Source organism: Dendrobates tinctorius, unplaced genomic scaffold (genome assembly GCF_039654945.1).
Source record: "Dendrobates tinctorius isolate UK_male_01 unplaced genomic scaffold, ASM3965494v1 ptg000231l, whole genome shotgun sequence".
NCBI classification, from domain to species: Eukaryota; Metazoa; Chordata; class Amphibia; order Anura; family Dendrobatidae; genus Dendrobates; species Dendrobates tinctorius.
In genome coordinates this window covers 4,415,641-4,625,130 of record NW_027361898.1, presented here as the reverse complement: position 1 = coordinate 4,625,130, position 209,490 = coordinate 4,415,641, and the positions used below count along the sequence as shown (strand labels likewise).

Genomic DNA, 209,490 nt, shown 5'->3' with positions numbered 1-209,490 from the left:
CAGACCAAATTAAGCATGCGGGTAAATACCTTTTGGCCGGTGGCGTAGCAAGGGCTAACTGCAATATAGTGGCTGTACGCCGAGGTCTTTGGTGAAAGTCTTGGAATGCGCATACCACTTCTAAAAAGTCGCTCACCAGTCTGCCCTTCCATGGTTCTTGGCTCTTTCGGGCCAAGCTGGATCAGATTATTTCCGATGCCACTGGAGGTAGAAGTACTTCGCTTCCCCAGTCTCGACAAAACGTCCTTTCCACAGAAGGGGGTTTCGACCATTCAGGCCCTTTCGTCCCTTCTCTGCCACGAAGAGAGCCACTCAACAGGATCGGCCGCTTGCCACCAGGGAGCGGGATCAGAGGAAACCTTCCTACAAACCCACTCCTCGCTGGTGATCTAGAGGACAATATTCCAGATCTGCAGGAGCCAATTCCGGCAGATTTTCGTCTAAGTGACTGGTCACTTCCACCTGGAATTTCTTCCAGGGTGGGAGGCAGACTTTCCTTTTTCGCGGATGCTTGGCTGTCCGTTGTCGACGACGCTTGGGTCTGAGAACTCGTCGCATCCGGATACAAAATCGAATTTGCTTCACTCCCGAACAGACGGTTTTTTCCGGTCTCGGGCCTCCGCGACAGCGGGCCCAGATTCCGGGTTTTCTGCAGGCCATTTCCTCCCTTCTTTCCGCCGGAGTCATTGTTCCCGTTCCCTCAGACGAACGGTTTTCTGGGTTCTACTCCAATCTCCTTGTAGTCCCGAAGAAAGACCTCTCTCTTCGTCCTATTCTGGACCTCAAATTGCTCAATCGCCACGTGAAGATTCTTCATTTCAGGATGGAGTCTCTTCGGTCGGTGATTGCTTCCATGGAGCCCGGGGAATTTCTCTGCTCGGTGGACATTCGGGATGCCTATCTGCACATTCCAATTTGTGTGCAACATCAGAAGTATCTTCGATTTGCGTTTCAGGGAGACCTCTTTCAGTTCACAGCTCTTCCTTTCGGCCTGGCTTCAGCGTCCCGGGTTTTCACGAAGGTGATGGCGACCGTCATGGCCATCCTTCGCTCCAGAGGGATCCTCATCATCCCTTATCTGGACTATCTTTTGATCAAGGGTTCGTCTCGCCAGGACTGTCTCCGGAGCCTTCAGATAACCCTAGACACTTTCAGCCGCCTAGGTTGGCTGGTCAACAAGGAGAAGTCCATTCTGATCCCCACCCAGCGTCTGACCTTTCTGGGTATGGAATTCGACACGGAGCTAGCCCGTGTTTTTTCTTCCAAAGGAAAAATTTACAACTCTGTCCAAGGGCATCAGAACTCTCAAGAGGCCTGCTCCCATTCCCATTCGGTTCTGCATAAAGGTCCTGGGGAAGATGGTGGCCTCCATGGAAGCAGTGCCCTTTGCGCAGTTTCATCTTCGCCCCCACCAGCTGTCTCTGCTTTCAGCCTGGGACAAGACCACGATGTCCTTGGACCGTCCTATTCGGCTTCCTCTCAGGGTGAGGCAGTCTCTCACTTGGTGGCTACGGCCAGCGTCAGTTCTCCAAGGGAGGTCCTTCCTTCCGCCTCAGTGGCAAGTCATCACCACCGATGCGAGCCTTCTAGGATGGGGAGCCGTGTTCCATCAGAAAGCGGCCCAAGGCCGCTGGAAGCCACAGGAGTCTCTCCTCCCAATCAATCTTTTGGAGATCAGGGCAATTTTCCTGGCCCTTCTTCATTGGCAGCCCCTCCTCTCCGGCAAGCCGGTCCGTATTCAGTCGGACAACGCCACGGCCATGGCGTACATACACATCAGGGGGGCACGCGCAGCAAACAAGTAATGTCAGTAGTGGCCAAGATATTACGCTGGGCAGAACGTTACGTTCCGACAATCTCCGCCGTCCATTTTCCAGGGGTGGAAAATTGGGCAGCCGTTTTTCTAAGTCGCCCAGGGCCTAGCGTCCGGCGAATGGTCCTGCACCCCGCGGTTTTCTCTCAGATATGCGACCGTTGGGGCACCCCGGATGTCGATCTCATGGCATCTCGGATGAACCACAAGGTGCCGGAGTTCGTAGCCAGGTCCAGGGACCCTCTGGCCGTCGCGTGCGACGCACTGATGACTCCTTGGTCCCAGTTTCAACTTCCGTATCTGTTCCCGCCTCTGGCATTGATCCCTCGGGTGGTCAAAAAGATAAAATCGTAAGGCGTACCAGTGATTCTAGTCGTTCCAGATTGGCCAAGACGGCATTGGTACGCGGAACTGGTCAACATGCTCGCGGACGTTCCCTGGAGGCTTCCGGACCGTCCAGACCTTCTCTCGCAAGGCCCCCTTTACCACGAGAATTCTCAGTCTCTGAGTTTGACGGCATGGCCGTTGCGACCGCAATTCTGAAGGAATCAGGTCTGTCCAGTCAGGTTATTCAAACTATGATCAGAGCCAGGAAATCAGCCTCTTCCCGCATTTACTATAGGTACTGGAAGGCTTTTTTCCGTTGGTGCGATAAGAGTCTTCCCAATGTCTTTCTCTATCCCGTCTATCCTGGGGTTTCTTCAGTCTGGGTTAGACGCGGGTCTGTCCCTCAGTACGCTCAAGGGCCAGGTTTCCGCTCTCTCTATCCTCTTCCAAAGAGAGCTAGCTTCTCTACCACAGGTCAAAACCTTTCTACAAGGGGTTTTCCCACGTGGCTCCTCCTCATCATTCGCCAATAGACCCGTGGGATCTCAACCTCGTCCTTAGCGCGCTCCAGAAGGCGCCGTTCGAGCCTCTCCAGGACATTCCTTTGTTCCTTCTCTCTTGGAAGGTCACCTCTTTGATCGCCATTTCATCCATCAGAAGAGTTTCTGAATTGGCGGCCTTGTCATGTCGTTCCCCTTACCTCATTCTCCATCAGGACAAAGCCGTCCTCAGGCCCGTTCCTTCTTTTCTTCCAAAGGTGGTTTCCGCTTTCCATATCAATGAGGATATCGTCCTCCCTTCTTTTTGTCCGGCTCCATCTCATCCTCTTGAGAAGTCTCTCCACAAACTGGACGTAGTTAGAGCCCTGCGTGTCTATCTTGCCAGGACCTCTTCCTTCCGTCTGTCCGATTCCTTGCTAATCATCTCTGAAGGTCGCCAGCAGGGCCTTCCGGCTTCCAAATCCACGATCGCTCGCTGGATTCGTTCTACCATTCTGGAAGCGTATCGTCTTCAGGAAAAGCGGCCCCCTCCGGGAGTAAGAGCTCATTCCACCCGGGCTGTGGCAGCTTCGTGGGCTGCTCGTCACCAGGCTTCGGCCATGCAAATTTGCAAGGCTGCAACCTGGTCATCTTTGCACACCTTCACGAGGTTCTACAGGGTTCATACCCAGGCCTCGTCTGATGCTGTGGTTGGTAGGAAGGTTCTGCAGGCGGCGGTGGCTCACCGGCCGACCTGAGCCTTTCGGTTACTTTCGTTCCTTTTTGCGGTTCCCACCCTTGGGACTGCTTTGGGACGTCCCATGGTATTCTGTGTCCCCCAATAAGGCGATAAAGAAAGATGGATTTTTGGTTCTTACCGTAAAATCTCTTTCTTGGAGCCTTCATTGGGGGACACAGCACCCTCCCTTTTTCAGTTGTACCGTGTTGGGTCTTAGAGTCCCCTGTTGGGTTGGTACATATGGTTCGAGTTTTTTCTCGTTGCTTCTCCTACTGCTTTTTCACCAACTGAGGTGCTTGGTGCCTGTCGGTGGGTGTATACTGCCGGGGAGGAGCTAATTTCATTGTTTTTGCATAGTGTCAGCCTCCTAGCAGCAGCAGCATACACCCATGGTATTCTGTGTCCCCCAATGAAGGCTCCAAGAAAGAGATTTTACGGTAAGAACCAAAAATCCATCTTTTACACATTCTCATGAGTCTCATGCAGTGCTAGTCTCCAAACTGTAGATCTCAGGATTTCACGGTCTGCTGGGAGTTCTTCAACTACCATTAAGTTGCAGGTTTTAAATCATTGATATAGTTAAACTAAGACAGAAATCTTTTCATTGAGAAGGGGGGTCTAACTACTTGAGGCCATCAGTCATTCAAACAGCCCATTCTAGTCCAGGTGGCTCTCCAGTAAAGCTTAGCGATGAGTGGGGCTAAACATTGGGACCCCTAGAGTTAGATTAGTACATCTAGGTGACCATCCATCATGGCTGATCAGCCTCTGCACCAGTTACGTGCCCACAAGTTGGTGCTAATTATGTACAAGATACCTGCAGATCTGCCACTGATTTCTATAGAAATGCTTCTTTTTGAGTAAAGTTGGCCTGGATTGTTGGACCTGACTCTGTTGATGAACTCGCTGAGGTTTCGGATTAATGTGGAGGTGACACAGTGGCTCCAGGACTTCCAGCCATCAATAGGGAGAAGAATGGGGGGGGTTCCAGTGGTGGTGCAGCTGTTGTCTGGATTTGCCTATGTAATGTTGCCCTTTAGCTGGTCAAATTGGCATTTATTCCAAGGGGAATGGTGGCCTCAACGACATCTGTACTTGCCCAAACTTAAAGGGACACATGAAATTGGATCTTTGCATTAAGGGTATGTGCACACGTTGCGGATTCATTTGCGGATTTTTCCATGCAGAATCTGCAGGTGAAAATGCCTGCGTTTTACCTGCGGATTTAGCCTGCATTTTACACCTGCGGATTCCTAGAAAGGAATAGGTGTAAAAACGCTGCGGAATCCGCACAAAGAATAGACATGTGGAATTTTCCACAGCATGTGCGCAGCGGGTTTTGTTTTCCATAGGATAACATGGTACTGTACACCGCATGGAAAACTGCGGATCCTCAGGGCCCAATCCGCTGTGGATCTGCAGATGAATCCGCAACATGTGCACATACTTTGTCTCCTTTTTAGAGAATCAAATCTTCCATTATTGTAGACTCTTAGGCTAAGACCAAATCTATTCTGTTCTGACAGGGATGTGTGTGTCTCTTGCTGCATCTCTGAGCAGACATCTGGTATTTAACCTAAAGGAAAAAAGATGGCAGCCATATGCCCAGCGGTAACAGAAGAGATCCATGCAATATGTATTGTGTAGATTAGTGCTGGTGTTATGGAGCTGGGGGTTCCATACTAGTCCAGGGTAACTGCTGGGCCATTAGTTGACAATGTGGGGAAAAAAACAAACATGGGCTTAAAAATTGAAAATTAACTTTTCTTTTTTTTTTCCCTGTAACTACTACTCCCAGCGTGTCAGTATAGCTAAATACCAGCAGGGCAGACTGGGAGTTGTAGTTTTAAAACAGCTGGAGAGACCTTTCACCAACAGTGGAAAAGTAGTAAACTTCTGATTCAGGGATTTTTTTTTTTTTTAATTAAAAAATTGCACACAAGGTACAAAAATATATATTTTCAGTAAAAATCAGAAATTGAAACCACACGTGCAAGAATAACAAAGCTGTCCGTAGATGTCGTAAAGTAACATAAATACTGAAATTGCCACTAAGTTGGCTCCTCAGGGGCCGGCACTCGGCTTTCCTACAGCTTTGATGGGTGAAACTTCCTAGGAGCTAATTACTTAAAAAAATTACAGGAAACCTAGGTGACTGCCCTTGCAGGAGATGTAAAAGAACAAAAGCAGCCATTGGCTTTTTTACCCCGTGGAGATCAGCTGGTGTAGTTGGTGAAGCCGCATCTGGTTATACTCTTTCCCCCTAGACCATTTCGAGGTGAATGTAGCATTAAAGTCCATCCATGTAATGCTGAGTTGTTAGTCTGGAGTGAGGGACCCACCTGTTTAACACCACCATGCTCCAATAAGAAATATGGATAGGGATTGTATATTTAAGACCGTCCCTTTAACGGTTGTCACCCAGCTTTCCCAGAGACATGTGACTGAATATACATAAAATATACAGCGTTAATGATTGGCTATGGCCAGCTGCTTTATAATACAATATGGAATATCACACGTCTATATATGAGCCATGCAGATTATATCAATATAGTGATAATAGACCAGAAATTATTTCCTGGCCAAAAGGGGCTCTGATCAAAAAGGATCTATATGGTTTGAGTTTGCATTCAGCAGTGTAAAGAATGGAGGTCATGCTGGCCCTACTTAAACGTATGCATTTTTCATCAAAGACTAACCTAGATTAGGGCCTCGTTCACATGTCAGAATTTTTGCATTAGTGTTTTATAAGCCAAAAACAAGTGGAAGTTACAGATCACAAGTATTATTGACAGATTGACATCTGTGTTTCAGAGACACTCCTGGTTTTGGCATACATGCTGATGAAATACTGATGTGAACAAAGCCTTACTAGATTTCCCAGTACATGGTTCTACATGACTCTCCTCCATTCTTTACACTGCAGCTACTTACGTAGAATAATCATGATTAGAGAAGGGACTATTGGACATTAAATGTATCTATAGCCGAAAGATGCTCAAGTTTTTATTACCGTACATGGAGAGGGGGCAATGGAGGTTACGGACGATTAAGTGGTATACAGGCGTCCTGCTGGCCTCCATGCTGGTTTTAGGGCCCCACAATTGTGTTTCTTTTTAGTTGACATCTGGAAAGATGAATCTGCCAGACTGATATTAGTTTGAGCCCCTGAGTTATGTGTGAGGCCGCCCCCTCCTGCCTGACCATCACTATACTGTCTGCTCCCATGTCTGGCGCCAAGTCTGTCACTGCTTCCAAGTTGCTGGCGCTGCAGTTTCTCTATCCTGGACACGGCTTCTCGTATATTGTCGAGAACAATGGGGATGAGGCTCACAACTCCACCATAAAAGTTCCTGGCTTCATCACAGCTGAGGTGATTAACAACATCATGAGGATACCTGGGGACAGAAAAAAAAAAAAGCTACAACCTATGTACAAGAATATAACTACTATAATACTGCCCCCTATGCACAAGAATATAACTACTATAATACTGCCCCCTATGTACAAGAATATAACTACTATAACACTGCCCTCTATGTACAAGAATATACAGTAACTACTATAATACTGCCCCTACGTACAAGAATATAACTACTATAATACTGTCCATTATGTACAATTATATAACTACTATAATACTGATACTGTGTACAAGAATATAACTACTATAATACTGCCCTCTATGCAAAAGAATATAACTACTAGAATACTGCCCCTATATACAAGAATATAACTACCATAATACTGCCCCCTATGTACAAGAATATATGGTAACTACTATAATACTGCCCTCTATGTACAAGAAAATAACTACTATAAAACTGCTCCCCTATGTACAAGAATATCACTACTATAATACTGCCTCCTATGTACAAGAATATAACTACTATAATACTGCCCCTATGTACAAGAATATAGCTACTATAATACTGCCCCTATGTACAAGAATATAACTACTATAATACAGCTCCTATGTATAAGAATATAACTACTATAATACTGCCCCTATGTACAAGACTATAGCTACTATAATACTGCCCCTATGTACAAGACTAGCAAAACAGAAGCCGCGGAGACACCATCACATGTTTCTCAACGCAAGCAATGACCAGCCAGGTCTTTCCCCGGGAAGGAACAACCACGGGAAGGGCAGTCTCCAATGAAGGAAACCACCTATGCCAAAACATGGTATCCATCCACAGACATGGACAAGACTATAGCTACTATAATACTGTCCCCTATGTACAAAAATATAACTACTATTATACTGCCCCCTATGTACAAGACTATAGCTACTATAATACTGCTTCTATGTACAAGAATATAACTACTATAATACTGCTATGTACAAGAATATAACTACTATAATGCTGCCCCCTATGTACAAGACTATAGCTACTATAATACCGCCCCCTATGTACAAGAATATAACTACTATAATGCTGCCTCCTATGTATAAGAATATAACTACTATAATACTGCCCCTATGTACAAGAATATAACTACTATAATACTGCTATGTACAAGAATATAACTACTATAATGCTGCCCCCTATGTACAAGACTATAGCCACTATAATACTGCCTCCTATGTACAAGAATATAACTACTATAATGCTGCCTCCTATGTATAAGAATATAACTACTATAATACTGCCCCTATGTACAAGAATATAACTACTATAATACTGCTCCTATGTACAAAAATATAACTACTATTATACTGCCCCCTATGTACAAGACTATAGCTACTATAATACTGCTTCTATGTACAAGAATATAACTACTATAATACTACCCCTATGTACAAGAATATAACTACTATTATACTGCCCCCTATGTACAAGACTATAGCTACTATAATACTGCTTCTATGTACAAGAATATAACTACTATAATACTGCCCCTATGTACAAGAATATAACTACAATAATAATACTGCCCTCTATGCACAAGAATATAACTACTATAATACTGCCCCTATGTACAAGAATATAACTACTATAATACTGCTCCTATGTACAAGAATATAACTACTATAATACTGCCCCTATGTACAAAAATATAACTACTATAATATTGCCCCTATGTACAAAAATATAACTACTATTATACTGCCCCCTATGTACAAGACTATAGCTACTATAATACTGTCTCCTATGTACAAGCATATAACTACTATAATACTGCCTCCTATGTACAAGAATATAACTACTATAATACTGTCCCTATGTACAAGAATATAACTACTATAATACTGCCCCTATATACAAGAATATAACTGCTATAATACTGCCCCTATGTACAAGAATATACGGTAACTACTATAATACTGCCCTCTATGTACAAGAAAATAACTACTATAAAACTGCTCCCCTATGTACAAGAATATCACTACTATAATACTGCCTCCTATGTATAAAAATCTACTATAATACTGCTCCTATGTACAAGAATATAACTACTATAATACTGCCCCCTATGGACAAGAATATAGCTACTATAATACTGCCCCTATGTACAAGAATATAACTACTATAATACTACCAGCTATGTACAAGAATATAACTACTATAATACGGCTCCTATGTCTAAGAATATAACTACTATAATACTGCCCCTATGTACAAAACTATAGCTACTATAATACTGCCTTCTATGTACAAGAATATAACTACTATAATACTGCCCCTATGTACAAGACTATAGCTACTATAATACTGCTCCTATGTACAAGAATATAACTACTATAATACTGCCCCTATGTACAAGATTATAGCTACTATAATACTGTCCCCTATGTAAAAAAATATAACTACTATTATACTGCCCCCTATGTACAAGACTATAGCTACTATAATACTGCTTCTATGTACAATATAACTACTATAATACTGCTATGTACAAGAATATAACTACTATAATGCTGCCCCCTATGTACAAGACTATAGCTACTATAATACCGCCCCCTATGTACAAGACTATAGCCACTATAATACTGCCTCCTATGTACAAGAATATAACTACTATAATGCTGCCTCCTATGTATAAGAATATAACTACTATAATACTGCCCCTATGTACAAGAATATAACTACTATAATACTGCTCCTATGTACAAGAATATAACTACTATAATACTGCCAGCTATGTACAAGAATATAACTACTATAATACTGCTCCTATGTCTAAGAATATAACTACTAGAATACTGCCCCTATGTACAAGACTATAGCTACTATAATACTGCCTTCTATGTACAAGAATATAACTACTATAATACTGTCCCTATGTACAAGACTGTAGCTACTATAATACTGCTCCTATGTACAAGAATATAACTACTATAATACTGCCCCTATGTACAAGACTATAGCTACTATAATACTGTTCCCTATGTACAAAAATATAACTACTATTATACTGCCCCCTATGTACAAGACTATAGCTACTATAATACTGCTTCTATGTACAAGAATATAACTACTATAATACTGCTATGTACAAGAATATAACTACTATAATACTGCCCCTATGTACAAAAATATAACTACTATAATACTGCCCCTATGTACAAAGATATAACTACTATTATACTGCCCCTATGTACAAGACTATAGCTACTATAATACTGTCTCCTATGTACAAGCATATAACTACTATAATACTGCCTCCTATGTACAAGAATATAACTACTATAATACTGCCCTCTATGTACAAGAATATAACTACTATAATACGGTCTCCTATGTACAAGAATATAACTACTATAATACTGTCTCCTATGTACAAGAATATAACTACTATAATACTGCCTCCTATGTACAAGAATATAACTACGATAATACTGCCCTCTATGTACAAGAATATAACTACTATAATACTGCCCCTATGTACAAGAATATAACTACGATAATACTGTCTCCTATGTAGAAGAATATAACTACTATAATACTGCCCCTATGTACAAGAATATAACTACTATAATGCTGCCTCCTATGTACAAGAATATAACTACTATAATACTGCCCCTATATACAAGAATATAACTACTATAATACAGCCCCTATGTACAAGAATATAACTACTATAATACTGCTCCTATGTACAAGAATATAACTACTATAATACTGCCAGCTATGTACAAGAATATAACTACTATAATACTGCTCCTATGTACAAGACTGTAGCTACTATAATACTGCTTCTATGTACAAGAATATAACTACTATAATACTGCCCCTATGTACAAGACTATAGCTACTATAATACTGTTCCCTATGTACAAAAATATAACTACTATTATACTGCCCCCTATGTACAAGACTATAGCTACTATAATACTGCTTCTATGTACAAGAATATAACTACTATAATACTGCTATGTACAAGAATATAACTACTATAATACTGCCCCTATGTACAAAAATATAACTACTATAATACTGCCCCTATGTACAAAAATATAACTACTATTATACTGCCCCCTATGTACAAGACTATAGCTACTATAATACTGTCTCCTATGTACAAGCATATAACTACTATAATACTGCCTCCTATGTACAAGAATATAACTACTATAATACTGTCCCTATGTACAAGAATATAACTACTATAATACTGCCCCTATATACAAGAATATAACTGCTATAATACTGCCCCTATGTACAAGAATATACGGTAACTACTATAATACTGCCCTCTATGTACAAGAAAATAACTACTATAAAACTGCTCCCCTATGTACAAGAATATCACTACTATAATACTGCCTCCTATGTATAAAAATCTAACTACTATAATACTGCTCCTATGTACAAGAATATAACTACTATAATACTGCCCCCTATGTACAAGAATATAGCTACTATAATACTGCCCCTATGTACAAGAATATAACTACTATAATACTACCAGCTATGTACAAGAATATAACTACTATAATACGGCTCCTATGTATAAGAATATAACTACTATAATACTGCCCCTATGTACAAAACTATAGCTACTATAATACTGCCTTCTATGTACAAGAATATAACTACTATAATACTGCCCCTATGTACAAGACTATAGCTACTATAATACTGCTCCTATGTACAAGAATATAACTACTATAATACTGCCCCTATGTACAAGATTATAGCTACTATAATACTGTCCCCTATGTAAAAAAATATAACTACTATTATACTGCCCCCTATGTACAAGACTATAGCTACTATAATACTGCTTCTATGTACAATATAACTACTATAATACTGCTATGTACAAGAATATAACTACTATAATGCTGCCCCCTATGTACAAGACTATAGCTACTATAATACCGCCCCCTATGTACAAGACTATAGCCACTATAATACTGCCTCCTATGTACAAGAATATAACTACTATAATGCTGCCTCCTATGTATAAGAATATAACTACTATAATACTGCCAGCTATGTACAAGAATATAACTACTATAATACTGCTCCTATGTATAAGAATATAACTACTAGAATACTGCCCCTATGTACAAGACTATAGCTACTATAATACTGCCTTCTATGTACAAGAATATAACTACTATAATACTGTCCCTATGTACAAGACTGTAGCTACTATAATACTGCTCCTATGTACAAGAATATAACTACTATAATACTGCCCCTATGTACAAGACTATAGCTACTATAATACTGTTCCCTATGTACAAAAATATAACTACTATTATACTGCCCCCTATGTACAAGACTATAGCTACTATAATACTGCTTCTATGTACAAGAATATAACTACTATAATACTGCTATGTACAAGAATATAACTACTATAATACTGCCCCTATGTACAAAAATATAACTACTATAATACTGCCCCTATGTACAAAAATATAACTACTATTATACTGCCCCCTATGTACAAGACTATAGCTACTATAATACTGTCTCCTATGTACAAGCATATAACTACTATAATACTGCCTCCTATGTACAAGAATATAACTACTATAATACTGCCCTCTATGTACACGAATATAACTACTATAATACGGTCTCCTATGTACAAGAATATAACTACTATAATACTGTCTCCTATGTACAAGAATATAACTACTATAATACTGTCTCCTATGTACAAGAATATAACTACTATAATACTGCCTCCTATGTACAAGAATATAACTACGATAATACTGCCCTCTATGTACAAGAATATAACTACTATAATACTGCCCCTATGTACAAGAATATAACTACTATTATACTGCCCCCTATGTACAAGACTATAGCTACTATAATACTGTCTCCTATGTACAAGCATATAACTACTATAATACTGCCTCCTATGTACAAGAATATAACTACTATAATACTGCCCTCTATGTACAAGAATATAACTACTATAATACGGTCTCCTATGTACAAGAATATAACTACTATAATACTGTCTCCTATGTACAAGAATATAACTACTATAATACTGCCTCCTATGTACAAGAATATAACTACGATAATACTGCCCTCTATGTACAAGAATATAACTACTATAATACTGCCCCTATGTACAAGAATATAACTACGATAATACTGTCTCCTATGTAGAAGAATATAACTACTATAATACTGCCCCTATGTACAAGAATATAACTACTATAATACTGCCCCTATGTACAAGAATATAACTACTATAATGCTGCCTCCTATGTACAAGAATATAACTACTATAATACTGCCCCTATATACAAGAATATAACTACTATAATACAGCCCCTATATACAAGAATATAACTACTATAATACTGCCCCCTATGTACAAGATTATAACTACTATAATACTGCCTCCTATGTACAAGAATATAACTACTATAATACTGCTTCTATGTACAAGAATATAACTACTATAATACTGCCCCCTATGTACAAGACTATAGCTACTATAATACCGCCCCCTATGTACAAGATTATAGTCACTATAATACCGCCCCCTATGTACAAGAACATAACTACTATAATACTGCCTCCTATGTAGAAGAATATAGCCACTATAATGCTGCATGTGTGCTCATGAACAAAGTTTGGGAAAGACCAGAATCTGTCAGTACTTGACTGTTATTTATGCTGCTATTTATGATAAACTTACTTGGCTCTAAGGTTTGACAGTTCATTGGTTGGACTGAGCAGAGTCATGGCTTCCTCAATGTTGCCCCCTGCTGATCTAGTCTCAGACTGCATGGCTTCCAGCTTAATGCAAAAATCAGCCAAATTGCTGCAGACATCAAGAAACAGGGAGAGAATTCTCTTGTCTGTGCTGTTGTGACAATGGTTGTCTAAGTAGGACCGCACCTATAACAGAAATACCCAGAGAGCAAGATGATTGGTTTCTCAATTTCACACTTCTTTGTATATACGTGCAGTACCTCTCCAAGCCACATGGAGTGCTGTTCAGGAAGGAATAAACCCATAAGTTCTGAGGTACATGCAACGCCCTGATGCACCAGCTGGTGTTAGGAACTGAAACTGCATGCTATACTACCGCAGTAAAGTGTTACTTATTCCGTTACCTGCGCCAGAGTGCGCACAGGCTTGATCCTGTCATGCGCGTTTTCACGACTGCGCTCCAGAGCGGTAATGAAGGTCACTTGCTGCTGTCTCAGGAGTTTCCACTGTTGCTCGAGGGTCTTGAGGGTCTGCTTGGTCTCATTCATTGTAAAGTCCATTTCTAGGACCCTGGAAGTGAGAAGTCAGTGTATAGTCTATGTACGTGCTGCTCCATCTACGGAAACGCCACGAAAAGGAAGTTCTACTGCTGGCCCCCAGGGCCGACATGCGGAGCGGCACTAGTTTCTGATTGGATCCCTGTACATTGCTCCGCCACGTGTAATATTTCTGCGCATTATATGGTGACACGTGAAGTTCCTGCGACTTTTTGCCCAAAGTTCTGCAACCTTCTAACACCTCTGCTTGCTGTCAGTGAAGTAAATCTGTCTCAGTCACAGTTCTCGCAGCTAAGGATCCACTAGGAATCTATCCAGTCTGGATCACTATAGATCAGACTGTACGGTGGCGGTGGTCCTAATAGGTTCCCTTCTCTGCACTTCACCTCTCATCCTTTTCAACATCTCTGCTTGCTGTCAATTAATGAAAATAGCAGCCGGATCAAGTCCAGCTCTTCGAACTGCTGCAAGAATGTTCCGTTTTATAGACGGCAAGCTGAGATCCTGCAAAAAGTAAGAACTTAGCCCAACAGAAAAGTTGTAGACCTTTTGATTCTGCAGTGACGTACCCCCTCTGAGCTGAGACCACCCTCCTGACATGACCTCTCCTGATGGTGGTTGTAGCTGTGTTTTGCTCTCACCTGCTGTAGGTAGTCGTGGCCTCGGCTGTGTCTCCTCCTGGGCCCCTGGTCTGTGTGTGAGGCGTTGGTGATTCTGGTTCTATGTGTGCGGAATCCTGTGTGATTGTTTGGCTCGTTGCTCAGAGACGTTTGTGACATCAGCAGTAACTCTGCCACCGTGTATACAGAGCGCTAACTAAGGGGCCGACTCGTTCATAAGGGGGAGGGCGACGATCAAAAGTGGAGAATCCGAGTGGGTCCAGGTCTCCACGCTGCCACCTCTCTCCATTATAGACCATTGTGAATATGGACGGAGCCTGGCAGCTCTCCATAGCTCCCGCAGACATCAGCGGAGAATGACCCCCGCATACCGTCACCGCTCAGAGGGCCATGGGGAACCTGCTGTCCCTCCAATCTCAGGATCAGAGGTTCCCAGATCACACTATCTGTAGGGAATCCTAGCAATAGTCTGTATTGTGCCTGCCTGGCACTATGGTAATACAGCTATGGCAAAAATTGAGACCACTTCCAAATTTTCAGTTTGTCTGATTTTTCTCTTTATAGGTATATTTTTGTGTAAAATGTAAATTGCTCCTTTATTCTATAAACTACTGACAACATGTCTTTGAATTTCCAAGCAATAAATTTTGTATTTATTTTCAGAAAATGAGAAATGGTCAAAATAACAAAAAAATGCAGTGCTTGCAGACCTCATATGATGCTAAGAAAACAAGTTCATAATCATATAGAAACAACAATACTAATGTTTTACTTCAGGAAGAGGTCAGAAATCAATATCTTGTGGAATAACCATGATTTTTAATCACAGCTGTCATGCGTCTTGGCATGCTTTCCACCAGTCTTTCACACTGCTTTTGGGTGACCTTATGCCACCCCTGGTGCAAAAATGTAAGCAGTTCTTTGTTTGATGGCTTGTGACTATCCATCTTCCTCTTGATTACATTCCAGAGGTTTTCAATGGGGTTCAGGTCTGGAGATTGGGCTGGCCATGACAGGGATTTGATGTGGTGGTCCTTCATCCACACATTGATTGACCTAGCTGGGTGGTATGGTGCATTGTCCTGCTGGAAAAACCAGTCCTCAGAGTTGGGGAACATTGCCTGAGCAGAAGGAATCAACTGTTTTTCCAGGATAACCTTGTATGTGGCTTGATTTATACGTCCTTCGCAAAGATTAACCTGCCCAATTCCAGCCTTGCTGAAGCATCCCCAGATTATCACAGATTCTCCACCAAATTTCACAGTGGGTGCAAGATATTGTGGCTTGTACACCTCTGCAGGTCTCCGTGTAATTATTAGATGACCAGATGTTGGGCAAAGCTGACAAAGGACTGGAGTAAGGTAATCTTCTCTGATCAGTCTAATTATGGTCCAATCCTTATGGTCTTTGGCAAACTTCAGCCTGGCTCTCCTTTGCTTCTCATTGATAAAAAGCTTTTTTCTAGCTTTACAAGACTTGAGCCCTGCCTCTAGGAGCCTGTTACGAACTGTTCTTGCCATACACTTCACCCCAGCTGCCATTTGCCATTCCTTTTGTAGGTCACTTGATGTCATCCTGCGGTTGCGGAGTGACATTCGAATAAGTTGACGGTCATCCCGGTCAGTGCAGAGTCGTTTTCGCCCTCTGCTGGTCTGTAGCTTTGCTGTCCCCAATATCTGCTGCTTGACCTTGTTGTGATGGACTGCTGTCTTAGAAATTTTAACCCCTTCCCGACCTGTGACACAGCGTATGCGTCATGAAAGTCGGTGCCAATCCGACCTATGACGCATACCCTGTGTCATGAATTCAAAGCCCCCCTGCGGGTCGGGTGACCGGGGTCAATGAAAGGTCACCTGACCCGCAGATACAGGGGCTTTGTAATTCACTACAGGGGGTGTGGCTTCGCCCCACGTGGCTACGATCGCTCTGATTGGCTGTTAAAAGTGAAACAGCCAATCAGAGCGATAGTAATATTTCATCAATGAAAATTGAAGAAATATTACAATCCAGCCATGGCCGATGCTGCAGTAGCATCGGACATGGCTGGAGACACAGATTTGACCCCCCCCACCAGCGATCGCCCCCCCTGCCACTGAATGACAGCGGCGATCTGCCGCCGCTGTCATCATCTGCCCCCCCCTCCCATTCCCTTCGCTCCCCGCCAGCTTCCGATCCCCCCCCTCACCCACTCTCACCACCCCCGGCACCTTCTAAGTCCCCCCGTCGCTCCCGGTGTCCGGCGGGTCCGGTTCATGGGCGCCGCCATCTTGGAAAATGGCGGGCGCATGCGCAGTGCGCCCGCCCGAATCTGCCGGCTGCAGATTCCATTATTTCATTTTGATCACTCTCACAGTGAGCAAAATGAAATAAAAAGTAAATGAACCCCCCGATTATCACCCCCATAGGTAGGCAGTACTAATAAAATAAAGAAAATATTTTTATTTTTATTTTTCCATCAGGGTTAGGGTTAGGGTTGGAAAGAGGGTTAGGGTTGGAAAGAGGGTTAGGGTTAGGGTTGGAAAGAGGGTTAGGGTTGAAAAGAGGGTTAGGGTTGGAAAGAGGGTTAGGGTTGGAATTAGGGTTAGGGTTGGAAAGAGGTTTAGGGTTGAAAAGAGGGTTAGGGTTGGAGTTAGGGTTAGAATTAGGGTTAGGCTTGTGGTTAGTGTTATGGTTAGTGTTGGGGTTAGGGGTGTGTTGGGGTTAGGTTTATGGTTAGGGTTGGGATTAGGGTTAGGGATGTGTTGGGGTTAGGGCTGTGGTTAGGGGTGTGTTGGGGTTAGGGTTGGAGTTAGAATTGAGGGGTTTCCACTGTTTAGGCACATCAGGGGATCTCCAAACGCGACATGGCGCAACCTTTGATTCCAGCCAATTTTGCGTTCAAAAAGTCAAACGGTGCTCACTCCCTTCCAAGCCCCGACGTGTGCCCAAACAGTGGTTTACCCCCACATATGGGGTATCAGCGTACTCAGGAAAAATTGCACAACAACTTTTGGGGTCTAATTTCTCCTGTTACCCTTGGGAAAATAAAAAAAATGGGGGGCTAAAAAATTATTTTTGTGGAAAAAAAATGTTTTTTTCATTTTCATGTCTCTGCATTATAAACTTCTGTGAAGCACTTGGGGGTTGAAAGTGCTCACCATACATCTACATAAGTTCCTTGGAAGGTCTAGTTTCCAAAATGGGGTAACTTGTGGGGGGTTTCCACTGTTTAGGCACATCAGGGGCTCTGCAAACGTAATGACGACTGCAGACTATTCCATCAAAGTCTGCACTTCAAAACGTCACTACTTCCATTCCGAGCCCTGACGTGTGCCCAAACAATGGTTCCCCCACACATATGAGGTATCAGCGTACTCAGGACAAACTGGACAACAACTTTTGGGGTCCAATTTATCCTGTTACCCTTGTGAAAAAAAAATTGCGGGCTAAAAATCATTTTTTTTGAGGGAAAAATTTTTTTTATTTTCACGGCTCTGTGTTATAAACTTCTGTGAAGCACTTGGGGGTTCAAGGTGCTCACCACACATCTAGATAAGTTCCCTGGGGGGTATAGTTTCCAAAATGGGGTCATTTGTGGGGGGTTTCTACTGTTTAGGCACACAGGGGCTCAGCAAATGTAACATGACGCCCGCAGATCATTCCATCCAGTCAGCATTTCAAAATGTCACTACTTCCCTGCTGAGGCCCAACGTGTGCCCAAACAGTGGTTTCCCCCCACATGTGGGGTACCAGCGTACTCAGGACAAACTGGACAACAACTTTTGGGGTCCAATTTCTCCTGTTACCCTTGTGAAAATAAAAAATTGCGAGCTAAAAATTCATTTTTTGAGGAAAAAAAAGATTTTTTATTTTCATGGCTCTGCGTTACAATCTTCTGTGAAGCACTTCGGGGTTCAAGGTGCTCACCACACATCTAGGCAAGTTCCTTATGGGGTCTAGTTTCCAAAATGGGTCACTTGTGGGGGTTTCCACAGTTTAGGAACATCAAGGGCTCTGCAAATGTAACATGATGCCCGCAGACCATTCCATCAAAGTCAGCATACCAAAACGTTACTACTTCCCTTCCGAGCCCTGACGTGTGCCCATACAGTGGTCATCCCCCACATATGGGGTATCAGCGTACTCAGGACAAACTAGACAACAACTTTTGGGGTCCAATTTCTCCTGTTACCCTTGTGAAAAAAAAAATTGCGGGCTAAAAATCATTTTTTTTTAGGGAAAAAAATGATTTTTTATTTTCACGGCTCTGCGTTATAAACTTCTGTGAAGCACTTGGAGGTTCAAGGTGCTCACCATACATCTAGATAAGTTCCTTGGGGGGTCTAGTTTCCAAAATGGGGTCACTTGTTGGGGGGTTTCTACTGTTTAGGCACACAGGGGCTCAGCAAATGTAACATGACGCCCGCAGACCATTCCATCAAAGTCAGCATTTCAAAATGTCACTACTTCCCTTCCGAGCCCCGACGTGTGCCCAAACAGTGGTCCCCCCCCACATATGGGGTACCAGCGTGCTCAGGACAAACTGGAAAACAACTTTTGGGGTCCAATTTATCCTGTTACCCTTGTGAAAATAAAAAATTGCAGACTAAAAAATTTTTTTTTTGGAAAAAAAAAAGATTTTTTATTTTCACTGCTCTGCATTATAAACTTCTGTGAATCACCTGGGGGTTCAAAGTGCTCACTATGCATCTAGATAAGTTCCTTAGGGGGTCTAGTTTCCAAAATGGGGTCATTTGTGGGGGAGCTCCAAAGTTTAGGCACACAGGGGATCTCCAAACACGACATGGTGTCCGATAACGATTGGAGCTAATTTTCCATTCAAAAAGTCAAATGGTGCTCCTTGCCTTCCGGGCCCTGCCGTGCGCCCAAACAGTGGTTTATGACCACATATGAGGTATTGGTGTACTCAGGAGAAATTGCCCAACAAATTTTAGGATCCATTTTATCCTGTTGCCCACGTGAAAATGAAAAAACTGAGGCTAAAAGATAATTTTTGTGAAAAAAAAGTACTTTTTTTTTTTTTACGGATCAATTTGAGAAGCACCTGGGGGTTCAAAGTGATCACTATGCATCTAGATAAGTTCCTTGGGGGGTCTAGTTTCCAAAATGGGGTCACTTGTGGGGGAGCTCCAGTGTTTAGGCACACAGCAACTCTCCAAACGCGACATGGCAAGCGCTAAATATTCCAGCATATTTTCCATTCAAAAAGTCAAATGGCGCTCCTTCCCTTCTGAGCCCTGCTGTACGCCCAAACAGTGGTTTATGACCACATATGAGGTATCGGTGTACTCAGGTGTGCCCAACAAATTTTAGTATCCATTTTATCCTGTTGCCCATGTTAAAATGAAAAAATTGATGCTGAAAGGAAATTTCTGTTGGAAAAATTAAAATGTCCATTTTTTCCTTCCACATTGCCTTAGCTGCTGTGAAACACCTGAAGGGTTAATAATCTTCTTGAATGTGGCTTTGAGTAGCTTGAGGGGTGCAGTTTTTAGAATGGTGTCACTTTTGGGTATTTTCTGCCATATAGACCCCTCAAAGTGACTTCAAATGTGAGGTGGTCCCTAAAAAAATGGTTTTGTAAATTTTGTTGTAAAAATGAGAAATCACTGGTCAACTTTTAACCCTTATAACTTCCTAACAAAAAAATATTTTGCTTCCAAAATTGTGCTGATGTAAAGTAGACATGTGGGAAATGTTATTTAGTAACTATTTTGTGTCACATAACTCTCTAGTTTAACAGAATAAAAATTCAAAATTTGAAAATTGCGAAATTTTCAAAACTTTCACCAAATTTCTGATTTTTTCACAAATAAACGCAAAAATTATCGACCTAAATTTATCACTAACATGAAGCCCAATATGTCACGAAAAAACAATCTCAGAATCGCTAGGATGCGTTGAAGCGTTCCAGAGTTATTACCTCATAAAGGGACACTGGTCAGAATTGCAAAAAATGGCCTGGTCATTAAGGTCAAAATAGGCTGGGTCATGAAGGGGTTAAGGATGGAGGCAACATGACGCTCAGTGTCTCCCTCTGATAGTAAAGCCAGAAGTTAGCCCTTCTTTTCCTCACTGAATACTTTTCTTTTCAACTCCTTTGGCATGGTTAAGTCATTGTTTCATTCCTATTTCTTTCGGGATATTACTAGCACTTGTTTTGCCATCCAGCTTGTCCTATTGCAAGAGGATTGTGAACACCACAGCAGGGTTTTTTATACTTTGCTTCGTTAAATGATTTGGTTCAGGTGATCACCTAATCAGAAGCACATTAAGTAGAATGAGGTGTCCTCTGGTTGGAATTCAACTGACCCTGGAATGGAATGGCTGTCAGACATGTAGAGAAGCTGATTTTTTAAAATTGTGCAGTGGTCTCTTAAATTTTGCCAGAGCTGTATATGGGCACTATGGTAATACACGGGCTCTATGTTATTATATGGGCACTATGGTATTACACATGCACTATGGTATTATATATGGGCACTATGGTAATACACGGGCTCTATGTTATTATATGGGCACTATGGTAATACACGGGCTCTATGTTATTATATGGGCACTATGGTATTACACATGCACTATGGTATTATATATGGGCACGATGGTAATATATGGGCACTGTGGTAATATATGGGCACTTGTAAAGGAGTGTTGGGGCACCAAGTAGAAAGCTTTTACCCAGTGTATGGACACCTTGAACCATGTTGCAGGCTCAAAATGAAAAGAGCACTCGTCGCTTCTTGGAAGATACTTCAGACCTTTTAATTTTCATTTGATTTAGGACAATGACAAAAAGTGCAACAGTGCTAGCATCATGGCGGCAGCTGCAGTGATTTCCAAAAGAGACGTGACAGACAACAAAGGTTTTGCGCTTCTGCTGGTCCATGGATCATTGCCTTATTATATGGGCATTTTGGTATTACACAGGCTCTGATTGGTAATATTCTAGTACTATGACTTCCATTACATGGCTGGCTAGGTACTGCTGACCCTGCATGAGAACATTCTTCTCTACCTCCAGGGGCTCAAAAACTGGTCCTGACCAAAATCTTCTCACAGCTTTGGCTGTGACTGGAGTATGAGATATGATGTATTTCTGACCAATGACAGCTGCCATGCCCTCACTCATCCCGCAGATCGACTCTGCATCATCCGCCAGCATCTTGTCTGCAGCCTCGGAGGCGCGTACAGCGCACACATCTCCCGCTCTGCTGCGCCTCCTTTATGGCGACACAATGCTTTCTTCTCGCAGGTTTGTGCTTTCTGGTGGCGTGTTACAATGCGGCAGACGCTTTGATGGCGGCACACACAGAACTGTTTTTGAACTCTCTCAAAGTGCTAAAAAAAATTATCAAAGGCTTTGTTCCCGGGCTACAGAGTCTCGCACAAGAGGCGGCAGAACAGCGCTCATCAGCCGTGTTATCTCAATCAGCAGACACATAAAAGGTGGCAAAGCCGACGGCGCCGCTCCGGTACCAACCAACTGGAAAATGGCGGAGGGAACCGACTGTCTTCAAAGAAGACGCTGTCAATTAATTTCTGTCATAAGATACATAAACTAGAAATCATGTCCTCATTGCAAAAGTGCAATGTGTATACACCACACAATGAGGTTCTGCAGCAGCTGAGGTATATGACTAGGTCCTACAGCATGAGAAGTATGACGAAGCACGCTGCAGGGTGTGATGGTCTGTAGGAGCTGAAGTTGTAATATGAGGTTCTGCAGCAGCTGGGTAGTGTGTGAAAAGGTTCTGCAGCAGCTGAGGGGTGTATTATGAGGTTCTGCAGCAGCTGAGGTGTGTATTATGAGGTTCTGCAGCAGCTGAGGGGTGTATTATGAGGTTCTGCAGCAGCTGAGGGGTGTATTATGAGGTTCTGCAGCAGCTGAGGGGTGTATTATGAGGTTCTGCAACAGCTGAGGTGTGTAACGAGGTTCTGCAGCAGCTGAGGTGTGTATTATGAGATTCTGCAGCAGCTGAGGTGTGTATTATGAGGTTCTGCAGCAGCTGAGCTGTTCATTATGAGGTTCTGCAGCAGCTGAGGGGTGTATTATGAGGTTCTGCAACAGCTGAAGGAGTGTAAGGAGGTTCTGCAGCAGCTGAGCTGTTCATTATGAGGTTCTGCAGCAGCTGAGGAGTGTAAAGAGGTTCTGCAGCAGCTGAGGAGTTTATTATGAGGTTCTGCAGCAGCTGAGCTGTTCATTATGAGGTTCTGCAGCAGCTAAGGTGTGTAATATGAGGTTCTGCAGCAGCTGAGTGTAAGGAGGTTCTGCAGCAGCTGAGCTGTTCATTATGAGGTTCTGCAGCAGCTGAGGAGTGTAAAGAGGTTCTGCAGCAGCTGAGGTGTGTATTATGAGGTTCTGCAGCAGCTGAACTATTCATTATGAGGTTCTGCCGCTGAGGTGTGTATTATGAGGTTCTGCAGCAGTTGAGGTATTATGAGGTTCTCCATGAGCTGAGGAGTGTAAGGAGGTTCTGCAGCAGCTGAGCTGTTCATTATGAGGTTCTGCAGCAGCTGAGGGGTGTATTATGAGGTTCTGCAGGAGCTGAGGAGTGTAAGGAGGTTCTGCAGCAGCTGAGCTGTTCATTATGAGGTTCTGCAGCAGCTGAGGAGTGTAAGGAGGTTCTGCAGCAGCTGAGCTGTTCATTATGAGGTTCTGCAGCAGCTGAGGAGTGTAAAGAGGTTCTGCAGCAGCTGAGGTGTGTATTATGAGGTTCTGCAGCAGCTGAACTATTCATTATGAGGTTCTGCCGCTGAGGTGTGTATTATGAGGTTCTGCAGCAGTTGAGGTGTGTATTATGAGGTTCTCCATGAGCTGAGGAGTGTAAGGAGGTTCTGCAGCAGCTGAGCTGTTCATTATGAGGTTCTGCAGCAGCTGAGGGGTGTATTATGAGGTTCTGCAGGAGCTGAGGAGTGTAAGGAGGTTCTGCAGCAGCTGAGCTGTTCATTATGAGGTTCTGCAGCAGCTGAGTGTAAAGAGGTTCTGCAGCAGCTGAGGTGTGTTATGAGGCTCTCCAGCAGCTGAGGTGTGTATTATAAGGATCTGCAGCAGCTGAGGTGTGTATTATGAGGATCTGCAGCAGCTGATGGGGGTATTAAGAGGTTCTGCAGCAGCTGAGGGTGTATTATGAGGCACTGCAGCAGCTGAGGAGTGTAAGGAGATTCTGTAGCAGCTGAGTTGTTCATTATGAGGTTCTGCAGCTGCTGAGATGTATAACGATGTTATGAAGCAGCTGCGAAGTATGTGGAGGTTCTGCAGCAGTGGAGCTGTGTGAAGAGGTTCTGCAGCAGCTGAACTGTTTATTATTAAGTTTTGCACCAGCTGAGGTGTATGACAAGGTTATTCAGCAGCTGCAAATTGTGAGGGGGTTCTGCAGCAGCTGAGCGATGTGATGAAGTTTTGCAGCAGCTGCGGTGTGTGAGGAGGTTCTGTAGCAGCTGAGCAGTTTATTAGGAGGTTCTGCAGCAGCTGAGGTATTTTGAGCTGCAGCCGTGCAGTGTATAATGACATCAAACCACCTAATCCTCAGACAGATGATTATAGGCTCTGACACAAGGTCTCTTTTTCTAGATCTCTGCTGTCAGTGAATGGGAACATTCTCATTTCCATCCAGGACTATTAGGCCACGTTCACACGTTCTGTATTTGGTCAGTTTTTTACCCCAGTATTTGTTCCACTCCTGGTTTTGGTTGACAATCAGAGGAGAAGTATAATAGAAACCCGTCCCCACTTCTGTATTATCAGTCACTCCTGGTTTTGGCTTACAGATACTGATGTAAAATACTGACCAGACACTGAACGTGTGAACGTGGCTTCAAACCTACCCAGATGTAATACTTGTCACAGCTGTGGGTTTGTTACAATTGCATCAAACCTGGACATAACACATCACCCCCAGATCTCCTGTTGGGAGGGTTCGCTACAATGTAGCACTTGGTTTAGCTCCTTCCTAGACAGGATACAAGTGTAGCAAACCCTCAGCGGTGACAAGTGTGATATCAGGATGGGTATTCAGTCTTAATGAGGGACCCATAACCCTCATCCTGTATTTTCTCAGAGACCTTTTTCCTCCCTTGTGGATCTCCCGTGATGGCGACACACAACGCCGCGTTACTATTTGCTGTAACCTCAGACGCCCGGGAAGTATTTGGATAATAACGGCACGGAAACCACAACCACTACACAAACAAGTCCTAATCTCAGGGGAGGAAGCCCACAATCCATGAGCGCAAACACCTGACACAGCATCCCATGATGACCGCAGCAGCTGACAACGGACGGGACTTAAAGGGGAAGTCCACCCTGGAAATATGAGCACTTCAAATATGTCCTCCAGCCACTATTACATTTAGTGACATCTTATCTCTGTTACTGGTATCCTATCTAACAGATACCTACTGGTATCTGTTACGGAGACTAATATAGGTGCTGAGACAGCTCCACAGCCCCAAGGGCTTGTCACCCTGCTTTTCCTGAGTCCAGAATGACAGGTCAGCCCAGAGCTGCCAATACTATGCGTTCTGCTCACTGACACTGTGTGTTCAGCAGGGGACAAGGTGCGGTAGCAATATTCTGTATATAAAGGGGTTCTCCTGTGACTCACATCACTGCATCAGGAAGTAAGAGGTGCTGCTGACATGACAGAGCATCCACTCCGGACTAGTATCCGGCCACTGGGGAACCGCTGCCAAGAAGCAAAATCAGTATAATGTTTAGCATACCTCCCAACCGTCCCGTATCTGGCGGGACAGTCCCGATTTTGACTCCCCCCCCACCCGCTCTCCCGCCCGGGACCTCATTTTTCCTGCATTGCATTGAGCCGCCATGCCTCCACCAAGCACCAACCCCATCCTCGCCCTCCCAAAGAGACCCACCGGCCACCGCAACCCTTCACTGATAAATCCCAGCAATGACGTCGCTTGGCTGCTCTTTGCGCACAGGACCTGTGATGAGGTCACAGGAGCGGAGGAGTCAGGGGTCACATGATCAGGGGCCTGAGTCCAAGGCCCCTGATCATGTGACCCCCTGACTCCTCCCCTTCTGTGACCTCATCACAGGTCCTGTGCGCACAGCCCTCAGTGTATGCAGGACTCTGCTGTGCTGGTTGTCATGGTGCTGAATGAGGGAAGCTTATGTGTGGGGTCAGGAAGAGTTTACAGGGTGTACGGAGCGGAGCCGCGCGCGTGCGAGGTGAACGGAGCGGAGCCGCGCGCGTGCGAGGTGAACGGAGCGGAGCCGCGCGCGTGCGAGGTGTACGGAGCGGAGCCGCACGCGTGCGAGGTGTACGGAGCGGAGCCGCTCGCGTGCGAGGTGTACGGAGGGGAGCCGCGCGCGTGCGAGGTGCGGAGCGGAACCGCGCGCGTGCGAGATGTACGGAGCTGAGCCGCACGCGTGCGAGATGTACGGAGCTGAGCCGCGCGCGTGCGAGATGTACGGAGCTGAGCTGCGTGCGTACAAAATGTATGGAGCAAAGCAGCATGTGTACACGGTTTACTGAGCGGAGCCATGTGTGTACAAGGTGTACAGAACGTGGCCGCATGTGTATGAGGTTTAAAGAATGGAGCCATGTGTGTACTGAATGGAGCCGTTTGTGTGCGAGGTGTACGGAGCGGAGCCGTTTGTGTACGAAACATACAAAGTGGGAACCGTGTGTGTATGAGGTGTGCGGAGCCATGCGTGTACAAGATGTATGGTGGGGAGAATTCATACCTCCCAACCGTCCCGGATCCAGCGGGACAGTCCCCATTTTGAGAGCGAGTCTGCCCCACTGCCCTGGCCAGGAGCTTACTTTTCCCGCGGACACAGGAGTACACGGCGGAGCCCCGAGGAGCACTTTAAAATTCACACGCGACGTTCCACCGGAAGTGACAGCGGTATCACCTTGTAATCGGGGATGCCGTCCATGTGAGCGGATCATGATATTCCTGCACTGGGAGGCTGAGGTTGGCATTACAATGGGAACCCGGCTGCGATAGTATCTTTATAGAATCTTTCTCTCTGTTCTTTCTTTCTCTCTCTAAACTTTCTTTTTCTCTCTCTCTGTTCGTTCTTTCTTCTCTTTCTTCCTCTCTCTTCTTTCTGTTCCTCCTTTCTTTCCCCTCTTTCTTTCTCTCTATAATCTTTCTCTCTCTCTGTTCTTCCTTTCTCTCTCTGTTCTTTCTATCTCTCTCTGTTCATTATTTCTTCCCTTCTTTCTTTTTCTCTCTCTGTTCTTTCTTACCTCTGTTCTTTATTTCTTTCCCCTCTTTCTTTCTCCCTCTCTGTTCTTTCTTTCCCCTTTCTTTTTTTTCTCTCTCTGTTCTTTTTTTCTGTCCACTCTTTCTTTCTCTCTCTCTGTTGTTCGTTTCTTTCTTTCTCTTCTCTTTCTTTCCCCTCTTTATTTCTTTCTCTTTGTTCTTTCCTTTTTTCCTCTCTCTCTCTGTTCTTCCCTTCTCTCTCTGTTCTTTCTATCTCTCTGTTCATTATTTCTTCCCTTCTTTCTTTTTCTCTCTCTGTTCTTTCTTTCTCCGTTCTTTATTTCTTTCCCCTCTTTCTTTCTCCCTCTCTGTTCTTTCTTTCCCTTTTCTTTTTTTCTCTCTCTGTTCTTTTTTCTGTCCACTCTTTCTTTCTCTCTCTTCTTCCTTTCTTTCTCTTCTCTTTCTTTCCCCTCTTTATTTCTTTCTCTCTTTGTTCTTTCCTTTTTTTTCCTCTTTCTCTCTCTCTGTTCTTTCTTTACCCTCTTTATTTCTCTGGTCTTTTTTCTCACTCTCTCTGTTCTTTTTTTCTGTCCCGTCTTTCTTTCTCTCTCTGTTTGTTTCTTTCTTTCTTTCTTTCTTTCTTTCTTTCTTTCATCTCTCTCTCGTTTTTCTTTCTGTTTTTTTTTCTTTCTCTCTCTGTTTTCTTTTTTCTCTCTCTCTGAGCTTTCTTTCTTTTCCTCAGTACCAGTCAGTGTGCCCACAGTACCAGCAACTGTGCCCATATTGACAGCCACTGTGCCCTCAGTACCAGTTAGTGTGATCAGCAGTGCTAAATAGGTGTGGTTGGGGCGTAGACACGGGTGTGACTAGTTGTGAAATGAGTGTGGTCGTGTGTGGCCTAGAATTTGCCACGACGCGCTGCGCGTGCCGCAGCCTTTATACCTCTTTCCCTTCTTCAAACGTTGGGAGGTATGTGTTTAGATAGGCATCATATTCCACATGGAGTCACAGAACCCAGACACATCACTTTGTCCCCACCAGGCTATATTCTTCCCATAGTGCATCGAGGTGTCATCTCCTTCCCAAGCAAGTGGTCACCCAACCAGCCACATGATGGAGAACATGAACAGTCATACCGGTTGCTTTCTTCCATTGCGCCACGGTTCACTTCTGATGATCACAAACCAATTGTACTCACTTTTAGAGGTGGGCGAGGTCAATATGGGTGGTCCGACCAGTGTACACAGCTAGTTGCAATGTTCCCTACAAGACCCGCCATATACCTGGGACATCCTACCCGACAAGACCCTTCATATACCTGAGACACCCTAACCTACAAGACCCACCAAATATCTGGGACACCCCACCCCACAAGACCCACCATATACCTGGGACACCCCACCCCACAAGACCCACCATATACCTGGGACACCCCACCCCACAAGACCCGCCATATACCAGGGACACCCTACCCCACAAGACCCGCCATATACCTGGGACACCCCACCCCACAAGACCCGCCATATACCACAGTTCCTGCTCCAGGGCAGCAGAAGGAGCTCTAAAAACAACTTCAGGGGAACTGCTCTCTCTGGTCAGGAGGAGGAAGTTAGGGAGTTAATGCCTGAGCAGGGTGAAGAGAGGACGTGCAGAGAGAAGCTGGGGACAGGCGCGAGAGCCGAGCTCATCCCCAGGCTTGAGCGCCAGAGACCAGACCCCGGAGTCCGAGATTGTTTGGGTACTAAAGTCCCCATAGCAGAATCCGGAGGACAGAAGACTGCAGATCCTCTGTCCCCAACTGAGACTCGATGACACAGCAGTGTGTGTGTGAGCCGGAGACACCATATAGGAGTGTGTTATGAATGGGTCACCGAGGAGGACAACAAAGGGCCAAGTCGCAGAAAACCAGAGAGGTTGGTAACTATGCAGATTGCAGATCCCTGATCCTATCCACACAACTAGCAGTAGCAGGGGAGCGTTCCTACGATGACCTAGATGCCTCGTCACCGCCGGAGGACTACATAAGCCTAAAGCAAGAAAAGGGGAAAACTGCCCCAGAGCAGACCCCAAAGGAATAGACAGCCCCCACACATGTAGTGACAATGAAACAAGATGAAAACACAAACACAGGCAGGAAAATAGGCTGAGCAAACGATGGGGCCCAAACTAACTAGAAAGGATATGAAAGGAAAGACACTGTCTGCAATCTGCCAAAAACCCTACAAAAATAGTGTCCAACACTTCTGATAACAAAATTAACCCTGAAGTCACTAGACTTCTCCCACTATATCAGCACTCTGAAATATTCTGAGACAGAGCAAAAAAGAAGCCAATCTAATAAGGGACTAAAAAAGCAAATTGGCAAATACAGATAAATAAGAGTGGAAATTCAGCACAGCCCCCGCCGGGGCTGGCTGAACACACAAAAAAAACTGAATAGACCATCAAAATCAAGTGTGAACATTAGCAAAAACACTTAGCTTTGAGAAGGCTGGAACAGAGCTGAAAACAAAGACCTGAGCAGCCAGAAGCAATCACAAGCACTGACTTAGGGCGTCGGCTGTCTTAAATCCAGTCTAAGATTCCTGAGGTCCAATCGTCATCCTCATTATCAGGTGGTATTAAATCAGCCTCACTACCTCCTGTTACCACCAGAGGGAGTCTGGAAGGAGAACTCACTACTGGTGGACCAGAGAATGAACTCACAACAGGAGTGATTCCTGAAGTAGGCTACAGCTGCCTGTCATGCGAGTGGAGTTCTACCTAGGTAGCAGACACAGAGAGGAACTTAAATAGAGTCCACAGCAGCAAGTACCTCAGAGAATAGCGCTAGAGCTAGAGAGGAGGCCTCACAACCCGCCTGAATACGGAGATTTCCAAATTGCTTTCAGGCTGACCGTCTCCAGGACCATCTGTACCCGGAGACCTAGATTGTACCTACATAGCTCAGTAAAAGGTAAAGGAAACTTCACTCTGTTGTGTCCTCTAGTTATTCCTGAGTCACCTATCCAACTCTGCTACATCTATTATCCTCAAACACAACATCTTCACTACCACAACTGCCATGAGGCAAAGCTCTGCCTGTGGAGAGCTATACCAACTCTGCTGCATCACATTATCTGTCCCAGAGGATCTGCCCTGCAGCGCAGGTCACCTCTGATCAGACACCACAGGTCACGAACACTTTACAAACTCTTTATTTTCCCTTTGTAAATATCCCCTTTTATTGGACGCCCCAGGGCCACGGACCGGGTCACCGCGGCGACCATGACACTGCCCCTTTAAGAAGCGGCCCGATACCAAGTACCCCACGGCCCTGGCGGGTGATCCAAGTGCACAGGGGCCCCAGGCAGCGCACAGGGCCCCAGGCAGCACACAGGGCCCCAGGCAGCACACAGTGGGGCAGAGAATGCACACGGGGTCCCAGGCAGCACACCGGGGTCCCAGGCAGTGCACAGAGGCCCCAGGCAGCACACGGGGGGGCACAGAGAGCGAACAAGGTCCCAGGCAGCACACGGGGCCCCTGGCAGCACACGGGGGGGCACAGACAGCACACGGGGCCCCAGGCAGCGGACAGGGCCCCAGACAGCGCTCATGGGACCCAGGCAGCATACAGGGGCCCCAGGCAGCGAACAGAGGGACAGAGACAGTGCACAGGGTGCCAAGCAGCACACATGTGGCCTGAAACCACCTGTGCGCTGTTTGGGACCCCCTGTGCGATGTCTGGGGCCCCGTTCTTGAGTATATCACTCAATCCTGTGCCATGTCTGGGGACCTTGTGTGATGTCTGGGGCCCCTTGGTGATATTTGGGGCCCCTTGGTGATATTTGGGGCCCCTGTGCTATGTCTGGGCCCCCTTTGCATTGTGCAATGTCTTGGGCCCCAGTGCGATGTCTGGGGCCTCTGTGCAATATCTGGGGCCCCTGTGCAATGTCTGAGGCCCCTGTGCAATGTCTGAGGCCCATGTGCAATGTCTGGGGTCCCTGTGCGTTGTCTTGTGCCCCTGTGCAATGTCTGAGGCCCCTGTGCAATGTCTGGGGCCCCTGTATGATGTCTGGGGCCCCGTTCTTGAGTATATCACTCAATCCTGTGCGATCTCTTGGGCCCCTGTGCGCTGCCTTGGGCCCAGTGCGCTGCCAAGGGACCCTGTGTGCTGCCTGGGGCCCTGTGTGCTGTCTCTGCCCCCCGTGTGCTGCCCGGGGCCCTGTGCGCTACCTGGGGCCCTGTGCGCTGCCTGGGTCCGGTTCGCTGTCTCTGCCCCCGTGTGCTGCCTGGGGCCCCGTTTGCTGTCTCTGCCCCCCCCTTTGCTGCCTGGGGCCCCATTCGCTGTCTCCCCCCCCCGTGTGCTGCCTGGGACTGCTCCCCCGTGTGCTGCCTGGGACCCCGATCGCTGTCTCGGCCCCCCCCTAGTGTGCTGCCTGGGACCCCTCCCCCATGTGCTGCCTGGGACCCCGATCGCTGTCTCGGCCCCCCCCCCCAGTGTGCTGCCTGGGACCCCTCCCCCGTGTGCTGCCTGGGACCCCGATCGCTGTCTCGGCCCCCCCCCCGGTGTGCTGCCTGGGACCCCTCCCCCGTGTGCTGCCTGGGACCCCGATCGCTGTTTCGGCGCCCCCCCCGGTGTGCTGCCTGGGACCCCGATCGCTGTCTCTGCCCCCCCCCCCCGTGTGCTGCCTGGGGCTCCGTTATTGACTATATGCCTCTATGGTTCTGAAAAGCCTGGATTAATCTGGCCTGTTACATCGGGAACATCCCACAAGACCCCCGCCATATACCGGGAGTTTGGCAAACTTGAAGTGTCAAGACCCGACGAATATCGGGGAACACCCTACAAGACTATTAACCTGTTTGAAATAAAGCTGTGAAGAATATTGTCCACCATCCATCTTTATCAGCAGCGCAGATTTGGACACATACACCCAGTTTCACCATTATCCTCGGTCCCTGGACCCGTGTCCTGCAGAAGATGATCCATGAGTGTGTTTCTACCACACTTTCTCCTTCTACCCACTCCACTTTCCATTAATATGCTTGGATACAGCACTCTGTGAACAGCCAGCTTCTTTAGCAATGACCTTTTGTGACTTACCCTCCTTGTGGAGTGTGTCAATGACAGCCTTCTGGACATCTGCCAAGTCAGCAGTCTTCCCTATGATTGTGGAGCCTACTGAAACAGACTAAGGCTAGTTTCACACTAGCGTTTATGAGCGCAGCGACGGCCTGCGCACGGCCGCCGCTATGCCCCGCCCCCTGCCGCGCCTCCGCCGCTAGCAGGTTGCGTTTGGCGCAGGTCGGCGCACCGTCAAAAGGACGCATGCGCCGCCAAACGCATACTGCGCACGGCCTGCGCCCCCTGTGATAAAGATAGGGGACGCAGGGCGCATGCAGCGTCATGCGCCGGTGGGCGGAGCTACCCGCGGGGGTGCGACAGGGGGCGGGGCTTAGCGGCGGCCATGCGCAGGCCGTCGCTGCACTCATAAACGCTAGTGTGAAACTAGCCTTAGGGACCTTTTTGAACGTTTAGAAAGCCTTTACAGGTGTTTTTTCTTAATTATTCTAATTTACTGAGATAATGACTTTTGGGTTTTCATTGGCTGTAAGCCATAATCCTCAACATTAACAGAAATAAACACGTGAAATAGATCACTCTGTGTGTAATGACTCAATATAATATATATGAGTTTCACTTTTTGTATTGAAGAACTGAAATAAATTCACTTTTTGATGATATTCTAATTTAGTGAGAAGCACCTGTATATATTATTTCATATTATTTGTATCACTTAATACTGAGCAAAACTAATTCCGCTGACTCCCTGCTGCATGTTACGGTAGGGCTTATTGTAACTTGTATCAGCAAGTCACCACCATTCACTGCTTTTTGGCCACGGTTTTCAGCCCTTTGGCTGCCCCAGTCCACGAGCCAGTGAGGAACAGCCAGATGTGGCCTGCTTGCTGCACTTTGCCCAGGTCTGATGTATACCCATCTATGTACTATAGATTTGAGTTACTGCAAATTATGTCATACTTCTTGGCTTAAAACACTCCTCAAAAATTGCTAAGAGGAGTATTTTTACCCCTCTGTGGGAACACCAGCAGTTTGACCCTCAGCAACTGACGGCCCTTTAAAAAAATAAAATCTGTAAAAAATGTTTCATCCCTGGACTTCTACAACAGATCAGGCTGTATGGACCACAGAAGATGGTAAGTGGCCACAGATGGCCGGGATACACCTAGACACAGCTGGGACCTAATACATTGGTTGCATAAGCGATCATCATGTTTTTAATTGTTATTTTTCATTTAAAAGCTGCTGAGGACAGGAAAGAAACTGTCAGTGAGATCAGAGCAATTTAGTGCAGGTCTACTGGTGAGGACCCCAAGTAGCCACCCAGCATGCATTCCCACATGAGTGACATTAACATCCCTTCACCCTGCAGACCCCCAGTATGCAGTCCTAAGAGAGGAATATTATCTCCTTCCCTGTGCATCCCCACTCAAGCATCACCCCTCAAGTTGTTACCCAGTGTGCAGCCCCCATGCGAATAACATCACCCTCTTCTGCTTGCAGGCACCGAGCATGCAGACCTATGCAAGATAAATTTATGACCCCCTTCAACCTACAGCCCCACGCAAGTAACATCAGTCCTTTCACCAGGCAGCCTCACGAGTGACATTACCCCCTTCCCGATGAAGCCCAAGCGAGTAACATCACCCACTTCCCCTTATAGCCACCCAACATGAAGCATCATCTCCTTCCCCATGCAGCCCGCAAGCATGCACCATCATCACATCCCCTTCCCCACACAGCCCCTCTTCTTTCTCATCATGACCTCCTTCCTTGCACAGTCCCTCATCATCAACCTTCCTTGTCCGCAAAGCCCCTCATCGTCGTCCCACCTTCTCCACACAGCCCCTCATCACCCCATTCAACCCCTAATCATCACCCCCATTCAACCCCTAATCATCACCATGCCCCCTTCTCCACACAGCCCCTCATCATCATCATGCCCCTTTCTCCGCACAGCCCCTCATCATCAACATGCCCCCTTTTCCGCACCGCCCCTCATCAACATGCTCCCTTCTCCACACAGTCCTCATTTTGTACAGCCCCTCATCATCATGTCCTTCTCAGCACAGCCCCTCATCATCAACATGCCCCCTTCTCCGCACAGCCTCTCATCATCAACATGCCCCCTTCTCCTCACAGCCCCTCATCATCAACATGCCTCCCTCTCCGTACAGCTCCTCATCATGCCCTTCTTAGCACAGCCCTTCATTATCAATATGCCACCTTCTCCGCACAGCCTCTTATCATGAGCATACCCCCTTCTCCACAGAGTTCATCAACATAGCCCCTTCTCTGCACAGCCCCTCATAAACATACCCCCTTCTCCGAACAACCCCTCAACATCATGCCCCCTTTTCTGCACTGCCCCCTTCTCCCTGCACAGCCCCTCATCATCAATACGCACACTGCTTTCTGCAGCCCCTCATCATAATGTCCTTCTCAGCACAGCCCTTCATCAACATTCCCCCTTCTCCACACAGTCCCTCATCATCAACATTCCCCCTTCTAAGCACAGCCCCTCATCAACATACCCCCTTCTCCGCACAGCCCCTCATCATCAACATGCCCTCTTCTCCGCACAGCCTATTTTCATGCCCTTTTCTGCAAAGCCCCTCATCAACATGCTCCCTTTTCCGCACAGCCCCTCATCATCAACATTCCCCCTTCTCCGCACAGCCCCTCATCATCAACATGCCCCCTTCTCCGCACAGCCCCTCATCATCACCTTCACCATACAACCCCAATCTGGTAACATCAACCGTTTTCCTGTGAAAGCTCCCCAATAAGCAGCCCCATACAAGTAACAGCACCCATTTCCCTGGGCAACCCTCTAACATGCAGCCCCAATATAGTAGCATAAGCCATGTTCTTTAAACTCAAAATACATCCTCAGATCACTCACATTGAGCCCTGTGTCCTCATCTGCACACAGCCCCATTGTGCAGCCCCTTATTCCTCTCAGGGTCTCCTGCAAGTCTCATCACCAGCAGTCTCAGCAGGAGGTAGCTTCCCGTTATCGGGCCGGCACTGACAGGACCGGAGGAGGCCCCGCCCCTTACCTGCAGATCATCCCCTCACAGGAGCACCTCCATTCTAGACGTTACCATGCCCACAGGTGGAACGCGCTGCGGGTGACGTCGCAGAGTGATGACGTTGTGTTGTTGGCGACAGTGGTTGCTAGGACACGGCGGCGCTCGCTCTGTAACTAGGGAGCGCTGTGCTGCCCCCTGGCAGGGGATTTCAGCGTAGAGGTCGTTATAGTGAGCAGTAAAAGTGCGGAGATGGACGCCACAGCGAAGCCCCTGAGGATCCCACCGCAGATGGCCGTGTACGCCGAGGACCACCGCATCTTTGATATGCTGCAGGTAAGTGGCTGATCGTGTGGAACTACAAGTCTCAGCATGTCCAGCAAAGCTCATATTAACCGAGTCCACAGCATTTTAATCTGAAACTTGTTGAAGGACTTCAGGTCCCAGCATGCCTCGCAGCCTCAATTCTCTAACAATTGTGCCCTGCAGCTGTTGCTGGCAGTTGTAGTTCTCCAGTGCTCACAGTACGTTTTATTGTGTTGTTTTTACCTTTATCAGAAAATGGTTCAGAATCTCCTGATGGACCGACCGGCCGACCCCATCCAGTACCTGATCCACCATCTGCGGAAGGATAATGATGGCGGTAAGGCCGGGGATCGGGGGGGGGGGTCTCGTGCTTGGCTGGCCCCAGGTGTACACAGACCACATGGGGGCCCCTGTTCACGATTGTTTTAGCTTTTCACCTTCCATACCTATTTTCCTGGTCCCCAGCGCTGTATCAGGTCTCGTCTTTTCCGGCACGAGCTGTGACACGACCATTGTGGGATCCGTGCGAGCAGGGCCGGACTGGGACTAAAATTCAGCCCTGGCATTTGAAGTTACACAGGCCCACTAGTCACATGGTGACTATATAATATTTTTGTACAGCTGTAGGTTACAAGAAGTGAGAGGAGATTAACACGACTATATAACATGTAGTCACAGCTGTGCCCAGGATTTCAGCTCAGTCTTATTTATTGCTTTTAGGTACAGTACTCCGCCCAAAGCGCTGTCCCCTTTTGTATGCATGATTACAGAATTCCTGGCAGAACTGCTCTCTATTGGGCAACCAGACCCCCTGGTCATAGCCGCCCCTATCATACCTCCCAACTTTTGAAGAAGGGAAAGACGGACAAAGACTGCGGCGCGCACAGCGCGCCGCTGTAAATTTTGGCCACGCCCAACCACACCCATTTCACAACTAGTCACACCCATGTCCACACCTAATCGCACCCATTTAGCACTGCTGATCACACTGACTGGTACTGAGGGCGCAGTGGCTGGCATTATGGGCACACTGACTGGCACTAAGGAAGAGAGAAAACAGAGAGAGAGAGAAAAAAGAAAACAGAGAGAGCGAGAAAGAAAGGGGAAAGAAAGAAAGAACAGTGAGAGACAAAGAAAGAACAGTGAGAGACAAAGAAAGAACAGAGAGAGAAAGAAAGAGGGGAAAGAAAGAAAGAACAGAGAGAGAAAGAAAGAAGTAAAGAAAAGAAAGAAAGAACAGAGAGAAAGAGAGGAAAGAAAAAGAAAGAAAGAGGGGAAGAAAGAAGAGAGAGAGAAAAAAGAAAGATTAGAGAGAGAAAGAAAGAACAGAGAGAGAATGAAAGAACAGAGAAAGAAAGAAAAAGAGAGAAAGAAATAAAGAAAGATTCTACAAAGATACTATAGCAGCCCGGCTCCCATTGTAGTGCCCACTTGAGCCTCCCGGTGCAGGACCTATCATGATCCGCTCACATGGCCGGCATCCCCGATTCCAAGGCGATCCTGCTGTCTGCGCTGTCGGAGGAGGACACGGTGATGGATCTGAAGCATTCCTGGTTCCGTCACAATCTCCTCAAGAAATTATCTCATTTCCGGTCAGCTTCCAGCACATCACTTCAGGTGGAACGTCATGTGTGTGTTTTAAAATGCTCCTCGGGGCTCCGCCGTGTACTAATATGTCCGTGGGAAAAGCCCACTTCGTATGCTTTGTACACACTTGGCTCCGCTCCGTACATCCCGTACACATATGGCTCCACTCCATACACACACGGCTCCACTCCGTCCACCTTGTACACACGGCTCCGCTCCGTACACCTCATACACACGGCTCCTCTCCGTACACCTCGTACACACGGCTCCGCTCCGTACACCTCATACACACACGGCTCCACCTCGTACACACATGGCTCCTCTCCGTACACCTCATACACGCGCGGCTCCACCTCGTACACACGCGGCTCCTCTCCGTACACCTCGTACACACGCGGCTCCGCTCCGTACACCTCATACACACGCAGCTCCTCTCCGTACACCTCATACACGCGGCTCCGCTCCGTACACCTCATACACACGGCTCCTCTCCGTACACCTCGTACACGCGCGGCTCCGCTCCGTACACCTCGTACACACGCAGCTCCTCTCCGTACACCTCATACACGCGGCTCCGCTCCGTACACCTCGTACACACACGGCTCCGCTCCGTACACCTCGTACACACACGGCTCCGCTCCGTACACCTCGTACACACACGGCTCCGCTCCGTACACCTCGTACACACGCAGCTCCTCTCCGTACACCTCATACACGCGGCTCCGCTCCGTACACCTCGTACACGCGCGGCTCCGCTCCGTACACCTCGTACACACGCAGCTCCTCTCCGTACACCTCATACACGCGGCTCCGCTCCGTACACCTCGTACACGCGCGGCTCCGCTCCGTACACCTCGTACACACGCAGCTCCTCTCCGTACACCTCATACACGCGGCTCCGCTCCGTACACCTCGTACACACACGGCTCCGCTCCGTACACCTCGTACACACACGGCTCCGCTCCGTACACCTCGTACACACACGGCTCCGCTCCGTACACCTCGTACACACGCAGCTCCTCTCCGTACACCTCGTACACACACAGCTCTGCTACATCCACACTGTAAATCCTGACCCCACACATACTTACCTCAACCAGCACCATGACAACAGCAAAGCAGAGTCTTGCAGACGGTAGAGGCAAGGCTGAGCGCACAGGACCTGTGATGAGGTCACAGGAGGGGCGGAGTCAGGGGTGATATGATCGGGGGTCTGGACAAAGGCTCCTGATCATGTGACCCCCTGACTCCTCCCCTCCTGTGATCTCATCACAGGTCCTGCGAACAGAGCGAGCAGGCAAGCGGGTGCGACGCTGTGAGGGGCGGGGGCGGGGGCGGGGGGGAGGAGGTCTCATGCTACTGCGAGGATGGGGTGCGAGGGGGGCGTGGTGGCTTATCTCCCTGCAGTGCGGGAGGAACTTGGAAACTATCACCGCCGTGCCCGCAGAGGGCCGGCGGCAGGAGCAACAGTGGCCGCAGCAGCTGGCAAGCGGCCAGATGTTCGGGCGCTGCCGCCCGCGGCCCACGTGACAGCGGCCCAGCGGGAAAATGCCCGGTTGGTTATATTGCCAATCCGGGCCTGCGTGCGAGTTTCCGATCTCTTTCAAGTCCATTATTTTGTGAGATGAAGTGACCAAAAGACCCAGCAATTCTGACATTCAGATTATTTTCCGTTTTGGCATTCACTGGACAAGATACAAGATAAATATTGTGATAATGTATTAGTTCGGAAGACTGCACAGGCAGAGGAACCGAATATGGTGATTTCTTTTATTTACATTTTAAAGAGATAATCCACTATTACATTAATGATCTATATTTAGGATAGGTCATCAATGCCTGACCAGCCTGGGCTCCGGCCCCTCCTGCCGATCAGCTGTCATTGGTGTCAGCCGGCCGGCAGTGCTCACTTACTGAGCTGCTATGTCTACTTGTAGAGGCCGCCGCAAGATTGATTGGAATAGGAGGCGTATGTGCAGTATCAAGCCCCAGTCTCTTCAAGTCGACAGACCAGCTCGGTAAGTGAGCATTGCCAGCCCGGCGCTGCCACCGATTACAGTTGATCAGCGGGGGTGCCAATTGTCGGACCCTGGCCAATCAGAAATCGATGACCTACCATAAGGATTGGTCATCAGCGTAAAAGTAGTGGACAATCTATTTCATGGCGTTCTGGGGAAATTAAGGTGATTATATATGTACAGTGGGGAAATAAGTATTTGATCCCTTGCTGATTTTGTACTTTTGTCCACTGACAAAGACATGAACAGTCTATAATTTTAAGTGTAGGTTAATTTTAACATTGAGAGATAGAATATCAAAAATAAAATCCAGAAAATCACATTGTATAAATTATATACATTTATTTGCATTTTGTAAATCCTACAAACCAGTTAGACGCTCCTAATCAACTCATTACCTGTATAAAAGACAGCTGTCTTACATAGTCACCTTTATAAAAGACTCATAGTAACATAGTAACATAGTTAGTAAGGCCGAAAAAAGACATTAGTCCATCCAGTTCAGCCTATAAGATTCTGTCAGAATAAATCCCCAGATCTACGTCCTTCTAAAGAACCTAACAATAACTGTAAGATACAATATCGTTACGCTCCAGGAAGACATCAAGGCCTCTCTTGAACCCTTCGACTGAGTTCATCATCACCACCTCCTCAGGCAGGGAATTCCAGATTCTCACTGCCCTAACAGTAAAGACTCCTGTCCACAGACTCAATTTATCAGTCAGACTCTAACCTCCACAACATGGGCAAGACCAAAGTGCTTTATAGGGATGTCAGGGACAAGACCATAGACCTGCTCAAAGCTGGAATGGGCTGCAAAACCATAAGTAAGACGCTGGGTGAGAAGGAGACAACTGTTGGTGCAATAGTAAGAAAATGGAAGAAATACAAAATGACTGTCAGTCGACATTGATCTGAGGCACCATGCAAAATCTCACCTCCTGGGGTATCCTTTATCATGAGGAAGGTGATTGATCAGCCTAAAACTACACGGGGGGAACTTGTTAATGATCTCAAGGCAGCTGAGACCACAGTCACCAAGAAAACCATTGGTAACACATGATGCCGTAAAGGTTTAAAATCCTGCAGAGCCCTCAAGGTCCCCCTGCTCAAGAAGGCACATGTGCAGGCCCGTCTGAAGTTTGCCAATGAACACCTGGATGATTCTGTGAGTGATTGGGAGAAGGTGCTGTGGTCAGATGAGACAAAAACTGAGCTCTTTGGCATTAACTCAACTCGCCATGTTTGGAGGAGTCTCCAGACCTTAATCCCATAGAAAACTTATGGAGGGAGTTGAAGCTCTGAGTTGCCAAGCGACAGCCTCAAAATATTAATGATTTAGAGATGATCTGCAAAGAGGAGTGGACCAAAATTCATCCTAACATGTGCGCAAACCTCATCATCAACTGCAAAAAAGTATTAAGTCTTGTTTGCCAGAGGGATCAAATACTTATTTCTCACTGCAAAATGCAAATTTATATAATTTATATAATGTGATTTTTCACTGTGGCTCAGTAGTTAGCACTTCAGCTTTGCATCGCTGGGGTCCTGGGTTCATATCCCACCAAGGACAACATCTGCAAGGAGTTTGTATGTTCTCCCCGTGTTTGCGTGGATTTCCTCCGGGTTCTCCAGTTCCCTCCCACATTCCAAAAACATACTGATAGGGAATTTAGATCGTGAGCCCCATTGGGGACAGCGATGATAATGCATGTAAAGCGCTGTGGAACTATTCGCTCTATATAAATGAGTAACAGAAATAAATAGAATATTTTTTATCTCTCAGTGTTGATATTAACCTACCCTTAAAATTATAGACTGTTCATGTCTTTGTCAGTGGGCAAACTTACAAAATCAGCAAGGGATCAAATACTTATTTCTCCCACTGTATATTGTTTTATTTTTTCCATTAGTTTCATATTTTTTTTATCAATCTCCCAAGAGTGACTTGAACCTGCAACATTGTAATACTGCCATCTAGGGTAAAATTACTCCTCTTCTATGAAGCGGTGTAGAGGCATGGAAGACACAGGAGCCTTCAGTCAGACCCTGGCTGTCATGCCAAAGCTATGACCACCTTGTTTCTGACCTCATATACATGCTGCCATCGCAATGAATAGCAGCATCTACGGAATTAAACTTCTGTGATCAGAGCTGGCTCCAATCTCAGCACTCAGACTCTGGTGCCGACTGTACAGTACAGCCATCACCTGTGCTGTATAGGTCCTGCAGTTAGCTGTACAATACGCTGATATATTGTAACATAGTACTGTAATATTGCCGATCTCCTATGAAGCCCAACCGCAGGCATCAGTGGTGTGCCCGGGACACGGGAGCCTTTAGTTGGTCCCTTCCTGTCATGACGCACCCCAGTTGCATCGTCATAAATGCTGCTGTCACAATCAGCAGCTTCTAAGGGATTAAAATTTCCAATCCCCCCTACCCTTATCCTCCTCAATATTTTCCATGGTTTAATCGCTCTTTACCCTTCTTTATCGTTTGCTTATATACGCAATCTCCCTTTACCATCCTATTTCTTTTCCTCTTTATTCACCTTTTCCATTTTTCCTTTTAATTACTGTATATACTCGTGTATAAGCCGACCCGCGCATAAGCCGACCACCCTAATTTTGCCACAAAAAAACTGGGAAAACTTATTGACTCATGTATAAGCCGAGGGTGGTGCTGCACAAGGGTTAATGGTGGTCCAAAAAGATGCTCCATAGATAAATACCCCCATAAAATGCTGCAAAAGGGTTAATGGTGGCCCAACAAGATGCTCCAAGGATAAATACCCCCATATATTTCTGCACAAGGGTTAATGATGTCCCAAGTAGATGCTCCATACATAAATACCCCCATATGCTGCACAAGGGTTAATTGTGGCCCAAGTAGATGCTCCATACATAAATATCCCCCATATGCTGCACAAGGGTTAATGGTGGCCCAAGTAGATGCTCCATACATAAATATCCCCATATGCTGCACAAGGGTTAATGGTGGCCCAAGTAGATGCTCCATACATAAATACCCCCATCTGCTGCACAAGGGTTAATGGTGGCCCAAGTAGATGCTCCATACATAAATACCCCCATATGCTGCACAAGGGTTAATGGTGGCCCAAGTAGATGCTCCATACATAAATATCCCCATATGCTGCACAAGGGTTAATTGTGTCCCAAGTAGATGCTCCATACATAAATATCCCCCATATGCTGCACAAGGGTTAATGGTGGCCCAAGTAGATGCTCCATACATAAATATCCCCATATGCTGCACAAGGGTTAATGGTGGCCCAAGTAGATGCTCCATACATAAATACCCCCATCTGCTGCACAAGGGTTAATGGTGGCCCAAGTAGAAGCTCCATACATAAATACCCCCATATATTGCTGCACAAGGGTTAATGGTGGCCCAAGTAGAAGCTCCATACATAAATACCCCCATATGCTGCACAAGGGTTAATGGTGGGCCAAGTAGATGCTCCATACATAAATACCCCCATATGCTGCACAAGGGTTAATGGTGGCCCAAGTAGAAGCTCCATACATAAATACCCCCATATATTGCTGCACAAGGGTTAATGGTGGCCCAAGTAGAAGCTCCATACATAAATATCCCCATATGCTGCACAAGGGTTAATGGTGGCCCAAGTAGATGCTCCATACATAAATACCCCCATATGCTGCACAAGGGTTAATGGTGGCCCAAGTAGATGCTCCATACATAAATACCCCCATATGCTGCACAAGGGTTAATGGTGGCCCAAGTAGAAGCTCCATACATAAATACCCCCATATATTGCTGCACAAGGGTTAATGGTGGCCCAAGTAGAAGCTCCATACATAAATACCCCCATCTGCTGCACAAGGGTTAATGGTGGCCCAAGTAGAAGCTCCATACATAAATATCCCCATATATTGCTGCACAAGGGTTAATGGTGGCCCAAGTAGATGCTCCATACATAAATATCCCCATATGCTGCACAAGGGTTAATGGTGTCCCAAGTAGATGCTCCATACATAAATACCCCCATATGCTGCACAAGGGTTAATGGTGGCCCAAGTAGATGCTCCATACATAAATACCCCCATATGCTGCACAAGGGTTAATGGTGGCCCAATTAGATGCTCCATACATAAATACCCCCATCTGCTGCACAAGGGTTAATGGTGGCCCAAGTAGAAGCTCCATACATAAATACCCCCATATATTGCTGCACAAGGGTTAATGGTGGCCCAAGTAGATGCTCCATACATAAATACCCCCATATATTGCTGCACAAGGGTTAATGGTGGCCCAAGTAGAAGCTCCATACATAAATACCCCCATATGCTGCACAAGGGTTAATGGTGGGCCAAGTAGATGCTCCATACATAAATACCCCCATATGCTGCACAGGGGTTAATGGTGGCCCAAGTAGAAGCTCCATACATAAATACCCCCATCTGCTGCACAAGGGTTAATGGTGGCCCAAGTAGAAGCTCCATACATAAATATCCCCATATATTGCTGCACAAGGGTTAATGGTGGCCCAAGTAGAAGTTCCATACATAAATACCTCCCATATGCTGCTGCTATAAAAAAGAAAAAAAAAAAAAGACATACTCACCTCTCTGTCGCTGGGGGCCAGGTGCCGCTCAAACTCTCTGTCGCTGGTGGCCAGGTGCCGCTCAAACTCTCTCTGTCGCTGGGGGCCAGGTGTCAGTGTAGCTGCTGGCTCAGGCCCCCGGAAGTGAATATATTTACCGTTCCCGGTTCCATCGCTGTCTCCCGGGTCTTGTGCAGTGACGTTAGCAGAGGGCGCGCACTGACTACTTCATCGTGCCCTCCGCTAAATGTCACAGCCAGAGGACCCGGAGACAGCGATGGAATGGGGAGCGGTAAGTATTGCTCTTCTCCCTCGTCATACTCACCACCCCCCTCCTGGCGCCCGGTCTCTTCAGCCCCTGCTTCGAGCATGATGTCGGCGTCCCAGGCTGTTCCTGCATTCAGCGGTCACATGGTACCGCAGCCGCTCATTAAATATGCGCATATTCATGGATTTAATTAGCGGTACCACGTGACCGCTGAATGCAGGAACAGCTGGGAAACTGAGATCATGGGGGAAGCAGGGGGCTGCAGAGACCGTGCCAGGAGGAAGGAGTATGGTCTCTGACAAGCCCCACTCCCACCCCGTATATGACTCGCGTATAAGCCGAGAGGGGGACATTCAGCCCAAAAAAATGGGCTGAAAATCTCAGCTTATACACGAGTATATACGGTATTTTACATTTCCGCTTTCTTGTCTCCTTTATATCCTTTTCCTATCTTTTCCCTTCATTCCTTTCCTTTTCCCGTTCTTACCTTTTCCTTTTATCCCTCCTTCTTTCCTAATCTTCCCCTTAGGACTGTTTGGAGACTTGTACAATGGGGAAAATATTTGTTCAGCCACCAATTGTGTAAATTCTCCCATTTAAAAAGATGAGAGAGGCCTGTAATTGACATCATAAGTTGACCACAACTATGAGAGTCAAAATGAGAAAACAATTCCAGAAAATCACCTTGTCTGATTTGGCAAGATTTATTTTGCAAATTATGGTGGAAAATAAGTATTTGGTCACTAACAAAAGTTCCTCTCAATATTTTGTTATATATCCTTTGTTGGCAATGACAGAACTCACACGTTTTCTGTAAGTCTTCACAAGGTTGGCACACACTGTTGGCGGTATGTTGGCCCATTCCTCCATGCAGATCTCCTCTAGAGCAGTGATGTTTTGGTTCTGTCGCTGGGCAACATGGACTTTCAAACCCCTCCAAAGATTTTCCTATGGGGTTGAGATCTGAAGGCTGGCTAGGCCACTCCAGTACCTTCATATGCTTCTTATGAAGCCACTCCTTTGTTACCCTGGCCATGTGCTTGGGATCATTATCATGCTGAAAGACCCATCCACGTTTCATCTTTAATGGCCTTGCTGATAGAAGGAGGTTTGCACTCATAATCTCACAATACATGGCTCCATTCATTCTTTCATGTACACGGATCAGTCGTCCTGGTGCCTTTGTAGAGAAACAGCCCCAAAGCATGATGTTGCCACCCCCATGCTTCACAGTAGGTATGGTGTTCTTTGCATGCAACTCCGCATTCAGTCTCCTCCAAACACGACGAGTTTTGTTTCTACCAAACAGTTCTACTTTGGTTTCATCAGACCATATGACACTCATATGAGTGTTTCAGTGCATATAAATTAAAGGATAATACCTTTATCTCAGGCAGTCAGGAACTTCCATATATGAACAAACTCCATGAGCCAACACAGTGCCATAAATAATCAGACACTGGCAGTAAAATACAGGTTAAGTTAATACCATATTGCAATTAATGCTAGTGCATCTATTCACCTGGTAAGAACCAGAAGAGCCAGAATATCAGCTGAGTCACCCATCCTGACGCGCATTTCGCCTATTTTCTTCTGGGGGCGTGTGGAAGAAGATAGGAGAAACGTGCATCAGGGTGGGTGACGCAGCTGTTATTCTGTCTTTTATGGTCCATACCAGGTGAAAAGATGCACTAGCATTAATTGCAATATGGTATAAAGATAGAATATGTCTTGCTGCATCCCTGTTGTTGACACAAGGCATTTTGTTTTAATCTGTATGTGATTTATTAATAAAGAATTGTTTAGTTATTTTTTTTATATAAACGTCTTGACCTTGGATCTTTCCTGGGTTTACTCCATGATATCATGCAGGATTTTTTGGAAGATTTTCCAGTGGCTGCTGACATTATCCGCTTCTTTCTCACACTTATTATTTTCTCTCTTGATACAAAAACTACTGACTGAAGGAAAACATGCTCTGATTTTTAAAGCTTTTGTTGAAGCGTCGATAGAAATCAGAACGTTTCCTCTTTTCATCATCCCCTCCGGAGCCTTTGTCAATAAGACAAGCAGTAAATGTTATTTATATATGTAACAAAATCGTCTCCACCTGTTAAGTAATCACCACAGAGACAATGCCATTTTTATGGAATAAAGACTTCCTTAATCGGCGCAGCCTGGAGAAAACCTGAAGCTCAAAAGAAATGTGGATATAATTCTTCTCTTTGAATATGATTTATAAAGAGATGTGCTAAATGGTGACTAACTGGTCCCAAAAATGCAACAAAGAGCAGCAGTTTTCTGTGTGAAGAAAAGGAAAGGCCAAACGAACCAAGCCCAACGTAAAGGCAGAGCGGTCGGAGGAAGGGAAAAGTCACGCATAGAGAAAAGACAAAGACTGAAAACAGAAGGAGAGTAGAAAGAGAGGAAACTGGAAGGAGGAAGCACAGAGTAAAGACTAGTGTGAAGAAGGAAGCACAAAGTAAAGACCTGCGGAAAGAAGGAAGAACAGAGTAAAGACCTGCAGGAAGAAGGAAGCAAAGGTTAAAGAACTGCAGGAAGAAGGAAGCACAGAGTAAAGACGTTTGGTAAGACAGAAGCACAGAGTAAAGACCTGCGGGAAGAAGTATGGTAATCACAGAATAAAGATATGAAGGAAGCACAGAGTAAAGACTTGCAGGAAGAAGGAAGCACAAAGTAAAGATTTGTAGGAAGAAAGAAGCACAGAGTAAAGACCTGCGGGAAGAAGGAAGAACAGAGTAAAAACCTGCAGGAGAAGGCAGCACAGAATAAAGGCCTGCAGGAAGAATGAAGCAGAGTAAAGACGTTTGGTAAGACGGAAGCACAGAGTAAACAGATGTGGGAAGAAGTAAGCACAGAATAAAGATATGAAGGAAGCACAGAGTAAAGACCTGCGGGAAGAAGAAAGCACAGAATAAAGACCTGCGGGAAGAAGAAAGCACAGAATAAAGACCTGCGGGAAGTAGGAAGCCCAAAGTAAAGACCTGCGGGAAAAAGAAAGCACAGAATAAAGACCTGTGGGACGAATAAAGCACAAAATAAAGATAAGAAGGAACCGCAGAGTAAAAACCTGTGGAAAGAAGGAACCACAGAATAAAGACCTGTGGGAAGAAGGAACCACAGAGTAAAGATCTGTGGGAAGAAGGAAGCCCAAAGTAAAGACCTGCAGGAAGAAGGAGGTACAGAGTAAAGACCTGCGGGAAGAAGGAAGCACAGAATAAAGATAAGAAGGAAGCACAGTGTAATGAGCTGGGGGAAAAGGGAAGCAAAGAGTAATTACCTGGGGGAAGAAGGAAGAAAAGAGTAATGTCCTGCAGGAAGAAGAAAGCACAGAGTAAAGACCTGTGAGAAGAAGGAACCACAGAATAAAGATTTGTAGGAAGAAAGAAGCACAGAGTAAAGTCTTACAAATCAGGAGATTGCAGAGCAGAGACAGAAAGGACGAAGCTAGGTTAGAGTGAAGGTGAAGGAGAAAGAGGTAGGGCAGAGTGAAGAAAAGATGGAAAGATATAGGATATGGGGAAGATTTACGGAAAGTAGCACAGTTTTAGTGAGTACAGGCTATATGGGAGAGGAAAAGAATGATAATTGACAGGATGAAGTAAGAGTAGAGTGATGTCGGACGAAAAGTTGGAAGGGCAGAGTGTAATAGAAAGAAAAAGGCTGTTAGCATTCCGCTAGGCGAGACAGGAATCCAGGAGTGGACCCTCAGGACCATGGCACCGAGGGGTCCCCGAGCGAGCAACCAGGCGGAGCTGCCCCCTATACAGGGACCGTTAGGAGCAGGCCCAGGGGTTCAAATGCCATGGCAGCCGGTACCAAGAGGGGCGGCTCAGAATGGACTGGAGTAGGACAGAGTACCTGGTACCACGAGCACAAAGACAGCGTAGGGCTCGGGTGGCGAGACTGGGGTTGGACAGCGGGACGGAGCCAGGGCACAGGGCCGGAGTAGGGTGACGGAATCAGACACGGGCAGCAGAGCGGAGCAAGGGCAGAGGACCGGAGTAGAAGAACAGGAATCAGGCACGGGCAGGCAGGACGGAGCAAGGGCACAGGACCGGATTAGGACGACAGGAATCAGGCATTGGCATGCAGGACGGAGCAAGGGCACAGGACCGGAGTAGGACGGCAGGAATCAGGCACAGGCAGGCAGGACGGAGCAAGGCTGTAGGAAGCACAGGGAGAAGTGAGAACCGGGCACAGAGTATAGGGCAAGGGGCCTAGCGTGTGGGTGTGAACACGACGATCAGGCGCCTCCATTACAGGAGGGCGGCCTGAAATACCTTGGGATCAGGCCCCCATTGGTCCAGTGGTGCTTCCGGGTCAGGGCACCGCCGGAGCACAAGAAGCAGAGGGAAGATGCGGCCTACGGCGCATGCGCAAAGCATGCAGTGGTGTCGCAGGCCGCGGGCCGGTCACAGGAGGACGCCGCGGCTAACGGGGAGAGGCAGGCTGCGGTGCGGAAGCGGGCAGGTAAGTACATCGGGGCGCTACGGGGGCCGTGACAAAGGCCACAAAGAAGGACTGAAGGTACGTAGGATAGAGTGAAGAGGATGAAGGGCTGAGCAAAGACAAGCTGGAAAGAGGAATAGCGTAAAGCAGATAGATGGTAAAAGAAAAAAGCAGAACGAAATGAGGATGAAAATAAGGAATTACGTTACGTGTCATCGTTTTTCTTTTATATAATAATGTATAGGATAAAGTGATGCGATTTAAAGAAAACACACACCGCATGATCTGGAGCCGCTTCACTGCTGATTGGACGAAGTCAAAAGACTGGATTAAAATATAAAGTGTTCTGACTGACTATTGGGGTCCCCCAGACGCTGCAGCATATTCCAGCAGATTGCTGCAGAAAGCGTCTCTGAGCGGGGGGAGCAGATGTTTGGAGATATCAATCTTTAATGCTGTGTGCTCCCCGTACGCTTCTCACTGCTGTTATAAGTCGGGTAATGATGGCTTTTTGTCAGAAGTGAACCGGGCCCCTCTCCCTGCCTGGGCCCCCATCTCCTTGGCTGCTGCAATCCTTGGGTTTGTTGCTTGCAGGATTACAGATAATGAATAGTAAACTCTGCAGCAGCTCAGATGAAGGCTTAGCAGGTGAGAGCGAACGCATTATATTCAGCTACAGACAACGCATCAGATCCAGGCAGAGCAGGATTGTACCCATGGACTGAGCACAGGAATAGATCTTTATGTATTCCTACTCCTATCGGAAAATTACACACACCAAGTGGTGATCTGGCACCAGAACAGAACAGAATTCTAAAAGTTACCTTTAGGTGGAGGTTCACTAAAAGTTTAAAGGCCCCTGCACAATGTTCACTAACTGTGAAATAGGACTGCAGATATGGTAAATGGTAAAATACATAAATATTCATGTACAGGGAAGACACAGGCTGTATCTCCCCTGCATTTCCAAACATTCAGAAGGAGTAAATTAATAGTCAATGCTAACTCATTAGATAGGAAGGAGGAGTGCGGAAAGTTGGGAAGGAGGAAGGACAGAGCGTGGAATGATGGGAAGGAGGAAGGGCAGAGTGAGGAAAATGGGAATGAAGAAGGATTGAGTGTGGAAACATGGGAAAGATGAAGGGCATACTGTGGAATGATGGGAAGGAGAAAGGGCAGAGTGAGGAAAATGGGAATGAAGAAGGATCGTGGAAACATGGGAAAGAGGAAGGGCATAGTGTGGAATGATGGGAAGAAGGGCAGAGAGGAAAATGGGAATGAAGAAGGGCCGAGTGTGGAAACATGGGAAAGAGGAAGAGCATAGTGTGGAATGATAGGAAGAAGGGCAGAGAGAGGAAAATGGGAATGAAGTAGGATCGAGTGTGGAAACATGGGAAAGATGAAGGGCATAGTGTGGAATGATGGGAAGGAGAAAGGGCAGAGTGAGGAAAATGGGAATGAAGAAGGATCGAGGAAACATGGGAAAGAGGAAGGGCATAGTGTGGAATTATGGGAAGGAGAAAGAGCAGAGTGAGGAAAATGGGAATGAAGAAGGGCCGAGTGTGGAAACATGGGAAAGAGGAAGCGCAGAGCGTGGAATTATGGGAAAGAGGAAGGGCAGAGCGCAGAAAGATGGGATGGAGGAAAGGCAGAGTGAGGGGAATGGGAATGAAGAAGGGCAGAGTGCTGAAAAATGGAAAGGAGGAAGAGCAGAGCGAGTAAAGTGGGAATGAAGAAGGGCAAAGTGCGAAAAGATGGGATGGATGAATGGCAGAGCGCAGAAATATGGGAAGGAGGAATGGGTAGTGCGCAGAAAGATAGGAAGGAGGAAGGGCAGAGTGTGAAAAAATGGGAAGAAGAAAAAACAGACCAAGGCAAAAGAGAAGGAGGAAGGGCGGAGTAAATATGGACAGGAATGAAGAGGGGAAGAGTAAAGACAGATGGGATGGAGGAGGAACAGACTAAATACACAGAAAGGAGGGGTAGCCTAGTAAGGACAGAGGAGCAGAGTAAAGATGGATGTGAAGGAGGAGGGGCAAAGTAAAGATGGACAGGAAGGAGGCGGGCAAAGTAAAGACAGATGGGAAGGAGGAGTGCCAGAATAAAGAAATAAGAAAAGAAGGAGGGGCAGAATAAAAAAATAAGGAAAGGAGGAGGGGCAGAGTAAAGACATGGGGAAGGAGGAGTAGCTTTGTAAAGACAGAGGGGCAGAGTAAAGACGGACGTGAACAAGGAGGAGCAGAGTAAATATGACACAAAGGAGTAGGGGCAGAGTAAAGTTGGACGAGAAGAAGGGGGGGCAGAGTAAAGACAGACAGGAAGGAGGAGGGGCAGAGTAAAGACAGATGGGAAGGAGGGGGTAGACTAAAGACGTATGTGAAGTAGGAAGAGCAGAGTAAAAACATATGTGAAGGAGGAGGAGCAGAATAAAGACATGTGAAGGAGGAGAGGCAGTGTAAAGAAAGACAGGAAGAAGAAGGGGCAGAGTAAAGATATACAGGAAGGAGGAGGGGCAGAGTAAAGACATGAAGGGAAGGAGGCGCAGAGTAAATGCAGATGGGAAGAAGGGGCAGAGTAAATACAGATGGGAAGGATGAGGGCAGAGTAAAGACAGATGGAAAGGAGGAGGGGCAGAGTAAAGAAAGACAGAAAGTAGGAGGGGCAGAGTAAGGACATCTAGGAAGGAGGAGGGGCATAGTAAAGACATCTTGGAAGGAGGAGGGGCATAGTAAAGACATCTTGGAAGGAGGAGGGGCATAGTAAAGACAGCTGGGAAGGAGGAGGGGCATAGTAAAGACAGCTGGGAAGGAGGAGGGGCAGAGTCAAGAAAGGTGGGGCAGAGTGTGACGACCGTCTGCGAATCTGGGCTGCAGTAGGACAGCGCCCCGAGTGACCCCGAGACCCTTATCCCCTATACAGGGATCTGAAATTATAGCAAGGCCCAGGGGTAGCTGTCTAGGGGCGCAGTGGACCAGAGCAGAACGGTCGTCAAGGGGTAAAAACTAAAACCCGTAATAGTGATGCGGAGACAGCAGTCGGAGGTCGGGGAAAGCAGAAGTACAAAAACAGCAGGCAGAGGAAGGGTCAGGAATCCAAGCCAAGGTCAGCGTCAAAAATCGGAAGAAAGGCAAAGGTACAAAAACGGCAGGTAATAGAATGGTCAGGAATCCAAGCCAAGGTCAGCGTCAAAAATCGGAAGAAAGGCAAAGGTACAAAAACGGCAGGCAATAGAGTAGTCAGAAATCCAGGCTGAGGTCAGAGTTAACTTTTAGCAATTCATAGAATAGCACGCAGGGGAACCAAGAATATATCCGGCGGCTTGCAAAACCAGTCCCAAGGTATTTGAGGGATCAGGTCATCCCTCACAGGTTCCCAGACTGATGATGTCATCAGGACCACCCCCAGGACCGGGCCGGATGGTGATGCACCAACCCCTTCATGACTGATAGAGGAGCAGAGCCTGCGTCCACCAAATGCCTGCGCAGAAGCCCCATCTCTGTTGCCGCCATCACTCGGGGGCGATCCACGGCGCCTCCCAGTGGCTGAGGCAGGAACAGCAGGCCCCGAGTCAGACGGTGATGTGACAGTACCCCCCCTCTAAGAGGGGCCTCCGGACCCTCAAAACCCGGTTTGTCAGGGTGAAGGAGATGAAATCTAATTAATGCTTTGGCATGGCTGTCCCCCGCGGGGACCCAGGACCTCTCCTCCGGGCCGTAGCCCTTCCAGTGTACAAGATACTGTACGGACCCTCTTACAGGGCGGGAGTCAAGGACCCCTTGGACTTCATACTCCAAGGTACCCCTGACCAAAACAGGAGGAGGAGGGGACTGGACAGGATGAATTGGAGAGCGATACAGCTTGAGGAGAGATTTAAGGAAGACGTTGGGCAATTTGAATGACTGAGGGAGTTTTAAACGGAAGGCCACCGGGTTAATCACCTCTATAATTTCGTATGGCCCATTAAATCTGGGACCCAGTTTGGCAGACAGCACTTTAAGCTTGATGTTTTTGGTGGAGAGCCATACCTTGTCTCCAACTCCCAGGTCCGGCCCCTTAGATCGCCGTCTGTTCGCAGCCGAAGCTTGTCTAACCTGGGCCCCTTTCAAGTTCAAGTTTACCTCAGACCAAATCGTTTTTAAGCGATGTATATTTTTCTCTACCCCAAGGGAACTCCGACATCCTGGCCGAAAATGAACCAAAGCGCGGACGCAGTCCATGGTTGCAGAAAAAGGGGGTAGTCTTAATGGAGTCCTGATACCGATTGTTTAGGGCAAACTCAGCTAATGGCAGATGTTCCACCCAATCTGACTGATGTTCTGACACATAACAGCAAAGGTATTGCTCCAGAGCCTGGTTGATACGCTTGGTTTGACCATTGGTTTCGGGGTGGTAGGCCGAGGAGAAGGACAACTCAACACCAATGCATTTGCAGAACGCCCTCCAGGACTTTGAAACGAACTGGGCACCCCTGTCGACACAATGTTGACCGGAGCACTGTGCAGACGTACAACATGCGCAATGAACAGTTTACTCAAAGTTTCGGAGTTAGGTAACCCCGACAGGGGGACAAAATGACACTGTTTGCTGAACCTATCTAACACCACCCAGATACACGTTTTCCCATCTGAGGATGGCAGGTCCGTAATGAAGTCCATGGAGATATGAGTCCATGGACTCTCAGGAGTGGGCAAGGACTGGAGCCAGCCGGCAGGGCGATTATGGGGGGACTTGGCGCGGGCACAGACTTCACACGCTAAAACATAGTCTTTACAGTCCTTAACCACCGTCGGTTACCAAAAATTCCTAGTTACCAGTCTGGTGGTATTATTGAGACCAGGGTGGCCTGCTAGAACAGAGTCATGCGATTCTTTAAGAATTTGTAGGCGAAATGTAGCCGGGACAAACAATTTTTTGGGGGGCGTAGTGTCCGGAGCTTGTTCTGGGGACCTACGGATCTCCTCCAGAAGGTCCAAAGACACTGCGGACACAACGATCCCATTGGCCAATATCGGAACTGGTTCACAGTCCTCGGCTTGTTAGGGGCAAAAACTGCGAGAGAGGGCATCGGCCCTCACATTTTTAGTACCAGGGCGGAAGGTGATTATAAAATCAAACCTAGAGAAGAACAAGGCCCACCTTGCTTGTCTAGGTTTTAGTCTTTTAGCTGACACCAGGTAGGTCAGGTTCTTGTGATCAGTAATTACCGTGATCTTATGTTTGGCGCCCTCGAGGAAGTGGCGCCATTCCTCGAAGGCCCAATAGTTCCCGACTACCTATATCATAGTTTTTCTCAGTGGGAGAGAATTTGTGGGAAAAAAAAGCACATGGACGGAGTTGAGTGAGGGATGCAGTGCCTTGCGATAGCACTGCTCCCACTCCGACCTCAGAGGCATCCGCTTCTACAATAAATGGGCGGTCCAGATCCGGCTGAACCAAAACTGGGTTGGCCACGAAGCACTCCTTTAGCGTAGAAAATGCCTGAATTGCCTCAGGGTTCCAATTGGCCACGTCTGCCCCTTTCCAGGTCAGGTCAAATCCGTGAGCGGTTTGGCAATTTCTGAGAAACCCCTGATGAACTTGCGGTAGTAATTAGCAAACCCTAAAAATCGCTGTAGTGCTTTTAGCGATTTGGGTTGTACCCAGGCTTTAATAGGTGGGATCTTGGCAGGATCCATGCGGAACCCTTTGTCTGAGACCATGTATCCTAAAAGCTATACCTCCTCAGCAAAAAAAACACATTTCTCCAGTTTAGCAAACAAGGAGTGTTCACGAAGTCTCTGCAGCACAGAACGGACGTGTTGAGCGTGTGTCACAGGGTCAGCAGAGTAAATCAAAATGTCATCCAAATACACCCCACAAATGTCTCTGAAAATATCATTAACGAAGTTCTGAAACACGGCAGGTGCGTTACTGAGTCCGAACGGCATTACAAGGTACTCAAAGTGGCCATGGGGGGTATTAAAGGCGGTTTTCCACTCATCCCCGTCTCTTATGCGGACCAGATTATATGCCCCCCAGAGGTCAAGTTTAGTAAACCAACGGGCCCCCAATAGCTGATTAAAAAGATCAGGGATTAGTGGAAGCGGATACTGGTTATTTACAGTGATTGCGTTTAATTCTCGGTAATCAATGCAGGGTCTGAGGCCACCATCTTTCTTCTCCACAAAGAAGAACCCGGCCCCAACTGGTGAAATGGATGGTCTAATAAACCCTTTTTTTAAACTGTCCGCTATATAGTCATTCATGGCCTGACGCTCTGGGCCAGAGAGATTAAATATTCTCCCTTTTGGGAGGCGGGCATCCGGAATCAGGTCTATAGGGCAATCGTACTTTCTATGTGGGGGTAACTTCTCAGATTCTACAACAGAAAAAACCTCCTCCTAGTCCCTGAAAGCAAACGGTATGAGGGGGGTTTTAACCTTAACTTGGTTTACTGCTAAAGATATGCAGTTATCCTGACACTGTGAACTCCAGCGCACAACATCACCCAGATGCCAGTCAATAACAGGATTGTGCTGGCGTAACCATGGCATCCCCAATATAACTGCAGCAGATAAATTATCCATCACAAAAAATGACATAAGTTCGGTATGCAATGTTCCCACAGACATTAGCAATTTTGGCCGTAACAAATTTAACCCCCTCCTGAATGAGAGATGTGCCATTGATAGCCATGGTTTTAATAGGGGCATTAAGTCTTAGTAGCGGTACACCAAGATTCCTAGCAGCCAAAGAATCCATAAAATTTCCTTCAGATCCACAATCCACATAAGCTTTTAAACACAGAGATTTCTGACCAAATGAAATAGAGATGGGCAATAAAACTTTAGCCACATCTGCGGGCAGTACCTGAGCCCCTGGGCAATCCTGGCCAGAGCTGCCCCGGAGTGTGGATCTCTGGTGTTCAGCTTTCTTCCTGAAGTCTCCAGACTGCAGCATGCTTGTGCTGGATGATGGGAGTGATCCTCCAGGCTGTGCACTGAAGCGAGTACAGGTGTTTAGGCCAAAAAATCAGCTCAGGTAGGAGAAGAAGGGGAAGGAGAAAAAAAAGTTCAGGGAGACTGCTTTATGTTGGATATATACACAAGGAGCAGTTTTTTTTTTTTTCTCTACTAGATGGCCGGATATAGCGTGACGACCGTCTGCGAATCTGGGCTGCAGTAGGACAGCGCCCCGAGTGCCCCCGAGACCCTTAACCCCTATACAGGGATCTGGAATTATAGCAAGGCCCAGGGGTAGCTGTCTAGGGGCGCAGTGGACCAGAGCAGAACGGTCGTCAAGGGGTAAAAACTAAAACCCGTAATAGTGATCCGGAGACAGCAGTCGGAGGTCGGGGAAAGCAGAAGTACAAAAACAGCAGGCAGAGGAAGGGTCAGGAATCCAAGCCAAGGTCAGCGTCAAAAATCGGAAGAAAGGCAAAGGTACAAAAACGGCAGGCAATAGAGTAGTCAGAAATCCAGGCTGAGGTCAGAGTTAACTTTTAGCAATTCACAGAATAGCACGCAGGGGAACCAAGAATATATCCGGCGGCTTGCAAAACCAGTCCCAAGGTATTTGAGGGATCAGGTCATCCCTCACAGGTTCCCAGACTGATGATGTCATCAGGACCACCCCCAGGACCGGGCCGGATGGTGATGCACCAACCCCTTCATGACTGATAGAGGAGCGGAGCCTGCGTCCACCAAATGCCTGCGCAGAAGCCCCATCTCTGTTGCCGCCATCACTCGGGGGCGATCCACGGTGCCTCCCAGTGGCTGAGGCAGGAACAGCAGGCCCCGAGTCAGACGGTGATGTGACAGTCCGGCGCCTCCTAGTGGCCGAGGCCGGGACAGCAGGCCCCGAGACTGACGGCGATGTGACACAGAGTCAGGAAAGGAGGGAAAGAGGAGGGGCAGAGTAAAGGCTGACCAGAAGGAGAAAGGGAAAAAATGGGAAGGAGGAAGGCAAGAGAAAAGACTTATAGAAGGAGGAATGTCAGAGTGAAGATGAACAGGAATGAAGAAGGACAAAGTGAATGCAATCTTGTAGGAGGAAGAGAAGAGGAAGGGCAGAGTGAACTCAGACTACATGGAGAGGTTACAGACATATAAAAGATCCATATATTGATATTATTTATTATTTATATCACTTGTAACTCTCCAGCTGAGGCAAAACTACAATTCTCAGCATGCCTATATGTCATCAACAGGTGCAGACTTACATTTGGTAGTCAGTGCATGCTGGTAGTTGTAGTTTTGCAGCAACAGAAGGGCAACAAGTTGGAGACCTCTGGTCAAAGCTCGGTAAACATTCCTCTTCCACTATATACAGAGTTTTTTCCCTGAGCATACACAAGCAGCACAATTCCCTCTGAGCGCGCCCTCTCTAGCGAGCGCATGCAAATTAATAAATAAATAAAACAGAACATGCAAGAAATATTAGGTCTAATTAGCTCTAAACAATGTGATGTTTCTCCACCAGCACTGGATTTGATATGCCACTTGGAATGTTTGCATATTTATTACTCAGAGTCCCCCGGGAGGATCCACCGTTATTTTCTGAAAAATTAGGACAAAAAGAACAAAAATGTAAAGAAATAAAGTGTAAATAATAACATGATCGACAGCAAAGAATCCTCAAAAGTCTTAAAAAATGGAGCATATGAGTGTAAATGACAGAAATCCCCACAGACAATACATCACATGGTGGGGAGTGTAGTCCTCGGCTTCACCATCTTCTCATACCATTATCCTCCACATTTCACATCAGAAAGATCCCAGTGCATGAGCTGAACGTATCTAAACAGAACTGGTCACCCAATATATGCCATACAGTATCACACAATAGGTTTACAGTGGGTACGGAAAGTTTTCAGACCCCTTTAAACTTTTCACTCTTTCACTCTTTGTTTCATTGCAGCCATTTGGTAAATTCAAAAAAAAAAGGTCATTTTTTTTCTAATTAATGTACACTCTGCACTCCATCTTGACAGAAACAAAACAGAAATGTAGAAATTTTTGCAATTTTATTAAAAAAGAGAAACTGAAATATCTCATGGTCATAAGTATTCAGACCCTTTGCTCAGTATTGAGTAGAAGCGCCCTTTTGAGCTAGTACAGCCATGAGTCTTCTTGGGAATGATGCAACAAGTTTTTCACACCTGGATTTGGGGATCCTCTGCCATTCTTCCTTGCAGATGATTTAGGTCAGGGCTCTGGCTGGGCAAGTCAAGAATGGTCACAGAGTTGTTCTGAAGCCACTCCTTTGTTATTTTAGCTGAGTGCTTAGGGTCATTGTTTTGTTGGAAGGTGAACCTTCGGCCAAGTCTGAGGTCCAGAGCACTCTGGAAGAGGTTTTCATCCAGCATAGCTCTGTACTTGGCCGCATTCATGTTTCCTTCAATTGCAACCAGTTATCCTGTCCTTGCAGCTGAAAAACACTCCCATAGCATGATGCTGCCACCACCATGTTTCACTGTTGGGATTGTATTGGGCAGGTGATGAGCAGTGCCTGGTTTTCTCCACACATACCGCTTAGAATTATCACCAAAAAGTTCTATCTTCGTCTCATCACACCAGAAAATCTTATTTCTCATAGTCTGCGAGTCCGTCAAGTGTTTTTAACAATCTCTGTGCAGGCTTTCATATATCTTGCACTGAGGAGAGCCTTCCGTTGGGACACATAAAGGCCCAACTGGTGGAGGGCTGCATTGATAGTTTAGTTTGTGGAACTTTCTCTCATCTCCCTACTGCATCGCAGAGCTCAGCCACAGTGATCTTGGAGTTCTTTACCTCTCTCATCAAGACTCTTCTCCCATGATTGCTCAGTTTGGCTGGACGGCCAGGTCTAGGAAGACTTCTGGTGGTCCCAAACTTCCATTTAAAGGGAACCTGTCACCCCCCCGGGCGTTTTTAAGTAAAAGAGCCACCTTCAGCAGCACTAAGGCTGCATTCTGTGAAGGTGGCTCTTCCGTTTCTGACCTCCAGTAACGCCGAAATATTAACTTTTATAATTAGGTCCTCATACCTGTTATGCCTCCCATAGGTATCTTGTGTCCCCCTGAAGCAGCCTCCCGACCTGAATACTTTCCATACCCACTGTAACAGTTTTCTATGAGTTGTCAGTCCATTCTCAGTGTAATGACCCATGTGTGTCTGATACCAGTGAATAACCGTGCAGATTTCACATCAGGAGACTTGTCAAGTTCTCCGAAAACCAGAGTGAAAATTTTAAAGGGGTCTGAATACTTTCTGTAACCACTATAGATACGTCTGTCTGTTCATCAGACAGTATCAAACTTTATAGGATTAGATACACGGTTTAGCAGACAGTATAACACAGGATGGGTTTAGATAAACATCTCAGCAGCCAGTATTACACAGGATAGGATTAGATACACAGCTCAGCAGAAAGTATCACACAGGATGGGATTAGATACACAGCTCAGCAGACAGTATCACACAGGATAGAATTAGATACACAGCTCACTAGACAGTATCATACATGATAGGATTAGAGACACAGCTCAGCACACAGTATCACACGATAGGTTTAGATATACAGCGCAGCAGACTGTCACTCGGGATTGGATTAGATACATGGCTCAGCAGGCAGTATCACACATGATAGGATTAGATACACAGCTCGGCAGACAATATCACACAGGATAGGATTAGATACACAGCTCAGCAGTCAGTATCATACAGGGTAGGATTAGATACCCGGCTCAGCTGACAGTATCACACAGGATAGGATTAGCTACACAGCTCAGCAGACAGTATCACACAGGATAGGATTAGATACACAGCTCAGCAAACAATTATCACACACACAGTAGGATTAGATACACAGCTCACCAGACTGGTTTCCATGTGATAGGCTTGCATACACCTGCTGAGCAGATTGTACCACTTGTGATAGGTTTAGATACATTGTCTAAGCAGCCATTATGACATGTGATAGGCTTAGATACACCGGTTCAGTAGATATTATCACACACGATAAACTCGAATACACCAGCTCAGCAGACAGTAGCACACATAATGTACTTAGCTACTCTTACACATCAGGCAGTACCACACATGGTAGGTGCTTAACATCCAGTATGGCGGCTCAGCAATTTTGGTGTGACTTAGCTACAGGTTATGTGATGACCCATGACCCATCAGATGAGACATCACTGTGCCATTCATACACCCATTCATCAGCTGAGTGATGGTTCAATGACGGGGATTCCTCAGACACCTCCACTGCCTCATTCAGCTCCGTCCAATAAGGAGATCTGAAATATCTATAGATATAGCGCAGATTTAGTACAAACCGAACATTTACAGTAGCCCGGGGCAATATTAGAGCGCGATTTCGAGCATATAATAGAGTGTTCCCTTTTTTTATCAAACGTTTGTCCAAAAAACCGCTGCGCATAAAAGATCCAATACCTCCAGGAGTTTCTGCTGAATATTAAATCACTTTCCTCGTTAAAACCTCAAAAGGATCCGTGGATGGAAAGGTTTCACGATTCGCTTTGATGTGCTCTGCAGAAGTTGATTAATCTTGGCAACAGAGCACTCTTTCATGGCTACGGTAATGAATTATTCCAGCGCACAGTCGGAATTTCAAGGTGCGCCAAGTCGGGGGTTAAGAAACTGAGAGTTTATTAAAGAAGAGAAGAAAAATAAATAAAAACATTACCAACCAATCACGTGTTAGTGGCACGATCAAGATTTGATAAGCCCGAAATTCCCCCTTTATGTACTGATTTAGTAAAAGTATTTTGGGAGTTAGAAAAGAAAAACTTTCATTTTTCTGTAGAATATTCCACTTTTCATGTTTTTCACAATAATTGGGAAACGCTATTGAATGTTTTGGAGCCTGAGAATTATGTGTAACTATGTGACTAAAATATGAAGAAAATTATAAACAAAAAAAATCCCAAACATGATAAAAATCCAAGAAAATAAAAAATAATATAAACAAAAAAACCTAAAATGCAAAAAAAACCAAAAACGTATAAACAACCAGGAAGAATCTTTAAAACGCAAAAAGCCAACATAATAAAAACTGCAAGATAAAACCACAAACTGCAATAACAACCAAGAATAACATAAAGCAAAAAATAAAACAAACAATAAAACATATTCAAAGCAACAAAAAAAAATAAAAATGCTAAAAAATAACATGACAAGAAAGCACAAAAATATAATCAAAACAATCACGCAAACTTGAAAGAACATAAAGATGATAAGACAAAAACGTGAAAAACAAGGCCAAATATTTAATCTAGAACATGAAAAAGCAACTAAAAAAATAGAAAATAATAAGAACAGACAAATATTAAAAAAGGCAGCAAAAAGACACAAACATAATAGAAACAAACATAAAAAACAACCCTTTCACAAATAAATATAATCAAGCAAAAATAAAAACATAAAAAAACAAGCATAATAATTATCAAGCAAACAAAAACAAAAAAAAAAAAGGTTAATAAAAGCAGCAAAAATATTGAAACATCGTAACATTTAAAAGTTTAAACTGTTGTTGTGAACAGTTAAACAAGTTGAAAATGACACATTTCATCTGTATTTTAGTTAAAAAAAAAAAAAATACTTTATATTTTACATTTTACAAATTACGAAAAGGAAAATGGTCTGATGCAAAAGTTTGGGCACTTTGCATTGTTAGTACATAGTAGCACCCCCTTTTGAAAGTATCACAGCTTATAAACTCTTTTTGTAGTCAGACTGTGGGTGGCACAACAAACACCAACAACGGGATGGGAAAAGGGGGAGGAAGGCCGTATTAGTAGAGAACGAGGGATGGGGCACCTCCTAACTCAGCCTGTGCCTATCCTAAGCTCCCCTAACGGCCTTTGCGGGTTCTTTCCCCCGCTGCCGTCATGTACCTGGTCCCTATCTTTCACCTCACTAAACCCTGGTTAGTGCACTGGCCGGCAAGGACGCCAGCATCACCACTGCAGATAGTACAAACACAGGGGATAGTGACAACCGCGAGACAGGCAAGGTAAGTAATCAAGCAACTTAGCTCCAGGCTCCGCTGCCAAGCTCCACACCGCAGAGGATACAGAAACAGGACTCCAAACTCCACAGAAGTAGCAGATTCAGCGCTGATACCAGAGAGCTACAACTTCAAGGCTGGCATACATAGAAAACTCTATTACCAGCGGTCAGCTGATGCATCATGTTACTATTTAAAGGATAGTGGGAGTGGTCATCACCCACATCAGCTGACCTAGCAACACAGCATCTTCCAGCAAACTGCCAGCAAGGAATCAGACATTAACCCTCGCTGACACGAAAGCAAAAAACAACATCTAAATTAAAGCGTAGCCAGAGCTGCCACAAATAGTAGAACAATGTACCTCAACTCCAGATTCTAGTAAGTCTTTTTGAAGGTCTTTTGCAGTCAAGCGGGGGTTCCTATTTCCTCTCTAGCAATCCTACAAGCAGCCCTCAATGAAAATTTGCTTGGTCTTCCAGACCTTATCTTGACCTCCACTGCTATTTCTTCATTACATTTAGACCCGAGAAAAGGACAACTTGAAACCCTTTGCTATCTTGTTATTGCCTTTTCCTGCTTTGTGGGCCTCCACCATTTTCACAGTGCTTTGTAGCTGCTTAGAAGAACCCATGGCTGCTGGTTTTTGGCACAAGGTTAGATGAGGCTGTGTTTTTGTAAAATTGGGAAATTTGCATCACCTGGCCTTTTCTAACAATGATAGTGAACAAGCCATAACCCTAACAGGCTAATTAAGGTCTGAAAATTTGGTCAATGTTATCTGGCACACAAATCTCCAAGGGTGCCCAAACTTTTGCATTGGCCCATTTTTCTTTTTTTTTTTGTAATTTTAAAATGAAATGTGAAAGATGAAAAAAAATTTTTTTCTAAAATACTAAGGAAATTTGTCCTCTTTTAACTTTAGACCTTTACAGAGCATTTAATTTTCAACTTGCTTAACAGTTCACAATAAAAGTAATTTTCACAATGGGTCCACAAACTTTTATTTGCCTCAGTATGTGCATAAATTTACAGGATATGCAGAATCTTATTTATATTTGCCCGAGTCAAAAACTAGAGAAAGCGGCTAAGAAGTAAGGATGAAACTTTGTCTTGTTGCTGTTTCTACATTGCAGAGCTTGTGACTATTATCTTTATGGTTTTTATCTCGTTACATCTTCTTAAAGGGGTATTCCAAACATATATTCATCACATATGTAATAGATAGCTGGTTGTCTAGTAGCCGAGACCTCTACTAATCGCTGGCAACCTCTGCTTCTCTGCCTCTTAAGACTGGCATGTAATTTCCTAACACTTGGAGCAAAATGTGTTACGAAGTCATGAAGATGAGCCACATGACTGACAGCACGCCTGTGTAGATATTCACATCTCAACAGCTTTTATTTCTCCCTCCACAGTGCCAAGAATTATAGTTTTGGGTCCACCAGCCTCAGGAAAACACACTATGGTATGTATGCACAGAAAAAAATCTATACTATGGTAAATAAAGACAAGTATATAATACAGATGTTATATAATGACCATTATCTAATACAGATAGTATATAATACAGATTATATATAATGACCAATGTATAATACAGCTGGTATATAATGACCAGTGTATAATACAGATGGTATATAATGACCAGCATATAGTACAGATGGCATAAAATGACCAGTATATAATACAGATGGTATATAATGACCAGTATATAGTACAGATGGTATATAATGACCAGTGTATAATACAGATGGTATATAATGACCAGTGTATAATACAGATGGTATATAATGACCAGTGTATAATACAGATGGTATATAATGACCAGCATATAGTACAGATGGCATAAAATGACCAGTATATAATACAGATGGTATATAATGACCAGTATATAGTACAGATGGTATATAATGACCAGTGTATAATACAGATGGTATATAATGACCAGTGTATAATACAGATGGTATATAATGACCAGTGTATAATACAGATGGTATATAATACAGATGGTATACAATGACCAGTATGTAATACATATGGTATATAATGACCAGTATATAATATACATGGTATATAATACAGATGGTATACAATGACCAGTATATAATACAGATGGCATATAATGACTAGTATATAATACAGATGGTATATAATGACCAGTGTAAAGTACAGATGGTATATAATGACTAGTATATAATACAGATGGTAAACAATGACCAGTATATAATACAGATGGTATATAATGACCAGTATATAATACAGATGGTATATAATGACCAGTATATAATACAGATGGAATATAATGACCAGTATATAATACAGATGGAATATAATGACCAGTGTATAATACAGATGGAATATAATGACCAGTGTATAATACAGATGGAATATAATGACCAGTGTATAATACAGATGGAATATAATGACCAGTGTATAATACAGATGGTATATAATGACCAGTTTGGGGTTTTGTGTTTCGGGGGGCTTATACTGCACATAATACATTATAAGTTGACATTGCAGAGAGGGGGCAGGTTTGTGGTAGCTGCACTCGTGGTCACATTGCTTTAGCACATTCCCCCACGTCTGTGCCCACTGGGGCAGCTGTGACTGGTGAAGCGCCCTGTGTAGGTAACTCATAGTTTAGAGATGAGTGGGGTCCCCCTCTGAGGGATGTGAGATTGGGTCCCCTCGGCCCTCCTGTGCCCCCTCCGGCTCCTCGGGTCCGCGCTGTGTTTAAACATACATTTGCTCACAGATCATTTATTTAACGGAGCCGAAGGAGGAGGAGGAGGTTTGCTTGGCATGAAGAAATATGAGGCCTTTGAAACGTGTTTTCTTCTGCAGAAGTTGCACTCTGGTTCTCCTGTTTTTCTCCCCCGCAGGCGAAGCTGCTGTGTAAGCGCCTGAATGCCACTCACCTGACTCCAGAGAGTTTCTTGTCAAGTGATGTCTCCACGCTGGTGGAGGAAGCACTCTCGTACAAAGGGAAAGACCAGGTAGGGCCACGGAAAGCGGGGCATCATTTCCAAACTCGTCCACATGAAGGTGGAAAAAGCATCACTTACCGTATATGTGCTGTCACTGAATTATGGGTGACGGCAAGGAAAGAGCCGCTCATATCAGTTACCTGTATACAGGAGTGACAGGATAAGCGGTAAAGACCACCCCTAGATTAATAAATACCGCAGGTATGGTCTCCTGCCCCAAAAAGCCTCTTCTACAGTGGGTATGAAAAGTATTCAGACCCCTTTAAATTTTTACTATTTGTTTCATTGCAGCCATTTGGTAAATTCAAAGAAATTCATCTTTTCTCATTAATGTACACTCTGCACCCCATCTTGACTGAAAAAAAACCAAATGTAGGAATTTTTGCAAATTTATTAAAAAAGAAAAACCGAAATATCACATGATCATAAGTATTCAGACCCTTTGCTCAGACACTCTTATTTAAGTCACATGATGTCCATTTCCTTGTGATCCTCCTTGAGATGGTTCTACTCCTTCATTGGAGTCCAGCTGTGTTTAATTAAACTGATAGGACTTGATTTGGAAAGGCACACACCTGTCTATATAAGATCTCAGAGCTCACAGTGCATGTCAGACCAAATGAGAATCATGAGGTCAAAGGAACTGGCCAGGGAGCTCAGAGACAGAATTGTGGCAAGGCACACATCTGGCCAAGGTTACAAAAGAATTTCTACAGTACTCAAGGTTCCTAAGAGCACAGTGGCCTCCATAATCCTTAAATGGAAGAAGTTTAGAACCACCAGAAGTCTTCTTAGACCTGGCCATCCAGCCAAACTGAGCAATCATGGGAGAGGAGCCTTGGTGAGAAAGGTAAAGAAGAACCCCAAGATCACTGTGGCTGAGCTCCACAGATGCAGTAGGGAGATGGGAGAACGTTCCACAAAGTCAACTATCACTGCAACCCTCCACCAGTCGGGCCCTTATGGCAGAGTGGCCCGACGGAAGCCTCTCCTCAGTGCCAGATATATGAAAGCCCGCATAAAGTTTGCTAAAACACACATGAAGGACTCCCAGACTATGAAAAATAAGATTCTTTGGTCTGATGAGACGAAGATAAAACTTTTTGGTGATAATTCTAAGCCGTATCTGTGGAGAAAACCAGGCACTGCTCATCACCTGCCCAATACAATCCCAACAGTGAAACATGGTGGTGGCAGCATCATTCTATGGGAGTGTTTTTCAGCTGCAGGGACAGGACGACTGGTTGCCATTGAAGGAAACATGAATGCCGCCAAGTACAGAGATATCCTGGATGAAAACCTCTTCCAGAGTGCTCTGGACCTCAGATTTGGCCGAAGGTTCACCTTACAACAAGACAATGACCCTAAGTACACAGCTAAAATAACAAAGGAGTGGCTTCAGAACAACTCTGTGACCATTCTTGACTGGCCCAGCCAGAGCCCTGACCTAAACCCAATTGAGCATCTCTGGAGAGACCTGAAAATGGCTGTCCACCAATGTTCACCATCCAACCTGACGGAACTGGAGAGGATCTGCAAGGAAGAATGGCAGAGGATCCCCAAATCCAGGTGTGAAAAACTTGGTGCATCATTCCCAAGAAGACTCATGGCTGTACTAGCTCAAAAGAGTGCTTCTACTCAATACTGAGCAAATGGTCTGAATACTTATGACCATGTGATATTTCAGTTTTTCTTTTGTAATAAATTTCTACATTTCTGATTTTTTCCAGTCAAGATGGGGTGCAGAGTGTACAATAATGCCCCCTTTGATATATAGCTAGTAGACGCCATTGTAGTGCCCATATAGATCTTCATCCCACCAGCTGTCTCACTCATGTTGTTCTGCCTGTGTGTCAGTCCACACTGCGGGTGTAGCATGCTATTCAGTAGATAGACCTGTGTGTCCTTCCCTGGGCCCAGAAAGTCCACAGCAGCGCCAAACAAACACTGCATATTCAGGAGTGGAAATGCAATGGTGATTTTGCACAATTCATCCTTTGCACAGGGTGAAATCTGCGGTGGTCACACACTCAGTATCTGCGGTGTGGATTTTACCCTATGCAATGCTTTGTAGTGACAGAATCCACTGGTGACACGTGTGTGGAATTTGTTACAGACTTGTGACCAAATGTGCAACAGAAATTTTTCCGCCTATGGCCATATTTTACTTATGGATTCCAAATCTCAGTCTGTGTCCACCTTGCTTTACACTGCAGGTTGATTATATAAGTGCTGCAGATCTACTGATAACTTCAAGGGGTCTCCCACCTACCATGTGTCATTGATGAGTTTGGTGTCTTTAGGGCTACCCCCGCCCCTCTATAATTACACCCATGATGAAAATTTGTCTCAATATGTAAGAGGGGACCTGGAGATGTGCTCCGTGCTAATGGGATCATATTCCCTGAACCTGTAGGAGTTCCCCTTAGCAGGAATATAAGCTGCCAAAAGTGGAAACACTTCAGAGCGACTCCTCCGCTTGCTGTCAGCGGCACTTCTCGTTCCCATCAGCCGTTCATTGCATCAGTAGATACATCTAGTAAAGGGAGGGGAAAAAAAAGAGAAGAAGAAGTAGCGGCGTAATTAGCAGAAATCATTGAAAGCCTCTTTGTTAAGCTGCGGGGGTTTGCTGGAGATCTTCAGAACGGATTAGCGGCAGCGGAGGGTGCCAGCGATTTGTACATATGCAGAGCCCGTTAATCCTCCGATGATCAACCATTCGCTTTTCAATTGCGCTTAATGAGAGAACATTTTCTTCGGAGCCGTCGTTAATGATGGCAGAGTCGGCGTGCCTTACGGTTTTTTTTACCCTTCAGTATTAGGATGAAATTACATGCACTTATAGATAGGAAGCCGCTTTATCTACTGTATAAAGGTATTAGGTGCGGGATTTGGCGCTGTACGCTGCCTCTGCCGTATCTGGCGCTCACAGAAGTATCGCTAATCGACCCGCGGTGAGTTGAGGCGCAATAATGGTTTAAATTCCTTGGCTTCAAGTGGTTGGCTTGTATTATGAATGACTAAAGAGGAAGGCTGGGTTCACATCGCGTTAGGTGCCATGCGTTTACCGGATCTGTTACTAAGCGGCACTAACGCAATGTAACGCATCCTAACGCATGTCAAAATCGGCATGCGTTAGCGATGCTGCGTTACTTTGTGACACACCCTCGAACGCGGTCTACCGCGTTTTCGGGTACGTTAGGTCTAACGCACAGCGAACGGACGCGTTCGCTGTGCATAGACCTCCATTACTAACGCATGCCAACACAATGCTACTCTGCGTTAGCACGATCGTACAAAAAAATAGGTTTTGAGCATCAGCGTTAGTGCATCCGTTTAACGGATGGCACTAAAGCGATGTGAACCTACCTAAGCATTTGACTTGAGGGATGGTGACAAGCTTATCGGACGCAGATCCACTGACCGGATGGCTACATATTTAGAGCCTAGACTCTTAAATTATGAGCATTCCCAACCCCTAAATGATCTGACCCCAGGAAAGACCCCTATATTTATTAAGTGGTCTGCTTTGAGGTGTTATGATTAAGGGGTCTGGTTTTGGGTCCGATCATTTAGGCTTCGGCACTAAGATCTCATCAGACCCCTTAATTTTCTGACACATTGGGAATCCGCCAGGTGAACTAGGTGGTTAGTATTTTATTTTAAGCATCCAAACTGCGATTTTAAGGGTTTTTGTTCCAGGTTGTGAGTTTCCTTGATTTTTGTAGTAGTAGGAAATATCTAAGTACTGCCCCGCCAGGACCTTCCTCCTCACATGGCCCGTCGCATGTGAAAGTTATGGCAATTAACAGCCAGGCACTAAATTAATCCGAAATGATCTATATGAACTAAACTCAGACTAGTGCCAGACCCCTAGATTACAGGACTGAGGACTTCTAATTAAAGGGTTTAGTTTGAGGGGTTTTATTAAGGGGTCTGGTCTTGAGTCATATTATTTTGGGGTCTAGAATGAGATCTGATCAGTCTCCCTTAATAACTAATTAATTAATCTCAAACCAGACCCCTTGTCAGATGCAAGACCAGACCAAGTAAATATTGGATCCACTGACTTTATCGCTAAAATTTTAGAACCCAGAATCATGAGCCTCCCCAAGCCCTAAATTAGTAGTCCCCAGGTGAGATCCTAACTTGGAGATCTGAGGTCTCATAATTAAGGGGTTTGGTTTAAGGTCCTATTATTAAGGGGCTGTCCTGAGTCAGACAATTTAAGTTTTCAGATCTCCCAAATTTATCAGATCCCATGCCTAATGCCTTAAATATCAGACCTCAAACTGGATCTCTTAATTATTAAAATGATCAGACCTCCAAACCTGTAATCTATCAGACCCCAGACCAGAACCCTAAATTATAAGACCCCCCAATTAACACTAAACTGCATGTACAACTGTGCAAATCACCCTGGGCAGATGTCTGCCCTGTATGTCCTGGTTACTGCTCTTCACGTGTAAACTTCCCACTGAGCATCAGTAAATCTGTGGAAGCAAAACTGCAGTGTAAAGCATGGGGGAAGGACAGAGAAGAAAGCAGGTCTTGGACCGCTAATGACTCTAATAGACAATGCAGCTGAGTCAGGGTCACTGAATATAGCAGTACCCTAGTGGGACACGGCTAAAAAGTCAGGTGAGGAGCGGCCTGAAGATGTGTTGTATAGCACTGATCAACACTGGCACGTTAAAACAAACCCTCAGCTGTGTGACCGAGCAGAATGTAGACAAGAATACATTCACTGACCGCGTGCAGAGATCCTTAAAATGGTGAGGTAGTGAAGCAGTTTCAGATCTTTTCAAGAGTGTTGTGCATGCACTGATAACAAGCAGTGATCTCAGAAATGGCGAGGAGCGCGAACAATGAGACCGCTTTTCATACATTGCGGGGGTCACTGACGCTTTAGTCACATGACACAAGTGCAGATGAATATGGCGCAGCGTATGGATGTAACCCTCGTAATGACAGGTGAGGATGACATGACTTGTGAGCCCCTTCTCACCCGCACAGTTCCCTTCATGGTGGTGCCGTGTAGCACAGACCCCCCGGTAGACGCTCCTCTGGTTTGACATGACACATCAAAGGGGCGCACTAGACACCAACCCGGTCTGCGAGCAGCAGGAAATACCTCTGGAAGGAAGAGCACTCAAAGCCCTCCAAAGCTCTAAAGCAGCGAGAGGCTCTGACGCATGCCACCCACCGGGACGTGTGACTGGAGCAGAGACCCCAGCTCTCCTGCCTATCCCTGTACCCCCGAAGCTCCTCTCTGCCAGGTGAAGTGGCAGATGCTGGGGTCTGGTGGTCATCACTTATGCACTAATGTACATCTCTTCTTCTTGTAGGAAATCCCTGACGCTCTGTGGGCCCGGCTCATCCAGGAACGGCTGTCAGAGGTGGACTGCGTCAAGAGGGTGAGTGGTCCGAGTCTGCAGCCGAGCGGTGGACTGATCGTAACACTTACACGCCATTCTCTCTCCATGTTCCACGCAGCGGACTGCAGTCTTTTTCTCCCTGCTATCAACCTTTTTAGGCTGACGTTTTGCAGGGATGCTATGTTTTCCACTGTGAAACATGCGGAGGAGGGGGTGTTGGCAGCAGGTGTGCCCAGGATGTGTATAGCAGGCAGCGGCGGGCAGACACTGTTTCGCCGGCATAGAAGATGAAGGTGAATGCTGGCATATGCTAACTGCAGAGAACAAAGCCACGACAAGGAAAGCTTTGCTGATCGCCCGGGGCAGGTGGCACACATGAGAAGTCGATCTGCCAACACATCGGCCGCGTTCTCCAGCACATGCGCCCAGATTTACAACCTCTTTGCTTTCTAGTACAGCCTTTCAGGATATATTGGGGGCATTGCAGCTTCCATACCCCCAAGACAACCAGAGCGTAAGATTAGAAACACCAGCGTGGTGTCTCCATGAGGACACAGATGTGGCGTGAATAACGGGCGCGTCATGGTTTGTGGCTTTAACATTTTGCGTTCCCTGTAAAGGGTAACGAGGGCTAGAAAATGCATCCAGCAGCTGAGAAAGCCGAGTGACCGCCAGTATTTGTAGGGACAGACACGTCAGCCCTGCCTCGTTATGTAATGGAAGGAGAAAATAACATGTAGCTACTTAAAGGGGTTTGTAGGGGGTTCTACAATTGTAAAGTGCTGATTCTGCATTAATGACTTGGCGCACATCACGCACATGATCCCTGCACCTCATCATTTAGCCCAGTTTCTGCCGTGTATGCAAACATCACCCCTGAGGTGTTTGATTGGCTGCAGCAGTCACATGAATGATCGACAGTGACCATGGTGTGAGCTTGTGAGCACTGCAGCCAGTCAGCAGCAGTGCGGCACATAACCACTGACATGGGCGTGACGTCATTGGTGCAGGTGCGGGGCAGTTTACCATCCTGGAAAATGGCGGCCATATTGGCGTTACCCGGTTTTCCCAGATATACGCCGTAGCGTCAGCATCCAATACTCATTGCGGATTTTGCTCTCTATAGAGACCTTGCCGTACAGTGCGCGGAGACGGAGGAAGGTTGGGTCCAATGCCCTTCCTGTTACTTTTCTCAGTCATCTCCCGTCCAGTGCTCACACGGTTAAACTTGATCTGACTTTTTTTTTCCTTTTCCTCTCCACTCCTAATCTCTTGTAATCAGCATGTTGTGATCCAGAACTAAAAAGCCTGGACAGGAAGAAATAAATGAGGGAAGGGATTAGTTGCGCTCCGCTGCCGAAACTTGTAGTCTGTAATCAATAATGCAGCTCCCCCCCTTTGAACCTTCACGGCAGAATTAAGGTTTTTGCAATGCAAATCAACGCACTTCAATTATATGTGTGTGCCAGGCCCCCCCCCCCCCCCGCCCCGTCCACCGCTGTATCAGCCTGGCATGGTTCAGTCACTATGGCCATAATAATAATAATATTGCGCAATCATCCCACTCCAGAATATAGGAGCTGCCCTACAGGACCTGGAATGTAGCATCCAGCAAATGTAAAGGGGACCTCACCGAGGCCATCACACACCGTACATAACAGGAAACTTAAAGAGATTCTCCACCTTACAACAACATGGGTTTAGCACATTTGAACTTCAGTGGCTTGAAGAAGTATTTTTTCACATTTTTTTTCACGTTACACCCACGTACTTACCGTATTTTTCGCTTTATAAGACGCACCTGATTATAAGACGCACCCCCAAATTTGGTGAAGAAAAAGAGAAAAAATGTTTTTTTTTATGTTAAATGGAAGTGTGTCTATAATGCCAGTGTCCTTTCAAATCATATACCGTATATGTCCCTCATCCTGGTATTTATATAACCCCCATCCTGGCCCCCCCGGTCACTATATGCCCCCCTGCTGGCGCTCACATGGCCCCCCTCTCTCTATATGCCTCCCTGCTGGTACGCACACGGACCCCCCATCCCTATATTCCCCCTGCTGGCACACATTGTCCCCCCGTCACTATATTCCCCCCTGCTGGCACACAGTCCCCCTGGTCCTATAATCCCCCCTGCTGGCACACATTGCCCCCCCCCCATCCCTATATTCCCCACTGCTCGCACACAAGGCCCCTCGTTCATATATTTCCCCCCTGCTGGTGCACATTGTCCCACCCATCCCTATATTCCCCCTGCTGGCACACATTGTCCCCCCCGTCACTATATTCCCCCCCCGCTGGCATTCACATGGCCCCCCCGTCCCTATGATCCCCCCTGCTGGCACACATTGTCCCCCTGGTCCTATAATCCCCCCTGCTGGCACACATTGCCCCCCCATCTCTATATTCCCCTTGCTTGCACACATTGTCCCCCCGTCACTATATTCCCCCCTGCTGGCATTCACATGGCCCCCCGTCCCTATGTTCCCCCCTGCTGGCACACATAGTCCCCCTGGTCCTATAATCTCCCCTGCTGGCACACATTGCCCCCCCATCCCTATATTCCCCACTGCTGGCACACAAGGCCCCTCGTTCATATATTTCCCCCCTGCTGGCGCACATTGTCCCACCCATCCCTATATTTCCCCCTGCTGTCACACATGGCCCCCATCCCTATATTTCCCCCCTGCTGGCAAGCACATGCTAAAATAATAACCAGTTAACTCACCTACTGATGATCGCTCCTGCTCCCAGCTCTCCTGTGGCTTACCTGTGTCTGTGCTGAGTCTGCTGTCATCCTCCTCCTGCAGGGCGCACGCAGCTGCTGCTCATTCAGGCAGCTCATTGTTGCTATAGGACCTTCTATGATGTGACCAATAGGAGCTGCTCAGCTGCGGTCATGTGACTCGCAGTGCACACTGGGAGTCATGTGACCGCAGGTCCTATTGGTCACGTCATGCAAAGTCCTGAAGCGATGAGCTGCCTGAATGAGCTGCTGCTGCCGCCCGCCCTGCAGGAGAAGGATGACAGCAGACTCGACACAGGAAAGCCACGGGAGGAGCTGGGAGCAGGAGTGATCATCAGTAGGTGTCTATAGTGACTGGGGGTGAGTGCAGGCACATGTAATATGCACCGCTCCCCTGTCTACCAACTCGGCACTGTTTCAGCACCGAGGTGATGGACAGCGGGTGCAGTGAATATTACACGATGTTAATGAGCGGGAGCACAGGACCTCCTGCTGTCTCTGCAGCCCGCAGCTAGCCCACCCCAGCCCCCGACACCACGCCAGAGCCGCCCCCCCACTCTATAGCACAGCAGCACACAGATTTGCTTTATAAGACGCACCCCCCCACACTTTCCCCCAAAATTTGGGGGAACAAAAGTGCGTCTTATAAAGCGAAAAATACGGTAAATGTATTTTATTAAGATGTTATATGATCGCCTTGTTGGGGAAGTAACATACATGGCTAGAACGATATTGGATCATTCCCACCGAGTGTTACACTTGAGGGAGTGGGATCTGTACCTGCTAGAGGGTGCATGTGGAGGCTGAACCCATTCTGGTTACAACTTATTGACTTGGATGGACTTATAGGGGGCGATATTAGAGAGTACTTTAGAATTAATGCTGGGACAGCGTCGGTTTTGATGGTTTGGGAAGCTCTGAAGGCTTAATTTAGAAGGCTCTGCATTACGGAGATATCCCGGGTACAAGCAGAAACTGGCAGGAAGGATCAGATGTTGATTAGAGAATTGGAGGAAGCAGAGGAGGCACTAATCAATGATCAGTCCCCGGAGGCACAGGGGAGGTTGAAAGAAGCACAGACTAGAGTGTGTCAGATGGCAATGAAAGTGGCAGAACGCAAGAGAATGTTTCAGAACATTAAATATTTTGAGGAGGGGGACAGGGCGGGCCATCTCCTTTCTAGGATAGTGGCAGCACAGAGAGATTCCACACATATAGCTGCTCTGAGGGGAAGGGATGGGCGTGAACATACTGGTAGCAGAGCAGTTTTGGAGGTGATGATGGGTTATTATTCGGATCTTTACAAATCACAGGTGTGGCCAGCGGAGGAGGAGATGGATGGTTATAGCTCCTCTATATACTGCATAATGCTCCAGTGTGGTTGGCACAGAGAAAATTTTATAGAATTAATACTCTATTTAGGGATCTGATTTGGAAGGGTGGACGGGCACGCATCAAATTAGAGCACCTGCATAGTGTCCCAATGTCAGCATATGGTGGGCTGAGGAGAATCTAGCCAAAGTACATCAACTGGGATAATCACTGAATATATAGTGGGGAAGGGTCCGTTGTTAGCTAGTTTGAAAGCGGGTAGATTTAGATTGAACCCAGAAAAATTCCCAACCATAGTTATGATGGGGAAAGTTTGGCAGAAAATTAAACAGTGGAGGGGGGTGGCAGAATTTCCGCGATATGCTTCGATTTGGTTTGACCATAGAATGACAGAGCTCATGAGATTGCGGGGTTTGGTCAGTGGAGGCGTATTGGCATTTGGTTCCTGTGTCAGTTGTTGTGGTGTTATTAAGACGTTTTAAATGCTCAGGAATGAGTTTCCTTTGAGCCAGAAGATGTTTTTCCAGTATCTACAGCTGAGACATGCCCTAAATAAACAAAACGAAGTGTCACGTGTGGTTCTGCAGTCAGATAGTATGTTGAATCTCATAGGACCTCGGAGGAATTCGAGGGGGTTCATCGCTTTGATATACAGGGGCCTGTTGGACATTTTATTTACTGAGATATCCGTTAATGTTGAGGGGAAAAATGGATGTCTGACCTGGGTCCTATATCGGAGTCCCAGTGGGAGTCCATATTACAATATATTCCCAAGGTTTGTCTGAGTAAGGCTAAAAGAGTGTCACAGCTATATTTAGTCTATAGAGTATATAGGACCCCGTTATGGATGATGAAGACAGGTCTGAGAAGAGACTCAAAATGTCCGCAGTGTTCTGAGGAAGGAGCCGATCTTCTACACATGATGTGGTCGTGTCCTCGCCTGCACCCCTTTTGGGTGAAAGTGCTCAATCGGATTGAAGAAGTGATGGGGGTAAATATTGTGTGTAACCCGCTGACTTGCCTCCTGGGATGTATGGATGATATTGCTGGCTATTGCAAGATTGCTGTATGCTGCTAGGAAGCTTATCGCGATGCATTGGTTAGATGAAAAACCACCAGTCAAAAAGGAGTTTGTGAATAAAATAAACCTTATTGCCCCCATGGAAAGGAATGTTTACATTAAGAGAGGTCAACATACAACATTTGAAAATGTGTGGGGCGGATGGGTGGATTGTCCGGGTGTGGCGTCTGTTGCAGAGTAGGTTGGGAGTCGGTCAAATTACCTCTGCAGAAATTATACTTGTGCGGCTGAGCTTTTGTGAAGTGGGGTATAAATCTATCAAGAGGAGATGTACCAGTTTGATAATAAAGGCTATTGGGATGGGGTTTGGGGAGGGAGAGGGGGCGTGGGGTACTATATATAAGGCCTCGTTCATGTTAAATGAAAATGTTTCAATCTGCTTTGTAAATTGTGCACACAGTGCGTTTTGATGCGTTTTTGCAGCTTTTTTTCCCACACGGAATTAGCCCAAAACCGCTAATGAATTCTTAAGCCAGCAAAGTCAATGAGGATCCTGAAGTGTTTTGCGCTTGATCACTATTTTTCCTTTCTGGATTTGTGCTGCTTTTAAATCCGCAGCATGTCAATGCTTTGTGCGTTTTCTCCATTAACAATCTGAAATATAATCCTTCAAGGGTTCTCAAATAAACTCATATATTTATTCCCTAAAATGATACTTTATTATTTAAAAACCACGAGTGTGGTATACACCAGAAAAAATGTGACAGAAAATGAAAATAAATAAACCAAAAGTGTTCAAACAAAGCCCACACTGAGGTGACACCTTCGAGTCCCTAATTCGTTGCTGAGCTGTACCCTGCCTGGCCGCGGAGGTTGGCACCCTAGGGGGGAACGTTGTGGCGCCCCCGCTCACGATGGCTATCCCTGGGGGCCCTGACAAACCCTACAGCCACTAGTGGTCCCTTCTACCCGATATATAGGGAACCCCTACTTCTAAACAGAGATCAAACCTGCTCTATAGAGGACCCTGTGTCCCAAAGAAAGAGGTTAAAAATAAATTTAGAACACACATGGCATTAGGTGGTCATATTAATGTCCCACAAAAAAGCAGACAGCCATAAGGCAAAACAATGGGATAAAACAATTCAGATAATGCCTAAATCTTGTACAAAAGATTCATAACCAAGAGAGGCACTTATTACATTGACTCAATGCTAAGCCATAGCCCAAAATAGGGCCATCAACAGTATGCCATTGTTAAAAGTATAGGGAACGCAGAGCTGCAACAGCGGTACTTATCTGCGTTTGTCGCCACCTGCCATCCAGTAGTTAATGCCTCAACGCATTTCGCCTTCTAGGGCTCATCAGGAGGCCTGATGCTGCGATAATTTGTGTCCCATAAAGGTGCAAATAGCTTACCGATATTCAATACTGCTCCACTCTTTAAACCTGCCGCGCAGAGCCTAAGCTCCGCCCACTCACATCCTATGGCATCTCTGAGCGCCACCCATTTACTGTTGCTCCAATCAGCTATCAGATCTCTCATGCAGCGTCATGATGACCAATCATGTGTCCCCACACAGAGGGTTCCCCAGCACTCTCCAATCGTCCGGGCTTAGACTGGTTACCGCATCTGACGTGAATGCAGCGTCGCTGCTGACTCACCAATCACATGTCCTTAGACAAAGAGTCTCACGGCAATCGCCAATCACTGCACCTCAGACATATTGTCAGCTCTGAGATATATCCCCATATACACAGTAAACGCTCCACAAACCAGGCATATATGTCCACATCACTATATTTGACCTACAATCTCATGCCTGACGGTCTCATTAAATATGTTACCTATATTACATTAATAATTAGCGTTTTGCTCGGTATGTAAAATCGCATAATACCCTTCAGCAATGTGAGCAGGCGTCTATATATAACTACCTCATCATATGTAATCACCATATGACCTATGATCCCATACTTGGCAGCCTGGTTACAATGTGGTAACTGTATTACACTCATACTTCGCGCAGAGCTAGACACACATAAATCGCATCATAACCTTTAACAATGTGAACAGGCGTCGATATGCAACTACCACATCAAATTCAATCCAAGGTATCCGCTCTCCCAAAGTAGTCACTGTGAAACATATGTATATAGATATCTGACTTATTACTCACTCCAGACAATGCATGCGTTGTAAAGATGATCAAATTCATAGATCACTTCAATATTATAAATATGCAACTGCCCTATCAAAGTCATGTAGTGAGGACCTTATTTATATGCAACCGGGGTTAGGATTAAAATTGCTCATAAATCATTTAGGGAGTGGATATATAACTACGGCAGTAAAGAGGGAGATTTTATATATATTCAATATTCCACGACAATGCATAGAGATTCCACTATAACAGGGAACCAACAAAACAAAACCCAGAAGGCCGGTATCCTCAAAGAAGGAAACATATTATTCAATTGTGGCTCATAAGAAACAGGCATATGACAGTTGCTCATTCAGCCCCCTCGGCTCGAGTGACTCCATCCTGAATATCCATTCACATTCTCTCCTAAGAATCACCTTATCCATATTCCCTCCTCTTGGGTTCACATTGACTACCTCTATAACACAGAATTTTATGTCACCAGGGTCACCTTTATGACACATCCACATGTGCTTAGCAAGCGGGGTTTCTCTTTTGTGTCTGATGTCTCCAAGATGTTCTCCCACTCTTCTTCTGAATTCTCTCCTGGTCTTCCCTATATAATTTTTAGGGCATGAACATGTGGCCATATAAATGACCCCTGTAGTTTTGCAATTTGAGAAGTCACGTTGAAAAAACATCTTACCAGTGCTTGCACTGCAAAAAGACTTCCCCGGTCTCATATATTTGCAAAAACTACAGTCCCCGCATTTAAAAAAACCACATGGTCTCCTGTCTAGCCAGGTACCACCAGCCAATGGTCTCCTATATTGGCTGTGGACCAACATATCCCTAATTGATTTACCCTTTCTAAAGGTAATGTTGGGACGCTCACCAATTATATTTTTCAAATCTGGATCCAACCTGAGAACATCCCAGTGCTTAGACAGGACCTTTCTGACCTCCTGATGGTTAACGTCAAATGTCCCAATCACTCTTATTAATTCTGTCGAGTCTTCAGTCTCACGTTTCTGCAGCAATTTACCCCTGTCTGCTTTTCTTGCAAAGTCATACGCAGTGCCTAGAACATGTTGCGGGTACCCCTTGTCCTTAAACCGACAAAACATGTCCCCAGCCTGTTTTTGGAGCAGATCATTCCTGGAACAATTCCTCCTCAATCGTAGGAACTGTCCCTTCGGAATGCCTCTCTTGAGGGGGACTGGATGGTGGCTCTGCCAATATAACAAACTATTTGTACTCGTAGGTTTCCGAAATATACTTGTAGAAATACCTCCCATCCGATCTTTTTGGATTTTAATATCCAGAAATGGTATTTCGGTTTTCTGAATTTCTGAGGTAAATCTCAAGTTAACACTATTTTGGTTCAGTTCTCTCACAAATTCTTCAAACTGATCTTTATCCCCTGTCCATACCATAAAGACATCGTCTATGAACCTGTACCATAGAGAGATCAGACAGTGCCACCACTTCTCCTCTCCTCCAAACACAATGGTCTCCTCCCACCAGCCCAGGAACAAATTTGCATACGAAGGGGCACAGGGGCACCCCATCGCAGTGCCCCTGAGCTGGTGGTAGAATTTGCCATCAAAACAGAATGCATTGTGGGTCAATATATACCGCAATAGAGAGGACAAAAAAATGTTATGCCCTCTACAGGCTGTTGACCTCTGACTTAGAAAGTGTCCCACACCTTTGATGCCTACATCATGTGGTATATTACTGTAGAGCGCTTCTATATCGATGGAAGCCAGCCAAGCATTCCCTTCCAGATGTACGCCCTCCAATTTTAGCAATAGATCTGATGTATCCCTCAAGTATGACGGCATAGAAACCACAAAGGGGCGTAATATCTGGTCAATATACAGGCCACTATTTTGTGTCAACGAGTCCACACCTGATACAATCGGCCTCCCCTTCAAGGGATTCAGGCCCTTATGTATCTTTGGTAATGCATAAAACGTGGCCACCAGTGGGAACTTAGGAAGAATGAAATCAAATTCTGTCTTTGAGACCACACCCTCCGCTAAGGCCCCATCAAGAATAAGCTGCAGCTCCTCTTTATAGGAGACCATAGGATTCTCTTTTAACACCTCATATGTTGAGTTGTCCTGCAATATAGCATAACACATTTCACGATATTCAATGTGGTTCAGAATTACCATATTGCCCCCTTTGTCGGAGGGTTTTACCACTATTTGATCATTTTTCTTTAAGGCCTCAAGTGCTGATCGCTCACTGGCCAGCAGATTATCATTATTTTCCCACTCTGGTCCTGTTAATTTCTTAAGGTCCCTCTCCACCAAGCTGGCGAAGATATCGATATTTCCCATATCACCTAAGGGTGGCATCTTTTCACTTTTATTTCTTAAAGTAGTGAAGGGACCCTTCCCAGCAGTGGGAACTCTATCATTTTCATTCAAAAGTCCAATGAGCGCCTCATATCCTTCAATATCTTCCTCATTAAGGCCCTGTTGTCTACAAGCCTCACGGCTATTGTGTCTAAAAAACTTTTTCCACTTGAGTTTTCTGCAAAACAAATTCAGATCTTTGACCCATTCAAAACAGTTGAACCTGTTCACTGGCACAAAATTAAGGCCTCTAGAGAGGACACTCTGCTCATCCCTAGTAAGGATGTGCGAGGACAGGTTCAAAATCTGACCTTTTAATGGTTGAACCGAGTTCTTAATTGGTAACCCGTCCTCGCACCTTGTTCCAAAAAAGAGGAAGAGGAGACAGTTGGAGTATAAGGCTGAGCAGAACCAGAACCAGATACCGAATTGGAGCCTAAAAAGGGAGTTGACATTCGTATACCTCCCCTGTGCGGCCCTCTTCCCTTTCTCACGGATCTGCCCCTCCCACCTTGCCATCTCTGTTTCGACAGCGTATCTCTGTACTGATGTATACCCCCTGGTGCCCTCTCCGTCCTTTCTGTATCGGAGGTATCAATATCAGATGACGAAGCCTCAGACTGTCTTTCTTTCTGGTAGTTGAACACTTGATTATCACTAAAGTCCCTCAGATCTCTATGGAACTGGAGATGCTTTCGCTCTTTTAGCAGGGCCTGATACCTCTCAACAGAGGTTTGTAATACTCCCTCCCTTCTATTAAAGTCGGGATCCCCTTTAAACTTCAGGACTCGTTCGATCAACTTATTCAACTCCCCAGTAGCCCTCTCAAGCACCTTTTTTTCTTCTGCCAACAAAATTTGCATAAATCTAAGGGATGACTCGATGGATTCCTTCATCCACACATTCATAAGGTCAGGTGAGGAGATTCTAGGGGAGGGATTGATGTTTATCCTCAGGCCTCTTGGAATTATCCGATTTTTTTATATAGTTTTCAAGTGTCCTAAGTTCCCACCAAGATTTCAAAAATTCTTTATAACCTCCATATACTTCATTGAACAGATTCTTAAGAGCCAAAGGGCCAGTATTGCTCTCAGACGACCCTGCTATATTAAATGCCTGATTAGCATCTTCTATCCACAAGTCTGAATTAATAGGACCTGCAAGGAAACCAGCCATCCCAGATTCGAATAATAACAATCTGAAATATAATCCTTCAAGGATTCTCAAATAAACTCATATATTTATTCCCTAAAATGATACTTTATTATTTAAAAACCACGAGTGTGGTATACACCAGAAAAAATGTGACAGAAAACGAAAATAAATAAACCAAAAGTGTTCAAACAAAGCCCACACTGAGGTGACACCTTCGAGTCCCTAATTCGTTGCTGAGCTGTACCCTGCCTGGCCGCGGAGGTTGGCACCCTAGGGGGGAACGTTGTGGTGCCCCCGCTCACGATGGCTATCCCTGGGGGCCCTGACAAACCCTACAGCCACTAGTGGTCCCTTCTACCCGATATATAGGGAACCCCTACTTCTAAACAGAGATCAAACCTGCTCTATAGAGGACCCTGTGTCCCAAAGAAAGAGGTTAAAAATAAATTTAGAACACACATGGCATTAGGTGGTCATATTAATGTCCCACAAAAAAGCAAAAAGTGTTCTAAATTTATTTTTAACCTCTTTCTTTGGGACACAGGGTCCTCTATAGAGCAGGTTTGATCTCTGTTTAGAAGTAGGGGTTCCCTATATATCGGGTAGAAGGGACCACTAGTGGCTGTAGGGTTTGTCAGGGCCCCCAGGGATAGCCATCGTGAGCGGGGGCGCCACAACGTTCCCCCCTAGGGTGCCAACCTCCGCGGCCAGGCAGGGTACAGCTCAGCAACGAATTAGGGACTCGAAGGTGTCACCTCAGTGTGGGCTTTGTTTGAACACTTTTGGTTTATTTATTTTCGTTTTCTGTCACATTTTTTCTGGTGTATACCACACTCGTGGTTTTTAAATAATAAAGTATCATTTTAGGGAATAAATATATGAGTTTATTTGAGAATCCTTGAAGGATTATATTTCAGATTGTTATTATTCGAATCTGGGATGGCTGGTTTCCTTGCAGGTCCTATTAATTCAGACTTGTGGATAGAAGATGCTAATCAGGCATTTAATATAGCAGGGTCGTCTGAGAGCAATACTGGCCCTTTGGCTCTTAAGAATCTGTTCAATGAAGTATATGGAGGTTATAAAGAATTTTTGAAATCTTGGTGGGAACTTAGGACACTTGAAAACTATATAAAAAAATCGGATAATTCCAAGAGGCCTGAGGATAAACATCAATCCCTCCCCTAGAATCTCCTCACCTGACCTTATGAATGTGTGGATGAAGGAATCCATCGAGTCATCCCTTAGATTTATGCAAATTTTGTTGGCAGAAGAAAAAAAGGTGCTTGAGAGGGCTACTGGGGAGTTGAATAAGTTGATCGAACGAGTCCTGAAGTTTAAAGGGGATCCCGACTTTAATAGAAGGGAGGGAGTATTACAAACCTCTGTTGAGAGGTATCAGGCCCTGCTAAAAGAGCGAAAGCATCTCCAGTTCCATAGAGATCTGAGGGACTTTAGTGATAATCAAGTGTTCAACTACCAGAAAGAAAGACAGTCTGAGGCTTCGTCATCTGATATTGATACCTCCGATACAGAAAGGACGGAGAGGGCACCAGGGGGTATACATCAGTACAGAGATACGCTGTCGAAACAGAGATGGCAAGGTGGGAGGGGCAGATCCGTGAGAAAGGGAAGAGGGCCGCACAGGGGAGGTATACGAATGTCAACTCCCTTTTTAGGCTCCAATTCGGTATCTGGTTCTGGTTCTGCTCAGCCTTATACTCCAACTGTCTCCTCTTCCTCTTTTTTGGAACAAGGTGCGAGGACGGGTTACCAATTAAGAACTCGGTTCAACCATTAAAAGGTCAGATTTTGAACCTGTCCTCGCACATCCTTACTAGGGATGAGCAGAGTGTCCTCTCTAGAGGCCTTAATTTTGTGCCAGTGAACAGGTTCAACTGTTTTGAATGGGTCAAAGATCTGAATTTGTTTTGCAGAAAACTCAAGTGGAAAAAGTTTTTTAGACACAATAGCCGTGAGGCTTGTAGACAACAGGGCCTTAATGAGGAAGATATTGAAGGATATGAGGCGCTCATTGGACTTTTGAATGAAAATGATAGAGTTCCCACTGCTGGGAAGGGTCCCTTCACTACTTTAAGAAATAAAAGTGAAAAGATGCCACCCTTAGGTGATATGGGAAATATCGATATCTTCGCCAGCTTGGTGGAGAGGGACCTTAAGAAATTAACAGGACCAGAGTGGGAAAATAATGATAATCTGCTGGCCAGTGAGCGATCAGCACTTGAGGCCTTAAAGAAAAATGATCAAATAGTGGTAAAACCCTCCGACAAAGGGGGCAATATGGTAATTCTGAACCACATTGAATATCGTGAAATGTGTTATGCTATATTGCAGGACAACTCAACATATGAGGTGTTAAAAGAGAATCCTATGGTCTCCTATAAAGAGGAGCTGCAGCTGATTCTTGATGGGGCCTTAGCGGAGGGTGTGGTCTCAAAGACAGAATTTGATTTCATTCTTCCTAAGTTCCCACTGGTGGCCACGTTTTATGCATTACCAAAGATACATAAGGGCCTGAATCCCTTGAAGGGGAGGCCGATTGTATCAGGTGTGGACTCGTTGACACAAAATAGTGGCCTGTATATTGACCAGATATTACGCCCCTTTGTGGTTTCTATGCCGTCATACTTGAGGGATACATCAGATCTATTGCTAAAATTGGAGGGCGTACATCTGGAAGGGAATGCTTGGCTGGCTTCCATCGATATAGAAGCGCTCTACAGTAATATACCACATGATGTAGGCATCAAAGGTGTGGGACACTTTCTAAGTCAGAGGTCAACAGCCTGTAGAGGGCATAACATTTTTTTGTCCTCTCTATTGCGGTATATATTGACCCACAATGCATTCTGTTTTGATGGCAAATTCTACCACCAGCTCAGGGGCACTGCGATGGGGTGCCCCTGTGCCCCTTCGTATGCAAATTTGTTCCTGGGCTGGTGGGAGGAGACCATTGTGTTTGGAGGAGAGGAGAAGTGGTGGCACTGTCTGATCTCTCTATGGTACAGGTTCATAGACGATGTCTTTATGGTATGGACAGGGGATAAAGATCAGTTTGAAGAATTTGTGAGAGAACTGAACCAAAATAGTGTTAACTTGAGATTTACCTCAGAAATTCAGAAAACCGAAATACCATTTCTGGATATTAAAATCCAAAAAGATCGGATGGGAGGTATTTCTACAAGTATATTTCGGAAACCTACGAGTACAAATAGTTTGTTATATTGGCAGAGCCACCATCCAGTCCCCCTCAAGAGAGGCATTCCGAAGGGACAGTTCCTACGATTGAGGAGGAATTGTTCCAGGAATGATCTGCTCCAAAAACAGGCTGGGGACATGTTTTGTCGGTTTAAGGACAAGGGGTACCCGCAACATGTTCTAGGCACTGCGTATGACTTTGCAAGAAAAGCAGACAGGGGTAAATTGCTGCAGAAACGTGAGACTGAAGACTCGACAGAATTAATAAGAGTGATTGGGACATTTGACGTTAACCATCAGGAGGTCAGAAAGGTCCTGTCTAAGCACTGGGATGTTCTCAGGTTGGATCCAGATTTGAAAAATATAATTGGTGAGCGTCCCAACATTACCTTTAGAAAGGGTAAATCAATTAGGGATATGTTGGTCCACAGCCAATATAGGAGACCATTGGCTGGTGGTACCTGGCTAGACAGGAGACCATGTGGTTTTTTTAAATGCGGGGACTGTAGTTTTTGCAAATATATGAGACCGGGGAAGTCTTTTTGCAGTGCAAGCACTGGTAAGATGTTTTTTCAACGTGACTTCTCAAATTGCAAAACTACAGGGGTCATTTATATGGCCACATGTTCATGCCCTAAAAATTATATAGGGAAGACCAGGAGAGAATTCAGAAGAAGAGTGGGAGAACATCTTGGAGACATCAGACACAAAAGAGAAACCCCGCTTGCTAAGCACATGTGGATGTGTCATAAAGGTGACCCTGGTGACATAAAATTCTGTGTTATAGAGGTAGTCAATGTGAACCCAAGAGGAGGGAATATGGATAAGGTGATTCTTAGGAGAGAATGTGAATGGATATTCAGGATGGAGTCACTCGAGCCGAGGGGGCTGAATGAGCAACTGTCATATGCCTGTTTCTTATGAGCCACAATTGAATAATATGTTCCCTTCTTTGAGGATACCGGCCTTCTGGGTTTTGTTTTGTTGGTTCCCTGTTATAGTGGAATCTCTATGCATTGTCGTGGAATATTGAATATATATAAAATCTCCCTCTTTACTGCCGTAGTTATATATCCACTCCCTAAATGATTTATGAGCAATTTTAATCCTAACCCCGGTTGCATATAAATAAGGTCCTCACTACATGACTTTGATAGGGCAGTTGCATATTTATAATATTGAAGTGATCTATGAATTTGATCATCTTTACAACGCATGCATTGTCTGGAGTGAGTAATAAGTCAGATATCTATATACATATGTTTCACAGTGACTACTTTGGGAGAGCGGATACCTTGGATTGAATTTGATGTGGTAGTTGCATATCGACGCCTGTTCACATTGTTAAAGGTTATGATGCGATTTATGTGTGTCTAGCTCTGCGCGAAGTATGAGTGTAATACAGTTACCACATTGTAACCAGGCTGCCAAGTATGGGATCATAGGTCATATGGTGATTACATATGATGAGGTAGTTATATATAGACGCCTGCTCACATTGCTGAAGGGTATTATGCGATTTTACATACCGAGCAAAACGCTAATTATTAATGTAATATAGGTAACATATTTAATGAGACCGTCAGGCATGAGATTGTAGGTCAAATATAGTGATGTGGACATATATGCCTGGTTTGTGGAGCGTTTACTGTGTATATGGGGATATATCTCAGAGCTGACAATATGTCTGAGGTGCAGTGATTGGCGATTGCCGTGAGACTCTTTGTCTAAGGACATGTGATTGGTGAGTCAGCAGCGACGCTGCATTCACGTCAGATGCGGTAACCAGTCTAAGCCCGGACGATTGGAGAGTGCTGGGGAACCCTCTGTGTGGGGACACATGATTGGTCATCATGACGCTGCATGAGAGATCTGATAGCTGATTGGAGCAACAGTAAATGGGTGGCGCTCAGAGATGCCATAGGATGTGAGTGGGCAGAGCTTAGGCTCTGCGCGGCAGGTTTAAAGAGTGGAGCAGTATTGAATATCGGTAAGCTATTTGCACCTTTATGGGACACAAATTATCGCAGCATCAGGCCTCCTGATGAGCCCTAGAAGGCGAAACGCGTTGAGGCATTAACTACTGGATGGCAGGTGGCGACAAACGCAGATAAGTACCGCTGTTGCAGCTCTGCGTTCCCTATACTTTTAACAATGGCATACTGTTGATGGCCCTATTTTGGGCTATGGCTTAGCATTGAGTCAATGTAATAAGTGCCTCTCTTGGTTATGAATCTTTTGTACAAGATTTAGGCATTATCTGAATTGTTTTATCCCATTGTTTTGCCTTATGGCTGTCTGCTTTTTTGTGGGACATTAATATGACCACCTAATGCCATGTGTGTTCTAAATTTATTTTTAACCTCTTTCTTTGGGACACAGGGTCCTCTATAGAGCAGGTTTGATCTCTGTTTAGAAGTAGGGGTTCCCTATATATCGGGTAGAAGGGACCACTAGTGGCTGTAGGGTTTGTCAGGGCCCCCAGGGATAGCCATCGTGAGCGGGGGCGCCACAACGTTCCCCCCTAGGGTGCCAACCTCCGCGGCCAGGCAGGGTACAGCTCAGCAACGAATTAGGGACTCGAAGGTGTCACCTCAGTGTGGGCTTTGTTTGAACACTTTTGGTTTATTTATTTTCGTTTTCTGTCACGTTTTCTCCATTAACTTCAATTGAGTGAGTCAAATATGCAACAAAAACACCAGTTCTAAAAATGTTTACGGATTTGCTGATTTTTTTTTTCTTGCATTTTTACGGACTTCCTATGGTTTTTCCCACGCTCTGTGTGACAGCACGAGAAACACCGGATCGTTACCGTCGGTCAGAGAGCTGCAGGATCATGCTGTCAGATGTCAACGTGACCCTGCAGACCCCGCACTGGCATCGGTTAATGAGAGACTACTACTCCCATCAGCTGACGTCTGCTGTCACTGATTACAGCAGGAGCATGCGGTGACTGATAGGCATAGTCATCCACCAGCACCTGTGCTCAAAGTAAAAGGAAAAAAAAGTTGAAACCAATACACAGTATATACTCACCGTACACCTAATCTTTGAAGCCCTTTGTCAGCAGCCACCATTAGGGGAGCTCCCTGTATACAGAAATACATATTAAGATCCTGTCTGTAGCCACCACTAGGGGGAGCTCCCTGTATACAGAGGTACATGATAAGATTCTGTCTGCAGGCACCACTAGGGGGAACTCCCTGTATACAGAGACACATGATAAGGTTCTGTCTGCAGCCACCACTAGGGGAAGCTCCCTGTATACAGAGACACATGAGAAGATTCTGTCTGCAGCCACCAATAGGGGGAGCCCTCTGTATACAGAGATACATGATAAGCTTCTGTCTGCAGCCCCCACTAGGGGGAGCTCCCTGTATACAGAGATACATGATAATCTCCTGTTTGCAGCCACCAATAGGGGAAGCTCCTTGTATAAAGAGATACATAATAAGATCCTGTCTGCAGCCACCACTAAGGGGAGCTCCCTGTATACAGATATACCTGATAAGCTTCTGTCTGCGGCCAGCACTAGGGGGAGCTCCCTGTATACAGAGATACATGATAAGCTCCTGTCTGCGGCCACCACTATGAGGAGCTCCCTTTATACAGAGATACATGATAAGCTCCTGTTTTCAGCCACCACTAGGGGGAGCTCCCTGTATACAGAGATACATGATATTCTCTCTGCAGTCACCAATAGGGGGAGCTTCCTGTATACAGAGATACATGATAAGATCCTGTCTGCAGCCACCACTAGAGGGAGGTCCCTGTATACAGAGGTACATGATAAGATTCTGTCTGCAGCCACCACTAGGGGGAGCTCCCTGTATACAGAGATACATAAGATTCTGTCTTCAGCTGCCATTAGGGGGAGCTCCCTGGATACAGAGATACATGATAAGATTCTGTCTGCAGCCACCAATAGGGGGAGCTCCCTAAATACAGAGATACATGATAAGATTCTGTCTGCAGCCACCATTAGTGGGAGCTCCCTGTATACAGAGATACATGATAAGCTTCTGTCTGCAGCCATCACTAGGGGAAGCTTCCAGTATACAGAGATACAGGATAACATTCTGTGTGCAGCCACCACTAGGGGGAGCTCCCTGTATACAGAGATACAGGATAAGATTCTCTCTGCAGCCACCACTAGGGGGAGCTTCCTGTTTACAGAGATACATGATAAGATCCTCTCTGTAGCCACCAATAGGGGGATGATCTTCCTGTATACACAGATACATGATATTCTCTCTGCAGTCACCAGTAGGGGGAGCTCCCTGTATACAGATATACATGATAATGTATTAATTATACCATCTGGACAGTTTTTCAAGGTTTAAACAATACCCATTCACTAACCGCAAGCAGCAGAGATTTTAAAAATGATGAGACACAAACAGACAAAGTCACTAAGTTTCATTTAAAGATATGTCATAAGAATGGCGTCCTCCTTTAAACTCAGGTGACACCACTCTGCCCCATCAGCTCTACATTAATTCTGCCGCTCTCACGGTAACTCCAGTGTATGATGAATGGTGGTCTCACTGCCGCTCACGCCTCCCCCGATTTTCAGTCGCTTTAGTCACTTTTTTTCCTGACAGTTTCTTCCTGTTTCCTTTATGCCGCAGCGATTCTTCATCGGATTGGGGCACGGGAAGCGTCACTCATATTTCCAGCATATAAGTCTGATTTCTGTCCGATGGTTGGAGGGAAGGTGTATGGGGCTGATGGGGGGCCAGAGCATGTTTTACATCCCTGTCTTTGCCTTAGTTGCTGGTGCTGACAGAGAAAGGGCAGAATTACTTTTCCGTTTTCATGACGTTCTCAGGTTTAAAGATGTCAAGCGCAGCCTCGGAGGAGAATGCATTGTATTGATCAAGGGGTCCGCGGAGACCGCCTGCCGAGCGTTAAATCACTACGAAATGTACCGAGGTGCGCACCACCACCGCCGTCAGGTATTATGACCCCATGCGAAAGCAAGAAACATATCGCAGCCATTGGCAGATCCGACGACTAGTCTGTCTACAGGGGCTCATACAGACCCCGCATGCCCGTCCAATCGCTAGAGAAGGAGCACTGGGGTGTACGGCTCCTGGCTATAGGTGGATGATGGGAGTTATTGCCATTACCTTGTCACCACTTGATGGATCTTCATTACCATCGGACATGACTTACAGCGAGTGGTAACCATTAAGTGACCCCCGGAGAGGTCTAAGTATCAGTTTAAAAAGTTTTGCCAAAAAGTTTTATTACTGAAAAGGGAACTCCGCTTTTATACATATTTCCTGTCCATGACTCTTTACATGTTCATCATTAACCCTGTGATGTCTGTGCCCTATGCCGACAAATTGCTTATAACCACTTTAGTCTTAAAGGGACCCTCGGGTTTTAATAAACTGTCCCCTATCTTCCACATGTAGGAACTGTAGGTACCATTAATGGGGCCGTCCAGGGAAGTGACAGTCTGGGGTAATCTATTGTAATTGCAGGGTTCGGGTGCGCCGACATACGATATTATGGCAAATCAGCGCCCGGGCAAACATCAGTGGGCCGCAGGATCTGGCAGGTAAGTCGGCAAAATCGTTCTGCCATTACTACTCCATTTTGAACTATGAGGCTGCGTCTCGTGCACTTTATCCCAGAAGGGATGATGATATGTTTTTAACCTCTGGATGGGATGTTATTATAACGCCATTCACTGACCGTTTGCAGAGATCTTGAAAATGGTGAAAAGTCTATGGAATGCTATAAACTTTATAAAAAAAAAAAAAGATTCCGGCCTCCTGAGGTTATTGCGTCCGATAGACGACTTCGAAGAGAGCGCGGCGCGGTTGCCAGCATAAGATTATGCCGCGCTCATTCCCGCCGGCACATAAGGCAGTCTGTTTGTGAGTCAGGTTGTGGCGTTTCAGTGTTCCGGCGCAGATCCCCAGCCGCCTGTAACCTGCGACTGTCCATACATATATATTTATAAGGCTGGATTTCATTTTATGTGTGACATCTGCTCGCAGCGCGTCCCTCCTGTGATCGCCGGCTCGCTGCAGCTGTTGAGACCTCCAGCTTGGAGTTGAGGGCGCCCCCAGCATACGGTTTTTTGATGTGGGATGAAACAGAACCAAACCACTGGGGGTCTGGAGCCAGCGCCAGCAAGAGGAACGAAGCACATCAGAATATCAATTAACCTGTAGTGAACAAAGCGCGGCGGTGGAGGAGACGCTGCGCTGTGATGTGTCAACACACCACATAATATATTCTAATTAAAGGATTGATTGATTTTTTTCCTCTTTATTTACGACCGTGCGCACCCCCAGACCCCAGGAAATATCTAAAATATACACAAAATAATCACCGGCAACCACCGCCATCACCGTGCCGTTTAATATGCATGAAGCCTCAGGTTGTGATTCCTGAAAGCAAATTGCAGAGAGGTTTCTCCATAATTGTTGTAGTACAAACACCTCGTGGCTCGGAGAATAGTGGAGATGTGCGGAGGTGGGGGGATTTTTTTTTTTCTTCTAACTGGAAAAGTTTAACTTCGTCTTTCTCTGTAAGTATTCATCGCTCGCTTTCGTTTTATTCCCCCCACGGCTTTCTACTGGTGAAGGGAAGGAAATCACAACTTTTAGCATGTCTGATGTAATCAGATCCTGAGTTACAGTCTGGAAAAAGTCAGCAAGCTGGCGGACAATCAACATAGTTGTGAAGCATAAGTAATGTATGTACACAGTGACTGCACCAGCAGAATAGTGAGTGCAGCTCTGAGGTATAATACAGGATGTAACTCAGGATCAGTAATGTATGTACACAGTGACTGCACCAGCAGAATAGTGAGTGCAGCTCTGAGGTATAATACAGGATGTAACTCAGGATCAGTAATGTATGTACACAGTGACCGCACCAGCAGAATAGTAAGTGCAGCTCTGGGGTATAATACAGGGTGTAACTCAGGATCAGTAATGTAATGTATGTACACAGTGACTGCACCAGCAGAATAGTGAGTGCAGCTCTGGAGTATAATACAGGATGTAACTCAGGATCAGTACAGGATCAGTAATGTAATGTATGTACACAGTGACTGCACCAGCAGAATAGTGAGTGCAGCTCTGGGGTATAATACAGGATGTAACTCAGGATCAGTACAGGATGAGTAATGTAATGTATGTACACAGGATCAGTAATGTAATGTGTGTACAGTACACGGTGAATGCACCAGCAGAATAGTGAGTGCAGCTCTGGGGTATAATACAGGACGTAACTCAGGATCAGTACAGGACTTCACAAGCAGAATAGTGAGTGCAGCTCTGGGGTATAATACAGGATGTAGCTCAGGATCAGTACAGGATCAGTAATGTAATGTATGTACACAGTGACTGCACCAGCAGAATAGTGAGTGCAACTCTGGGGTATAATACAGGACGTAACTCAGGATCAGTACAGGATGAGTAATGTAATGTATGTACACAGTGACTGCACCAGCAGAATAGCGAGTGCAGCTCTGGGGTATAATACAGGATGTAACTCAGGATCAGTAATGTGTGTACAGTACACAGTGAATGCACCAGCAGAATAGTGAGTGCGGCTCTGGGGTATAATACAGGACGTAACTCCGGATCAGTACAGGATAAGTAATGTAATTTATGTACACAGTGACTTCACCAGCAGAATAGTGAGTGCAGCTCTGGAGTATAATACAGGATGTAACTCAGGATCAGTACAGGATAAGTAATGTAATGTATGTACACAGTGACTTCACCAGCAGAATAGTGAATGCAGCTCTGGAGTATAATACAAGATGTAACTCAGGATCCGTACAGGATTAGTAATGTAATGTATGTACATAGTGACTGCACCAGCAGAATAGTGAGTGCAGCTCTGGGGTATAATACAGGATATAACTCAGGATCAGTACAGGATCAGTAATGTATGTACACAGTGACTGTACCAGCAGAATAGTGAGTGCAGCTCTGGAATATAATACAGGATGTAACTCAGGATCAGTAATGTAATGTATGTACACAGTGACTGCACCAGCAGAATAGTGAGTGCAGCTCTGGAGTATAATACAGGATGTAACTCAGGATCAGAACAGGATCAGTAATGTAATGTATGTACACAGTGACTGCACCAGCAGAATAGTGAGTGCAGCTCTGGGGTATAATACAGGATGTAACTCAGGATCAGTACAGGATAAGTAATGTAATGTATGTACACAGTGACTGCACCAGCACAGAATAGTGAGTGCAGCTCTGGGGTTAGTATACAGGATGTATCTCAGGATCAGTAATGTACACAGTGACTGCACCAGCAGAATAGTGAGTGCAGCTCTGTTGTATTATACCACACTTAGTTCAAGAGCGGCGTATCTGTTTCTACATCTGACTTCGTTATTTTTCATTACGGTGTTTTGCCTTTGGTCTCTGACTTTCTTGTGTTGCTGCTTTCAGGGCTGGGTCATGGAAGGATTTCCCCGGACTAGAGAACAGGGGTTACTTCTACAGATCAACGGGACGTCTCTGGATCATATTGGTGAGTCCTACATTGGAGCGCGAACAAAAAGTGGCTCCCCCAGTGGAGGACCTGACATGTCCACTCATTGCTAGATTTCCTACTGAACTTACTAGTAACTGTGTGACATACAACCCCAAAATTTTCAAAACAGTATAATAATTTTATTTATGAATCAAAAAACTTAATAAACAGTTTAGAGGAGAAAACATGACAAAAGTTTAAAGTCATAATATGGGGTGTACCAAAAGTTATTTTATGATATCATGACAAAATTACATTGATACAATTTTAACATAAATATATTGAATATTAAATATTTACCATTTGAATAAATTAGGGTGATTCAGACTCTATAAGCTAAATGATTAAAGGGAATCTGTCACCCATATTTAGTGATATCATGTAAATATATCACTAAATTGTGCGTCCCATAAGGATTCTATTCGGGCTTTTGACTCCCCCGACCCTGCACCTTTGAGGCATAAATACCTTTTTTAGCTTGTTGGTGATGCATGCAAATAGCCGCAGTCCGGTCCGATGGGCGTGGCTTAGTGGTTCCCCCCCACCTCCTCGGCTTGCTTCACGTAATCTTCGTCTGTGAATACCAGACGCCGTTGGTTTCTGCGCTTGCGCAGTGTACAGGCCCCTGGCGCCTGCGCAGTATGCTTTGCCCAACTGTGGGTGAAGCATAAAATCGCTACTGCGCAAGCGCTGGTATTTTCCAGCGCGGTCAATGCCAACATCAAAATCCAAGAATATACCATCAAAGAAAAGGACGGCTATCCAAGTTACCGCAGAAACATGACAAGGGGGATAGCACATGGAGTAGACAGGTCAAAGAAGAGAGCACAGACTTTAAAAGTCAGCACATGGGGAACGAGAGAGTGGATAGGTGGGTGAGCACATGGGGGGAAGAGATTCTCAACGCTGCAAAGCCTGCCCCCATCGTGACACTACCGCCCTCCCGGTGCGATAGCATCGGGCCTCCACTTAGTGCCTTTAATAAAGATAAATCGCAATTATGGAAGATAGAAAGTGACGAGGTAGAGCCTTCAGTTCTGTTATGTCATTAGTGTCCTTAGTGGGTCCGATGTCTAGTACATGTTCTCTGGTTCTTTGTGGTTAATCAACTATACATTTTATGGCTTGGGCATTTGGCACATTATATTACACTATTGCACCCATTGTATTGCATGAAGTAGTATATGTAATTTTATAGGTTTTCGCATTAGATGCATATGTGAATGAATTGGAAGATGTAATATTAGGGCAGGCAATTCAAGATCCACAGTGGCGACATGCACACCAGGAACCCTTTGATCCTAAGATCCAGTTCTTTTTCTGTATATCATAATGGTTTTCAACCAAAATGTCCTTAAGATTTCTTGACTGTTGATATGTAATTGATTGATTTTTTGGAAAGTATTTTGTAAGTGTATGATCCATTTAAGATGTCCCAATGATTCTTTAGAGCTTTCCTCATATCTTTATTTCTTGAGTTACACAATGATCTAAATCTCACTGTTTTGGAATCAGTTTTACTGTATGGTTGATGTAATAGATCAGATCTGGAAAATTTGGCTCTCCGACAAATTTAACTTTATTATGTCCTCTATTTGAGAATCGTTCTCTTAAGTTGTTAGATTGCCATTCAAAGTTCATGACCCTAGAGCAGATTCTCCTAATTCGCAGGAACTGACCCATATGTTTTTTGCATGTCATAAAGCGTTCAGAGCGTTTGGTTTTCTATATACATCTGTTTGAATGCATCCTAATTCATATACATTTAGAAGAATATCCAAAAAATCCAAATCTGATCTTCCTGATTTACAGGTGAGTTTGATGTTCATCTTATTGACATTTAGAGTGTGCATAAATGTCTGCAGTTCTTCAGTCGATCCCTGCCATAAGAATAACACATCGTCAATGTAACGACCCCAAAGTGAGACTTTCTCATTTTAGGGGGTTGGATCAGACAAAAAAAATATCCCTCTCTCACAGCCCTGGGATGTGCTGCAAGAAAAAAAATCTCTTGCTGCGGGATTCACCTTTTCTGACCCCTGAGATCAGCTCATATTTGAGAACCCTTTTATCCATAAAGGACTGTCTGAAGTGGGCACCCCTATCAGATTCTTTGTCTATGGGCTTCTAATCCATGCGTCTCATCTGTCCTTCTCTGCAGTGGTCTTGGATGCTCCAGATATTGTCCTGATCGAGAGGAATATGGGGAAGAGGATTGACCCCAGCACTGGAGGTAGACACCATGGTTTCTAGATATTTTAAATATTGACAATATACATCTGCAAGTTTGCAGAAAAGAATCTGCAACAGATCGGACTACAAGTCTCATCATGTCCTGTGCTGTGTGGCATTCTGACTATACGGGGCACAATGAGAGAAGGGCCCACTTCACCCTCCAGAGCTTAATGTCTTTGGATTGACTATTCCCCCTTTGGAAACCTTAGGTTGCTTATCAGGGGAGTCTATAAGAATAGGCAGAGGCGCTGATTATATTACAATCCATAAGGTACAAGCGATATCTGTCAGTGAATGAAATGCAGTCTGACCCATCTATGTCCGCTTTTATCTTTTTGCAGAGATCTACCACACCACGTTTGATTGGCCCGAAGCCCCCGAAGTGCAAAAAAATTTGATGGAGCCGGCAGGGATCTCGGAATATGAGACTGGAAAGAGGCTGCTGGAATATCAGCGCAACATCCAGGGAATTCTGCGAGCGTTCCCTAAAATATACAAGAAGATCAATGCCGATCAGCCGTGCATGGACGTCTTCTCACAGGGTAAGTGCTGTGCACTGCCTTTACTGCCATTGCCAAGCGTCTACATTAGGGGTGTATGCCCGACAGTGGCAACGATATCTGACCACCACAGGCACCCACTGCATTAAAACCTGTATACATTTCATGTGGTGATCCTCTGTGTAGGAAAGTGCAGTCTGCTGTGCTTTCCTATGCAGTATTAAGCAGATGCCCCTTTTTATAAAATCCTAGTTATAAAAAACAAACTGTTTTAATTCACCCTCCCCTGGTCCAGTGCTGATTCTCCACTCCTGCTCCTGATATCTAGAACTGTCTACATAGCTGATGTCAACATGTCATCAGCACCATAGCCAATATCAGGAACTGGGAGCAGTGGCAGAGTGTTAGCGCTGGACCCGGGGAGAGAGAGTAAAATGTGTTTTTTGTTTGTTTGTTTTTTTTACTATAACACACTGGTCCCAGGGAGTAGGATTTAATGAAAGGGGACACCCCCTTTAAATAAGTGTTATATGGCTATCTTCAGGTCAGAATAAGCCTAAAAGGACACCAACTGGAAAATAGGGCCCTGTGGGAACATTAAAGGGGTTTTCTCATGATCAAAAAACAAACAACTTTGCAATTTGCCTCTTATTAAAAATATTTCCGGATTTTTAACATCATTTTTTGACACACATTTTTGTCTCATTACCTAGGTTACTTGCCACCTCTGCAGTCAATCAGCAGTGGCCAGTATTCTAGGCAAGGAGTAAACGCTTTGCTTTTGATCCCACCGCTCTATATAACACCACAATAGCTGCAGCTCTGGAATCGGCTGCCCCTCTCACTCATACCGAAGCTCGCATAATCAACAGACAGCCCTGGCCAACCTGCCTGACCAAAGAACTGAGGCAGGCTTCCAGGGTTGCTGAGCGAAGATGGAAAAGATTCCACTTCAATGAGCACTTCATTGGATTCAAACAGTCCCTCACTACTTTCAAGGCCATACTTGCTGCAGTAAAACAAACCTACTTCTCATGTCTCATATCCTCCCTGTCTCACAACCCTAAACAGCTATTCAACAACTTCAATTCTCTCCTCCATCCCCCAGAACTCCTCCCTCTCCACTCATCTCAGCTGAAGACTTTGCCTCATTTTTCAAGCAGAAGATTGATAACATCAGAGACAGTTTTGGTCGACAACCCCCAGAGCCCTTCCTTCTAACTGCCCAGCCCTTTTCCTCCAAAACCAATTTCTCCACCATTACAGAAGATCGACTCTCCACTCTACTCTCAAGATCACATCTCACCACCTGTGCACTTGACCTGATTCCATCCCACTTCATCCCAAACCTCACCACAGTCTTCATCCCAACCCTAGCCCATCTCTGGTGGTTTCCTCTCAAGCTTTAAACATGCCTCTCAATCACTCTTATCCTCAAAAAGCCCTCTCATGACCTATCCTTTGTATTTAGCTATCGCCCCATATCACTTCTTCCCTATGCCTCAAAACTACTGGAACAACGCGTCCATTTTGAACTTTCCGCCCACCTCTCTTCTTGCTTTCTCTTCAACCGCTTACAATCTGACCTCCGGCCGCACCACTCCACTGTAACTGCCCTAACTAAAGTCACCAATGACCTATTACTGCCAAGGCTGAGCGACACTACTCTGTCTTCCTCCTCCTGGACCTGTCCTCTGACTTTGACACCGTGGACCACTCACTATTAGTACAGACCCTCTCATCTCTTGGGATCACAGACTTGGCCCTGTCTTTGATCTCGTCATACCTAACAGACCGGACATTTAGCGTTTCCTACTCGCAGATCACCTCCTCACCTCGCCCCCTATCTGTCGGAGTCCCGCAAGGTTCAGTCCTAGGGCCCCTGCTCTTCTCCATTTACACCTTTGGCCTCAGACAGCTCATAGAATCTCACGGCTTTCAGTATCACCTCTATGCTGATGACACACAGATCTACATCTCTGGACCAGATATCACCTCCCTACTAACCAGAATCCCTTAATGTCTGTCTGCTATTTCATCCTTCCTCTCCGCTAGAATTCTAAAATTTAACACGGACAAAACAGAATTCATCATGTTTCCCCATCTCACTCAAACCCACCAAGGGACCTATCCATTAAAGTAAATGGCTGCCCACTGTCCCCGATCCCACAAGCTCGCTGCCTCGGGGTAATCCTTGACACTGATTTCTCTTTCAAACCACATATCCAAGCCCTTTCCACTTCCTGCCGACTTCAACTCAAAAACATTTCACAGATCCGTACATTCCTCAACTAAGAATCTGCAAAACACCTAGTTCATGCCCTCATCATCTCCCGCCTTGACTACTGCAACCTCCTGCTCTGTGGCCTCCCCTCTAACACTCTCGCACCCCTCCAATCTATTCTAAACTCTGCTGCTCGACTAATCGACCTGTCCCCCCGCTATTCCCTGGCCTCTCCCCTCTGTCAATCCCTGCACTGGCTCCCTTACCCAAAGACTCCAGTTCAAAACCCTAACCATGACATACAAAGACATCCACAAGCTGTGTCCTCCATTCATCTGTGACCTAGTCTCCAGGTACTTACCTGCATGCAACCTCCGATCCTCACAAGATCTCCTTCTCTACTCCCCTCTTATCTCCTCTTCCCACAATCACACATACAAGATTTCTCCCGCGCATCACCTCTACTCTGGGACTCTCTACCACAACATATCATAGTCTCGCCTATCATCGAAACCTTAAAAAAGAACCTGAAGACCTACCTCTTCCGACAAGCCTACAATCTGCAGTAACCACCGATCGAACAAGCCACTGCACGACCAGCTCTACCCTCACCTATTGTGTCCTCACCCATCCCTTGTAGATTGTGAGCCCTCACGGGCAGGGTCCTGTCTCCTCCTGTTCCCGTCGTGACTTGAATTGTTTAAGATTACTTTACTCGTTTTTATGTACACTCCTCACATGTAAAGCGCCATGGAATAAATGGCGCTATAATAATAAATAATAATAATAATCCTGCCGTGCTGCTCTGAAGTGCCCCTGTGCTGCAGAGTCAAGCCAGGGGCTCAGGAATGTGACTGGTGTAAGCTGTCAATCATCAGGAGCACACTACCGCTGTGATGCAGAGGAGCGGTGCATCCCTGCACATAGGATCATAAGAAAATCCTTTTAAAGTTTAGGCTGGCAATATATACTTTAGTCTTGGATGCATTACTACTTGGTATCCACCCGATTAGCGCTGGATGGAAAGGTCGGCTCTATAGGGCCGTGCTGCAGCAGCCATACTGGATGATTGCACAACCACTGCTGCCATGTCATGCTGCGCCCCCTGCTGGCAGCAGCCCTGTTAGACGTTAGCCGCAGAGGACTTGGTAAGAACATCTGAGGCCAGAGGTCCTAGTTGTCATCTCGCACCACCATCTTGCACTCTTAATTGCATCCTTCGATCTTTCTTGACCCCTCACCATAAACTTGTGTCGAACACAGCGCCTCCCCCTAGCTCCAAGAATGAATATGGAGGCCGCGCCCCTTCTTAATTAATTTCCAAATTGCTTAATTACATCTAAAAGTTGATATCAGCTTTCATTAAGAATTCATGGAGAAATCAGTAAATAAAGATGTGGGCGCCTGAATATTAATTACTATTAATTAATAATGGAGGCAAATAAATTAGGGATGGGGAAAGCAGGAAAAAAAAAAAAAAAGGCGGATGCGTCTTCTAGGAAATCCTCAGTAGATGTTTCCTGGGGCATCGCGAGCTTCACAGTCTTTCTTTATTCTAGTTAATTAGTTGAGCAGATCATCTGGGGGATTATTACTCCTAATTAACTTACAGTTATTTACCGAAAATTAGCCCCATTTGTAAGCAGCACTTACTGTCTGCACCCGATCCGAGGACATTAGGAAAAAACAGGCGGCGGTGGTGGGATACGATGGGGGAGTTTGATCCAAGTTACCTTTAGCAATCTTAGGTGGAAACAGCAGCACCTTTATCCATAGTTGTATCTGGCATTGCAGCCCTTTGCATTGTCCAGCGGCCTGCTGCACCCCAGCTGTTAAGAAACTACAACCCCCAGCATGCTGTCAGCCACCAGGAGATTTACTAACAAGCTTGTGTTTCCATCCACAGTCCTTACATTTGTATTGAGCAAGCCGCGGTCTCTGGCCCCTTACACGCCACGTATACTGCTGTACGGACCACCAGGCAGCGGAAGGCGCCTCCAAGCAGCCTTGTTGGCACAGAAATACGACATCGTGAACGGTAAGTACTGCGTTATGAGCTTCTGCTTTTTATTTCCAGAATTGGTGCCACTCCTGTGCAATGGCAGTATCTGGTATTGCAGGAAAGCCATCGTTTTCCTACACAGCAGATTCTGCTTCTATATATGCGCACAGACATGATCCGCTAACATCTGTGCTGCGGGGCCAGGGCTGAAGAATCCCAATATATCCTACTACGCCGGGGCCATTTCTGGATATGGCTATGAACATAAGGATGAGTGACCTCATGGAGATCAACATCCAACACTGCGGAGACACCATCACATGTTTCTCAACGCAGTGATCTAGAGCAATGCCCCCATCCCTTATGGGAAATATGCAAAAGCATGTAAATCAACAGCCGCGGAGACACCATCACATGTTTCTCAACGCAAGCAATGACTAGCCAGGTCTTTCCCCGGGAAGGAACAACCACGGGAAGGGCAGTCTCCAATGAAGGAAACCACCTATGCCAAAACATGGTATCCATCCACAGACAGCTGTTTCGGGGTATTGCCCCTCATCAGTGTGGAGTAGGAAACTGGCTAGTAGGAGCAATGCCTAGTGAAAGGCTATGAACATAAGGATGAGTGACCTCATGGAGATCAACATCCAACACTGCGGAGACACCATCACATGTTTCTCAACGCAGTGATCTAGAGCAATGCCCCCATCCCTTATGGGAAATATGCAAAAGCATGTAAATCAACAGCCGCGGAGACACCATCACATGTTTCTCAACGCAAGCAATGACTAGCCAGGTCTTTCCCCGGGAAGGAACAACCACGGGAAGGGCAGTCTCCAATGAAGGAAACCACCTATGCCAAAACATGGTATCCATCCACAGACAGCTGTTTCGGGGTATTGCCCCTCATCAGTGTGGAGTAGGAAACTGGCTAGTAGGAGCAATGCCTAGTGAAAGGCTATGAACATAAGGATGAGTGACCTCATGGAGATCAACATCCAACACTGCGGAGACACCATCACATGTTTCTCAACGCAGTGATCTAGAGCAATGCCCCCATCCCTTATGGGAAATATGCAAAAGCATGTAAATCAACAGCCGCGGAGACACCATCACATGTTTCTCAACGCAAGCAATGACTAGCCAGGTCTTTCCCCGGGAAGGAACAACCACGGGAAGGGCAGTCTCCAATGAAGGAAACCACCTATGCCAAAACATGGTATCCATCCACAGACAGCTGTTTCGGGGTATTGCCCCTCATCAGTGTGGAGTAGGAAACTGGCTAGTAGGAGCAATGCCTAGTGAAAGGCTATGAACATAAGGATGAGTGACCTCATGGAGATCAACATCCAACACTGCGGAGACACCATCACATGTTTCTCAACGCAGTGATCTAGAGCAATGCCCCCATCCCTTATGGGAAATATGCAAAAGCATGTAAATCAACAGCCGCGGAGACACCATCACATGTTTCTCAACGCAAGCAATGACTAGCCAGGTCTTTCCCCGGGAAGGAACAACCACGGGAAGGGCAGTCTCCAATGAAGGAAACCACCTATGCCAAAACATGGTATCCATCCACAGACAGCTGTTTCGGGGTATTGCCCCTCATCAGTGTGGAGTAGGAAACTGGCTAGTAGGAGCAATGCCTAGTGAAAGGCTATGAACATAAGGATGAGTGACCTCATGGAGATCAACATCCAACACTGCGGAGACACCATCACATGTTTCTCAACGCAGTGATCTAGAGCAATGCCCCCATCCCTTATGGGAAATATGCAAAAGCATGTAAATCAACAGCCGCGGAGACACCATCACATGTTTCTCAACGCAAGCAATGACTAGCCAGGTCTTTCCCCGGGAAGGAACAACCACGGGAAGGGCAGTCTCCAATGAAGGAAACCACCTATGCCAAAACATGGTATCCATCCACAGACAGCTGTTTCGGGGTATTGCCCCTCATCAGTGTGGAGTAGGAAACTGGCTAGTAGGAGCAATGCCTAGTGAAAGGCTATGAACATAAGGATGAGTGACCTCATGGAGATCAACATCCAACACTGCGGAGACACCATCACATGTTTCTCAACGCAGTGATCTAGAGCAATGCCCCCATCCCTTATGGGAAATATGCAAAAGCATGTAAATCAACAGCCGCGGAGACACCATCACATGTTTCTCAACGCAAGCAATGACTAGCCAGGTCTTTCCCCGGGAAGGAACAACCACGGGAAGGGCAGTCTCCAATGAAGGAAACCACCTATGCCAAAACATGGTATCCATCCACAGACAGCTGTTTCGGGGTATTGCCCCTCATCAGTGTGGAGTAGGAAACTGGCTAGTAGGAGCAATGCCTAGTGAAAGGCTATGAACATAAGGATGAGTGACCTCATGGAGATCAACATCCAACACTGCGGAGACACCATCACATGTTTCTCAACGCAGTGATCTAGAGCAATGCCCCCATCCCTTATGGGAAATATGCAAAAGCATGTAAATCAACAGCCGCGGAGACACCATCACATGTTTCTCAACGCAAGCAATGACTAGCCAGGTCTTTCCCCGGGAAGGAACAACCACGGGAAGGGCAGTCTCCAATGAAGGAAACCACCTATGCCAAAACATGGTATCCATGTGGATGGATACCATGTTTTGGCATAGGTGGTTTCCTTCATTGGAGACTGCCCTTCCCGTGGTTGTTCCTTCCCGGGGAAAGACCTGGCTAGTCATTGCTTGCGTTGAGAAACATGTGATGGTGTCTCCGCGGCTGTTGATTTACATGCTTTTGCATATTTCCCATAAGGGATGGGGGCATTGCTCTAGATCACTGCGTTGAGAAACATGTGATGGTGTCTCCGCAGTGTTGGATGTTGATCTCCATGAGGTCACTCATCCTTATGTTCATAGCCTTTCACTAGGCATTGCTCCTACTAGCCAGTTTCCTACTCCACACTGATGAGGGGCAATACCCCGAAACAGCTGTCTGTGGATGGATACCATGTTTTGGCATAGGTGGTTTCCTTCATTGGAGACTGCCCTTCCCGTGGTTGTTCCTTCCCGGGGAAAGACCTGGCTAGTCATTGCTTGCGTTGAGAAACATGTGATGGTGTCTCCGCGGCTGTTGATTTACATGCTTTTGCATATTTCCCATAAGGGATGGGGGCATTGCTCTAGATCACTGCGTTGAGAAACATGTGATGGTGTCTCCGCAGTGTTGGATGTTGATCTCCATGAGGTCACTCATCCTTATGTTCATAGCCTTTCACTAGGCATTGCTCCTACTAGCCAGTTTCCTACTCCACACTGATGAGGGGCAATACCCCGAAACAGCTGTCTGTGGATGGATACCATGTTTTGGCATAGGTGGTTTCCTTCATTGGAGACTGCCCTTCCCGTGGTTGTTCCTTCCCGGGGAAAGACCTGGCTAGTCATTGCTTGCGTTGAGAAACATGTGATGGTGTCTCCGCGGCTGTTGATTTACATGCTTTTGCATATTTCCCATAAGGGATGGGGGCATTGCTCTAGATCACTGCGTTGAGAAACATGTGATGGTGTCTCCGCAGTGTTGGATGTTGATCTCCATGAGGTCACTCATCCTTATGTTCATAGCCTTTCACTAGGCATTGCTCCTACTAGCCAGTTTCCTACTCCACACTGATGAGGGGCAATACCCCGAAACAGCTGTCTGTGGATGGATACCATGTTTTGGCATAGGTGGTTTCCTTCATTGGAGACTGCCCTTCCCGTGGTTGTTCCTTCCCGGGGAAAGACCTGGCTAGTCATTGCTTGCGTTGAGAAACATGTGATGGTGTCTCCGCGGCTGTTGATTTACATGCTTTTGCATATTTCCCATAAGGGATGGGGGCATTGCTCTAGATCACTGCGTTGAGAAACATGTGATGGTGTCTCCGCAGTGTTGGATGTTGATCTCCATGAGGTCACTCATCCTTATGTTCATAGCCTTTCACTAGGCATTGCTCCTACTAGCCAGTTTCCTACTCCACACTGATGAGGGGCAATACCCCGAAACAGCTGTCTGTGGATGGATACCATGTTTTGGCATAGGTGGTTTCCTTCATTGGAGACTGCCCTTCCCGTGGTTGTTCCTTCCCGGGGAAAGACCTGGCTAGTCATTGCTTGCGTTGAGAAACATGTGATGGTGTCTCCGCGGCTGTTGATTTACATGCTTTTGCATATTTCCCATAAGGGATGGGGGCATTGCTCTAGATCACTGCGTTGAGAAACATGTGATGGTGTCTCCGCAGTGTTGGATGTTGATCTCCATGAGGTCACTCATCCTTATGTTCATAGCCTTTCACTAGGCATTGCTCCTACTAGCCAGTTTCCTACTCCACACTGATGAGGGGCAATACCCCGAAACAGCTGTCTGTGGATGGATACCATGTTTTGGCATAGGTGGTTTCCTTCATTGGAGACTGCCCTTCCCGTGGTTGTTCCTTCCCGGGGAAAGACCTGGCTAGTCATTGCTTGCGTTGAGAAACATGTGATGGTGTCTCCGCGGCTGTTGATTTACATGCTTTTGCATATTTCCCATAAGGGATGGGGGCATTGCTCTAGATCACTGCGTTGAGAAACATGTGATGGTGTCTCCGCAGTGTTGGATGTTGATCTCCATGAGGTCACTCATCCTTATGTTCATAGCCTTTCACTAGGCATTGCTCCTACTAGCCAGTTTCCTACTCCACACTGATGAGGGGCAATACCCCGAAACAGCTGTCTGTGGATGGATACCATGTTTTGGCATAGGTGGTTTCCTTCATTGGAGACTGCCCTTCCCGTGGTTGTTCCTTCCCGGGGAAAGACCTGGCTAGTCATTGCTTGCGTTGAGAAACATGTGATGGTGTCTCCGCGGCTGTTGATTTACATTTCTGGATATGGGACCCCAGGAGAGAAGACCCTGTCCTTCCTAGTGTATAGATATACTGTATACCGACCGCTCCTAGTCCACGCTAATATTCTGCTGTAATACGGAATATGATTATTACGCACACCCCGGCACGAAACCTGGAGGTGCACACACTCAGACATTACGTACAGCTACCATTTATTATGCCCGCCGTCAGGTGTACTCTCAGGAACACTGGCCCCCCAGAAATATTTCTGTGCCCTAGATACAGGCATCCTTACCTGTCATTACTCTGCATTGACAGTTTCCTGTGGTCAGGTCCTGAAGGAAGCTGTGGCCGACCAGACGAAAATCGGACTGCTCATTGAACCGTACATCGAGAATGAACAGCAAGGTTTGTATGCGGTGAATACACTGGTGGGGTCACATTATTACCCACACCACCAGGACTGTGAAGCTTGTACCTCTGGCACCGGTTATCTCCTGCAGAAGCAAAAGATCGGGCATATGGAAATCCTACATGTCCGGTCTTCATTTCCCTCAGTCAGTGGAGAGTCAGATTCACTTTGGATGGTTAACTAATCTCACCCACATCATCTAGTTTGGATGACTAAAGCTGGTCATACACCTCCTGCTTACCTCCCCACACATGTACGCTCAGTTTGACTGAGCACATAGGTCTTTTAACTGGGGAAAGGATAGGATGCTGCTACTAGACACCTTTGGGGATAGCGTTTCACCTGTAAGAGCAAAAGATTGGGCATGTTGTAATTCAGCCTGTGAAATTCTTCCTTCCCCTATAACTTCTGCTAGGAAAGTCAACATGCCTCCTTACAGGTTACATAGTCAGCCCGTCCTGCTGGTATGTGAGTGGGGCTCAGACAACTTTTCTCTTCTGTTCAGTATACAGACACCTTTACATTTTCTGTATACAGGCATCTTCTTTACATCTGATGTGTACGGGCACCTTCTTTCATCTAATGTGTACGGGCACCTTCTTTACATCTCATGTGTGTGGGCACCTTCTTTACATCTCATGTGTGTGGGCACCTTCTTTACATCTCATGTGTGTGGGCACCTTCTTTACCTCTCATGTGTGTGGGCACCTTCTTTACCTCTCATGTGTACGGGCACCTTCTTTCATCTAATGTGTACGGGCACCTTCTTTACATCTCATGTGTGTGGGCACCTTCTTTACATCTCATGTGTGTGGGCACCTTCTTTACCTCTCATGTGTGTGGGCACCTTCTTTCATCTAATGTGTACGGGCACCTTCTTTACATCTCATGTGTGTGGGCACCTTCTTTACCTCTAGTGTGTGGGCACCTTCTTTACCTCTAGTGTGTGGGCACCTTCTTTACATCTCATGTGTGTGGGCACCTTCTTTCATCTAATGTGTACGGGCACCTTCTTTACATCTCATGTGTACGGGCACCTTCTTTACATCTCATGTGTACGGGCACCTTCTTTACATCTCATGTGTGTGGGCACCTTCTTTACATCTCATGTGTGTGGGCACCTTCTTTCATCTAATGTGTACGGGCACCTTCTTTACATCTCATGTGTACGGGCACCTTCTTTACATCTCATGTGTGTGGGCACCTTCTTTACCTCTAGTGTGTGGGCACCTTCTTTACATCTCATGTGTACGGGCACCTTCTTTCATATCATGTGTACGGGCACCTTCTTTACACCTCATGTGTGTGGGCACCTTCTTTACCTCTAGTGTGTGGGCACCTTCTTTACATCTCGTGTACGGGCACCTTCTTTCATATCATGTGTACGGGCACCTTCTTTACATCTAATGTGTGTGGGCACCTTCTTTACCTCTAGTGTGTGGGCACCTTCTTTACCTCTAGTGTGTGGGCACCTTCCTTTTACATCTAATGTGTGCAAGCACCTTCTTTACATCTAATGTGACCGGGCACCTTCTTTACAGCTAATGTGAACGGACACCTTCCTTTACATCTAAGGCCTGTTTCACACTTCCGTTTTTGACCATCAGTCAAAATCCGCCGTTTTTAAAAAAAAAAAAAAAACGGATCCGCCATTTTTTTTTTGGCGGATCCGTTTTTTCCCCAATGAGATGCATTACCGGCGGATCTTGACAGATGGCCATCCGTTGGATCCGTTTTTTTGCGGATCCGCCAAATTTTTTGCGTCCGCCGACATGCCCGGACGGACCTTGCAAGGGTTTTTTTTGCTGCAGGATCCGCATTTTAGAGTGCGCATGCCCGGAGGAAGGAAGTCAGCCGGAAATTTAACCCTGAAATCATTTCTGGCGGACAGAAAAAATTCTCTCTCTCTCCCCTCCCCGGGCTACGGTTCCTTTAAAATTCTTCATTCATCGGATCCGTCAAAAAAACGGTCCGGTGGCATCCATTCAAATCAGTTTAGCAACGGATCCGCTTTCCGCCATTTTGGCGTATTTTGACTGACACAAAAAACTGTGAAAAAAGTGTGAAACAGGCCTTATGTGTATGGGCACCTTCTTTACATCTAATGTGAACGGGTACCTTCCTTTACATCTAATGTGTACGGGCACCTTCTTTACATCTAGTGTGTGGGCACCTTCTTTACATCTAATGTGTACGGACACCTTCCTTTACATCTAATGTGTACGGACACCTTCTTTCATCTGATGTGTACGGGCACCTCTTTCATCTAATGTGTATGGGCACCTTCTTTACATCTAATGTGAACGGGTACCTTCCTTTACATCTAATGTGTACGGGCACCTTCTTTCATCTAATGTGTACGGGCACCTTCTTTCATCTAATGTGTACGGGCACCTTCTTTACATCTAGTGTGTGGGCACCTTCTTTACATCTAATGTGACCGGGCACCTTCCTTTACATCTAATGTGTACGGGCACCTTCTTTACATCTAATGTGTACGGGCACCTTCTTTACATCTAATGTGTACGGACACCTTCCTTTACATCTAATGTGTATGGGCACCTTCTTACATCTGATGTGTACGGGCACCTTCTTTCATCTAATGTGTACGGGCACCTTCTTTCATCTAATGTGTACAGGCACCTTCTTTCATCTAATGTGTACGGGCAACTTTACATCTGATGTGTACGGACACCTTCCTTTACATCTAATGTGTACGGGCACCTTCTTTACATCTAATGTGTACGGGCACCTTCTTTACATCTAATGTGTACGGACACCTTCTTTCATCTAATGTGTACGGGCACCTTCTTTACATCTGATGTGTACAGGCACCTTCTTTCATCTAATGTGTACGGGCAACTTTACATCTGATGTGTACGGACACCTTCCTTTACATCTAATGTGTACGGGCACCTTCTTACATCTGATGTGTACGGGCACCTTCTTTCATCTAATGTGTACGGGCACCTTCTTTCATCTAATGTGTACGGGCACCTTCTTTACATCTGATGTGTACAGGCACCTTCTTTCATCTAATGTGTACGGGCAACTTTACATCTGATGTGTACGGACACCTTCCTTTACATCTAATGTGTACGGGCACCTTCTTTACATCTAATGTGTACGGGCACCTTCTTTACATCTAATGTGTACGGGCACCTTCTTTACATCTAATGTGTACGGGCACCTTCTTTCATCTAATGTGTACGGGCACCTTCTTTACATCTGATGTGTACAGGCACCTTCTTTCATCTAATGTGTACGGGCAACTTTACATCTGATGTGTACGGACACCTTCCTTTACATCTAATGTGTACGGGCACCTTCTTACATCTGATGTGTACGGGCACCTTCTTTCATCTAATGTGTACGGGCACCTTCTTTCATCTAATGTGTACGGGCACCTTCTTTACATCTGATGTGTACAGGCACCTTCTTTCATCTAATGTGTACGGGCAACTTTACATCTGATGTGTACGGACACCTTCCTTTACATCTAATGTGTACGGGCACCTTCTTTACATCTAATGTGTACGGGCACCTTCTTTACATCTAATGTGTACGGACACCTTCCTTTACATCTAATGTGTACGGGCACCGTCTTACATCTGATGTGTACAGGCACCTTCTTTCATCTAATGTGTACAGGCACCTTCTTTCATCTAATGTGTACGGGCACCTTCTTTCATCTAATGTGTACGGGCACCTTCTTTCATCTAATGTGTACGGGCACCTTCTTTCATCTAATGTGTACGGGCACCTTCTTTACATCTAATGTGTACGGGCACCTTCTTTCATCTAATGTGTACGGGCACCTTCTTTCATCTAATGTGTACGGGCACCTTCTTTACATCTAGTGTGTGGGCACCTTCTTTACATCTAATGTGACCGGGCACCTTCTTTCATCTAATGTGTACAGGCACCTTCTTTCATCTAATGTGTACGGGCACCTTCTTTCATCTAATGTGTACGGGCACCTTCTTTCATCTAATGTGTACGGGCACCTTCTTTACATCTAGTGTGTGGGCACCTTCTTTACATCTAATGTGACCGGGCACCTTCTTTCATCTAATGTGTACGGGCACCTTCTTTCATCTAATGAGTACGGGCACCTTCTTTACATCTAATGTGTACGGACACCTTCCTTTACATCTAATGTGTACGGGCACCGTCTTACATCTGATGTGTACAGGCACCTTCTTTCATCTGATGTGTACAGGCACCTTCTTTCATCTAATGTGTACGGGCACCTTCTTTCATCTAATGTGTACGGGCACCTTCTTTACATCTAATGTGTACGGGCACCTTCTTTCATCTAATGTGTACGGGCACCTTCTTTCATCTAATGTGTACGGGCACCTTCTTTACATCTAGTGTGTGGGCACCTTCTTTACATCTAATGTGACCGGGCACCTTCTTTCATCTAATGTGTACAGGCACCTTCTTTCATCTAATGTGTACGGGCACCTTCTTTCATCTAATGTGTACGGGCACCTTCTTTCATCTAATGTGTACGGGCACCTTCTTTACATCTAGTGTGTGGGCACCTTCTTTACATCTAATGTGACCGGGCACCTTCTTTCATCTAATGTGTACGGGCACCTTCTTTCATCTAATGAGTACGGGCACCTTCTTTACATCTGATGTGTACGGACACCTTCCTTTACATCTAATGTGTATGGGCACCTTCTTTCATCTAATGAGTACGGGCACCTTCTTTGCATCTAATGTTTATGGGCACCTTTATATCTGACGGGCACCTCTACTTACCCCGATGTCTGGTAAAAAAAGGGTTAAGGGAACATTGCAGACTGTGCACTGATAATCAGGAAGTCTCTGCAGAAATGTCTCCTTGTTTATGATTTTCCTCTTTGCAGCGTTCGCTCATGTTTTGCTTCCTAACCCGCTAAGTGCCCCATCCAAGGTCCTGCGCCCACAGCATGCCCTCTTCCACTTCCCTCATTTTAGCAGCCCTTTTGACCTTGCAGGCTCACACTGTGAAGTTTTTCCCCCCAGATGCGTTTGATAGTTGTTGTTGGGGGGGGGAGCAGAAGGATGAGAAAGAAGAAAGCGTCTGTAGCCAGTGATGGGGGGGCTCAGTGGGGACCCTCTCCCGCTCCATACTGTGGGTGTATGAGCTGCAAACAGCACTCGGCTGTGTAAATAATTTACCAGTTGATTAATAGGCACACAGGGGTATAATTAGCAGAAGGAGAGACAGCAGCTCCAGTAACGGCTACAGCGCTTGGGGGAACAAGAGACTTTAAAAAAAAACAAAAAACCTTATTTTCCTTTTTTTTTTATTTGGAAACTTTCTAGGGCGCCAGGCGTTTGAAGATGAGTTTGGAAGAGCTTGGTTGCTTCTCAGCTTTTGAAGTGGAAATAGGACACTTTCTATGTGTTGGGTTTAATTTTTCAATAGATTTCAGAGCCCTGCAGTGCAAATCCCTTTATATATACGTAACTGCATATATATATATATATATATATATATATATATATATAAAATATATATGGGAGGGAAAGGAAAAAGTGGAAAACAGCCCGTTACTCTCATTTCCCACCTTTTATATAACCCCAAATACCGTATATGGGAAGACCTACTTATTATGTATTCGGTCACTGACCGTATAGCTAAGGAAAGGGTTAATCTGAATTCTGGTCCCTATAAGGGACCGCAGCAATATGGCATCAGGGTGGGTTAATATGAAAGCAAAAAAAAAAAAAAAAACTTCTGCAACCCAAGTATTAGAAGTCATGGCACTGCATGGACAGAGGGGCTCCTAGGGCCCCTGTCAGATGCAACCACTGCTCTCTTTGTACCAGTGGTCTCCACCAAAAGCTACAAATCCCAGCATACAAGAGTCGGGCGGGAGAACGCTGCTCTGTAGCTGTTACACTCAATAAGTATCACAGCCATTGTTGAGGGTATGTACACACGCTGCGGATTCTGCTGCGTTGTACAGTACCATTATAATCTATGAAAAACAAAAACCGCTGTGCACATGCTGCGGATTTGCTCCGGGTTACAATCCGCAGCATGTCAATTGTTTGTGTGGAATCCGCAGCAGTTTCACACCTTATCCATTGGGAGGTGTGAAACCGCAGGGCTAATCCGCAGGTAAACCGCAGGTCTTTTGACCTGCGGATTTTGCAAAATCCGCTGCGTGTGCACATAGCCTTAAGGGGATGTCCCAGGAAAACCATATATAATAATAGCATTCAAACAGTGACCACTGGGGATCCAGCTACCTAGACCACCGATCCTGAGAATGGGACATCTAAAGTCTCCTTTGTGAATGGAGTGGAGCTGAACATGTGCGACTGTTCACTGTCACATGCTCAGTACCGCTCCAATCACAGGACAGACTCTGGCCCTCTGGGAAAGGTGGGGATCTCAGCAGCCGGACCCCCACAGCAACCATACATTTATCATCTTTACTTTGGATAGGGAGAATTCCTTTAATGTTGCTGTCCTCTGAAATAGCAGAGATGCCCTTGGATACGACCTCTACATCTATTAAAATGCTGCTGCCCTCTTATATGGCCGAGGGGCCCCTTCAGACACAATGTCCTCGCCGGTGTAAAGTGTCCACTTCTGTACCCGCTGTAGTTATGCCCCGTAGTGCAGCCTCTGCATACCCTACAAATACATCACCCATCAGAGGAGCAGCTTCCACATCCCATCCTGTCCATCTATAACTGCGGAGGGGTCTTCGGACCCCCATCACCAGCTCTTACCTTCAGCTGCAATTGGCCAATCTCTTATACAAGTGACTAGCTGCAGCCACCGATGGTCTGTGGATAGAAAAGCCAAACATTTATAGCTGATTGTCACCCGCTTCTTCCTCCTCCGGGAGCTAAACTCACAGATTATACACGTAAATCACTATTTATTCGTATCAATTAAATAAGAAAAAAAACTAAATCAGAAGGAAAAAAAATCCCCAATCAAAGATAACATGACCAGTAGTCAGGCTGTCAATAAGGGAGGGTCATTATCGCTAATCTGTACCCTAGCCTGATCCCTGCCAGCAGAGGTTGGCACCTCTTGAGCTCCACGGTGGCTCTTCCTCGGAGTCCCTGCCAGTGCATATGACTAATAAAAACAAGGGGAACACTTGCTGCAGCATTACAAGCAGTTTTCCGCCGATGGTCACACTGTTGTAGGTACACGTCCCTTTTATAGCGAAGCTGGAGGATAAATCAAAGCGTAAACTGTGGCGATAGACATTTTGCTGCCATATGTTCCCCTTCGCTGCAATTACAGTCGCACTTGAATTGTCTATTGCATTGTTGACCCCTCCAGATGCAGAGGCTTCAGTTCACCAGAGCAACCTGCAGATGGCAGCACACAAACATCAGGTGCTGGCAGGCACCCAGTACAGGTGGGCAGCTGTAGAGATAGACACCAGGGATCACTGTAGGGTGAAGAGTGCGCCAGGGAGGAGGAGAGGAGTGTGCCCCAAATCCCTGCCTGTGTACCTCCAACTACACAAGACTGTGTATATAGAGCGTGTATCACACACGAGAAGCTTAGATACACGGCTCAGCAGACAGTATCACACAGGATAGGATTAGATACACAGCTCAGCAGACAGTATCACACAGGATAGGATTAGATACACGGCTCAGCAGACAGTATCACACTCGATAGTCTGCTGAGCCGTGTATCTAATCCTATCGTGTGTGATACTGTCTGCTGAGCCGTGTATCTAATCCTATCGTGTGTGATACTGACTGCTGAGCCGTGTGTCTAATCCTATCCTGTGTGATACTGTCTGCTGAGCCGTGTATCTAATCCTATCCTGTGTGATACTGACTGCTGAGCTGTGTATCTAATCCTCTCCTGTATGATACAGTCTGCTGAGCTGTGTATCTATTCCTATTCTGTGCGATACTGTCTGCTGACCTGTGTATCTAATCCTATCCTGTGTGATAGTCTGCTGAGCCGTGTATCTAATCCTATCACACAGGATAGGATTAGATACACAGGTCAGCAGACAGTATCACACAGAATAGGAATAGATACACAGCTCAGCAGACTGTATCATACAGGAGAGGATTAGATACACAGCTCAGCAGACAGTATCACACAGGATAGGATTAGATACACGGCTCAGCAGACAGTATCACACACGATAGTCTGCTGAGCCGTGTATCTAATCCTATCGTGTGTGATACTGTCTGCTGAGCCGTGTATCTAATCCTATCGTGTGTGATACTGACTGCTGAGCCGTGTGTCTAATCCTATCCTGTGTGATACTGTCTGCTGAGCCGTGTATCTAATCCTATCCTGTGTGATACTGACTGCTGAGCTGTGTATCTAATCCTCTCCTGTATGATACAGTCTGCTGAGCTGTGTATCTATTCCTATTCTGTGCGATACTGTCTGCTGACCTGTGTATCTAATCCTACCCTGTGTGATAGTCTGCTGAGCCGTGTATCTAATCCTATCACACAGGATAGGATTAGATACACAGGTCAGCAGACAGTATCACACAGAATAGGAATAGATACACAGCTCAGCAGACTGTATCATACAGGAGAGGATTAGATACACAGCTCAGCAGTCAGTATCACACAGGATAGGATTAGATACACAGCTCAGCAGACAGTATCACACACGATAGGATTAGATACACGGCTCAGCAGTCAGTATCACACAGGATGGGATTAGATACACGGCTCAGCAGACAGTATCACACACGATAGGATTAGATACACGGCTCAGCAGGCAGTATCACAGGATAGGATTAGATACACAGGTCAGCAGACAGTATCACACAGAATAGGAATAGATACACAGCTCAGCAGACTATACAGGAGAGGATTAGATAGATACACAGATCAGCAGACAATAACACACAGGATGGGATTAGATACACGGCTCAGCATACAGTATTACACAGGATTCTGAAACAAACCAGACAGGCCTAAATGCATCTGCACTAATCCAGGGTGCAGCGGACCCAAGTAAAATGGCAGCTGCACAGGTGCATAAATACCAAATGAAACAGCCAGCCTACAATCGGGGATTGGCCGTGTGGTACACCAGTGTTACAGCCTCTTAGTAACACCATATATGGGGGGCTGCCCAGTGCCAACTAGAATGCATCCCGTGTGAACAGAGGCCACAAGTTTACAGAACCATTTGGGCCCAACTGCACCCTGAAAGAAATATAAAAAGTGCACAAAAAACATAGCAATATATGTAAGGTATTGGTTGATATTAAGGCCTTAATACGGAAGCTGACAAACTGCGTCAAAGTTCCTTACACTTTCCAGTCCTACTCTAACATGAAGACCTCAAAAAGAGGAAAAAATCCTCCAAAAAAATTCAGATACAAAGCAGACAGGCCTAAATGCATCTGCACTAATACAGGGTGTAACGGACCCAAGTAAAATGGCAGCTGCACAGGTGCAAAAAATACCAAATGAAACAGCCAGCCTACAATCAGGGATTGGCCGTGTGGTACACCAGTGCAGAAAAAGTAATCCGCATGTGGCAATGTTCACGCAGGGCTTATGGTTCACAACCTCTTAGTAACACCATATAGGGGGGCTGCCCAGTGCCAACTAGAATGCATCCCGTGTGAAGAGAGGCCACAAGTTTGCAGAACCATTTGGGCCCAACTGCACCCTGAAAGAAATATAAAAAGTGCACAAAAAAAGGCTGTGAACCAGAAGCCCTGCATTCCCTGTGTGAACACTGCCACATGCGGATTATTTTTTCTGCACTGGTGTGCCACACGGCCAATCCCTGATTGTAGGCTGGCTGTTTCATTTGGTATTTATGCACCTGTGCAGCTGCCATTTTACTTGGGTCCGCTGCACCCTGTATTAGTGCAGATGCATTTAGGCCTGTCTGCTTTGTTTCAGAATTTTTTGGAGGATTTTTTCCTCTTTTTGAGGTTTTCAGTATTGCACAGGATAGGATTAGATGCATGGTTCAGCAGACAGTATCACACAGGATTGTCGGGACATTGTGGACACGTTGCTGCTGGATATTGAATACTGACGTGCTCTCTCTATTTTTTCCATTTTTCTTTTTGTGTCTTTCTTAGTCTTTTTCTCTCTCCCTCTCTTTCTTTGGCTCTCTCCCTTTCTGTCTTTCTCTGTCTCGCTCCCTTTCTTGCTGTCTTTCTCCTTTCTCGATCTCTCTCCCCTTCTCTAATTCACTCTCCCTTTCTCTCTTCCTTTCTGTGCTCTCTGCCTTTCTCTGTCTCTCTCTTACTTTCTCTTTTGTCCCTCTGCAGTGCCGGACAGCCTTGTGCTGCGGATGTTGGGTGATCGGCTCAGCAGACTGGACTGTGCCACCCGTGGCTGGGTGCTACACGGGTTCCCCAGAGACGCAGAGCAGGCTGCCCTGCTGTCCGATGCCGGCTATATACCCAACAGGTAACAGCCCTGACATATAGTGAACAGGACCCTGAGCAGAGCCGGTCTCATCCTCACCAGCCAATCTGATCACAGCGGGATAGTTATCGCTAACACCTGATTGGCTGCTGTGGATTACCGGACTCATTTCTAAAGGTTTGTTAGAAGTTGTACCTCAATTTCACACAAATGTCAACACCTCTGCTTGCTGTCACTGGATTGGAACAATTAGTCCTTTTATGTAGAGGCTGGAACCTTGTATGGGCCTAATGCTTCTCAGCACGGAGGGTTTGTTACAGGGCTTTCCTCGGTAACGAGTGCTCTCGCCCGGCTGCTCTCCTGTCTGCCGCCTGTCTCTTCCAGTCTTGTAAAGCATCATTTTAATTCTGGTTGTGAATCTCATCCGAGTCTCACTTCAGGAGCAATCTTGCCCGACGTTTCAACTCAATTTTGTGAGCGCTCAGATGTTTTATGTATACATTACCTCCGGTCTAGAGCGCGATCCTGTGAATACTGACTACGAGGGAAGGCAATGATGAGATCACCCCGCTGGCGTTCAGCAGCGAGCGCACCCTTACCGGAGGCCTTCCAGCATCACGTATGCTGGCTCCTCATTTGCATATTTAAATTAGGAAGGAGGGGCCTGCATTAGCATATGACTATGATGCACCAGGTACAGACTCCACTTCTCATTATTGTTACATTTTGCTTTCCTGTAGGCTGATGGGCACTCATGGTGTTTGGAGAGCGCCCATCATTTCATAGCTGCTCCGTTCTGTGATTTTTGCACCAGTTTTAAATATCCCAATCCCATCGTGGTGTTATAGGGTCAATTGCATTTGGATATTTATGCCAAAAAGACAAAAATGCAGTCTGATTGCAGTCAGGGAATGGACTGCATACAGCTTATTATGACCCCCCAACCTTCTGGTCACAGACTTGTATTCTCCATGCCAGAGAGGAGGCGCTGAGGAGCAGGCACAGGTAAGTACAGGCAGTGCATTGAGTGGCCACCTCTGGGACCCCTACATATTGGCAGGATAGGGGTCTCTTGAGCCTTGTGTTTCAACTTAGAAAGGCGGTCATGAGGAATGTGAATGGGCAGAAGGGGACCCCAATCCTTCTAACAGGTGCAAGCATGTATCAGACCTCCATGGCAGATATATACAGTATGTATTGTGGCCGCTGGGATCAGTTCAGTCTTACAGTGTGAGAAGGTGCTGGCACTTCACATTAGAGGCTCTAGCTCTGCAAGCAGTTGGGTGGTAGCCACCCCCTAGACCCCCGGGTAACACAGAAAACTGATGACAATGCTTGCAGAGTTTCTTGACAGACTTAGCCTCACGGGGTGCACGGCTGCCCTGTAGGGTGATAAGAAAGTGGCACTTTTTACACAGTCTCAGCAGGCAGTGGTGGGCACAAGGAAGCAGTTGTATCCCACTAGGTTTCCAGGAGCAATATACCAATGGACGCATGACCAGCCGTGGTCTCGGCATACTGGGAGCGTTTACAGGGGATGTCCGGACATACTCACTCGCCGCAGGTATCAGAAACAGTAGCCGTAGCTATATGCTGGGCGTTCCAGTCACTATCAGTTTCCTATGAGAGTTGTGTACAGGCCTATAACTAATAGGAAACAAAAAATAATCTTGACAAGCATGCTAATGTGGGAAGAATGGAAGAAAACCTCCACTCATAGTAATCAAAGAGCCAGAAAAAAAAAATAAGCTACCGTAAGTAGACCCACATAAGGTATGGACATAAATTAGGACCAACTGCAAGACAAATATATATATCTCAAAAAGAAACAGTCATAAAGTCCATTAGGCAAAAGTACATTAACAATCTTTATTAAATAGACTCCGATGGAAAAAAGAGGACAAGGATAAATGGGGCTAAAAGAGATGGTAAAACTGGGTGACACCACAACATCTAAATAATGCTCATAGGGCAGATAAGTCACTGGTGGTGGTGAAAATACATGTCAGTATAAGTATACATACACAGTTAGATAGATATATATACGATGTATATACAAAAGTGAACATCTCAGTATAAATAAGATAGTACTTTAGAGATGCAGACACAGGATCCCTGTGACACACCTGCCCACCCCGACGCGCGTTTCGGTCATGCAACCTTCCTCAGGGGGCGTGTGGCATGTTATAAGATGATAGGTATAAATATACGGCAACTGGAAATTGAATAAAGCGCCAAAGAGCCGCGTTGCCATGGCTATCCCCACGCTCGCCAGGTAGCACATGATGTAGCATCAGGAAGCCGGAAACACCGTGGGGCCCCACTTGATTAGGAGTCAGCTGCATCGTCATAGCAAAAACCGGCGAGAGCAGGGGGAACCACGGCGCATGCGTACTAGTTTAACGATACACAAGCGGCCATATGTACTCCTAGTAAGGTCGGAGGACCAAACCAGACTATATATATATATATATATATATATATATATATATATATATATATATAAAAGCATTTGTATTGTAAACAATTAGCCTGATATTTATAAGAAAAGACATTAAATAAAAATTAATAGGATCACAATACCCTGCGCATATGTACATATAGCACAAACAAAAACAGCGGCCATCATAGATATAGACAGATACATGAAATGCATACCTATCAATACAAAGATAATATAAGATTACAGCCATGCATATTAATCGATGGATATATAAATAATAGGTCATGCTGGGTAACAGGCACTTCCAGAGGCAACATTTCCACTGCCCTGTATGCAGCTGCCTTTCTCCATTCCGCTAAGTGTGCATGGACATCCACTTTAAGGCCTTTGGCTAGGAAGACAACATGCTTGGTAACAAACCCTCAGCTCTGACACTTAAAGCAAGCAAAGATCTTGAAAACAATGAGGAATTGAAACACAAAGTGTATTAAAAAGTTGCACTTGTAAATAAAGTTGAGCAAAAAGATACATAGAACTATGAGCCAGAGGCTGTGTCATTAGTCTGTGGCCACCGAACCAGAGCCCAGCAAACCTCCTCCTACCTGCCGGCATCCCCGACCCCTCTTCTGATTAGTAGGCCATGCGTCATGACATTGAAGGGCCTACTAATCAGTAGAGGCATTGGCAATGCCGGCTAGTAGGTTTGCTGGGCTCTGGACTGGTGGCCATGGCCTGATACGGCCATTGGACCGGGGTCATACAAATAGTTTTGCTCACCTTTACTTATAATGAGGCAAATCCAACATAAAATCAGCAGAGATACGGATGCAGACTTGATGCTAATTTTGGTCTGGTTTCTGCTCCAAAATCCAGTCCAGATCCTGATGATGTCAGCAGACCCCTACAGCCACTATGTCTGCATGGCGTTGCCTTCATTGCAGATACAAATCTCCCAGACATGTCGTGATGTCACACAACTGACCCTGTTTTAGAGGGGATTACACCAGTTTTGTGTTTTTGGGGGGGGGGGGGGGGGCAGAGGAGATGAGAACAGATATCAGCAGCCGTTCTGTATTTGGGGCTGAGGCATCTGCTCACTGCACCTTCAGAGGCCGGAGAGCGCGGTGTTGACTCTGCTGCCTCCGCAACGAGACGCAGGAATTGTTCCCGGGCGGATTAAGCACAATAAACAGCTGATTAATAAAGACTTGAACCGCAGAACGGAGCTGAAATCTGCAGCCAAATCCTGCGCCTGCGAGAGGTTAATAACACCATTACTGGCAGCTCAGTCCCGCCGGCGTGCAGGAGCGCGGTGTAAGCCTTCTCTTACTCCCCGTTAATTGAGCTAATAAAACCTCGCTGACCCGTCCGTGCCGCCATTATCTGCCAGTTTACCCAGACTGGACTGGAATATTTATCTTCCGATATGGATTCCACCCGTGTGCCACGCAGCCGCACGCTGCTGCCGCCGCCATTAATTGGCCGTAATTGGAATCACAGACGGCAGATAATGAACAATCGTGCTGGTTATGGAGCCGACCCGCGAATGCCCACTGATTAGGATTTTTGTTTTTTTACGCATATTTTAGTATCTTAATTACAATAGGAGCATCTGACCTGACCCTGTAGGATTGCAGCATGGAGGGGACAGCTGACCCACATTTCTTACATTCAATTGCTCCACTTCCATATGAAACGGTCCCCCCCAAAAAATAAGAGCGGTATGAAATGGGGACCATTTGCAGTAATGAAGAGTTTTTAGAAAACCCTAAACCTGCAGGGCTTTTCCCCCATTACTATGCAGTGGATTTCAGGCTATTGCTTTCTGCTATCAGCAAGCAGAAGACTGACTGCCCCTGTTTTGCATAGGATAACAAGCAGAAATCTTCCCTCCAGCACTGATTACCTGCAAAGCTAACACTTATCACTGAGCTGCAGTGTGCAGCAGGGAGCAAGGACAGATCAGCAGGTTGCTATTTCTGGCTATCTCAGGTTCTAACCTCTTAGTGCCCTGACCTATTTAGCTCTAATATTTGCATTTTAGCTGCAATAACATTTATTTTCTTTATTTACATTGTGTGAGAAATTGTATTTTTTCATACTACATATAAATTACTGTGCATCAGTTTTTGGGTTTTTTTGCAGCACAAATATAGAAAAAAAAAAAGAATTTTCATCTCTATGACACAGGCATCTTTTAGGGCCACACTTGCATCGCTCTCAGGTCCTTTCAGATGACTACAGATGGGTCCCCCAATCAAAAGGTGGGCATCCCCTTTAATCATGCCATGGTTGCTATGGAATGCAACAATCAGGAGGTTTAACAGCCGGGATTGGAGGTTAGTCTAAATCTGGGGTGTTAGATTGGCACCCGCGCAAAGGCGGCCCAGCACACCATCACAGGGGTTCAGGCCGCCATATGCATTCGATGGTTCGGCTGACTACTATCTCAGACGCCTCTCTCATAATCAGGAGCGTTTTATCGGCTGACCACTCCTGGGTTCTCGATAAGAAAGCTGCACGACCGACATCTCTGGGAGAACAATGCTATCAGCAGTCTAATATCTGACATCTCCCCCGACAATCACTTGTCCAGGGCCCCCATACACATTGGACCATTGCCCAAACCCGTTGATGTGTATTGTACAGCACCATACAATACGGTGTGGAATCAGACCCCTTAATGACTGCCGTCAGTATCCTAAAACCTTGCTGAAATGGTCAAAATTCAATTGAAACCAATGTGCAGCCAGCACAATTATTAGCCACATGTAGCCCCCATACCAATAAAATGGCGCACTGGTGGTGTATCGGGCCCATCTGCGTTCTCAGGATCACGTACAATCAGTGTGATTTCCCGTCTGTAGGACAAGACTCATCCCCTGGCTCCAGCAGTGCGGTCTCCGTAAAGGTCAAGACATTAAACAGCGCTGATAGGGAAAGCGTCCTCCGCGGCGTAGCCGGCTACCGCAATCTCTGAGACGTAAAAAGCTCCAACTTGTCAGAAAATGAAACCGGTGGCCGGACGTTTTCCATTCGAGCCGAGCACTCTCCTCTGACCTCGTAGCATTTCCATCAGCAGCGGCGGCGCTACCTGCGCTTTGAAGCCCTCACGCTCGAGAGCGTCTGCTGAATTACATCTGGAAGAGACAACAGAGGGTCAGCGCCGCCTCCGCGTGGGTTAAAACTTAGTTTATGAAAGTCTGTTACTCGGTTTGCAGTCGTTCTCACCGGAGACCAGAAGCAATTACTTTTGAAGCAAGTCCACGGAAGATGATCGCTACCTTTGAACCACACGTCCTTATGTGGGCCGCCGCCTGTGTTTGTACAGACGCTGCCTCCAAGATCAGGCTTAGGAGCTGTCAGTTTACATCCATACGGCGGCACCCTCCCCCCCACCTTGTATAAACTTTATTGATTTCTGGAGTTAGTTGCTTCTAGGCAGGGAAGGGGTTAATCAGAAAATCAATAATGCATTAGAGGATACAGAGAGCAGCTGCCAGACCCCGATCCCGAATGTGGACCACTGAACCACCCGGTAATGTGTCCAACACCCTAATACAAGGGCCCGTCTGCATCACCTGCCAATATATGGCCTCCAGGATTAAACAATTAACTCTGGTCTCCCGGAGCCATCCACAGCCCCATACATTGTGGTTCTGTGATCCCACGGTGTGCAGCATTATACAGGTGCTGTATGTGTGCAACTATTTCATTATATGGGCATCGCATGGCACTATATTATACAGACATGCTACTGCATTATATAGCACTACTGCATCACAAGGGGGTTGTATAACATTAACATTCGGGCACTATATGGCACTATTACATCTTATGGGCACCACATGGCACTATATATAGAAACATGCTACTTCATTATATAGCACTACTGCATCACAAGGGGATTTCTTAACACTATAACATTCGGGCACTATTACATTATATGGGCACTGTATGGCACTATAACATTATACAGCACTACTGCGTCACAAGGGGATTGTATAACTAATATTCGGGCACTATATGGCACTATTACAATATATGTGCTCTGCATGGCACTATAACATTCAAACATGCCACTACATTACAGGTGGTTATCACAAAATTAGAATATCAAAAAGCAGAATGATCTATTTCACGTGTTTATTTCTGTTAATGTTGATGACTATGGCTTACAGCCAATGAAAAGCCAAAAGTCATTATCTCAGTAAATTAGAACAACAAAAAATACCTGCAAAGGCTTCCTAAGCATTTTAAAGGTCCCTTAGTCTGTTTCAGTAGCTCCACAATCATGGGGAAGACTGCTAACTTGACAGATGTCCAGAAGGCTGTCATTGACTCACTCCACAAGGAGGGTAAGTCACAAAAGGTCATTGCTAAAGAAGCTGCCTGTTCAGAGTGCTGGATCCAAGCATATTAATGGAAAGTGGAGTGGAAGGAAAAGTGTGGTAGAAAAAGGTGCACAAGCATCCGGGATAACCGCAGCCTTGAAAGTATTGTTAAGAAAAGGCCATTCAAAAGGCCATTTGGGGGAGAGTCACAATGAGTGGACTGCTGCTGGAGTCATTGCTTCAAGAGCCACCACACACAGACGTATCCAGGACATGGGCTACAAGTGTCGCATTCCTTGTGTCTAGCCCCTCATGACCAATGGACAACACCAGAAGTGTCTTACCTGGGCCAAGGTGAAAAAGACCTGGACTGTTGCTCAGTGGTCCAAGGTGTTGTTTTCAGATGAAAGTAAATTTTGCATTTCATTTGGAAATCAGGGTCCCAGAGACTGGAGGAAGAGTGGAGAGGCCACAATCCAAGCTGCTTGAGGTGTAGTGTGAAGTATCCACAATCAGTGATGGTTTGGGGAGCCATGTCATGCTGGTGTAGGTCCACTGTGTTTATCAAGGCCAAAGTCAGCGCAGACGTCTACCAGGAAATTTTAGAGCACTTCATGCTTCCCTTTGCCGACAAGCTTTTTGGAGATAGAAATGTTAGTCTCCAGCAGCACTTGACACCTGTCCACACTGCCAAAAGTACCAATACCTGGTTTACAAACAGTATCACTTTGCTTGATTGGCCAGCAAACTCGCCTGACCTAAACCACATAGAGAATCTACGGGGTATTGCCAATAGGAAGATTTGAGACACCAGAGCCAACAATACAGACAAGCTGAAGGCTGCTATCAAAGCAACCTGGGCTTCCATAACACCTCAGCAGTGCCACAGGCTGATCGCCTCCATGCCACGCCACATTGATGCAGTAATTGATGCAAAAGGAGCCCCGACCAAGTATTGAGTGCATTTACTCAACATACATTTCAGTAGGCCAATATTTCGGATTTTAAAATCATTTTTCAAGCTGGTGTTATAAAGTATTCTAATTTACTGAGATAAATGACTTTTGGGATTTCATTGGCTGTAAGCCATAATCATCAACATTAACAGAAATAAACACGTGAAATAGATCACTCTGTGTGTAATGACTATATAATATGAGTGTCACTTTTTGTATTGAAGAACTGAAATATATTAACTTCTTTATGATATGCTAATTTTGTGAGACGCACATTTATATAGCACTACTGCATCACAAGGGGATTTTATAACTAACATTCGGGCACTATTACATTTTATGGGCACCGCATGGCACTCTAACATTATACAAAGCATGCTATTACATTATAGAAGCAAGCTATTAAGTTATATGTATACTGTATGATACAATTACATTTTAAGCGGACTATAAAGCACTATAAAACATGAGCATTATATGGCATTTTCATTGGGCACTTTAAGGTAATATACATTATATAATCACTGTATGACACTATTAAATCATGGACACTGTGTGGTAATATTACATTATATGGACACTGTTGTACTGTCACATTAAAAGGGCACTTTATTGTACTATTAAATCATACGAACAATGTGATACTATTACATTAAATGGACACTGTTGTACTACTACTACACTATACAATTACTGTGTTGTACTATGAGCACTGTGTTTTACTATTATATTACAGAAGATCATAAAAGGGAGTCCACCCCTCACATTTTTGTAAATTTTTTATGATATTTTTTTCTTCGGACAACACTGAAGATATGACCCTTTGATACAATGTAAAGTAGCTATTGTACAGCTGGTATAACGGTGTCAATTTGGTGTGCCCTCTTATTCAACTAACAGCCATTAATGTCTAAACCACTGGCAACAAAAAGTGAGTACACCCCTAAGTGAAAATGGCCAAATTGTGCCCAAAGTCTCACTATTTTATGTGGCCACGATTATTTACTAGCATTTACTAGAGGGAACATGTGACCTCTTTTATTATACTCACTCGGGAGGGGGGGGTCTGATTCGGTACGGTCTGAGAGAGGCCTGCGCAGGAGCGCGATGCCAGGGAGCGACGATGCTAGCAGGCGGATGGCATCACAAGAAGAATATGAGAAGCGCCGGACCTGCGACACCTATCGGAAGGAACGCCCCCCCCCCCCCCCCCCCCCAGGTGAGTATAATAAAACTTATTTTTCTTATATGGGCCCTTGCTGATTTTGATCCCTTGCTGATTTTCTAAGTTTGCCCACAGACAAAGACATGAACAGTCTATAATTTTAAGGGTAAATAAATTTTAACACAGAGATAGAATATCAAAAATAAAATACATAAAATCACATTGTATAAATTTATTTGCATTTTGCAGTGAGAAATAAGTATTTGAGCGCTATGGCAAACAAGACTTAAAGGGAAGGGAAAGGGAAATTTTTTTTCATCAATTGAAAAAATGTAAAGAATTAATGTTTACATTTTCTTAAAAAAAAATTATTTGTTTTTAATTTTGTAAAATTTTAAAATTATTTTTCATAAGTTTGGCATTTCCACTTGTTAACACTAGGGGAGCAGCTAATGAAATTTGGCACAAAAACCTAGTGTACACCTAGCTCACATTACTGCCCTGCAGTAATTATGGGCGAAATCTGCTGACATGGGTGTGTTGTCACTCCTCTCCTCCCCTTCTGGGTGTTTGCTAAGGGAAAAGAGAGGATGACATTTAGGAACACAGTGAGCAGCCATTTTTATGGGGCCTGCAAAGTTACTGACTGTCTTTGCATACAAAGTCTGGATCAGAACAGGTCATCAATCAGCAGAAATGTTTCCTGGATTTCTGTGGAGCAGACAAGCAGATGGTCCATCCATGTGTATAAAACACAGCGCTCTATGTACAATCCCTGGCACCGAACAGGGTGCCCCCCCCTATAGACCAGCACACTGCTCTCCTGAAATACTCTGTGCTGCTGTCACCCTGCTCCTTCCACCATATATCAGGCCCCTGTCGCCTCGCTTTCACACATTGCCAGGACAGGATCTGAGGCGAGGAATGGGGTCTCCGGTCACCGAGGATGGCAGGCAGCAAGGATTCTGCAGCACAGAGTGTTTCAGGAGAGCAGTGTGCTGGTCTATGGGGGCACAGAGGGAGATATATGGGGGAGGAGCAGGGTGACAGCAGAACAGAGTATTTCAGGAGAGCAGTGTGCTGGTCTATGGGGGTTAGAAAATCTCAAGGAAAAGTGCAATGTGAAGAGAAATACAAATGCACACATGGAAAGTACAAAAGGACAAATCGGATAATAAAATTAGAACAACGAAAAAGAGACGAAAAGCGTCCAATAATCATAAGTTTATTTATTTAAATAGTTATACAATAATAATGAATAAAATTAAAATGGGGGGAAGGCCAATGCCATGGAATAGGCACTTCCGGGGACAGAATTATATCAAATGATATGTCTGAATACAACAAGTGGTACAGGATATATACATAAAGTGACCGTGCATATGCTCTGTAAACATATTAAACTCAAACATATTTCATAAAGTGCAAATGCATATTAATCAGTGCAGCAGTGACAACTAAAGTGCAGTGCAAAAAAAGAGAATTTCATGGAGGCTGTGCTTCAACACAGTAAGTGTATAATAATGCGGGAGGCAAAAAAATAAAATAATATAACATAGAACAAACAGTGCTGTACCTCTTGTGCTGCTGAAGTCCCCGGGATGTGCCAGCCCCGACGCGCGTTTCGGCGTACCTTCGTCAAATAAACTTATGATTATTGGACACACTTTCGGTCTCTTTTTCATTGGTCTGTGGGGGGCACAGAGATATATGGGGGAGGAGCAGGGTGACAGCACCACAGAAATCCAGGAAACATTTCTGCTGATTGATGGCCTGTTCTGATCCAGACTTTTGCAGGCAAAGACCCCATTCCCCTCCTCAGATCCTGTCCTGGCGATGTGTGAAAGCGAGGCGACAGGCGCAGTCCCCGGGGTGACACTGGGAAGCAGGCTGGGGGGAAATGTAGCCATACAGTAACGATAAAAATGAGACCCCTCTCTTCAGCTGCCTCACCAGCCCTCCCCTGACTGCACCTAACTATTACCCCTGACCCGTGTGCAGTTGCTCAGCCAGAACCACCCTAGAATGGGTCCCCTTTTAGCAGATAACAACGCCATATAGTTCACACATAATGCCGCCATATAGATCATACACAATACCACCATGTAGATCACATATAAAACCAGCAGGGTGACAGCAGCACAGAGTATTTCAGGAAAGCAGTATCACACGGGATAGGATTACATACACGGCTCAGCAGTCCATATCACACGGGATAGGATTAAATACACGGCTCAGCAGACAGTATCACAGGAGAGGATTAGATACACGGCTCAGCAGACCGTATCACAGGAGAGCATTAGATACACGGCTCAGCAGACAGTATCACACAGGATAGGATTAGATACATGGCTCAGCAGACAGTATCACACAAGATAGGATTAGATACACGGCTCAGCAGACAGTATCACACAGGATAGGATTAGATACCCGGCTCAGCAGTCAGTATCACACAGGATAGGATTAGATACACAGCTCAGCAGTCAGTATCACACAGGATAGGATTAGACACACCGCTCAGCAGTCAGTATCACACAGGATAGGATTAGATACACGGCTCAGCAGACAGTATCGCACAGGATAGGATTAGATACACGTCTCAGCAGTCAGTATCACACAGGATAGGATTAGATACACGGCTCAGCAGTCAGTATCACACAGGATAGGATTAGATGTCCATCAGATGGCCAAGTGTTTTGCAAGAGCTCGTCCTGTATCCTCTCCTGCAGCTGGTATGTGCAGAGTGAACATCCAAGCCCTGTTATGGTGGAACAGTACAGCACCCAGGGCTTGCAATAGAGGGTAAATGGAGCTAAAAGGAAAGCATTTGGCTCTAATAAAATGGCGCCTGGCCACACCTACAGCTGTGAATTGAGCTGCCCACAGAGGCGTGCCCAGTTCACAGCTGATGCTGCTGCAATGATACAGATAGGGGTCGGGAGCCGACTGTTATGTCTTATGCCCAGGGACTGCCGTAAATGAGCATGGAAAGTGTCGTTCAGCAGCCAGAAAGGTAAGATGGCAGCCCCCAGTGGCTGCATTAATACAGTAAATAAAAAAAAAACCCACACACACCACTGAGTCAAGCTTAGGGGACAATATCTTTTTATACTATTTTCTGTTTTACATTAAATTATGAAAAAACACGGCACCTTCCCTTTTAATACTCGGTGGCAAAACCCTTGTTGACAAGCACAGAAGTCAGACGTTTTTGTAGTTGATGAGGTTTGCGCACATGTCAGGAGGAATTTTGGTCCACTCCTCTTTGCAGATCTCTAAATCATTAAGATTTTGAGGCTGTCGCTTGGCAACTCAGAGCTTCAACTCCCTTCATAAGTTTTCTATGGGGTTAACCCCAAAATGACCACCAATGTCTTTTTACTGACCTGAGATATGAGAATAGCCTCCCCATATAGGTGACAATCCAGCAGCTTTCAACTGTACACTATAGCTGACAACTTGCTGCATCACCTATGATCAGAGTTGGCACCATCCATATCTGTCAAAAGTGGCTACATCATATAAATAGTTAATAGATTGTGGGCGCTTCAGCTTTAATCTTATCGAGACCCTGAGATTGTGATTGTGTGGTCCTAATGTTTGCCATGGCAATTCATGGCCAAATAGCGGCCTTAGAGTCTCCCGGCTATAGCGGCCTGTTCAGAAGTTACCGACGTTTAGGTGGTAAAAAAACAAACACTTTCATTCCTGCTATGCCACTTTACATTAATTCCTGAATATCACCTGAAGGGTTAATAAACTACCTGACAAAAAAGTTTTCAATATGTCGAGGAGTGCTGTTTTTAAAATGGTGTCACTTTTGGGGTTTTCCTATAGCACCCCCAAAGGCACTTCAAACCTGGCTAGGTCCCTAAAAAAATAGATTTAGTAAATTTCCTTGAAAAAATGAAAGATTACGGCTACATTTTTAAACCTCCTAAAAGGCTAACGAAACAAAATTACGTTTTACAAATGGTGCTGATGTAAGGCAGACATGTGGGAAATGTTATTTATTAAGGTTTTTCTGTGGTATGGCTATCTGGATTAAAGGGATAATCATTCAAAATTTGAAAATTGCTAATTTATTTTTACATTTTTTTCAAATTTCTGATATACAAAATATATCAACTGAAATTTACCATTATCATAAAGTATAATGTGTCATGAAAAAACTGTCTCAAAATCACTGTGATTTGTTGAAGCATTTCAGATCACCACATAAAGTGACATTGGTCAGAATTAAAAAATATTGGCCTGGTCACTAATTAAGGTCTGGAGACTGGCTAGACCATTGGTCCTCAACCTTTTTTGCACCAGGGATCGGCTTCAAGCAAGACCATTCTTCCATGGCCCGGCAGGGCGGGGATGGAGGGGTGGCAGGGGCGGGATTTGGTCATAAGGGGGCGGGGATATGGATGGGGTTGTAGTTTAGTAGTGCATACTTATTTAATTATAACATTTATAAATGTGAATGTGACAACTCACCATAGGTTTAGAATGAGTGGGAGCACTGGGCTTGTTTTCCTGCAACAAGACGGTCCCATCTAGGGGTGATGGTAGACAGCGACACCCTTGTATGCATGGCTCTGCTCCCACCCTTGTATGCATGGCTGGGCTCCCCTGTCCTCCCCATCATACTTACCCTCACACCGTCGCTGAACTTCCCTGCATCTCTATCCTGGCGAGTCAGCTTCTTCCTGTGCGGAGCGGTCACGTAGTACCGCTCATTAAGGTCTTGAATATGGACGCCACGCGTATGGGAGTGGAGTCGCGTCCATATTCATGACTTTAATTAGCGGTACTACGTGACCGCTCAGCACTGGATGAAGCTGCCGCACCCGACAGGGATGCAGGAACTGAGGGTGAATATTGATGTCTTCTGGAAGCCGGCGATTGCAGCTGTCACTGCAGTGCTACAGCCGCCGACTCCCCTTGTGTCCAGCATTCTGAGCCGTGGCTCCACGGACCGGCAACAGAACCGCAACGACCCGGTCTTGGGCCACGGACCGGTGGTAGGGGACCCCTGGGCTAGACCACTCCATGACCTTTATGTGCTTCTTTTTGAGCCACTCCTTTGTTGCTTTGGCTGTATGTTTTGGGTCATTGATTTGCTGGAAGACCCAGCCACTAGCCATATTTAATGGCGGAGGGAGGAGATTGTCACTCAGGATTTTACAGTATATGGCTCCATCCATTCTCCCATTAATGCAGTGAAGTAGTCCTTTGGCTTTAGCAGAGAAATACCCCCAAAACATAATGTTTCCACCTCCATGTGTGACAGTGTTCTTTTGGTCATAGGCAGCATTTCTCTTCCTCCAAACACGGTGAGTTGAGTTAAAGCCAAAAAGCTCAATTTTTGTTTCATCTGACCTCAGCACCTTCTCCCAATCACTCACAGAATCATCCAGGTGTTCATTGGCAAACATCAGAAGGGTCTGCACATGTGCCTTCTTGAGCCGAGGGAGCTTGCGGGCACTGCGGGATTTTCAACCTTTACAGCGTAATGTGTTAGCAATGGTTTTCTTGGTGACTGTGGTCTCAGCTGCCTTGAGATCATTAACAAGTTCCCCCCGTGTAGTTTTAGGCTGATCTCTCACCTTCCTCATGATCAAGGATAAGGATACCCCAGGAGGTGAGATTTTGCATGCTGCCTCAGATCGATGTTGATTTAGAGTCATATTGTATTTCTTCTATTTTCTTACTATTGCACCAACAGTTGTCTCCATCTCACCCAGCGTCTTACTTATGGTTTTGTAGCCCTTTTCAGCTTTGTGCAGGTCTATGATCTTGTCCCTGACATCCTTATAAAGCTCTTTGGTCTTGCCCATGTTGTAGAGGTTAAGGCACTGTCACACTTAGCGATGCACTAGCGATCCCGACCAGCGATATGATGCGGTCAGGATCGCTGGTACATCGCTAAGTGGTCGCTAGTGAGCTGCCACACAGGCAGATCTCACCAGCGACTTCGCTGGGGACGGGGGTCGCTACTTACCTGTCACACCAGGCGATCCTGCGTCCTCCCGCCCAGCTCCACGCGTCGCTCGTCGTCACAGCAGGAAGCTGACGACGAGAAACAGTCCTGGACGTTCTCGCGCGACCAGCGGGGGAGCGGGTTGTAGGTAAGTATCAGACACAGCAATATCGCTATAACGTCACAAGTTATAGCGATATTGCTAACGATATCTCTTGGTGTGACATGCCCTTTAGAGTCTGACTGATTGAGTCTGTGGACAGGAGTCTTTTTATATAGGGTGACTATGTAAGATCGCAAGATCGCTATCTTTAATGCAAGTACCGAGTTGATTAGGAGTGTCTAACTGGTCTGTAGTAGCCAGAACTCTGGTTGGTAGGGGATCAAAAACTTATTTCACACTGCAAAATAAAAATAAATTTATAGAATTTTATACAATGTGATTTTCTGGATTTTATTTTTTATATTCTCTCAATGTTAAAATTAACCTACCCTTAAAATTATAGACTGTTCATGTCTTTGTCAGTGGGCAAACTTACAAAATCAGCAAGGGATCAAGTGCTTATTTCCCCCACAGCATGTGGTGCTATTACATTGGGTACGGAAAGTATTCAGACCCCTTTACATTTTTCACTCTTTGTTTCATTGCAGCCATTTGGTAAATTCAAAAAAGTTAATTTTTTTTTTCTCATTAATGTACACTCTGCACCCCATCTTGACTGTAAAAAAACAGAAATATAGAAATTTTTGCGAATTTAACTGAAATATCCCATGGCCAGAAGTATTCAGACCCTTTGCTCAGTATTGAGTAAAAGCACCCTTTTGAGCTAGTACAGCCATGAGTCTTGGGAATGATGCAACAAGTTTTTCACCCCTGGATTTGGGGATCCTCTGCCATTCTTCCTTGCAGATCCTCTCCAGTTCCATCAGGTTGGATGGTGAACGTTGGTGGACAGCCATTTTCAGGTCTCTCCAGAGATGTTCAATTGGGCTTAGGTCAGAGCTCTGGCTGGGCCAGTCAAGAATGGTCACAGAGTTGTTCTGAAGCCACTCCTTTGTTATTTTAGCTGTGTGCTTAGGATCATTGGAAGGTGAACCTTCGGCCAAGTCTGAGGGCCAGAGCACTCTGGAAGAGGTTTTCATCCAGGATATATCTCTGTACTTGGCTGCATTCATGTTTGCTTCAATTGCAACCAGTCGTCCTGTCCCTCCAGCTGAAAAATACTCCCATAGCATGATGCTGCCACCATGCTTCACTGTTGGGATTGTATTGGGCAGGTGATGAGCAGTGTCTGGTTTTCTCCACACATACCACTTAGAATTATCACCAAAAGTTCTATCTTCGTCTCGTCAGACCAAAGAAACTTATTTCTCATAGTATGGGGGAGTCCATGTGTTTTTTTTTTTAGCAAACTCTATTCCGTCGGGCCACTGTGCCATAAAGGCCCGACTGGTGGAGGTGTGGTACTATAATATGGGCACTGCGTGGTACTATTATATTACATGGACACTGTGCGGTACTATTATATTACATGGACACTGTGTGGTACTATTACACTATACAGACACTGTGTGGGTGTGGTACTATTATATGGGCACTGTATGGTACTATATTGGTATTGTGTGGTGTTATATTACATGGGCACTGTGTGATACTATAACACTATACAGACTCTGACCGAGCACTCCACCCTTCAACATGCGATGATTTTAATTACAACAGGTTCCTACCTACCCATGAGTGCAGGCATGGATGAGAGAGGTATCCACATTTACCCAGGGATTCAGACAGCAGCCTAAAGGGGGTTTTACACATAGCGATATCGCTATAACGTCACCAATTTTGTGACGTTATAGCGATATCGCTAGCAATATCGCTATGTGTGATACTTACCTCCGACCGGCTCCCCCGCTGTCCATCGCTGATCGCGCGAGAATGTCCGGCTCCATTTCTCGTCGGGCACTTCCTGCTGGCGCCGACGAGCGAAGCGTGGAGGCGGGCGGGAGGATGTCAGGATCGCTGTGTGTGAAAGGTGAGTATCGTGTGCTGCGTCGCTGTGAGGTCTGCCTGTGTGACAGCTCACTAGCGATCATTTAGCGATGCACCAGCGATCCTGACCGGGTCGGATCGCTGCTGCATCGCTAAATGTAAAGGGGGCTTTAGGCCGGGATTCACACTAGCGCGTCAGATGCGATATGCTAATTACCTTCGGCTCCTGCTCTGCTGCGAGTAGAAGCCCAGGTGTCATGCGACTGTGCTCTGAGCCTCTTGCCCAGAGAGGATCGGAGCACAGCTGTGGAGAAGGCAGAGAAACTAATTTCTCCATCTCCTCCATTGCCGAGGTCAACGTATATCATACAGCACTCTGATGATATCCGAGTGATGTACGCCGTGTCACTCAAACCCATAGACTTATATGGGTGCGAGTGAGCCGAGTCTCGGTGCCAATCGCAGCATGCTGTGGTTTCACTCGCATGTATAATACGGCCGAGAAAAAAAAACGGTGATGGGAGCTGCCCCATAGATTAATAGTGGTCCGAGTGCTATGCGATGTTTTATCGCATAGCAACTCTTCCGTATTCAACGCAAGTGTCACCCCGGCCTAAGAGAGGTATTCACATTGGATAGGGACCCATCGGTTTTTTTGAGACCACCTTGACTGATAGTTGATGGGCAAATTGTGTGCAAAGCGTCTCATTTTTTCCTAATATTCAGAAGCCATATATAACTATTCATATATTTCACATTGACATGCTTTAGCACGATAGAGTGCAACTTTTTGTACACTGTACATGGAGGTAGCTGCTCCTAAGTTAGCACCTATTCACAATAGCTTGGATGTGCCAGTTTTTTCGTTACTATTATTACACTATACGGACACTGTGTAGTACTACTGTATTATATGGGCACTGTGTGGTCCTATTACCGTATATGGCCACTGTGTGGTACTACTATATTACATGGGCACTGTGTGGTACTATTACACTATTCGGACACTGGTATTATTATACTATTATATGAGCACTGTGTGGTATTATTACACTATATGGTGCTATTACACTATATGGTCCCTGTGTGGTACTATTACATGGGCACTGTGTTGTACCATTACATTATATGGGCACTGTGTGATATTACACTATATAGTGCTATTACATGGGCACTGTGTGGTACTATCCCATTACATGGGCACTGTGTGGTATTATTACACTATATGGTGCTATTACACTATATGGGCACTGCGTGGTACCATCACATTACATGAGCACTGTGTGACACTATTACACAATATGGGCACTGTGTGGTATTACACTATATGGTGGTATTATATTACATGGGCACTGTGTGGTACTATTACACAGTATTGTACTTTTACATTATATGGGCACTGTGTGGTACTATCACATTACATGGGCACTGTGTGGTATTACACTATTTGGTGGTATTATATTACATGGGCACTGTGTGGTACTATTACACAATATTGTACTTTTACATTATATGGGCACTGTGTGGTACTATCACATTACATGGGCACTGTGTGGTATTACACTATATGGTGGTATTATATTACATGGGCACTGTGGTACTATTACACAATATTGTACTTTTACATTATATGGGCACTGTGTGGTACTATCACATTACATGGGCACTGTGTGGTATTACACTATATGGTGCTATTACACTATATGGGCACTGTGTGGTACTATCACATTACATGGACACTATGTTATAACATTATATGGGCACTGTGTGGTATTATTACACTATATGGGCACTGTGTGGTACTATCACATTACATGGGCACTGTATGGTATTACATTATATGGGAACTGTGTGGTACTATTACATGGGCACTGTGTGGTACTATTACATTATATGGGCACTGTGTGATGTTACACTATATGTGCCATTACATTACATGGGTACTGTGTGGTACTATTATATTTGCACTGTGTCGTACTATTAGGGATATTGATTAGACCTATCAGTGCGACCATACATGTTAAGGCCCAGGAATATCATTGGGTGCACTACAAGACCCAGAATGGAATGACAGCTACTGCCAGGATTGGTTATGCAGTGGACAGTCTGGTACCACTCATCTAACTATTTCCGTAGCTGAGGCCGGCTGCAGCGCCCCTATTAATAACCCCATTTCTCGGCTCAGGCGCAGCGACAAGACATATTTACCCTCGAAATTGGTATTGACAAAGTAGAATAAATGTTTTCCATTGAGCAGCATGGGGGATCCTGGAGGGAGGCCGGGGAGCGGGAGTGCTCGTCTGAGGCTGCAGAACGGATGATGCAATTACTAGAGGGGACAACGCACAAAGCAACCTGCAATACACGGCCGGTCCAGAGAGGTCAAGTCAACATGAGCACGGGTCGAAAACCCATCACGGCTGCCTCATCTCATCACTCCAAAGGAGGAAAAGGCCCGAGATCTGCCGCTGCATATACACTAGATACACCACAAGTCTCAGCATGCTGTGCTAGCCCCACTGGGACTTGTGGTTACTTCACAACTCTGTCACCTGCCACATTCAGACCTCCCTGCTATTTGTCTTCTACAGTGGTAGTTTCTTATACCGTATCTTATTAATGCAAAGCTATGAGAAGAATATTTCCCCTATGTTTATACTTCTGCTATGCTTCATCAGGACACAGCTATGATCAGAGTACTTCCTCTATGCTTTATACTTCTGCTCTATCAGGACACAGCTATGATCAGAGTACTTCCCCTATGCTTTATACTTCTGCTATGCTCCATCAGGACACAGCTATGATCAGAGTATTTCCTCAATTCTCTGCATTGCTCCTCTGCTTCATTGGGGCATGTCTATGATCAGTGACTCCAGCTTAGCTGTGTGGCTCTGCTTTACACTGCAGCCTTGCTTGTTCAGATTGACTCCTTTTCAGTTTTTCACGCTATTATTGGTTTCCCCATTCTTTACACTGCAGTACAGTTCCAATAGGAACAACAACTCCAGTTTAGCAGTGTTGCTTTGGCTGCGATTCTGCTTTAGGCCTTGTTCACACTAAGTATTTGGTCAGAATTTCACATCCGTATCTGTAAGCCAAAACCAGGAGTGGGTGATAAATACAGAAGTGGTGACGTGTTTCTATAAAACTTTTCTACTCGTGGTTTTAGCTTACAAATACTGAACGTGGCTTTACACTGCAGTGCTGCTTGTTCAGATTGATTCCTTGTCAGTTGCTTAAGCTGTTGTTTAGTTTTCCCTGTGCTTTACAGTGCAGTTCTGCTCCATTAGACCACAGCTATGTTCATCGACTCCAGCTTAGGCCCATCCGTCTTTGATGATGGGTATGGAGTACCAGAAATGTTTTGGACAGGGAAAGCGTCGTGGCCTATTTGCCCTCTTACTGTAGATGATGCCAACATGACAGGATCTGGGCAGCTGCCCACAGTATGGCACCCGCCGCAGACGCTTCCACCTGCTGAGATCTGTAGTTGCACAGCAGAGCCTCCGCATTCATTTCCCTCCTGAAATCTGGGCCACTAAACTTTAATAGAGCAATTTTTCTTTGACTTGGGGCAAATAAAGATAGACCTCCATATTCTGTGCCCCCAGGACGCTGTGCCCCGACCGTACACCCGCATGATTACACGGTCATATATTATATAGCAGGGCGCTCTCCGGAGAGATAATGCCCAGAGGCGGCAGGATGGTTGCAGACGACCTGCATCATATTACTCTGAAGTTTGGAAGGATCAGAAAAGCTGCGGAAACTCTGTCGAGTGCCAGCTGCCATATTGTAGCCTGCCTGGATCTAGGGGGCCAGTCTCATCTACGTGGCCTCTGCCTGCTCAGGATGTCCTGACAGTGTGGGATGCCTCCTGTCCGACTTCTACAGCGCTGATTTGTTGATTGACATAGGAAAATGTCGCATCAGCTAGCTGGCTGCCGATTGGCTGCTTTTATCCCACTTCAAAGGAACTGATGCAAATTCATGGATGAGTCACTGTGCTGCTTAGTCACTACTCCACCCACCACGTAAGGCTATGTGCACACGACCAGAATTCCCGCAGCAATTCCCCAACTCCCTGCCACGGGAAATACGCGAGAAATCCGCATGCGAAAAACTAGCGTTTTGCAAGCGTAATTAGCTTGCAGAATGCTAGCGTTTTCCAAGCGATCTGTAGCATCGCTTGGAGAACTGATTGACAGGTTGGTCACACTCGTCAAACATAGTGTTTGACAAGTGTGACCAACTTTTTACTAAGAGGCTGCCTATGCGGCCTCAATAGTAAAAGATAGGATGTTAAAAATAAATTAAACAATCGTGTTATTCTCACCTTCTGGCGTCCCCCGCAGCGTTCGCGATGCTCCCGGCAAGTCCCGTTCGCAGCAATGCCTTGCAAGAATGACCCCAGATGACGTAGCATCACGCGAGACCGCTACATCATCACAGGTCATTGTCGCAAGGCATCGCTGGGAACGGGAGTTGCCGGGAGAATCGCTGAGGCCTGAGAACGCTGTGTGGGACGCCGGAAGGTGAAAATAACACGATTTTTTATTTTAATTCTATTTTTTACAGGGATATGGTACCCAGGGCCTGGATAGCTTAGCCACATGAGGAAAGTAAGCGCAACAATGCATTCCTATGTGTGTGGAATTCCCGTGATTCCGCAAAAAGAATGAGCATGCTGTGTATTTTTCCGCAATGCGAATGCGCCGCGGAAAAATACGCATTAGCACAGCATGTGCAGAATGCCATTGAATACAGTGGGTTGCTTATTTTATGCGTTTTTGCAGTGAAAAGACACGGCAAAAACGCATAAAATCCGTGGGAATTCCGGACGTGTGCACATAGCCTTACTCTGCATATGTGACCTCCTACATGTCTCTGTATAATTCCTCACCTCCTGAAACAGTCCTTGTTCCCATCTTCAAAGATGAGCACTAGTGATGAGCGAGTATACTCGTTGCTTGGGTGTCCTCAGAGTATTTTGGCGTGCTCGGAGATTTACTTTTCGTCGTCTCAGCTGCATGATTTGCGACAGCTAGACAGCTTGAATACATGTGTGGAATGCCTGTTTGTTAGGGAATTCCCACATGTATTCAGGCAGTCTAGCAGTCGCAAATCATGCAGCTGAGACGACGAAAACTATACCTCCGAGCACGCCAAAATACTCGGAGGGCACCCGAGCAACGACTACTGTCGCTCATCACTAATAAGTACACCTCTCCTGAAATACTTTGTGCTGCTGGGACTCTCCTTCTTACACTGTGTCTCTAACTTCCCATTTGTCGCCATATCATGGCACAGTCCCTGTCGCCTGCACCTGTCCTACTTAACATGGTCACGCAGGTCAGCAAGCTCATCTCCTGCACTGCAGGGACACTGCTCCCTCCACTATAGGTCTCTTAACTTCCCACTGGTTTCAAAGCCGGACTATGACACAGTCCTCATCCCCTGCACCCAGCCTCACATACGCCATCCCATGAGTGGGCAGAGCAGTAGGTTGCATCCTGAAATTCTCTGAGCTGCCGGGACACAGTCTCTGCTAACGTGTGTCTGTAAGTTCGTAATGTCACCTGTCACCATACAGCCCTGTCTTCACCAACCATCATCACATGAGCTGACGTCAATACTCTGTGCTGCTGGGGACCCTTCTTCCATTATTTTCCATAATCTATGAGTGGGCAGAGCAGTAGGTTCCATCCTGAAATACTCTGTGCCGCCAGGACTCAGTCTCTTCCAATGTGTCTGTAAGTTCCCATTTGTTTACATTCTTGCCCACAAATCGTAATGCCACCTCTGTCACCTTACTGCCCTGTCTTCACCAACATCATCACATGAGCTGACGTCAATACTGTGCGCTGCTGGGGACCCTTCTTCCATTATTTATCTGTGGATTATTTTCCAGTTTCCTGCCAAACCGTCCCAAATATTGGCTTCTAACCACTGGAAAGTGGTGTGGTTAATGTAGCATCCCTCCAATGCTGCACTCCCCCCTGTACAGCAGGATTTCTTCCATCGAGCGGCCTATGACTCCCCCATGGCGTGACCCCAGAGTTTTGTCTATATTTGCCGTAGCCAGCTACCCCTCACCGCGTAGCGCACCAGGAGACTTCCCCTCGCTCCCATCCACAATAATTAGGCTTGTAAGTCTAATGGAAAAAGTCATGTCTAATTACCCCGCTGAAGGGCCAATTATACTATTAACCATCGTCAGGTCGGAGCTAATAACGAGGGGAACAGGTTCATTTGCATAGCATTAAGTTAATTGACTTAGTAGCTCCAGGGCGGACGTAGGGACAGATAGCGGGATTTCATTACGGAAAGGATAGCGATGACTGGAGACGAGACCATTCACCTGACAGTTCTTATTAATTAACGGCTATCTCGTTACCCGCAGTGTCAGACCGCTCTATAATGCACTCACCCCTCCTCCTAGATCCTCCTTTATCTGCTCTTAATGAAAGCTGAGATAACTGTGCTAATTGTAGCCGGTAATTAATTATAAAGGGAAGGACGCTCTCCTAATCTAGTCTTACTGCGCTGAGGGGTGAGCAGCTGTTTGTGAGCGGGCCAAAGGACGAGCGCGGCCGCTTGTCAATCTATTGCTAATGCAAACAGGTCTCATCTTCCAATGAGTATTTATAGCGAGATCAGATCCCGAGAGCAGACGGAAACATACAAGAAAAATCCATCATGCCAGGAGTAGTACGTTATTCATAAGGGGTGTGTCACGGAAAAGGGAAAACTGCCGTTCAGGCCACTGGGGGTGGTATTACGGTGGTTATACTCTTGTACATAGGAGCAGTATTATAGTAGTTATATTCTTGTACATAGGGGGCAGTATTATAGTAGTTATATTCTTGTACACGGGGGATGTATTATAGTAGTTATATTCTTGTACACGGGGGATGTATTATAGTAGTTATATTCTTGTACACGGAGCAGTATTATAATAGTTATATTCTTGCATATAGGAGCAGTATTATAGTAGTTACATTCTTGTACATAGGGAGCAGTATTATAGTAGTTAAATTCTTGGACATAGTAGCAGTATTATAGTATAGTCTTGGACATAAGGGGCAGCATTATAGTAGTTATATTCTTGTACATAGGGACAGTATTACAGCAGTTATATTCTTGTATATAGGGATCAGTATTATAGTAGTGCAATTCTTGTACAGAGGGGGGCAGTATTATAGTAGTTATATTCTTGTATATAGGAGCAGTATTATAGTAGTTATATTCTTGTACATAGGGGGCAGTATTATAGTAGTTATATTCTTGTATATAGGAGCAGTATTATAGTAGTTATATTCTTGTACATAGGGGGCAGTATTATAGTAGTTATATTCTTGAACATAGTAGCAGTATTATAGTAGTTATATTCTTGTACATAGGGAGCAGTATTACAGTAGTTATATTCTTGTACAGAGGGGGCAGTATTCTATACTATACCTATTAATGATGCTTTGTAGCTAATTTGCTGTAATCTTCTTTGAGCCTGACCTCCTCCTTAGGGGTTAATAATTGATCCTCTGTAAAACTCCCGCTATTCCCTCCATCTCTGGCGCAGCGAGTGTCAGTGAGATGTAAGACAAAAGACTGTGGTATGCTGCTGCCTTTTAATCATGTAATTGCCTGGTGACATTTAACACTGTGGCTTTGTGTTACCCCTCCGGTATAATGAAGGTAGCAGAACTCCGTACATCACTATCGTCCCGCTCTTCTCCGCCTTGCACCCTCCTGCCCCGCAGCAGACGGCCCTTTGTGGGAAGAGCACTTTAACTACACCGAAGTTTGGCTGAGCTTCTACATATTACAGCAGCAACACGAAGACGCACAATTAAAGTATTTGGAGACGATGAAATATGCATGGCTATCGGTGACAGCGCCATAAAGTCAAGCAATTAGCCGCGTAATCCAAGACGCTCAGAGCCCGTGGCAAGGAAGCCCACAGTTCTCTATTAGTTAAATGCATTTTGTAGGTCCTCATTCCATCAAATCAACTAACACTTCCTTTAATTGGCTGATAAATTATACAGCCAGCCGCATTATAATTTAATAAGTCGTAAACATTCCTAGGGCCCGCTGTAAAGTCGATATCGCGCTCATTAATTCCTTAATTTCAGCTGATGGAAGGGGAGATGGAAAGAGCGCACTCGCACTGTCAGCCTCGGGCTATGAAACGAGGGAAAAGAAAAATTTTGAAAAAAGAAGGGAGGGATTATTTTTTATACATCTGTGTCGGAAACTCAATCTGCGCACTGTCACCGGCAGCCAGTCGCCCCCGTCCGCGGATTCAAAGGATGAGTGACAGCTTCCCGCCGCGTCCTGTCAAACTATCTTTAAACATCAAGCCAGGCAGTAAACAGGTCCCGATGTATATTAAATCTCGTTGTATTACCCCCCCAAACCCGTTCCTCCGCCGCTGCCGCCCCCGATTCCTCCCCACTCTGTCCCCATGAATATTTCATTCCACGCCGCATTAATATTAATTCTAATCGCTCAGGATAGTCGTTATTATTTCTGTTTTCTGACAATCCCACATTAAATATTCAGGAAGTTTTTCCCTTTTTTTTTTAAATTACATTTACACACACAATTGTCACTGCGGCTACAGAATTTTTTTTCTTTAAATGCATTACTTTTTTTTTTAATCTGGTGGGAAATCCTAATTCAAACAGAGGAAAAATTTTATAAAACGCTCTTAAATGACATGTCAGATTTCATGGGACGCAGATGTAACGCCGCCCCTTTCTGTCAGCGCCAGAGACGATGATCAATGCGATTTCTGCATTTCTTTGTGTTATATTGAAGGCTGTTCTTAAAGGGTAATTTTTTCCTCAGGCTAGGTCATCAATATCAGATTGTGGGGGGGTCCAACATGCGGCACCCCGACCCATCAGGTGTTAGCGGTACTGGACGGTTGTTACCAGCTGCAGAGCAATGCACATCTGCCACTAACAGACTGAACAGAACTTGATATTGGTAGCAGATCCTGCTACTACTACTATTCTCCACATCTTGGGAAGGTGTGTCGGTATGACCCAGCGCAGTAGGCTACTGTGCATCCACCCAAGTTATCCCACCTGCTTGCATTTAAAGAGCTCATCCAGTCATAGTCTATTCATTAAATAACGAAAAGTTCTGCAACTTTTCAAGAACTCTGCTGGTGGTCAGTGAATGGAAGCATTAATTGATAATATGCAGATTGAAAATCCCATCCTGAACGACTCTTACTCACAGAGCTGCAGAGTTTGTTACAGTGTATCGGCAAAGGCAATTTTCCATGCTCCACAGGCAGCAGCGCTGTTGTATCTTCTGTCCAGGACTGACACATTTTACCAAATCCTTTAGACATGTAAGCAGGGATAGGTCAGGATGGGTTTTCAGTCCTTGGATGAGATTTCCATTCAGCGACAGCAAACAGAGATCTTACAGCCAGTCAGAGATTAGAGCAAAGTGTATCAATGATAGGCCAGTCCTGAATAGGGACTACCAGCATCCGTCTCAGATTAGTGGATGAGACTGACCCAGCACAATCACACCCATTATCCACCAGTGGTGGCATATATACTGTTAGCATACATGTGGCCATAGTGTAATGCTTTCATCCATTCGATGTGAATGTGCCAGATTATCGAAACGTTTATATACTCCGTATACGATGTGCGCATTTTCTGACCTCACGCTCTCGCTCTTCCTGCAGGATCTTCTTCCTGGACATCCCAGATGACGTGGCTATAGAGCGCCTGTCTCTACGTATGACCGATCCCGTGTCGGGGGAGAGGTGGGTTCCCAGTGACCGTGGTGGCCTCAGAGCCTGTGCCACAGGCAGCCTACAGCTCCTCACTGCAGAGTGCCCCTACACAATTCATCACTGCAGTACTGGACCATCGAATGCCAAATTATTGGAAGTGATGGATTCTGGAGCTAACTTCTGTTCTCTCATCTCCCAGGTATCACAGCCTGTACAGGCCGGCCCCCCACGTGGAGGTGCACGAGCGTCTGCGGCAGAAGCCAGCAGACTCTGAGCAGAAGGTTCAGGCGAGGTTAGATGTGTATCATGCTAGCGCCGAGGACCTGGAGGAGTTTTATCAAGACGTCATTCACGTTAACGCTGATCAAGACCCGCACACCGTCTGGGAGTTCATCGAGAGCTGTGTTATCAACCCCCGTCCACAGCGCGTCCCTGGGGAGCCAGCGTCTCCCTGATCACCATAAGCACGCTCTGCTCACTTATATTAGGTACCAGGGCCTCATGGCAGTGGAGCGGCGCAGATACACAGGAGCCCGCCTGCTCCGATACCTAACAAATAAAGTTGCACTATGTACCGGAATAGCGAGAAAACATGAAACACATGACATATAAATTGCATTACTGGTCTAGAAAGTAAGAAAAACAAGAATGTTTAGTAAATTGGCCAATTCATGTGTATCCGGAAGCCACGATAAGGCAATTATGGGTACACAGGAATTGGCCAGTTTACGCGCCAAGTAGTCTCATTTTTACCTATTTTCTAGAGCAGTAATGCAACTCATATTTCATATTTTCTTGCTACAGACTGCAACTTTGTTAGTTGTTTATGGAGATGACTACTCTTTGTTTGCTCCTGTACACACCTGTTTTCTGTTTGGAAGTGACAGTCAGTCTTTTGTTAGCTGCTCCCAAACCTGCGCACAACTGAACCTGGCAGCAGAATTAAAGGGAAGCGGATCCTCCTGCTATGCCCATCATTTCCCCACACAGAAACCCCCAGTCATGAGAAAGCCATACTCAGCATCTGAACCTCAGCGCTATCAGCTTAGATACATTGGCCAGCAGCACAGATACACAGCTCACTCAAACTGAATTCCATACAGCCGACAATATCACATATAGGATTAGATACACGGCTCATCAGACAGCATCACACAGGAAAGGATTAGATACACAGCTCAGCAGACAGAGCATCACACAGGATAGGATTAGATACACAGCTCAGCAGTCAGTATCACACGATAGGATTAGATACACAGCTCAGCAGACAGTATCACACAGTATAGGATTAGATACACAGCTCAGCAGTCAGTATCACACAGGATAGGATTAGATACACAGCAGCCAGTATCACACAGGATAGAATTAGATACACAGCTCAGCAGACAGTATCACACAGTATAGGATTAGATACACGGCTCAGCAGACAGTATCACACAGGATGGGATAATATACACAGTTCAGCAGACAGTATCACACAGGATCGGATTAGATACACAGCTCAGCAGACACTGCTACACAGGATAGGATTAGATACACAGCTGAGCAGACAGTATCACACAGGATAGGATTAGATACACGGCTCAGCAGACAGTATCACACAGGATAGGATTAGATACACAGATTAGCAGACAGTATCGCGTGATAAGGTTCAGCATGACTGACGTGACAACTCAGCAGACAATACTGCAACTAATAGGCTTAGATGCAGACCATACCATGTGGAAGGCTTAAGGCCCCTTTACATTTAGCGCTGCACCAGCGATCCCGACAACGATACGACCCAGTCAGGATCGCTGGTGCATCGCTAAATGGTCACTAGTGAGCTGCCATATAGGCAGATCTCACTAGCGATGCAGCAGCGGTCGGCGGTCGTACTTACCTTTCAGAAGTGGCTAGGATGTCCGTCTTCCGCCTGCATCCATGGCTCACTCGTCGGCGCCAGCAGGAAGTCGACGACGAGAAATGGACCAGGCCGATCTCGCGCGATCAGCGATAGCCAGCGGGGGAGCCGGTCAGAGGCAAGTATCACATGTAGCAATATCGCTGCTGCGTCACAAAATCGGTGACGCTTTAGCGATATTGCTATGTGTAAAGCCCCCTTAAGATACAGCAGTGATCCCTATGATCCAGTGTCCAATTCAGTGTTCTCATGTGATCAAGGAATGTGTATACCTACAGGGGCCTGTATCCCCCCTCAGTGACTGCCAGCTCTGATCTGGCAGACTCCAGCGAGCAGTAGTTGTCTGCGGATGTGGTCAGTACCTGTAGACACAATTAATATTCTGTGCCGCGCTCTCTTCACATCCACACCATTATATTAGTTCTTCTGCAGTGGCTCGGCGGTGCAGTTGGCGGATTGCAGCTCATTCACATGCACTGAGAATGCTCCGCTCGTAGCCTGGGGTCAGAGGTCGCCTCCCTGCGGGGCTGTCACTGGCTCGGCCTAATCAGCGAGTGTGAGAGCACAACATGCAGATACACTTGTTCTACGCTCCCTCCGCAGTGCCGCGATCAATCGCCATTCATTTAATTATCACAAACAAAGCTGCTCGCTCCTCCGCCTGGATGCTCCTACAGGAGCACAAGCTGCAGTAATCAGAGCAAGCACCGCTGCAGTGTAAAGCATGGAGAAGACAGAGTAGCAGGCTGCAATCAAACAGGAGGTGGATATCAGACTGAGGCCACATTCACACGTTCAGTGTTTGTTCAGTATTTTACATCAGTATCTTTAAGCCATAAATAGGCATTTTGTGATAATATAGAAGTGGTGATGTGTTTCTATTACGCTTTTCCTCTGATTGTTCCTTTCCTGGTTTTGTCTTACAAATAGCAAGGTAAAAAAAAAAAACCTCACCAAATTCTGATCATGGCCTTACATCAACACTCATTGCAGGGAACACCGTCACCGATTACAGCTATGACAAGCCAGAGAAGAGCTGCAGTGTAAAGCATCAAGCAACTTACAATAAAAAAGGAGGTCGATTTCAGACGGATTCCTCTTCCAGCAGACGTTGCAGAAAAGATGGAGTGTTATAACCATGGACAAACAGAAGAGCTGCAGTGTAAAACATGGGAAGGAACACAGCTGCAGACTCTGATGAGACAGAAGAGATACATTTCAGACTAATATAAAATCCAGTGATAGAGAATGCAGTTGGGATGGAGAAAGCCGCAGTGTAAAGCATGGGAACTGATAGTACTGCAACCTGGGCCTCTGATGACAGATGAAATGTGGGTTTGGGATTACTTTAGACTCTATTAACAATGCAGATAATCAGGAGTTATAGCTGTCCAAATGGAGCAGAGCTGCAGTGTAAAGCATAGGAGAGGGTTACTGCCTGTGCTTTGACGAGACAAAGTAGATTTTAGGCTACCCTAGACTCCAACAGACAATATGGCTAAGCTGGAGCCGCTGATTGTAGTTGCTCAATTGAAGCAGAGCTGCAGTGTACAGCATGGGAGGGACTGTGCTGCAGCCAAGCACAGGTGGATTTCAGACAACCCTAGACTCCAATAGACAGTGCAGCTGAGCTAGCTAGTCAGTAGTCTCGAACCTGCAGCTTACCAGCTGTTGTACAACTACAACCCCCACCATGCTGAACAGATGCCCAGGCCAGATATCTGCCATACAGAAACTTTTATGGGAGGGTGAAGGAGCAAGACAAGACCGCTGCACGTTCCTGGCTTCCAGGGGATAGATGTACAGAGCGAGACAACATGAAAGGACATGGTGATGGAGCACACAAGTTCTCCGCCGTCTATACTCCTATCAGATATCTCCATCCGCCGCCTTTTATGTGGAAATGTCGTCTTGAAGTCACCGTGTAGAAGTTGATTCGGTGTCGGAAGCATGGATTCCTTTTTATGTGACAACTTCTAAGTGTCTTTCTTCTGGTGGATGTTACAGACGCGTACATACATCTGTGTGCGGCGCTGGTCTCATTCCCCCATCATATGCAGGAGCTATACTGAGCACTGCAAGCTACGGCTACCAGACCCCCGATGTAATCTCCCCCATGTATCCTCGTGGATTGCCTCTTTGTAGAGCCTCCAGGGCATTGGCTCTCATCTCAGGAATGCTGGGAGTGGTAGTCTCACGGTCGCTGGAGGGGCACAGCTGAGACACGCAGAGATAATTGGGGTTTAACAAAAACAGTGAACCTGTCCCCCCTCACATCACAAAGGGACAGACGAAGCAGCATCACTCCCAACCTCCGCCCAGTACAGTGTACAGATATGGGTTGGTTTTCACTCCTGACCCAGTCAATTAGGACACGCTCCAAACTGGAGGTGATGGCAGAAGACTGACACGAGGCCGTGATGGATCATCACCATCTGCTCATCTGGCAGGAGCACCCCCTATTTACTACGCTGATCCATGTGGTTGCTGCACGGCCCCCACAAGACATGCTGAATGCGGCTAGAGCTGAGCTGTGGACTGGCAGGGCGCGATGCATTGCTGTTGGACCGGGGACTGAGGGCCAGGTTGGCGCAGTTTCTGCCATTATGAAGTGGCAACCTTTTAATGATGCAAACAACACATGGCCAGAGAGCGGAGCCAGGTCTGAACTGCAGATGGCACAGAAGTCACATCCAGCAGGGCACGGCCGACAACACCCTGTCCTCAGTGCCCGGTCTGGGACACCAGAGCTCAGCAGACCACCGGTGCCAAGATGGGCAACAACAGGTCCTCCATGACATGGGGTGAATGTGATCACACAAGATCATTTAGAGATCAGAGTGATCAGCAGGCAAAAGCAAAGAAGCTCCATGATACATTGTCTGCCACTTATCCAACCAGCCAGATAGTGTAGAGACCGGCTGCAACACCCGTCTTGGGCACAGCAGGGCATCAAAATGCTCATAGGGCCCTACAACTAGCCCTTCACCGGCTGCAGCTCCTCATAATAAACACCTCGGCCACTGCAGAACGTTATAGCATGCCTCAGCACTTCATAATATACATATACCTTACTCTCCCCCCCTATAATGCACTAGCACAGGCCAGCTCGATTACTGATGACACAGACGCTCGCGGCTTTACTCTCCCAGAATCTCCCCTTTATTCACCGGACAATCACAAGGAAATGTAGAAAAGAATGGTATAAATAACGAAACACTGGAATAGACAAGGTATTTACAACAAGCTGACGTATGGGAGAGCGGCGGGGCCCGGAGAAGCTGTTATGTACGACGCACGTAGCAACCGCCATCTGTGCTTTTATTCTGTACTGCGGATGATCGCTTCACTACAAAATACAGACTGAGAAACTCAGGATGGCAACCCCCAGGAAAAGGGGCTTGAAATATAAAGGGAGTCCTCCTACACATCATTTTTGAAAAAAAAAAAAAAAAAAATAGAAAGGAGTTAGACATGCACAAGAATTACTGCCGGGCCTGGCTAATCAGAGACACACTGGTTGCTATGGATGTGCTCCCTGACAAACACTGTAGCTGCTCATGTAGCCATAGCAACCAATCCTTTCAATAAAAAAAAAAATAAAAAAAAAAAAAAAATCAATAAATAAAAATCAGTCTACAGTCTTTTGGGAGGACAAGACAAAGGTTTCAACTCCTCCAAAAATAAAGTGCGTCCTGTCTCGACACGTCAGCAGATGAGAACCACGGCCCTGGTGATGCGTCAGACCCCGCCGGCTAGCTTACAAGTAAAAGAGACTACAGTGATATAGCAACAGTTCAATAATAAATAAATCACATTATAGCACACAGACTAGGGCAGAGTGGGCGAGGAGTCGTGCACGGCGCAGGCCGACCACCGATACAGGCATGGGCTCCACTGCATCGGCAGTTTGATACCTCATTACGCAGTCACCCTCCTCCTAATATGGCACAGCCAGTCCTCAAAGACAGACCGCTGTAAACACCTCTGCTGAAATACTCTGTGCTGCAGAGGAAGGCTTGTCAAAGCTGTACCAGTCCATTCTCTCCAACCTCAAATACGTACTCCTCCTCGTCTCCTCCACAGCAAGTGACCGATCAGATGGTGCTTCATTGGTCACGTGACCTTTCCCATAACGAGCCGCGTCATGATAACATTCTCAGTTCTGATCTCCGAGCAGAGAAAAGTGCTAAAAAACCGGAGAGTCACAGAGTATGCAGGGGCCTTTCAGTAAGCGCTTAATCCACTCCAGGTCTGGAAAAGAAGATACAAAGATATCAGGAAGATCGAGGGATAATGGGTGGTCTACAGAAAGAGAATCCAGGGATGATGGGGGCAGGGAGGGATCTACAGAGAGAGGAGAATCACAAGATGGTGTGGGTCTACACAAACATTGCAATGATCTGAGGGGGTCTACAGAGAAACGAGGATCAAGAGATGATGGGGCTGTCTATAGAGAGAGGAGGATCAACAGATGATGGGTGGTCTACAGTGAGAGGGGGACAAGGTATGATGGACAGGTCTACAGAGAGAGGAGGATCAGGGGATAATGGGGCTGGGGTCGTCTACAAAGAAGAGTATCAAGGGAATCATAGAATGTTAAGAGTCGGAAGCAACCTCCAGGGTCATCGTGTCCAACCCCCTGCTCAATGCAGGATTCACTAACCCGTCTCAGACAGATGTCTGTCCAGCCTCTGTTTGAAGACTTCCGTTGAAGGAGAAGTCACGGCAGCCTGTTCCACTCACTTATCACCCTCACTGTCAAAAGTTTTTTCTAATATCTAATCTGTATCTTTTCCTTTCAGTTTCATCCCATTGCTTCTCGTGTTTCCATATGCAAATGAGAATAATGATGATCCCTCTACACTGTGACAGCCCTTCAGATGTTTGTAGAGCACTATTAAGTCTCCTCTCTTCTTTTTTACAAGCTAAACATTCCCAGATCCTTTACCGGCTCCTCATAGGACATACATTGCAGTACCCTTACAATCCTGGTTGCGCTTCTCTGAACTTGCTCCAGTTTTCAATGTCTTTTTTAAAATGTGGTGCCCAGAACTGGACACAGTATTTCAGATGAGGCCAAGGAGGAGTGGAGGGGGATAATTACTTCACGTGATCTAGACTCTAGGCTTCTATTAATACATCCTAGAACTGTGTTTGTCTTTTTTCCTGCTGCATCACACTGTTGACTCGTGCAGTCTGTGATCTATTAGTATACCTAAGTCTTTTCACACATGCTGTCCCTTAGTTCTATTCCTCCCATTCTGTAGATGTAATTTTCGTTTTTCTTGCCCAGATGTAGAATCTTGAATTTCGGCCTGTTAAATTCCATCTATTCGCTGCCCATTGTTCAAGCTTATCTAGATCCTTCTGAATTCTCTCTCCGTCTTCTCTAGTGTTAAGGCCCCGTTACACACAACGATGTCCCAGCGATCCCACCAGTGATCCGACATGGATGGGATCGCTGGGACATAGTTAGGCTGATCGCTGGTGACCTGTCACATAGACTCACCAGCGATCAGGACCAGCGAGCAAGCTGGTATCTAGGGTAAACAGCGGGTATCCAAGAGCCGCACGGCTCTTAGTTACCCGATGTTTACGTTGGATACCAGCGTGCAGTGTCGCTGATCGTTGGTCTCCCGCTGCCACACGCAGCGATGCGTGCTGGCCAGCAGGAGACCAATGATCAAAAAATGACCCAGGACGATCCTGCACGATCAGCGATACCTGGCGGGTCGCTGATGGATGTCACACACAGCGATGTCGCTGGTGAGATCGCTGTGACGTCACAAAATCAGAGATCTCGCTAGCGATCTCGCTGTGTTGACGGGGCCCTTAGCTATTCCTCCTAGCTTGGCATCATCTGTATATTTGATTAGTTCACCTTCCGTTCCCTTATCTAGATCAGTTATAAAAATGTTGAACAACACTAAGGCCAGGACATAGCCTTGTGGTACCCCACATGACACATTATTCCAACTGGATGTGCAACCATTTATTACCACTCTTTGAGTACGATCACTGAGACAGTTATTAATCCACCTAACCGTAGCATTGCCAAACCCATACTTGGTCATTTTTTCAATAAGGATAGTATGAGATACATTATCAAATGCTTTGGTGAAGTTGAGATATACTGTATCTACCACATTTCCCTGATCCACCCAGTCAAAGATTCCATCATAGAAGGATATTAAATGAGTCTGGCATGACTTGTTTGCTACAAACCCATGCTGGCTCTGGTTAATTACTGTATTCTTACCTAAATACATACATGCTGTTTAATAATTTGTTCAAAGATCTTTGCTGGTATAGTAGTAAGGCTCACTGGCCTGTTATTTCCTGGCTACATCTTTTTCACTGGCCTGTTATTTCCTGGCTACATCTTTTTTCCTTTTTTGAAGATAGGGACAATATTTGCCCTTCTCCAATCTTCTGGGACTTTCCCTGTTCTCCAGGATTTTTCAAAGATTCTGGCTAGTGGTTCTGAAATTTCCTCTGTTAACTCTTTCAGTACTCTAAGATGGAATTCATCTGGACCAGGAGATTTAAATTTAAGTTAGATAATTGTCCCCTCACCATCTCTCTGTTTATGGATTGAGTGGATTCTTTGATTCCTTTGATGGCACCGTGAAGATCAGTTGAAGTTACAATAACTTTCTTCGAGAACACAGATGCAAAATAAGAATTTTAGCGTTCGGCCTTCTCAACATCGTTTTTGACCACATCACCCTTTTCACCCTGTAAAAACCCTATAGCATTTGACTTTTTTCTTTCACTTTTGACATACCCCCAAAATCTTTTTTTTACTGCTTTTGGTCTCGCAAGCCTCACTTCATTACTAGCTTTAGCTCTTCTAACGCTTGCCCTGCAAACAGCATTATACTCTTCTTTAGATATAATCCACTCTTTCCATTGGGGGTCTACAAAGAGAAGAGGATCACTGGACGATGGGGGTCTACAAAGAGAGGAGAATCAGAGGATGATGGGGGGGGGGGGGCTACAGAGGAGGATAAGGTGCCTACATCTTTAGAAGTAATACACAGGAGGATCAGGGAATGGGAGTCTATGCATGTAAAAATACCAAATGTAAAAGAAGAATCTATTTCTGCAGTCTTAGCCACTGACTCATTGGAATTGGCGTTTTGCACTCCAGTCTTAAAGGGAATCGGTGAGCAGGTGTTTGCTATGCAATTTGAAGACAGCATGAGGTAGAGGATAAAACATAGATTTCAGCAATGAATCTCTTAACAAGTGCCAAGGCTTTGTTTGCTTACAATGATTGTTTTAGCGCCAGTAGCTTATCATTGTTGTGACTAGATGTCCTGTGACCCTGGTGTGACACACCCCTCCTGTGATAGGCACCTCTTCTAAGGATATTGTAAACAGAGAGCCTAGTGTGGGCGGGGTCCGCTTTCTCAGCTCTGCTTCATTTTAAATCTAAAAGCTCTGTGTCAGAACGACTGCACCCAGTAATCTAAGTGATACATCGCTGGATTCAGCTCCTTAACGACCTTGATGCTTCCTACAACTGACGTGCACCTCTGCTAACAATGTTGCACAATGCAGGACCTGGCAAACATTTTGTCCTATAATTTGATGGATGGGCTTTCCAAACGCTCCAGCTGCGCCCACTTTAGAGGAGCTTGCCTGAAACTGGTGTAAAAATACCAAAATAACATTTTTGACTTGCAAAAAAAAAAAAAAAAAAAATTGACATTATCAGTTTTAAGCCAGAAAACTGGAGGAAACCTTAATCAAACACCTGGAAATTGATGTTTATATACAAAGCATGCTCATCTGTGGTGCATTCTGGGGGTTGTAGTGCTTACTGTACACGACATGGTAATCTGATGTGACACCGATTGGAGCATTGAGACAAGCCCGCGGATACAGTTATATAATCATGGACTCCAAGACCAGCACTTACGCCCATTCTCTGGGCTCGCACACAATTATATCAGTACTCCGTTTTGTGCAGAGCTCCAATATAGACTACGGTGCACACAACGTGATATGCAGAACATCCACACAGTGCTGTATACACGGTAAGACATTCCCACATCAAGTATATCCAATATTTGTTAAATTTGTTCATATTTCCCTAAATCCAGCATGCCACTACAAGATCGTGACAAGCTGGCTTTACCTTCAGGGACAGGATGCCTCGCGATACTATCATGCAGTAAGCACTTCCGGTACTCCAGAGTCTGACACGCCTGGTAGGTCAGGAAACACCTAAAATGAAAGAGTCAAGATATCAGGGTAACATTAAATTAAAAGGGGTCTCCCACCCTATAAAGAGGATATGCCATTACATCATGATCCTGGGAGGGATGAGGTCTGACCTCTTGGTCCCCTACTGATCCTAAGAATAAAGAGAACTGGGCCCATTCTAAGCATGGAGCAAACCACAACATGGACCCAGTCCCTGAAACGTCTAATTTTATGTCATGATCCAGGAGGCTTGTCCCCACCGATCATAAAAGTGTTGGCATTATGTACACAAGAGTTCCCTTCATTCTCAGGATGAGTAGGGGTCCCAGAGGCCAGACCTCACTATAGAGTGAAGATACTCTACAAGAGAAAAGAAAATATTTTTCCAGGACCACTGATGTAACAATAGACACCTCCATTCTTTACAATGCAGGCTGCAACCAGAAAACAATATTATAAAGTGACTTTTTTTCTGCTTGTTTTATAGAATATCACCCCATAGAATATAGCAGAACTGACAACAGCCATTACCTCTGCCACAGGTGCCCATTCGGGCACAGGGCCTTCTTACTGTCTGTGAAAGGTAAAACCTCTTTACACAGGCTGCAGTACTCGGGAAACATCTGCTTGTTCATCTTCTTCTCCACGTGTCCAATGAGGACCTGCAGGGGTTAAACATTACAAAAAAGAAAAAAAAAAAAAAAAACAGTCGGAACATTAATTTCTTTTATTGAAATGGCTGATAGAGAGAACTGTTTTTACCACTACTGAAATTTGCCAATTTAAGCTTTGTTTAAAAAAAAAAATAAAAAAAAAAAATTCAAAAGTAAACGTGTCATGGAGAAGTGTCTCTAGGTGGCGCACCTGTGAAGTCCGATCCTCCTTGTCCTTGTTGGCCATGAGATAGGCGCAGACACCTCGTGTAGGGATGGTTGTATACTCTGTGACCCCCGTGTGTAGGTAGACCTCCCCCAGGACATGCTTCATGTGTTCCCGGGTCAGATGTGCCTCCACAGCATCGATCTTCTGCTGGATCTCCTGGAGACCTTCTTCTACTGGAGTACAAGCCCCATCAGGCTCAGCCGAGTCTCTGCCAGTTTTGCTGGGGATGATCTGACTCACCTGCCCTTCCTGCTCCTCAGCCATGCTGATCTCTACCCCCTCTGCCTTTGACACTTTGGACTCCTTGGGGCTCGGCTTCCACACCACCTCTGAGGAGGACTTCTTGAAGGATTGGTACCAAATTCTCAAAAGGAAAAGGCGGAACCTCCAGAAGTACAAGGGTCCGCCGCCCTCCATCTTTTTATCCAGAGCGTCCGTCAAGAACTGGGGGATGATCTTATCCTTGAGGACTTTCCATCGCACCAGATCAGTTAGATCCATCTGCCGAAAGAAGTTTTGGCTGGAGGACTCAAGGAGCTGTGCAGCCGCTTCCTCAAAGGTCTTGAGGGCCACAAAATGGACCTGAAAGTTCTTGATGACCGGATGGATGCCGTTGTTCATCCCCTCCGACGTGACGCAGGCCAGGTAAGCGCCGTACGGGCTGATGGCAATGCCATGAGACTTCACTGTGCCAAACATGTCCGAAAGCTTGATGAGCTGGTTCTCGAACCTCAGAGCCACGCTGGTGAAGATGGGGATAAGCTGCTGGACCTTCCCGTCTATTGAGCAGGTATAAATGGTGCTGTTTTGCCGGTCCACCACCATGGAGACAATTGGTAAGGAGTGGAGACCAGTCACGTGGGAATTGTGAACATTCAGGCCGGCTTTGGATATTAACAGTAAGCACCAGAAGACGTAGGATCCGCGCGCCGCCACCACCAAACTGCAGCTACATTTCTGGTAGGGGTGATAGAGCGCGATGCATTTGATACTGTGCACAGGCAGGTGGTCATTGTCCTGCCACAGGACGACGGGCTGGCGTAAAGTGAAATATCCCTTTACAGCCTTTAGGTTGACCGGGATAATTTTCACAGGACCCAGGGTGCTTCCGATGATCAGCCCACTCATTTTCCGGCTGCTGTGCTCGTACTCCCACCAAGCCAGGACACTGGGTGAATGGATCCCGGAAGAGATGGTGCTGCAGGAGATAATGGAGGAGCTGTCCTTTATGGGTAGCTGGAATTGCCACACAGTAACGTCACCGTTTTCAAAGAGAACACCCAGAAGGACGGTGCCCACATCTCTGCAGGAATTGTTTTCTAGTATCTCTTGGGTTGTACATTTGCCTGACCACTCCATCTTCACCGGGGTCTGCATATGATGCCGCCTCTCAAACTCTGCAAAGTCCTCCAGGTCGGCAGGCTTGTCCCCTTCCGTTATCACATAGTCGCTCTTAGCCAGGCGCTCACCATACATTTCGGTCAGGTCCGCCAGCTGTATCCATTGAAGGCGGCTAAAATTGGCGTTGATGGTCAGCCGGTTGTCCAAGGTAAGGAGCGCCAAGAGGCATCTACCATTGGCATCGCAGCCCACGGGGGACCAGCAAGCGTACTTGTATCCCTGCAGAGCTGGGAGCGCCTTTCCTTCTGGGTTGAATACCCTGTCCAGCATGAACTTCTGACTGACAGATGGGTCCTTGGATCTGGCGAACTTTGCCCGGCACTCTTCTACATCTTTTGGCAACCCAATCTGTAAAGAAAGGAGCGTTGTTATTATTAACGCCTTCTCTGCCCTAGACAGAGAATGTATGTTACTATTCACCTATTCCCTACCCTATACAGCCAGGTATGTTACTACTCATCTCTGTTTCTCTGCTCTAGACCACCAGGGATATTACCATTTCCTTTATAGCCCAACAGAAACAATATAATTTCCCCCTTCCCGATATTTGCAATATACAGGGCGGGTCATTTATATGGATAAAACTAAATTAAATGGGAATGATTGGTGATATCAACTTACTGTTTGTGGCACATTAGTATATGGGAGGGGAAAACTTTTCAAGATGAGTATTACCATGGCAGCCATTTTGAAGTCAGCCAAAATGTATCTGGTGCAACTTTATATATGGTCCACCCAGGTTTATTCATATAAATGGCCCACCCTGTATACACACACGTCATGGTCGGGAAGCACATCTACATCATGGTGATCTGACAGCTGACACCCGGCACTCAGTGCCCACACCGCACCCGGCACTTTAAGGCTGTGTGCACACTAGGGTGACCGCAAAAAATCGATGTCGGAATTTTGTCCGTCTGGACCCCACAAAACGATTCCCCTTTCCAGATATTGAGAGAGCCAAAATTTGAGCTCAATCAAACGACGTTAACCCGTGCCGCTCGTCGCTCAAAGTTTGAAAAAATCCAAATTGAGGTATTTTAAGATTTAGGTATTTTGCATAGTCTGTTAGACTATAAAGAATGTGACAACAACATTGCAGAAATAGCCCTGACCAAATTTTCGAACCATTTGTGGTATTTGAATGCAGAGTTGGTGGGATTATCGTTTTTTGATCCCACCATTACAGACAATGAAAAGTTGTTAATGGCTAATAAATTGCTCAGTAGCACAGATGAACCATCAGAGCACGCTAGGGTTGTAAATCCAAAAGTTGGGAAAGAAAAATTAAAAGAGGTAGGAAGTAACCGACTTTAACGACCTTCTGACAAAAGATGAAGAACAAAAGCAATATGTCCTGCAAGTTGTAAGCAAATGCCGAGCATTATATTCTGACGTTTCAAAAACTACTTTAACAAAAGCTCTAGAATAGATTAGATAACTATGTAAAATTATCAACTCATATAGGTTAGCGTGCTCTGATGGTTTATCTGTGCTACTGAGCAATTTATTAGCCATTACCAACTTTTCATTGTCTGTAATGGTGGGATCAAAAAACGATAATCCCACCAACTCTGCATTCAAATACCACAAATGGTTCGAAAATTTGGTCAGGGCTATTTCTGCAATGTTGTTGTCACATTCTTTATAGTCTAACAGACTATGCAAAATACCTAAATCTTAAAATACCTCAATTTGGATTTTTTCAAACTTTGAGCGACGAGCGGCACGGGTTAACGTCATTTGATCGAGCTCAAATTTTGGCTCTCTCAATATCTGGAAAGGGGAATCGTTTTGTGGGGTCCAGACAAACAAGATTCTGACATTTTTTCCCCCCCATATGAGATCCGGTCACCCTAGTGCACACGCTGCAGATTCTGCTGCGGATTCATCAGCGCGGATTTTGATAAATCCGCAGGTCAAAAGACCTGCGATTTATCTGCGGATTGGCCTGCGGTTTATCATCTCCACAATGGAGGAGATGGTAAACCGCTGAGGAATCCGCAGAAAGAATTGACATGCAATTCTTTCTGCGAATTTGAAACCGCAGCAAAATCCGCGTGGAAAATTACGCAGCATCTGCACAGCAGTTTTTAATTCCCATAGGGAATAATGGTACTGTACACCGCGGATCCGCAGCGGCCAAATCCGCTGCGGATCCGAAGCAGAATCCGCAGCGTGTTCACACAGCCTCACCCACTAAATGCTGCGATGGGGCTCACAATCTAAATTCCCTATCAGTATGTCTTGGGAATGTGGGAGAAAATTGGAGTACCAGGAGGAAACCCACGCAAACACGGGGATAACATACAAACTCCTTGCAGATGTTGTCCTTGGTGGGATTTGAACCCAGGACCCCAGCACTGCAAGGCTGCAGTGCTATCCACATTTAGCAGGAAGGTAAAGGAAGAAAGCCCCCTCTGCTCTCCAATCAGTGCCCCCACAATGTCACTGTGAGGGGCTGATTGTAGCCATGGTGACCCGATGTCGTCATGATGACATCCGGGTCACCAAAGCTAGCAAACTTCCTAAATCATGCTCAGAGCATGTTGTGGCAAGTTTGTAAAGCATAGCAGAGCTCCAACTGCAAAAAGTGAAAGGCCTGTAGTGGGTCAAAGTAAAAAAAAAAAAAAAAGTTAAAAAAGTGGGGGAAAAAAAATATTACAAAGAAAAAAAAAAAAAAATACACCCCGGATGCAGTACTACTGTATATGTTTCCCATGTCCAAATCTTCTTATAAAAATAATCTTTTTTGCGTCATCTTTTCCAAGCTGCTAAAACGGTTATTCCATGTCATTGGAAATCGCCCCCCTGCTACTTGGAGGTTTGCCGAAACAGATTTGACCCATCACATGGAATCCTTTACTGCTCAGTCTCAATCTGAAAAACAGATTACGGCTACTAAGTGGTTTCATTGGCAGGTTTTGCTCTATTCCCCTCTTAATAGAAATATTCTGAAATAGTCCATTTTATTCAATAAGCATACCCTTTGGGAGGCTTTATCATTCACTAAGTTGTTAGTGTTTCCTGCTCCCCAGGTCCGAATCCTTCCACTAAAATCTTGTTCCTCTTCTTTCCCATTTCTATTTCTCTTAGACTCCGTTCAAACGCTGCCGGCTTTTGCATGTGCTCGTTGAACTGTGTGGAATCACTGTGTCCTATACATTGTACAGGTGATATTTATCTTGCGGAGACTGAGCGTCTCCGCAAGATAAATAGACATGCTGCAGCCTGGAAAGACGCGCCGGATGTCCGTCCCCGCGGGTGTCGGAGCACGTATAGTGGAGATGGGATTTCATTAACTCCCCTCCACTACCCTGTAATAGCTGCACGCTGCGGCTGAACGCAGCAACCAACCCGCAGTGTTTACTGACCGTGGGAACATAACTTTACGGAGACGCAAGCTTCCGCAAGATAAATCTCTACTGTACAATGTATTGGATGCGGTGAATCCGCACGGTTCAGTGATCACATGCGGAATCACTTACATTCAATAGACGGCAGCGGATATGTGCTGCGTCCAAACCGCTGCCAATTCCTGATCGTGGGCACATAGACTAAGGGTATGTTTCTCCGGTCAGTAAACGCTGCGGCCAGATGTTACAGCATAGTGGAGGGGATTTTATGAAATCCCTTCTCCACTATGCGTGCACCAACGCCTGCGGATCACCTGTGGAGACAGACATGCGGCGGCCGCAGCTGTCTATTTATCTTGCGGAGACAAGTTTCTGCAAGATAAATCTCACCCGTACAATGTATAGGATGTGGTGATACCGTACGGTTCAATGAACACATGTGGAATCACCGCGCGTACAAAAGCCGCCAGTGGACATGTGCTGCGTCCAAAACGGTGCCAATACTGATCGTGTGCACAGAACCTCAGAGCTCTGCTCCAGCCGAGGCCTTCTGTCACCTACCCGGAGGACGCAGGTCTTCTGCGGGGCGGGCACACAGGTGCGGTGCAGGGACAGCTGCGGGCCGCCGCTGTGGATGTCGCACACCTGCTCCAGTACCGACACGTTATTGCTGGTGCACACCGCCAGCCGGTGATCCTCCGACCACGACAGCGGCTCCAGCCCAGTCACAGGGTGCAGCAGCCTCACCGCCGGCTCCCGCTTAGTGACTGTGAGGCGGAAGCTCGGACGCGGCTCCTGCTCCACTTGCGGCGGCTGGGCTACTGACATGTTCACCCGTTACTGTCTATACAAGGCGACGTCATCACCAGGCGACAAGCACTGAGACAGGCCCCCGCCGCCATGGAGACCGGACTGCCCGCGCATGCGCCTGTCAGCGTATCACACAGCGAAGGGGCTGTGTAACCAGATTCCATCAGATTCCAGTAACCAATAAGATTCCTTCTTTCACATTTGCAGCACTCGGTAACCTATGAAAGCAACGATTTCATTAGTTGCAAGGTGAATATCAATGGAGCAATCTAGTTGCTATGGGCAACACAACACCACCTGTTAATTGCAGCAAATATGAGCACATTGTGCGTTCATAAAATATCTCCAAATGACAAAGGTTTCTTATCAGGCGACAGATCTGACATGTCATACGTGTAGCCAAGAAACCGTACTGTCATAAATGGTAGTAATCGACTCTGATCGTCCACTCTCAGGTCTAGAATTATATGTGAGGCCCACATGCAGTATGATGCCCTCACAGTACATTCCCCCACATACAGTATGATGCCCTCACAGTACATTCCCCCACATACAGTATGATGCCCTCACAGTACATTCCCCCACATACAGTATGATGCCCTCACAATACATTCCCCCACATACAGTATGATGTCCTCACAGTATATTCCCCCACATACAGTATGATGCCCTCACAGTACACTCCCCACATACAGTATGATGTCCTCACAGTACACTCCCCCACACACAGTATGACGCCCTCACAGTACAGTCCCCCACATACAGTATGATGCCCTCACAATACATTCCCCACATACAGTATGATGTCCTCACAGTACATTCCCCACATGCAGTATGATGCCCTCACAGTATATTCCCCCACATACAGTATGATGCCCTCACAATACATTCCCCCACACACAGTATGATGCCCTCACAATACATTCCCCACATGCAGTATGATGCCCTCACAGTATATTTCCCCACATACAGTATGATGCCCTCACAATACATTCCCCCACATACAGTATGATGCCCTCACAGTACATTCCCCACATGCAGTATGATGCCCTCACAATACATTCCCCCACATACAGTATGATGCCCTCACAGTACATTCCCCCACATACAGTATGATCTCCTCACAGTATATTCCCCACATACAGTATGATGCCCTCACAGTACATTCCCCACATACAGTATGATGTCCTCACAGTACATTCCCCCACACACAGTATGATGCCCTCACAGTACAGTCCCCCACATACAGTATGATGTCCTCACAGTACATTCCCCCACATACAGTATGATGCCCTCACAATACATTCCCCACATACAGAATGATGTCCTCACAGTACATTCCCCCACATACAGTATGATGTCCTTACAGTACATTCCCCCACATACAGTACGATGTCCTCACAGTACATTCCCCCACATACAGTACGATGCCCTCACAGTACATTCCCCACATACAGTATGATGCCCTCTCAGTACATTCCCCCAGATACAGTATGATGCCCTCACAGTACATTCCCCCACATACAGTATGATGCCCTCACAGTACATTCCCCACATACAGTATGATGCCCTCACAGTACATTCCCCCACATACAGTATGATGTCTTCACAGTACATTCCCCCACATACAGTATGATGTCCTCACAGTACATTCCCCCACAGACAGTATGATGCCCTCACAATACATTCCCCACATACAGAATGATGTCCTCACAGTACATTCCCCCACATAAGTATGATGTCCTTACAGTACATTCCCCCACATACAGTATGATGCCCTCACAGTACATTCCCCACATACAGTATGATGCCCTCACAGTACATTCCCCCACATACAGTATGATGTCTTCACAGTACATTCCCCCACATACAGTATGATGTCCTCACAGTATATTCCCCCACATACAGTATGATGCCCTCACAGTACATTCCCCACATACAGTATGATGCCCTCACAGTACATTCCCCCACATACAGTATGATGCCCTCACAGTACATTCCCCACATACAGTATGATGCCCTCACAGTACATTCCCCCACATACAGTATGATGCCCTCACAGTACATTCCCCCACATACAGTATGATGCCCTCACAGTACATTCCCCACATATAGTATGCTGCCCTCACAGTACATTCCCCCACATACAGTATGATGTCCTCACAGTATATTCCCCCACATACAGTATGATGCCCTCACAGTACATTCCCCCACATACAGTATGATGCCCTCTCAGTACATTCCCCCAGATACAGTATGATGCCCTCACAATACATTCCCCCACATACAGTATGATGCCCTCACAGTACATTCCCCACATACAGTATGATGCCCTCACAGTACATTCCCCCACATACAGTATGATGTCTTCACAGTACATTCCCCCACATACAGTATGATGTCCTCACAGTATATTCCCCCACATACAGTATGATGCCCTCACAGTACATTCCCCCACATACAGTATGATGCCCTCACAGTACATTCCCCACATACAGTATGATGCCCTCACAGTACATTCCCCCACATACAGTATGATGCCCTCACAGTACATTCCCCCACATACAGTATGATGCCCTCACAGTACATTCCCCACATATAGTATGCTGCCCTCACAGTACATTCCCCCACATACAGTATGATGTCCTCACAGTATATTCCCCCACATACAGTATGATGCCCTCACAGTACATTCCCCCACATACAGTATGATGTCCCTACAGTGCATTCCCCACATACAGTATGATGCCCTTGTGGCACCCCCAGGAGTATGGCCGCCACAGTGGCTTTGCCTACCTCCAGGGAGGGTGAGGTCATGCTTGGAAGCAATGAAGGGTCTCTCTCGCAGTTAACCTATACATGCAACACAGTTCCACTCCAGGCCAGCAGGGGGGACTCTGAACCGGAAGTGAAGGGAGGAGTGCTCTCTGAGGGCCAAGAGGAAGGAGTGGTCAGTTAGTGTGAGGAGGTCCACGCGTGCAGATGTGTGGAGAGAAGCTGGAGGTTGAGCTGAGAAAAGAGAGCTCCCTCACAGTGAGAGCGCACGAACTGGAGCCTGGTCTCCACGGTTGTACGGATACTAATGCTCCTGCAACAGACACCAGAGGAGTAGGAGGCTGTAAATGCCCTACTCCCATCTAAGACTCGGAGGCACAACAGCACGGAGTGAGCCAGGAGAGGAATAGCGGCAACAGCTGTCTGCCATACGAGGAGTGCTAGTAGAAGAGAATTAGGAGGAACTTCAGTGTAACTCAGTACTAGGAGTACTTCACCCTTAAAGGCGCTAAGAAGGAGACTGCACAGCCCATCTGCTGAGAGAACCCCTGAGCTGCTTCTGTGGCGCCCTCAGGAGTATGGCCGCCAGAGTGGCTTTGCCTTCCTCCAGGGGAGGGTAATGCCAGGCTTGGAGGTAATGATGGGTCTCTCTCGCAGTCAATCCATACATGCAACACAATTCCACTCCAGGCCACCAGGGGGAGCTCTGAACCGGAATTAAGGGGGAGGAGTGCTCTCTGAGAGCCAAGAGGAAGAAGTGGTCAGTTAGTCTGCGGAGGGTGAAGTGTGCAGACGTGTAGAGAGAAGCTGGAGGTTGAGCTGAGGAAGGAGAGCTCCCTCACAGTGAGAGCGCATGAACTGGAGCCTGGTCTCCACGGTTGTATGGATACTAACGGTCCTGCAACAGACACCAGAGGAGTAGGAGGCAGTAAATGCCCTACTCCCATCTAAGACTTGAGGGCACAACAGCAGCTTGGATAGTGAGCCAGGACTCAAGAGAGAGGAGTCCCCGAGAAAGGCGACAGCTGTCTGCCGTGCAAGTAAGGTTCTTGGGAACATCTGACAGGAGGAACTTCAGTGTAACTCAGTACTTGGAGTACTTCATTCAAACAAGCGCTAGGAAGGAGACTGCACAGCCCGTCTGCTGAGAGAATCCTGAGCCGCTTCCAGGCTAGTCTGCTCCGTTACCATCTGTAATCAGGACCCTGGACTGCAGTTATCAAGTAAAGGTACAGAAATTGCACCCCGCTGTGTCTTTGTCTGCTTCCTACCCTTACGGCACTGCTACATCCCCGTGCCAACCACTTCTACACTGCCCTGGGACTACAGCTTCACCTGTGGGGAGCTTTTACATCCTTGCTGCACCATACCATCAGTCCCAGTGGATCTGCATGCAGCGTCGGCTTAACATCTCACTTGTCGAACACCACAGGTGGCGTCACGAACTATTCCATTCCATTAACTACATTCCCCCATTGCTTGGGCGCCCAGGGCCACGGTCCGGGTCACCGCTGCTGTGACACATCCCGCTGACACCAGCCCGGTACCGAGTACCTCACAGCCCTGGGAGGGCGACCCACTTCCAGGCTAGCCTGCTCCAGTACCATCTGTAATCAGGACCCTGGACTGCATTTATCAAGTAAAGGTACAGAAATTGCACTGTCTGCTTCCTAGAGAGTGAACGTGTAATCCCTATAAAAACTCATTTATTATGTATTAATATATAAAAAACACCAATTTCCCAGTGAAACCATGGCAAATGCCACACTAAAAGACCATAACTGAGATGCTGCAATGCCCTACAATAGGCCTTTCTGATACCTTCCTAACCGTGGAGGCTGGCACCCTAGGAATCCCGATTTTTTGGCGCCCCCACTCAGCGAAGGCTGTCCCTCACTGCCCTGCCAGTCCCTATCTTTTTATTGTTTTCCTGCCTGTGATATTAGGTGTTTTTTATATATTAATACATAATAAATGAGTTTTTATAGGGATTACATGTTCACTCTGTATATTATTAATTCCTACAATATTTGAGTGTATAAATAGCTTTGTCTGCTTCCTACCCTTCCGGCACTGCTACATCCCCTTGCCAACCACATCTACACTGCCCTGGGACTACAGCTTCACCTGTGGGAAGCTTTTACATCTTTGCTGCACCATACCATCAGTCCCAGCGGATCTGCATGCAGCGTCGGCTTAACATCTCACTTGCCGAACACCACAGGTGGCGTCACAAACTATTCTATTAACTACATTCCACCACTCAACTTCCCCTATTAATTGGGCGCCCAGGGCCACGGACCGGGTCACCGCTGCTGTGACACATCCCGTCGACACCGGCCCGGTACCGAGTACCCCACAGCCCTGGGAGGGCGACCCAACTTGGCGTGACGAACAGGATTACGGAGCCAGGTACCCCCCGGGTCCTGTGTGCCATAGACTGTGCTTGTGTAAAAGACTGTATGTGAAATTGGCGCCAATTGCCGCGATGCTTGGTGCGCGCTGGAAGAAAGAGGGGCAGGCCTTCGTGGGTGGAGCCTGCCACAAAGCACGAAGAAGTGAAGTGCCGCGCGAGAAGGGGAGGAGCTGAGGCCTACAGCCCGGAGAGTCGGGCCTGCGAAGCGGCCACCGGTGAGCTCACACAACCCCCGGCCCTGGCTAATGTTAACTAGGGGGGAAGAGAATGTCTGTGCCGAGCAACAATGCAGCGACGGACGCGGTCGCCAACCTTGCAGTGCCGCAAGGAGTAGCGCCCGCCGCAGCGGTCCCCATAATGCCGCTGTCTATGCCCTACCTTGGGGGAGCGGCCTGGCTACCGCAGTACTCCGGGGAGTCACATACCCTGAGTGAATTTAAAGAGAGACTGTGCAGTTTGTTTAACCCCTTCACCCCCAAGGGTGGTTTGCACGTTCATGACCGGGCCAATTTTTACAATTCTGACCACTGTACCTTTATAAGGTCATAACTCTGGAACGCTTCCATGGATCCCGTTGATTCTGACATTGTTTTCTCGTGACATATTGTACTTCATGTTAGTGGAAAATTTCATTCAAATAACTTGCGTTTATTTGTGAGAAAAACGGAAATTTGGCGAAAATTTTGAAAATTTTGCAACTTTGAATTTTTATGCCCTTAAATCACAGAGATATGGCACACAAAAAACTTGATAACTAACATTTCCCACATGTTTACTTTACATCAGCACAATTTTGGAACCAAAATTTTTTTTTGTTAGGAAGTTATAAGGGTTAAAAGTTGACCAGCGATTTCTCATTTTTACAACACCATTTTATTTTTAGGACCACATCACATTTGAAGCCACTTTGAGGGGTCTATATGATAGAAAATACCCAAAAGTGACACCATTCTAAAAACTGCACCCCTTAAGGTGCTCAAAACCACATTCAAGAAGTTTATTAACCCTTTAGGTGCATCACAGGATTTTTTTTGAATATTTAAAAAAAAATGAACATCTAACTTTTTTTCACAAAAAAAATACTTCAGGTTCAATTTTTTTTATTTTCCCAAGGGTAACAGGAGAAATTGGACTGCAACAGATATTACGCTGATACCCCACATGTGGGGGTAAACCACTATTTGGGCGCATGGCAGAGCTCGGAAGGGAAGCAGCGCCATTTGACGTTTTGGCTGGAATTGAGATCGGACACCATGTCGCGATTGGAAAACCCCTGATGTACCAAAACAGTGGAAACCCCCCATAAATGACACCATTTTGGAAACTAGACCCCCTAAGGAACTTATCTAGATGTGTGGTGAGAACTTTGAACCCCCAAGGGCTTCACAGAAGTTTATAACATAAAGCCGTACAATTAAAAAATCATATTTTTTCCACAAAAATGATCTTTTCACCCTCAATTCTTATTTTTCCAAGGGTAACAGGACTGTAAAAGTTATTGTGCAATTTGTCCTGAGTACGCTGATACCCCACATGTGGGGGTAAACCACTATTTGGGCGCATGGCAGAGCTCGGAAGGGAAGCAGCGCCATTTGACGTTTTTGGCTGGAATTGAGATTGGACACCATGTCGCGATTGGAAAACCCCTGATGTACCTAAACAGTGGAAACCCCCCACAAATTACACCATTTTGTAAACTAGACCCCCTAAGGAACTTATCTAGATGTGTGGTGAGCACTTTGAACCCCCCAGTGCTTCACAGAAGTTTATAACGCCCGGGCGTGAAAATAAAAAATTCGGATTTTTTCCACAAACATGATCTTTTAGTCACCATTTTTTTATTTTCCCAAGGGTACCAGGAGAAATTGGACCCCAAAAGTTGTTGTCCAATTTGTCCTGAGTATGCTGATACCCCATATGTGTCAGAAAACTACTGTATGGGCACACGTCGGGGCTCGGAAGGGAAGTAGTGACGTTTTGGAATGCAGACTTTGATGGAATGGTCTGCGGGTGTCATGTTGCCTTTGGAGAGCCCCTAATGTACCTAAACAGTGGAAACCCCCCCACAAATGACCCCATTTTGAAAACTAGACCCCCTAAGGAACTTATCTAGATGTGAGGTGAGCACTTTGAACCCCCAAGGGCTTCACAGAAGTTTATAATGCCAGGGCATGAAAATAAAAAAATCGTATTTTTTCCACAAACATGATCAATTAGTCCCCAATTTTTTTATTTTCCCAAGGGTAACAGAAGAAATTGAACCCCAAAAGTTGTTGTCCAATTTGTCCTGAGTACGCTGACATCCCATATGTGGGAGAAAACTACTGTATGGACACACGTCAGGGCTCGGAAGGGAAGTAGTGACGTTTTGGAATGCAGACTTTGAGGGAATGGTCTGCGGGTGTTATGTTGCCTTTGGAGAGCCCCTAATGTACCTAAACAGTGGAAACCCCCCACAAATGACCCCATTTTGGAAACGAGACCCCCTAAGGAACTTATCTAGATGTGTGGTGAGCACTTTGAACCCCCAAGGGCTTCACAGAAGTTTATAATGCCCGGGCATGAAAATATAAAAATCGTATTTTTTCCACAAACATGATCAATTAGTCCCCAATTTTTTCATTTTCCCAAGGGTAACGGGAGAAATTGGACCCCAAAAGTTGTTGTCCAATTTGTCATGAGTACGCTGACACCCCATATGTGGGAGAAACTACTGTATGGACACACGTCGGGGCTCGGAAGGGAAGCAGTGACGTTTTGGAATGCAGACATTGATGGAATGGTCTGCGGGTGTCATGTGCGTTTGGAGAGCCCCTGATGTACCTAAACTATTGAAACTCCCCACAAGTGACCCCATTTTGGACACTAGACCCCCCCACGGAACTTATCTAGATGTGTGGTGAGCACTTTGAACCCCCAAGTGCTTCACAGAAGTTTATAATGCTCGGACGTGAAAATAAAAAAATCATTTTTTTCCACAAAAATGATATTTTTGCCCCCAATTTTTTATTTTCCTAAGGGTAACAGGAGAAATTGGACCCCAAAAATTGTTTTGCAATTTGTCCTGAGTAGGCTGATACCCTACATGTGCGGGTAAAACACTGTTTGGGCGCATGGCAGAGCTTGGAAGGGAAGGAGCACCATTTGACTTTTTCAACTCAGAATTGGCTGGAATTGAGATCAGATGCCATGTTGCATTTGGAGAGCCCCTGATGTGCCCAAACAGTGGAAACCCCCAATTCTAACTCCAACTCGAACCCCAACACACCCCTAACCCTAATCTCAGCCCTAACCCTAGCCCTAACCCTAGCCCTAACCCTAACCCTAGCCCTAACCCTAATGCAAAAATGGAAATACATACATTTTTTTAATTTTATCATTTTTCCCTAACTAAGGGGGTGATAACGAGGGGTTTGATTTTCTATTTATGGCGGTTTTTATGTTTGGCGGCTGTCACACGCTAAAAGACGCTTTTTATTGTAAAAATAGTTTTTGCATCACCACATATTGAGAGCTATAATTTTTCCGTATTTTGACCCACCGAGTCATGTGAGGTCTTATTTTTTGCGGGACGAGTTGACGTTTTTATTGGTACCATTTTCGGGCACGTGACAATTTTTGATTGCTTTTTATTCCGATTTTTGGGACGCAGAATGAACAAAAACCAGCGTTTCATGAATTTCTTTTGGGGGGGTGCGTTTACACCGTTCCGCGTGCGGTAAAATTGATAAAGCGGTTTTATTCTTCGGGTCAGTACGGTTACAGCGATACCTCATTTAGGTCATTTTTTTATGTTTTGTCGGTTTTATGCAATGAAAACTATTTTATATAAAAAATAATTATTTTTGCATCGCTTTGTTCTGCGAGCTATAACTTTTTTATTTTTTCGCTGATAATGCTATGTGGTGGCTCGTTTTTTGCGGGACAAGATGACGTTTTCAGCGGTACCATGGATATTTATATGTGTCTTTTTGATCGCGCGTTATTGCACTTTTTGTTCGGTGGTATGATAATAAATCATTATTTTTTGCTTCCTTTTTTATTTTTATTTTTTAAGGGGTTCACTAAAAGGGTTAGCTAATGGGACAGTTTTATAGCACGGGTCGTTACGGACGCGGTGATACCTAATATGTGTACTTTTATTGTTTTGGGTTTTTTTTATTTCCAAAAAATGGATTTATTTGGGGGAATATTTTTTTTTTTTCTAATTTATTTGGCGATTTTTTTTTAATTATTTTAACACTTTTTTTTTATTTTTTTTTTAACTTTATTAAATAGTCCCAGGTGGGACATCACTGTCCTGTGATAGATCGCTGATCTGTCACATCACAGATCACTGTGACAGATCAGCAATCTGTCACAGGCAGTGCAGAAGGCTTCCTCATGACTGCGCTTTGCAGGCACTGAGGAAGCCAGCTTCCTGCAGGCCCCCGAAGGCCCCCGTCACCATCTTGGATTCGGGGGCCTGCAGGAAAGTAGCCCCCCGCAGCAGCGCTGCACATTGCGCTGCCGTGGGGGGCTCAGGGAAGCACGGAGGGAGCCCCCTCCCTGCCGATGCTTCCCTTTAACCCCTGATACACCGCGATCATGTTTGATCGCAGTGTGCAAGGGGTTAACGTGTCGGGGGCGGTCCGTGACCACCCCTGACACATTGTGCCGGGTGTCAGCTGTGATAATCAGCCGCTGCCGCTGATCGCGGTAGACGTACTATCCCATCCACGGGTCCCATGGACGGGATAGTACGTCGGATGTCAGGAAGGGGTTAAAGTATACCCTCTGTCTGAAAGCCAGAAAGTGAACATTCTCATTGGACAGCTAACGGGTGCAGCACAGAGAGAGGTGAAAGCCTGGCAGGACACTGACAAAGAGACTGTTATCTAGCCAAGTTGAGAAGCACCTTTGACACCCGCACTGCAGCTGAAATCAAGATGCGATTCTTTGGATGTAAGCAGAGAGCGCAGGACAGTATCAGGGATTATGCTCTTAACCTGCAGGAGGCGCTGCGAGCAGTTAAGCAAGTTGATCCTGACAGTGTGAAGGAGGAAGATAAACTGTTAAAGGAGCAGTTCATTGAAGGACTCCTATCCAGTACCCACAGAGGACAGTTGCGCATCATTACTCTGCAAAACCCTGATGTTACGCCCCCGGGCTCCACTTACCCTGCGGCGCGCGCTTTCCGGCGCGCTCCTGCTCTCCGGCGCGTCCCCGTGCCCGGCCTCCGGATCCCACAGTGGCAGGCGCCTGCGCACTGCCTCCCTTCAGGCGCGCAGCCCCCTGGGTAACATGAGCGCTGGCTCCGCCTCCAACATGGCGGCGCCCAGCGCTACTTATGGCCGGCGTCTGGACAGGTAACACGCCTGTTCTAATGCGGTGACGCTGTCTCTTTGCAGCACCCTCCGTATTCCAGGCCCTTTTACCCTGCCTCTGTTTGCGCTGTGCTCCTAGTCCTTGCACCCCTATTCTTGCCTCTGCCTTCGCTGCCTCCGTCAGTTCTCCCTCTGCTCTCCTGCTTTACTGTGAAAAAAGGAGGATGAATGACCTCATGGAGATCAACATCCGACACTGCGGAGACACCATCACATGTTTCTCAACGCAGGCAGTGACTAGCCAGGTCTTTCACCGGGAAGGAACAACCACGGGAAGGGCAGTCTCCAGTGAAGGAAACCACCTATGTCAAAACATGGTATCCATCCACAGACAGCTGTTTCGGGGTATTGCCCCTCATCAGTGTGGAGTAGGAAACTGGCTAGTGGGAGCAATGCCTAGTAACAGACCATGAAAAAAGGAGGATGAATGACCTCATGGAGATCAACATCCGACACTGCGGAGACACCATCACGTGTTTCTCAACGCAGTGATTCTAGAGCACTGCTCCCATCCCTTATGGGAAATATGTAAAACATGCAAATATATAAGCCGCGGAGACACCATCACATGTTTCTCAACGCAGGCAGTGACTAGCCAGGTCTTTCACCGGGAAGGAACAACCACGGGAAGGGCAGTCTCCAGTGAAGGAAACCACCTATGCCAAAACATGGTATCCATCCACAGACAGCTGTTTCGGGGGTATTGCCCCTCATCAGTGTGGAGTAGGAAACTGGCTAGTGGGAGCAATGCCTAGTAACAGACCATGAAAAAAGGAGGATGAATGACCTCATGGAGATCAACATCCGACACTGCGGAGACACCATCACGTGTTTCTCAACGCAGTGATTCTAGAGCACTGCTCCCATCCCTTATGGGAAATATGTAAAACATGCAAATATATAAGCCGCGGAGACACCATCACATGTTTCTCAACGCAGGCAGTGACTAGCAGGTCTTTCACCGGGAAGGAACAACCACGGGAATGGCAGTCTCCAGTGAAGGAAACCACCTATGCCAAAACATGGTATCCATCCACAGACAGCTGTTTCGGGGTATTGCCCCTCATCAGTGTGGAGTAGGAAACTGGCTAGTGGGAGCAATGCCTAGTAACAGACCATGAAAAAAGGAGGATGCCTCCGTCAGTTCTCCCTCTGCTCTCCTGCTTTACTGTGTCCTCAGTTGCTCCTACTCCTCCCCGGTCCTGCTCCTCACATCCTTCCGCTTTTTGTTTCTTCTTTTGCAGCCTCCAGCCATTCGCACCCGCTACGCTCCGGTCCTGCGCTCAACGCTCTCTGTGCTCCCCTGTGCTCACTGTACGGATACGCCTGTGCCTCCACTCCTGCCTAGCCCTAGTCGCCCCTTTGGTTCCGGCTGTCGCGGTTCCATCCCCTGGGGGTCTGCCCCTAACACTCCCTGTATAGGGGGTGGTCCTCACCTGGGCGCTCGCCCTCGGGGGCTCTGGAGCTGTGACCCAGAGGGTCCACTTCCGGGTTGCCTCTACGTACCTTCCCGCTACAGCAACCGTAACAGTAAGAACAGGCCATGGACCCCGCTGGAGCCACGGCTGCCCAAAAGGAGTTGGTTTTCCTTCGGGAGAACCAGACACGCATGATGTCCTTCATGAAAACTATGGACTCGCGTCTTTCCGCTCTCCAATCCTCTGACCCTGGTAACGCCGCTCAGTTGGCTGGCTTACAACAAGAATTGGCGCAGCAGCGTGATACCCAGTCCCATATCCTCAGCTATATGGCTTCAGTGGACGGTCGGTTGCTCGCTTTGCACTCGGCCGCCTCTGCCCCTCCTGCTGCGGGTTCCTATCCTCCTCCACGGTTGGCCAAACCACCCCAGTATAGCGGTGACGCCAAATTGTGTTGGGGTTTTTTAAATCAGTGCCGCCTTCATTTTGAATTAATGCCCCAGCAGTACCCCACTGACCGAGCCAAAGTGGCCTTCATCATCTCTCACCTAGAGGGAGACGCTCTGGCTTGGGTCAATCCCCTCTGGGAGCGTGATGACCCGGTGGTTACCCAGTTATCCATTTTTATGGACACTTTTCGTCGGGTTTTTGACGAACCGGGTCGGTTAGCTTCCACCACCAAGGCTGTATTTAGCCCCTGCCAAGGTTCACTAACCGTGGGCCAGTACGCCATACAGTTCAGGACCTTGTCCGCCGACTTAGGTTGGAATAACGAGGCGTTGGTGGGCGCCTTCTGGCGAGGTCTCTCGAGTCGTATTAAACATGAGCTCGCTGGTCGAGATACCCATACAGCTCTGGAGGATTTGATTTCCCTGGCCACACGGATAGATCTCCGGTTTCCGGAACGGGCCAGGGAGAGAAGGGCCTCTCGTCCTTTATCTTCTCTTCGCAGAACACCCAGTCCCCGACCCAGGATTCTCTCCTCAGCCTCCGCCCCTGAACCTATGCAGGTGGACCGCCTGAAGCTCTCTGACCAGCGTTGCAGGGAGAGAACCCTCCAGGGTCTTTGTTTCTACTCCGGCAGCAGCTCCCATTTGCTCCGAACCTGTCCTGACAGTCCGGAAAACTCCTCCGCCTAGGCCAAGTAAGAGAGGCCTTCCTGGGCATTTTTGATACCTCTCTACCCCTCACTTTGTCTGTCCTCTTGCATGTTCAAGGGAAGCGGGCTTCTCTGGTGGCCTATGTGGACTCGGGTGCCGCCGGAAATTTTATTAGGCTTGAGGAGGTCAACAAATTTTCTGTTCCTGTGAAGCCCTTAGTGAACCCCCTAAGCCTCGCTTCCGTAGATGGTTGACCCCTGCTCGAGACAGTTACTCATGTCACTCATGAGATAGAGTTGCAGGTAGGAGCCCTACACAGGGAGAAAATTACGTTTTTGTCTTGGCAGGTATTTCCCATCCTATCCTACTCGGTCTTCCTTGGTTACGACTCCACGAGCCCACCTTAGACTGGAATAGCGGCAACATTTTGCGCTGGGGGGAGTCTTGTCGGGCTCGGTGTCTGCTGCCGGTGCGTCCTGTGGGTACCCCCCTTCCCTCTCCTGTTCTCTCCGGATTACCGTCTGCCTACAGTGCCTTTGTGGATGTTTCCGATAAGAAAGAGGCCGAGACTCTACCGCCGCACCGACCCTACGACTGCCCCATTGAGCTCGCTCCCGGCACCACTCCGCCTCGGGGTAGGATTTATCCTCTCTCCTCGGCGGAGACCCAAGCCATGTCTGAATACATCCAAGACAACCTGGCCAGGGGCTTCATTCGCAAGTCATCGTCCCCTGCAGGAGCGGGCTTCTTTTTTGTAAAGAAGAAGGATGGGTCGTTGCGTCCCTGCATCGATTACCGTGGCCTGAATCGCATCACAGTGAAGAACAAATATCCACTGCCACTCATCTCTGAGCTCTTTGATCGGCTGAAAGGAGCACATGTGTTTACAAAGCTTGACCTACGAGGGGCCTATAATCTGGTTCGCATACGTGCTAGAGATGAGTGGAAGACGGCGTTCAACACACGAGACGGGCACTACGAGTATTTAGTTATGCCCTTTGGGCTCTGCAAAGCACCTGCAGTATTCCAGGAACTCGTTAATGATGTCTTTCGAGATCTCCTCTACTCCTGTGTCGTAGTCAACCTTGACGACATCTTAGTCTTCTCTCCAGATCTGGCCACACATCGCCGAGACGTTCGCCAAGTCCTACAACGTCTTAGGGAGAACCATCTTTTTGCCAAGTTGGAGAAGTGCCTCTTTGAGCAGACTTTGTTGCCGTTTCTTGGTTACATCGTCTCGAACTCAGGGTTAGAGATGGACCCTGAGAAAGTCTTGGCAGTTCTCAAGTGGCCGCGTCCCCTCGGACTAAAAGCTATCCAGCGGTTTTTGGGGTTTGCCAATTATTACCGGCAATTTATCCCCCACTTTTCTTCGTTGACTAAACCCATCTCGGCTCTTGTTCGCAAAGGGGCCGATCCCAATCATTGGCCCTCTGATGCTGAAGCTGCCTTTGAAACCTTGAAGCAGGAGTTTGCGAAGACTCCGGTACTCCATCGTCCAGATACCAGTCGACCATTAATTTTAGAGGTTGACGCCTCTTTGGTGGGAGCAGGAGCAGTTCTTCTGCAGAAGACCTCCTCCGGGCGTACTCTCACCTGCGGATTCTTTTCAAAGGCTTTCTCCACTCCCGAACATAACTATGCTGTTGGAGACAGAGAACTTTTGGCCATAAAGATGGCTCTTGAAGAGTGGCGCCATCTTCTCGAGGGTGCTCTCCATCCGTTCATCATTTTTACGGATCACAAAAATTTGGCCTATCTTCAGTCCGCCCAAAGGCTCAATCCACGGCAGGCCAGATGGTCCTTGTTCTTCGAACGCTTTGACTTCGAACTCCACTTCCGACCCGGGGATAAGAATATCAAGGCAGATGCCCTGTCACGGTCGTTCCAGCCAGTGGATAAGGAGGAGGGTCCAGCACATCTCATCGACCCCGCCAAAATCCTTACCGTGGCCCCTCTAAGCCTAGTCTCCCCACCATCTGGTAAAACCATTGTTCGGAGTGGAGATAGACTCAAGGTTCTTCGTTGGAGCCACTCATCAAAATTTTCAGGACATTCTGGAGTTTAAAAGACTCTCTCGCTTGCCTCCCGCCATTATTGGTGGCCTTCGCTTCGCAGGGACGTCCAGGATTTCATCGCCTCCTGTCCTACGTGTGTCCGGAACAAGGTACCACGACATCGTCCTTCGGGACTCCTACATCCGTTACCTGTACCTACCAATCCATGGACTCATATTGTGATGGATTTCATCACCTATTTGCCCTCTTCTTCTAAATGTACGGTTATTTTGGTTGTCATGGACCGATTTTCCAAAATGGCTCACTTTATCGCTCTACCTGGTCTTCCTACCACTTCTGAGTTGGCAAGGATCTTCCTGCTCCATGTCTTTCGCCTCCATGGTTTTCCACAGCATATTGTCTCGGATCGAGGAGTCCAGTTTACCTCCCGTTTTTGGCGAGCCCTCTGCGGGTTGCTGAAGATCACTTTGGATTTTTCCTCTGCCTACCACCCCCAGTCTAATGGTCAAGTCGAGCGAGTCAACCAGGCACTAACATCCTATCTCCGGCATTTTTCCAATGCGCACCAAGATGATTGGGTTTCACTTCTTCCTTGGGCTGAGTTTGCGTATAATAACCATCCAAGTGAAGCCTCCTCCAAATCTCCCTTTTTTGTGGTTTTTGGTCAGCACCCCGGCATTCCCCTTCCTGTGTCCCCTACCTCGGGTGTACCGGCAGCGGACTCCTTGTCTGTGGACTTCTCTCAGATTTGGAGGGAGACCAAAGTAGCCCTCGAGGGTGCCAGCCTCAGGATGAAGAGGTATGCTGACAAAAGTCGGCTAGACGCACCTCCGTATCGCCCAGGGGATAGAGTTTGGTTGTCTTCTCAGCATGTCAGGTTGAAGATTCCCTCCTATAAATTAGGTCCTCGTTACATTGGCCCCTTTGAGGTCTTAAGTCGCATCAACGACGTGGCCTACAAATTGAAATTGCCCGCCTCACTAAGGATTCCCAATACCTTTCATGTATCTCTCCTCAAACCTGCAGTATTTAACCAATACCACTCTGCGCCTTCCCAAATCTCCCAACCTTGTAGCTCGGATAACACCTTTGAGGTTCGGGATATATTGGCTATGAAGACAGTTAAGGGAAAGACCCTGTTTTTAGTGGATTGGAAGGGTTTCGGTCCTGAGGAGAGATCATGGGAACCCCAGGAGAATATTGATGCTCCTCGCATTATGAGACGATTTCTCTCCAGCGTGAGGAGAGGGGGACGTAAAGGGGGGGTACTGTTACGCCCCTGGGCTCCACTTACCCTGCGGCGCACACTTCCCGGCGTGCTCCTGCTCTCTGGCGCGTCCCCGCGCCCGGCCTCCAGATCCCCCGGTGGCAGGCGCCTGCGCACTGCCTCCCTTCAGGCGCGCAGCCCCCTGGGTAACATGACGCGCTGGCTGCGCCTCCAACATGGCGGCACCCAGCGCTACTTATGGCCGGTGTCTGGACAGGTAAGACACCTGTTCTTCTAATGTGGTGACGCTGTCTCTTTGCAGCACCCTCCGTGTTCCAGGCCCTTTTACCCTGCCTCTGTTTGCGCTGTGCTCCTAGTCCTTGCACCCCTATTCTTGCCTCTGCCTTCGCTGCCTCCATCAGTTCTCCCTCTGCTCTCCTGCTTTACTGTGTCCTCAGTTGCTCCTACTCCTCCCCGGTCCTGCTCCTCACATCCTTCCGCTTTTTGTTTCTTCTTTTGCAGCCTCCAGCCATTCGCACCCGCTATGCTCCGGTCCTGCGCTCAACGCTCTCTGTGCTCCCCTGTGCTCACTGTACGGATAAGCCTGTGCCTCCACTCCTGCCTAGCCCTAGTCGCCCCTTTGGTTCCGGCTGTCGCGGTTCCATCCCCTGGGGGTCTGCCCCTAACACTCCCTGTATAGGGGGTGGTCCTCACCTGGGCGCTCGCCCTCGGGGGCTCTGGAGCCATGACCCAGAGGGTCCACTTCCGGGTTGCCTCTACGTACCTTCCCGCTACAGCAACCGTAACACCTGATCTGGACTTTGCTGATTTTAAGGACAGGGCTATTCGGGTCCTGCAGGAATCAACTGACAGCCGTCCAGCGCCCCCTAGGCGCCCAACAATCACCAACCATCAGGAAGCAACATCTTTTCCTTCCATCCCTGTGGAGGTTGATGCACAGACTCTGGCTAAAGATCCTACAGAAGAGCTGCGTCTTCAGGTCCAGGAGTTGACCAAAGGGATGGCTGCACTTACTAAAACCGTGCAGTCCCTGCAGGTGTCCTTCAAAGAAAAGATCCAGCTTGCTTCCAGTCCAGAGGATGTCCCGTGGCTCCGGGGGAGGAGAACCCCGCCACTTCGAGGAAGGAACAACGATCGCTATGACCAGGACGGACGTCCCATCTGTCGTCGCTGCTACAAGGCAGGTCATCTTGCAAGATTTTGTCCTTTAAACGAGCAACCCCTGGGGCAGAGGGCCAACCCCCAGGAGTAGGACCACAAGGCCCAAGGAAATGGCGAGCCAAGTATGTGGGAGGGAGACCGATCCTTCCAGTGGTGATTGACGGCATCCTCATGAACGCTTTGCTGGACACTGGCTCCCAGGTGACCACTATGCCCTATATCCTCTACAAGCAGTATTGGGCTGATTCTGAACTCACCCGTGGCCCCACGGATGAACTAACAGTACTTGCCAGTAATGGCCAGTCTTTGCCACAGATAGGATGTAAAGAAATTACTGTTAAAGTGGGGAGGGTGGAGTTAAAATCTCAAGGTCTGATAGTTGTGGATATTGATCGACGAGAATGTAATTCCATGATGACTCTTGGTACAAATGTAATTGAAAATTGTCTTTCCGAGGTTATTGTCTTGTTGCAACAGGTGGCTGAGACTGCTAGTTCCAGTGAACAACGAGTCCTGCAGAAGGAGATCAAGGCCCTGATGCAAAGACAGCAGGTAGAACTCTCTGGCGGAGAAATTGGTAGTGTCAGAGTGAGTGATGCTTTCCCCACTGCAATACCGCCCTGATGTGAAATGTTGATTTGGTGTCGGGCAGCCATAGGCCTCAGAGGGAAGGATTACCAGGCATTGGTAGAACCAGTATATTCTGCTAGCAGGCCCACTGTCCTGACAGCCAGAGGGGTGGTTGATGTACGTAAAGGGAGAGTACCTGTACGCCTTTTGAATTGTGGGGAGGAGGAGGCCACAATACCTCGGTACGCCACAGTTGCTAAGCTGCTCACTGTTAATAACAACTCTTTGCAGGCAGCAGAGCCCTTGGTCTCATCCGATCAGGTGGAGGACAATGGCTCTGTGAAGCAGATGGAGGAGTGGTGCCAGCAACTGAAGGTGGGGACTGACTCTACACCTTCATACCAGAAAAATGGGGTTTACAGAGTGATACAAGAGTATGAGCGGGTATTCAGCAAACACCCACTAGATTTTGGGCAGGCAAAAGGGGTCCAACATCATATCCCCACTAGAGACCATCCACCCATTAAAGAGAGGTACAGACCTATACCCCCAATACAATACCAATGTGCTAAGAGTATGCTGAGAGAGATGAAGGAAGCAGGGGTCATCAGAGACAGTTGTAGCCCCTGGGCAGCTACAATAGTTTTTGTAAAGAAAAAGGATGGTACCATGAGAATGTGTGTTGATTACAGGAAAATTAACAGCATTACACATAAAGATGCCTACTCATTACCCAGAATTGAAGAGTCATTAGCTGCACTTAAAACTGCTACTTTTCAACCTTGGATCTCACCAGTGGGTATTGGCAGGTTCCCGTGGCAGAGGCAGACAAGGAGAAAACCACTCCAATGGGTCTCTGTGAGTTCAATTATATGCCATTTGGGCTCTGCACCGCCCCAGGAACATTTCAACGGCTGATGGAGTGCTGCCTGGGACACATGAACTTTGAGACAGTCCTGTTGTACCTTGATGTCATTGTTTTCTCCAAGACTTATGAAGATCATCTGGAGCACCTGGCTGAGGTGTTTGAAGCCTTGTCCAATTATGGCCTAAAGGTGAGGCCTTCCAAATGCCACCTTCTGAAGCCCAAGGTACAGTACCTCGGTCATGTAGTGAGTGCAGAAGGTGTGGCACCAGATCCTGACAAAGTCACAGTCATCCGGGACTGGCCAAAGCCCAGCAACCTCCATGAAGTACGTGGGACTAGGAGCAGTACTGTCGCAGGTACAGAATGGCAAAGAACGAGTGATCTCCTACGCCAGCAGGAAGCTTCGTCCCACTGAAAGGAACCCAGACAACTACAGTTCCTTCAAGCTGGAGTTCCTCGCCATAGGCTGGGCTGTGACTGAGAGATTCAAGCATTACCTAGCTTCAGCCAAGTTTACCATCTTCACGGACAACAACCCGTTGACTCACTTGGACACTGCAAAACTAGGTGCACTGGAACAGCGATGGATGGCTCAGCTGTCTAACTATGAGTTTACCATCAAGTACCGGGCAGGGCACAAGAATGCCAATGCTGATGTGCTATCCAGAATGCCTAGTCTACCAGATGCAGGAGAAGACCCTGAGGCTCTTGAAGAAATAGAGTTGCCTCCCTTCCACCGGCCACTTGCGGCCCAACGTGCTCAAGGAGTGAGAAACAGACGGTCTGGCTTGAAAGAGGTCACCCTAAATCCATTGCCCCATCATGACTGGGCAGAAACTCAGGATAATGACCCCGCAGGCCGCCTGGTGAAGGAGCTACTTTCACAAGCTGACTCACACCCAGCAGGGCCGGCCCGAGAGATTACGGCGCCCTAGGCGAAACTATTTTGTTGCGCCCCTACTATTCTTGGCAGTAGATGAAAACTTGGGATATAAATTTAGGAGCAAAATAAACCACAACAACAATGATTAATTAACTCTCTCCTAACTCTTTAATCTTCTGAGAAGTTGTATAGGACAAATATATACAAAGTAATCAATAACACAAAACAAAAACGACCATAGGTAATTAAAATTTTTGTTTCCTTGCCTTTTTTTTTTGAAAAGGATGACACTAAGTCACCGAGATTAATTTGTTTAGCAACTTCAGATTCTATCGAAATTGTTGCCAACCCAACCAACCTCTCTTGTGTCATGTTTGCCCTTAAATATGTACACTTTTCTTTCCATCCCTAAAACTTTTTGCCTTTTGAAAAGATTTTTTATAATTTTTCCTATTTTTTCTCTGGCTCCCGCCTAGTTCGCCTATAGGTTCGGGCCGGCCCTGACACCCAGAGTCGGATGCTCCTGAAGAAACTCAGCAGTTGTGGAAGGAGAGAGGCCGGCTGTTCATCTATGAAGGAAAGCTGTGTTGGAGGAGTATCAATGCCCGCACTCATGAGCTGGTTTGGCAGGTGATAGTCCCAAAGAGAGAGGCATCAATGGTCCTGGAAGCATACCACAATGGAGCTGGACACTGCGGATGGAAGAAGTTGGAAGCATTGCTCCGGGAGAGGTTCTACTGGGCTGGTATGAGGAAAGCCATTGAGAGGTGGTGCCGGGAGTGTGGACAATGTAACCTGCGCAGAAAGAATCGAAACAGCCAGAGAGCTCCTCTACATCCAATCACCAGCCACTTGAGTTGGTAGCCCTGGACCATGTGAAGCTGGTTCCAAGCCGGTCAGGCTACATCTATGCTCTTAAAATTGTGGACCACTGCTCAAGATTCCTGGTAGTTGTGCCTGTCAAAGATCAAACAGCCAGGACAGCAGCCAGAGCATTCCAACAGCACTTCTGTAGACCACATGGATATCCTGAGCAAGTGCTTACAGATCAAGGTCCCGCCTTTGAGGCAGAAGTGTTCCAGGAATTCTGTAACTTGTATGGTTGTAAGAAGATCCGGACAACACCGTATCACCCACAGACCAATGGCATGTGTAAGAAGATGAACCAGGTAGTGATTGACCTGCTAAAGACCTTGCCTTTGGAGGAGAGGAATCTGTGGCCAGAAAAGTTGCCAGATCTGGTAGACCTCTACAACCACATTCCTGTGAATTCCACCAACTGCACTCCAGCCTACCTAATGAGAGCAAGGCCTGGTAAGCTGCCTATTGATTTGGACATGGGAGTCCTTACACCTGAAGTGACGTCACCAGATGCTGACTGGGACACAGAGAGGCAGCTACAGTACAGAAGAGTACAAGAATGTGTGGAAAATAGTTTAGCTCAGGCAAGACAAAAGCAAGAAAGGCACTACAATCAGCATGCACCTGCAGTTCCCTTGTCACAAGGAGAACAAGTCCTCAAGAGAAAAAGAAGACTGCATAAATTGGATGACCAATGGGAAGCTGAACCCTACACCATCCTACCCTCAAATTTTGACAATACCAAGGTGTGCCTTATTAGTAAAGATGGAGGAGAAACCTCAGCAGCAATATCAAGGGATCATTTGAAATTATGTCCTGACCAGTTAAAAGAAAGAATGGAAGAACAAGATAACATCCAGCCCATAGAAGAAGAAAAGGTCAGCACCATACTTGGAGAATTCCCTGCAAATTGGACTAAAGTAAATGATGTAATACTGGTGCCAGTGTTGACATTTCCCCAATTGGTAGCACAGGAAGAAGTGACTCAAGAAAATCCTGAAGATCAGGAAAATCACTCAGCAGATGCCACACCAGCAGTGGAGCCCATGATGAGTCTAAGAGTTCACAGACAATCTAGAATCCTTGTGCAATGCAGAACCACCAGTAGTGTATCCAGTACATTACCCACTACACCAGTATTACGCAGGTCTACCCGTACTACACAAGGTATACCACCCATCAGATATCGTATCTAAGCTAAGTTTATGTAAATGTTGAAATTGTGTATATATGTAACTGTTTTCAAGTTTTGTGTCTACAGGTAACCTGTAAGAGTTTCCTTTGGAATTTGCCAGTTTTGTTTTTTGGACATTGTACCACAGGACTTGTGTGGTCAGTGGTCACCAATCTGTATATAGTTCACCATTTGCCCAGGAATAGACCATGGACATTGATGCTTGGACTTGTCATCATAGGACTGTTTTTGGAGCTTGTGGTTTTTGCACATTTTTCATTTTTTCAAAGTCTTGTACAATTATATTTGTTATATGTTATTCATGTTTTCTTTTATCAGCCCAGGAGTGCTGACTTGCACTAGGGGGGAATGTGGCGCTCCCAGGAGTATGGCCGCCACAGTGGCTTTGCCTTCCTCCAGGGAGGGTGAGGTCATGCTTGGAAGCAGTGAAGGGTCTCTCTCGCAGTTAACCTATACATGCAACACAGTTCCACTCCAGGCCAGCAGGGGGGACTGTGAAACGGAATCGAAGGGAGGAGTGCTGTCATGAACTCATTTTCTGCTCCACCAGTTGAGAGTTCCCCTTCCGTTCTCCCTCTGGTGGTGACAGGAGGTAGTGCTGTTGGTTTAAGTGGTAGTGATCTGCCACCTGATGAGGAAGATAACGATTGGATCTCTGGAGTATCAGACTGGATATAAGACAGCTGACGCCCTATCCGGGTGCTGGTGATTCAGTCTGCTTCTCAGGTCCTGGACTTCAGCTCTCTTCCAGTCTTCTCAAGTTAAGTTTGTTTTTTTGCTATTGTTCACACTTGCGCTTGTTGGTCAATTCAGTTTTTTGTGTAATCAGCCTGCCCCTGCTGGGGTTATGCTGAAATTCCACTCCTATTAATCAGTATTTGCCAATCTGCTTTTGTCCCTTATTAGATTGGCCTCTTTTTTGCACTGTCTCAGAATATTTCAGAGTGCTGATATAGGTTTAGAAGTCTAGTGACTTCAGGGTTAATTTTGCTATCAGAAGTGTTGGACAATATTTTTGTAGGTTTTTTTTTGCAGATTGCAGACAGTGTCTTTCCTTTTCTGTCCTTTTTAGTTAGCCGGGCCCCATCGTTTGCTCAGCCTATTTTTCTGCCTTTGTTTGTATTTTCATCTTGTTTCACCGTCAATACATGTGGGGGGCTGTCTTTCCTTTGGGGTCTGCTCTGGGGCAGTTAGTTTTCCTCTTTTCCTGCTTTAGGCTTATGTAGTTCTCCGGTTGTGTCGAGGCGTCTAGGACCAACGTAGGAATGCTCCACGACTGCTGCTAGTTGTGCTGGTAAGATCAGGGATCTGCAATCTGCATAGTTACCAGCTTCTCTGGTTTTCTGAGACTTAGCTTGTTGTCTTTTTTTCCTCCTCGGTTTCCCATTCATAACAGAATCACCAGCCTTACCGCAGATTCTAGGGTACTCAAAAGCAGGAAAGAATTGTTAGAGAAAGAAAAAAAAAAAAAAGTGTCAGAATTTTTTTTTTTTATTATGTATTTTTTCCTCTTTTTCTCTGGGGCCGTAGGAGGATTTTTTTCCTAATGGAGATTAAGCAACTGTCTGATCATGTGGAGCAGCTTGCTGCTGAAGTACAGGGAATTTCCACCTACCTTATTCAGTCACATGCTGCCGAACCCAAGATTCCTACTCCTGATGTGTTTTCTGGGGATCGGTCTAAATTTCTGAATTTTAAGAATAATTGTAAATTATTTCTTGCTTTGAAGCCTAATTCATCTGGGAGCTCTGTGAAGCAGATTAAAATTGTCATCTCCTTGCTGCGCGGCGATCCCCAAGATTGGGGTTTTTCTCTGACACCTGAAAATCTTATTCTGACTAATGTGGATGCATTTTTTTCAGGCCTTGGGGTTGTTGTATGATGAACCTAATGCCGTTGATCAAGCTGAGAGAACCCTGTTGGCATTAAACCAGGGTCAGGATCCTGCAGAGTTGTACTGTCAAAAATTCCGAAAGTGGGTGGTCCTTACTACATGGAATGATAGTGCATTGGCATCTCTCTTTCGGAAAGGTTTGTCAGAGACCGTAAAAGATGTTATGGTGGGATTTCCTGTTCCCTCTGGTCTGGATGGCTCTATGTCATTAGCCATTCAAGTTGATCGGCGTTTACGTGAACGTAAAACTACACGGGAGGCGCTGCCACCTTTTGAACAAATGTCGGAACCTATGCAATGTGATGGGGTTTTGTCTAGGGCGCAACGTCGGGAGTTTAGAAGGCGCAATAAGCTGTGTTTTTTTCTGTGGAGACACCTCTCATACTATTTCTGTCTGCCCTAAACGAGAGAAACGTTTTGCACACACATTTGCTGTGGGCAGTATACAACCTAAGTTCCTTTTGGCAATTACTCTGATCTGCTCCTTGTCCACATTTTCCACTAAGGATTTTGTGGATTCAGGAGCAGCTCTGAATCTGATGGATTTGGACTTTGCTAAACATTGTGGTTTGTCCATTACGCTTCTGCAGATGCCCATTCCTTTGAGGGGTATTGATGCCACTCCTTTGGCGGAGAATAAGCCTCAGTTTTGGACCCAGGTGATAATGCGAGTTGCCCCAGACCACCAAGAAAATTGTACATTTTTGGTGCTGCATAATTTGCATGATACTATTGTTCTGGGGTTCCCCTGGTTGCAAACTCATAACCCAGTTTTGGATTGGAAATCTGTGTCTGTGGTGAGTTGGGGTTGTCAGTGTGTTCTTAGGGACGCTCCTGTTTTCTCCACCTCTCCTCAGTCTCATGATATTCCTGATTATCTGGTTGATTTCTCTGATGTTTTTAGTGAGAGTAAGTCTGCGTCTTTGCCTCCTCATAGGAGCTTTGACTGTGCAATTGAGTTGATGCCTGGGTATAAATTTCCCAAGGGTCGGCTTTTCAACTTATCTGTACCCGAACATGATGCTATGCGATCCTATATTAAGGAGTCGTTGGAGAAGGGTCATATTAGACCATCCTCGTCACCGTTAGGCGCTGGGTTTTTTTTTATGGCCAAGAAAGATGGTTCATTAAGACCGTGTATTGATTATCGTTCCCTTAACAAGATGACGATTAAATATCTGTACCCGTTACCTCTGATGTCTGATTTATTCTCCAGAGTTAAGAGTGCCTGCTGGTTTACTAAGCTTGACCTCAGGGGGGCGTATATTCTTATTCGCATCAAGCACGGGGATGAATGGAAGACGGCGTTTAATACTCCGGAGGGACATTTTGAGTACCTGATGATGCCTTTTGGGCTCTGTAATGCCCCTTCTGTCTTCCAATCCTTTATGAATGATATTTTCTGAGACTTTGTGGATAAGTTTTTGATCATCTATCTGGATGATATTTTGATCTTTTCTAGTGATTGGGATTCCCATGTGGAACATGTCCGGACTGTGTTCTGGATTTTGAGGGAGAATTCCCTGTTTGTTAAGGGATCGAAGTGTCTCTTTGGTGTACAGAGAATTTCATTTTTGGGACTTATCTTGTCTCCATCGACTATTGAAATGGACCCGGCCAAGGTACAGGCCATTTATGATTGGGTTCTGCCTACTTCTTTGAAGGCTCTCCAGAAGTTTTTGGGTTTTTCTAATTTCTATCGTAAATTTATAGGTAATTTTTCTAGTATTGTCAAACCACTGACTGATCTGACCAAGAAGGGAGCTGATGTGCTGAATTGGTCTCCTGAGGCTGTCTCAGCATTTCAGGAGCTTAAGCGGAGATTTACTTCAGCTCCAGTTTTACGGCAACCTGATGTCTCACTTCCATTTCAAGTGGAGGTGGACGCTTCTGAGATTGGTGCAGGAGCTGTGTTGTCCCAAAAAGACCCTGTAACTTCTAAGATGAATCCCTGTGCCTTCTTTTCTCGAAAGGTTTCCCCATCTGAACGCAACTATGGTGTGGGGAATCGGGAATTGTTGGCCATGAAATGGGCATTTGAGGAGTGGAGACATTGGTTGGAGGGAGCTAGACATCAATTTGTGGTCCTCACCGATCACAAGAATCTGATTTATCTGGAGTCGGCGAAACACTTGAATCCTAGACAGGCTAGATGGGCCTTGTTTTTCACGCGTTTTAATTTTGTGGTCTCTTTTCTTCCGGGCACTAAGAATGTTAAGGCAGACGCCCTTTCTAGGAGTTTCTTTGCTGATTCTCTTAATGTGACCGAGCCTACTACTATCCTAGGTGAGGGGGTAGTTCTTTCTTCCATTTCGCCCGATTTGAGACGTGCCCTGGAGGAATTTCAGGAGGATAAACCTGAGCGTTGCCCTATGGGAAGATTGTATGTTCCTGACCAGTGGAGAAAGAGAGTGATGTCTGAAGTCCATTGCTCCGCATTGGCTGGTCATCCGGGTATTTTTGGTACCAGAGATTTGGTGAGTCGGTCGTTTTGGTGGCCTGCCTTATCTCGTGATGTCAGGAATTTTGTACAGTCCTGTGGGACTTGTTCTCGGTCTAAACCCTGTTCTCGTTCTAGTGGGTTGCTGATGCCCCTGCCGGTGCCCAAGAGGCCATGGACCCATATCTCAATGGATTTTATTTCTGATCTTCCTGTCTTTCAGAGAATGACTGTTATCTGGGTGATTTGTGATACATTTTCGAAGATGGTCCATCTTGTACCACTCCCAAAGTTGCCATCTTCCGCTGAGTTGGTGCCCTTGTTTTTACAACAGGTGGTTCGGTTACACGGGATTCCTCAGAACATTGTGTCCAATAGAGGGGTCCAGTTTGTTTCCATATTCTGGAAAGCCTTTTGTTCCAATCTGGGAATTCAGTTATCCTTCTCCTCCGCGTTTCATCCCCAGACCAATGGGCAGACTGAGAGAACAAACCAGACCCTGGAGACTTTTTTAAGATGTTTTATATCTGCTGATCAAGATGATTGGGTCTCATTTTTGCCCTTGGCCAAATTTGCGCTGAACAATAGAGCTAGTTCTGCCACTCTGATGTCACCCTTTTTCTGTAATTTTGGGTTTCATCCTCGATTCTCTTCAGGGCAAGTGGAATCTTCGTCCTGCCCAGGTGTGGACACTGTGGTTGTGAGAATGCAGCAGATATGGGACCAAGTGGTGGATAAGTTGTCACTCTCTCAGGAAAAGGCCCAGCGTTTTTCCAACCGGCGTAGGACCATTGGTCCCCGGTTTAAAGTGGGTGATATGGTTTGGCTGTCGTCTAAGAATATTCCTATGAAGGTTGCATCTCCACAATTTAAGCCAAGATTTATTGGACCTTATAAGATTTTGGAGATTCTTAATCCTGTTTCTTTTCGATTGGCTCTTCCAGTTACGTTCAAAATCCATAGCATATTTCACAAGTCACTGTTGAAGAGGTTTGTTGAGCCAGTAGTTCCTGTGGCGGCACCTCCTGATCCTGTATTGGTTAAAGGCAATGTGGAATATGAAGTAGAGAAAATATTGGATTCTCGTTTGGTTAGACGGAGACTCCAGTATTTGGTCAAATGGAAGGGTTATGGCCAGGAGGATAATTCTTGGGTCTCTGCCTCTGATATTCATGCCAATAAATTGGTTCGTGCTTTTCACCGGGCCCATCCTGATCGGCCTGGTGGCATGGATGAGGGTTCGGTGAACCCTCCTCAAGGGGGGGGTACTGTCATGAACTCATTTTCTGCTCCACCAGTTGAGAGTTCCCCTTCCGTTCTCCCTCTGGTGGTGACAGAAGGAAGTGCTGTTGGTTTAAATGGTACTGACCTGCCACCTGATGAGGAAGATAACGATTGGATCTCTGGAGTATCAGACTGCATATAAGACAGCCGTCGCCATATCCGGGTGCTGGTGATTCAGTCTGCTTCTCAGGTCCTGGACTTCAGCTCTCTTCCAGTCTTCTCAAGTTAAGTTTGTATTTTTGCTATTGTTCACACTTGCGCTTGTTGGTCAATTCAGTTTTTTGTGTAATCAGCCTGCCCCTGCTGGGGTTATGCTGAAATTCCACTCCTATTAATCAGTATTTGCCAATCTGCTTTTTGTCCCTTATTAGATTGGCCTCTTTTTTGCTCTGTCTCAGAATATTTCAGAGTGCTGATATAGGTTTAGAAGTCTAGTGACTTCAGGGTTAATTTTGCCATCAGAAGTGTTGGACAATATTTTTGTAGGTTTTTTTTGGCAGATTGCAGACAGTGTCTTTCCTTTTCTGTCCTTTTTAGTTAGCCGGGCCCCATCGTTTGCTCAGCCTATTTTTCTGCCTTTGTTTGTATTTTCATCTTGTTTCACCGTCAATACATGTGGAGGGCTGTCTTTCCTTTGGGGTCTGCTCTGGGGCAGTTAGTTTTCCTCTTTTCCTGCTTTAGGCTTATGTAGTTCTCCGGTTGTGTCGAGGCGTCTAGGACCAACGTAGGAACGCTCCACGACTGCTGCTAGTTGTGCGGGTAAGATCAGGGATCTGCAATCTGCATAGTTACCAACTTCTCTGGTTTTCTGAAACTTAGCTTGTTGTCTTTTTTTCCTCCTCTGTTTCCCATTCATAACAGAGTGCTCTCTGAGGGCCAAGAGGAAGGAGTGGTCAGTTAGTTTGAGGAGGTCTACGTGTGCAGACGTGTGGAGAGAAGCTGGAGGTTGAGCTGAGAAAAGAGAGCTCCCTCACAGTGAGAGCGCATGAACTGGAGCCTGGTCTCCACGGTTGTATGGATACTAATGGTCCTGCAACAGACACCAGAGGAGTAGGAGGCTGTAAATGCCCTACCCCCATCTAAGACTCGGAGGCACAACAGCACGGAGTGAGCCAGGAGAGGAATAGCGGCTACAGCTGTCTGCCATACGAGGAGTGCTAGTAGAAGAGAATTAGGAGGAACTTCAGTGTAACTCAGTACTAGGAGTACTTCACCCTTAAAGGCGCTAAGAAGGAGACTGCACAGCCCATCTGCTGAGAGAGAACCCCTGAGCTGCTTCCAGGCTAGTCTGCTCCAGTACCATCTGTAATCAGGACCCTGGACTGCATTTATCAAGTAAAGGTACAGAAATTGCACCCTGCTGTGTCTTTGTCTGCTTCCTACCCTTCCGGCACTGCTACATCCCCGTGCCAACCACATCAACACTGCCCTGGGACTACAGCTTCACCTGTGGGAAGCTTTTACATCTTTTCTGTACCATACCATCAGTCCCAGCGGATCTGCATGCAGCGTCGGCTTCACATCTCACTTGCCGAACACCACAGGTGGCGTCACGAACTATTCCATTAACTACATTCCACAACTCAACTTCCCCTATTAATTGGGCACCCAGGGACACGGACTAGGTCACCGCTGCTGTGACACATCCCGCCGACACCGGCCCGGTACCGAGTACCCCACAGCCCTGGGAGGGCGACCCACCCTCACAGTACATTCCCCACATACAGTATGATGCCCTCACAGTACATTCCCCCACATACAGTATGCTGCCCTCACAGTACATTCCCCCACATACAGCATGATGTCCTCACACTATATTCCGCCACATACAGTATGATGCCCTCACAGTACATTCCCCACATACAGTATGCTGCCCTCACAGTACATTCCCCCACATACAGTATGATGTCCTCACAGTACATTCCCCCACATACAGTATGATGCCCTCACAGTACATTCCCCCACATACAGTATGCTGCCCTCACAGTACATTCCCCCACATACAGTATGATGTACTCACAGTATATTCCCTCACAGTATGATGCCCTCACAGTACATTCGACCACATACAGTATGCTGCACTCACAGTACATTCCCCCACATACAGTATGATGTCCTCACAGTACATTCCCCCACACACAGTATGATGCCTCCACAGCACATTCCCCCACATACAGTATGATGTCCCTACAGTGCATTCCCCACATACAATATGATGCCCTCACAGTACATTCCCCACATACAGAATGATGTCCTCACAGTACATTCCCCACATACAGAATGATGTCCTCACAGTACATTCCCCCACATACAGTATAATCCCCTTACAGTACATTCCCCCACATACAGTATGATGCCCTCACAGTACATTCCCCCACATACAGGATGACGTCCTCACAGTACTGTCACGGCACCGCCAGACTCAGGGCCTGCTGTTCCGGCCTCGGCCAGTAGGAGGCGCCGGACTATCACATCACCGCCAGACTCGGGGCCTGCTGTCCCGGCCTCGGCCAGTAGGAGGCGCCGGACTATCACATCACCGTCAGACTCAGGGCCTGCTGTTCCGGCCTCGACCACTAGGAGGCGCCGGACTGTCCTATCACCGTCTGACCCGTGGCCTGCAGTCTCGGCCTTGGTCTCTGGGAGGCGTTGTGCTTCAACCCCGAGTGGTGGCGGCGATAGTCATGAGGCTCCTGCGCAGGCGTCCGCTGGACGCAGGCTTCGCTCCTCGGTCAGTCATGAAGGGGCTGGTGCATTACCATCCAGCCTGGTCCTGGGGGCGGTCCGGATGACATCATCAGGCCACGGGCCTGTAAGGGATGACCTGATCCCTTAAATACCTTGGGACTGCTCTTGCAGGCCGCCGGATATATTCTTGGTTCCCCTGGGTGTTACTGTGTGAATTGCTGTTTTACTGACTCTGACTTTTGCCTGGACTTCTGACTTTGCTTCTGCCTAACGACTTTGTACCTCTGCTGCCCTCCTGGTTTATGACTCTTACTTTGGCCTGGATTCTGACTCTGCTTTTGCCTAACGATTCTGTACCTCTGCTGCCCTCCCGGTTTATGACTCTGGCTTCGACCTGGAATCTGACTCTGCTACTGTCTACTGTTTTTATACCATTTCTGCCTGACTGGTTTAGTCTCGGATATCATTGCCTCTGTGTCCTGTATTGGAACACCTTTCTGGCGACCGTCCTGCTCTGGTCATTGCTCCTATTCAGACAGCACCTCCTGGGCTCTGCTATAAATCCAGATCCCTGTATAGGGGTAAAGGGTATCAGTGTTTCTCGGGGTGCTGTCTGGCTGCAGTCCAGACCGCAGGCAGACGTCACATTATATCCGGCCATAAAAATAAAACGGCTTTTTGTGTCTATACTTAACACAGATAAAAGCAGTTTTCCTCACCTTTTTTTTTTCTTCCTCTTGACTGAGCTGATTCTTGGCCCAAACACCTGTTACATTGCTCAGCCTGGGAAGTCACTCTCAGGCTCAAACATGCTGCAGCCTGGAAGCTTCAAGGAAAATGCTGGCTGTTGGAAATCCACATTCCTGGACCATCACCCCCTGGACAGCGTTGGGGGTCAGGTATTGCCCGCAAAAGAGGCCAAACTGTTGTTACCAGTTTCCCTTTCTTTTGCTAAGAAACGTCTGTGTGTGAAGGCTTATGTGGATTGTGGTGCTGCCGTCAACCTTATGGATTTTTTTATGTGCTAAGAGCCTTGGTGTACCTCTGTCAAGGCTTAAAGCGCCTATTCAGACTACTGCTATTAATGGTACATCTATATTCCAAGGAGGCGTGGAATTCGTTACTGCCGAAATTTCTATGTCAGTGGGGACGTTACATAACGAACAAATGTCATTTTTTGTTATATACAATTTATCAGATCCAGTGGTGTTAGGCATGCCATGGTTGCACCAACATAATCCGATTATTGACTGGCGCATAGGTGACGTGGTACGCTGGAGTCCATGGTGTCAGAGTAACTGTATGTCTTTTTCAGTGAACCAGATTAAAATTAAAACACCTTCTATTCCATATGCGTTTAGGGATTATGAAGATGTTTTCTCTATAGTGGAGTCGGAGAAACTACCTCCTCACAGAGAATACGATTGTCCTATCGAATTGGTCCCTGGTGCCCGTCTCCCTAAGGGGAGAATATTCAACCTCTCCGGTCCTGAGCGTGTAGCCATGAAGGAATACATTGCAGACAGCCTTCGAAAAGGCTTCATTAGACCTTCCACCTCACCTGTAGGAGCTGGGTTTTTCTTTGTAGAGAAAAAAGATGGTGGTCTCAGACCATGCATTGACTACCGTGAGCTTAACGCCATAACGGTAAAAAATCAATACCCGCTGCCACTCATTCCTGATCTGTTTAACCAGTTACTGGGAGCTCGCTGGTTTACTAAGCTTGACCTCCGGGGGGCATATAACCTGGTCCGCATAAGAGATGGGGACGAATGGAAAACGGCCTTTAATACACCCCTTGGCCATTTTGAGTACCTGGTAATGCCCTTCGGACTCAGTAACGCTCCTGCAGTGTTCCAGCACTTCGTCAATGATATTTTTAGAGATATTTGTGGGGTGTATGTCGTCGTATATCTGGACGACATTTTGATTTATTCTGCTGATCCTGTGACTCATGCTCAACACGTCCGTTCAGTACTGCAAAGACTGCGCGAAAACTCTTTGTTCGCGAAATTTGAAAAATGTGTTTTTTTTGCCGAAGAGGTGCAGTTCTTAGGATACATGGTCTCAGGCAAGGGGTTCCGCATGGATCCCGCCAAGATTCAACCCATTAAGGATTGGGTACAACCCAAATCGCTGAAAGCACTCCAGCGATTTTTGGGATTTGCGAATTATTATCGCAAATTCATCAGGGGATTCTCAGAGATTGCCAAGCCACTCACGGACCTTACCCGGAAAGGGGAGAACGTGACTAATTGGAATCCTGAGGCAACCAGGGCTTTTTCCACACTAAAAGGGTGCTTCGTGGCCAACCCGGTGTTGATTCAACCAAACTTGGACCACCCGTTTATTGTGGAGGTGGATGCCTCCGAAGTCGGAGTGGGAGCAGTGCTCTCACAAGGCTCTGCATCCCTCACTCAGCTTCGTCCATGTGCCTTTTTCTCCCGCAAATTCTCTGCCACGGATAGAAATTATGACATCGGCAACCGAGAATTATTGGCAATTAAGTGGGCCTTCGAGGAATGGCGCCACTTCCTCGAAGGCGCCAAACACAAAATTACTGTTATTACCGATCACAAAAACCTAACCTACCTAGAGTCGGCTAATAGACTAAACCCTAGGCAGGCCAGGTGGGCCTTGTTTTTCTCCAGGTTCGATTTTTTTAATCACCTTTCGCCCCGGAACCAAAAATGTGAGGGCAGATGCCCTCTCCCGCAGCTTTTGTCACACACACACCGAGGACTATGAACCAGCTCCCATATTGGCAAATGGCATTGTTGTGTCGGCAGTATCTCTGGACCTTCTGGAGGAGATCCGTAGGTCATCAGAACAAGTTCCTGACTCTACGCCCCCAAAAAAATTATTCGTCCCAGCTACTTTTCGCTTACGAGTGTTAAAAGAATCTCACGACTCCGTCCTGGCAGGCCACCCTGGTCTTAATAATACCACTAGGCTGGTAACCAGGAACTTTTGGTGGCCAACGGTGGCCAAGGACTGCAAGGAGTACGTCTCAGCGTGTGAAGTCTGTGCCCGCGCCAAGTCCCCCCATAACCGTCCTGCCGGCTGGCTTCAGCCCTTGCCCACCCCTGAAAGTCCATGGACCCACATCTCCATGGACTTCATTACAGACCTGCCACCTTCCGAGGGGAAAACTTGTATTTGGGTGGTGGTGGACAGGTTCAGTAAACAGTCTCACTTTGTTCCCCTGTCCGGCTTACCCAACTCTGAAACCTTAAGCAAGTTGTTTGTTCTTCATGTTGTACGTCTGCACGGCGTTCCGGCAAATATCGTATCCGACAGGGGTACCCAGTTCGTCTCGAAGTTCTGGAGGGCGTTCTGTAGACGTATTGGTGTTGAGTTGTCTTTTTCCTCGGCATACCATCCCGAGACGAATGGTCAAACTGAGCGTGCCAACCAAACGCTGGAGCAATACCTCCGCTGCTATGTCTCAGCACATCAGTCAGATTGGGTGGAACATTTGCCATTGGCAGAGTTCGCTCTCAATAATAGATACCAAGACTCCATCAAAACCACCCCCTTCTTCTGTAACCTCGGTCTACATCCGCGCTTTGGATCATTTTCGGCAAAGATGTCGGAAATCCCAGGGGTTGAGCAAAGTATACATCGTCTAAAGACTATTTGGTCCGAAGTAAACTCTAATTTAAAAGGGGCTCAAATTAGACAGACTTCAGCAGCCAATAGACGATGATCCCAGGGGCCGCACCTGGGAGTTGGTGACAAGGTTTGGCTCTCTACAAGAAACATCAAACTTAAGGTACCGTCAGCCAAACTGGGTCCCAGGTTCATCGGACCATATGAAAAATTAGAGGTAATTAACCCAGTAGCGTTTCGGTTAAAACTCCCGCAGTCTTTTAAAATTCCTAACGTTTTTCATAAGTCCCTCCTCAAGGTATACCGCTCCCCAATTCGTCCCGTCCGGTCCCCTCCTCCTCCAGTTTTGGTCAAAGGCGCCTTAGAGTACGAGGTCCAAGGCATATTTGATTCCCGTCTAGTGAGAAACTCGGTACAATACTTGGTGCATTGGAAGGGCTACGGCCCAGAGGAGAAGTCCTGGGTCCCCGCTAGTGACATTCGTGCAAAGCGGTTGATTAGCAGGTTTCACCTCCTCCACCCTGACAAACCGGGTTTTGAGGGTCCGGAGGCCCCTCTTAGAGGGGGGGGTACTGTCACGGCACCGCCAGACTCAGGGCCTGCTGTTCCGGCCTCGGCCAGTAGGAGGCGCCGGACTATCACATCACCGCCAGACTCGGGGCCTGCTGTCCCGGCCTCGGCCAGTAGGAGGCGCCGGACTATCACATCACCGTCAGACTCAGGGCCTGCTGTTCCGGCCTCGACCACTAGGAGGCGCCGGACTGTCCTATCACCGTCTGACCCGTGGCCTGCAGTCTCGGCCTTGGTCTCTGGGAGGCGTTGTGCTTCAACCCCGAGTGGTGGCGGCAATAGTCATGAGGCTCCTGCGCAGGCGTCCGCTGGACGCAGGCTTCGCTCCTCGGTCAGTCATGAAGGGGCTGGTGCATTACCATCCAGCCTGGTCCTGGGGGCGGTCCGGATGACATCATCAGGCCACGGGCCTGTAAGGGATGACCTGATCCCTTAAATACCTTGGGACTGCTCTTGCAGGCCGCCGGATATATTCTTGGTTCCCCTGCGTGTTACTGTGTGAATTGCTGTTTTACTGACTCTGACTTTTGCCTGGACTTCTGACTTTGCTTCTGCCTAACGACTTTGTACCTCTGCTGCCCTCCTGGTTTATGACTCTTACTTTGGCCTGGATTCTGACTCTGCTTTTGCCTAACGATTCTGTACCTCTGCTGCCCTCCCGGTTTATGACTCTGGCTTCGACCTGGAATCTGACTCTGCTACTGTCTACTGTTTTTATACCATTTCTGCCTGACTGGTTTAGTCTCGGATATCATTGCCTCTGTGTCCTGTATTGGAACACCTTTCTGGCGACCGTCCTGCTCTGGTCATTGCTCCTATTCAGACAGCGCCTCCTGGGCTCTGCTATAAATCCAGATCCCTGTATAGGGGTAAAGGGTCTCAGCGTTTCTCGGGGTGCTGTCTGGCTGCAGTCCAGACCGCAGGCAGACGTCACAAGTACAATCCCCCACATACAGTATGATGCTCTCACAGTACATTCCCCCCACACAGTATAATGCCCTCACAGTACATTCGCCACATACAGTATAATGCCCTCACAGTACATTCCCCCCACACAAAGAATGATGTCCTCACAGTACATTCCCCCACATACAGTATGATGTCCTCACAGCACATTCTTCCGCTGTCCGTACTGTCGGAGGAGGACACGGTGATGGATCTGAAGCATTCCCTGAAGTGCCTCCATGGTTCCATCACAATCTCCTCCCGAAAATACCTAATTTCCGGTCAGCTTCTAGCATGTCACTTCCGGTGGAACGTCACGTGTTAATTTTAAAGTGCTCCTCAGGGCTCCGCTGTGTACTCCTCTGTCCATGGGAAAAGTAAGCTTCCGGCTGGGGCAGTGGGGCAGACTCTCTCTCAAAATTAGGACTGTCCTGCTGGATCCGGGACAGTTGGGAGGTATGAATGCTCCCCACCAAACACCTTGTGTACGCTTGGCTCCGCACACCTCATACACACACGGTTCCCCTTTGTATGCCTCGTACACACACGGCTCCATTCTGTACACCTCACACACACACACGGCTCCACTCAGTACACACATGGCTCCACTCCGTAAATTAAACATGCGGCTCTGCTCCATACACCTTGTACACACGCGGCCATGCTCTGTACAACTTGTACACACATGGCTCCACTCTGTAAACCTTGTATACATACGGGTTTGCTCCATACACCTTGTACACATGCTGCTCCACTCTGTACACCTCGTACACATGCGGCTTCACTCCGTACACCCCGTACACACACGGCTCTGCTCCGTACACTTTGTACACGCAGGGCTCCGTGTTGTACGCCCCGTACACACACGGCTCCACTCTGTACACCCCGTACACACGCGGCTCCGCTCCGTACACCTCGTACACACTCGGCTCCGCTCCGTACACCTTGTACACACACAGCTCCGCTCTGTACACATCTCTGCTCCGTACACACATGGCTCCGCCCGTACACCTCGTACACATCTCCGCTCCATACACCTCCGAGGCCCCTGATCATGTGACCCCTGACTCCTCACCTCCTGTGACCTCATCACAGGTCCTGTGCGCACAGAGCAGCCCAGCGACGTCATTGCTGGGATTCATCAGTGAGGGGCTGCGGAGGTCGGTGGGTCTCTCTGGGAGGACGAGGATGGGGTCGGTGCATGGGGGGGCGTGGCGGCTCAGTGCAATGTGGCAAAAATAAGGTCTCGGGCGGGACAGCGGGTGGGGGGGGGGGCAAAATCTGGACTGTCCCGCCAGATCCAGGATGGTTGGGAGGTATGAGTATAATGTCCTCATAGTATATTCCCCCACATACAGTATGATGTCCTCACAATACATTCCCCCACATACAGAATGATGCCCCCACAGTACATTCCCCCACATACAGTATGATGTCCTAACAGTACATTGTCCCCAAAACAGTATGATGTCCCCATAGTGAATTCCCACACACAGTATGATGTCCCCACAGTACATTCCCCCCACACACAGTATGATGCCCCCACAGTACATTCCCCCACTCACAGTATGGTGTCCTAACAGTGCATTCTCCCCAACACAGTATGTGTCCTCACAGTACAGTCCCCCACATAAAGTGTGATGCCCCCACAGTACATTCCCCCACATACAGTATGATGCCCTCACAGTACATGCTCCACATACAGTATGATATCCTCACATTACATTCCCCACATACAGTATGATGTCCCCACAGTGAATTCCCACTCACAGTATGATGTCCTAACAGTGCATTCTCCTCAACACAATATGTGCCCTCACAGTACATTCCCCCACACACAGTATGATGCCCTCACAGTACATTCCCCACATACAGTATGATATCCTCACAGTACATTCCCCACATACAGTATGATCCCCTCACAGTACATTCCCCACATACAGTATGATGTCCTAACAGTACATTGTCCCCAACACAGTATGATGTCCCCACAGTGAATTACCACTCACAGTATGATGTCCTAACAGTGCATTCTCCTCAACACAATATGTGCCCTCACAGTACATTCCCCACATACAGTATGATATCCTCACAGTACATTCCCCACATACAGTATGATCCCCTCACAGTACATTCCCCACATACAGTGTGATGCCACCACAGTACATTCCCCCACATACAGTATGATGCCCTCACAGTACATTCCCCACATACCATATGATGCCCCCACAGTACATTCCCCCCACATGCAGTGTGATGTCCTCACAGTACATTCCCCCTCATAAAGTGTGATGCCCTCACAGTACATTCCCCACATACAGTATGATGTCCTCACAGTACATTCCCCCTCATACAGTATGATGTCCTCACAGTACATTCCCCACACACCATATGATGCCCCCACAGTACATTCCCCCCGCATGCAGTATGATGTCCTCACAGTACATTCCCCCTCATACAGTGTGATGCCCTCACAGTACATTCTCCACACACAGTATGATGTCCTCACAGTACATTCCCCACATACAGTATGATGCCCTCACAGTACATTCCCCACATACAGTATGATGTCCTAACAGTACATTGTCCCCAACACAGTATGATGTCCCCACAGTGAATTCCCACTCACAGTATGATGTCCTAACAGTGCATTCTCCTCAACACAGTATGTGCCCTTACAGTACATTCCCCCACACACAGTATGATCCCCTCACAGTACATTCCCCACATACAGTGTGATGCCACCACAGTACATTCCCCCACATACAGTATGATGCCCTCACAGTACATTCCCCACATACCATATGATGCCCCCACAGTACATTCCCCCCACATGCAGTATGATGTCCTCACAGTACATTCCCCCTCATACAGTGTGATGCCCTCACAGTACATTCCCCACATACAGTATGATGTCCTCACAGTACATTCACCACATACCATATGATGCCCCCACAGTACATTCCCCCCACATGCAGTATGATGCCCTCACAGTACATTCCCCCACATACAGTATGATGTCCTCACAGTACATTCCCCCACACACAGTATGATGTTCTCACATTACATTCCCCCACACACAGTATGATCCCTCACAGTACATTCCCCCACATACAGTATGATGCCTCCACAGCATATTCCCCCACACACAGTATAATCCCCTCACAGTACATTCCCCCACATACAGTATGATGCCCTCACAGTACATTCCCCCACATACAGTATGGTGCCCTCACAGTACATTCCCACATACAGTATGATGCCCTCAGAGTACATTCCCCCACACACAGTATGATGCCCTCACAGTACATTCCCACACACACAGTATGATGCCCTCAAAGTACATTCCTCCACACACAGTATGATATCCTTACAGTATATACCCCACATACAGTATGATGCCCACACAGTACATTCTCCCACATACAGTATGATGTCCTCACAGTACATTCCCCCACATACAGTATGATGCCATCACATTACATTCCCCCACATACAGTATGATCCCTCACAGTACATTCCCCCACATACAGTATGATGCCTCCACAGCATATTCCCCCACACACAGTATAATCCCCTCACAGTACATTCCCCCACATACAGTATGATGCCCTCACAGTACATTCCCCCACACACAGTATGATGTCCTCACTGTACATTCCCCCCACATACAGTATGATGCCCTCAAAGTACATTCCGCCACATACAGTATGATGCCCTCACAGTACATTCCCCCCACACACAGTATGATGTCCTCACTGTACATTCCCCCACATACAGTATGATCCCTCACAGTACATTCCCCACATACAGTATGATGCCCTCACAGTACATTCTCCCACATACAGTATCATGTCCTCACAGTACATTCCCCCACATACAGTATGATGCCCTCACATTACATTCCCCCACATACAGTATGATCCCCTCACAGTACATTCCCCACATACAGTATGATTTCCTCACAGTACATTCCCCACATACAGTGTGATGCCACCACAGTACATTCCCCCACATACAGTATGATGCCCTCACAGTACATTCCCCCACATACAGTATGATGCCCTCACATTACATTCCCCCACATACAGTATGATGCCCTCACAGTACATTCCCCCACATACAGTATGATGCCCTCACAGTACATTCCCTCACACACAGTATGATGTCCTCACAGTACATTCCCCCACATACAGTATGATGCCCTCACAGTACATTCCCCCACATACAGTATGATGCCCTCACAGTACATTCCTCCACACACAGTATGATGCCCTCACAGTACATTCCCCCACATACAGTATGATGCCCTCACATTACATTCCCCCCACATGCAGTATGATGTCCTCACAGTACATTCCCCCTCACAGTACATTCCCCCACACACAGTATGATGTCCTCACAGTACATTCCCCCACATACAGTATGATCCCTCACAGTACATTTCCCCACATACAGTATGATGCCTCCACATCACATTCCCCCACACACAGTATAATCCCCTCACAGTACATTCCCCCACATACAGTATGATGCCCTCACAGTACATTCCCCCACACACAGTATGATGCTCTCACAGTAAATACCCCACATACAGTATGATGCCCTCACATTACATTCCCCCACATACAGTATGATGCCTTCACAGTACATTCCCCCACATACAGTATGATGCCCTCACAGTACATTCCTCCACACACAGTATGATATCCTCACAGTACATACCCCACATACAGTATGATGCCCTCACAGTACATTCCCCCACACACAGTATGATGTCCTCACAGTACATTCCCCCACATACAGTATGATGCCCTCACATTACATTCCCCCACATAGAGTATGATGCCCTCACAGTACATTCCCCCACATACAGTATGATGCCCTCACAGTACATTCCCCCACACACAGTATGATGCCCTCACAGTACATTCCCCCACACACAGTATGATGCCCTCACAGTACATTCCCCCACATACAGTATGATGCCCTCACATTACATTCCCCCACATACAGTATGATGCCCTCACAGTACATTCCCCCACATACAGTATGATGCCCTCACAGTACATTCCTCCACACACAGTATGATATCCTCACAGTACATACCCCACACACAGTATGATGCCCTCACATTACATTCCCCCACAGACAGTATGATGCCCTCACAGTACATTCCCCCACACACAGTATGATGCCCTCACAGTACATTCCCCCACACACAGTATGATGCCCTCACAGTACATTCCCCCACATACAGTATGATGCCCTCACATTACATTCCCCCACATACAGTATGATGCCCTCACAGTACATTCCCCCACATACAGTATGATGCCCTCACAGTACATTCCTCCACACACAGTATGATATCCTCACAGTACATACCCCACACACAGTATGATGCCCTCACATTACATTCCCCCACAGACAGTATGATGCCCTCACAGTACATTCCCCCACACACAGTATGATGCCCTCACAGTACATTCCCCCACATACAGTATGATGCCCTCACAGTACATTCCCCCACATACAGTATGATGCCCTCACAGTACATTCCCCCACATACAGTATGATGCCCTCACAGTACATTCCCCCACATACAGTATGATGCCCTCACAGTACATTCCCCCACATACAGTATGATGCCCTCACATTACATTCCCCCACATACAGTATGATGCCCTCACAGTACATTCCCCCACATACAGTGTGATGCCCTCACATTACATTCCCCCACATACAGTATGATGCCTTCACAGTACATTCCCCCACATACTGTCATGATCCAGGACGGGGTTTCGCTTTGGCCCATCCTGGTCTGATTGGGGGTTAATTGTTCCACCTCTCCCTGGCAGAGGGCGGCTATTTAATGCTCACTGGACCTAGGTCCGGTGTCAGTTATACTCCTGCCCTCGGCTGAGTTAGTTGACCTTGTGCGTACGTGTGCCTTGTGCCTGATATCTTGCTTGCTTGTTTGGTTTTGATCTGGTTCTGTCCCTGTTACGAGTTCTGCCTGTCCCTCTTGTACTGCGCTACCTCTCGTGTATGACTCTCTGCTTGTGACCCGACTTCTCTCTGCTCGTCCCCTTGGTACCACGTCGCCCTCTTATGTATGACCTTTGGCTTTGTCTGGCCTCCCGTCTGTTTACCCCTCCTGTACCTCGCTGTCTGTACTGTGAATGACCTCCGTTTTGCCCGACTCTGAGTTTTCTGTCTTCTCTGAAAGCAGGACGCTAAGCCCCACCCCTTGGCAGTCACATGACCATAGGTCCCGTGTCGGCTTGTTAAACTTCATCACTAAGGTCCTGTGCACCTATACTTTCTGGCTATTCTATTCCCCAGGGGTCCCTAGAGTGCGGTTGAGTCCCTGCTCAGCGGAGGCTGTACGCCGGCGCTGTCAGGATCCTGATACATACAGTATGATGCCCTCACAGTACATTCCCCCACATACAGTATGATGTCCTCACAGTACATTCCCCCACATACAGTATGATGCCCTCACATTACATTCCCTCACATACAGTATGATGTGTTATGATTGAGTGACCGTAGGAGGCAGACACAAAAATAGAAGCTACGTCCAGAAAACCAGAGGAGCTGGCAACTATCCGATTGCAGACCCCTGAACCTATCAACACAACTAGCAGTAGCCGTGGGGGGTACCTACGGTGCCCTAGACCCCTCGGACACAGCCGTAGAACTATATAGCCTAAAGATAGAAAGGGAAATCTAAACTGCCCCAGAGCAGACCCCAAAGTAAAAGGCAGCCCCCAACATATAATGACGGTGAAGCAAGATGAAAAAACACTGACACAGATAGAAAGATAGGCTGAGCAAACGTTGGGGCCCAATCTAATCTAAACAGGAAAGGAAAGCTGCTGTCTGCAATCGGCAAAAAACCCTATCAAAAACATAGGCCAGCAAGCTGAAATGGAAAAAGACCCTGAAGCAACTAAGCTTCAAAACTAAATCGGCACTCTGGTGTTTTCAGGAGACAGAGCTAAGGAGTTCAGCTCACCCCAGCAGGGAATGGCTGAAATCCAGAAAAAAACAAAGCAAGGCAAAAATGCAAAAAGCAAGGAAGAAAACTTAGCTTTAGCAGAGCAGGAATTCAGACTGGACTCCAAGGATACCACAGAGAAATCACCCGCAGGGAGAATGGGCGTAGGCAGCCTTATATCCAGTCTGTGACTCCACTCAGCCAGTCATCATCATTAATCTCAGGTGTCTGATAATCAGACTCACTACCTCTCCTAACCAGAAGAGGGAGTTCCTCGGGCCTCAGTGATGAAGGGGAGAATGAACTCACAACAGTACCCCCCCCTTGAGGAGGGGTCACCGAACCCTCAACCACGCCACCAGGGCAATCAGGGTGTGCCCGATGAAAGGCACGCACCAATCTTTTGGCATGAACATCAGAAGCAGAGACCCAGGAATTATCCTCCTGACCATAACCCTTCCACTTAACCAAATACTGAAGTCTCCGTCTAGCCAGACGAGAATCCAGTACTTTCTCTACCTCATATTCAATGTTACCTTCAACCAATACAGGGTCTGGAGGTGCCACTCCCGGAACAACAGGTTCAACAAACCTCTTCAACAAAGACTTATGAAACACATTATGGATTTTAAATGTGACCGGAAGAGCCAAACGAAAAGAGACCGGATTAATAATCTCCAAAATCTTGTAAGGTCCAATAAATCTAGGCTTAAACTTAGGAGAAGCCACCTTCATAGCAATATTTTTTGATGATAACCACACCATATCACCAACCTTAAACTGGGGACCAATGGTCCTATGTCGGTTGGAAAACCGCTGGGCCTTTTCCTGGGAGAGAGATAATTTATCCACCACTTGGTCCCAGATTTGGTGCATTCTCTCCACCACAGTGTCAACACCTGGGCAGGCAGACGGCTCCACCTGCCCTGAAGAAAATCGAGGATGAAACCCAAAGATACAAAAAAAAGGTGACATCAAAGTGGCAGAACTAGCTCTATTATTTAAAGCAAATTCGGCCAAGGGTAAAAATGAAACCCAATCATCCTGATCAGCAGAAGTAAAACATCTCAAATATGACTCCAAGGTCTGGTTTGTTCTCTCTGTTTGCCCATTGGTCTGAGGGTGAAAGGCAGAGGAGAAGGACAACTGAATTCCCAGCTTGGAACAGAAAGTTCTCCAAAATCTAGACACAAACTGAACTCCTCTGTCAGACACAATGTTCTCAGGAATCCCGTGCAAGCGAACCACCTGTTGCAAAAACAGGGGCACCAACTGAGAGGAAGATGGCAACTTAGGGAGCGGTACAAGATGAACCATCTTAGAGAACCTATCACAAATCACCCAAATAACAGTCATCCTTTGAGAGACAGGCATATCAGAGATGAAATCCATTGAAATATGGGTCCATGGCCTCTTGGGGACAGGCAAAGGCATCAACAACCCACTAGAGCGGGAGCATGAGTTAGACTGGGAGCACGTCCCACAGGACCGCACAAAATTCCTGACATCACGAGACAAGGAGGGCCACCAAAAAGACCGACTCACAAGATCTCTAGTACCAAAAATACCTGGATGACCAGCCAACGCAGAGCAATGAACTTCAGACATCACTCTCTTCTTCCACTGGTCAGAAACATACAACTTTCCACTGGGACAATGCTCAGGCTTGTCTCTCTGGAACTCTTCCAGAGCACGTCTCAAATCGGGCGAGATGGCAGAAAGAACTACCCCTTCGCCTAAGATGGTAGCAGGTTTAGTCACCACAGGAGAATCAGCAAAGAAACTCCTAGAGAGTGCGTCTGCCTTGACATTCTTAGTTCCAGGAAGAAAAGAAACCACAAAATCAAAACGTGTAAAAAACAAGGCCCACCTAGCCTGTCTAGGGTTCAAGCGCTTAGCCGACTCTAGATAAATCAAATTCTTGTGGTCGGTGAGGACCACGACTTGATGCTTAGCTCCCTCCAACCAATGTCTCCACTCCTCAAATGCCCATTTCATGGCCAACAGTTCCCGATTCCCCACATCATAGTTACTTTCAGATGGAGAGAACTTTCGGGAAAAGAAAGCGCAGGGATTCATTTTAGATGTTACAGGATCCTTTTGGGACAAAACAGCTCCTGCACCAATCTCAGAAGCATCCACCTCTACCTGGAACGGAAGTGAGACATCAGGTTGCCGCAAAACCGGGGCGGAGGTGAATCTTCGCTTCAACTCCTGAAAGGAAGAAACAGCCTCCGGAGACCAATTTAACACATCAGCACCCTTCTTAGTCAAATCAGTCAATGGCTTGGCAATACTAGAAAATTTTGCTATAAATTTCCGATAAAAATAAGCAAAACCCAAAAACTTCTGGAGGGCCTTCAAAGAAGTGGGCTGAACCCAATCATAAATGGCCTGTACCTTGGCTGGATCCATTTCAATAGTTGACGGAGACAATATACAGTGGGGAAAAAAAGTATTTAGTCAGTCAGCAATAGTGCAAGTTCCACCACTTAAAAAGATGAGAGGCGTCTGTAATTTACATCATAGGTAGACCTCAACTATGGGAGACAAACTGAGAAAAAAAATTCCAGAAAATCACATTGTCTGTTTTTTTTTCATTTTATTTGCATATTATGGTGGAAAATAAGTATTTGGTCAGAAACAAAATTTCATCTCAATACTTTGTGATATATCCTTTGTTGGCAATGACAGAGGTCAAACGTTTTCTGTAAGTCTTCACAAGGTTGCCACACACTGTTGTTGGTATGTTGGCCCATTCCTCCATGCAGATCTCCTCTAGAGCAGTGATGTTTTTGGCTTTTCGCTTGGCAACACGGACTTTCAACTCCCTCCAAAGGTTTTCTATAGGGTTGAGATCTGGAGACTGGCTAGGCCACTCCAGGACCTTGAAATGCTTCTTACGAAGCCACTCCTTCGTTGCCCTGGCGGTGTGCTTTGGATCATTGTCATGTTGAAAGACCCAGCCACGTTTCATCTTCAATGCCCTTGCTGATGGAAGGAGGTTTGCACTCAAAATCTCACGATACATGGCCCCATTCATTCTTTCATGTACCCGGATCAGTTGTCCTGGCCCCTTTGCAGAGAAACAGCCCCAAAGCATGATGTTTCCACCACCATGCTTTACAGTAGGTATGGTGTTTGATGGATGCAACTCAGTATTCTTTTTCCTCCAAACACGACAAGTTGTGTTTCTAGCAAACAGTTCCAGTTTGGTTTCATCAGCCAATAGGACATTCTCCCAAAACTCCTCTGGATCATCCAAATGCTCTCTAGCAAACTTCAGACGGGCCCAGACATGTACAGGCTTAAGCAGTGGGACACGTCTGGCACTGCAGGATCTGAGTCCATGGTGGCGTAGTGTGTTACTTATGGTAGGCCTTGTTACATTGGTCCCAGCTCTCTGCAGTTCATTCACTAGGTCCCCCCGCGTGGTTCTGGGATTTTTGCTCACCGTTCTTGTGATCATTCTGACCCCACGGGGTGGGATTTTGCGTGGAGCACCAGATCGAGGGAGATTATCAGTGGTCTTGTATGTCTTCCATTTTCTATTTATTGCTCCCACAGTTGATTTCTTCACTCCAAGCTGGTTGGCTATTGCAGATTCAGTCTTCCCAGCCTGGTGCAGGGCTACAATTTTGTTTCTGGTGTCCTTTGACAGCTCTTTGGTCTTCACCATAGTGGAGTTTGGAGTCAGCCTGTTTGAGGGTGTGCACAGGTGTCTTTTTATACTGATAACAAGTTTAAACAGGTGCCATTACTACAGGTAATGAGTGGAGGAAAGAGGAGACTCTTAAAGAAGAAGTTACAGGTCTGTGAGAGCCAGAAATCTTGATTGCTTGTTTCTGACCAAATACTTATTTTCCACCATAATATGCAAATAAAATGAAAAAAAAACAGACAATGTGATTTTCTGGATTTTTTTTTCTCAGTTTGTCTCCCATAGTTGAGGTCTACCTATGATGTAAATTACAGACGCCTCTCATCTTTTTAAGTGGTGGAACTTGCACTATTGCTGACTGACTAAATACTTTTTTTCCCCACTGTAAATCCCAAAAATGAAATCATCTGTACCCCAAAAAGGCATTTAGATCCCTTGACATACAGGGAATTCTCCCTCAAGATCCGGAACACAGTCCGAACATGTTCCACATGAGAATCCCAATCCTTGGAGAAGATCAAAATATCATCCAGATAGATAATCAAAAATTTATCCACAAAATCTCGGAAAATATCGTTCATAAAGCACTGGAAGACAGAAGGGGCATTAGTGAGCCCAAAAGGCATCACCAGGTACTCAAAATGTCCCTCCGGAGTATTAAACGCCGTCTTCCATTCATCCCCATGCTTAATGCGAATAAGATTATACGCCCCCCTGAGGTCAAGCTTGGTAAACCAGCAAGCACCTTTAACTCTAGAGAATAGATCCGAAATCAGGGGTAACGGATACTGATATTTAACAGTAATCTTGTTGAGGGCACGATAATCAATACAAGGTCTTAATGATCCATCCTTTTTGGCTACAAAAAAAAAACCCAGCACCTAAGGGTGAAGAGGATGGTCTAATATGACCCTTCTCCAATGCCTCCTTAATATAGGATCGCATAGCCTCGTGCTCGGGTACAGATAAATTGAAAAGCCGACCCTTGGGGAATTTATGCCCCGGGTTCAGCTCAATAGCACAGTCATAACTCCTATGAGGAGGCAAAGACGCAGACTCATTCTCACTAAATACATCATAAAAGTCAGCCAAATAGTCAGGAACATCATGTGACTGGGCAGAGGTGGAGAAAACAGGAGCATCACTAAGGGCACACCGACAACCCCAACTCACCACAGACACAGATTTCCAATCCAGAACTGGATTATGGATTTGTAACCAGGGAAACCCCAGAACAATGGTATCATGCAGATTATGCAACACCAAAAATCTGCAATTTTCCTGATGGTCTGGGGCGACCCGCATCACCACCTGGGTCTAAAACTGAGGTTTATCTTTAGCCAAAGGAGTAGCATCAATCCCCCTCAAAGGGATAGGCGTCCGCAGAGGTGTCATAGGAAATCCACAACGTTTAGCAAAATCCAAGTCCGTTAGGTTTAGAGCTGCTCCCGAATCCACAAATGCCTTGGCGGAAAATGTGGACAGGGAGCAGATCAGAGTAATAGCCAGAAGAAATTTAGGTTGAACACCACCAACAGCAAACGTGTGTGCAAGCGTTTCTCTCGTTTAGGACAGACAGAAATAATATGCGAGGCATCTCCACAGAAAAAACACAACGCCTTCTGAACTCCTGACGCTGCTCTCTGGAGAAAACTCTATCACATTGCATTGGTTCAGTCATTTGTTCAACAGGTGGCAACACCTCTCATGCAGTTTTGCGTTCGCGCAAACGCCGATCAACCTGAATGGCTAATGACATAGAATCGTCAAGACCAGAGGGAACAGGAAATCCCACCATAGTATCTTTTACGGCTTCTGACAAACCCTTCCGAAAGAGAGCAGCCAAGGCATTATCATTCCAAGTAGTAAGTACCGCCCACTTTCGGAATTTTTGACAGTACAATTCTGCAGAATCTCGACCCTGTTTCAATGCCAGCAAGGTCTTTTCAGCCTGATCAATGGCATTAGATTCGTCATACAACAAGCCCAAGGCTTGAAAAAATGCGTTCACATTAGTCAGAATAGGATCATCTGGTTTCAAAGAAAACGCCCAATCCTGGGGATCGCCACGCAGCAAAGAGATGACAATTTTAACCTGCTGCGCGGAGCTCCCTGACGAGTTAGGCTTCAAGGCAAAAAATAATTTACAATTATTTTTGAAATTCAAAAATTTAGACCGATCACCACAAAATACATCAGGTGTAGGAATCTTTGGTTCAGCAGCATGTGAATGAGCAAGGTAGGCGGAATTTCCCCGCACTTCTGCAGCGAGCTGCTCCACACGATCAGACAATTGCTTTATCTCCATTGAGAGGAAAAAAAAATTCCCCCTACGGCCTCAGAGATATAGAGGAAAAAATATACACACTTCTTTTTTTTTTTTTTTTTTGCAATTCTTTCCTGCTATTGAGTACCCTAGGATCTGCGGTCAGGCGGGTGATTCTGTTATGATTGAGTGACCGTAGGAGGCAGACACAAAAATAGAAGCTACGTCCAGAAAACCAGAGGAGCTGGCAACTATCTGATTGCAGACCCCCTGAACCTATCAACACAACTAGCAGTAGCCGTGGGGGGTACCTACGGTGCCCTAGACCCCTCGGACACAGCCGGAGAACTATATAGCCTAAAGATAGAAAGGGAAATCTAAACTGCACGAGAGCAGACCCTAAAGTAAAAGGCAGCCCCCAACATATAATGACGGTGAAGCAAGATGAAAAAACACTGACACAGATAGAAAGATAGGCTGAGCAAACGTTGGGGCCCAATCTAATCTAAACAGGAAAGGAAAGGAAAGCTGCTGTCTGCAATCGGCAAAAAACCCTATCAAAAACATAGGCCAGCAAGCTGAAATGGAAAAAGACCCTGAAGCAACTAAGCTTCAAAACTAAATCAGCACTCTGGTGTTTTCAGGAGACAGAGCTAAGGAGTTCAGCTCACCCCAGCAGGGAATGGCTGAAATCCAGAAAAAATAAAGCAAGGCAAAAATGCAAAAAGCAAGGAAGAAAACTTAGCTTTAGCAGAGCAGGAATTCAGACTGGACTCCAAGGATACCACAGAGAAATCACCCGCAGGGAGAATGGGCGTAGGCAGCCTTATATCCAGTCTGTGACTCCACTCAGCCAGTCATCATCATTAATCTCAGGTGTCTGATAATCAGACTCACTACCTCTCCTAACCAGAAGAGGGAGTTCCTCGGGCCTCAGTGATGAAGGGGAGAATGAACTCACAACAATGATGCCTTCACAGTACATTCCCCCACATACAGTATGATGCCCTCACATTACGTTCCCCCACATACAGTATGATCCCTCACAGTACATTCCCCACATACAGTATGATGCCCTCACAGTACATTCTCCCACATACAGTATGATGTCCTCACAGTACATTCCCCCACATACAGTATGATGCCCTCACATTACATTCCCCCACATACAGTATGATCCCTCACAGTACATTCCCCCACATACAGTATGATGCCCTCACAGTACAGTCCCCTACATACAGTATGATGTCCTCACAGTACATTCCCCCACATACAGTATGATGCCCTCACAGTACATTCCCCCATACAGTATGATATCCTCACAGTACATTCCCCCACATACAGTATGATGTCCTCACAGTACATTCCCCCACATACAGTATGATGCCCTCACAGTACATTCCCCCACATACAGTATGATGTCCTCACAGTACATTCCCCCACACACAGTATGATGCCTCCACAGCACATTCCCCCACATACAATATGATGCCCTCACAGTACATTCCCCACATACAGAATGATGCCCTCACAGTACATTCCCCCACACACAGTATGATGCCTCCACAGCATATTCCCCCACACACAGTATAATCCCCTCACAGTACATTCCCCCACACACAGTATGATGCCCTCACAGTACATTCCCCAACATACAGTGTGATTCCCTCAAAATATATTCCCCACATACATATGATTCCTTTCCTCTCCGCTTGGAATAATAATAATAATCTTTATTTATATAGCACCAACATCGCTTTACAGTTCCAAAACACAAGCCATAAGTATCAACGTTAACAATACAATAATTAAAGCAAAATAAGACGACCCTGCTCGTGAGAGCTTACAATCTACAATGAGGTGAGGGAGATACAAAGTACAGGGGTGTATTTACAATGATGGTCCAGCCATCTTGAGGGAGTAAGGGATAGATGGAGATAGTGAATGGGCTACACACACGCTTACACATAAAATGACTATGATTAAGGAACGTGATAGGCCGCTCTGAACAAATGCGTTTTGAGGGAGCGCCTAATACCGTGCAAATTGTGGATAGTTCTAATTTTCTTGGGGTAGAGCATTAGAGAGGATTGGCGCAGTGCGGGAGAAGTCTTGGAGTCGGGAGTGAGAGGTACGGATTAGTGCAGAGGTTAGTCGAAAGTCGTTTGCAGAGCGCAGCGGTCGGTTAGGCCGATAGACAGAAATAAGGGAGGAGATATAGGAGGGTGCCGCACCGTGGAGAGCTTTGTGGGTGAGAACAAGTACTTTGAATTGGATCCTATAATGAATGGGCAGCCAGTGTAAGGACTGGCGAAGAGCGGACGCATCCGAGTACCGATTAGCCAGATGGATAAACCTGGCGTCTGCATTAAGGATGGACTGGAGAGGGGAAAGTCAAGTGAGGGGGAGGCCAATTAATAAAGCGTTACAGTAGTCCAGGTGGAAGTGGATCAAGGCGACAGTGAGGGTTTTTGCTGTTTCCATGGTGAGAAAAGGGCGGATTCTAGAGATGTTCTTTAGGTGTAAGTGACAAGAGCAGGCAAGAGATTGTATATGGGATGTGAAGGAGAGATTGGTGTCAAACATAACACCCCGACAGCGCGCCTACTGCTGGGGTGTTATTGTGGTTCCACCCACGGAGAGGGAAATGTCAGATTTAGGGAGGTTAGTAGACGGCGGGAGCAGAAGAAGTTGAGTTTTGGACAGGTTGAGTTTCAGATAGAGAGCGGACATGATGTTGGAGACTGCAGACAGACAGTCACTGGCGTTCTGTAGTACAGAGGGGGTAAGGTCAGGGGAAGACGTGTATAGTTGTGTGTCATCAGCATAAAGATGGTACTGAAAGCCAAATCTGCTGATAGTCTGTCCAATTGGGGCCGTGTAGAGAGAGAAGAGAAGGGGGCCAAAGACTGAGCCCTGAGGTACCCCAACAGTGAGAGGAAGAAGAGATGACGTGGAGCCTGCGATCAAAACACTGAAGGAGCGGTCAGAGAGATAGGAAGAGAACCAGGAGACAGCAGTGTCCTTAATGCCTAATGACTGGAGCCTAGAGATTAGGAGATGGTGGTCAACAGTGTTGAAAGCTGCAGAAAGATCTAGAAGAATGAGCAGAGAGTGGTCACCGCTACATTTTGCTGTCAGAAGGTCATTAATCACTTTGATGAGTGCAGTTTCTGTCGAATGTAGGGGGCGGAAGCCGAACTGTGAAGGGTCTAGGAGGGAGTGAGTGGAGAGGTAACGGGTAAGACAGGAGTAAACTAGGCGCTCCAAGAATTTAGAAATGAAGGGGAGATAGGAGACTGGTCTGTAGTTGTTTGTGCAGGATGGGTCGAGAGCGGGTTTCTTTAATGTAGTAATGATAGAGTGTTTGAAGGAGGATGGGAAGATGCCCGAGG

At 46.3% G+C, this 209,490-nt stretch overlaps 3 protein-coding genes across 10 annotated transcripts; 1 reads left to right on the top strand and 2 right to left on the bottom strand.

The window, feature by feature from the left end:
• Positions 1 to 5,297: 5,297 nt before the first annotated feature.
• SPACA9 (sperm acrosome associated 9) lies at positions 5,298 to 35,774 on the bottom strand. Of its 2 annotated transcripts, XM_073555991.1 has the most exons (5): positions 35,716 to 35,774; positions 35,513 to 35,584; positions 13,917 to 14,082; positions 13,496 to 13,698; positions 5,298 to 6,759 (listed from the first exon to the last, which is right to left on the bottom strand). In XM_073555991.1, exons 3-5 carry the CDS (start codon positions 14,070 to 14,072, stop codon positions 6,411 to 6,413), a joined length of 708 nt encoding a protein of 235 aa, XP_073412092.1. In that variant the 5' UTR covers positions 14,073 to 14,082; positions 35,513 to 35,584; positions 35,716 to 35,774; the 3' UTR covers positions 5,298 to 6,410. The 2 variants fall into 2 exon arrangements, with proteins under 2 accessions (XP_073412092.1, XP_073412091.1); XM_073555990.1 differs by lacking the exons at positions 35,513 to 35,584; positions 35,716 to 35,774 and adding an exon at positions 14,711 to 15,180.
• On the top strand, positions 35,086 to 146,835 carry AK8 (adenylate kinase 8). 7 transcript variants are annotated; one of them, XM_073555983.1, is made up of 13 exons: positions 35,086 to 35,299; positions 35,522 to 35,606; positions 62,618 to 62,667; positions 64,088 to 64,201; positions 69,541 to 69,609; positions 92,007 to 92,088; positions 94,253 to 94,324; positions 94,668 to 94,868; positions 98,957 to 99,088; positions 104,221 to 104,310; positions 114,577 to 114,718; positions 141,251 to 141,331; positions 141,501 to 146,835. In XM_073555983.1, exons 1-13 carry the CDS (start codon positions 35,216 to 35,218, stop codon positions 141,754 to 141,756), a joined length of 1,458 nt encoding a protein of 485 aa, XP_073412084.1. In that variant the 5' UTR covers positions 35,086 to 35,215; the 3' UTR covers positions 141,757 to 146,835. The 7 variants fall into 7 exon arrangements, with proteins under 7 accessions (XP_073412084.1, XP_073412085.1, XP_073412086.1 ...); XM_073555984.1 differs by lacking the exon at positions 104,221 to 104,310 and having other exon boundaries at positions 35,098 to 35,299; XM_073555985.1 differs by lacking the exons at positions 35,086 to 35,299; positions 35,522 to 35,606 and adding an exon at positions 38,820 to 38,874.
• Positions 146,344 to 157,978, bottom strand: GTF3C4 (general transcription factor IIIC subunit 4). Its single transcript, XM_073555982.1, has 5 exons — positions 157,622 to 157,978; positions 152,286 to 154,052; positions 151,953 to 152,083; positions 151,354 to 151,442; positions 146,344 to 147,458 (listed from the first exon to the last, which is right to left on the bottom strand). The coding sequence occupies exons 1-5, from the start codon at positions 157,886 to 157,888 to the stop codon at positions 147,394 to 147,396; spliced, it is 2,319 nt and encodes a 772-aa protein (XP_073412083.1). The 5' UTR covers positions 157,889 to 157,978; the 3' UTR covers positions 146,344 to 147,393.
• Positions 157,979 to 209,490: the final 51,512 nt, after the last annotated feature.

Excerpts from the sequence above, each read along its gene's own strand:
- SPACA9 (XM_073555991.1), bottom strand. The coding sequence starts at position 14,072 with ATGGACTTTACAATGAATGAGACCAAGCAGACCCTCAAGACCCTCGAG. Across the intron at positions 13,699-13,916 it reads CTGTGCGCACTCTGGCGCAG|GTGCGGTCCTACTTAGACAA; the intron begins GTAACGGAATAA and ends TTTCTGTTATAG. Across the intron at positions 6,760-13,495 it reads CTGTCAAACCTTAGAGCCAA|GTATCCTCATGATGTTGTTA; the intron begins GTAAGTTTATCA and ends TTCTGTCCCCAG.
- AK8 (XM_073555983.1), top strand. The coding sequence starts at position 35,216 with ATGGACGCCACAGCGAAGCCCCTGAGGATCCCACCGCAGATGGCCGTG. Across the intron at positions 64,202-69,540 it reads CGTACAAAGGGAAAGACCAG|GAAATCCCTGACGCTCTGTG; the intron begins GTAGGGCCACGG and ends TTCTTCTTGTAG. Across the intron at positions 99,089-104,220 it reads GAAATACGACATCGTGAACG|TTTCCTGTGGTCAGGTCCTG; the intron begins GTAAGTACTGCG and ends CTGCATTGACAG.
- GTF3C4 (XM_073555982.1), bottom strand. The coding sequence starts at position 157,888 with ATGTCAGTAGCCCAGCCGCCGCAAGTGGAGCAGGAGCCGCGTCCGAGC. Across the intron at positions 151,443-151,952 it reads AATGGGCACCTGTGGCAGAG|GTGTTTCCTGACCTACCAGG; the intron begins GTAATGGCTGTT and ends CTTTCATTTTAG. Across the intron at positions 147,459-151,353 it reads GAGGCATCCTGTCCCTGAAG|ACCTGGAGTGGATTAAGCGC; the intron begins GTAAAGCCAGCT and ends CTTCTTTTCCAG.